Source organism: Camarhynchus parvulus, chromosome 24, assembly GCF_901933205.1.
Source record: "Camarhynchus parvulus chromosome 24, STF_HiC, whole genome shotgun sequence".
NCBI classification, from domain to species: Eukaryota; Metazoa; Chordata; class Aves; order Passeriformes; family Thraupidae; genus Camarhynchus; species Camarhynchus parvulus.
Window position 1 is genome coordinate 395995 of NC_044594.1, and position 286605 is coordinate 682599.

Sequence of the window (286605 nt, forward strand, 5' to 3'; positions counted from 1 at the left end):
ATCGGTGTCACACTCTTGGTGCTGTCACTCTGGCCTTCTCCCCCACCTCGGGTCTGTGTCCCGGGCAGCAGTGCCGTTTGGGATGATGTTTTTGGGCCGTGAGCCCCTGCAGAGGACAGGCTGGCTGGGCCCAGAGGCAGGTGCCAGCTGAGGAGCAAGCCCACAGCTCACAGCCCCTGGAGAGCAGCATGGCACAGATAATCCTGTTCCCAGCCCGGGCTCACCCAGGGCAGCCTGGACAGGGTCAGCCTGGATCATCAGGGTGGGCAGACCAGGGAGAGCCGAATCCCCCAGCCAGAGCAGAGGAGATGAGAGGAAAGGAAAGGAGGGGAATGCACTTCTGGATGAATGGCTGCATGGCTCCGAGCAGCAGTGCTGCATGGCTCCGAGCAGCAGTGCTGCATGCGCTGCATGCACCATGGAGAAAGGATCCTGCTCTGCTGGTGCTGACCACGCCATGTCCCAGCTCACTGCAATGGATCTGCTTTCATGTCAGGCAGCAAAAATGCGAACAATATGTTCTGGGACAATAATTCCCCTTTCCAGAGGGACAAAGTGACTTGTCTCGAGGTCTTTTCCGTGTCCTCTGCTCTGTGCTCTAATTGCCCCAAGATGCTCTACCTGGAGAGAGCCTTAATACATAATTATATACCATTAGCAATGAGAATAACATGACAACTGCTTTGGATAATCACGGCGAGCACTGTTCCTGCCAGTCTCCTAGCTACCACAGCACACACGTATTGGGCTCAATTTGTACAAGAGGGCATTTTGGAGGAATTATCTGAAGCTGGAAATAAAAACAGCAGACACACGGTCCTGGTTTCATGGGACTCAGATGGAAACCAATGGGGAAATTCACTGCAAAGGCAAATCAACTAGTAGGATTTTTAATTTTTTAAACCCACCCTAATTAAGAGCAGAGGGTGTGTAGCCCAAAGGAAGCCTTCAGAAGATTGCAGATGCTCTCTGCCTGGAGATCTTGTGATATCTGGTGTTGATTTAAAGACTCTGGGAAGCTGCACTGCCATCCCTAGGTAAACTGTTCCCATGTTTTATGACCATGCTGCTAAGAATTTGTCCCGTATTTCTTGCCTGAATTTGTCTTTCTTTCATTCCTAACCACTAAGGATCATTTTGCCTTTCCCTGTCCCTCTGCCCAGCCACACACCCTCAGGATTTCCCTCTTCCTGGGCAGGCATGGCACTGTCAGCACTCCCTCAGCCAATCCTGTCAGCGCACCTCATGCCTTTGCTTCTCTTCTTCCTGATTTCCAGAGCTGTGTATCCCCATTTTCTAGAAATCATTCTTACAACTCCAGTGTGTAAATCCTCACTGAATTGCTGTGGGGACATGCCCAAGTCTTTCTTCTAAAACTAAAATCATCTTTCTTGCCTGAAGCACCACAGCAGCTCCTGGCTCCCATCTCACCTTCCCCCAGGACTCCCTGCTTTGTCCTCCCCACTGCAGGACCAGGTTTTAATCCATCAGGACAGCAAGAATCACACCATCACACTGCCCTGGGACATTTGGAGGCTGCTGTTCAGCACAATGCTGCAGGACTGGGTGCTCCTTGGTGCTGGTGCTTCCTCCAAGAGCAGAGCCCATGGCAGTGAGCTGCCCCCATCCCCTCCCTGCCCAGTGCATGGTCCAGCCTGGCCCTCGTGCACTGCAGGATGTCCCTGGCTCCCTCCTGCTCCCCCAGCCTTTCCCTCTGACGTCTTTTTCAGCCTGAAGGACAGCACTGTCAACCTGTCCCTGGAGAATGAAGAAAAGCAAACAGGAACCTTCGGAGGTGCTCCGAGTGCCAAGGACAAGGCTGGCTGCTGCCAAGGTCACAGGCAGGAGGATATTCATCTTCATTCCTCGCCATCTCCATCCAGCCCCAGCCGGAGAGAATCGAGCTGCTTCCGGCTGCACGTGTTTAAAGGATGAGGGAGCACAGGATGGTTCAAGAGGAGATTGCTTCATAAGACAATGGCTGAGCTGATAATGCCAGCTAAAGTCGGGCCACTGGGGACCTCTTACAATTTTAAGATCCAATCAACTTTAAAATATTACTGTCTCAGGCAGGCGACAAGTCTTGGAGCAGAAAACAAGTGATCCTGTTTTATTTACGGAGGAAAGGATGTTCTCCCTGTCCTCACCCACATATTGAAATATTAATGGTGTTTGTCTGAGTAGCTGTGTTAACATCACATTTCCAGAGCTCAAGCTATAAAAGCTCTGGTTAAAACACTTAATGCCATGATGCTGGCTGCCCGGGAGAAATGGACAGCAGGGATGCAGAGGGCAGGGGCAGCAAGGACATGAGGAAATGCCTTGGGGAGAGGCTGCAGTCAGGAGGGTTTGTATCTTAATCCCCCTCTTCCCAGGGAAACCTCTGACTCCACCACCTTCCTGGGGCCACATGTCACTGCTCTGGAGCAGCTCGTCCAGCACCAGCAGATGCCCAGCCTTTGAGGAGACCTTGACCTTGGGTTAGAAACTCCAAAATTTTCAGGTGCACCTGAGCTCCTTCACCCCTGGTAGGTGCCATCGGGCAATTACACAAATCCCTGCAAGGTTCAAGCCTCGCCTGCAGGAACTGAGCTTGGGAGAAGCCCAGCAGCAGCAGCAGCAGCCATGCTCGGGTGTCTGGGCTGGCCATGCTGCCATCCCGTTGGGATGCTGACAGGGAGCAGGGAGCTCCTGCAGCCAGCCCGAGTGCTGGGTCTGGCTCTGCTGTCTGGGAAGAGCGTGCATGACACCTCATCACTCTGCCTTAGCCTGCGGCCGCAGCGGGACGGCAGCAGTGAGGACTGCTTTACACATTTTATCATAAACACAAAAGCAACAACTACCACAGATTCTTAATAAAAATGTGTCTCTGGCGCCCGTGCAGAGCGCCAGTTAGGCATTGTACCATCAAGCAATTTGCAGCGCCTGCACACACGATCGTGCAAACGTCCCCAAAGTGCCCCGTGGAAAAGTCAATAACATCAATAAAATCAACAACAAAAAAAGCAGCCTGGCTCAGCAGCAAGCTCTATTTACAGGGAACATCTCAGCGACCTTTTGAACAGGCTTAGTGCGAGAAGCATCCCCACATGTGGGGAGGACGAGGGCTCTCCTCCCTGAGAGCAGCTCTGTGACAATTACTGTCCAAGGACAGGAACCACAGCATCGCCCTGGGCCTGCCCTGTGCACCACAGCAACCTTCAGATGGCCAGCAGTGCCCTGCCTTCTGCATGGCACTGAGCATCCCTGGCACCTCTCACAGCACCCAGCCATCTCAGGTGTCTCCAGGAGCTATCCTGACAGAAGCAATCGGTCAGAGCCACGTTTGCAACCTACTGCCCTTTGCTGGGATGTAAAAGACCTCTCCCCAAACTCTAATCCTCTCCTGTGTTGCCTGACACAGCCCTCCTCTTCCCACCTGCCAGGACCTGTGCTCTAAGTCATGCACCTTCTTTTATTATGTGCTCATTCATCCATCCCTGAAATTCACATTCCTCTTCCTTTATGAAGAATTAACTTGTTGAAGTTGATTTATGAAGACTGGCAGGCACCTGTGCTGGAGCAGGGCTCTAATACGTTCATCATGAAGTCCTGTAGTTATTCCTAAAAGAGCTCATGTTAATGCCTCACATTAAAATTCATACTTTATTTTTACATAACTAGATGACTCTCTGCAATCTTTAAGATATGCCCTTCAGAACCTGGATTTCTTTTTTTATTTAAATTCCTTTTTTTGTGAGGGATTGAAGCAGCGCAGTGACAGCTCCTCACAAACACGGGGTGGCACTGGTGCAGGGTGGCAGGTCGCATGCTTGCTGCATGTTGTGTACCTCAGGTCTGACTGACAGCGAGGACTCGCCAAGGCACATCCTCCGTCAAACACAACTTGCTTTTGTTAGCGCAAAACCAGAACCATTTTCCTTAAGAACATAACCTTTCCCATATCTGCTTTTGCTAACAGGAGCCAGCTTGCGCTGGAAAAGCAGCGGGTTGAGCTCTGCACTCTTCAGGAAGAGCCTTCAATAGGCGAGGGGCGAGTGGAGCTGGAGCGGGGCGCGCGGGGGAGCAGCTCCCAGGGAGCAGAGGCAGCGATGGGCATGAAAGGAGAGCTGCAGGGGGCAAAGGCCTGAATTGTTTGGTGGGAACATTTTTTCCCCCTTTCAACCCAGCGTGTTTCATTCCCTGGTAGAAACAAACCTACTGGAACCCACTGAATTTGGCACAGGTTCAGCTCAAAATATAATTGCCCTCAAAACGCAGCTGGCCAAACTCGAGCCCAGCCTCACGGCCCCCATTTTCCTGACATGTTTCCCTTTGGATGCCGGGCACACCTGAGGGATGAGCAGGGACCCTCGGCATGGCGGGGATGGGGCTGCTGGCTGCTCCCAGGGCTCTCTGTGCCCTGCCCACGCAGCTCAGAGCCAGCCCTGCGGGGAGGCGTTGGTGGAACAAAGCGCCGCCAGCACACCCAGCTCCAGCATTCCTCTGCGGAGCATAATTGACCACTGAGAGCCTGAGCTACAGCTCTAATTTGATAGGACTGTAATAAATTGTGTTTCTTGCTCTCAGATGCAGAAGGAGAAAGAAAAGGAGTGGGAAAGTTAATCTGGGTTTTTTTTCACACCATTGCAGCAGAAAAACCTCGTCCTTTGTTATTGTTTATGTTCAGAGCAGACTGCTGTGTTGGAAACACACATGGATGATCCCTGCCCCCAAAGAAGGTCTGTCCTGAGCCAGGCAGACACACAGGCCATCTGTGGTATAGCTGTGGCACAACTTTAGGCTTTCTCTGAGGGATGTGGGGCTTGGAGGAGCTGAGCAGGAGGGATGGCTCTGAGCAGGAGGGGCACACTAAGTGTGCCACTGGCATTGGCCATTGTCCAGGCCATCAGGGAGTGAGTGGATATCTTAATCCTGCTCCCACCTGGATCTGATCCAAGACAGACTGAAGTCAGTGGAAATCTTCCCGTTGCTGCCCTGGGCTTTCAGCCAGACGGGCAGCGGTGTATGGAGTTCCTGGGACACGAGACAGAAAGACAGACGGAAAGCCCCAGCAGAGCTGCTGTGTGGCTCCTGTGTGAATGCACAAATAGCTTTTGCTGCAAAGAGGACATGAAGCCCTTAACAGGACTGCCACTGCCCAGTGGGGAGCACTGGAAAACTTTCCCTTGGGATCCTGGCGTTGCTCAGCACAGCAAGTTCCTCTGAGCATCCCTGGCAGCGTGCCCCTGAGCCACATCCCGTCTGTCCAGAGGCGTCTCCCGGCTCAGCCCTGTGGGACAGCACGAGGCACAGCCCCACAGCATGCCAGGACAGATCTGCTCTCCGTTATTTATTTGTTTTTGCGGGGTGGTACAGAAGATGACAGCTCATAAACTGCCTGCCAGCGCCCTCCCTCCCCGTGTCCTTTGAAGCGCTGCTTTGAGCCCGCTCTGTTTATTGTGTGCTGCACAGCTCACGCCTTTGCCACTGACATAAATTACAGAGCACGAGGAGAGAGAAAAGCAGGAAGATAATGCAAAATGCCCTCCCAAGTAACTTTGCTAATTAAACCAGCTCTGAAGCCTTCCCAAACACCCCCATGTTATGACAAGATGAACAGCACATTACCTACACAATATAAATTTAATAGTTTCACTGGAAAGTTCAAATGAGACCATTGTTGGTTGATAGCTGAAAATGAGCCAGCATGTGCCCAGGGGGGCAAGAAGCCATTGGCATCTTGGCTTGTACCAGAAATATTGTGGCCATCAGGACCAGCACAGAGACTGTAACCGTGTGCTCAGCCCTGGCGAGGCCATGCCTTGAGAGCTGGGGTCAGTTTTGGACCTCTCACGACAAGAAAGACACTGTGGTGCTGGAGTGTGTCCAGAGAAGGGCAGAGGAGCTGTGACACTGCAGTGCTGGGTTAATGGCTAGGCTCGATCTTAAAGGTCATTTACAACCCAAATGATTCTCTGAGTCTATGATTTACTTCCCATTACCCTTATGCCAAAGGGGGCAATCCTTTGGGACATCCTCGAGGAAGAGGGATCCCTCTGAGCCTGGGTCGTGTCTCCTGCTCTCTCCAAGACACTCACAGACAGAGCAATCACAGCCCTGGTGGGTTTCTTCCTGGGTTAGAGCAACAACACCAAGGCTTCAGGCTGTGCCAGCACAGCCTGTGAAATGGGAACTCACTATCCTAACAAGAATAATATTCCTTGCAGAGGTTCACGCGCTGCTGCAATTGAGTTATGAAACACCACGAGGATCAGGTGGACTTTGCAGGAGCTGCTCTTCTCCTGGAGCACTTTTTCATTGTCTTTAGCTAAAATAACCTTTCAGAAAGCAGGAGCAGCATCCTCCTCCCCCTCAGCCCTCCAGTCACTGTCCTTCGCTGAACATTGATTTTTGCAATGCTCCTCATTTTTCCTGCTCTGGAAATGAATATGACTATGTATTCCTGCAGAGATGGTAGAAAAGAGACAGCGAAGGCAGAGATGTCTGCATGGCCATGAGGTCAAACTGGTCCAGCTTTTGGGAGTCCTTAGAAGACGCATCAAGCTGCCCTGTCTCAGGCACTTTGAATTCAAGACATTGATAGCTGGAAAAGCAGTTTTCTCAATGCTGAAGGAGAACGAGTGTGACCCTGTGCCAGGGAGCACTGCCTGAGGAGCCCCGTGGCGGGGTGACAGTGACTTGCCCCCATTAACTCATCATTTGCGGGTGATTCTATCGCATTGATGGGTGGCCATCATTTGCCACTGCACGACTAACGAGCCACCAGGCCTCTGGAGCGTTCTGGCTGCTATTTTAAATCACTGTTCCCTCTAAGCAAACAGTAGAGAGAAGCAACTCCCAGGCCCCGCTCAGCCTGAGAAGCTGGAAAGAAGAGACTCCGGTGAAAAAAAGGCAACTTCTGCCTCCAGGTCTGCGTCCCACAGTCCCTGAGCACACGGGAGGTTCTGCCGGGGAGAGCATTTCCATCCAGCTGCTGCACTGACAGGCGCAGGAGGGCTGGGAAGGCGTTGGGTGGAGCTCTGCATGTTTACCACTATTTATCCTCTGTATTTTCCTGAAAGGCTCTGGGTACTGAACAGTCCTTGTGCAAGGGGGAGCGCACACATGTGAAAGCAGATTTCTCCCAAAAACATAAAAGTAAAAAGAAAAAAAATAATAGAGATTACAGATACATTATCAGCGGATGAGGGCTCACCCTAAACAGTTATCTATGACTATACAGTGATTTAATTCCAGACCCAAATGATGAACTGACAAATTTCACAGCCCAGTTTCTATTCTGAAGCCTCCGCTCACTGAAGCTCATTTTCTGGGGGAGGTTTTGGAGGAAAATGTGTTCTTCCCCCTCAGATCTCCCCGGGGAGCGCTCCCACCGCGCAGTTGCTCACTCGCAGCATCCCCGACGCAGGAGTACAAACAGCGACATTTCCCCATATCAAACGGGGAGCGGAGGGGAGCTGCTAAGATCAAGCTCTGCTCTGATCTAACTTGCATCTTGCCAGTTTAAAATCTTAATTGAAATGCTACTTGAAAGCCTCCTGAGCGCAAGGAGGGAAGATAAACCCAAGGCAGTCGGCCTGAATGCCAAAGCACGGGGAAGGAAAGCCAAAGTGCTGTTTTTTTCTGAAAATATCATTTTGAGCTGCCTGTCGCTGGCAGAGGCATGACATGTTCCTTCTCCAGAGAGGGACGGGAGAGAGAGGAAAATCATCTTTCAATCTCAGTGTAAGTATCAGCTGGGCAGCAGCGCCTCGTCTGCCTCTTCCTCCCTGGGAAGTTTGGGAAGAGGGAGGGGAAGAAGAGAAGGCAGAGACCGCCACGTTTGGCAGAGCCGGGCCTGCAGCTCTCTCTCTGCCCACTCCAGCTCCCTGGAAGCCCCTCTGTTCAGCCAGGCAGCTCTTCCCCGTGGGATGGAGGGTGGGGAAACCCCCAAACTGGCCAGAAACCCACTGGCTGTTAAGCACACTTTGCAACATCTGCTGCTTGTGACTATTTGTTTTAGTATTTCTACTTTATACATTGGAACGCTCCGATTTTTGGTTGTCTGGAGCTACAGAACCGCCCTGAATGAGAGCTATTGCTCAACAGCAGTGGTGGAGCAAGTGTGACCGGAGCACCGCAGCACGGCAGGGACCACTCCAAGGCTACGGCAGCCCGGCTGCTGCTTTTTTAGCGATTTGGTTATTTTGGGCACCGCAGACAAACCGTTTGTTCATTTGGGAACAACAGAGCTTAAAAACAAACGAGGTGTTAAAAGCAGGGAGCTCAAAGCTGGGCTTTCATCTGCAGGCTGCGGCGCGGCTTTGATGGGGCTGGAGAAGAGCTCTGTTCCCAGGGGATCATAATTATGCTTTTGGCTTTGACGAGTCCGGTGGGTTGGATCTTCACAGGCTCTCAGTGCTCCCCTCCCCGCCTCCTCGCGTTTCCACTTCAAAGCAGAAGGGAAGAAGCCCCGAATAGCATCATTTTGTTGATCAAAACCCGGCACTAAACACCGGCCCCGATGAAGAAACCAGAGGAGCTTTTCATTAGCGGCACATGAAAACGACACCTCGCTCGGGCTCGGCCGCAGCCGCTCCAACCCGGACAGGACGTTCCAGCGATGTTCCAGCGATGTTTTAGCGATGTTCCAGGGATGTTCCAGCGATGTTCCAGCGATGTTCCAGCGATGTTCCAGGGATGTTTTAGCGATGTTCCAGCGATGTTCCAGCGATGTTCCAGCGATGTTTTAGCGATGTTCCAGCGATGTTCCAGCGATGTCTCAGCGGCCGAGGAGCCGCGCATTTCCCCGGCCCCGTGCGCGGGCAGAGAACCTTGCTCAGGGCACCGGCATTTAGAAGAAAATGGTTTTCTTTCATCTGTCCAAGTAAATCTCTTTCGAACACTTGTGAGCCTGATTGCTGCCAATTTCCGCGGCTGAATGCAGCCATTCGGAGGGGAGGCATTAGGACTAAGAGATACTCATAACATTTCAAATGAAGCAGTTTTTTCCTTTTTTCCCCCCCATCCCACCTCGGGCTGTGTCTCTTTCACCGTTTGGGTATTCATTCTTTGAGAACAAGAGATATTTCTCCGCTTGAGCCCTCTGCTATGCAGTTCCTGCCCGGACACGAAGGCACTTCTGCTTGGAGGGATGAGTCCCATTTGCAGCTGCGCGCCATATAAATACATTAACATAAAATATTTATATAATTATATATAAATATATAAAAATACATAAATATATAATCATAGGGTGGTTTGGGTGAGAGGGACCTTAAAGCTCATCCCATTCCACCCCCTGCCACAGCAGGGACACCTTCCACTACCCCAGGTTGCTCCAAGCCCTGTCCAACCTGGCCTTGGGCTCTCCAGGGATGGGGCAGCCACAGCTGCCCTGGGCAGTCACCTGGTGCCCACGCTGTGGGATGAGCCCAGGACACGAGGGTTTCTGGGCTGTGCACACGTCCAGCTCCTGTCCAGCCTCTCATCCAGGAGCTCTCCCACGTTTTTCTTGGCAGGACTGCTCTCCATCCCCTCATTCCCAGGCTGTATGGATACCAGCAGGTTGCCCTGGCCCTGGTGCAGCATCAGCCTTGTTAAACCTCATGAGATTCCCATGGGCTACTGCTTGACTATTCACTGTACTTTATACACTGAGAGAGAGGACTATATGTACTGAGAGAGAGAGCAGAGGACTCGGAGCATCTCCCAGTGGCGCTGTGCAGAGCCGCAGCCGCTCGGGGTGTGTACCAGCGCCAGGCTACAACCATTTTCCACTCATCATTCTGTGCCTGAATATTGCCACACATATGTTATGAAAAATTACCCGCTGCTCAGAGAGCTCTGAGATACAATAAGATTCACATCAACATTAATGAACCCCTGTCTCTCTTGCGAGGGGAAGCTAATGTAATAACAGCGTTATATTCGGCAAACAAACGCTTGAGACAATTTTTTTTAAGCACCAGACAGTAAACAGGACTGAAAATATCCTCATGAATTACAAGAGTCTAAAATCCTCTACTGAGAAATTAATTTAATAGCAGTAAATACTAGAACAATTTCCCCCATGTGAAAAGCCACCGCCACATTCAGTTAAAAAGCTTCATTTAAGCAGCACGTGGGCACCCACCAGGGCAGGGAAACGTATTTCATCACCTAATGGTCCTTTGGAAAGGGCTTTGTCCCTCCTGCGCTGGCACTTGGTGATGGATGTGTCTTCCCCCGTGAAAAGATCAGGGAAAAGAAGAAGGAGAACAGGCTGGAGAGACTCAGAAGGAGAAAAACACCCAAACAACCTAACAATTCAGGAACAAGCTCAGGTTCAGGGAAATTTTTAAAGTTTATCCTGCCTGACCAAACCCCAGACATTTCCAGGCAGCTCCCACGTTCATCCGCTGCAGCAGAAAGAGAACTTGGCACTGTGGTTGGTAATTCCCATTGATTTTTGGACGAGGCTCCACGCCTTGGAGGGGCCCCGTCTCTGAGAGCAGCGTCTGCCCCGATGGCCGATCAGCGCCAGCCTCCCCGGCCCTGACGAGATCTGGGAGCGCTGGAGGAGCCGGCGCCGGCCTTTGGGGAGCACATGGGCTTTGGAAGGAATTATGGTAATCGGAGTAGCCTTCTCCCCCCATCTGTTCAGCTGTTATTCTGGGCAAAATTAATAGGTCCAAGGATAGATCCGATCATAATGACAATCTGCTCTGCGCAGCAGGAGGTTTTATAAAGGAGCCGAACTGCGGCTCGTTGAAAACACTTAAAGTAATTAGTTACAGGGCTACTCGCTTTCTTTCCTTTTAATAGTAATAATGGTTATTAATGTTTACAAATTACAGCGCCTCGCCGCAAATGAAAGAATGGCTGGAGCGGCTGCCCGGGGAAGACGAGCGCTCCGAAATTCAGCTCCCTTGGAGACAGAGCCTCTCTCCCAGCCCATGGTGCCACTGGAAACAGGCTCCCTCTGCCAGCCTGGGGGCATGCCATGGCCAAGCACTCACCAATACGAGGCGGTTCCAAGCCCAAACAGGGGTTTGGCACAGCGGGGTGACCGTGTGGCCACCCCTTGCCAGCAGGCACCGTGCTCTCACGTGCCAAGCACCAGGAAAGGCAGGGAGAGAATTGCTCTGATGATAAATATGTAGGAGAAGCTCAAATCAACCTGAACTTTAGGAAAGAAGAAAGATAATTAAAATATAAATAGACATGTTTGTTTCAAAGATTGATGGCAAGCACTCGATTCAGCCTGAAGATTAATCAGGGAAGTATAATTATGCCTTTGCACAAAAATCCCTGTTAAGCCCCCTCCCTGCCCCAAACAGCAGGGGAAGGAGGCAGGCGGTGCTGCCAAACTACAATGAGGCTGAGGGACAGTCCCCCAGCATAGGAACACTGGCATGCAGGGGCTGACACCTTTGCTCCAGTCCATTGACAGCAGCTTCCCTCTTTTCCCCAGAAAGGCTTCATTTTCACACTGGGAAACTCCAGTGTGGGATTTCCTTCCATCTCTGTCCCTCCCTCACACTGCCAAATCCATTTGTGGGGGTGCAAGGTGTTGCCCCAGCAAGAAGACATTTTCTCTGCTCTTCTCCTTTCCTTGCAGCCCCGGCAGACTCTCCAAGGACATTCCAGGCTGTAATTATGATGCTGGATGTGATTGCCCAGGCTCGTATGACCGGCTGATCGTGCGGGGGGTGCTGCTCAGTGGAGCTGCTCGGTAACCCCATCACACGCCGGGCTCTGGGGCTGAGGGGGAGGTGGATGTAGCACCATGGGCCCCACACTGCTCCCCACAAGGCTCACACGGCCAGGCCAGGGTGGGAGATTGATCTGAGGGGAGCCGTGCTCGCGTGTCTCAAGCCAAGTGTGACGAGCACAAAGATTTGTTTGACATCGTTTCCACGCAAGGTCAAGTTGAGCTCTGCCGCTGCTGACTCAGGCACTGGGGATGCTGCGGAGCTCCTGCGAGGCTGGGCTGCTGCCTCAGCATGCCCAGCCACCACAGACACCCTTTCCCTCGGTGCCACAGCAGCGCGGCTGGTCTCGCCAGGTGGGCACAGTGCATGCAGGGCTCCATGCACTCCTGCTCCCACCAGCACCATCTCCTCCAGACCATTCTGTGCTTCCCCTTGGTATTTGGTCACCCAGCTGCCTCTGCTCAGAGCTGGGGGAGCTTTCCATCCTCTGGAAGGAGCCATCAGAGCGCTGTGTGCCAGATGGAAACACAAGGAGAGGAAATTCTATGCAAGAGGCAAATGTCTGAACAGCCTTCAAGCCTCTGTGTGTTAGTGGTTGTCGCTCTGAGGCTGTTTTGCTGCCCTAGGCTGTGCATCAGACACTCGCCCCACGGGTCTCTCATTTACTGGCAGGTCCAAGGTCCCAAGGGAGCTCCCCATCACAAGGCAAAGCACGTTCTCAGCTCCTTGCATGTGCCAGCTGGGAGATGGGTCTCTGCTCTTCACATTATTTACTTTTTATAGACAAAGCTGTGACCCTGGACTCCTTTTTAAAGCTTATCTATCATGTACTTTCTCCTCTCCCTCTCAGCATCATGCTGAGAGGAGGACGGTGTGTGTGGAGGGATGCAGGATTTATTCTGCAGCATCCTGAGGATGGAGCTGGCACCCAGGGCTCCCCCTGCCCTTCCCCCTGCAGGCAGCAGTGGGACCAAGGTCCCCACACCCCTCTCTACAGAATGCAGGAGATGAGCAAACAGAAAGCAAGGGATAGTGGGAATTTTTGCATGGGAATCAAAAAGAACAAGCTGTCATTGACTATGAGCAAAGTCAGGGCCGCTGTGAGTGCAGCACATGGAGTGCTTTATTTAGAGTATCTGGAGAGAGAACAGGTAAAATAACTGAGTTCAGGGATGAGGCCACCATTCCCCTGGCTTCGGAGAGCTGAGAGTCTCCATATGAGAGGTCAGAGTGATTTTCATGAATCAGACTGATGGTGACAGATGCTCTCCTCTCAGCTGGAGAAAGAGGACTGAAAAAGCTCTATCCCCCTTTTTAAATGGCTCTCCATCTCCAGGAGAGCCCACATCATTCCTGGGCCTTCAGCACTCACACCACACTCTGATGGGACTGCATTGCTCCCCTCCTCTCCTGCTGCCTCTGTGGTGCCGGGGTCTGGATGTGATGGGGCATCATTATTCACACACACACACACACACACATATATATAATATATAAATATACACACACAACATGACAGGCAGCTCCTACACCAAACAGAGGGGAGGCAGTTCCCTCTCCACCCACACTGAGCCACCAGCTCTAATCTGTCCTTGTCTCCTCTCCTTTCATCTCTGACCACACCTCGGAGCCGCTCTGTCTCTGCAGAGAACGGAAATGCTGCAGGGGCCTGGGGCAGATGCTTTGTTTGGTTTCTTCCTCTCTGCGCGCAAGGATGTTAGGAAACAAAGTTAGACATAAAATCCCCTAAATTATTCGATGGAGAAAAAGGCCTCAGTGTGTGCCAGGCAGCTTTTAGGGGCGAGGGGAGAGAGGCAGCCCAAAAGCCACTGCTGAGCATATTAAAGAATGGCATTATCAAGTGGAACAGACAAGACATGTATATAATGCATAAGTAGTGTTTGCTGCTTCTCCAAACAACTCATAGATCACCAGGACACCAGCTCCTAGGAAGAGCAGAAAGGAAAAGAGAGAGGAATGCACGATAGCATCAGAAGAGACGTGTCTGCTGCTGAGGAATGGAAAAAGCCCCAACCAAAGCCCGGGATCTGGACAGGATTGGCAGTGCCTGCAGGTCCGGGGAGACCTGGCAGGAGCTGGCACTCAGAAACCCAGGATCCCCACGTCAGCCTGAGCTGTCCTCTGCCTGCCAGCTTGGGTGTCCCCAGTGCCAGCCGGGTGCCAGCCCTGAGTGATGAATGGGGCCTGGCAGGGCAGCATCAATCTGCCAACGCAGTGACCTTCAGTCGTGCAGGGATGTTTTCAACAACTCATAAGCCTAAGGAAGGTTCATTTGTGTTCTCATTTAGCATATTAAAAGGGTATTATTGCTACAAACCAGAAACCTAGATGAGCCCCTGGTTGCAGCTTTGGATGTGGCTTTAGACTAAAGGTGCAGGGCAGTGATTAACAGTGGCACAAAACATTTATGCTTCATAAACAAGGCCAGACACGCTGTCCCTCATGGTAAGTGGTGCAAGGGCTGCAATGAAGCTGGGCAGGGCAGAGGCAGGAGGCATTTGGGAGCACACATGGCTGTGGTGGCTCTGGACTGGGTCCCCCCATTTCCATGATCCAGCTGTTTGGACAAGCTGCTGCTTACAAATGCAAAGGCTCAGCATGCCTCCCAGATCCTGAAGGGCCATCCTGCTCCCCCTGCCCTTACCAGGGCCTTCTCACTCCTGGCAGATCTGTAAAACCCTCTTGTCAATAAAAGGGTTGTGCAATTTCATCCCCTGCCTCCTGCTCCGAGCTGTGAACCTTTCCCTCCATGTCCCTTCCATGACAGAGAAGGGGAGGAAGGAGATGGGCAAGGTCCTGCTGGAGCAGGCTAGCAGGGAAATGAGATTGTGATTATCTGTGGGCTGAGATGCTGCTGGCAGGGCTGTCTGAGCCCCCCTGACAGAGGGGACCGGGGGTGGCTGTCCCCAGCTCGTGCCACTCCCAGACACGGAGCACCTCTGGCTCCCCTCCCTGCTCCAGCCCAAGGGCACCACAGCACTGAAGCCTTGGGAAGCTCCTGCTGTGGAGAAATCAGTCACTTTAATTACCCCTTGCACTGCATTTATCTCCATGAAAGGTCCCTGGCTCCTTCAGCGCGACTGGCAGGGGGAGCAGGGAGGAGCAGCAATGATCTATCTGTTTGTTTGTTTATTTATTTCAGTGCCACCAGCACTGACAGGGGCCTCCTGCACCCCAGGCTCCCCCAGCACACAGAGGGGAGGGAGGGCAGCTCCAGGAGCCCGGCCAGAGGTGGGGTGGGACAGGCACATCTGGCACATCTGGCACAGGGCAAACCCTGCCCTGCTGTGGGGCAGAGCGAGCAGAGGGGAGCTGTGTGCACAGAAAGCAGGGCAGGAACAGCAGGGACAGGGTGGGAGGGCAGCGTGGCTGTGTCCCTGTCCCCAGGCACCGCTGTCTGTGCCAGCCCCAGCAGCTGAGCAGCACTTTCTGCTGTGACAGGGCTTTTTCTGTGATTGACCCCAATTACAGGAGCCAGCCCGAGTGGGTCACCGCTGTCAGCCCAGCAGCTGCTCGGCGCCTGCCCAACCCACAGAGTGAAGGGCAGAGCTGCGTTAAGGGCAGCTGGCATGGAGGGGCATGCTGACACTGGCGCAGCGTCCCTGGGAGAGCCTGGCACATGCAGAGACCTGTGTGCACCCCGTGTCACCTCCCGGGGACCCCGGGCACCCCCAGCTCTGCCCTGCCCACTCACACGTGCCAGGAGCTGCCCACAGCTGGTTTACAGCTTCTCCATCCTTTCCACGCAGATTAATTACTTGCACAGCAACATCACAAGAGCAGAAAAGCAGCACAGGAGCCTTGAGGCACACTGCAGACCCCACATCCCCCTGCCCCTCGCCTGGTGCAAGGAACAGCAGCAGGAAGGGCTTTCTTATTCATCCCAAGTTTTCTCTGGAGCATCTGGGAGCACAGGCTGCAGGGGATCAGCAAGCTGCTCCCTGGACAACAGCTCACACACAGGTGTTTGTAGTTAGACTCACTATTTATGTGCAAGAACTTTCAAGCCCCCCAGACCACCATCTCCAGCAGGCCCTGCCCGGGCAGTGATTGTGAGTAACGAGAATCACCTGCAGGGTAACGAGAATCACCTGTTGGGTAACGAGAATCACCTGTTCTGGCTCAAACCTCTCACTGTGGAGCGCCAAACCCAGCGCCTTTGCCTCTTTTCCCCAGCAGCAAAGGACAATAACAAAGGGTTTATAAATGTTCAAGTGTAGATACATTTCCCCAGGTTGTGTTTCAATGACCTTGCAGAGAGGCAAAGAACTTGTTATAGAGCACAGAGACACAAATCCTGGAATAACACCCATGCAACCAACTTTCTCAATGCCAGAGCACATACCCACATGTCTGGCTGGAGCAGGAGCTCCTTGACATGGCCAAAACCACCTCACTCTGCAGCTGACACCTTCCCTGCCTCGTTTGTGCTGCAGTCGCTCCTTGAGCTTCTGAGCGTTTCAAGGGCACATGAAGAGTGCTCGTGGACTGAAGTCCTGCACCAGATAACCAAACCACTGACCAAACAACCAAACCAACGCCATTTCTGCTGAAGTAATAGAGAGATAAACACCCAGAGACTCACCCAGGGTCCCAGCTGAAGGCTTTAGAGGCACATCCATTGCACGCAGCTCTGGAGAGCCTCACCAGGACACAAATGGCTCCGCTTCACCTGGCACCAGGAGGGCAGGCTCAGCTCTCACCTCGTTACCCACCTGCCCACACCTGGGCTCAGCCTCTCCTTCAGCAGGCTGGGGGCTCACACAGCTTCTGCCTGCCCCCCTTGTCCTGCTGTGCCTCCTGGCTGGGAATGCCCGCACCTGTGGGCATTCCCAACAGCTCCACCTGTGTTTGCTGGAACACAGCAACTGTGCTCTGCTCAAAGACCCACTTCTGTTATTATTTCATTCCACTGTTATTAATATCCGATTTGATTCCATTTGTTCCATTTTACAGCTTGTCTCCTGCAATTGCCTGGCTTTAGAAACAGTTTTATCTGAGCAGGTGAGGCAGATTATAAATAAATGTTGTACCACACTTTGTATTTTAAGCAAATTTGAGACTTTCCTGATTAGGTGCTTTCACTGGAGAACCTCGTTCTGTTGGATAATTGCAACCTCGGTTCTTTATCCTCCCCTTTTGTTCTCTTCTCCCCTTGGCAAAGCTGCAATCTTGCATGAGAACATCAGCAGACAAAACCCTTGAAAATAACTCTCCAGAAGAAATCTCATTTACTTTTTAATCTGGCTCGGAAATTTGCCAGCAGAATTCCCCCTGACAAGCAGAGCCATTTATTCCTGTTTATCATACTGGCCAGATCCTCACTCCAGTCCAGGTGAGGCCGTGGGGACAGAGGGGCCTGCGGAGAGATGGGAACAGAAATCTTTTGATAGATGATTTATTTGATACAATCTTCCTCCCAGTAAGATCAGCGAGCAGAGGACAGAGTGATGACCGTATCCATTCCAGCTGCCAATGCTGAAAGGCCACACGGACACAGAGGCTCATTCCCCTCACTTTGGTAGGTTCTCTATTTATTTACCTACAGGAAAACATGTCCATACATTTGTATTTAACATTCCTGGGAGGAAAAGAGCTGATTCCTCTTGTTCCCTCCTGGACAAGGAGCGTTTCACTGCATTAGTGACTTGAGAGTCCTTTTGCCCCTGACAGCCACGGGACAGTGCTGCTCCCTGAAGCCATTATGGTTTGGTTTCATGATGTGGCTACTGAAGGGCCAAGAATTTGTTCTGTGTGGCACCTTCAGGGGCAAAGCAGAGGAAAGGCCCACATGTTCCAGGGCTCCTGGTTCCCAGTGAAATCATTAGACTGGAGCTGGTGAGGTCTGCAGTGATGTAGGCTCTTCTGTCACTCTGTACCCCAAAACAATCCTTGTTCCCCTGTTTTTCCTCACAGCCTGGTGCAATCTAACTGCAGGGATCAGGGGGCTCCTGCTTGGTGTCTGTCCTCTCCTGGCCACCCCTCTGTGCCCTGCCAGCCACTGCCCCTCGCTGTCATAGCATGGTGTCCCTCAAGGGGGAATAATTAGCACTGACTCCATGATTCCAGAAGGCTGATCAATCCCTTTATTATACTATACTCATTAATAAACCCATTGCCCTTACAGGCAGTCACAATACAGGTGGATCCAATTGGTCCTTGAATCCAAACCCCATCACCCGTGGCCAATTAAGAAATCACCCTTTGGTAAACAAATCTCCCTAACACATTCCGCCTGTTCACACCAGCAGGTGCAGCAAGTGAAGATAAGCATTGTTTCTCATTCTTTTCTCTGATCTTCTCACAGCCTGCCCCAGGACAGGGCCTGGGAAGGTTGTGCCTCTCTCCGTGGCCAGGGAGCTGCTGGCACAGCTGGCACAGCTGGCACAGCTGCAGCTCCCAGCCCTCAGCTCCTCTCACGCAGGCAGATTCCCCAGCCCAGCCCCGAGCAGGCGCTGAAGTTTCTGCAGCAAAGTTTCCGTCTCTCACTTTTCCTTCTTGGAACGATGCCTCCTGTGGGAAGTGTAAATACAGAAAGATGACAACGTGTGCATTAGCGCTCGTTAGAATGTCATCATTATATCCTGCAAAGTGTCTGCTGAAGGGATCCCTGAAGGACACTTAGAGATGGAGCAGCTGCTCCGGATTTGTTCCAGCTCACATCTCAAAGAAAATGACATTGAGATGAATACGGCACCGTGAGTGGCTCCGGAGCAGAGCAGGGCAGGAGAGGGGAGCTGCAGGGCCAGGGCACTGCCTGCCTTTAACAGCAGGGCTGTGCTGAGGAGCCCCACAGGTGAGGGGTGAGATGCAGAGAGCCCCGTCCACCTCCATCTCCAGCGGATTCACTGCAGTGGGGGAAGTTTGGATTCTTTGGGGGGAAAAGCCAAAACACCATCCAGATGTCTAGCAGATAACACACACCTGACCAAGCTCTCGAGTGTATTTTACACCGGATTGTCATCTGCTGGAATCAAAACAACATCACTTATCCCTTCCGTGGAGAGGGGAGGTTTGTACAACAAAAGCTTTGCTGGCACCAGAGCCAGGAGGGTTCCAGGCTGCCTTTGATGGCCTGATGCCAGGGGAGAGGGACACGGGGCTGCTGTGTCTGTGTGACAGCCTCCCCCCTCCTGGCTGCCTCACAGAGCCAGTCTTGAAATGCAAACAGTCCCAAGGGGACTCCCAGCAGGAATGAGAAAGGTTAAGAACTGTGATTGACCACAAGAATATCCAGACTTACACTGCTGGGAGCCCTCACACGCTTTCTCTGTATCTCTGCCCAGCAAATAAAGAAAAAAAAGCATTGTCTTCAATTCCCCTGTCTCCCAGGAGCTTCCATCATGTCAAGTAACAAAGCCACAGACAGAGTTTCTTCACTTGACAGCAGCAAACAGCTCCTTCCCCAGGAGCAGCGTTGGGGTGGGGGGACCCCTCCTGTGCAGGGGGCACAGAGGCCTCTGCACTCCAGACACCCTTCAGGGAGCTGGCAGAGACCCGGTCACCTTCCCTGTTTGCATTCCAGGGTGTAGGTCCCACCCCAATTAATATTTTTTTAATCTCACCTGCCCAAAAATCAGCCTGCCTTGAACGTGTCCTTCGGCTTCCTCGTGTCCAGCTGCTCAGGAGCTGCACATCAGCAGTCTGGGCGTGCTCTGGGGCAGGGGCACATCTCCTCTGTGGGGTCCTTTGGGGCAGGGGCACATCTCCTCTGTGGGGCCCCTTGTGCCCACAGCCCTGCTATCCTTGCCCGGTGCCCGCAGGGAGTGGTAGGACAGGGGGCAGTGGGGCTGGGACAGGTAAAACCACAGAACAGGAGGTGGAAGGGTTTGTTTCACCTTCTGCTGGAAGACAGTCTCCCTGACATGGAGAGGAATGGGCTGAGAGAGGAGCACCAGTGCCACAGGTGGCATTTGTGGAGGCAGAGGGAGGGACAGGGGCTGCCAGGAGCTGGAACAGAGATGGTGCCAAGAGCTGCTGCAGTGATGAAGTTACTGTGAAATTGTGTCACTCTGGGAGGAGGAAATTAGCCAGAGACAGCGGAAAAATTTTTGGAAAACCAGAAAATTTCTATTTTATCAGTTCACTTCACTTTGGAGAAGTGAAGGAGTGTGGAGTGACTCGTGTGAGCGCTGGCACAGGTGCTCCAGGGTTGGGTGCCTGGGGCAGGACCCTCAGGAGCCACCATGATGCAGATACCTGTGACAGCTGCAGGTGACCTGCTCTGCAGGTGGCTCACCAGGGTATTGTTGGCTCTCTGGGGAGGAGGGCTCAGCATTTCACCCCTGCCTGCTGGAAACTCCACAGAGCTCCATTTCCCTGGGTGACAGACAGACTGCTCCCTTCAAACCCAGGCTGTGGGTAGCCCTTTCCATTGTAAATCAGCCACGCTCACAGGGCAAATATTTCACATATACAGAAGCAGATGCACTGTATATTACACATGGTATTATATGTGGTAGAACATACATGTGTGTGCTCTGAGCTGGGAGTCAGGTGCTCCACAATCACTGTGAAAGAATTCCACTTCCAACAGGCAATTCCAGCCATCAAAACACTGAGTTTCCCAGCTGACATCCACCATTTAACACATTTCCAGTGAAAAATCTGTTTCAGAATGAAATATTGCCACGCTGCAGCCCAGCAGGGCTGAAACATTTCCATCCTGCTGCTGCATCCCTTCCTGCTCTCCATGTCCTGCCTGAAGGTGAGATGGCCAGGGCTGTGGAGGGGTGCAGGTGGTGCCAGCCCGGCTCTGACCCAAAGCCACCGTGCTGTCCCCAAGGCTGGGGTGTCCCAGTGCTGCAGAGAGAGAAGGGCAGAGTGTGAGAGGAAGGGCTGGGGCACGGGCGAGCGCCGGGGCAATGCAACTCCCAGCGCAACTCTGTGAAGATGCAAGAAAACTGCCCAGATGGCTGTTTTGTTGGAAACAAGCCCCGTTTGGGGTTTTTGTAATGATTAGGAACTAGTTTAAGCTAAAAGAACTGGAATAAGAACAGATGAAAGGCACAATCTGCCGAGCTTTATGGCATCCCCGAGCTGGGCGCCGAGCACGCCCACGGTGACTTACAGCACAGCTGACAAACAGCAACTTGTTAAGCTGCGGTGGCTGCATGATACATCTGAGACTTAAAAGCACAAACAGAGATTCATACCAGCCCGCCTGAACCCAACACAATTCCCCATACAGGCAGGGCCTCCTCTTCCATCCTCCCTGCCTGTATATAATGCTGACAGAGCGGCTCCCTCTCCACCAAAAATCTCAAACCCAGTGATTTTTATCCTGATTTTTTAAAGCACATGCCTGACTCGGCACCTGCAGCCTCCTCTCCATGTAGCAGAGTTGCCACAAGTAGCTGTAATTTCTTTTTAGTTCAATTATTTCTGCCCCATATTGTTTGCAACAGCTGAAGCCAATGGTGCTGTTCCCATACGAGGTACTCTGTCTCTGCTCCATGAAATACTAACGCCACAATGGTCTGAACTCACAGAACCATAGCCCATTAATAGCTTTCTTCATTTTGGCTGTGGAAGATGGCAGAATAATTCTTCTTTAAAACAAATGTGTGGATTCCAATGAAGCTGAGGCTCTGGCAACTTTTGCATGAAATCTGCATTTACCTGTGCCAATACACTCGGCTTCATTGCTTTGTTTCTGGTTTCTTTGCAGAAAAATATTTTCTTCTGCATCTTTCCAAAGGACTGCAGTGGCCAGGTTGAGGACTAAGAACAATGAGACATATCTCTAACTCCAGGTCTAACTTCCCATCCCAAAGTGTTTGAGAGGAGCTAGAATGGGGTAGTTCCTGGGGAAGTCCTCCTCCCCACACCCCCATTACACTACTTTTTGGGACACTTATTCTGAGGCTCAATAGATTCACACTTGCACCTTCTTTTCTTAGTAAAGACCTTTTTTAATGCTTTCTGGCAAATTTGCATATTCCTCCTCCTCTCCTTCCACGCTTAAACTCCCGAAATACAATAAATATTTCACTTTCAAATCTAGATTCATTAAAGGATGCCCAGGAGGGAGAAATAATAAGATATCACTTTACAGCCCAAATAAAGCACAGAAAGACACAGCCTATAATGTATATTTCAGGCTCTAGGTTGAGATAACTCAGACATCGCTCCTGGTTAAGAAACATGGATGGTGCTGTGTCAGCAGCTTGGCTGAAAAAGCATCTTCTGGTAATATTTTATGCCTTTTGGGAACGTCTCCCCACCATCCTCTGCTGGAGCGAGAGGGAAATGAGGCAGCCAGAGCAGCAGCTCTGGGTGAGAGCTGGGATGGTCCCTGCCTCATCCCTCCATCCTGCACCATGCCCAGGGACCCAGACTTAGAATGAGACCCTTTGGGTGCAAGCAGCAGAGATTCTGCCTTCCCCAAGGCTTGCCATGAGCTGGTCAAGCTCAGCTTTGGCCACCAAGCCCCGGTGGAGCAGGACACGGGGTGCTGGGTGCTGCAGGTCCTGGGTGAGCAGCTCCAGCCTCCCTTCCTCTGCCTCCCCACAGCTCTGCCATGCTCACATCAGCCCCGCAGCTCTGCCAGAGAGCAGAAAAGCAGCGTGGGGTGGGGAGGGCCTGGGGAGATCCGCAGGGATGCGCGGCAAGGGAAACACTGCGAGCGCGGTTTGCCTGCTGTGATTGTTACTCTCCCACGTATCCTCCTGGCTAATCCAGTAATCTCTTATTTATGTGCAGCCTAATTAAGGCTGTGAGTAGCTTGATCTTTGTTTACTTAAGTGCATAGCAGAAGATTGCCAAGGCGAGATGAAATCAGCTGCAGGCAGGCAGCACTCGGGATGGCCCGAGCGGCACCGCTCGCAGGGGCTGCGGCACCACACGCCCTGCTGCCAGTTCGAGCTTGGCTAATAGAGATTCAGACAAACCAGACCAAACCAAACCCAGCCAAGGCTGAAAGCAGCGACTGGGATGTGATTAGTGCTTGTCAGCCTCTGCTGCTGCTGCTACGGACAGGACCTCGCACCCCAGCCTTGTTTGGGAGCAGGGAACACCCGGTGCAGGGGGTGTGGAGAGACCAACGTGGTTTTAAATGTCATCCCTATAAAATAAACCATAACTGGGCCAATCCCCGCTGGAATCATGGCACAGACACCCACGATCTGCTCTTGAGATCAGCCTGAGCTCCCTCCCAGCGCTCCTCACCCGCTCTGGCCCCGCAGGAGCCGCACTGGGGGCGCACCCCTGGTCCAGGCGCTGGGTCCGGCTTCTCCTCCCTCTGCCCACAGGGCTGATCGGTTCTGGCCAGCCCGTGAAACCTGAATTCCCTGAATTACTGCGGGGAGCTGGGAGGGACGATCAGCGAGTAGCTGTGCGCCAGCAGGAACGAGGGAATGCAGGTTGCCTCTCGTGATTTGTCGACACCAGGGAAATAGATGGAGTGTCCACTCGTGTCGGCTCCTGTTTACTCAGCTGCTCTGTCTGAAAGGGGAACATGGATAAAGTCGCCTCTTTGGAGCATCACAGATGAAATATGCTCGCAGCATTGCATACATTATGATTTTTACACTTACCACAGTGGGAGCTGCTTCTCCCACCAGCTCCCGGAGCAGATCCCACAAGCTGAGCCAGCTAACGAGACTATTACATTCGCAATGTGCACTGCCACCCTACATCTTCCAAACGCTCTCCAAATGGATCTGTTTGGACCCATTTTAAATATAAATATTGCTGGGTTCTGTGCTAAATGTGTACGCAATGCGTTTTATGAAACCTTTAACAAATTCTGTGCAGAAGAATATGTTTTCCCATATGGGCTGCTTAAAGAAAGGCAGATGTGAGGCAATCCAAATCCCTCATATGCTTCTCCTCCTTCTCCCTTTCCTTTTGGCAAACTAAGTCAGGCAAAGACAAATATTGTATCAAAGAGTTATGGAAATAAACATGAATGTAGCTCAAGGGCACAAGTAAGTTTCTGGAATATTTTCTCTGTGCAATTAATAGGTAACATTGCGGGGGGAGCACGAGTACCCAAAATATGCCCGAGGAATCTAATTTTATTGTGCAGACGGTGCTCTGGGATCCACAGAGTGAGCTGCGTTAAGCAACATTAGTCAGGATACTCGTAACAGGCTGCAGAGAGAGAAGAGGAAACGTGTCGCAAGTTGAGGGAGAGCAGGTAACACCGGGCTGCAGGGAGGAGGCTGGGCTGGGACAGGGGACAGGACCTGCTGCACCTCAGAGGGCGAGAGGTGGGAGCCACACCAGGGGCTCAGGTGTGAGGGGCTGGTCAGCCCTCTGGAGCAGGCTTCAGACGCCTCTGGAGGTGGCACTGCCTGTGCTGGAACCCGCTCTGGGGAAGGATGCTCTGGGACAGCTGCCAGCCTTGCCCTGAATTCTGCGGACACAGGAACTCTGTGGCCGGTGAAGCGTGTGCTGTGTGGGAGCTGCTCATCCTGTGCCCAGGGCCATGTAAAAGCAGATGGAGAGAATGCACCCCCAGATAAATCAGTGGTGTTCTTTCTGTGGTCATGCCCTGGCACCCTGTTCCCATGGGATGGGCACACGGGGTCCTGGAGCTGAACCTCCTGCTGGAAAAACAGGAGGCCAGCTTCAAGCTGTGTCTCACTACAAACCCCATTTCTTTCAAGAAGAAGAAGAAATAAATATCTAGTTCTTCTGCCAGGTTCCTCAGTTCATTAAATAACCTGCAAACATTAAACCAGATGTTGTGTTTTATCGCTTGACTCAGATCATTATGACTTTATTTCTGACGGGCCTGGAATAAATGAAATGCAGTTATAAAGGTTATTTAACTATTAAAACAACTATTAATTAAAGTTTGCCAAGTCCTGGGGGCCCTGAGGACAAGAGGCAGCTAGGTAAATGTCAGTTATTATTTAATAAGTCCTTGTTGTTGGAATACGTGGCACGTGAGCTGCATCTCCAGCAGGAGCTGGGAGCTTGCAGATCCCTGCTATAAATATTTTGCCCGGTGTTTGCAAGGCAGAGGAAAGGTGGAAGGTGATTTAGTGCCAGGGTCGATACTGCCAGGGCTCAGTGAGCAGAGGAAAAGGAGCTGCAGGGTGGGCACCAGCAGAACTCAGCTCCCTGAGGGGCTCAGGGAGGCATGGAGAGGCTGGCAGGGGCCTCACTCCCTGTCCTGGGATGAGTGGTGACATGGGAGGCACAGGTGGCTTGTACAGTGGTGACATGGGTGACACAGATGACTTGTACCAGTGGTAACATGGGTGGCACAGATGATTTGCACACTGGTGACACGGGTGGCACGGATGACTTGCACACTGGTGACACGGGTGGCACAGATGACTTGCATGTTGGTTACACAGGTGGCACGGATGTCTTGCACACTGGTGACACGGGTGGCACAGATGACTTGCACACTGGTGACATGGGTGGCACAGATGACTTGCACGTTGGTTACACAGGTGGCACGGATGACTTGCACACTGGTGACATGGGTGGCACAGATGATTTGCACATCGGTGCCCGTGCTTTGGGCTGCCCTCCCCTCAGTTCTCCCCCCTGCCCTCTCCAGCCTGGAACGTTGTGCCTCGGGGCTCTCTTGTGTTTCTGCCTACCGAGCACGGGCCCTGGCCTGGAGCCCTGGGAGGAAGAAAGGCGGCAATAAATTGTTCAGCAGCAACAGCTCTGAGCTCATCCAGGATTTCCTGAAACTGCTCTAATGCCACTAATTAACAGAAATAATGCTGAATAAGCTTCCAACGCATCAGAGCCCGAGGAGTAAAGGACTCCACTGAGCTGGAACCTAGGGGAAAGAAATACGGTGCTGCTTTTGCACATTATCCTGGAATTAGGGCTTGCTGCAGCTTTGTCCCTGTTCCCTCTGTGGCGGAGCACAGCCGGTGTCCCCCGGGTGACATGTACCGAGAGGAACAGCCACCTCACAAGTCCCTGCTTTGTACACGTGAACAAAATAAAACAATAGCTTGATTCTTTTAAGCATGAGGGAGGGGAAGAAGGGAGAGAAAAATGAATATGGAACAGAGAGCTTGAGCATTAAATTGGGATGAAATGCTGCCAATGTTCTTTTAAAGACAAACCAAGAAAATGAAGGGGCTACACTCAGCTGCCACCGCGACAACGATCGCTCATCAAGTCAAAGTTTCACTCTAATCACTTCAGCTGTTAAGGGGGAAAAGTAGAGCAGTGCTGGGCTTGGAGAATTACCACTCCTTGCCACCCCCTGCCCCAGGATGCCATCAGCAGGGCTGAGCCCTCGGCTTGTGAGGAGCCTGCTTGGGGGCCAGGCCGCCCCAGATTTCTTGTGAGATCTCTGCTAAGTACTTTGGAATCCCCAGCTCCAATCCCAGCGAGTTTCATCTTATTCGGGAAAGCATTGCTATAATTTTTATTTCTCCTATGTCTTCTCTGAGGTGTCTCAGAACTAAACACTGATGCTCAGGTGAGCATTAGAACCTCCTGTTTCCAGGGCTGGATTTTCCCTGCTGTACACTTTGGAGGGAATTGCATTTCTTGGCTTTTTGGATATGGGTGCAGGGTTTCCTCTGTGTATCATCTTTCGGAGCTGACAGGGCTAATCAGGGCACAGACATTCTTGACAACACCTCAGGTAATTGCAGTCTCTGTTCATCATTTTGTGTTGGGCAAGGCAAACATCATCTCCGAGCCAGGCACTCGCTCACCAGCCACTGGTAGATGTCCTTAAAATTTCTCCAGCTTCTTTACACTTGCCTACTTGACACAGCTGTGTGTCATCGCAAATTCTGTTCCTTCACAGCTTATTGCTTCTCTAGATCATTAATGACTGCATGGCACAGTCCTGGAGCAGAGCAAATCCCAGAGGCTCCCTCCCCTTCATCGTCTCCAGCCACAATTTATCTGCTATTCTCTTTGATGCCACGGCCAGCGGAGCAGGGATGAGGGCTGTGTCCCCACAGAGCCCTTCCTGCAGAAGCAGTGTGAAGAGCCCTGGTCCCACACAGCCCTGCAGCGAGGAGGATGAGCAGCAGCCCTTGGCAGAGAGGCAGGGTTTGGAACACAAGAAATGACATAAGCTGGAGCCCTGCTTGCCAGGGCAGCAGGAGCAGGACTCCCTGGGAAGCCACAGGCTGGAGCCTGGTGGGGAAGGAGTCCTCTTGTCCCTTCAGCAAAGGGACTTTCAAGATTTTCCTCATAAATCCTTTCTTAGAAATTCCCTGTGAATGCAACTTTGCCAATTTAGTTAGCCCAAGGGAGATTCTTTTTGGTGAAAACAGAATTGGCAGGTGGGCAGGGGAAGGAAATAAAAGTCCTTTCACACCTCTGTTTTTTTGTCTTTGGCCAAAACAGCAGCCAGCAACATGGCACAGTGACTTATTTTGTTCAAACCTTGTTTTCTGTCAGGAGTAACCTCCTGAGCCTCTTGCTGTAGCTCAGGTGGCTGACCTGGGGATGTAGGGCTGTGGCAGCGCTGCAGGATTCGCTGCCTCGGCCTGGAGCCCCAGCTGCCCCTGTCCCATGTGCTGCTCTCTGTTCCTGTGGCAGGGCTGGTGTCAGGGCTGCGTGTGCTGCAGGTGCCCTGGCCACAGATTCAGCCCAGAGCTGGAAGTCACGGGGAAGAGGTAATTAATGCAAATCCCCAGGGCTGGATCAATGCAGATATGGAGGCTTTATAGTCTCCCTGGAAGGTAAAAGCTCTCACTGGTTTCTTATTTCATGCCACACAGAGGTCTGGGGATGCTGTAAATGGCTCCTGAGGTGCTGCAGAGGTGTGTGAGGCCATCAGTGCCATGCAGAACCCTCCACAGCAGGAGCTCAGCCCCATGGGGCCCTGCCCGGGCCTGGGATGGGGTTCACTGCCTTCATTCTGGTCTGGATAAGCAATAACAACCAGCAGTGCTTGTTCAGGGCCTCCTGCTCCTCACTGTCTGCTAGAGCCTGGCTGTAGGGGCTGGGCAGGACTGCTGAGATGGTTGGGGCAAAGGGAAGCTTTCAAGTACAAGATGGTTTTTGTTTCCCAAGAGTCTGTCTGCTTTTCCCCATCATTTCATCCAGTGGACAATTTCAGCTTTTCCTACATGTTCCTAATTTGCCCATACTCCTTTCCAAGCCCATAATAGCTACAGCAACACAGCTGCTACTGCCCCAGAAGGAATGGGGACCATTTGGGCTCAGCCATGCTGTGGTCAGGGTCCCTCCTTGCTCTCCAGCCCTCCTTCCTTCTGCAGGGATGCGAGAGGAGATTGAGCCAGGAGCAGGGATGTGCACGACAGCTGCTGGGCCATGGGGCTGCCAGAAGCAGCGGCTCCCCGTGGCTCACCTCAAGGATCCCCTTGTGGGACGGGGTGGGGTGGGAGGCTGTGGTGCTCTCTGTGGGATCGGCGCTTCCCCCTCTGCTCCAGAGCAGGCTGTGCGCCCGGACACCCTGCCAGGTGCCCCCTGCGTCACAGTCAAGCGCAGTTAATGGAGGCAATCCAACCCAGCTGGGGCTGGCCAAGCTCTCCCCAGAGGGGCACAACGGCGTTACCAGCGTTGTCACAGGATTTAAACTTCCAGTACAATAGCCAGAAATAAAGCGAGCCTCGTACGTGCGTTACCGCTACCTTTTTTGCATACAATTGAATAAATTACCCTTTGTTATGAAACATTAATCCTCTTTGCTAAATGGAATAATTCCCACCTCGCATGCAGCGGAAGGTTGGAGTGCCCTCAGAGCAGACCTGGGGCATCCTCTCAGGCAGTGGAATGACAGAGGGGCCAGGGGAGCTGCTGTGCCCATGGGGAGAGCCAGGACCTCACTGCAGGGCGAGGAGTTCCCCGGGGTGTCCCCAGCTAGGGCAGCCTACATGTATTTTATTTATATATATATATACACACACATATAAAGTGAATATATATTCCAGTGCAGAGGGAAGGTTGCCCACGTCTCCCTTTCTGGCTCTGGCAGGTTTCCTCTGCCCTCACCCACACACAAACACCACGAATGATGCTGGCACCAGGAGGGATCCATTAGGAGGAGACTCCACAAATCTCAGTGTGATGCTACAGCTCCTGACAAAATGAAGGCAAGTATCTGGTTCAGATCTGCACTTAAAACAATCCAGAGGGCCATTAGTATTCATCCCGTGTGATCCAGATGGAGTAATAGCAGCTGTATGAATAAAATTAAAATTGGAAAGCTGAGCCTGCCTCACGCTGAGGAAGAGGCTGAAGATTAGAGCTGGCAAAGGCAGCACTTCAGCAGGAGTTGGGCTCTGTGTCCAGCTTGTGTGATGGGCCCAAGCTGGGGCAGTGCTGGGCTCTGTGTCCAGCTGGTGTGGCCAGCCCAAGCTGGGGCAGTGTCCCTGTGCTCCCCCCTGCAGCTGGGCAGCGCTCTGAGCCGGCCCTGCCAGGGGGTCAGAGGGCTCCAGGACACGGGGCCCCTTCAGAGGGAGACGCTTTCCTTGGGCTGCACCTCCTGGCAAAGCCGGGGATCCTCGCTGAGCCTCCCCTCAGAGCAGCAGCAGGCAGGGAGCCTGGCTCTGGGGGCAGAGGGAGGGATGCAGAGGAACCCAGAGCCCTGGGGAGCACCCAGGGGCACAGGAATCCTCTTTGAGCAGCAAGTGGGTGAAATCCATACAGCTTTTAACCAGGCTGCAGGTTTCAGACTGGAGCTCATTAACTCAAAGAGAGAGAATTGATGTCCCTCCCCTTCCCATCGATGCAGTCCAAGGGTCTCTCCACATCTCCCGGTGCTGCCATCGTATTCCGATAGCCCCGACTGCCCCTGCAGAGCTGGATCATTGCTTCCTCCAGGGACCCTTTGGAGATGCCCCCAACAACCCCCCAAGCTGCTGTGTGAGGAGCCTCTGCTTGGATTTCAGAGAGATGGTGGCTGGCTGAGTCAAAACACCAATTTTTGCCAAGAGTCTCTAAGCACTATTATTCATGGTTGCTTATGAAACCCCTCATTAGCTGGAGAAGCTAATTGTTGTTGTTGAAAAAACGAGCAGTGAATCTCCAGGTCTGGCGTTCTGCCACCCAGGAACCTGGGCTTGTTTACTGTGAGCCTCAGCCTTCTCTGCTGTTGCAGCCAGGAAAATATTGCCCAACAAATCCCACCTTTTCCCTCACTGTCTTTCCTTTCTCCCTGCCCAGGTTTGATAGACAGAAACATTCAGGGGCACTAGGGGATGCCAACCCGTGCTTTGTGAGTGATTTCAGATAAATCCTGGACAGCAGCAAAGCGGCCTCCAAAGCGCCCGTAGTGGGGAAAGCGTCCTGCAGAGAGCACCCATGCAAGGGCTGGGCATGGAGCTGCTCCACCTCCCTCTGCCCTCCTGCAGGAGGAGGCACTGGGCTCAGGAGCAGCGCCAGGGTGACACCAGTGCACAAACCACCCTCCCATCCAGCTGGGAGCAGCCAGGCTGCAGCCTGCAGGAAATTGTTTCGCGGGTATTGTTTTGCTAACAATAGCGGTTTCTGCTTCTGAGAATGCTGTTTTGCTTAATACCTGCTTTCTGCAGAGTGGCAACGTGATGGAGTAACAGCCCTGGCACAGCTATGAGGGGTCTGGCTGGTGACAAGAGAACAGACAGCTGTATCCATCAGGAAAGAAAGAAAACAAGTGTAAAGGAAATAAGTGCTCCACGTAGGAATCCCCCGACAACATAAGGTTTTAATCTTCAGGATTAAATGGTGTTTTGATCCCTTACTGCACAATAAATGTATTTGCCGGGGGAAATGTGCCAATTTTCTTCTCTGCAAAGAGAAAAGAGAGCTGGACCTGAGCAGCGCTCTGTTTACAGGAAATAAAACGGAGGTTTGTTTTGAAAAGTTATCTGATAGAGGTGAAGTGAGACCCAAATCCTGCGGTGTGGCGCAGAGCCCAGCTGGCTGGAGCACCTGTCCCAGTTACTTGTGCTGTACCTGCTTTCTGGGACACTGGAGATCACTCAGTGCCGGCACAAACACCAAAATATTCACTGCTGATGAGAAAGTGGGAAAGTGAGTCCCAGGTGATAGAGGGGCTGATTGTGCCCGTGGGGCAGAGGGGCAGAGCCAGCACTGCAGCCCCCAGGCACTGCTGCCAGCCCTGCCTTGCCAGCAGCTCTCAGCCTTTGAACTGAACCCTAAACCCACCCATGACCCAAAATATGTGATTATTCCTCATATTTCCCTGGGACTGTCTCCAGTGCACAGAGAAGGCCATCACAGGCCGGGCACTGAGTGTTTATGAATGCTGATGAATTATTCAGGCTGTGTGGAACCAGGCATCATTATCCCCATGTGAGATAAAGGAGCGGGTGCACATCTACGTGGATGCAGATATAACACCAGCTTTAAAAAGAATTACAATTCTTCGTATTCTCCTCCCAAACAAAACCCCCAAGATGCAATGCTCTGTTTTTTCTTCCTTTGAAAGAAAAGCAGTGAACACCAAGCCCTGCCAAGCTCCTAATGAGAGGCTGCTGTGCCCCACATCCCAGCCCAGCAGCACTAGCCCTGCTCCAGCCTGGTTCCACCCTATATGTGCCTGCTGTGACCCACTGCACGGAAGGGCAGGCCTGCAGGAGTTGTGGAGGAGCTGCGCAGGCTCCCCAGCTGCTTCTGGCTCTTTCTCTGAGCTCTGCATTGATGTGTGCCCTCTGTCCACGTCCAGGAGCAGCTCCTGTGTGGGTGAGCAGCCCCCACTGCCTGGCCATGAACTGGGGGCATCTGAGGTTCCACGAGCGCCCCAGGGCTGACCGAGCTCCGAGCACCCTGCAGCCCTCTGCAGGCCCACACAAACCAGCCAGAACAGCCCGATGTGGTGCCACAGGCAATGTGGGTCCAGCAGAGCACAGCAGCCCCGTGCCCGGGGCCCCAGGGCAGAGCTGCATGGCAGGGGCACCCCGGCATCCAGGGTCACCCCCACGACAGCCCTGTCCAGGCTGCGTGCCAGGGGAGCACAGCTTCTCTGCAAAATAAAAAATAAACCACAAACCCCTCTGAAGCGTGTGATAAACATGAGTGTAAGGGAAAGCACTTGTTTTAAAAACTGGTAAGAAATCCTTCAGTGCTGTCCTTCCCCGCTCTCCGCAGGGGTGATGGAGGGGGCCAGAGCTGCTATTGATCTGACCCACAACACCCCGAGCGCTGCTCGTTACCAAAACAGAAAAACAATGTTCAGCAGCACAACATCTTGTTAGCTGGGGAGGCTGGGGGAGCCCTCCCGCTTGCCAGCCATCACTCCCGCATCGCCTGCCCGAGCAGAGCCGAGTGCACGGCTCTTAATGGGGTTATTAATAACTGCCACGTCCCACCAAGGTGAAATAATGGGCTTGCTTTCATCCATAGATTAGACTGAGCCCGTGGGGAATTGCCCCAGGCCGCCTGCCCCGCTCTGTGCCCCGAGCTGGGCAGAGGAGCAGCGCTGCTGACACCGGGCTGGTCGGGATGGCCAAGGGCAGCTCCCCAACACCAAACCCTGGGCAAAACCATCTCCATTGCTGCTCCAAAACAAAGGCACTCAGTGCTTTCTTGTCGTTATGCTTTTAGACCTAAATATAACTAAAAGCCAGAGAGAGGAGAGTGTGTTAAGAGACTGTTCAACTGCAGGCAAGAAAAATCCCAGTCCCCACGTATTAATTTAAAGTTTGAGGTTTTTATGGGGATGCTGCTGAGACAGACACAGCTATGAGTAAATATGTCAAAATAATCTATCAAGTGGAAAGCTGGTCCCTGAGCTGTTCAATGCAAGAGGTAAATTACACAAAGACTATCACTAGATTTCCAAAATGCCTTCCAAAAAAAAAAAAAAAAAAAGAGAAAGGAAGGGAAAGGACAAGATTTGGGTATTTTTATTAAGGCTTAGACTGTTCCCAGCCCTTTCTTGCTTTCAGAGACAGTCATTGCATTTTGAGGTTCCACAGCACACAGGAGCCCTGCTGTGCTGGAGCTCCTGACCAGAGCAGGGGCTGCTCCCCTTCCCCTCCCTGAATGCCCCAAGCATCTCTGGTGGGAAGGATGGCTCCAGTCCCAGTGTCACACAGAGCTGGAAAGACGGGATAAAATCTGCCCACCCTGCCAGAGGGCTCCAAGGCACTTGCTGGTAGAAGGGCTAAATTAATCCATTTAACAAAGAAAAACCCTGCCTTCAGAATAAAACAAGATTCAAGATCTCTCTGAGCAGTGTTTCCCCCGAGGCTTACCAACGCTGCGTTTTCCATCACAAAAATAATGTCCTGTAAAAGACTGATTAGTCAGCTGATAATTGAGTTCTTAAATGTCAAAAACAATATGGTATGAATATTCAGCAGATCATGCCATGAAACTTACCTGTTCCATCAACAATGACTAACAGTTTCTATCCCCATTGTTCTTTTCCAGATATTATGTTAATTCGATTTTTCTGAGGTGATGAACAAGCCTCCCTTAAAACACAGCTTTGCAGGTTAATGCGTAATGGGCTGCTTAAAAGAAAACAGTTTGGAAGTCGTGCCTGACTTCCATCCCTGTGCATTAGCTCCAGCTTGCAGTTCAGGCAGAGGGACAATTGAATCACAACAGCTCAAAGCAGACAGAGTTAATATTTTGTCTTCTGAGAAAAAGAAAGACTGATATGTAGATTGAAAAAAAGCCAAATTTTTGTGCTGTTTAAGGTTAAATGCAGCCCAATGGTCAAGGTCACAACACATTTCAGACATCATTTAATTTAACAGGGGAAAACACAGGCTGTGTTTCATTCAGGGCTGTATCTCTGGTTTTTAAAGGGAAGTGGGGTGATTTTGGATATAGCCCCATTCCCCTTGGGGCCCAGCCGCCCATCCAGCTTTCTACTCAGCCAACAGAACACTCATCCAAGCCACGAGCAGCCAATTTCTCCAGGACAATGCTGTGGGAAATGATACCAAAGGCTTTGCTATGCCCTGGGCAGTGACTGATGGAGCCCAGCACCCCTTGGCAGCATGGTTAGGGGCTGACGGATTGCATCTCTGCATCTTCCTAAGCGTGTGTTTAATTAACACCCCAGCCTAACGGGGAGCTGGGAGCCTGGCTCAGTTACCCACACCCAGATTTATGGGCTCCATGAGGAGTGGTTAGCAGAGACATTTAAAACCAATCACCACCTTGGAGAGGCAGACCCAGGCAGCCCAGGCTGCGCTCCTTATGCAGGAGAATACAAAAATAAAGCCATCAGGCTCTCCAGACAAGCAGGTTATTTGTACTATTTTTTTCAGTGATTAGTTTCTTTAATAATGCCTTTTGCCTGCGCTGGGAGAAACTCTCCATCACGCTCTCGCACCACGCTGCTGATGGATGGTGCTCCCATGGGACCAACCAAACTCGATTTTAATGTTTCCTGGTGCCACTGAGGAGAATGAAAAGGCAATTATCATTTTCCCCCAGCCTCAGATGCTGCCAAGCATGAAGGGGTGCGGGATCCTTGGTTGAGGAACTTTATGCTTGACTTCGCTGAAGATTTTCAAACACATGGGGAGCTTCAGAACTGTCAGCCTTTTAGGGGAAAATGCAAAATGGAACTTTTGGGGTTTATCCCCCCCTGTCTCGCTATCCCTTCTATCAGTCACTGGCTGAACCTCCCATGCATGATGGGCTCAGAGCCTTCAGCAGAGGAGAATGTCCCACAGCTGAGGCACCTGCTTTGGGGGCTCTCCATCCCTCCCAGATCCCAGCTGGACCTCGGCCTTGGTCTGCAGGCATCTGCCAGAGCTTAAGAGGACGAATCTGTCCACTGACTTCTCCATGGTACAGGAGATCTGTCCACTGACTTCTCCTGATTGCACGAGCCATTACTGCAAAATACATCAAGGACCTTTTTAGAAGCGTGCTCTGGTGGGGACCCCGAACCAGGGAGGGCACAAGGGAGGAATCTGCCTTTTAAATACTTTTTACACTATTTTGTAAAAAATCCATCTGTGGAAATGGCATAAAAAGGACCCTGTTAAAACAGCATCGATATTCCACCTGATAGAAGCCAGAGATTTGGGGGAATCTCTTTCAGTCTTTGAAGGTTTCCATCTCATACAAAACTCTGAGTATTGTTATGGACAATACCCTGTCACTCAGATAGTTCCAGCATGTCTGGTGGGGGGGCCAGAAAAAGAGGGATTTTTGCTTTCCTGGCAGGGTGAGAGAGGTGACCTCTCCGAGTTAATCACCATCATGCCTCTCCTTCACTGCCCGGCCGGTAGCCCTAATTACACCAACCTATTTTTCATGAGTACAATGGAGAGAGTTCCGAAGGATCAGAGCTCCTGTGGGGAGGAATTAACCTCCTTCCCTGTGCCTGGTGGTTGTTTATTCCTGCCGGTGGCACCATAACCCTGCCCAACATCCCCATCCCAGCCCAGCATCCCCATCCCTGCCCAACATCCCCATCCCAGCTCAGCATCCCAGCCCAGCATCCCCATCCCTGCCCAACATCCCCATCCCAGCTCAGCATCCCTGCTCAGCATCCCCATCCTGGCCCAGCATCCCTGCTCAGCATCCCAGCCCAGCGATGCTCCTGCCCAGGATTTCACCTGATCCATTCCTCTGCCTGGCCGTGCCCGCTGGTGCTCCTGCCCTGATCCCCTGACCAGCTGGGTTGGGTGCTGGTTTTTGCCCTCCCCGGGTCTGCAAGCTGCCCTGCTCCTACTGCAGGAAGCAGAAAACTAGTTTAACATCTCATTTATTTCATAGAGGAGAAAGTAATTCCCTGCTGAATGATTGTCCTGAACCAACAATTCAGAAAGCAGGAATTTACAGTGCCTGCCGGAGCCGGGAGTGCATTACTGTAGTGCTGCTCCATGATGGAGCTGAAATATGTTTTTTTCCTCCTGTTAGCCTGAAGAGAAAAGCCATTAAATATGATTAAGGTTAAGAGATTGCTAAAATTACAAACAGCCGCCATTCAATTATTTTGGTCTATAAAATGCAACACAGATTGGAGTTATTTCTCCGAAATGTGTTTTTAGAAAATAACATAACACAACTAATGTGGTTTGATGTAGCAAATCAGGTTTCAGATACTCCTCGTAATGCAAAACTAAAATGTTCATAATTTAGCTCAAAGTTCGTAACTTGAAGTCGTCAGGTGGCTGCTCTGTTAAAAAAGTGGGGGGCCAAAAAAAAAATCAATCCTGCCCCAATGAATACGCCGTGGAGTTGTCTAAAGCCTGAGAGTCAATCAGTTTTAGCACCCATTAAAGCAAAGACAGAAAAATGCAACAACTTGGCATAACAGTCACACATTTTTTATGGAGAATAAATCTCCCCAACAGTTTCTGCAATTTCTAACGCGGCCTGAGGTGGGTGTGAGGGACGTGCAGGGACTGGGAGACACTGCTGGAGTGTGAGAGAATCACAGGGAGGGCTGCTGGGGAGTCACAGAGGCTGTGGGCACTGGGGAGCACCCACTCCCCTCCACGCCTCTGGCTCAGGCAGTGCCAGGCTCACCGTGCCCCAAAGAAAATGCACTGCAATGTATTTTCTGTCAGCAAGGTGCAGGGAGCTGAAATAATTGGAAAGTTGGACAAAAAATGTGGATGGGGATACAGCAACGGCTAGAGACTGGTGTTACTATGGTTAATAAAATATAAGGAATTGCATTATTCTGCTGAAAGCAACACAAACCTCATGGGGTCTCTGGAGGCTGGCTCCAGAGCTGTTTCCATCAGCAAACTCGGAGTGAGCTTGGCGTGGAGCCACGTGAATGTGGCCGTGGAGGGCAGGGCAGGGCAGGCAGGGCAGGGCAGCAGGGGCTGGGCAGGGCAGGGCAGCAGGGGCTGGGCAGGGGCTGGGCAGGGCAGGGCAGGGCAGGGCAGGGCAGGGCAGGCAGGGGCGCAGGGGCTGGGCAGGGCAGGGCTGGGCAGGGCAGGGGCAGGGCAGGGCAGCAGGGGCTGGGCAGGGCAGGGCAGCAGGGGCTGGGCAGGGCAGGGCAGGGCAGGGCAGGGCAGGGCAGCAGGGGCTGGGCAGGGCAGGGCAGGGGGCAGGGCAGGGCAGGGCAGGGCAGGGCAGCAGGGGCTGGGCAGGGCAGGGCAGCAGGGGCTGGGCAGGGGCTGGCCAGGGCAGGGGCTGGAGGGCAGGGCAGGGCAGGGCAGGGCAGGGCAGGGCAGCAGGGGCTGGGCAGGGCAGGGCTGGGCAGGGCAGGGCAGGGCAGGGCAGGGCAGCAGGGGCTGGGCAGGGCAGGGCTGGGCAGGGCAGGGCAGGGCAGGGCAGGGCAGCAGGGGCTGGGCAGGGCAGCAGGGGCTGGGCAGGGCAGGGCAGGGCAGCAGGGGCTGGCCAGGGCAGGGCAGCAGGGGCTGGGCAGGGCAGGGCTGGGCAGGCAGGGCAGGGCAGGCAGGGCAGGGCAGGGCAGGGCAGCAGGGGCTGGGCAGCAGGGGCTGGGCAGGGCAGGGCAGGGCAGGGCAGCAGGGGCAGGGCAGGGCAGGGCAGGGCAGGGCAGGCAGGGCAGGGCAGGGCAGCAGGGGCTGGGCAGGGCAGGGCTGGGCAGGCAGGGCAGGGCAGCAGGGGCTGGGCAGGGCAGGGCTGGGCAGGGCAGGCAGGGGCTGGGCAGGGCAGGGCAGGGCAGGGCAGGGCAGGGCAGGGCAGCAGGGGCTGGGCAGGGTAGGCAGGGCAGGACAGCAGGGGCTGGGCAGGGCAGGGCAGGGCAGGGCAGGCAGGGGCTGGGCAGGGCAGGGCAGCAGGGGCTGGGCAGGGCAGGGCAGGGCAGGGCAGGCAGGGGCTGGGCAGGGCAGGGCAGCAGGGGCTGGGCACTCGCCCTGTTGGGGGCTGCCCCGTCCCACAGCCAAAGGAACCATCCCGCTGACCCTGCAGCATTCAGGCCTGGCACATTCCTGTCTCATGGGGATTTCTCACCCCCTGGATGCTGATTACTCACTTGCCAGCATCTGCGTGCCTGCAGGATTCACAAATTCCCACTGTGGTTATCCCAACAGCCTGAGGCAATGCCCAGGAAAAAATATTTACTTCCACTTGTCAGAGTTTATGCACAAGATCCTTATGTAGGGGGTTGAAAAGGGTTAATGTGTGGGAAATAGATCATTTGATGAGTAACTGCATGATTTGGACCCAACGGATCGATAATTTCTTATAAATGTATAAATAATTCATTCTGCTAATGTGCTTATAATAACGTCTCACATACCCACTTGTGTCTCACAACAGCTACTCACTCCTTTGTCAGCCCCACGTAAAGCAACACACACAGGGCACAGAAAACACAGCAGAGCCTCCTGGTGTAGCCAGGATTCAGCTGAGCAGGTGGGTTTTCCAGCAGAAACCTTGTTAAAAGTACTGGACCTGAATATCTCACCCTTGTGGAAAAAAAAAGAAAAAAAGGGGAAAAAAAAAAAGCTCAGCTGGTCAGCAGCTTCTTGCCACAAATCCAAACCTTCTCCACCTTCCTGGCAAGCACTGGGGTGGTCAGGACACTCTTTCCTCCTTTTCCACCTCTAGTTCCTCAGAAGAAGCCTTGTGGAAACACAGATGGGGAATTTCCAGTATTCCAGCCCAGCCTGCCCCCACCACCCAGGTGCACCCCGCACCTCCCCTCCCCGTGGCTCCCTCACCAAGCAGCCCCTCGGCACATGGACCAGCAGAGAACCCTCTCTGACAGGTAATTAGCTGCAGAAAGAAGCCAATGAAAAACAGAGCCTGAATTAATAACAAGGCGCACACACATATTTGTCTGGAGATGCACAATGAATTACTTTAATTTACCAAAAGCGCCTGGTTTATCTGCGGATGGGAACAGATACATCTTCATTTCTGCTCGTCTTTGGGAATTGCAGCAGCAGCTGGGGAGCAAGGCAAGGCTCCAGCCATTGCCATTCCCTGGCTGTGCCAGAAAATGCAGACCCTGGCACTGTCTGGCTGTGCCCACAGTGACACTGAGGGCGACAGGGGCAGATGGATCCTGGTAATTATTGCTATTTTGAGGAGAAAAAGGAAAAGAAAGTGCCACTATTTCAAACTAACCCTGTGAACTTCCAGGGGAACACTGTGTGATGAAAAAGGGCAAAAAGAGATTGAAATAAAAGCACCAACCAGCCCTGGCACAGGAGCACAGAAGGCAAAGCCAGGGCTGTTCCTGGGACACGTGGCTGTTCCTGCTCGGGGAGGCAGGAACAAGGTGGGAGCGAAGGTGAGCTTTGCATTTTCCTTCAAGGCTCATTGCTTTGGAGTTTCAACCTTAAAGCTGAATTTCAATTACATGACCGGTAATATTCACTTAATGAAAAGCACCGTCCTCGCCCGGTGGGCTGCAGTGGGAAGGAAGGAAGGAGAGGAAAAAGAAGGATTAAGCATCACTCCAGTGAGACAGGCACTCACTGCCTGTGTCCCAGTGCCCCCTCACTGCCAGGATGGGGATGGTGCAGGGGACGCCTGTGCCAGGCAGAGCTTCCTGAATCTCACTGAGTGGTACAATTTGAGGAGCTGGGCGTTCAGAGTGTTGGCAAAGTGCACCACCAGCACTGCTGTGCTGGTGGGAGGGATGGATGCCTCCCATCCCCAGCTGGGGACCCCTCCTCTGGCAGGAGGGATGGAAATGGAGCAGCACATGGCCCATCAGGGGCCGCAGAGGGCTGCCAGACACCCATCCCAGCAGGGCAGGCAGCCGCACAGCACTGCTCCCAGCTCTCCTCCTTCCACACTCCCCAGGCCTCCCTGGCTTACAGGGAAAAACCTTGCTTTAGGATTAGGCTGCCACCTGATTCCCATCAAAGGCTCTGGTCACCACCTATTTGCTTAACGCCAGACCTTTCAGGCACCAAAAAATTCAACAGGGCTTGACAGCTTTGGGATTAAACACAAAAGCCAGACAAATCCCTACTCTCACAGGAGGCCCCAGCGGATGCCCCAGGACAGGCAGGATTAGGGGAAGGAGAAAAGGCAAAAGGAAAGAGGAGAGAGACACTCACATGGAGTCTGGCTGCTGCTGCTCCTGTCAGGAGCATTGTCCTGTGCCAGCAGCTCTCTGCCCTCTCTCCTGCCCAGCCAGGATGATATTGGCTTGTTCTGCCCACTTTTCCCAGCTTATTCCACCCTCTGGCTGGTGCAACAAACGCCTGGAAGGCACAGCCATGAGCAGGGCTGGAGAGCTGCTGAGCCTTGCAGCAGAGCTCAGGCATTCCAGGCTACAAGGTCTGCTTTATAAACCACTCTCCTCCCTTAGCCAAACAGAAGCTCAAAAGCAGCTGGTCTGATTGAATTACGTGTTTAATATTTAACAAGGGGTCAGGTTAGATAATCAAATAGTCTTTTTTGTCTGAAAATTAGTCCTGAGGTCAGTACAGAACCTGCATAGCTTCTCCTCTACAGCAAGGGGGGCTATTCCTCCCCATTGAAGTGATGATCATGGGCAGGGAGCTCAGGAGAATCCCAGGAAAGTCCAAGATGTTTTTAAAATACCATTAGAAAAGAAACATAAAATACACTTTATCACCAAATGAAACTTTCTTGGTGTCATGGAAACAGAATTTTGGAATTAACAGGTTTGCTTCTGTCGTAACTTGTTGTCTCACCCTGCTCATGGAAACGAGAAAATGAAGGCTGGAGTTTGGTTTGGAAACTGCTGTAAATGGTCACCCGGGCCTGAACCTCTTTTAAATTTTAGATTAAGAGACATAAAGGAACAGAAGATTTGTTCTGACAGAAGGAAAGAAACTCCCCCTGGCTGCTTTGGCAGCGCATGGTGCCTCCAGCCTGGACAGGCCCAGGTTAAACCCCTGGGCTGGCAGCTGAGAGCCACCACCGGTTTTTCTGGGAATGGGAGCCCTCCTGACACTGCCCTGCCAGCAGGGACAGCTCCGCAGAGGCGCAGCCCTGGCCTCCCTGCATCATTTATCTGCAGCTGTAGACAAACACGTCCATTCTGTGAGCAAATAGGAGCGATGGCCAGTCACCGGTAGCAATTCCCAGTAATTAAATGAGAATTAATTGATTAACCAAGCAATGCACTTGCTATATATATGGTGTTTTTATTAGCAAACCCTAGTTACTTAAGTAATTTCCAAGGCATATTTATTAGCGCTGCATAAATCTGAGTAAACAAGTCGTTTTTAATTGTGGGAATAATTAAAAATGCCCACGTGTGTTTATTGAAGAGCACACCCTGCCAGAGCTGTGTTTGAGGAGGCTTTGTCCCTCCAGCCTGGCACCCTGGGCTGTGCCACCTCCTGGTGTAGCCATCCCAGGCACCAGTAGCCCCCTGCCCTGGGGAATCATCCCCTTGTCCAGGAGAAGATGCCCCTTGTCAGATTAATTCCCACCAGGACACGCCCCAGCTGGTGCAAGGACCGGGCTGTATGGGGGCAGCAGCAGAGGAACGTTCTCCTCCATCCCCCCAGTGCCCCCCACACTCCTCCTCACCTCCCCACCTCGCACAGAAACATTCCAAAGGCCTTTTTTGGGGGGGTCTCATGATTAAAAAATTGGCTCTGCAATGCTTTATGCATGCATCTGTTATGCTAAAATAACCCTCCTTCCTAACCATGCCCACCTGCTGTCTTTTTCAATTTTAAGTATTTCTAAGTAGCAATCAAATCAGTATAATTTGTTCTTTATCTCAGAAAAACCATTGTGAAAGAAAAATGTGACCATTATGTTACATCAGGGAAAAATACCAGCCCTTTCTTTCCAGCCTTCTCTCTGTTCTATCAGATCTCAGTCGTCATTATGCCCGTCAGATTTAATATTGCTCGAATGCTCCGAGCTTTCTTTAATCACTGCAACCTTTCTGCCATCCCCGAGCTCCCCCCTCCCCAAGGTTAAGGCTTTTTTTTTCCCTTTCTTTTTTAATTCAGACACATAAATACCCATATTAAGGATGCGTTAAGGGTTTCCAGGAGACGGCTGGCTCCCGTTTCGGGAGCTGGTGCTGGCAGGGCGCTGCCATCAGCCGCTGCTGTGCGGGGCCGAGGGGCCGGGATGCTCCGGGCGCGGCCACCACCCGCCGGAGGCATCACAACAGCAGCCCCGGCAAATATTGATGCTATAATCAATGCTGAGATTAGGATTGACTGTGGGAACACACCCAGGTCGCTGTAAAAACATCCAATGCTGCAGATTTCAATAAAGCCTGCGGATCAGAGGGCAATGGTAAATGATTATTTATAGACTCGCTGCAGAGGCAGGGCAGAGAGGGAGCCCATTACAGCTTGGATCAATCCCTCCACGTGCCAAGGGCTGGCTGCCATGCACCGGGGCAGGCTTTGGGAAGATCCCTCTTTGATTTAAAGGAGGGGGCAGCACAACCTTTCATCCATTTTCAATCACCTGATTCCTTGCAGGCTTAGTCCCCTCTCAGTTCGCTGATTATTCCAACATCTTCCCAGATCCCCCACGTGGTCTCTGGCCACCCTGTGCCCCGAACACCCCTCTTGAGCCCAAGGTTGGAACGCTGTGATGGAACTGAGCCCTGATCATCCTTTTTGTCCTTTGGAGGAGCCTCTCCACGCGCTGCAAACAGCCAGAGAGGAGGAGGAGGCCACAGCCGTGGCCTCTGCTGACACCTCAGCCTGTGCTGTCCCCACGGACTCCTCCCAAGACACGGCCACAGGGGCTGTGTTTGCCACCAGCACGGACGTGATGCTCACTGCATCCCAGCACGGGAGGGCACTGAGGAATTGGGCCCTGGAGAAACGTGTCCTTCAGCCTGCAGACCTCGGATCAGCTTTGGCAAGAATACATGCTAAAAATACATCCTGTCCTTTCCTTCCCTTTTGACTTCCCAAAAGCCAGGCTAAAAATAAGAGCTATTTGCAGGAAAATCCCCCACCACCGAGACTCCTTTTCTCCGTCTCTCTTCCAGGACACAACACTATTGCTGTTAAGTGACCTGTGAGCACATCTTGAAGAGATGAGAAAAATGGCACACAAGGTTCAGAGCATTAAACAGGCAGCCAGGGCTGGGGTCAAGCATTTCTGGTGATGAGTGAGCTCCCCCTGCCAGCTCCTGAGTCCACGGAGACATCAGCCCCGAGCTGCTGCCCACGAGGGGCTGCAGGACCAACCCTCCTCCAGCACCCCCAGCCTCCACCTCCCTGCTGCCTTCCCACCCCGGCACACCCTGCACACGTGCTCTCCAGCCAGCTCAGCTACACTTCACAGAGCCTAGTTTCCATAAATAAAAATTAAGCAAACACTTAACAAGCGTCATGCATATTAATAACCTCCAGGTGAAGGTTAGCATGAGCTGTGATTGTGGCAAATCCGCATTTGATTAGATTGACTTGAAAACAGGGGAGATAAACAACCCACAAAACCCTAAAAATTACTATAATTTATTCTTTTGACCTCTACGAGTTTCTCAGTTTTATACAGCTTCAGCCTCCTTCCCTACCCAGGGCACTTCAAAGGAGCAGTGGTGGCAATGAAAAGTGACTCCACTCCCCTGGCCTCTTGAATGGGTCCCCACATGCAGACAGGGTCTGCACAGTGACTCAGAGTGTTTGACTCAGCCAGCCTGTACAAAGCTCCTTGTGGAAACGAGAGACCTGTTACAGGTCCCTCTGCTGAGCATTGTGGCTGTGGGACAAGCAGGAGGTGTGAGGAATGGCAGGGTTGCCTTCTCTCACAAGCTGCTGTTAGTTGTGAGCTGTGGTGCTGCTGGGAAGGGATGAGGCTGGCTTGGGAAGCAGCATTTCCCCCCTGCCAGCCCCCAGACACAAACTCTCCAACACATCTGTGCCTTGGCAATAACCTTCCTACAGCCCAGGCAGCTCCTCCTGGCCCCACTCACATCTGGGGCAGTGCAGATGTTTTCCGAGACCCCTCACGGGATGAACAAAGCAGCTCCCAGTTCCTGAGTCTTTCCCAGGGCAGCAGTCACTGCTTTGCCCAGCCTCCCAGCCAAGCCATAAGGGACATTCCAGCTGCAGACAGAGCAACAGCAGCTGCTCCACAAACCCTGGTGAAGATCCATGGCAGGATCCAAACTGTGGCTGGGAGCTCTCCGTGGGCTCCCTGCTCCGCTGCTGAGCTCAGGGCGCAGCTGCTGCGCACGAGGGGCGCTGGTTATTCATTCCTGTCCCGTCGGTGGTGACAGTGTTAATCACAGCAGTCTCTGGGAGAAGGATGCTAATGAAGATGTGATTCGGGCAGCCCGTCCGCAGCCATTTCTCAATTCATTAGCATCCTGTCACTCCCAGGGGCGACTGCAGAGACCTGTGTTCCCACCTTTCACCAAAACATGACAGGATAATAAAGCAACACTACTTTTACTGGGGAAAAGCCAAGAACATTCCTTAAGCTCAGTGTCTGTTGTGGCGAGTCCCTAAAACTGGGAACAAAACCCCAGCACCCAACCGAGCAACAGCAGACTGCCTTGCACCCCTGGCAGGGCACCCACAGGCAGGCCCAGCAGCCCCATTGCTCAGTTCAAGGTGCTGCTATAGCCACAGCAAGGAGCAGGGAATTGCATGGAGTGAGCCTGAAAACCTGTGTGTGTGTCCCAAGGCAGGACAGACCCTGGCTGCAGCACCGATGCCCTCACACCTGCACGAACCCTTTATTGGGTGGCAAGGACATGGAGGAGGGAACAGGCAGCAATGCTCAGCAGGAAAAACTCAAATCTCTGGATATGAGGTCCAGACTGTGCTCCACCAACCAGACAATTGTCCACGTCCCCTAATATTGGTGCTCCACATCACATCAGGTGCCTCTTTGGTAGGGCAGATTCATTCCAGCACCTCCACATACAGAACAGGCCCATTTCTCTACTGAAATCACACCACATCCTCAGGAAAGCTGCAGCGTGCTCTGACCAGCTTTAGGTTAGAAAATACAGTCCTCTGAGTGCTCTCATGGGTGCCTGAGATAACGTGGTAACAGATAAGGCAGGTTTCCATCCTAGCCGTGAGCACCCTGCCCTGCTCTGGGCAGGCTTCCATGCTGTTTCCATCACTGTGACACCCAAACTCAATGCCTCTGCTCTGACCCTGTGTCATTTGTTACCAGCAAACATTCAGATGAGCTGTGAGGCACATGCAAATACTAAATCTGGGGAGACACAGATTTTGCTGGTATCTGTTCTCTTGACAGTGGCTTCATCCTCCTGTTGGGAATAACAGCAGCACAGTGTGAGCCAGCAAACAGCTGGCACAAAGCCTTGGAATATATACCTTGATCCACCCCAAAGCCACCTGGCTGGCTGGTTTGGGGTAGAGCCATAAACAAATCAGAGGATGCATTTGCAGACGCTGGGAGAAGGCAGCCAGTTCCCAGCCTGGGGCTCGTTCTCACCCTCGGCAGACAGGGAGGGGAAGGAGGCACACGTCCCTCAGTGCAGCAGAGACAGGGCACTCACCCTCCTCTGACAGCATCTCCTGGAGACTCCGAGGTGCTGCTGCAGCTGGGGCCTGATGGGGTCCTGTGGAGGGCAGCCCAGGCCTGCTGGAGCAGTAACATGGGCAGTGGGGAGCTGCATGTCTGCAAGCTACAGCATTCCAGCTAGGAAAATTAAATTACACTCTGGAAGGTGGAATGATATGCCTGTGTTTGAATGGCAGCATCTGCTTTTAGTGCGATGCTCATGAGCAGCAAGTTTGGTAGATGCTGGTGTGACAAAGCAGCCAGGAGGTCCCTGGCCATGTCAGCTTCCCGAATCCAAGAGAAATCCCATTGCCTCCCTTCCCCAACAGCTGAGCAGCAGCCAGGGCTCTGAGGCAGAGCGAGGCAAACACGTGTTGGCAGCACCTGGACAGCACCAGAGACCTCGCACTCCTCTGATTGAATTCCTCTCCTCTGCCCTGGATCCCTCCTGGCTCCCCTGGCAGCCTCAGCTGCAGCACAGCATGGCCTGAGCTGTGAACACACATACAGCACATCCAGCCTGAGCCTGCCCAGGGCTGGCAGCTCTCCACAGCCCCACTGCCTCCTGATGGCACAGAGCTCCTGGGGATGGATGAGTGGGGGGAACTGACCAGGGCGGGGTCGCCACGGGGACAGGAGGCAGAGTGAGATGCAGGGAAGGCAAGCAGGGAACAGGAGCACACCCAGAGCCAGCCCATTTGGGGGTCCCGTCCCTGTATGGAGCCACCCTGCAAGAACAGGGCTGCAGGAGCTTGCAACAACCTTCTGAAGCAGCTGACAAGGAAAATGCGTTTGCCGCCCTCTCAGATGAAAGAAAATGTTCAGTGCACACTCTGACAATACAGACCTCTCCTGATCTGATGCTCACTCCTCTTGAAAACACTCAAAAAAGGAATAATCTTGCTCCCCATCCTCCTCTTGCAGGCTCGCACAAAGGCACCAGCTCTTCTCCATGTCTTTTTTTTTTTTAAATAAAGACCATGCACTTCCATTTAATTAAAAGTATCTACGTAGGAACGAGATTAATTAATTCTCCTTCTACCCAAGAGCCCTCTCATTGTGTTCACTTAAATGAGGTTTTAAATGTTGTCTCTGTGCCGTATCTGGGCCAGTTGTCTCCAGACAACGCTTGGAGTGTTCTTCCAGCTCGTGCTATGCCACCCTGCATCTCTCACAAAGAAATGAAGAGCCCAGGGCCAGCCACTCCCTGCTTTGGAGGATGTTCAGGGTAGAGCTCAGGACGCAGGTGGCCTCTCCGAGGGTCTGCTCATCCTCCCTGTACAGCCCAGACCTGGGGCAGGCTCCACACAGCTGGAAATGCCAGCAGGGAGCTGCCACAGCTGGGGCACAGGGAGGGGAGCAGCAGCTGGGACAGGACCTTGTGCCCCACAGCACTGGTGCTGATGGTGAGCGAGGAGCACCAAGGAAGGCCCTGCAGCCCTCCCAGCACCAGCTCCAACCCCTTTGATGCAAACCAGTACATCAGCAGCTGGGAGATGCTGCTTGCCAGCCTGACCCTCTCTGTAGGCACCTGCCCATTTCTCTGCACAGGCCGAGCACAAAGACACTGAAGGATGACAGCTGACATGAGAGCTCAGCTTTAACCATCCCAGGCAAAAGGAAAGGGAACAAAGAAAATGGACAAGGTCCTCAGCTTTGGAGAGGTGACCTCAAGCAGTGCTGCAAGAATTGTCTGTTCTGCCTGAGGAGCAGCACACACACTCTGTGCACCCAAATCCCACCTGTGGCAGGGGAGACACCTTTCCTCTACTTGGAGCTGCCTGTGGTCATGGCAGGGAGCCCTGCTCTCCCCTTCCCACGTGGCTCCCCGAGGTAGAGCCCTGGTGGAGCACCACGTTTGCACCCCACGCCCCAGAGGCAATTTATGTTTCACCCAAATTCCCTGCGATAAATCTTTGAGTGCCCATGGCAAGCTTGTGGTGACTTTGTTCACTCAGATAAGCTCCACACAGATTAGCTCCTTGTGGCACTCAGCCAGTTCACATGGATTTCTGATAAATGTTTTGACAGATTTTTCTGACTTTGGGGAAAAAAAACCCCAAAAACCTGAGAGGAATGGAGGGGAAGAAGAAAGAGAGCCTTTGCCTGCCCACACTGCAGATAGCACTGGAGATGTGAAATATTCATTGCCTTTCAACCAGGCAGGGTCAACAAGCTGGAAACACTTCTGTACCCCAGGTGACAGATCATCCCTTTTCCCTCACCCCACCCTGGCAGCAGCTCTGGGTCCTGATTCCTTCCTGCGCCATCCCACGCTGCCTCCCCTGGAGAAGCCAGGACTCCATGGGAGGGTGCTGCTCCTCCCTCTGCACCCCGGGGAGGGCTGGAGGCTGCAGGTGCATCTTTAAAGCCGATTTGGGATGCCCAGGCAGCACTTACCTCCTCCCATTTATATCTCTGCAGCAAATACAGGAAATTCAGTGGATCGCCTTAACCTTTGGTGTTGTCTCTCCCCTGTAACTCTAATCTTTTATTCATCTCAAATATGAGCAGACTTTCTAGATAGTACAGTGACAATGAGACTGGCAGGTGTGTCACCTTTCTGTCACACGTGGGGGCTGTGGGTGCCCTTGGTGCCACCTGCAGCCCCACCTGTGCAGGACCCTGGGCTGGCCTTGGGGCCTCAGTGAGGATGCAGGAGCTCCTGGGAGAGCCACGTCTCCTCCTGGGACAGAGCACAGAGCCTGCCGGAGACAGGGCTGTGATCTGCCCGGGGATGGAAATTTCCAGCATCCCTTTCATGCTCCCGTTTGCTCCCTGCCTGCCATTAGCCTCCAGAGCTCTGATTTGTCGGCCTGTCATTTGGACAAATGTTGACGGGCAGAAACAAGCAGGGCTTTCTTTCCCCCCCTCCCCTTTTCTCTCTTTTTCCACCTTCCACACTCTCCACTGCCAGTGAGAACATCAAGGGAAAAGGATGAACAACTGACCCATAAAATAAATACAGGGCTTACAGTTTCTGATAGAGATTAAATATTGTAGGAGTCATGACTAGATAAAAGCCAGTGGAAGGAAAAGCCTCAGACCTCAATAGAGCATTAAATAAAAAGAAAGCAGCACATATACACACACCCAGACACAAGAAGATGTGCTGCAAGATTTATGGGGAGTTTGATAATCTGAACTGGTTTTGCTCCAAGCAGACTCACCTCAGGAGCGCAGCTCACACACAGCCCTGAGGAGAGGAGCAGAGGCAGAAGTGCCTCACCCTGGCCATGGGCTGGCAGCCTCTGTCCCCAGTCCCAGCAGCACCCCAGTGCTGGACACGGTGACCCGTCCACATGGACCCGGCAGACTGTGGGAGCACGTTAGTGGTGGTAGGTGATGGCAGCTCCTCCAGAGCTGATGGGGACATTTGGCATTGTCTGCTTGTGACGCTGCCAGTCTCTGCGGGAGAAGCTGAAGCTCCAAGGATTGAACACACAAAGGGTCCAAGAACCTCAGCAAACCCTGCTCCCTGCTCCCTGTTTCCCTTTGCCTCACTGAGAACTGTCTGCTAAACTCTCCCGTGACCCAGCTCCCAAACCTGGACCTTGCCAGGCCACCGCAGGGTTAATTTCCCTCCCTCAGCCTGCAGGCCTGTGGGGTTTGGGGTTTGCTCTAAAGCAGCCTGCCAACCCTGGCACAGCCCAGGGCCCAGCTCGGGCAGGGCTGCTGCCCCTGTGCCTGCCCTGGGTCCCCTCCCCAGGGCCAGGGGCACCCTGGTGCTCCAGCCAAGCAATCAGGCAAACACCAGGCAGTAAAAGCGGCAGCACAGGGAGAATTGGAGCCGCTCTTGGCAGCAAATTAGACATTTAAAAACTGAGGAGAGTGAGTGGCAAAGATTAAATGCGTTATAGATTCGCTGGAGGAGAGGCGAGCGAAGCAAAGGTGGATCATTGACACCCCTCAGGCAACTGGGTGAAGATTTGTTTATGTACTGGTGTGTAATCAAGTAGGAATGAATGCGAGACACGGGGCCTTAATTTTTCATTTGCAATCAAGGCCACATACACACCTTTTCTTAGTCACAGAAAAACACTGCCACGCTCCCTGTCCCTGCTCAGCAGCATTACCCGGAGAAGGGACAATTACCAGGGAAAATGGGGCTGATTGTGGACAGGAGCAGTGGGGGAAGGAATGCTCAGGGCTGCAGGGAAGGGCTGCCAGGCTGCTGGATGAGGGAAGAAGCCACAGCAGGTCCCAGTCACCACTGCAGGATGCTCTGGGCACCGTGTTCCCCTGGCTTGGAGCAGGTTATGTGGAAGAAACCTGAATGCCCAGAGCACAGCATGGACAAGGGGCATGTCTGAGGAAGGACAAGGCCTGAGCAAGCTGTGCCCCAGTGCAGGGCACGGGGCAGCACCTCCCATCCTGGAACAGACACAGGCACCAGGTACAGAGAACAGAACGCTGACCGTGGGCATGGAAACAGTGGAGAGGAGCTGGAACAGAGGAGGGAACAAAGGTGCAGGGTGCAGAAAAGAACACGGAGAGCCACAGGCTGAAGATCCCCTTCTCCATCTCATTGAGATTCCCAGGCAGGCCCCGTTTTGAGGAGCTGCTGCCAACCTGTCGCAGCCGCGGCGCTGGGAGGCAGCGAGGCGCCGTCCCCGAGGGAGGCTGAGAGCGAGAACAGAGCAGAGAGGAGGGCGTCTGATCAAATATTCCCTTTACTCCTGGCAGCCCTCACATCTCCCTGCTCTGCTCCGGGTGTGCTCCGGCAGGTGAGGGGCTGCCAGCCCCGCTCACCAGCCTGCTGCAGCCGGGAGAGCCGCAGCAATCCCGCAGCAATCCCGCAGCAATCCCGCAGCAATCCCGCAGGAATGGGGCTGCTCCCGCAGGAATGGGGCTGCTCCTGCAGGTGCTTAACCTGGGGCACCGCAGGGCTCAGCAGCCCAGGTGTGACAGGGCACCAAGCACCCCCCACTGCACAGGTGCCACTGCAACGAGGGATTCCCACTTTGGGGCACTTTGGTGAGAAAGAGGAGGGGATCCCACTCACCCCAAAGGATACTGACAGCCAGAACCTGAGCACTTGGGTCAGCACTGGAACTGCTGGGACACAAAGCAGGAAAATAGGATTTCCAGGGTTTTTCTGGGAACAGGGCGTAGAACAGCTTGGAGCAATTCTGCCAGCCGCGACAGGGAGTGAAGCCCGGAGGCAGATGTGGGTCTGGCTCACAGCTGTGTCCTAAGACAAACGAGACACCCCAGGGCTGCTGAATCCCTTCACTCTTCCAAAGGGCCCCATTTCCTCACCTTCTGGGCTGCAGGGTGTCCCCCAAACCCCACTCAGGCTGCCCAGTGCCCAAACGCTGCTCACCTTGGATTGCAGAGCTGAGGGACTGTTGAGTGGCATCTCTCCCTACCCTTTCCTATCTACACTGTGCATCCCCGTTCCACCTGCAGGCATTATTCCTATGCTGCCCACATCTCTCCAGGTCTGTGACTTACAGGGCTGCTGCTATCCTGCAGAACGGGATAAGGAGCTGCTGCAGGAGAACAGGCTGTGGGCAGATAGGCAGAGGCACACGGGTTACAGCTGATACTGATGCAGCTCAGCCCGGGCTGACAGGGAAAACAGAGGGAGAGCTGTGCAGGCACCGAGGTGTGAGGCACCCATCAGTGCATCGCCGCCGGGGACCGGGAGGGGACAGGACGAGCCTGGAGGGGTGAGCGAGGAACTGACCTGACACGGGACAGGCAGACACCCTGGGAGGCACTGAGGATGTCCCCAGGCACAGCAGCTCTCAGGGGGCTCTCTCCAGGAGAGCCTGTGCTGGGCAGCATTGCTGAGCTCTCATCCTGCTGCCACAGCTGGACCTGAACAGAGTTTGCTTATTTAACTCAAGCTCTTTACTGCACTGAAGTTTGCTTATTCAACTAAAGTTTATTTATTCACATAGTGTTTGTCAGTTTGGCTAAAGCTTATTTTTCTTCCTAAAACCTGTTTGTTTACACAAAGTCTGTTTATTTAACTGAAACAGACCAAGGAGCTGCTCAGTTGGCAGCCCAGCTGCAGGGTGTGCAGAGCCCTGCAGAATCCCCTGCCCTGCCTTTTCCTGCAGGACCTGCCAAGCCCCTGCCCTGCTCACCTGTGCACAGGTTTCCAGGAGAGCCCTCCAAGTGCTGCAGGGATCACCTCCACAGCTGACTCTGGAAACAGGACAAGCCCAGCTTAAACCCTTGGTGGTCAGTGGACTGAAATTATTTTCCTGGTTACGTTAATTCAGATGTAAATTTTTAAGCCAGGTGTTGGGTTCAGACGGAATTCAGGTTTTCCCTTCACTGAAATGACACAACAAGATAAAGCTGCTGGGACTCGGCGCTGGGGTGTCACACGTGCCCCTGCCCGATCGATGCCACCTGGAGCAGGTGTTATCCCAGGTGGCACAGCACCAGCCGCTGCCTAGAAAATGGGATTGGATCTTCAGAAAAAGCTATTAGCCCCTTGTCAGGACCCTCTGATGAGAACTGACTGGCCAGCAGGATCGATGCTGCCAGCTCACGCCTCGTCCCTGCTCCCGCGTATTTCAATCACCCAGCCCAGGATCCAGGTACACCTTACCTGATGGGAGTTTAAGTGTCATTTATTGATAATTACTTTATGTGGCATAAGGGTTTCGGCAACTTCAGCCTGGCAGAACAGGCTGTAATTACACAGGTCAGACTCAGATACCCTGTTAAAACAATTCCTACCTGTATTTGGTTAAAAAAGAAAGAAAATTAAGAACTGTATTACTGAACTAATAAAATAATTCTGCAATTAGGACCAAATGACTTCTGCAACTTGTGAAAATGTGAAATTCAGGGCAAAGACTACATTCTTATTTGAAGTAATGATGATTTTCTTCATTTTCATTAAATCCTGGCAGTGTCCTCAGCTCTGTGTAATGGACCAGGCTCAGCAGCTGTGGGGCCATGTCTGGGGAGCGTGCTTCTGCAGTTGGACACAAGATATAGGGGTCACTAAATCTTGTTGCTCAATTGTTACTCTCTCCAGCTTTCCCCATCCAAGTTCTTTGCATCTCAGTGTCTGAGCAGTTAATGCAAAGGGTTTCATCAGGTACCTGATCCTGCATGCTACAGGTGTAGTTTCCTGCCACCTATTTGTAATGCCTGTGTAGGGCCAGAAAAGCAAAGGAGCAGAGTGTTTAGGTTCAATGGGAAGAAAAGCACCACTAAATAACCTTAAAACCCTGAAAGACGTGGACCCCTGAGAGGATAAATTACAGACACCACAAGTGTGAGACACAATGAGTGCTGGCTCGAGGAGAAAACCATCGTGAGCTGGCATCAGCCACAAACCTCTTCTGCACTGAAATAATTGCAATAGCCATGGAAACCATCAAAGCTGCTCTGCTCATTTCAGGTAAGAAAAGAACGAGCTGCTTTTTTGGCTCTGCCCTATGGTTTGTCCCTCAGCGTCACAATTTCTCTCAGAAAAACGTTATTTGTGACATAACCACAAGATGCCTTGAGTGCTCAGGAGCTGGACAGTGGCCTTGGTCTGGCACACACCCCTGGGTCCATGCGGCCCCTCCGGGGCCAAGCACGCTGCTCCTGCACGGTTGTTCTCGGTGTGATCTCCTCAAAAAGCAATTGTCTTCCTCCTCATCCTTTGTGCAGAACATAAAAGATTAATGATTCTAATTTCAGTGCTGCAGCTGCCTCGCAGCCCGATCTGGGGGGCTGTGGTGGAGGGGACGCAGGAGGAGGAGAGGAGGAGTGTTGATGCTGCTGCTGCCCGAGGCTGAGCGGAGCCGGACGGATCCTTCCGGCAGCGCCGGCTGCCGCAGCCGCGCGTCCGGGGCAAACGGACATCGGCGTCACCACTTGGAAATGCCAGGTGTTCCACAGACAGATGCCAGGAAACCTGGCAGTGCCAGGTCTGAACGGAGACAAGAATGGGGTGAAGGAGGTCACGTATTTCAAGGGAGGATTACCTTACCTTACCTTACCTTCCAAGGGAGGATTTAAATATTTGTCTGCTATTAAGAACTTGTGTACTGACCTACCCCAGCTTGGGAAAGTTGGAATATCAGCGTCAGATCAATTTCCTCCCAGGCATTACTCCTCAAAGAAAGCAGTTTAGCAATTATAAACAAGAAACTTATGAAATCTGCTCTGTATCATATGCAGGTTCAATACATCAGGTTTAACTCCTTTTGTCCTAGTGCTGAGCGTGACCTGCTCAGCCCCAGCTCCTCCTGCCCACGTTGCTGGTGGAGCTCCAATAGTGGACTCTGTAACAGCTGGGATAAAGAGTGCAAAACAAGGTCTAGTTTTGTAACATTAACTTTTTTTTATTAAGAAGACAGATATTTTATAGTACTTCTTTTCCTTTGTAAAAATGGGATACATGAACCAATACAAAATGTGAATGGGAACAGATGGATATGTATTTTCTTACACTGTAACATCTTCCATGGACACCTTAAAACAGAACTGGCCTAAGGGGAAAAAATAAAAAGGCCGGGTAAATAAAGAACAAGGTTGTTTATCATCAGTTCTGCGTTCTTCATTTGTGATCCTCCTTTAAACAAGGTTGTTCTTTCTTCACGCTTCAAAGTCCTAATGATCTAAAGCTGTACAAAGTAATACTCAACAATACATTTCAACAGTGCACTGTATACTGAAGAAAAAATACATAAACCGATATACAACTAAAATTAATAATTTCCTGGTTTTTTCTCCTGTTTTTATGCGTGGTTTTTTTTTTTATTTTTCCAATGCGTGGGGCCGAAATTTTGCAATCTACCTGAGACGGAAAACACCAATCAAACACATGAACCTGAGACATGTCAACATTGTAAGTCAAAGTTACATCAGTAACACTGCACTACGGTACACTTCCAAACAAATATGGGCTGCTCAAGGCCAGGATGCCCGTCCCGTGCCGCGGAGCCCCCGGCTCCAGCCTGGCTGCTTCTCACCGCGATGGGGTTTGGCAATGGTGCTGAGGGCTCAGAGAAGAGCTGCGCTCGGCAAAAGCTGCTCGGAAAAAAGGGTGCTTGTTTCGCGAGGTTTTGCTCCTGAAAGAGGGGGAAGGCGGAATACTGCTGGGGAATGGGCCTGCTTGGTGCTCCAGGCCGCCCCGTTCCCAAAGGAATCCCACATTGTAATGGTTCTGCCAAAAAACAGCAATTAAAAAACAAACGCACGAAAATGGCCCCCCCCGCCCCAAGACCCGTAAAAAAATCCCCAAACCTGACACTAAGATTAATGCTTTCCTTAAATAAATCAGATACATTTGCCACATAAACATAATAAAAAAGTATCGCTCGAAATCCATGATTACTCACCAAAAAAAAGTCAGCATATATAACTTTATACCGTCTTCCCGCTGCAGTTTGCTACCTGTCGCTTACAATTCCAATTGAGCCAGAGTCTCCTGTGCACCTATGGCTTTAGTGGTCATTAGCACGCTCGTTTCAACACGAATTCCCACATTTTACTCAGCAGGTAGAAAAAAAAGGCAGTTTTGTTCATCCAGCCGCTCTCCAGGTCTGGGCTCACACGTCAGAGGGGCTTTACCTGCTGCCTCCACGGCCGCCGAGCGGGGAGAGGATGAGGAGAAACCCCCGCATCCGGGAGGGCTCTGCCTGCCCAGCAGGGACCCTGCTCCTGCATCCCCACGGCCGAGCAGCGCCTCTGCCGAGCTCCAGCCCATTTCCCAGCTGCACCATCGAAAGCACCTGAAACAGCCACAAAAGGGGGCTTGGGGGGTGTTATCCGAGCCCTGACGGCAACAGGGGAACGGGACATGGGCACACTGAACTGCAAACTACGCATCTAAAATGTGCTGGTTCTCCTCCGATGAGCTCGAGTTCTGAACGGAAACTGGTGAAGAGAAAAAAGGGGAAACACCTTCAGAGAAACGCACCTACTCCACGGGGTCCCAGCTGGCAACTCCAGAAACAGGAAAGGGGAAACGAAGAGCCACAGAAACCCGAAGGGAACTAACGCACAGAAGCCCCTCTTCTTCCCAGCCTCCCCCCGACCCGAACAAACAGAAATTAAACAAGGCACAGAATCTTCTGCAAATGACTTCACTAAACTAAATCCAAGCTGGACTTGGCCAAAAAAAGAAAACCCAAACGAACTGAGGTGTCGAACAGCAGAGTGTACTTTACGAGGAATATTTTTACACAGCAAATCCCAGACCTTCCCGGCCTCACCGCTCTCCACCCATTTGCTTTTTTTTTCCTTAAAAAAAAAAAGACACAAGCTGGTTGCAACTTCCAAGATCACTTTGTCTTTGTAGCGTTTAAATAGGGCCAGTAGTAACCGTCCACAGTTGGACACCTCATGGGAACCAAGGCTGCTCTAGATGAAGTACTCTTTCTTTTCCTCGGAGTTGTTTTGTCCCCCCTCTGCGTTGATGATGGCTGTGTCTGCGTCGGCCGCATCATCTGCTCCTTTGGCTTCGTGAGTGAAGTATGTACCTGCAAGGGAAGTGGAGGCTGTGTGACTCCTTGGGGGACTTGGTGTGGTGCTGAGGGAGCGATCGACAAAGGAAACAAAAAGTGCTGCTGGGAGAGAAAGTGGGGCCTGTGTCCCGTCAGACATGACAACACCGCGACTGAGGGGACACACGAGCCTGGCCTTTCATCCTCCAGCTTTGGTCTCTGCCTTACCTTTATGTCTGGCAAAATATCGCCCTAAAATGATGAGCAGGCAAAGCATTGCAAAGACGACGACGGCCACGACGCCACCAACCACGGCATGGTCCACGCTGCGTATGGCCCCGTCCTCACCTGCGCGGGAATCTGTTGAGATCAGAAGAGGAATAAGAATTGGGGACTTACTACGATGCTCTCGGCAGGCTCTGGCTGCAGCTGCTCTCAGGATGGGAAGAGCTGCCCTCAGGCTCTCCAGAGGAGCAGGGGTGAAGCACGGAGCTAACTAGACAGATGAGTTCGGGCAGAGGAGCTTTGTCCGGAGCCGAACTGATCTGGCGGCTCGACTCGCGAGGTGTTTTCCGCTAAAAGCAGCAGCACTATGACTACGCACGTGGGAGACAGCTGGGAGAGGGGAGGAAGGGCACACGGAGTTGTTGGTGGGGATCTATTTTGGGAAATTTCCCTATAGTGCTCCCCAAATCTCAGCCTTCTAGGTGGATGGGGCATGGAGAAGAGCAGTACTATACGGGAATATTAATCGTCAGCTCTGAGAAATGTCATTAACGAGTGCCCTGTTGAAAACATTTCAACTTCCCAAAACACTCCTTGCCCAAAACCCAACCCACCCAGCATGGAAAATGTGTTTACAACCATCCTCTGCCGCGACTGAACTGGGTTCCACCATGAACCCGCACCTTTACTGTCCAATGAACCCACAAGGACACCGCACTCCTGACCCAAAAGCTAACGCCCAGTCCGAGGCCGACAGTAAGCAGTAACTGTACGGTGCCTCCGACTGCTTTACTGCGTTTATTTAACTCCTCACCACACAATTAGTTTCCTTTCAGAAGCGCCTCTCCCTCAGGATGCCGTCACCTGGGAGAGGGATGACTGATGTGGCGGAGGAACAGCTCCGGAATGAACCCCGGATGAGCTATGGCCATGTAAAATGAATGTATAGCAGTGTAAACAATTTTAATTTAAGAACGCAGCTACATCAACCCTCGCTGCAATCCTAATGGCAAGTGAGATTTATAATGCAGTAAAAAACAATTATTCTCCCGCTGATTAATACATTAACATTTTGGAATAGAAGCTAAACCATTGTCTCTTTTTTTTAGTGAGTCAAGCGCGACACCTCTATTAAAATGATTTACTGGCCATACCTTACAATTTAAGCACAGCAGCAACAGAAACGGTAAAAATCTTTTAACTTTACATGATTTGTGAAGTCATATGTGAAGGATTTACCATTTAAATCTTTCACTACAAGAAGCACATGGCCCATAAATCTGCCCTGCCTGCGCCTGCCTGGACACCTCGGAGAAATGCGTTTTGCCAGGACGACTGAGAGAGCAAATGCAAGTCAATTTTTAAGAAAGATTTATCTCCGTCTCCCTCCAAAGAACAGAGCAAATCTCTGAAGCCTCCACCTCTAATAATATTTGAAGTTTATCGATCAAGCGTACAGATCCGTGACAGCTAAAGGTAATGGGGCTCTTTTGAGCCGAGACCTGATACAAAGCTTTCGAGCAGCAGCTGGGATTTACGCTTTCTATCGATATTTCCAATTCTGCTCCAAGATTAAGGACTGAGGGACCCAAGTAAATAACTGGGGACCAAGAGCACCATAAAGCGCCTTTTAATTAAAACAATTTAAGAATAAAAGCCCCTTTCAAGTAACCTCTGAGAGCAGGAGCCCCAGTGTGGGCAGAGAGATGCTGGGATGAGCTGGGGCGTGGTGAGAGACACTGTGGAGACCCTTCCAGCAGCTTGGCTGATAAGCTAAAAACTGCAGCCAAAAAAGATTATTCCCCTGTAAACCAAATACACAGCAAAGGGGGACCTTCTGTCTCATCTCCAGTGGGAACCAATCATGCTGTGATCACATCCCAGCGTCTGCTGTGTGGCAAGCGGCCGAACATCCCTGCATGCTGAGGGAAAGGTGCCCATGCACACTCATGGGGTGCTGAGCTGATCCCGTGCCCAGGGACAGGATCTGCTGCCTGCCCAGGGTGGCAGCTGGGGAAAACCAGTCACACTGGGCATCCTGGGAGCCCGCACTCTGACACAGCCTTCCCACTGCCACTCCAGCTTGGCTGATCTGGCCTCCATGAACCGGCTCTCTGCAAAGCAACTAAGCTGGCTCATCTGCTGGAGCAGCTGCTTTAGGCATGCTTCACTCCATTTTTTTCTTATTTTTTCAGACACTTTCGCCCAGTTCCGCTCGGTTGCATTCGGAGCAGCCAGCAGCATCCCAGCCTGGGCGATGAGTGCCTTGTTGACATCTGGAACAGCTGAGGGGCATAAACATGCTGAGTTACGGCTCTGTAATGTGCTTCCAGCAGGATTTTGCATCAAGAGGCATTTTTTCTTCATCATCATAAATTAAGGTTCTGGAAAGACGAAGCCGTGTGTTCGGGCTGGCGGCGGCAGCCTCCACGCTGTCCCACCGATCCAGTGCCGCAGAGATGGGGCTGTGCCAGAGCCCTGTGCCTACACATCCCTCTTGTCTTCCCTTTGCCTGGCATCACACCAAGAGCAGGGAGCAAGGGTTCCCCTGAGAGGGGACTTTGGCCTAAAGCCTTGCCAGGTTTGCTCAGGAGAGTTTGTTAAGTGTCAGTTCCTCTGCTGAGACGTGCAGGGCCATTTTTCTCAATTGTTCCTCTTAAGGACGACCCCTGCGAGGCGCCAACCCAAAGTTCACGCTGTTATACACGTGGCTAAATACATCTTCAAGCTTACACACGGCCTAAAACATTCCTGCTGCAGCATCTCCTCTCCTTGCCTCCAGCCCCTCATCAAAGCCCGCATGCTCTGGCACCATGACCCAGCACCAAGAGTTACGGCTCTGCCTGCAGGCACAGCAAAGCCCAAACTCACTGCCAGCAATTCCAACACTGCTCCCAGCAAACCTGCCTGTGTGCCACCAGCACAGAACAGCCCCTCCACATCCTGTCCCTCGCTATTTCGTTGGTAATTAACGAAGTGTCAGGTCTATGGAACAAGGAATAATTCCCCAAAGCCAATGAGAGACTTGACCTTAACAACCGGAATCTGCTTTAAATGCTGTCTCCAATTCACCCAAGCTATTCCCGCCTCCTATCTCTGATTAAACCAGAAATCACAACTTTATTGCTGAAGAGGGAACAGTTGAGATGGCAGGAACTGACAAAATGCCACATTATTTGCTAATCCTAATATGTTATTCTTCCTCAAGATTTGCTTTTCTCAGCACCAATTCAATTACAGATGCTACAAATCCTTCTGACATTTAATTCCCTCTTGTCAGGGCGCAGTAAATGTATACATGCAGAGCTTTCCCATTAGGATGTTAATATATATTGGAGCAAGCTGAATCCTGGCCTCTCCAGCGAATCATCAGGAATTTGCCTATTAGGCTTTTGTTTTGGGTTTGCTTGTGAATTTTTGTGGGTGGGGCAGAAAGAAGGAGGGAAGGGCAGGGAAGGAACAGACATCACAGCATGTTGTCAGCAACATGCCCCTTCAGGGCTACTCTGCAGCTACTCTGCACCTTGGCTGAACCGTTTTTGGGTCGATGCTTTGCTTGGCACCAAAGCACCTTAAAGGAAAACTGCAGTGGTAATGGTACAATCCACTTGCCAGAGCTGAACTCATGCAGGAAAAAAAAAAACAATTTGTCTTCCCAAGTGCTGTGCTGCTCCCCCAAGGGACTGGCACAGCTGCACCCCACAACAGGGGATGCCAGGGTTTCATGGGATGCAGTACTGGGCCCGTCTGCCCAGATCACTGTACAGCAGCAGCAGTGCTCCAGAGCCTCTTCCAGGGTGACCAGGAAGAGACTTGGGTAGCAAATTTATTTTTGCTGATTATTTTTACCAACTGCTCATGTAATCAACAAAAGAGTGATTACACTGCTGGAATGGCAACCTTGAAGTTTTCCTTTAAACAAAAAGTGCGGCTCAGCAAACAGCACATAGACAGGAGAGAAAGGGGTTTGGGATTGCTTCCTACTCATCACAGAACTAAGGAACTAATTCCAGAGGTTAGGAGCAGTACGGAGCAGATGCTGAGCTGGGGATTGTCCATCTAAGTATCGATAATCATCATCTGTGATTCACACCTGCAGGCTCTCAGCTATGGGGGCTTTGGGGGACTCTCTTAAAAAGTCAATGTTCTAATGATCTCCAGGTTTCTAACATTTCTGCCAATGTAAGTGCTAAAATCAGCTTTCCGTGGGCTCTCAAGAAAAATGTTGGTGATGGTAAGAGCAGCACTCTGACAGTCTGGGTCAGTGCTTACACTGAGGTTTAGCAGAGGGAAGACTTCTCTGCTCCCAACTTCTCAATGAAAAGGTTCCACTCAATTCCACTTTAATGAGGCTTTAAATATAGATGTATCTATGAATATTCCACTCTTTCCATCAGCAGCAGCATCCCAAGAGTAAAAGTAAGACTGGGTTGGCCCGGGCTGCCTGTATTTTAAATCTCCTTTCTACCCACACTAACAGCCTCAGACCTATTCGGGTCAAACCACTGCAGGTTTACCTTCAGTGCTCCCCACGCTCTCAGCAGCGGGTCCCGCGAGGCTCAGGCGGCGGCTTTGGGCTCACCTTGGTGACGGGAGCCCCCTGCACACAGGAGCATCCTGGAGCACCTGGAGGCAGCGGCTCCTTCCTTCCAGGGACCTCCTGCAGCTGGAGGAGCCGGCCCCACCTCTCCACGGCCGCTGGCACCGCTCCTGACACTGCTGCTGCTGCCAACAGCTCCTTCCCTGCGTGCTCCTCACCCTCCCCAGCCGGTTACGGCTCTCCTCGCCTCAGTGCCCGAGGTGTGGAGCAAAGGCAGCACCGGGAGATCCAGCCTGTCCTGCTGGGATGTGGGAAAGCCCAGGCTTTATGGAGCCCCTGCTGTGTGGTGCTCCTGACTCCTGTCCTTCCTCCTCACCTCCCTCCAGCTTCACACTAGGCCAACTGCAACATTTTGGGGTATCTCTGGACAGCCCTGACCTTCCTCTATGTGCATTTCTGCTGTAAAAGCAGAGAACAGAGGGAGATTTTTATGAAAATGCAGTTACGACATTATTTTTGGCACATCAGGATTTATTGCTGCACTTGCACAAAAATTTACCTTCTATTTCTGGGTGAAAATTAAGGTCAAGCTCCTGACATTGGGCAGTGTGAGCTGAACTTGTGGGCAGGAGTAAGTTCATACACACCGACCCCACTGAAGCTCCTGAGCTTCCCAGATGTGCAGGTAACATCTGCATCGCGGCAGGGGAAAGGAAACCTACGCCTACAGCTTTGAAGAATTCCTGAACAAGTGACCTCTTCTAAATCTGATTACAGTTTCGTTTGTTAAGTGATTATCCCATCAGTATGCCTGAAGATCCCACAGGTCACAATTTGGGTGTTTAATGGCCTTAAGTCATTTGAGCACTCCTGAAAACCTGGTGAGCCAATTATTCCTTTTCCCTGGAGGTAGGAAACATCAGGACTGCACTGACACCTCCCAAATGAATCTGGGGTCAATTCTTTTGTGGAATGAAGTTTTTGAAATGATGGAGCAGCACTAGAGGTTGGACTTGGCAGGGGGTGCTGGTGGAAGAGCAGGCTGCTGTTACTCTGTGAACACTATAAAGCACTTAGCCACGACATGGGAGGACAGAAATCACTGCCTGCCCATGACAGGATGAGCAATAATGTTATTCATTCCCACAGCGTGGCATGGAGCAGGCTACCCCTCCTCGAATTTATTGAGGGGCCGTTAAAGAGCAGCGTTAACCTGCCTGTCGTATCGTAATTGAATTTGGTCTAATTTAAACCAGAGAAATTTGAGGAGTTCATCCTTCTTCAATCAATAAGCTCCCCTTCAGCGACCCATTTCAAGATCGCTTCATAAAAAATAACGCGCTTTGTTTGAATAAATGTGCTCACCGTGGCAGAGCTCAGAGCTGCACGGCTGCTTCCAGACTCCTCTCTGGAGAAGGGAGCCCCGTGTGCAGCTGATGCCATTGATCCACCAGCATCCCCTCTGCAAAGGTGCTGATGGTTTTTGGTCAGGGAACCATTCCCTGGTTCACAGGAGGTGCTGATGCTCTGGAGCAGAGCCAGGAGAGCTCGGGGAGCGTGGGGAGGCGTCCCTGGAGCGCCGTGCCCGGAGCGCACGGCTGTGTCTGTGTGTGCGCACCTGCATGCACAGGTGTGCACAACACACACACACACACACACACACTCAGGTTTGTGCCCTCAATGCTGCAGGAACCCTGCCTGCCGGTCTGTGCCAGGCTGGAATGAGGAACTGAGAGGTGCCAGGCCAGCCCTCTCCGTACCCTAAGGGCTCAGGATGTGAGGAACGAGAGGAGGATTGCGAGAGGCACAGACACACAGAGCTCGGCCGAAGAGCAAGGACGGCTCTGGACTCAGGCTACCTGAAGGGCGGAAGGCAAGGGATGCATTACTTAATTGCACAGTCGGCAGAGCCTCGCTTGAAGCTGTGGGTGGGACAGATGTACCTGGAAGGAACAGCACACTGAGCAAACACGGCAGCAGCCCCCACGCCCGCCACGCCAGGGTCCCCTGTGGGGGTGGCCTGTGCCCTGCATCCCTCAGGGTGGTGCCCAGGGTCCCCCGTGGGGGTGGGCCGTGCCCTGCATCCCTCAGGGTGGTGCCCAGGGTCCCCCATGGGGGTGGCCTGTGCCCTGCATCCCTCAGGGTGGTGCCCAGGGTCCCCCGTGGGGGTGGGCCGTGCCCTGCATCCCCTCAGGGTGGTGCCCAGGGTCCCCCATGGGGTGGCCTGTGCCCTGCATCCCTCAGGGTGGTGCCCAGGGTCCCCCATGGGGGTGGCCTGTGCCCTGCATCCCTCAGGGTGGTGCCCAGGGTCCCCCGTGGGGGTGGCCTGCGCCCTGCATCCCTCAGGGTGGTGTCCAGGGTCCCCCGTGGGGGTGGCCTGTGCCCTGCATCCCTCAGGGTGGTGCCCAGGGTCCCCCATGGGGGTGGCCTGTGCCCTGCATCCCTCAGGGTGGTGCCCAGGGTCCCCCATGGGGGTGGCCTGTGCCCTGCATCCCTCAGGGTGGTGCCCAGGGTCCCCCATGGGGGTGGGCCGTGTCCTGCATCCCTCAGGGTGGTGCCCAGGGCTCCCGGTACCCACTCCAGCTGGAGCAGAGGACAGCATTCCCAACAGAGAGCTAAACTCCAGCACTCACCTGGACCACCCATCTGAGAGCCCCATGTGCTGACCCTGGGCCAAAAACGTGACCTGGTTTCAGCCTCTGAAGATATGGGGCAGAGACCACTCTGTCTGCAGCAGAGAAGGGTCTGAGGCCCTCTCTAGTGCCTCCCCCATAGCTGACCCAGCATGATCCTGACCACACCTGACCAGGAATGATCATCCTTTGGGCAGGCAGGAGTAACTCAAAGAGAAACAAGCAAAATTTTGAAATGCGTAGGGAAAAAAATCAGTAGTCAAACCAGATGATCCAAAAAGGCTGCTCGGCAGCACACGATAGGTGCTCACTGTGGGCAGGGGCTCTGCCTGAGCTGCGTTCTGTAGAGGTGGGAGAAATTTTTGGCTTCCATTCCAGACTCAGAAAAAGGACTACACTGAGCTGTGTGCTCTGGGAAAGGTGTGAGCCCCTCTGAGCAGCACAGACTGGGGAGCAAACACCTGTTCTGGGAAATTCCTTTGAGGAACTTTTTCAGGTTCTTCTTTTCATTCACCAAAAAGTGTATTTTTCCTTAACAAATAGAACTTTAAAAAGTAAAAGAACTTAGAGCAAAACAATTTCCCCCATCCACTCAGGGATGTTCACCAGAGCCCTGGTGCATCTTACCTATGGGATCTGTCCCAGGCCTGCAATAATAATTGTTAGCATTGCTCAATGTTAGAAAACATCCAGAATGAATCCATCATTTCTGACCTCTTGGCCACAGCACACCTGCAGTGTCTTATGGGATGAGACGTTCCTGATTTGATTGGGTGAGAAGGAACCATTTGATGGAGCAAGATGAGGACTCAGGAGTGTTTTGGCGTATTTTTTTGCTCCATGCTGAACCCCTGAGAGGAACAGCACTGGGCTCCAAGCTGGGCTCTTCCCAGGGGGACAAATGGCTGCTCCTGCCCTATGGCCAGGACTGTGCACCCTGCATTGGAGCACACATGCAGCCACAGAGCCCAGCAGGTACCAGGAATCTGCAGGGATGCTCTGCAAGGGGGAGGCAAGGAAAAAAAAATAGATGCATTTCTATAAGAAAACATGAAAAACAAAGATTTAGGTTTGTACCACTGGTAGAGGCTCTGCTCTGAATGCACCCAACTGCATCCACTGAAGATGCTGTTATGCTTTAATCTCAATCAGCACTAATTGGCAAGGACCAGCCATGAGGATGCATTCATGCCCCTTTCAGACCAGTGTGGATAAAAAGAGGCTTGAGCCATTTACTTGGTTTGGCCTCACTGATGAAACAACCGCCTCCTTTTTACTGCCAATCTGATGCTGGTAGGATGAGGAATCCCCGAGCAGCCAAGGGTTAGTGCTGGCCACCTGTTTTAAGGGGGGTTTCACACAACACGGCAGAGTCAAGTGTTTTACAAACAAAGACTCAACTCAACCGGTCTCCAATTCAGCATTCAAAAAATCCCAGCCAGGAGGGAACTACAATGGTTGGCCTCGGTGCCCTGCACCTCCTGCCCCGAGGATGCCACACAGAAATGGGTGCCAAAATAAAAATAAAAAATAAAAAAAAAGGAGGAGAACCCCAACGGAAAGGAGCGCACTTCCAAGCTGCAAGAGCATGGGGGGAATGGCTGTGCCATAGCAACTGCACAATGCAACATGGCCAAGATGCAGAAATCAGAGTGGGACCAGTGTCTAGCGAAGGAGAGCAGCGGGTTACCTACAGACTAGCCCTTACCTGAGAGATCCCCATAGTCCAGCTCCTCGGCCGAATTGGGCAACTGAGTAAAGCCTTACAAGTAAAAACAGACTCGTTTTTCTCTGCGTTTCTCAAGCGACAAAAAACAACACACTTAAGAACTGAGGATGAATTTCTTGAGGGGGAAAAAGAGAATGCGTCAGTCACTTGCCACCGTCTGCCGGTGCGGGCAGAGCCATCGTGTGACACCAGTGCAATCGTGGCCTTCATTACAGACAGAAATGCTCCTCGCTCTACACTGTTGGCACACGGAACGTGGCATTGAGACCACTCATAACAGCATGCAGAGCCCCAGACTCTGCCTTTCGGCCGTCACGGGGACCATTTCCCAATTTAGTCCAGGCTGATTTCAGTCCTGCATACAGAGAGCAATGGAAAACTTGCCTCCAATTTTGCAACCAATCCAATTAGTTTTGGTCATGGTGACAAGGCAGGACATTTACCAATGACAGAATATGAATATTGCGCAGTGCATGTCATGGCCTGTTTGCAGGCTGCGGGCTGTGTCCTCTGCCAAACTATTGGACAAAGTGGCTTTTTTTCATTTGCCCAAACATGATGGATTTATGGGAAAAGCATCTGTCCTCAGAGCTCTAAAGCAATCAGGGAGGCACGTGGTCATGGCCAACACAGGCAGCACTGCCTGTGAGGGCATTAGTGCTGCTTGGTTTGGGGGTCTGAGGAAGTGCTGGGGTCTGCAGGCAGAGCATCTCCAGGGTTGAACATCTCAGCACCAGTGCCAGGGCAAACCAGAGCCAGGAGGCCACCCAGACTTACTGAAATGTGGGCTGGGGCAATGTTACCCTGTGGGCTGCGACTTCCAGGACTCACTCCTGCTGCTGGCCACTAAAAGCAAATGCATAAGCAAAGAAAAAAAATCCCCATGAAGAGATCCTGCATCCCTGGGCACTGGGGAACGTGGGATCATCAGCTCACAGACTGCTACCAGAGCTGACTGTTAAATAGCCAAGCTGTGAGTGCAGTATGGTCAATGTGCAGACTTGGCCCCACTGCAAAGCAGCAATATGTATATTTTTATATATACACTGCCCTTAAAAATGAAACTAATTTTCAGTGATTGGTTTTTAAATGCATCAAATCATCAGGAAGCTACGTTGGTATTACCTCCTGAAGTGGGAAGCCATTTAGATTAATAGCAGGAAATAGTGTGCCACTCTTGGGTTTCAGGGAGTCCTTTTCAGATTTTCAGAAGCTTTTTTCCTATAAATGATCTATAAATACAACAGTTGACTCACAGAACCATTGACCATGCAAAGCTGCACTTGGCAGAGGAGCCCTTCAACTTTTCTCTCTCCAAAATTGATTCTGTAGAGAGTTCCTTTTTAAGGAACTACATTTTCTCACTGATGAAAAAGGGCAATGCTGCATTTTTTATGAAGAAAAAAAAATATCCTTTTCAGAATAAAATTTGCAACAATTCCACAATTTTGCTTCTCCCTGCACCTGGGACACTCACAAATGCCACCGGCCGGTGTTAAAACCTGTTGTGAGGCATTTAAATAGGTGGTAAATTACTTCTTGATTTTTCTCATTAAACTTTCATACTGGCTACTAAAGCCCCTTCTTTTCACTTCGGAGGGGATGAACTCAAAGTCTGCCACTACTCCTGTCAGAGAAATGAAAGGGAACTTTTCACTCTGCTCCATTTCCCTGGAAATGATAAATCCTCGGCAGGCAGAGCCGGCACAGCGAGTGTGTCCTGCAGCTCAACAAGGCGCTCACACAAGGACCAGGCACCCGGGTATATTTAGGTTTCTGTGGGCGCCCACGCTACATCCAGTTCTTTAGGAAAAGCCAATTTCTCTCCCATCTCAGGCTCTAAATAAGCAATTAGGGATTCCGTTTCATGCGGCGCTGCGCAGACCCGCAGCGCGCAGGCAGCGCTGTGATGTTTTATTCACTGCCCCAAGGATGGGAGCTGTAAAACAGACTGAGGAACGGATTCACTATTAGCTGCACTTTTAAGTAGGGCATTTCCAAGAGGGAAGGAGGCAGTTGGACTGGCAGAGCTGCTTGGTGATGGCAGAGCAGAAAGCCCTTTTCTGTGGCACCTGGCAGGACGTACGAGGGGCCAGTGCTCTGGTGCAGCCAGGCTTTGGCTTCAGCCAAGCATTTTCAGGGACTGAGGGCTATCAGAAAAAGGAACAAGAGTGTAACACAATAGTGCTACCTATTCTTGTACCAAACCTGCTAAGGCCACAATTAAAAACCTCACACAGGCCTTCAGGGAAGGATTTCCGGCCTGTAAAATATTTTACCTGCTGCATTATGGGCCAAGTATTTTCTTATCACTCTTCATTTGTGACTGGGGTGTTTTCCTTATTTTAACCTTCACTCCAGGCTTCCCGCTTTGCCAGCTTCAGAGGAGGGAGGCTTTTCCAAATGGCTCAAAACCCTACCTTTCCATGGGAATGAGCAGAAATTCTGCCTGTGCTGAGGCAGCATTGCTTGGTTCTTGCCTTGCCAGGGGAAGGGGGAGCAGCCCTGAGCCCCACATTGCTGGGCAGACAGATGGATGGACAGGGCCTCAAGCACAATGCCCTGAGTGTGCAGCACCCACATCCTGGGGAATCTGAGCATTTAGAGCTCTCTGCTTACAATAGGGTAGGGGCAGAATTTGGAAAAAATTGGACACAAAGTCAGTGTGTCCAAGGTCATGGCTGCTTAGAGATGTCCTGCTTGTACAGGGGGCAAATGTGAGCTGGGCATCTCACCTGAGGGGCTCCCCAAAGGCCAGCACCTTGTGAAGGCTGAGTTCTCTGGCCACCGAGGGCCAACAGGGTCCAGGACATGAAAAACTGGCACATTGATTATGGCGGTGAGAGGGGCAGGGAGGAAAACTGAAAGGACGTGGCAGAAAAAGCGCTTTCTCCCCAGAGTGAGTGGTGCAGATACTCCAGGCTGTTACACTCCCGGCTCCACCAAGTTCTGCCTGTATTCCAGCTCAAACAGTGCGCCTGGGATTTCAGCCCCACGGGCACCCTGACCCCACGGGGCACACCGAGAGGGAGGAGGGCTGAAGCTGGGAAAGCCCGGCTTCGTGGGGTGCAGCGGAAGCACAAGCCTTCCTGCCGGCCATGACCATGCTGTTATTGGAGCTCTGGCAATGAACAGTGCAGAGAAAGGAGAAAGTGCATCAGAAAATTCACAGTTAAGCTCTCATTTTTCAACAAAAGAGTTAACAACGTTCGTGCGTTAGGTCACTCATGCATCGCTGCCGTCAACTCCATTCCGTGAGGAAACAGGAATGGCAGGGCCTTGGCTACCGCTGGGACATGCACACACACACAGGACTCCTTCCCCCCAGTCCTCTAGGATACACTCCAAAACTTTCAATGGCTCAAAACCCGCTTTCCCCGATTGAAGCGTTGTGCTGGCTCCACACTGGCCTTACATTCCATTTCCTTTGCTAGTAAGCTCTTTTTTGGGTTGGTTTTTGGTTTTTTTTTTTTTTTTTTGGTTGGTTGGTTTATTTTCTTTTTTCTTCCCCCAATTCATTTTAAATCGTTTTTGGAGAAAATCCATTTGGCTGTATTCATGCCCATGCATTTCTAGTCATCCACAGACATGCTCACTCCCATCGGACATCAGAAAGAACAAATGGCCAACATACAGAAACACCTGGTATACTCCATACACACTCCAGCAACACAAGCTTGGAAAGAAATCCAGAGTCTTCATGGGAAAAGCACCCCACAAGGGCAAGCATGGGGGAATTCAGAACAAACTGGCTGGTTTTAAGGCAGGAAAGTTTGTGGCAGCTCGTTTGACTGGGATAGGTTGTCATTTCAGCTGGCCACCTCCCTGGCACTGATCCTCCCCATGGAGGGGGGAAGCCCTCGAGTTAAGAACAGGCTTTTTATGGCTTCCTCAGAACAAAGAAAAATAAGGAAAGACATGAGGAATTCCTTTGAAAAATGGGGCAAAGGTTTGCCACTGAGTGTCTGCCCAGCTTGTCCTCATTGCAGAGCCTAATACACGCCTACACGGAGCCTTTCCTGATGCAGAAACACCACCCAGAAAGGATGTTGGGAGCTGTGCCATCATCAGGGCTACCTGATCTTTTTCGAATTTAGTGATCAACATCTAGCCACAAACATGTAGCTACAAAATCAGCAATGTTGGGTCTTGACATTTAACACACACAGGGAGATTGACACACAGACAAAACATAAGTGTGCCCTAAGATTTCTGATCTTTATGCCAAGTGGGAAAATGCATCCAGGTAGGTAAGTTATTTGGGATAAGAAGTGTTAAGCCCCTCCACTTGATACGGCACATTGCTACAGAATGATTGCTTCACTCAGTCCTGCCTCTGACCTCACCCAAGCAACACCTCAAGGAGAGCAGGCAGGAGAATGGGGTGCTCTGCGCTAGGGATTTCTGTCAGTAAAAAATCAGTCAATTTATCGAAGGTAAAAGAAACTAGAACAACAAAGTCCAACATGGATTAGCTGTAATTAAAAATTGTCAGAGGTTTTGGTTCTTCAGCTGAAAAGTAAGCTTGTGCCAAAAAAATGGGATGCTCAACTTCCAGCCTGCAGCGTACGTAGGCTCGCCGGGGAATGGAGGAAGCTCAGGAAGCTGTCAAGCTGTTAGCTAGACTGCCTCGAGCAGACGAGAAGGGTTACTTTGCTAGACTGCTATGCTGAGAGGAAAGTGTTGCTATTTGTTTTCCCAATCTCCTTCTGCAGTGTAATAACGCAAACTTCCCTGCCGACCTTGCAGGCGAGCGCTCCTCTGTGGAGCATCCCAGAATCCCCAGTGCTGCCCTGCGCCAGCAGACCCGCTGGATACTCTGTCTTAAAAACTAACTCAAAATCCAAGAAAAATGCTCATAACTCTAAAAAAAAACCCCAAAAAAACTCCACCAAACAAAAACCCTAAAGAAAGAAAAAAAATTAATTTCTTTTTCGTGTGTGAAGTGATTCTCTCAGTCAATGCATGGAGAACCAATTGGCATTGCTTGGACCTGGACGCCACTTCCATGGAGCTTGTGCTTGCCTGGCACCAGGATGATCAGCCGGGGAGCTCACAGCAGAAATGACAAGAGCAGACAGACTTTCCAGCCTTAGAACCCATGTTGTATTTATGAGATGAGTCCACCTGAAACACAGTTTTCCCTTGAAGACTCCAGTTCCCTTTTTGGCCTCCCCTTCCCAGGCTTGTCTTGCCACTCAGCAGCGCTGAGAAATAAGATAAACAGGAATGTGATACCAACCGTGAACTGCTGGTTCTGTCGTCGCCGTTGTGTCTACACACGGGAACAGAGGATTGGAGGAAGGGAAGAAACAGGAGGAACAGCATGCAAAAAAAGGGAAAATGGAAAAAATGGAACAGATAATATATGAGCAAGCTTTCAAAGAACATTGCGTGACAAGCAATAATAAAATGAAAGGCAAAAAGCATTTGAAGTGAGTTGCACTGTTTAGAAGACATGCCTCCAGTTCAAAAGCTATGAGCCTGAGGAAAACAGTAAATTTTTCTCTTTTTCCAGGTCCTTGCCAGAACAATTACTGGTGGTTGCAAAGTCAGGGGAACAGGAGACAGGGGAGAACACCGACACCAACGGTTTGGTTGGTGGGGACAAAACAGAAGCTCCAGAGCAGGATGAAGAGCTGAGGCTCGGCACGTCGCTGTTACACACTCAAGCACTGCCTCATCAGAGCACCCCTGGCCAGGGGACAGTCTGCTCCTGCCTCTCCTCCAGCTTCCCAGCCACCACCTGCACGACGAACCATTCTTTTCAGCATGAAAGATGTTCTAGAACTGGCAACAGTGGACAAACATTACCAGTCCCTCTGCTGCAGCAAGTAACTGGTTGAACAGCTATGGGTAATTAAAATATCCTGGATGTTTTTTTTGCTGGTTAGTCTGAAGCTGACTCTACTCCATACGGACTACATCCCACTGGAAATTTCTTGGGGGGCACTGCCTTGCCAATGGAGAGAGGCTTTGTCTCCTCCAGGAGTTTGCAACAGGCACTTTTAAAAGACTGACCAAATCTGAAGGCTTTTACTGACAGTTATTTCCACCAACAGGTCTAAACCAAATGTAACCACACTGCCCAATTTACTGGCTTATTCAGCTGTTGGAGGCTGTTTGCTTTGCATCTGGAGGTATTCTGTGGCAGGGGTCAGTGGCTGGAGGGGGCTGGCTCCCCAGAACTGTCACTGACACAAACCCTGGAGCCAAGCCCTGCCTGGCTGGGGGCAGGCAGTGTTTGGGTGGGTAACACCGTGGGTGAGCAGCGCTGCACCTGTGGCCCTGCACAGCAGCCTGGAGCTTGGGTTTTGCAGCACGACAGACAATTCACAGCGGCCTTTCCCCTGTGACATGCTGGCACACAACCCAGGGACAGGGCCCTGCGCGGGCAGAGGCAGCAGTGGAAACAACAGGACCTGTGTCTTGGCAATTTAGCTGAGGACAGCCCAGGGCTGAATTCCTGAAGCAGCAGCAAAGACAAGAATCATACAAGGAATACATAATACTTACAGATACAAGGTCTACATGCTTTAATTATGGAAGCAAAACAAATAAACCCTGCACAGTTTAACAAACTGCACCAAGATTTGCATAACAGATTATCAAGCCATCATTAGCCTGTTTCCACTGCCAATGTAGGCTGTTCTCATCTTGGCAACCAAATCTAAGGCACCCTCAAGGAGGCCAGCCCTTGTTCTCCTGCGGGAGCCCTGGGGGCTGCAGGGGAAACCTTCCAAAGCCACGAGGAGATCAAGAGCAGGGCTTTGCTTTGGTTTTGGGCAGCAATCCCCATTTGTTTTAACCAAGCAAATGGTGGAAGGGGAAATGGTGGTGGAGGTGGGGGGAAAGCCATTCTTTAGAAGGGGTTGTAAAACTGAGTATTAATTCCTGAGATAGCATCTTGGCATCTATAAATAGTCTCAATTTACTGTCTTCCTGAAATAAAAAAAGTTATGTCAGCTTTTACAATAAATAGAGAATCTGCTGGAAGCAAACTTGTATTGATGTGCTGGAAGAGATTATTAGTCAAGAAACAGTGCAAACTGGACAGTGCATCTCGCTTCCCCGTCCGGGAAAAGAGACCGACAGGTTACACAAAATAAAGTTCTCAAGCGGTTGTAAGTGCGAACAAATATCCACGTCAAACAACATGTTGGCTGCAGCTGGAATGACAAAGTTATGATTAGCAAATGGTTTGGATGGTTGCAATAGGAAACACAGACCGGTTAAAGTTTAGAGTGAGCTTTTGGAGAGTCCTGTCCAGTCCCAGTCCTCTTTGGGCAGGAGGACTGCGCACACCAGGGCTCCGCAGGGAACAACCCTGTGCTCAAGACATGAACGTGCTGACACTGGTGTGCTTCTGTATCATCACGTGGCAGAGGAGAGAAAGCTGTCACTGGTGCTTTGGTACCAAATCAGTGCATTCCTGTAAATCCACGTGTGTCCCGGCCCCGCCACTGCCACTCCTCAGCTGGGAAGGGACACCCAGGAATGGACACCTGGGAAGGGACACCTGGGAAGGGACACCCAGGAATGGACACCCCAGGAATGGACACCCCAGGAATGGACACCCCAGGAACGGACACCCCAGCCCTGCAATGCTGCTGCTCACACAACCCATAACTTCAGGCAGGACTGGCTAACTTCAAAGGTGCTTTTCTGAATCCTGGGGTTGTGCCACCAGCTTCTGCTTTGCTTTCAAGAACAGCCACACTTCCATGTCAGAGCAGGCACACAGCACCCCAGGGATCAGCCTTCTGCCCCATGTCCTACAACAAAAATCATCTCTTCTCCTCAAACGCTGACCAACAAGAAGTCTTTGATACACTCCTGACTTAACTAATGTTGACCAAAGCCAAGGAAAGGCTCTGCCATCAGAAAAAAGCACAGTTCTGGTCCCAAGCCATCAACATGCTACGCCATCACCCAAGGCTGATAGCTATCATTTAAAATGGAAAGCTGGTGATGAAGAAGGGGCTGGTTTACCCAGTGCAGAACAGCCAAGAGAACATGGAAATCACATAACCAAACAGACCTGGGATTTTCTACCTTAATGTCAAGGCTTCTCTCCCCAGTGCCAATCAGGAAAAGAACCAAACACGCTGCTCAGGAAAAGCAGAACAATGTCAAGGCCTTCCAAAATCTTCATGTACAAAAGCTCCTCAGAGGCCAGGTTTATAGTTACAGAAGGTACCCAAAGGAGTAACCATTGGCTTCTACAAAGCTGCAAATTTCACTTTATTGGAATTTCTGTGTAGCACTGGCTGTAAGAAATAAATATCTGCCAGCTAGGACAACTCAGATGACACCCAAGCTCGAGGCACTTACCACCCCATTAGGCAGCTACGCAAGGGCACACACACATATACACACACATATTTATAAAATTACTGCATGGAGGCAGCTGGGCAACATTTCTCAGAGTTATGAGCTCCACTGCTGAGCCTCCTCGTTTTCTCAAATGGATTCTCTCCAACTTCAAACTGTTTGCAGAGTGTGACAGACCAGGCCCTTTAAACTTGGCCGTAATTAGTCCACAGCCTCAAACAGAACAAGCACGATGGAGGAATATTAAAACCCCAGCAGCAAAATTAAATTCCCCTGGTTGAATGCTGCAGCCGCAGTGCTGCAGCCTCGCAGGGGTACCTGGTACTGGGGCTGAGGAGCACACGCAGAATTACAGCAGCACATCCACAAAATAACGGCAAAACACGCTGCTGCCTTTTAAATTTAAAGAGGCTTTAGCAAGTATAGATATCCATTCAATATATTGCTTTTTAAATTGCTTTCTGAACTGAAACCAAAAGCCAATCTGATCCCTGACGCGTGGAGCTCTTATTCTTCCCGATTTTCCAGACTACTTCACATGCACTGACCGGGGCGAGTGTGAATTCCTGCACGTTGCTGCCTTCGAGCAGCCTGAGGGACAGCATGCAGCACTGCACACGGATCCCTGCTTTGGTTCAGCTCCTTGGGGCTGATGAAAACGCCTACAAAGCCCTGCCCAGTGTTCCCCTGGATGAAACTTCTGTGGGACACCAGCACAGATGTCACATCCCACAGCAATGGGGTGACGGGGCTCAAACACCAGAGCGCAGTGACCCATCCGTCCCCTCCCTCAGCTCAGCCATCCTCTCCCTCACCACACGCTCCTCCAAGGACGGATGGAGATGTCCCTTGCATTCCTGAGCCCCTGATCTGCTCTGCACAGGGCTCCAGGTTGGCACCGAGAGTCCTGGTCCAGGCGTGCTGCAATGGGCCCTGGGGACAGCTTGGTTAGCAGACCAGATGTTTCACAAAAATCATCACAATCTGTGTGGATGTTGTGTGTGACCAGAACAAACATAGTCTGAAATTAGCACAGGGGCTCCAGCCATGCTTTTGCATGTTTCTTCATACAGATTTGGGAGGATTTGGGTTTCATTTAATGCCCAAGCTTGCACACAACCCACGCTTTTGCTCAGCAAGAGGATGGTTTGTGCACTGCTTATGCTGTGTCACCAAAAGTAAGGCCATGTATGACAGGTCCTGCCTGCTACTGGCTGGACATGGGACTGAAAGACTGAATTTTATTTCATTTTATTTTCTGTTCCAGGCCTGTCAGCTCTGCCTTTAGCCCCTTTAATGCAGACACATCCTGGATGAAAATGTCAGAAAGGTAAAGAATCATCTTTAAATTAACTTGACATTTTACCAGGGACAGGCAGAACCTTCAACAGAAAGCAGAAGTTAAATAATAAATAATTTGGGGGAACAAATCCCTGGGCTGCGTCCCTGCACAGTGGCATCAAGCACCTGAGCATGTCACAGCTCAACAGCAGGCTGGGAATGCAGAGAGCAAACCGGGAGCCCTCCTGCTCCTGCTGATCTCCCATTGGCAGCGTGGGCACCTCCACATCCCCAGAAAAGCCAGAGACTGTGAGAGAGTCCAGACAGCCACCCTGAAGCTGGCCACTCTGAGCTGACTGGGGAATAAATGTGTTTTTACGATTAAATTCCATAATCAGGTCAGCACCTGCAGCAGTCGCAGGCAGAAGCGGCCGTACCTGAGCTGATGCCACCATCCTGCCAGGATGCAGTCTGGGCTTTACACATCCCCACGCTGCCTCTGTGCCTCCCACAGACCCACTGCAAGGAAATCTGAGAACAGGGTGATTGGGACTGCATTCATCCTGCCCACCAGCCACTGGGATTACTGCTGGAATAAACCCCCTGCAACTGCAGCTTTTCACACCACCGACAAACTCCTACCGAGGATAAAATAATTTTTCTTGTTTTGAGGAAGTTTTCGACATGTGAAGTGCTCTGAAAACCTGCAAGTTATTTTTGCTCACAGAGTTCACATTTCCACGTGCTATTATTTTTAAAGCAGCTGGGATGACACAAAGGTGTGCTTCTCAGGAGACAGTGCCTGCCCCTGTGGCTGACAGGAGAGCTCCACCACCACGTGCCCTTGCTCAAGAGCTGATACTCCAACTCAGCATCAATTCTCAGCTCCTGCTCTGGGGCTCACTGCACACCTCCAGGCCAAAGAGAGCTTGCTCCTGGCTTGTACAAATCCTGAGCCTCAGGAAGGAACTCCTGTTCCTGCTTCCACAGGATGGGCTTGGTCCTTTCCACATGCATTCACTGAAGGGGCTGGAGCACCTCTGGGAATTCTCAAGTGGAAACCACTGCCTGCAACGTTACAGCCCCTGAAACTCACAGACACCTCCACCCAGACCTGCTACTTCGAGGGATCAGTGGGATTTAAAATATGCTCTAAATAGCATTCCAGGGGGGACATCGGGAGCCCCCAGCCTGCTGCTGAGGATGGAGAGCAGTGCCTTTGCAGAGCCAGCAGCATCTGCTGCAGGGCTGGCAACACTGGCAACCTGCACGTGTCACCCCCAGGCCTTCACCAAAACTGCTGCCAAGACACCTGTGCAATTCCACCTGTGGAGAAAGAGTGGGAAATGCAAATGTGCACCCATGGATGATGCCCTGGTCCTGGGAGGGGGCGTGCCAGTGACCTGGGCAGGCTGGGACAGGCAGAAAAACCCGAGATGGGGCTGGGCTGTGATTAAGGACCTTTATTTCCCAGGAAACAAAGCTGCCCGAGCCCAGCATTTCCAGGAGCCACTCCAGGGTAATTCAAATGATGCTGTTTGCTCTGCTGTATCGTATTGTACATCTTAATGAAGAAAGCCACAAGGACAATTTAACTGATAAAAAAGGGCTCGGCAGCGATAAGGGCTGAAACACCAAAGGATGGCCGGAATATCAATGCTGCTGCAGGATACGTGGAAAAGATCAAGCTGTCACGCAGGAAATCTTTTCAAGCACCTACACTAAAGTGACAGAGAGAAAGCACTAAAGGTCGTGGTGTCTGGAAACTTCACTGCTCAGCTTGTCCTTTGCTGGAGAAAGCATCAGGTCAGCTTTCCAAGAGCTCCCCCAGAAACTCCCTGAACCAATAAATCAAAAGGACAACTCCAAGGGCAGAATCTTCTAGGGTCACCTGCTAGGAACTGCTTCAGTGCAGCCTCTTTGCCCATGTTTTATTCAATTAAAGCAAGACAATTGTTTTTCAGAACTACTCCAAGGTTCCAGGGGACATGAACTACGTCAGGGTTATACTAAAAGTAGGGGGACAAAAGCAAAACAAAGCAGATTTCAAACCCACCTCATCCTAAGGACTGGATTCCACTGGGCTGGCTCCAGATGCCTGGATTGCCAGCAGCTCAGAGAACACCCTGTTGTCTCCCAACTCTCCTCTGTCAGACAGGAAGAACGCTGGAGCATTTGGGAATTAAGGTATCAGGTGTCTCTCAAGGCTTTGAAAAGTGTTCCAACACTACTCTGCTATGTAATTCTAGAGATTATGTTAATGTGACCTAATTTCTTCCAGCCACGAAGTCTCCTAACTACTGAAGGGCAGAAGTTGGTGTGGCTCCACGCTCCTGAGCACTGACTGGAGAGGACACACATGCAGATCTCTGCACGACAGAGGGAGGAGGAGCCTCGGCTGCTCTGGGCGGGAAAAGCACACTGAACTCATGGGCACAGGATGGTAAGACACATGTCAAGACGACTCAGTGCCAGGGAAGAAAATAGTAATTTCCCTTATCAGCATTAGTAAATCTTCTTCCGACAAATTGTGAGCAGGAACTGCTGGAATCAGGGAGCAATATCACATCATTACTTTTCCAGCCTCCTCAGCAGTTCAAAGGCAACACAGAAAAGCAGCAAGGAGGCAATGGAGACCCACTGGGTTCTGCCACCAGAGTCTGAGATCCTCCACGACTGCAAACCAAGGTGAGAGAGCAATGCTGGACAATGATGAGCTCCTTACCCCAAGGGACCTCTGCCAGGCTGATGACACGCCCATTTCCGACTGCAAGAACCAACTCTCTCCCCTTCTTATTTTTAATATAAAAAAACTGGAAAGCTGTGTGAAGGAAAGCCCAAAGGCTACTGAGCATCCACAGCCAAGATGCAGCAGGACAGCAAACAACCAAGCTGCTGTTCATTGGGAAGAACCAAGCACTGCTGTGGACCCTGACACAGCACCAGCTTTGGAGGGCAGTGCTGGGGCAATCCCTAAAACAACAGGCCGATAACAACCCAGTTCCCAAAAACACAACAGTTCCCAGTCATTAAGGTTTGCAGGCACCAAGGTTAACAGAAGGGGTTATCCAAGCATCAAGACACATTGTTCCATTTAGCCTTCCAAAATTCACTGAAAGCACGAGCAAATACCATCAGAGAAAGAAACCTGTGAGCACGTCCAGGTACAGCCTGTGGGACACTGCCGAGCTTCTCTGCCAACAGCTCTCAGGGAGGCTGCGAGAAAGCTTCAAACCTCCTCTGAAACAAAAGCGGGTTAAGTCCAGAAATCAACACCACGGGACAGGGAGAGCCATGCCCAGCAGCCCGGGCTGGGTGCCTGGAGCTGGGGTGACCGGCAGGCACCTGCAGGGAGGAAGCAGAGCACGGCGAGGGCTGGCAGGGTGACGGTGGAGAGAGGCTTCACCGGCGTGTCCGTGCCAGCGGGGCCTGCCTTGGGTGCAAAAACCTCGGGAGGAAAAGAAGCCACGAAACGCCCTGGGCAGGGTGGTGAGAGTCAGCTGAGCAGCGTCATAAAAGCAAATAAAACGTGAAGGCATTTACACAAGGGGTGGTTTACAGCAACAGTAAACGTTGTGCCATTAGCTATTCAATGGTCCATCCTCACCTGCCGTTTGTCACCTCTGCCTCAAATAAAAAAAAAACAAAACCAAACCAAAACCCACAAAAAGCAGCAAGCAAAAGCAAAAGCAGCGGTTGGAATAGGAAAGGTCAGAGAAATGACAATGTGAATGGTTACAAATAAATCAGAAGGGTTTTCCTGATGAGTCAGGTCTGTGAGGAGGTATGAGGATGTGTCACAGAGGTGTCATGATCTTGCTGGTTGTTTTTATTCATCTTTTCTCGCAAGACACGGAAAATCTCACAAGCTGAAAGGCAGCTCCTCAAGAAGGGGCCTATGGATGGCATTTACACAATAAAAACAACTGGTGGAACTCCCTTTTCTGGGAGAGTGAGGGAGAAGCTTATCACAAAGAAATACCAACATCTTGGCATGAGAAAAAGCATCTTGAGTCACATCAGGTGAATTGAACTGCCGAAGACCAAACTTTCTATAAATTGCTCAGAAACTGATACTGACGGGATGGAGGCTGAAACAACTGCCCATGCTAAGGGAGCTCTGAGGCTTTTGGCATCCTGCATGTGAAGTACCCAGTGCTGGCCACCAGTAACTGAATTAATCACTTTTCCTGCCACGACAATTCCCACATTTCAGGAACGCCCACACCCACGGCAAGGACTGTCTGACACGCCGAGCTGCCGGACCAGGGCTCGTGCTGTGGGTGGGCGTATTTGAGGGGGAAAAAAAAATACTGCAAGTGATTGGTTTGTTGTTTTTCCCCAGGCTTCATGCTCTGCTTATATACATAAAAGACAATAAACATTCAGGACATTTCCAATGGTTATGAAGGTACCATACCTGTGATGGTGGTAGGGATGGTGGTGGTAGTGGTGGTGGTTGTTGTGGGAGGAGGGATAGTTGTGGGGGGATCTGGATAAAATATAAAAAGGAAAATAATAAAAAAGCAAATTAAGAAAAAAAACAAGCAGAACACAACAGCGGTCAATCGTGATCAGAGGAAAACAAGGATGCTAAGAAGCAGCACGGGGTTGGGGACCCTTCCCTGGCTAAATCCCAGGGGGGAGCCCAGCAGGGACAGCGGGGCCAGATCCTCTGCCCATGCTTGCCCAGGCTGGAGAACCTGGCCCCAACCTCTCCCCCCTTTCTGCCTTCTGAAATGCTAAAAAAAAACCAAATAAAACCCAGCATAAATTAGTCAATGAGAGAGAGAAATGGAATGGGAGAGGCATAAGGAAAATAAACTGCACGCTTTCCACAACAAAAAGACCAGTTTGCACAAACAAGGAGAGACACAGTGGTGCTTTGGTGGTTGTCTACAGATACATTTGCAAACCCAGGTGGGAGGGTTGTGTGAGAGGCCCTGCTGTGCTTCACAGCCTGAACATTAACAGCACAGGAACAGATCTCACCGTCCTCCCAGGGCCCTGAACCTCACTGCTCTTCCTCTATCAACACACGGCAGCAGGATGTTAAAAACTACTTCAAAGATGGTAAGGGATACAGAGAAACGAACAACACCATTGCTGAATATCAATTTCCAGGTATGAGGAATTCCACCAAGATCTTTTAATTTAAAAAAAAAGTCAATATTTTTCCGACAATTTCAGTTGCACACTCTTGTTTTTGCTACTAGGGCATCGTTAATGAGATGTTTCTCTCTGTGACCATTTCTCAGATGCACTGGACCTGTTGAGATTCAAACCCTGCTGCTTGTCACGGGATTGATGTTACACACAGGGACACATCCTTATCAAAACTATCGGGCAGGAGAAGGTAGATATGAGAAGATGTAAAAGAAAAAAATATGTATCAATGCCCAGATGATCAAACTGAATGCACTTAGTAGTCAGAAAGACTTTGAACTACGGATTCATTCGGCAATAATAGAGCACGAAACCTTTCATGGGCTTTTGATTTTAGGTTTCCTCCGTAGCACGTCAGCTGTTCCTCACTAACACATCTGCTACTCTTTTATCTCTGAGCGAGCTCCCTTGGATCCCCTAATTAAGATCTCTGAACTTTAATTATATACTGCACCATTATTATATTCCATCCAAGAGTTAAGGAACATCACCTCATAGTTCGCTGTGCTATGAGCAGTCACTGTCTTTCCTCTACATCCCAAGGACCTCAGCCCCTGTGCTCCTCTCTCACTTCTGACCCACACATCTCCTGGGAGAGCAGGGACCCTCCCAGCTGGGGAACAGCACTGCTTGGGAAGGGCCCCCAGACTCACACTGACCAGCCTGCACTGGCTGTGCCATGGGCTCTTCCTCCATAAAAGAAAAAGTAAAAAAAGCCGGAGTGCTAATGGAGCTGGAAGTTTCTAGCAATGTACCTGCCCACGCCCACGGGGACAAAAAGCATAAAATGAATTTTAGAAAGGAGCATGTGTCCAGTGTGTGTCCATGTGATGATACACCCCCATCCCACGTGGGCAGCTGGGGAGGTGCTGGGCACAGCTCAGCTGCTGAAGCCACGTCAAACCCTGGACCTGCAGAGATGTCCCTTGGAATGGGACTGCCCGAGTGCTGCTGGGGAACTGGCTGATTTGGTGGCGAAAGGTGTAAGTGTCCCACCACTGAGGGGGGTGAGACCCCCACGCTGAACCTGCCCTCAGCAGCAGCTCCAGCTGCGCTCTGGACCAGGAGGCTTCACTGATGGCCACAGCCCAACCACTCCCTCCCCACTCTGGACTTCTCCCTTTTAAATCAAGGGTTAAAAGGATTCCTTGTGCTGTCCAGAGTGGCAGAGCCCAGCAGGATGGTCCCAAATGTACAGGAACTGGAGGTGATGGGGTGTGTAAAACCCTTCTGTGCCCACAAGCAGCCCTCCTCTACATGGACCAAACATCTGCCAGATGCCTAAGCTGGAACCCACAGTCTCCATCCCCTGGGAACCTGCATCTCCTTCCAAGTAATGCTATCCTGGCTCTCCTCCTGGGGATTTAATCCCAAGAGGAAGCAACCCCAAGGAAGTGCTGCGCTGTCTATTCTTGCTCACATCCAAAATGCAGAGTAATTATGTGATATTTCCCATGAGCTCTAAACCTCAGGTCAGTAATGCTGGGGAGGTCCCCCCAGCCCTGCCTTGGCCCAGGATGGGTACACAGAACTACAGCCACCCCACAGCTGCTTTATGGCAGCAGCTTTCATTGTCTCCATCTCGTGGGGAACTGCCTGTGTCCTATTCCAACTGCTTTGCTCTCTGCAACATTGGTTGTTTCTCTCAACACTGATGTAAACAAGTGGGTTTTTTATAAAGTGAACATGCAAATTACCAATCATAAATGCCTAGCTGACCTCATTTTGTAAATTGGAGTCTTGTGGAGCGAGAGGCACTAGAAAAATTACCTATGTGATGGGGTACATGGGTTTTGTATAAGCTCAAAGCTGTCACTACCTTGAGTCTTTAGGCAAGTTTCTAAGACTGGGCTTAAAATCACTCCTTTAGAGCTGGCATTTGGAGAGGTATGGGAGATTCTCCACTCTTTGACTGGAGAGAGACTCTTTGACTACCAGAGAGCTCAGACTGCAGAGCTTCAGGCGGCCGTTGCATGGAACAAACTTCAAACCAAATTTCTGTCCCACCTGAGTGGAACCGTAGCATCGTTCAGGTCAGAAAAGACCAAGACCCACCAGGAACTCAGCCCAGCCACACACAACCGCCCTTGACAGAGAGAGTTTAAATATGCAGCCCAAGGAGCAGCTCATCATTAAACTGGGGGATGGCTCTGCAAGTGCCTCCTGAATCTCCATTCCATGCAACACCTCATGGCAGGAGCATGAGGTTCACAGCAATGCCAAAGTAACGCAGAGGAAAGGAAGAATTAAAGCAGGTACTTAACAGTGCTTTAAAAGATGCTGAGACATGTTTTAGCGTCTGCCCAGCCACACAGACAGGCTGAAGGCACCTCATTCCTCCAGTTTATTTACTGCTTTGCAATTATCTGGGGATGCTGGCTGATTAACTGGCTAGCGAAAGGCTCAGAACCCCTCGGACCATTGTTCAGGCCACTGGAGGAGGCGTTACCAGAAGGACAAGAAATCATTGAGAAGTCCAAGGAGAACTGCCCAGTTCTCCCCACGCCCCTGCTCTGGCTTTTCCTTAGGCTTCACCTGGCAGCAGGGGTGGGAGCTCCCGGAGCTGGGACAGGCTCTGTGCCCGATGCACACACCGAGAGCCCCGGCAGCAGCCAGGGCCTTCCCAGCCCCTGCCCAGCCCAGCCCAGCGGCGGCGCCTCAGGAGCTGCCTGCAAATCTGGCATTGAGCAAATGTTAAGTTCTGTCACAGCTTTCCGAGCAGGGCATGTTGCAATTAGGTGTAAAGGAGTCTAGAAGAACGGTGGTTTTTCTCACGTACCGTATACAAACAGCATGTAATCCGCATGTGATTTCCCCACCGCGTTGGAAGCCTCACAGCGGTATGTACCATTATCTGTTTTGTTTAGGTTACTAATGAGAAGGTTTGAACCAGACACTACAACGTGTTGAGGCATCTCATCATCTACTCTTAACCACCTCATGTCCGTAGGCCTACAGAGGAGGGAGAAAAAGAAACAGTCACATTACTATTTTCCTATGGTCAAGATGGCATCTTCAAAAGTTCATCCACAGACAGAAAGCCCAAACCAAGAAAAACTGTAAAGAAACAACACATACTTTTTTGCACTACTCAAGCCCAGATGCTGTCGGGCTTCCTCAATTTAAATTTATTTAAACCCAACAGGAAACTGTATCCAGAGCTTAAATTTTCTGAAAACACTAATGCAAGCAGGAAGAAAGTTCATTAGTGGTTAATCATTCGCTTACTCAGCAAACCTGAAAGCTCTGAGGCTACAGACTCAGTGTTCATCCACGGGGTGCTCTGAGGGCAGAGCTGGACAGCAGAACAAGTAAGGTTTTGTCAAGTGTGAACCCTTCCACAAGCTGCCAGGGACCTGGTGACCTCAGCAGGGGCTGTGCTGTGCACTGAGGGAGTTCCAGCCCTTCTCCTGTCCCCCAGCCCGCCTGGCAGCCCCTTCCTGCACCCCACACTGATGGAACCCACGTGGGCAGGGGGTCTGCATCATTCAGGGAATGAAATGAGCCTGGGTTGTTAGAGCTGGTAAAGATTGGAAGCACTGAAGGGCTTTGGGGAGGGTCTTTTGACTTTGTGGGGGTGTTTAGCATCTGTTATTATTATGTCTTTAAGCAGTGGTGAGGGGACAGATCAGCTCTTTCTCAGCAAGAAAATTCCAGCATTGTTCAGGCCACTCAACTCCTCTTGAAGGGGAGTTTCCTGCAGCACAGCACTGCTCAGCCTGCCTGGCTCCACAGCTGCCAAGTGGGACTTCCTGTTGCTGGAGGTATCCCACGGCTCAGGCTCTTCCCTGGGTCCAAACAGTACATGACAGCCAGGATGCAGAAGCTCCTGATGCTTCAACACCCCAGCCATGCTACTGCATGGATCCAGCACCAAGCAAACTCAGCTGGGCATTGGCTGACTGGTTTTGGACACGGGTTTGGTGTTCTGTCCCTCGCTGCCACAGCATTGGCACACGAGGCACAGCGTGGGCAGCAGGAGCTCCTGAGACGGCCCAAGTGCAGTTTAACTTCAAAAGGGGTGGGAAGGGTTTGAATGCTCCTGGGTAGAGTTTTTAAAGGGCTCTTTGTGCTGTGGAGTCCCCAGGCGGTACACGACAGTGTAGCTGCAGCTCAGAGAAGTGCGTCCCTGGATGCCTCACAAGTGACCATTTCAGCATCTTCCCACTTCTGTCACAGTTTTAGGGGGTTGTGTCTAATCTAACAAAATATCTGTATTAATACCAAATAGAAATTTCTCCTCTCTAGTTTTTTTTTTTCCCCTCTGAGCTTCCTTCCCCCAATATTTATGTTGCCAAATTTTGCAGAGAAATTACTTTGCTTAACTGGAGAAACCTCCCCCTTCATCTAAAACCCCATAAAAGATTTCATGAAACCTCTTTGTCTTAAAAAGATGGAGCCAAACCCAGCTCATTATTTTACTGTGTATTTTCTTAGCTTTGGGAGACCCAGGTGAAGTGACCTAGAGAAGCCAATTCCCAGCACATCACCAGCACCACGAAACGTGCAGCAGCAAGCTGCTGGGGAGATGTGTCTGTCCTATTTAACATGGGAATGTCTTACTCATAGCCTGCAAGGAAAAAATGTAGAGAAGCCTGTTCATTAGATTCCCAGGTGACAGCAAATGGGAGGCACTGCAGGTACCCAGGGGAGCAGGAATGCAGAGGGGCTTGGCAGGCTCTGAGCAGGGAATAGCTACTAAACGGAATTCAGCAGGGACGTGCCAGCCTCTGATGCACGGGAAGGGACTGGCCTCGTGCCCAACAGAACAAACTGGGAACGGGGAATCAAGCAAGAACTATGGGAATCAAGGAAATACTGTTGGTGGGGATGCAGGCTAGCAGGGAGGATGAGGGCAGCCTGAGCCTCCTCGGCGCTGGTGCCTGCCCTGCCCACAACGCCGAGCTGGACGGGCTCCAGCTCCCCACGCCCCAGCTCTGGGCACATTGCCAGCGAGGCACTGACAGATCTCGGGGATGTTTGCAGGAATCTTATGGACATGATGAAAATAAGGAAGGATAGTAAATACTTGACAGCCATAAATCCAAGTGGAAGAGAAAGTATTTTGAAAAAAAAAAATAAAGCCGACAAAACTTAAATTAGAACAGCAATGAAAGTGTGAGAAAATCTACCCTCCCTTGCCAGGATTTTCCTGATGCATAAATTTCTTCAACTGCCTAAGAAAGCCTCAAGGGCTTGGCAAGAAGAGGAGAGAGAATAAAACTGGTATTCTATAAAAACCACACGAGGCACCAAGGGGGAGCAAAACCATCACACAGTCAGTATGAGCAGAAGGATGGACTGCCTTACCTGGGGATCCATCCCACTTCCCCAAGGGCCCAGTGCTGCAGTGCCGGGCTGGCATCCATGCACTGGCACCTCCAGGGGCCACAACTCCCCAGCCTTGCTCTTGCAGATTAACCAAACCCATGACTAATTGCAGATTAACGCCACCCATGCCATTCCCTGGGGGAAGAGGTGTCCAGCTGGGAGCCTTGCCCTGCTGCACCCGAAGGCTGCTGCATGGTGGCCAGGAAGAGCTCTCCGAGGAGCTCTTCCAGTGGAAATTCCTTGGCCATGAGGTGCACAGGAATAAATGCAAGTCCAGCAGCTGTTTGGGTGCAGGAAGCACCTCTCTCCTTCACTCTGGGACACTGTCTTCGCAGCAGGGAATGGCAACAGGAACAGTGGCCACACAACGTCCCGTCACCACCGGCCCACCCTGGGAAGGGTCCAACTTACTGTGGCTTTCCAAAGGCTGTGCACGTCAGCTCCAGCGGCTCCCCTTCTCTCGTCAGGCCTTGCAAGGGGTAATTCTGAGAAACCCGCACTTGAGGCTTATCTGCAGGACACAAAACACGGCAGGTGAGCCCCGGGTCGTGCCCCCGTGCCCGCTCGGTGCCGGCAGCAGGAGCAGCTGGGGCCGGCGGCACCGCGAGTCCCCACGGCCCCGTGCTGCCCAGGAAGGGCTCCTGCTGCACAGCTCCTGCCTGAGCTCGCTCCAGCTGGAAGGAACTGCTTTGTCCTCGTGCTGAGGGGAAGCTGGAGAGATGTGTGGTGCCCGGGATGGAAGGGCTCTGTGGGTATCAGCGATTCCTGCACCACAGCCCCCGGAGTCCATGAGCGCTAACTGGGCCGGACAAGAGATGCTGGTTAGAGACACAAACAGAACCACAGCCACCGCTGCCCTCTGTGTGAACAACAGGAGGCTGCGTTTCGTCCAGATGAAGCTCCTCTAAATCCTACAATAAACAGAGAACTAAAGCATGGATAGTTAGGGAGCCATCTCAACAACACTTCAGTAAGACCCTGCAGGAAAAAGAGAGCCAAACCACAAACCTAAAGTCCACAATTAAAAAATTCATTACCTCCCATGACTGAAACAGAGATTAAAAATGCAATCTGAGCTGTAGCTAAAACATTATCAGTGCAGGAAATCAATTCAAGGCTACAAGTGCCATTAAGCCATAGATATTTTTCAGGAATTTACTCAACTGTAAGGAACAAAGGAAGGAAAAAAATCAGTATGCATAAAGGTTGAAACCATTTAAATGTTTCTATTTCCTTTGAGAGTAACTGCTACCCAAAATATTGGCTGGCTGCATTTTATTAACTGTGTTTAACTCATTAACATGCCTCCTATGGAATAATAGAGATTAGGAAAAAAAACCCGCGTGTCAGGATTTAACCAATTTAAACTCTCATAATTTTCAGTAATGGAATAAGCTACACAAGTAAATCCTCTCCCGAGATGACTCTACCACAACATTTCATCAACTAATCCCTGTTACAGATGCTTCCTGCAGCTCTGGAGCTGGGGTGTCCTTGTGGGCTGGGGGTGCTGGAGCACTTTGGGGTGTCACCGGCCGAGGGGACAAGTCCCAGTCCCACAGGACATGGGGCAGCTTCGGTGTGCCTGGAAATGCCCTCCAGCCCCGGAGTGGCAATAGCTCTGCACAAGGATCAGGGGAGGACGAGCTCAGCCTGGTGTTATGCAGCAAATAAATCACCTGCCGCATCCTCGGCACTGCGCTCACCACTCCCGTCCACAACTCCCACCCCACAGCATCTGCTCCCAGTTCTGATGTGCTCTGCAGCAGCACCACCAGCCTGTGCCAGGAACGTGGATGGTGTTATATCCGTGCTGTGGAAGGAGCAGGAAACATCCCAGCCCAGTTTACTCAGCACACAGGGACTGAAACACCTCCTTTTGCTGTTTGCCTCTCCTGCTGCATCCTCTTCCCATTAGGTGAGTTTAGTATTTCTAATGAGCTGTTTACTAATGACAATTACTTATGGAAATGAGGAGGAACACCCAGGCTCACTGTACTGAGCACAAACTGCCAGCTCTATGAGCTCCCACCAAGTTGGGCGAGCCCTTCCACTGCCACTTCCCAGCCCCAGGAGCTTCATCAAACCAAGAGTGGCAGTGAGGTGGACCTGTCCCATTTGGATCCAGGCACTGTGGAGGTGTCACCTGCAACAGGAATCTGGGTTTATCAGCACATGTGTCAACACCGCTGAAGCCAAGAACTTCCCAACAGTTACCACAGCAAAGCACTTGTCAGCATGCTGGGAGTTACACAGGGCGCTTAGGAAAATGTACCTGAGCCTGAAGGATGCAGAGGGATGGCTGGACACTCCAGAGGACCGGCTGGCATCAGGCTCACAGCATGAAAAAAAATTTCACTCAAGAGTCTGGAGGGGCAGTGGTGTCTTTCTCCCTTTGTTTACGGACGTGCCTTTAGACAATCTTAAATTCTACTTCCAGGGCTCACACCTGCCTCACAGCAAGTCAGTGTATTTCCTGCAGATTATGGACTCGGAGTGCAGGTTTGTGAAATGCCGAGCGCCCTGGGACCCCGAGCCCGGCTCCTGTGACATTTAGCAGCACACGGACAGAGCTCCGATGGCTCCAAGGATGCTCCAGCTGTCTGCCACCACCCTGTTACACAGGACACGTTCAGCAGTGATGCCTGCAGCTCTGTAACGTGGGGTGACCACCTCAGATGGTAACACAGGACACCAGCCAAGAAGTGGCAGATTTCACCAGTGCCCGAAAATCCTCAACTTGGAACTTCACAGCATCACACCACTGGATTGTTACATAAAAATAAACACTTGCATCTGTGCACCTGAGGCCCTGCATGCTCCATGGCAGCCAATTAGACCCAACAACCCACAGCTATTTCCTACTACGCCTCTTTCTAGAAGCTTAAAAAAACCAGCCTCGTAATTTAATAAGGCACCTTTATTAAGCTAAATTCATTCAAAAGCTCAGAGTGATATACAAGGTTAAATACCAGTCGTCTAAAGGTTACACTGTAGCAGCAGCCAATTTGAAAAACTTATTACAAAGCCATTCTGCATTTGATGAGATTTCTCTCACAACAGGCACGGCGCGTGCCCGTGCACCGGGGTCTGCTGGGGTCTGCAGCCCCCAGAGGGACCATGCACCCCAAAACCCTCACCTCCCCTCAGGATGCCACTGGCCACCGAAGCCAGTACCCATTGACTTTCACAGCTCTCAAGCTCTGTGCTTGGGAGCTTACCAAACCACTCCAGTTATTCTGCATTTGTCCCAGTTCTTCCTTTTTTAGCTGCTCGCCCCATTTTTGTGCCATCAGCAAAGATTATTAACAGTGACTTTTTAAGAACTTCAAATGCTTCAACTGAACAGCATCAGGCCAAGCACCCAGGCCCCTGCGTTCCCTCTAAAAATACCAGCACTGCTGATTACTCCCTAATGACTATCCTTTGAGATCTGCCAGTTAGTGATTTCTTAATCCATTTAAACATGCACTTCATCGATAATGCTTAGATGTCATTAATCAGCCGAGATAAAACATTACACCGAGTTCGGGGCCTTACAAAAGCCTAAGCCTATTATTTCCACCCGTTTCCTTTCATCAGGCCAGCCCAGGCAGGCAAGCTCGCTGCCCCCAGCCCGCACCAGCCAGGTTTGGCAGGCGCGGCTCCCAGGGATGCTCAGGGGCTCGGCTGTGGGACCCTCGCTGACCACCCCAGAGACAACCCAGCCCACCCTGCCCAGAGGGCACGCTCGCTGTGAGGCTGGAAACCACCAGAAGGCTCCTCCCAAGCACTGGGAAACCGGCCCGCGGTGCTTTGGGCAGCGCCAGGCCCCGGCCGGCAGAGGAGCCGCCAAGGTGGGCTCTGCCAGTGCTTCAGCCGAGCAGGCTCTGGCCCCTGCCAGGCGAGGAGCGGCCAGGTCCAAGTTTAAAATCCGTTTTCTGATCCCTGCACGAATTGCTGACGTACCTCCTGGCAAAGCTGACGCCAGATGGCATCCCTGGGAGCAGGATCCGCGGGCCAAGCCGTGTTCCTGCCCACCGCAGGTAAATCCAGCCTCAGCATTTCCCAGATAATGCTTAGCACATCTCCCTTCAGGTGGGCATTGCTTCATCCAGCTCCTCATCCCTGCTCTCTCCTGTGCCAAAGAGAGCTGCTCAAAAAAATGACTTGTGGGAGTCTCTGATCTCACTCAGGGAAGAGCAGGAAAAATGTGCTTTTCAATATTAAAAGGAGCCAGCAAAGTTAACACTGATCCTCAGGTGTAAACAACAGCCACCTTTATTCCAAAATCCAGTGGGGCTGCTCATCAGGAATGCACTCTGCGTCAAAGCCAGCCCAGCCTGGCAATCCCTGCCTGCTCCTCACCTCTGACAAGGACGAGAGGCTGCACTGCTGATTTTCAGCCAAAATACAGAAATCTATTCAATAAATAGATCCCGTGTCTAAAATAAGGAATGAGCAGGACTGGCAGATCACAGCTTGTCTGGAAGAGCCTGTCAACCCCAAACACGACTCTGCAAAATTCACCCTTAACGAAAGCAATTTAATCATTTTGCTTGTTGCAGGAAAAGGAATGCCAGAGCCCGACAGGCATTTTGGGGATAAACACTTCTCTTTTAATATTTAAGCACACTCTGCTGCTAAATGCCTGCAAATGGCAGAGCCCCGGTCGCCCCACACGCCCGTGCTCCCAACAACATTCCTCTGAGAAAACCTTATTAATGAGCTCACAAACGAGCACCCAACTGGGAAATGTCACAAACAAGAGTGGCTAATGCCCCAGAAAATCAAATAACTGAACACTCGGCTGATTGTGGTGCTTTTCATATTCACTAAAAGAAAAAAAACAGTTTTAAATCAAAGTTTCTGAAGGGGTCAACACCTCGCTGAACAAAACAACTCATTTATTCGCTTTTAGAGATCTCCAGATGATAAATTACATTGATGTTAATAACTTCACTGCAAACTATGCAATTAATATTTGTACTGGACGGAAATGTAAAGATTACTGGAGATGTGGCAGCAAACGTATGCGGCTGATTTTAAACATAATTGGGCACAAAAAGTTCTCCTATTGCAACAGCAGAGGCTGCAACAAGACTCCACTGGGGCAGGCTTTAAAGGTACACATGTAGGTATTACAAAAATGAATGCACAGGTAATTATAACTTCAGAAAAGGACAAAAAGCCAGCCCAGAGAAAAGGCCCAAATCCAGGTCCGACGCTCGCTTCCAGTGTCACATAATGAGAGCAGCAAACGCACCACAAGGGCTCAACTCACATGTCTCCCAGAATATCTGGTTCCATTCAGCTCCTTAACGACATTTTAATGCATTTTGTTGCTTCATTTCCTTTCTAAAATTACACCCAACGCACCGGTCTCCCATCGCTCACTGAGGGATCCACGGAAACTCGGCGGCTGCAGCAGAGCTGGGGACATTTCCACTCCAGTGCCAGCGTGCCTGCCAGGGCTGAGGGTGCTCCTAGGCATGGCAGTGCTGCGGCCCCTGTGAGTGCACCACACTCAGTCCAGCCCTGCTTTGCTTTTGAGGAGGGCTCGGGGAGGGTTTCACACGTCACACTGCTGTTCACAGAGATTTCTTGTCAGTAACACACCCTGCAGCCACGTGAAGGCATTCACCTCCAACTTCACCATGGGCCACGCTGTGCCAGGGCAGATATGCAACAAATGGCTTACTCCATAAATAGGACAAGTTAACACCCAGCATTGTTGTTTTCTGCTTTTTTCCTTGGAAAACAAACCCCACAACTTTTTAGTTGCATCTCAGAAAAAATATCTCCCTACTCTGAAATTTAGTCAGACAAAAAATACCTCATTATCTGAGCAGGCTCCATCCATCATCCTCCTGTCCTTCCCCAACACATTTCATGCTCCAGTTGGATACATTAAGTGCAGAGAAATACGACATCTGCTGAGAAAAACATTTTCTTGTGCCCTGCTGATGTTCTGAAGGGGCGGATCCGCTGTGCCCAAGAGGGGAGCAGGCAGGATTTGTGGGGAGAGGATGTCAGAGCAGAGAGTGGAACAGGCAGCGCAGGTAACTGACCTGCTGCAGGCAAAGCAGCCACATCCACACGGGATGAGCCAGGAACCCCCAGTGTCACTGCAGCAGAGACCTGGGAGCTGGGTGCCTGCAAGGACACGTCATGGACAGTGGAGGCACGGACAGCAGCTGGAGAAGCATCCTCTGCTGCACATCCCACATCCAAAATCAGCTGAGAAGTGTCAGTGCAGGAGCCCCAGGGCAGAGCTCTGTGGGAGCACTGATGGAGACGCCTGTGTGCAAGGACAAGAGGCTCTTCCTCCTGCCCACACTCTCCCACTGGCCAACAAATCATCACTGTCAGACAGCAGCAGCTCCAGGGTAAGAGCTTGCTCTGAAACTGCCTTGTCTTCAAGCTAAAGCCCTGCAGCAGGTATGAAATGCAGGTGTCTGGCCATGCTCCAGCCCATCGAGCCACAAGGTCACAATGCAGGACAAGTTCTTGGGCTGGGGCTCCTCTCTGGCCATCTGCTGCTGCCCACTCAAGGAACAGACTGGGCTAACGGGGTCAAGTCCCCACATTGGAACATAATTACTTTTAACAAGCTCAGAGTTTAAATCAGAACGTAAAACCAAATCAGTCTGAACTCCCTTCTCCTGCTCATCCCGCTCCCTCCTGAGGAGGCTCCTCATTCCCACAAATAGCCCTGGAACAGCCCAAGGAGATGCAAAAATCAGCAGTAAGAGCAGAAACCTGCGCACAGGATGCAGCAGGGCCTCGAGGGCAGGAGCTGAACAAAGAACTGTGCTTTAGGGGTGCTTTGCCCTCATTGCACAGGCAACCCCTAAGGCTGAACAACCGAAGTGGCCAAGGAGGGATTTATTTGAGGAAGAAGAGATGAAATGTTCGCTTTATTCCCCCGAAACAGTGGCACTCTCCTATTCCACCAAATCACCAGGATTGCAGAGAGATTTCTGAGAGGAAGCCTCAAGGTTGTCCAACGCCCTTCCAGCCCAGTGAGTTCCAATCCCCTCACACAACAGGGTAGATGGCATTTCTTGCTCTTCCCCGTTAAGTATTTGATCACGCCTCACAAAGGTGCTAATGTATTATTAAAGCTAATGGAGCTCTGCAAGAAATGTTAATGGACATTAAGTTTGCATAAATGAATTACACATTAGCACAGTCGCAAGAAATCTCGTATCTGTCAATTTAGGCAGTATCTGATCATTCCTGTTTTCCTCATTACAGGAACATTACTTCCCGCTAGTTTCGGAGATACGAGAATTGTAACCAAGATGTTCATAATGAAACTACATAATGAAGCAGATGAAATAAATTAATACCAAACTTCCTCTCCTCCTTTCAGTGCGGTGTAGTTGAAGGGACCCTACAAAAACAAGGGCTTTGAATTGTCTCAGGGCCTGGCTTTCCAAGCACACGGCCTCGCTGTAGGGACCATCCCCCTTTGCTTTTGGGAGATGTTTCAGAACGCAGGGATGCATGTACACACTCCAAAATCTCCACCAGGTGCATTTGGGACCACAGCTATTTCCAGGTACCTGCTTGCTGCTGTCATGTACAGTGGAGCAGCTCCTAAGGGAAGTGAGATGCATTATTAACAATGAACATGTCAGGAGCAGTACAGGAAATAGGCTGGCTTCAATCAGTGCTGCTACTACAGGTTCCACAGAACTCCATTCTCTGATGTACAAATCCAGCTGATGCTGTATTTTCACAGTGCACAACACTGGGTTTCTCCTGCACAATACCCAGTTTTTGCCAGTAAACTCGCCATGGTGGCCAGTTGCTTTGGAGGGGGAGAAGCACTTTTCAGAGGTAAGCAGGTTACTAGAAGAAAAATACTCAGATTTAATCTGTTCTGACAATTGAAAAGCCCAGCCAGAAACCTTTGATGCAAATTCTATGTACAGAGAGTTATTTCATCAGAGAACAAAGTATTTATGGTATCAGAGAGAGCTGGGAAAGTCGTGGCTTCACCCATGAAGTGTTACCTTACATTGTGTTTATGATTTCTATGTAACACGATATAATCCTCATCGATGTCGGAATTTTATAACATGTAGGGAATGGCTGCTGAACTCCCAAGCACACAGTTTTGTATATGAAGAGAATTAAAGGTTCTGCTACTCACACATGACTTCCAGGTAACGCTGTGTCTGCAAGTCCTTGACAGCAGGGTGATCCACCAGGCAGATGACGGGGACGCCGTCGTCCTCGCGCCCCACCTTCAGCAGGAGCTGGCTGGTCACCGTGTACATGTCAGACCACCGCTCCACCTCCGACTTGCCTGGGCAGGGAACACAGGGACAGGGGAGTGAGGGCAGGGGGCAGCACCCTGCAGCCAGGCCACCTCCCTCCCGTCCATGCTCCCTTTGGACACCCATCCCGTCCTCCTCTCCGACAGCCTCCGGCCAAGCAAAGTCCACGCGATGTTACTGCAACGATTAACACCATCCCCAAATCCCCAAACTCTTAAATCAATGAGCTACAAATCCCCTCCCACTCCTGAATCAACAATCAGCTACAAAAGCGATTTAACAGATTAAATTAATTAAAAGCAGCATGGGTAGGTGGGAGCATTCGGCAGTGCTCTGTTTGAGGGAGGGGAGCCCAGCTCGGGACTGGCTGCCTGAGGGATGCCGTGATGGAAACAAGCAGGAAGACAAGACAAAACGAGACGAGACAAGACAGCAGAAAAAGGATTTTTCCAGGAACTCAGCAAGCGCCTGCTGACAGCACAGCTCCTCTCTGATCTGTGCCTCTTTATTTAAGAATTCACAGGCAAAATTGCTAAGAGTAACTTCTGTAGCAGAGCTCTTCCAGACACCAAATATTGCTGTATAATATATGAGAGTGAAACAGGTGACACATGCAGACACCCCTTGATATTTGGAGGAAAAGCTTTCCCATGGGCAAAGCCACACTTCCTGTGATTCACAAACTCACAGCCAAATGTTTCAGTCTCTACTCTGTTAAAAAAATATCTGAAGACTGAGCTGGGTAAGGTGGTATTACATAAAGCTCAGCATTCTTCCCAGGGAACTCAGAGCTGGGATTCGACTGCTAACACAAGAAAACTCAATCAAGAAGCTGCACAGGTCAGGCAGAAAGGGACAAACATTTTGTCCTGCTGCCCACTGGTATGGTGAATGGAACCAGAAAGGGATCATTAACTCCCTGCACATCACGGTGCTGGGACACAGCAGGGCACCACTGGGCCAGGCAGCAGCTTTGCATCCCACCTGTACCAGCATCCTCCCAGCATGCGGCCTGCTCAAATGCTCTGAAGTGCTGGGCTTAAAGAGAGGATTTTATCCTGTCCTTGCAGGGGAGTGGGTTTGAAGTAATGAGTCTGGACTTCTGCAGAGAGTCCGTCAGCATCTCAGGCTGGGTAAAGCACAAAGGTGTTGTCAACCAAGCTCACATCTACATGCAGACTTAAACTAACAGCGTGTCACATGCAATCAGAGTCAGTGACTTGAATGTGCAAGCACTGGGAGCCACCAGACTTCAGGGAGTCAGAGAAACCCATCTTAGATGAATATTCAACCGAACACAGCGAAAACGCTCTACAAACAAGGGAGAGCTAGACATGAAGGTGAATTGCAAATCTTTCCAGCCCAAAGCGCAGACGATCCCTCTCGTACCTGAAACAGGGCAGAAAGCTACACAAGCCATGCAGAAATGAATTCAGTGCACAGCCCTGGGCTCCTCAAGGTCACCTGCAGTTACAGCAGGACTCCAGAACCCGGCACTCGAGGCTGGCAGGTAGGCAGAGGACCAAATGGAGTTCAGCCCCCTGTGTTAGGGAATAATCTGTCTGCCCACACAGTCCTTTGTTCCTCAGCTGGTGCTCAAAGAAGCTCGCTCTACTTTTCTTACTTTTTTTCCCCTTAAACTGGCAGCAGAGAACAAACACCCAGCGTTACATAAATCACTTCAGCTCCCTGAACAAAGCAAGGGACTGAGGGGACACATCTACCCTTTAGCTCCTTGTTGCCTTTGAACCATCTGATGGTGGTGGCTGGTCTGCTGGCCATGGCAGTGCAGTTCAGCTCGATCTCCTCTCCCTCCACGGCGGTTTCTTTCTCGATATCAATTACCAAATTGCGTGGTGGCACTGGAATGGGAAACACAACACAAACCAGATGAAAAAAAACATCTTTTGATCGCTAACACAGGACAAAACCTTGAGGAAAACCTGTAAAATCTACTGCACGAAACAAGCAACCAGCATTTATTTGATCTTTCAATCAATCAAACCCTTTGATAGGTGGTTTTGCAGTAATTGGAGTGAGCACTTTCACTCTCCACCTAATAATCACCGCAGTCTCACAAATTATTACTTATCAGGGTTGTAACTTTCTGTTCCCTCTCCCAAGCAGGCACGGTTCCAGGGAGAGCCGCAGCCTCCTGTGCTGCTCGGGTGTGTGCTGCTATTTAAAAATCCAGCTTGACTCCGTGCACATTTCCTGACTTCTCTGACAAGGAGAGGAAACACAAAAGCTGACACTTGGCACTGCATTACTTACCAAGCCTCTAACCTCCACGGCAATTTTTCTCTCCTGCTGTTCAGCTCCAAGGCTCAGCCGTGAGCATGGAAGCAGGCCAGCAAACATCAACCTCATTTAAGATGCTCGAAAAGCCACTGAGCGCAAGCCTGGAGTGGAACAGCATCCCTTGGGAACAGCTCTGCCCCCCATCACACCCCCACAAACCACCCCAAAGCCATCCCAAAGGGAGAAGGGAGCTGGCTCTACACCCAGCCACAAGTGCCACATCCTTTGGGGTGGAAGTGCCACATCCTGTGCCCAAGCACACTTCTTCCCTAGATCAGGAGTCTCCCAAAACACGAAGCTGGAAGATTGTACCCAATGAAAAATCATCCAGTAATACTGAGAAACAGGCTGTAACTCCAGGGGTAACAACCACTGCAGCACAGCCCAGAAATGGGACAAATGAGCTTAAAAATTAAGACATGGGAACAAGGGAATCTCTTTCCCACGAAAGCACCAGCAGCAAGGCAAAACCCAAGAAAAAGTGAACAGCGAGAGCTCTTATGGCAGAGTCACGGCTTCAGAAAATCCCAGAACTTCCAAAGGAAACTCAACTTTGCTCTGATCAATGTGATTAAGCAACTGCACAGTTCAGATGTGACTCACAGGTCTTAAAGCTAATGAAGAACAAATATGTATAAATACCATCCAGATGATCAAATGGACTAATTAGTCACTTGTGGCTTCTCTCTAAAAAGAACAGAATGAGCTACATATTTGAGACTTTCACATGTTCCAATTAAGCATGAATAAATCTACATACTGTGTCACAGAAGACATGAAAGTGCTGAAGCAAACGTGCAGCTCCCCCCGAGTGCCAGCTGCAAAGGGGGACACCTCAGCACCTCCCTCTGCCCTCCCCAGCTGGCAGCAGCAGAGGCGGGCCAGCAAAATCAGCCTTTGACACAACTTCAGCTCTGTCAAAGGCTGGGTGATGGCCACGAGATTTTTGGTGGGGAACAAGTTCCTGGGAGGAGCAGCCAATGCCAACACGGAGCACCACTCCTCCCCCCTGGCTCATTAGTTCCCCTAATTTGGGAGCCAGTAATAGAAAAGACAGGCAAGACAAGCCGTCCCTGGCATCACAGTGCCCAATCTCTCCATGCAAGTACTAAGACCCCTCCTTCATCTTCTGCTGATAAACCTCCCTCATCCTGGCCTGCTTCCTGAGCTGAGGTTTGACCTGAGAACATGACAAAGGTGACAAGAAAGCACCTCCTTTATGGATGTGGGAGAAAGGCAGCACACACACTGGCCATGCCACAAAGGCTTCTCAAGAACAACTGAAGTACAAGGCAAGAAAACTGACTTTTCCCTCAGTTCTAAAGCATGATTCATGCTTTAAAAAAAACCCAACAAAAACCTGCATTATGTCTCCCACTTGAAAGACACGCGGTGCTGGCGTACAGGTGAATGAAATGAGTATTCTCCTTTCAAACACCTTCTCAGCATTGCCAGCAGTGAAATCAAATCCAAGGAACTGTTTTTGCCTGTGCACGATTAGAGGCAGGAGCTGGAAGAGCTTCCTGTGCCTGTGAGCGCTGGAAAGTGCTCGGAAACTTTGAAGGTGTTGATAACTGTAATAGCAAGAGTAAAACTGCTTATAAACATCACTTAACAACATAGAAAAACCTAAGACCCAAATCTCATTAAGCAAAAGAAGGAAGATTTAAACTAATCAGCAAGTGAGATCTTACATTAAGTCACCCTCCCTGATTCAGGTTCTCTCACTAATAGAGCCTTAAAAGTTGCTGCTAATCGGCAGGAACTGCTCAAACAGAGCAGGAGCTGTCACCGCCAGCATTGCTCCTGTGGCCACACGTGCCTGGCCATCAGCACCCAGGGCTCAGTCCTTGCTTCCAATCCCCCTGGCAGGGGGCTGGAGCTCTCCCAGCGCTGCACAGACCCCACCCCAGTGCCCCTGTGTGTGCAGGGCTCCTTACCCAGCACCGTGATGGTGGTGTAGATCTCCTGGGGCGGGTCGGTGTAGAGCTGGCAGAAGTACCTCCCCTCATCAGAGATGGACACGTTGGTCAGGGACACTCGCAGTTCGCTGTTGGAGAAGTTCACCAGCTGGAACCTGCTGTCCTTCAGTGCTGTGGGGCAAGCACAGCCTGGTGACTGCACACAGAGGGGCAGCGTCCCCTTCCCACCACACCACAATCCCAAAGATCCCCACAGACAGCAGCACATCAAGGTGAGCACCCCTGGGCTCCTGATTAGCTGCTTCCCACCTTGAAGCTGCACCTATAAAATCTTTTGGTTCTCAATAATCAACATGAGCCAATCACAGGGCACAGCATGAAATCTTTGGACATAGTTTTCTTACCAGGTGGCTTAGGGATGTTAGATGCTTATGGCGTCTATACAGCCCCAGCACCAACTGTAGGCACTCAGGGACAGCCTAAATGAGGAAGGAATTGGGAGAAGTAGAATTTAAAGCTTTTTTCCTGTCCTGTTGCTTCCTGGGCAGAGGACAGGCGTGTCCCCACAGTGACACTAACACAGACCATTTAAAGTGTCTCATTGCAGCGACTGTGGCACTGTCATCACAGGACAGACATATCCACTGGACATGCAAGTGATGAGAGATTTCAGTTTGAGTATAAAGCAGCACAGATTGTCCTGAAATTTTCAGTCTTTGGTCTGAAGAGATTACTCCTGAGAACGCTGCGCTGTCTCCGTGTCGTCCTGTTCAATTTGTTTGTGTCAGCTAAATATTTGGCATTCAATTGCAATTCACCCTGAATTACAACAATCAATTCCCATTGCAAAGTAAGATGCTCTGACTTTTAGAGGGGACTGTGAAGTTTTCCATTAAGGGGAAGATTATGATTGTCTATCTCACCTACCTCCACAGAACCAGTGAACCGTAAGTGCCCAGCATTGCACAAACAGGAGGGATCTCAGCAACTCCCATGTCCTGAGCCCAAGTGAGGCACAGGAGGAGTCACGACCAAAGGAGGAACCATAAACTTACGCCTGAAATCTCTGAAGTAGATGGTCTGCCTGTTGGGGTTCAGGAGCTGGATCACGGAGTCATCGCTGTTCTTGACGCGGCAGCTGATGGTGGCCACGTCCCCCTCCACCACGGTCACATCCTCTGTCACCAAGTTCTGACCATGACCTGCAGGACACAGCAAAGCAGGACTCAAGGTCAGAAATGACACCAGCGGGTTTCACTAGGGAATGAAAAGCTCCACGCCACCAATGGAGGAACATCAGCCAGTGAGGCACTGACTCTGGGTCCCCAGCCAGCTGGTAAAGCAGCAATGAGAAAGGAGTTCTGTGATGGGAATAGAGGAAGAAGGACTGCTGCCCCACACAGAAACACCAAAAATTCCCTTCCTCTCCCAACAGAAAAATCCTGTTAAATTACTTGAAGGAACAACTCTCTGTAAGAAGCACTTGTCCTTTGACTGGAGCAGGCAGACTTCAGGGAATCAGTCGTTACTCACTCTGTGTAATCAGCAGGTGCTATTAATGTCCAGAGGCAGGGGTAAAAAAGGATCCCGTGCAATTATGCCGTGGGAGCCTTGTAATCATTTACAGGTCACCACCCCAAAAGTCTCCTCCTAATGAGGCGAGGCACGCTGAGACATCCGCCCCGAACGCCAAAGACACGGGGGATGGCACTGGAACTGTGCCTTGCATTTCAATTCTTCCATAACTCCTGGGAATCAAAGTGGGAGAAGTACTGAGACTTTGATTGGCAATGCTCCAAATGAAGCCAGGATGCCACAGGCTGGGTGGTCAGAGAATCCTCTGCTGCTCCACAGCTGCCTCAGCCGCCAGAAACCCAAAAACGCAGGATTGGATTAAAGTTTGCACACAGGAAATCTGGGGATCATATTTAAACCCCAGTTTTTCTCTCACCCTGCATTTCCTTCATTTATCTTTCTTTCCAACTTGCCTTTATAATTTGACATCCCTTGGAAACAAATGTTTGACAAAAAGGTTGATCATTTGGAAAGAGAAAAGAGAAAGATTGATAAACCATCAGACTCCTCTCCACACCTGATGGGCAGAAAGCTGAAGTCTGGGCACATTTTTCTGCCCTCTCAGTATAAATTTTAGATAGATTCTCCAGATTGATGAACTTTGAGGAGCAACAAGAAGATTTACTATCAATCAGTAACACCCATATTGGAGCACAGACCCCCAGCCCCACTCAGGAGGGGCAAAGAGCCTGTCCCAGAGCTCTGCCTGGCTCCTGCTCCACACTCTGTGCATCAGGATGAAGCTGGTCCTGCCCAAAGCCCTCTGATCAGAAGATGAGCATTCAGCCACCCCACCACACTACCAGCACCCTTAATGTGGTGTTCTTGAACCTTGGGGACACACATTAATGGCTGGACTCAATCTTAGAGGGCTTTTTCAGCATAAATGATTCTGTTCTCAAATCCCAAACGACAAGGGCCATGCCACCAGAGCCCTGCCCTGCCTGTGCCACGTGCTGCCCTGGAGGGGCTGGAGCAGCCCTGCACAGCCACAGCCAGGCCCCGGCATCAATGAAATCAAACATCTCAAAAGTGGTTCAAGCAAAAATATTAAACATTACTAACTGCTTCTGGGGAATAATTTTATCAAACCCATTCAAAACAAGGTTCTTGCACAAGGATCAGCTTGATATGTTCTCATAAATGCAATATTCCCTACAAATCATTAACAAAGCTATTAAGATTCGATTTCCATCTAAGCAATTATTGCCAGCATATTTTTTTACATTTACTTTAAATGACTCAATCCTATTTTCAATTCATTAAACTGTTCCTTGCGTTTACTGAATTTTACATCAGCTTAGAAGACTATTTGAATTAATAAGAATTACAGTAGAAGTAATTTAGAAATAAATTATTTGAAGTTCAAGCCACTGAAGCTGTTCACACCGGGATGCTGCAGCATGAAACCTGCCGATGGATGGCTGCAGAGCCCAGCACCTCGGCCTGGGCTGGCACCAGATGCCTCTGGAGAAGGCTTTATGCGGGTTAATCGTGGGCAGGGAGCACATGAGGACACGCTGAGCCCCTCCATGGCTCGGAACAGCCTCAGCCTCCTGGGCTCTGCCTCTTTGCTCTCCACCAAAGGGTGTCTGACCAGCCCTGTCTGCTCTGCTGCCCTGAACGTGCTGCACCCAGCCACAGCGTGCACCCTCCGCATTCTGCTCCACATTCTCCTCTCTGCTCCCACGAAAGCTATTTCCACAAGCAGCAGCAATTACAAACTGTAAATTAAATAAAAACGCAGCACAAAGCAAGGACTCTTCAGACCCATCCTCATTGTCAACACCTCGGCAAGTTTCTCAGTAAATATTTACTGTCAGTGTATACGTATTTTGAGGAGCATTAAAGCACAAGCACACAGCATTGACAATGTTTTGGAACAGAAAAGGACAGGCTGGGGAGGGCAGATGAAATTTATGGACTCAACAGGGAATCTTAAGAGCTAAGAGAAGCAAAGGAAAATTACTGTTGAGAACCAACGTCAAATCCTGGGAATGCTTTGGAGGGGCACAGCACGAGCAGATCCAATGGAAAGCCCCAACAGAATGATATGGACAGATTTTTGTCTATCACATGTGAAGGGATTATGACAGCACAGTGCCCATGGATCAGACCAAAGCTTCCTGTTGGGACTCCAACACGAGGGACAAATCCTCATCCCAGCGTGTGAGGGACAGACACCAGGACAGACAGAGTCCAGGACTGGGCTCAGGGCCTTGAAAATCTTGACTTGGAGTACAAGGGATTGCTCCAGAGGGAGAGGAACAGGAACAGAAAGGAAGCCACTTTCTGGGGGGAGTCTCTGGGGTGAGCTCCTGTCTAACACATGCACCGGTGTTAACAAGCAAGGGAATCACCCAAATGGGAGTCTGCAGTCCCAGGAGGGAAAACACAACGTGTGCTTCCTTCTTTACCCAAAGCAATTCTCCAGCCTCATTTACTGAATCTCCCTGTGAAGGTGAAAAATGACACCTTGTTTTATACTTACTGGAAGGGGGGTGAGGAGGGGGACACAATGCTGGAGGGACGCTTTGGCTGCAACCTGTACAATTAATTTCTGCACATGTCTCCCTGCCTTAGACCACTGCAGTCTCTCCTCTTAGGGCTGCAGACACACACAGACGAGTAAATTGTGTTTCAAACAAGTTCCCCTCAGCTGGACACAGCCCAGGGACCTTGGCTCATATTCAGCGGTCACATGTAAAATCAATTCTTTCTCCGCTTGTAGGACACTGGGCTAGAGGGAAGCGTCAGGGAGAGAAGAGGAAAGATTAAAAATATGTGCTGGGGAGCATGGTTTTTCAATTTCTATGGAATTTCTAACCACAGGTGCCCCAGCGTGAGCTGCAGCCCCGCTGGCTCAGTCTGCAGGATCCCGACACAAATGCTTTCCAAGGAAGAGGGGTTTTCATTACACCTGAACTGTGTAAGCCTGTAAACCTAAACAAAATTCCTCTTAATAGACTGAGTCAGAAGAAACAACTCGCACAGATACACAAACTGCCCACGTGCTCAAGGAAAAAAGTGACACTAAGCTCCATTCCCAGAATTAACACAATTTGAATGTCAACATTCATCTATCAGTTTCAAGTACCTAAGAGGAAATGTGGTGGTTAGAGCAGAGACAAGTGGGTTTATAAACACTGAGCATCCACCTCCCCAGAAGCTTTGTCTCCTTTGTGTTCCTTCTCCTCCCTGAGCTGAGCAGCTCCTCTGCTCTCTCATCCATCACTGAGAGCTTCATCTCTTCCCTTTAACACAAATATCACAGCCTGCTTTCCAGGAAGAGAACCAGAACCGGAGACTCTTGGTCATGGATCAGACACAGGAAAAAGGAGGGGACCCAAAGGCCATTAACTAGCCTGCAGATCTGCCTCTAGGAGGGAGAGGAGAACTGCCAGGCAGTGCTGGGAGAAGCCACTGGAGCTCTGTGCATCCAGGCTCCAAGTCTTGAGAGACCGCTTTAAAAAGCTGCAGTCGTCACACTTGAACTTTGGAAAAGAACAGACAATCCACGCTGATTGTGCTGGCGGGGAAAGGCAATTGCTGCCGATGGAGTTAATTTCATGGCATCTTTTCATGGGCAACAGCTGGAGACCAGGCTGCCCAGGGAGCACATGGACACACGTGCGGCCCTAGTGCAGCAGGGCAGGGCTGCAGCAGGAGGGAACAGGCTGGGGCAGAATGCAGCGCTCCCACAGCCCCACCAAGGCCAGCCTGCATCCTCCGTGGGTGTTCAGTACACACCAAGAATCAGGTGTTCCCATCACCCACTCCCAAAAGGTCACTGTGGGAGGCTGGGCTGCAGGGAGGGCAGGAGAAGAGGCAGCTGCTGCTCCTTCCACTCCTGCACAGTCCCCAAGGGAAACCCTCCAAGGCCACAGAGCCTGGAGCCAGATGTGGCACCTCCGAGCAATTCTTCTGCCAGCGCCCTCACCCCAGAGGAAAATGTTGTTTTCCACCAAGGTTCACAACTAACCTTTTGCAACAGCAACTCTCTCTTCTAATAAGATGTAATTACCAGTTTTGTGACCCTGAGTCAAGCCTCTCTGAGATTTTTCTGCATTCAAGTAGCTCTTATTCCCTCTTCAGCATCTTCTCCATGGCCAGAAACAGACTCAGCAACTCCAATTCCCAGGCAAAGAGCTCTTCAAAAAAAGTGATGGTGGCAAACAAATAGAATTCTAGAAAGATCTCCCTTTTGAGTTAGTTCTGCGCAGGTCTGTCAGCTGCAATTCAGCACTGGGGAGTCCTGCCCATGAAAACTCCTTGCTGAGCACAAGGGGAACGGGGACTTTCCAGCAAGGTGCAGCTGAGCCAAACTGGGCAAGGCTTGCTCAGTGATGATGGGAATGGGGCATGGCAGCTCCCTGTCTCCCTCTGAGGCACAGACTACAGCAAATTGATACGGTAACGCTCACCTGGTATTTGGATTTTTACTTTCACATTTAACGCGTGTTATCCTTCCCTTATGCCGCAGCCAGGTTTAAGAGAATTGCTCTGAGGAAGGGCTCTACCAACAGAGACAACATTGCTGTGCCAAGTTTGGGATCCCCTGGCGACGCTCAAAGCCCCAGTTTCCATTTAGGAGGGAAAAAAGGAGGAGTGGGAGGAATTAGCATTCACGGAAACCGTTCCCAAAATGCTGATTTCCTTGATTCTCCCTGGCACTGTCTGCAGGGACAGAGCCACCAGGATCTCATCCCTGTCACAGGCTGTGGCAGCCCCAGCAGTCCCAGGGACCTCTTTCCCCTCCTTCTCAGCACAGATTTTCTCGGCGCTTTCGGCGCCTTCCGCAGCGCCCGCTCCTCTCCCCGCTCGCAGTCACACTTCCCGAGCCACTCTCCACACTCAGAGACAGCCTGCAAGATGGTGCTAAAAATTACTTATTGTGAGGAGCGAGTTTACGCTATGAAACAGCCACTTCAGAGAAATATACGGCAAATTCAAGCGAGTTCTGCACAGATATTAAATTTGTGTCGAAAAAAAATGCCATTGCCACCTTTATGGCTTTTCGAGCTTAAAGAGTAAGAATAAAAGATGACAATAGCTCCGAAATTACACTGGAGGCTGCACTGACTTTAAACATAGTGAATGTCTAGTGATGCAATGGCATCAGGGAATTCTTTCCACTGGCTGAAACCACAATGGTACAGGAACAAAAATCCTGTGTTATGCCCAAATTAAAGTATTTCTTTGGATCTTAAAAACAAAATTCATTTTTTCTGCCATGAAAGCCTCTGTGGCTGTGGCCAGAGCGTGTTTCAGACTGAAGCAGCTCCTTTGCCCTCCCTTCACACTCCTGCTGCCGCCAATCGCCCCGTCGGCGCAGATTTATGATCTGTCACCTGGGCTGGGATTAGATGTCACCCTTGTCTTTCTATTACCCAGATATTGATAGATCAAACTCCCTGGCCATACGTCGCCTGTCCCTTCAAAGGTTACTGCTGGCGGGCACTGGGGATCAATATCCATCTGCTCTGTCACTGACCAGAGGGACAAACGCGGCGAGGGAGAATTCGGAACGGCAGCACCAGTCTGCTGCTCTGCACATCCCAGGTTTGTGTTCCACACTTCTAATACATTTCTAAGGAACAGAAGCAGCTGCTCTCTTGCCTTGTTTCCAGCAGTTGATGGTCCATTGCCTAGACAGTAAAAGGTCACTTGCTAAAGACTGTCCTTCTCCCATAAGGTCAGGGGTTTATCCAAGCGTCCCCCAAGGACCCCGCTGCGAGCGGCTCCTCGGCTGTGCCAGGGAGACAGAACATCTTCTGTGGGAGCATCTGGGAAGGGGAGGCTGCTGAGGACTCTCAGGGGCTCTTGGGGGACACTGAGGGACAGAGGCAAGGGAGACCAAAAGAGCAGGAAAGGGCAAAGCTGTGAGTGGCCCCTCAGCAGAGAGAGTCAGGTGCCCTTCTCTCGTGTTCCCCCTGACACTCAGCCATCACTGGCAGCCAACACCTGCCAAGGACACCACCTAAAATCCACCCCTGCCATGCCCCAGCACTGCTTGGCAGCAGCATCAGCAAGGGAGAAGCTTCGACTACACGAGACGGTCCCAGCAGGCTGCTGCCTCCATTCAGTGTGTTTAAATAACACTCAGTTAGCATCAACACACGTTTATTATTAATGGAGCCCTAATACAGAATTCTTATCTGCATTTATCTTCCAGCTACATCACTACCAAGGACACCCACAGCCCAGATCCAAGGAAGGAGACCTTGATTAAACCCGAGTTTCACACACAGGTGGAATTTCCTTTCCCTGCCCTGACTTGCTCCATGGGGAGCTAAACCCTGATGAGGAGCGTAAGAGGAAGAAGCACAGATCAAATATTCAGTTTTCACAATCAAAGAGCATGTTCTGTGCATTTCCCTGACCACAACAACACCTGCTGCCTCAGACTCCTTTCTGTCTCTGCCACGGGGGTGAAACTGCAGCAGCCCCTGCCAAAACCTGAGCACAGGAGGAGAGAATTTACATGTTTGCAGGCTTGTCACCATCATTGTCACCTCTGTTTTTGCCCTGTGGTGGCCAGCAGCTGCCACCTGCCTCGCACTGAGCAGGGCACTGCTCACACCCCGAGCTGGCACCTGGATGTGCGGAGGGAGCTCCCATCTGCTCTGTGCCCACCTTCAGCACAGACCCCTGCCATGGGGCTGCCAGCCGGGGACTGCAGCTGGACAGGGACACGGTGGGGGAACATCCATTCCATGGCAGTGCCCAGGAACAGGGAGCCCTCCAGGGACCCATTGGGGAACACCCATTCTATGGCACTGCCCAGCAGCAGGGAGCCCTCCAGGGACCCCAGCACTGCAGCTCAGACACCCTCTGTCCCCTCTAGGTGCTCTGGGTGATGCCATTGCTGGTGAGGTCTGCTCTGGCACAGCTCAGTCCCTGGAGCCAACAGCACCTGCCTCAGGTGCGCCCAGAACAGCGATTCCCATTAGTCACAGCGACAGGGTTCCCAGGAACAAGGAATCCTGTTTCAACTCAGATGATGGGTTTCATTTTACTCTAATGAGCAGATATGTCTTATATCCATACCTGTAACCCATTTCTTGCAGACTTTTTCACATCCTTTCTATTTTTTACTGTCAGTAGCATCTGTCACAACGTGCAGCTTAATAATCTCTTTTAAACCCAAGAAATCTGTATTTCCATAAAGCACCCACAATGAATTCTGATCAACATCAGCCTGGTCTCTTCCCTGTAAAGAGGACCTCCTTTCAATTGCCTGCATATTTAAGTCTGAAATCTTTAGCTCACCACAGAAATAAGCAAGAAATAAATGGCAAAATTAATAACAAATGCACAAACCTGTGGCAAATGTCCTCAAAACAAAGGACCAACAAAGAATACCAGGGAATACTGTGGTTTTTAGGGTATCCTGGCCTTTTCCCACCCTTTGGCTCAGCATGCACCCAGCCTTAAATCCCAGCACTGTCCCTGTCCTGTCACACACAGGAGCGACTCTGTGAGCCTTTGACAAAACACCTGCCCTGCTGTTATCCCAAGACTGTGGTGCAGAAGCAGAAGAGGAAACATTTGCCAGCTGGAATGACCAAGAGCTTGCACAGTGACCCGTTTGCTACCAGCCCATCTCGAGGATAAGCCCTCCTCCACAGATCAGGCTGAGTTTCTTTTGCCCTTTGAAGTTAATTCCCAGTTTGCCATCAGGGAAGGAAAGCTGATGTCACTTTCCAGGAATTGCCAGGAGTGGCTTTGCTCACAGGTGTTACCTGTCCACTCCTCTTCTCCCTGGGCAGATGGGATGGCACAGTCCTGGATTTTGGAGCCCTGCTTGCCCACAGTGATTTATTTCCCTGCCCACGCAGCACCTGTAGGGACTCCATGCCATGAAGAAGGACACTGTCTCTAGGGGTCTTTCCCTTCACTTTCTTTTTACTCAAGTATGTCCCGTCCCCCCGCCCCCTTTCAGTCTTTTTAGAGACAGCAGACAAGATCTTTTCTCAAAGAACAATAGACCCCCACCAGGGACAGACACTCCCCCACAAAACAGGTGAAAGGATCTCAGCAGCAACATTACGATCAAAGCGAGGACTCCTTCCAATTTCTACTTCCCAGAAAGGATAAAAAGGTATAAGAGAAGCCTTTAGTCTAGATCCCAGATCAGACATTATGATGAATGCTCACCTAAAGGGCAACATATTTGTAAGTTTTAAGTCTCTTGCAACACCAACTGTCCTGATTCATCCCCACGATAAAGGCAGCTCTGAGAGCTATTTTACCATATTTATTATTTTACAGAGGAGGAAGAAAAAATGTGGAATCAGCCCTCAATCTGCCACCCGTCGGATTTATAAATGTTAGTACAGGACCAGTGCTAATATCTTTACACATTAATCTCCTCATTGCAGATCCTGCACGTCCCCCTTCAGCCTCCGCCTGGTGGCTCATCCAGGCTTGGGGAAACAAAATGCATTTTGGTATTTTTTTCCCTTCATCTATGGGATTTGTTTTGACTAAACCCATGAAAAGAAGAGAAAGGGCAGATGCTCCTGAACACATTCCTGCCTGCTGTCAGTGCTTTGCCAGCTGAGTGGAAGGCACAAAGCTCTGCTCCAGTGTTTATTTTTAAAGATGCAGCTTGCCTGATCCACACTCATTCCTCAAGCCTTGTTTTCAATAGAGGCTCTGTTTTCTTTGCTGGCTGCCAGGACAAAGGCAGAGCTGGGAGGAAGGGAAGAGAAACCGTGTTGTGCACACGAAAATAAACCCTTGGGTTTATAAACTGCATTAGCCCAATGCCTCTCAGTGCCTCTGCAGGTGCAGCAGCAGGACTGTAAAGCATATGACCAAAAAAATACAGTAAGGATGAGAGAGAAAACAAGTCTGGATATGGTCCTCATCCCACCTTCCTCAAACCTGCACCCAGACCATCCCACAGCAGGCACACTGAGCCCAGCACTCCTCTCTCAGCAAGCTCTTGGTAAATTTTATCACTTATTTCTTAAAGTTGCAATTGCCTTTTAAAATTAGATTGTATTTAGTTCTTAATTAAATCGTCATCGTTCTACAAAACCCCACAGGCTCTGAGGTTTAGATTGTCATTTTAAACAAAAGTAAAATGGTAAATGCCTTTTCCATCCAACACCATTAGGTATAATTAAGCAATGGGTAAAGCATACATCGTGCTATAAATGTCATTTAGTTTTACAGTGAAACTCATCAACATTTATCAAAACACTGCCTCGAGAAAGAACGAGACAGCTCCAGAGAGTGACTTCCATTCGCTGCTGCCTTTGAAGCGTCTGCTCCGAGGGAGAGCTGCAGCAAGAAAAGCCTTCCCATTACATATTTTTATCTTTTGGGCTGAAATGCTCATTTTCTGCCACGTTCCCGTACGTGGCAGGAGGGGTGGTGTGTAGCCATCGTGCACCAGTGTTTGGGAAAGGTGTCCTGGAGAGCCCCAAAGGCAGCGGTGGGATGAGCAACCCCAGGTAGAACGGAGCCCAAGGCAACACCAAAGCCAAGGGAATTTATGGTGGGGCAGGACGGAGCCACTGCTGCTCCCTGGGGACAGTGTCCCTGTCCCAGGAGGGCACTGGGCTGCCCAGCAGACCCACTCCCGTCCCACAGCCCTGTAGCAGTGTTCTGCACGTTGGAATGCTGAGATAAATGGCATTTCATCTCTGCTTTCAGGTGAGGCGCCTCTGAGCCGCCACCAAAGGGATGTGAACTATAAAGAAAGACAAACACCAGCAACGCACAGCACCAGGCACCGCCGTGCTGCTTCTATTTTAGAATCTCTACATTTCTTGTGTTCTCCCGAGAAGCATTAAAACAGTCAAACTGAGCCCATTTAGAAGCAATTTTCAATTTAGTGCTCCTCCTTGATACCCACGTAGCAAACATCAGCAGGCACCGGCTCCATCCGTAGGGATCTGGGCACCCTGCTCCCTGTGCCGAGCCTGACGCTGCAGCTTCAGGCACCAGTCAGAAAAACAGATTTGAAATTGATGTTTCATCATTACCCGTCATTAAAAAATTATGCTGTTGTACAATCTCAGAAGCAGCAAGGAGTGAACGCTGAATGCCTCTGCCAGTGTTATTAATTCTCCCTCCCCGCCGGGGTGCAGAGGGCTGTTTTTGGGGCGGTGAGGTTCTCTCCTCCTCCCTCTCTTCCTCCTCCTCCTCCTCCTCTCCCTGAGCCCCGAGCATCGCCGCAGCCGCGCTCGGCTCCATCTCCTGCGCGGTGTTGGCAAGGCAACAGGAGCGGAGGGCTCCGGGGAGCCCGGGGCAGGGCTGTGCCCTCGGGTAGGGCTGCACACACCCGGGGCAGGGCTGCACACCCCGGGCAGGGCTCCCAGCACGGCCTCGCCCGCTCCCCGAGCCCCCCGAGCCCCCCGAGGCTCTGCCGGCCCGGGCCGTGCGATGCTGCCGCGCCCGGGGGCACCCAGGGACCGCTGGAGCAGCTCCCTCTGCAGCTGCACACGGGTTACCCACCCGCAGGGTTTGGCCAGAGCCCGGCCGCTCCCAGCCCTGTCACTGCCCTCCCTGCCTGTCCGTACACAACCATTTCAATGGGACATTTCAATGGCCACAAAGCAAAGGTGACACCAGACATGAGAGAGACACACGCTTACGGAAAACCTCCCAAAATCAGGGAAAATACACAAGAAATTCATTCTTCCCCAATTTCCTTCTGCCCTTCATGTTCTCAAGTATTTTCCACCTCTTATGCTCTCTCATACCCATGAGAAGCCCCTGCCTGCACCAGGATGTCCTTAAGATCAGGGCAGGCAGAGGGGACAGCAGGAGGACACATTTTGTGCTGCCCCTCTGCCATGTTTCCAAGCTCAGTCACAAATGGATTTTGGCCAGCACACACTTGTACTCCCCACCAACAACCCTCCTCCTGTCCACGGGCAGTGTCAGAGCTACCAGCAGGGAAACAAACTCCTGATCTCCAGCCCACTGCAGCGCCCCGAAGGAGAAGGGAACATGGATTTACAGGTGGAGTGAGCAGTACAGCCAGGGATTTTGGAAATGGACACTACAGCCAGCACCAATCCTTCAGGTCACCTTGTTTGAAAACTGCAAATACAGAGGCCACCCCACCAAAAATCCATCTTCTTAACTGCTTGAAACTAAATTTAAAATGCATGTATGCAGTGTTCCTCTCTGCTCGCTATTCTGAGCTTCTCCTTTGGCCTTATGATAAAAGAATGCAGGAAATTATAGCCAACCTTCCCCCAGCCCGGAAAAGGGAATTAATTACTGCAAGCACAAAGTCAGCGCTCTTCCAATAAACCAATGCAATCCATCCAGGCACTGAAAAGCAAGGAAAACATCCTGGGGGCTCGATACCTTGCTAGCCATTCACAGCATGCACCGCCGTGGATATTGCAGAACAGCTGTGCCTGGGACTATCACAAAGCCAACATTATCTCTGCCATTATTAGAATTAAATAAAGCCTCTCCTGCTCGATGTGCCCAGGATTACAAACCACCTCAAACCCCCGCAGCTCTCGCCACGCCTGGCCCCACGGCGGCTTTACCTGCTTTAGCCAGGATTAGATGGACTGCAGTGACCAGGGACAAAGCTCCTCAACGTGCCAAGCTGCCACCACCCCCCAGTGCCACCCACAGCAGCTCTCTGGAACATTCTGAGGAGCCCATGGGAGGGATGTGGGGCTGGGGGGTCACTGCCCACATCCCAACTCCAGCTTTTTCAATCCTGCTCTCCCCTCCATCACTGCTGCTCCTCCCTGTCCTCCTGGGCACAAACCCGGGCAATACGGGGAGCCCCCAGGAAAATCTGGTACACTGCTTTTTTGCTGCAATTTTGGACAAGCCTGCTCTCTCCTGGCCACGGGGCAGCACAGGGCTGGCACTGAGCACGGCTGCAGGTGGAGCAGCCCAGCACACACCAACACCCTCCCTTCCTTCTATTGTACACACAGCGAGTGTATTTCAAATAAAAATACACTCCAACCATCAAAGCCAGGCAGGCTCCAACCCTCCTGCTGCCGTGTCACAGGAGACATGAGACCTTTTACAGATGTTGCCAACAGCAGCTGAAAATCTACCAGACATTTGCTTAGCATTTCTTGAAAGAACAGTTTCAATTAGACACATTCTTCACAGTTCTCTTCTCAAACCCCAACAGTTTGAAGAGATCTGCTTGTTTTTGCCAAGTTTTCATGAACTGTAAGCCTGGCCCCCTTGCCCTCAGCATATCAAGGGTAGGATATTTAAAACAAGGCTCATTTTCAATGGAAATGCTGCACAATAAATAACTCAGCAGTGCTGTTGTGAAAATTTCAGATTTCAGCAGTTGACTTTTAATCAGGAGCTGCATTTGCACCTGAGAGCAAGAGAAATCCTCCCCTTAATCACTTGCATTTAAAACCACTTTATAAAACCTGCTCTAACTGAGCACAGTCTGTCCAGAACACCCCTCCTTAAGCCCCAGCAACCGCGACCTTCCAGTAAATGCTGCTCTCACCAAACTGGATGACACACCACATTCTGGAGCTACAAATGAAGGACAATTCCTCACGGCTATTTTTCTAGCAAGGCACTGAAATGACAGTCTGGTTCAGGCTGGCTTTTAGAAATGGTTTATAAACGTTAAAAGGGTTTTTGCTGAGGAGCCACTTGAGCACATCCTGTAGTGAAGGTGCTTTTGGGTTGGGGATTATTTTTTTTTTGCTGAACCTGCCAGGGCTGTGTGTTACTGAAAGGTTTGCAGGCAGGCAGCTACTCTGGAGCAAGGGTGTCATCAACCACTGGAGTCAGGCACTCACTGGGTTCTGCCTCCGAAGCGACACCAACACCTCGCCCTGGCCAGAGCCCCAGCACCTCCCTGTAAGCATATTCCTCCCTCAGCTCACCTCCTCAGGCTGCCCTTGGAGTCACCACCCTGGCATAACCATCCTGTGAATGGAATGCATTAAGCTCAGCTGACGAGATAAAACACTCAAGTTTTGAGGAAAAATGCTTTGACACAGACACCATATGCTCAACACCCACAATGAGGCAGGTGACTTCAACCTGCAAAATTTCCTTCTCCTACTGCCTGTACTTAATTTGGGAGCAGCTCATCCTGCTCTCGTCCCCTGAGCACAGGGATCCAAGCAGTGTGCATGGGAATGGATCGTGGAGCACAACAGGTTCTTCTGCAGCTGGGGCTGGATCCTCGTTGTGGATACCCCGCGGCAGCCGCGGGTGATGAACGGCTGCGGAGTTTGGGCTGCTTATGAGAACAAAACAAGCCATCTTGGATCTGAAGGTTTTATGGGTATGCTGTTTCATGTAATTTTCAAAAAAAAAAAAGAATCACATTCTGCTCATTAGCAAACGCTGCTGCACAAAGCGGAGGGCTCTGCAAGAGGATTACACGCGGCAGCGCGGGGACAGCGGATAACGACTCCAGTCAAATTCTATTTTAATGTGCCCAAAGAAACAATAGTGCAATCAAACGGGGGGAGGGAATCAGAAAAGAAGGAAATTCATCTGCCGTACTCTTCCTTTCCATCCGAAATGCAATGCAAGGAATTAAACTTGTCACTCTCAACTGCAAACCGCGCGGCAGAGTGGAACCACGTGCGGTTGCCTCTGGCATCAGCGAGCCCAGGAATCTGTCCTTGCACTGCCAACCAGAACGTTTGGGAGTGCTGGCCTGCAGGATGGGAAGCATCAATTCCCTGAACCTTGCACCAATTGTTTTCCCTAGGAAAATTGCAAGTTTGCAATCATCTACCCTGCACTGGCAGAGCCTTGTGGAGACACGAGGACACACAACGTTATTACTGGCACTGGTGCCATGCCTCAGACTGAGTCACAATCCACACTGCACCTGTTCTCTTACTCAAAATCCCAGGGACAAGTGTTTCGCTCCAGCTCAGAGGGTTTTTGTTTGTCTTCTAAACAAACACCAACAAAATGTTCTCTGATAGTTACTCACACAGACACGAACAGCCCGTCTCTGAGCAGCCTCGGCAATAGCTCACTGCAGAAGCCAAAGTGGTTACTATTCAAATTTCACTTCTTATTTGGAACCCACCAAACTCTAGAGGAAACATTCAAAATAAGGAAGCTTTGAAACACTCCAATACAAATCCCAGATTTGTAAATAAATGGGAGCTCGGCCACAAGGATGGCCACCTGCCTACGTGACAGGGTGCCTGTCACCAGCACCAGCCTGCACCCACTGTCCCACTGCTGCTTCACAAAGACCAGATCTTCAATCCTGAAGATTCCTGGGCATCTTCAGGAACACCAAGCTCAGTCAGAGCAGCTCCTCCATCCTCTGCCACCCCACAGCTACTGAGGAGGGTGCTGGTGCCGAAGAAGCAAAACCTTCTGAAGCAGCAGGCGAGTGTTTTGCTATGCTGAGACTCGCTCAGCTGAGAACACCACTTGCAGTACTTTCCTGGTCCAAAAAAGGCTCAATTGCGCCTCGTCCCCATGGCCAGAAATCATTAATGGTGAAACCCCAAAGAGCTGCAGCTTCTCAGCCCTCTTGCCTTGCTGCCACCCCGCTCCCCGGAGCCTGGTCACAGTGCCAGAGCCGGAGGGAACAGGGAATGTTCCCAATGGTGATCCCAATTAACAAGCCCACAGCTATTCACGTTCAAAGGCTTCGCAGCTTCCATTGAACGTTTCCCTTTTGTCTTCCTGTCCCTTCCCAAAGCCAGGGCTCATTACTGCTGCAGCCCCGGCTGTAATTGCTTGGGAATGCGGCTCTCGGCACAATACCCCAGAGAAGCTGCTTTATGAGGCCCCTCATGCTACTGAAGAATGCCATGAAAACCCCAATCCCAGATGTCTGGCTCCGAACCAGGGAACTTGGCCGGCCTGACGAGATTTCCATCGTGCTGCTGCAGCATCGTGCTTATGTAAGGGCGGCACTCACAAAGGGACACTGTGGGACAGAAACTGCCCTGGGCCTGCTCCCCTCGCAGGGAACCAGCACCTTTTTTTACCTTTCGTGCCCTACACAGCACCTAGAAAGGAATTCAGCACCTGCACTGAAGTTTTGCCCAAGTGAAACCATGAAGGCACCTTCTACCCACGGGGAATGAGAAGTCAGAGCATCTTAAAAGATAGCAGGGTCAAGAAACACCCTGCTGCCTGCCAGGGTAGTGGCCAAGTGTGCCAAACTCGGGGCAATTTGGGCAGTGTGGATGCTCAGAGTCATGGGGCAGCCTGTCAGCTGCTCCTCACAGAAGACCAACACATTACAGCAAGGAAAAATACCTTATGGGTGAGCTCTTCAGCATCACAGAGGCAAAGCGACAACAATCTTTTTAGAACAGAGAAACAGGTCAGGAGCAGCCTCAGCTGCAGCAAGAGAATTACTTGTGCACGAACATCCCCCAGTAATGGGGGACCAAATGACACGGTGGAATTATCCATGTTAACAGCTCTCACGTGGCTTAGAGCTCTTAGAGCAGGGTTTGGACCAAAGCCACATGTTCCAGTTTCTGCCTGAACTGGAAGGGATGACCGAGGGCAGTGGGAGGCAGCACCACCACAGCAGCACTGGTTTCTCTGCAGCAAATTGTCACCCGGTAAGAATCCTGCTCCTGTCAGGATCTAGATCAACTGTGTCACCCACCCAGCAAACACAGGAGAGAGCTGCCACAGGAGCTGCACTACCCAGGGCGTCTGCAGCCGCAGCACGGCGGTGCCAGCAGCACTCCAGGAACAGAAAATAAACACAGTGAAGCCTCTCAGAGACACTGCCAAGCTCACAAAGCCAGACCTCCATGCAGCACCAGGAGCTTCCTCAGCGTCCCCCAGGAGGCTTTGGCACACCTGGACACACAGAACTGCTGTCCATCACTAAGAAAATGATTTTTCTGAGTTCAGCCCATCTTCCATTATTCCACCAGCCCATCAGCCATTACAAACACAACCCAAGTAAGACGTGCTGATGTGTCCCAGGTACCGTGTGCTACCTGCAATGCACATGGGGCTCTCCAAACCATCACTTCCCAGCCCCAAAATGCACCACCTCAGCAGCAGAGGAGGGAAAGCAGCTCTCCTGGCTTGGGGGGCAAAGCCAAATTTCCCAAACCACCCCCACTGTCCCACCAGGCAGGAGCACTGCAACCCTGCCAAGGACAGGGGAAAAGGAGAAAGCGGAATTGACTGGGAACAGGACGTAGGGAAAGTCCTTAGCCAGAGGCTGCAGACCACAGGAAATGCAGGTCTTTACTCACTGAAGACAATGCTGAATTTTCTTGTTTGTCAGCTCGGGTCCTGCCACCACATCCCTCCTTCCCCGGGGGGTTAGAGAGGAAGGTTTTCTGCGAGTGACACCCATGGCGTTTGACAGATTGTCCTTCTGCGAGAGGGAAATGGAGGATTGGGTTGCTAAAAGCATCAGCCTGCTTATCAATCTACGAGCAGCATCTTTAAAGGTCACAAGTGGGGAAAAAAATAAAAAAATCAGCTACTCATTCTAATTCCTCGCAAACAGGAGCTCGTTTTTCACAAATCCACCCTGCCGTGCTCGGTAACGTGACCTTTCACTTACAAAGAGAACAGCCAATTTCTGACTCTCATGCGTTACCCTCCCTTCTTTTCCATAAATTAAACACAGCCTTTGTACCTCCTAACAGGCTTTTCCAGCAGTCCCCTAAAGCTGCCACAGCTGTTCTGGTTTTGGTCCTGCTGGGTGTCTGGAGCCCACTCAATGGGCAAATAGGGAGAAACAAAACTTCACTGAAAAATGGGTTCTGTCACCACAGTAGTGCTGGATGCCAGTCCAGTCCCCAACTCTGCCAACACTATCAGTGTGATACTGGCCTTTCCAATGGGAATTTTTAATGGTACCTCCTATACATGAAGACAATACAAACCAAGGAAATTTGATAATAAGAATATAACCTGTCCTCTCCAAATCTTTCAATTTCTCTGCTGGTATCATTATCGCTGGTATTTCATATCTGCTGCAAAAAAAACAAAAAACCAGATGAAAACTGGAGTCGAGTTGGAAGATGTGGAAGTGGAGCCAAGTACAACCTGCAGGACTTGTGGAGCCCTCAGGGGAGATCACAGTATGCCTTTTTCAATCCTTGTCTGTTTTTAACTACTCCAGACTGCCAAACCCAAACCAGGAGCACCCCAAATGCCACTTCAGAGCTGGGGATGCTGACCTGAGCTCCCACCCAAGGAGGCAAAGGAACAGAGTCATCACCTCCTACAACACAGTGCACAACCACAAAGAGGTTTAACAGGACTTGCCTGAAAAGCCACGTATTTAACACAATCGTTACATTTTGGCAGTAACAGATGTTGGCAATGGGAGGAGAGGTTGATCTTCAACTCCTGTACTTACTCATAAGAACCTTCATTGTTTGTGCACTCTTTGCCCACTTGCCTGCACAGCTTCAGCTCTTACAGGAGCAGCACCCATGACATTTACCATGGCTGTTCTGCAATTATCTCTGATTTCAATTATCTCAGCATTCTGATGCTGCAGGTATCTGAAATGTCAGCACGGGATTCCACCCACACCCACTGCTGCCCAACTTCATTTTGGCCAGAAGGGCTCCAGCATCTCCAGCCTGCCTGACAGCTCCTCCAGCCTGACAGAACACCTTGAGAAGGGGCTCACGCTGTCCCAGAAACCATCCTTCAGCCTGGAGATGACCAAGGCCCCAAGGCCTGAGATAACCACCACCACCTCCTGGAAAACTTCATCTGTCAGTGCACGCCAGGCTGGACAGGGGGAGAGCACCTGAAGTGAAGCTGCAGCTGTGCACCTTGCACACGTGTAAGGCAGAGCGAAGGGGAGACCATCCCGGTCCAGCCAGGTCGTGTAATCGAGCAGATTCCGTAAAAACACCCCATATTCGTGCAATCACCAAAAATGGGAAGGTAGTAGCAGCCCTCCCCTGGCTCTGCTGGCGGAGGAGGGCAGTGAGTGGGTTCTGCTGAGCCATCAGGACCAACACCATGGCAGTGCTGAGGAGCTATGTGCTTACGCCCAAGGCAGCGTAAGGAGCTGTGGGAGGGGAACAGCCACATTTGCATCGGGTTGTGGGAGCTCTTGAGGGGGATCTGGCAGATGACTGCGCTTCTCCCCACCCCCAGTCCTCGGGAGGTGAGTCAAAGATGAGTCAAGGGCTGCGGGCAGGGCTGAGCACGGAGCGGCCGCGCTCGGCTGGGGCTGACCAGCAGCATCAGCATCTTCCCCAAGTCACCGAGCAGCCTCATCTCCAGAGCCAATGCCGCTCCATATGTCCATGAATTATTGATCCAGTCGCTCTATCAATTGCAGGAGGCAGAGGAGATCACAGGCAATGCACCCTGTGAGAAAGCAATGCTGGAAAGCTCAGTACAAAAGAAAAAGCCTCATTTTACAGATTTCAGTTTAGTTGTGTGTTGCCAGCAACTCCCTTCATCCATATCGTTATCGCTGGTATTTCATATCGGCTCTGTGCTTTTAATCCTAACTTTGTGTGGAAAATATTTCTGAGAGCAGCCTTTGTTTGCCACCCACCACTGCAAGGCTGCTGCCAGCTCCCGTAGCGGCACCGCCGACAGCATGTGCCAGATGAAGAGAATGGCACGTACCTGTCAGTCTTTGTCAGAGCAGCTATTTCTGGCTTAGGTTTACATGCACAGCCTCCTGCAAGCTGCTTGAAATCTCCATTTTATAGAGGGATCTGATGCTACCTGAATGCTGGCAGGTATCGGCACGCTGACAGCGAGCGGCCAGCACCATGGGGTCTGGGCTCAGGTTGGAAAGGGCTGACTACAATGCTCAGCTCACAGCTCATTTCTTCATAGATTTAATTAACTCAAAAGCCTTTTGCCTCCACACTTGCAAAAAAAAAGCATTTTACATCTTAAACTAGGGATAACAAGGGCAGTAGGGCTAAATCTCCAATCGATGTACAGACACTGCAACGCTCGCGAAGAACTGATGAGAAACCAAATAAAAATGCTCTTTTGTGTTCATCAGCCTTGTTACGCTCCAATGTTTCATCCTCTGTTGTGCTTCAGAGCTCCAGCACAGTGGTCTGTCCTGGGGAAGCCTTTTGGACCAGATCTTTTGATGTACTTTCCTGAAACGTGGCCTTGAATGACTAAATACTGTATGGAGAAACACAACCACACCCCAGTGCCTGCCCAGGGGAGGTGCAAGGATGAACGCCTACCCCAGACAGTGCTCAGCTCCTGCTGAGGCTCAGCCTACTCTGGCTACCAAAAAATATAAATGGGAAAGCACTGAGGATTTGGGAACCAGCCTTTTTGTCAGAGGTGATGTCCAGCACCACAATATCCTCACCACCACCCTCCCAGAATGATTCTCTTCTGAAGACAGAAACAGACTCCTGTCTTCAATAGGAAACACTTTAAAACATCTAGAGGGAAAACTCGTTTTTGTATTTAAGCATATACAAAGTCTGCAGAAGGATTCAAACCTGGCTGAGACGCCTGTGTTACCACACCAGGAAAGACTTCTCTCAGGACAAAGCTCCCACTTACAGAGCCATCACAACTTGTGTCCACCTGAGCGGGTTCTGAGGCTCGCAGGTGGCCCTGCAGGGCCCAGTGTCAGGGCCTGTTTGGAGGAGGACTCCTGCACATGGCTGCCTCATGCTTTTCAAAGCCCATTGCCAGCTGTGGCACTTCCCAAGGCAGGACCTGGGGACACGGAGCACAGCAGCCCTGGGAGGGCTCAGCTGAGCACCAGTGCCAGCGCCTTGGAGGTACCAACAGCCACATCCCACACAGCAAACAGTGTCATGAACAAAAGAGATGTTTCAAGTCCATCCCCTCACGTGCACAAGGAGAGAGGTCCTGCAGCTCATGGGCAACACAAGCATTGTCAGTAAAACTTGGGGTTGCTGCCATTTCCCCTTAGGCAAGTGCTTTCATGAAGTTCCCATCCCAGGAAAAGTAACAGATTCTGGTTTTCCCAGTACATTGAAAATGCTCTGTTCCATTTGCACAGAGCTACTTCTCTTCAGTAATGGCTACAAACTCTGATCCTTACCACAATCTGCCAGCTCGTCGGCACCAGCATCATTTCAGGATGAAAGCTGCAAAGGTGAAAGAGTTTCCCAACTGAAATTGTGAGAGCAGCCTCGAAAATAGCATCACACTAAATCCCGCAGCCAGTGAAAAGCCTCAAAAGGCATTTGCTGCACGTGGATTCTTTGAATCCAGTGACTTCCCTTTTCATCCCCTCGAGTACACTGAGCAGCCAGAGAATAGTCTTCCAAGGGCAGTAAAATAAAGTTCAGAGGGAGGTGCTGAAGGATTTTTGTGCTCAAGTGACACATTCCAATACTGGAGCTGGAACATCCTTTAAGTTATTGTACGAATTTTTCTCCCACCTTCCCTCAAAGGCCAGAGGCCACTGCTGAGGGTACAGCTGATCCCTTAGAGTACACACACAACTGCTCATCACATATGTATTTTTTAAATTATATGACACCAGGAATGGCTGAAGCCATTATAAGTGTGCAGAGAACCCATCAGCACAGAAGGTGCGGCTGAAAGCCAGGAACTGCCTGGTTTCCATCTGGAGCAGAGCTTTAAGAGAGGCTGTTAGAGAACAGATCCACCTTTCTGCAGCAGTTGGGTATCTGGGACAGCAGGAGACTGGCAGCTGCGGGCTCTGCCACTGCCACACCCCCAGATGCCCAGCTCCTGGAGCCGTTCATCCCAGGCACGTCAGCAGCTCGCACAGAGATATTTTATGCTTCACTCTATCCCAGCTGGGACCGCTCTTGCAGCCCTCCAGAGCACAAAATGTTTATGGGCTGGAACAGGATTCATCTGCTGGTCTGAGACTGGAGGACAGCAACAACAAAGAGCAGAAGATGAAGCCAAGTTGCCGTGGCTGAGGTGGGAGCGGATGCCGAGAGCACCAGGAATGCCCGGGGGGATGCAGAGGCTGTTGTGGATCCCTGTTCCCTCCTGCAGGCAGGGAAGAGCCCACCAGGCAGCAGGACAGGGCACACGCTCCACAACTCACCAGGTTTGAGCATTCCCTCCCCTATGGAAGCCAAACACGGGATTCCAGGGTAAGAAAACAGGGATCAGGGCATCCCTGGGGAGGGGGAACCATCCTCATCCCGGCACCCCCGGCTGGGAACATCCCCCTGCACTGAGCCTTTTATCAGGGATACACCGGATAAAAGCTCTGCTTCTGTCGGGAGTGACCGAATCTACAGGGATATTCCCTGCAAATTGTCTGGTTAGAATAATAAATAGTGGCTTCGCCTTCTAATGTCGGCCGCGCACAACGCGTTCATTTGTGATCCGAGGCTCCGATTTAAGGGAGGAAGAAAGGATCCTCGCCTGCCTGGAGATAAACTTAAGTAAATAATGTTTGCCATCAACTCCAAATGAAGAATGACAGTTAAATTTTATAATCATCTTCACAGCTCCAGGACTTACTTTATATTTTCTCAGGCTCATGACCCAGGGGTTGTCATAGCAACTAGGAAATCCTACCTTATCAGCCTCTTACATTTACATTCCTTACGGCTGCTTCCCTTTATGAATTAAATCCATCACGGTCTTCTATTCTCCAAATAAGAAGTTCTTAGGATTATCTCGCAGAAACAAGGATCAAATGCTTTGATTGAAACACTATGCAAAAGCTAATTCACTGGTGGTTTTCTTTAAGGGAAGATTGACTGTGCTACAAATAAATGGCTCCCATCCAAGCGTGCAGTTGGCAGCCGCTTGCAAAAAAAGTTTAGAGAGCAAACATGGTTTCTGCAGCGTGTTCATATCACTGGAGAATGCTTCTACATCTGGACACTAAGACGGGCACCTGCTCGGCTGGGCTCTCTCTGGTTTACAGAATGTAACAAAGATTCAGCGCTCCAGAGGAAGAAATCTAAACTTACCAAACACACACGGCCATCCAGTATGGGACAGATCCCAGGCATTGCTCAGAGCCTGGATACTCCATGCACACACCAAGAAACACAACGGTGGCTGGCTTAGAGACACTGAGCCCATCAGCCTGGCTGTCTGTTCAAAGACAAGATGTCACCAACAAAGAGCATAAAGTCCCATTATATGCAGTTATATATACATATTTGGGTGCGGGGGAGCGAGACCATTTAACTGCTTAAATTAAATTTTTCCACATCCAATGGGCCCAGGTTCAGAGCCCACGCCAGTATTCAGAGAGACCAGCAGCAACATCATGTGTCTCTGTCCTAAACAACACAGGAATAAAATAAACTTTAATTCCCAGAATGTTTTCTGCAGGAGTCTCTTGATTAACAGAACTCCTATAAACTGTAATGAATTTCAGAAAGGCAACTCTGCAGTTACAGACCTGCAGGCATCAAGAGTTTAATTTACTTAATGTACTTTTTATTCATTACTGGTCCTCCACGAGAAGCTGATCACCAACTTGCAGAGTGCATTGCTTAATTATCCATGCTGCACTTCTCCAGATGAGAACTATCGGAGCTGCCTGTCAATACGGCGGGCGGGGATCGATTGATGCAGGCAGGGCCGTGCTGCTGGAATGCCAAAGTGGAGCCTGCGTGGAGCAAAACAATCAGGAACTCATCTCACAGGCTGAAAACCCTTTCTGCTCCCAGCGATGCTATCTGCTGCATTCACAGATTGTGAGCAGAGCCCAGCGCTCTTCTCCATGCGCCGTACGTCTCACTCAGTGCAAACAGCTCCTCAACACCTTGTCCGGGCAGCCTGCAGCAGCACTACTCATGTTTTTGCTTTATCTCTGTCCTCCACACTGGGAGGACAATGGAAATGTGTGTTCCAGTCTCTGCCAGCTCCCCCAGCGCCCCAGGGAACAGGTCCTGAAGTCAGAACTGGTCCCTCAAGGTCTGCTCACCTACAGAGGCCAGGTGAGGCTGAGATTCAGAGCAGCACACAGTGTCAGCACACTGTATCACCTCAATGCCAGCAACTCAATAAACACAAACTGCCGTTCCTTTGGCATCAGCAAACACAGACAAAACCTGCATGTCCAAGGAGTAAAGGCCCTAGGAAGCTCCAGAGCTGACCTAGGGTGCCATTCTGCAGAGGTCTCCCCATCCAGACTGAAATGCTGCCCCCCGACATCTTCACCAGCTGCAGGGTTCCATGTCTCACCTCTCCCTTCCCACAGCAGCAGCAACGCTGATTTGGGAGAGCTGTGACAGCCTGAAGGGTGCCTGAGGATCTGTGCCCTTGCAGCCACGTTCCAAGGACGATGCCCAAGGAGCTGTGCTTGGTCTGAGACGTGGCAGCGTGAGCCTGGGACAGGAGAGCCTCTGCTCGGCCGAGGGCAGGGCTGGATCTGCCGGTGGCAGCCTCCACCGGCTGCCTTCCCCGGAATATTCACAATCAGTGGATCAATAATTCATTATATAATGTGATAAAAGGTAATCCACTGTTTGAAGTCAAAGCTTAAACAAACTCCACTCAGTTGCAGCACGGCAAGGTCTCACTGAGCTCAAGATACCCTGCAAAAGGCAGGAAGAGGCAGTGGGAAGGGACAGATACATCCCTGCTCCAAAACTTCCCTACCTCTGCTGAACAGAAACTATTCACAGCTCCAAGTTAAGCCAGAAGCCCTTTGCAAAGGGATGCTAATTCAATATGAAGTAACATAAGTCAATATTCTTGTTTCCCCTTTCATCCTTTCAGCCAATATAAACTAATACAAATGATAATGACATGGCACCCGTGACCCCTTCAATGTGCTGCTCATGTTGGCAGCTGGGTGTTGATTCTCCCCTTAAGCAGACAACTCAATTTGAGTGAAAATTAACTCTGGGTGAAGGAATACCTAAATTGTGTCAGTGCAGAGATGCTGACACGCCCCGAACAGCAGCATGTAACGCCCCTTTTTGAGACCATACACCGCATTTTCAATGCCAACCAGATGCTCTGCTTGAGCAGCCAAGGCTGGAACTCAAGCACATAAAGCTGGGACACAAAGCTGATTCTGAGGGGATTGGATCAGCCTTGCTGTCATTTCTGGACCATTTGCCAAAGGTGTCAGAACTGGGAATATGAAAGGTGCTGAAGCAACCAGACCCTGAAGTCCCAGATTGTCAGAGGCAAACACAGCCTGTGCTTCCCCTTGAGCTCCTCATCTACCTCAATTCATCAGGAAAACCTTAAAAAGCTAAATATCTATAAAAAAGGGTCTCCTACATTGCCAACCACCTCATGGGCACAATAAACGTTGACTGAGAGAGGCACGTGAAAGGGAAAATCAAGCCTCCCACCTCTGCTGGCATCCTCCGAGCATCACAAATGCTTCAGCAAAGCTGGTGGCCACAATAGGGGCTTGTTCTTTGCATAAAAGGCCACAACAGCACACAAGAAACCCCGCTGATAGTTAAAAGGCAGAGATCCAAGGTCAGCCAGGCTGGGAGCCAAGGCTCTGGCAATAAACCGCCAGATCTGTTCTGAAGTGGGGAAAGTAAAAGACCTTGTAATTGTAGAGCTCTAGAAGTCTTCCATATTAATTTAACGTTCACCTTGAAAGGTGATCCCGCTGCAGACCCTTCGCAGACCACAGAGGATGGGGGAGACCACTGGCAGAAGGAGGAATGCTTCTCCCCAGTGTTTAATCACGTGATAACCAAGATTATAAGACAAAGGCCACCAAACTGATGTCCCAAAGCCAGCCACCATGAAGACAGCATGCCCAAAGCTCCTGCAAGCCTGCTCACACCTTCACACCCCGCCCCATTCGTTCCCAAGATGAACATCAATCCTGCACCTGAGGATCTGTACGTTCTACAAAAATAGTTACTGTGGGAGAGGCTTTGTTCGTAAACTGAGTGAGAAAGTTCATTACACGATAAAAATTCCAACCGTGCTACCGGGATGTAAATTGCCTTCGTACCCAGAGCTGACATCTTAAACAGTTTAATTTAGGTACCGCTCTCAGCAGCTTTGGGTGTCTGCAACAGAAACAGATGCCTTGAATCATTTCAAAGTATGCTCCTGTCAGAAATGTCCTTTCTGACACCAAAATCAATTTCCTTCTCCTTTACTAACTACTTTTCCAAAAATAGAAGGGGAAAAGTTGCCTCATTTTATCTATTGTGAGCGGCACAAGACGTGCTTCAGGCTCCAAGGAGGAAGATGGCAGCGCGCGGCACGTGCGGCTGCGGTAATTAGTGCTATTTTGATAGAGCAACTGGCAACGAGAATGAACCTGATCCATCTTCATTATGGAGATCTATAAAACCTTTGACAAGGCTGGTGTAAAGGCAGACAGGCTGCTTCCTCGCATCCACACCGGCGGCGGGGACGCGGCCCCGTGTGCTCCCCCTCTTCCCGTGGAGCTCAGCCCGAGCAAACGGAACGCACGGGGCCGGAATGATTTTCCACTGATGGTCAGATGAACACCTCAGCAGTCCCCAAGACCTCGCTGTGCGTATTTGAGCAGCTGCTGTAAATCACGGCTCTTCAGCAGGCTGCAAATCCAATTAAAACAAGAGGCACTGCTACCCGGCGATGTGCTGGGCACAAAAACATCCTTCCACCTCTAACAAGCTGCACCAATGGAAGCCTTTCCTTGCTCTGAAAGACTGGCTGCTGCCCTGGCAGCCCTGTCCTGCCCTGTGGCTGTGCAGCAAAGGGGACAAGTGCCACCACTCCTCCTCCACATCTGCAGCCCAACACAGAGCATCCCCCTACCTGCAGTGATGGTGCTGCACAGTAACACCAGCAGCCTCCCTGCTCTTCAGCACACCTGAAACCTGCCCCATTCCCACCTTCCCACAAGTTCCCTCACCTCTGCTCCCACCAGGTGTAATTCAATGGCCCTGACATCCCTGGGAAAGCCCTTCAGCAGCTGGAATTGAAATTCACCAGGAATTTGGCTTGCTCAGTGCCAGCCTGGCACCCAGACATGAGCAGGGTCACCTGGTACCTTGGGAAAGCCACCCTCCTCTTAGGGGCAATGAGAGGCCAAACCCCATCCCATCTCCCGTGCTGGAAAATCTGCTCAGGAGCCCCACAAAGAGCCAAGAGCCACAAACACCAAGGGTTTGGGTCACACAGAAAACAAGGGAGGCTCTCAAAATGACTTCCCTGAGAATGCCAGCACTGCCATCACTACACAGGTTACTGGTGGAGTTGGCAGTGCTAGGGAAATGGTTGGAGTCAATGATCCTACAGGTCTTTTCCAGTCTAAACAATTCCATACGATTCTGTGGTACTGGCTTCTGGAAACCCTCACAGATCCTCAGCCCATGGACAACGTGTCCATTGCCAGCTGCCTCCTCCAGCAATTTAAAATGCTCCATTAGTTTGACTCCTGCCCAACACACCGAAGTATTTCTAAGGCTGCTTCCCTGCAAACACGCTGTGCCAGGGTCTCCAGCCGGCATTCCCCCTGCACTCAGACGTGCAAGCAGGGCAACATTTCCTAACAGTAATTTTTTTTAAGCTGTACAAAGGAAAAATCTGTGAGGATTTGTGTTCTAAAAGGAAGCACGACGTGGAAAAACAAGCTCAAAACAAGCAAAGCGACAAAAACCCAGCCTGAAGTTGATACTGCTGACAAACGGCTGGCGAGGCTGGGAATTGCACGATGGATCAGCCGGGTGAGGGCATCTGCATATCCCATTAACGGCCGGGAGAAGGGGCCCCGGGCAGCCACCATCATATTTTCAGTTTATTTTTCCTCGTCTGCCCGGCTCCCGCGGGGCAGGGGGTAATGACGGCACTCCATCACGGCGTGGAGCGCCTTCGCATCGTGTTTGCACCGTCCTGCCCGCCACAGCTGCGTCCCCGCGTCCCCTCCCGCCCGGGATGCAGCGCCCTGCAGCCATCGCTCAGCCAGCACTTTCATTAACAAACTGCCCTTAATTACAGCGGTAATTGCACAATTATTTCATAGCGGCAATTATTCTTCTCGGCCCCATCCAGGCTATTTAGGCAGGGCATTGTCTCCGAGAATGGCACCGAGCCAGCCCAGGGTTCTCATTGAGCTGCGCGGCCCCGAAATGCAGCACCCCAGGATGGCAGCTCCGGGCAGGGGGAGCACCGCGGTGCCCGTGGGGGTCCAGCCTCAGCGTGGGACCCTCTGTGTGCCAGGGACAGAGTGTCCCACCACGGGCAACCCCCCTGTGACGAGGGGGAACAAGGAACTGGCTCACGAAACCGGAGGAAAGAAAGGTCAAGAAGGGACAAGGCCCTTTGAAACCACAACTTGGAGCTTTCCTGCAGAACTGCTGGTTTTCAAAGTTCACCGTCTAAAGAATGATCCCAGATCATCTTGTAACAGCACAAGATCAAGACAAATGGGAGGTTTTCTCCAAAAAAGACTACAGCTTTGTTAAAAACTTCTCATAGATCATCCTTGTAACAACTTTACAGCCAGGAAGTGAATCTATTTCATTTTGATCATTTCAAATACTCCATTAATGAGAAAAATTGAGGCATATTAGTCAGTGATCTGAAATACTGAGGAAGCACAAGTTCAGGGTGAGGCTGTGAGCAATTCCCATGCCCAACAAGTCAGGGAAAAGAAAAGGGGATGATGATGATCCACCAGTGAAAGAAACTGCCAGAGGGCAGGGTTAGATGGGAGACTGGGAAGAAATTCTTCCCTGTGAGGGTGGTGAGGCCCTGGCACAGGCTGCCCAGGGCAGCTGTGGCTGCCCCTGGATCCCTGGAGTGTCCAAGGCCAGGCTGGACAGGGCTTGGAGCAGCCTGGGACAGTGGGTGGCGTCCCTGCCTGTGGCAGAGGCGGAATGAGATGATTTCTCAAGCCCCTTCCAACCCAACCCATTCTGTGATTCACTGCCTAAACCCTGTTGCAAAAGCCTCGGACTGGTCAGATTTGCTCAATTAATTCCACACTCCTCCTTGCTTCTGCTGCTTTCTAACATCTGAAGTAACTATGGCAGCTGCCAGCGTGCAGAGGAACACCCAGCACAGACAAATTCATGCAAAGTTTTCATGTAATAGAGGGGAAAAAAAAAATCAAACAGCAAATCAACCTGCCACGACCTCAGCTCCTCTCAGCTTCCGGAGTCCTACACGCCAGCCGTGCTACAATGCATCTTTAATGCCTGACCTGGTTATGTATATGCAAATATTGGAACAGCAGCATCTCCAGTGCCCTGGGTGTACCTGATCTGCAGACACAGGAGCTGGCTGCTGCTCTGGGTTTCCAGCCCATTGCCTTTCTCAGTCCCTCCTTGCTGTGCCGCCGCCAACGCCATCTCATCAGGCTGGTGATCCCTACAGAGAGATGCTTCTGCAGATTGAACGCTGGGGCTTGGGGCTTTTTTGAATCCGTGTAATTTTGGAAATTCTAGGGTAATTTTGGAAATGCTAGGGTAATTTGTTTGTCAATTTTATTAGAAGAACACAGCACAGACCTGCCTCTGCTCAGGGCAGCTGGTACAAGAAGAACATTTCCCTGCAGAATCTCATACTTGGAAAGTGCTGACGGATGCAGAGGGGGAACAGGTGACTCTGCTCTCACAGCCAGGCAGCCGGGGCACAGGAGGTGCCAGCTTGGCCAGTGCCAGCCAAGCACCTTGGCCAAACAGGATGGAAAATATCAGCACCCACACGGTGAAACCCTGAGGGGCAGGTGCCCAGCAGGCTGTGAGGACACGCGGCCACCAACACGTGCTCTTTAGGAGCTCAGATATTTCAAATCACAATGCATTTATCATCACGGTGTTACTGCACTTCTCAGTCAAAGCAGAGACATTCAATAATCACCCAGAAAAGCACCATCTGTTATGCCTTATAGCTTAATTAAACTAAAACACAGAACTCCTTAATTCTCCCAGCTCATAAAGATAAAGGTCATCCCACAGCTTTACTGTCAGGTATCCTGTACAGAAAATGCAGAGGTTGGAATTTCTCTCACCCAGACATCACTCAAATGTGGCACCATCCCCGCAGCACACACAAGCACGATTCCAGCAGTGTGACAAGGGGTTGGTCTGTGGCTGTTGGACTGACAGCCAGGGTGGACAGACACAGTTCAGTCCTTCAGTACGAGGGGGCTGCCTGCCTGGACCATTCAAATGAGAACCAAACACCGAGCACCCAAACAGGAGTGATGGCTCCAAGGCAGCAGTGGGACAGGAGAAATTACAGAGCCACTCATCATTTTGGGAGTGAAACAGGAACAGAAAGGTTCCCTCTGAAGAGGCCCTGGAGAAGCCACCCAAGCTCTGTTTATTTTCTCTTCTGCATTCACATGCAGGGAGAAGGTAAACAAAACTGAATACAGAACAGGACTGAACGGGTATGGTGTGCCTCAGCCTCACTGCAGGCACTGCCAGGGCCCCTCCACCTGCAGGTCCATGGGAATGGGAAGGAATGGGAAGTTCCAGCCCTTTCCATCCCCCGAGCCCCTGCCCAGCCTGCCTGCTGTGCCAACATGGGCATCAATCTGCTCCTGTGCTCCTGTGCCATTGACTCCACACTCAAAGCTCCCCTCTCCCCAAAGCTGTGACTCCCCAAACCTTGCTGCACCATCACTGCTCTGCTCAGAAAGATCTGCTTTGTCTTTCAGCACAAACCCCAGCAGAAGCCTCGCTAACGCAACCAAAATTCAATTACTGGCTTGTCAGCGTTTCCTTGTCGAGGCCTGGGCACGAGGAACAGGGAATTAAAACCTGTCTGAGAGTCATGGAGCCTTCGGGCTGCCAGAGCACCTCCAGGAGCAGGGCCCTGCGCTGCACGGAGAGGGATGAGCTGCTTCCCTGAAAGGGCTAACAGAGTACTGTGTGACTCTGGGGGCTTTTCTTGCTTTCTGCTTCCTGTAGGTGGAGGCAGACTCCTTGTTGAAAAGAAGACAGACAGGAAAACAGCCAGAGGTACCTGCAGCAGCTGCCAGAGAGGAGCCCGCACATCTCCCCTGCAGTGTGATGGCTCCTGCAGAGGAGAGCTCTCACCATGCCATGCCACCCACCCCAAAACCGGCTCCCAGCTCGGGGACCTGTGCAGCCCCACCCTTGTGCAGCAGCCCCAGCCTGTCCCCGTGGGGTGGCTGCCCCACAGCACTCTCTGCAGAACACCCTGCTGCTGGTTCTGCCAGCCCATGGATCACCGTGGCACCCGGGCAGGTGCCATTGACTCGCCCATCTTTGGCCTCCCTGAGGTTTTCAGGCTGCCCAGCCTGCGTAGGGGTGTCATGTCCTCGCTCCCTGGCACTGGCACAGGTTTTCAGCAGCAGAGACATCCCACCACCAGCCCCAGCTGCACCAGAGCCTCGGCACCCAGCCCGAGGGAGGGATGCCCAACAGGCAGGCTCAGCCACAGGGATATTGCCCAACCCCTGGGATGGAAGGCTCCCTCCCCTCAGAGCCATTCACTGCCTGGGAGCACCACCACAGCCTTAACGAGCTGCCTAACCTTGCCCCTCTGCTCCACCCCGGCTTTAAAATTTAAAGCTCCGGCCAGCTCAACATGAATAGATGAACAAGAACATCACACTGCTCTCAGTGTAGGTGCAGTGCTTTATATCTTCATTAATATTTCAGTCTCTCCCATCTCCTCCTCCTCCTGCAACTGGCCTCATTTTATTTATATCTGCAGGATACCACTGGTACTTCTTCCAAGTTCTTGTTTGCTTGGAGCAAGGCTCCCTGCCGAGGGACTGCGCCTTCCCAGCACTGCCTCCGTGTTCTGGCACGGGGAGAACGCCAGCCCCGGGGCCAGGGGACCAACGTGGTGCCTCTGCCACCATATGGATGCTTCCACCACTGCCAAATAAGTGACATTTGGGGTGGCAGAACCGGGGTGTGGGCCAGCCCAAACCCGAGGGCAGTCCCAGGTAGCCAAGGTCACACTCCACCCATCAGAGGGATGGCACAATGGAGGTCTCTGAGCCCTGTGGTCAGTTGATACTTTCCTGACTTGATTATGAAGAAATTAAATTATACAAATATTGCATTAAATATCTTTTTAAGCCTATTAATATTAATATCAATTCCGCCTCTTATGTGCCTGGCATTTAAAAACCCACTTTAAAATCTCAAACTAATTTAAGATTTGCATCCAGAATACAAATCAGCGAGCAAGACTCCCCACTCTCTATTTTGCCTGGCACCCATATCTGCCCAGTTACTCTTAGATGTCACTCGGTGACACTCAGAGAAGATGAATATTCAAGGCGTGCTCTCTCCTGCAAATGTTTTACAGCTTTCCGGCCACTGAATTTGTTTAAAGCCGCAATTATACCGAGCAGCCAGCCCCTGCAAGACCAAAGTACTCTGTTTGTCTGCACGCCACCACATCACCCCACGCTGATACGGCTCCGAATTAATAATCAGAATGCTGTGCTGAGGGGAATGAGTGGTGCTGCAGCGCGGGTGAGTTTGCTCTGCTGTCAGATGGAGCTCTGGACGGAGCAGGCAGAGGTGCCAGCACCTGGTTCCCATGCCATAGCCTCGCCTTTTCTCCTTCCCCACTGAACTGCCTCCCACTTAGAGCCCTCTCCTTTATTTATTCCAACAGCCACTTCTTCTGCAACCGCCTCGCACGACACACAGCTTCTTTTTAACTGTCCAGAAGCCCAGGGAAAATGAAAAAATTATCTTTTCTGAGCAGCCATCCAACAAATGAACGGTGAACAGAAAATTAGCATCGTTTAAACACTGGTACATCAAGGAGGACAATTGGGAGAGGCTTCTCATGCTGGCCAGGCTCTCCAGTGCCTGAGCCCCTGCTCAGGTTCTCTCTGAGGTCAATATTCTCTAGCTAGCACCAAAAAAATGCTATTAGTGGCCCAGGCACTTCCCCTGACACTTCCCTGTCTCAGAGGCACTCCAGGCACCAGTGAGGAGCATTCCCAGGGAGCACAGACACTGAAGAGTGCAGAAACCCTGCAGGGTTATCCCAGTTCATGTCTTTTGGCGGCAGCCCATCCATGGCGATGCCTGGTCAGTTCACATGGTGACAAATGATGATGGAAGGATCCCACAGGCCATGTTTTCCGAAGGCCACACCTGGAGGGGACTGCAGGGTGGTCCCTCATCCTCAGGTTATTGCACAGGGAGGGAGCCTGCCCCAGGTATGACCAGGAGATGCTCAGCATTCATCTACAGGGCTCAGGGTTAGCCCAGAGCTCGTGCTGCAGCCCCACTCACTGCAAAGACAATGGGGACCCCCACAGGTGCCACATGTCCCCTGGTCTGGGGCAGCACAGTGTGACGGAGCTGCTCCTCAGAGCACAGTCCTGTAATCCAGTCTCAGCTGCCTGGGAAGCCACAGGCAGCTCTAGTGCTCAGACTTCCTCCCTTTTACCTCCGATGACTCACGAGCTTGTATCAAAATATTTTCTTTATAGCTGGCAAAATCTGAAGCCAAATTTTCCTTCCCTCTTACAAACGCAAGTGTAAGCTTAGCTGCAGATGCAGTCAGGGAGCTGCCCCTCTCCCATCCAGCCCCAAACCTAAGGGATCACACGACGTATTTTGAAGGGCAACACCCAATTAACATCATGCTAAATAAAACCTCCTTTCATGCAGAAAAAGCGGCACATCAGCAAAGCCATGGACCTCACACCAGCACTGCCTGGCTCACAGTCAAGGCACAACACGAGCAGGAACTCTGTGGGAGAAGCTGGATCCTGAGCTCCGTGCTGACCACATCTCCTGGCACTTTGGCAAGGAAGGAGAGGAGCCAGGCAGGAGAGCACGGAGCCAGCCCAGCACTGGGGGAAGGAGCTCACTGCCATCAGCACTGCTGGCAATCCTTAAGACATCGCTCTGCAGCTTCGTGCCAAGTCACTCTGGTTTCTGGATGTCCTCTCTGCAGCTCCTGTCCACACCAGTCAGCCAAGAGACAGCAAAGGAAGCCTTTCTCTGCATGACCTGTACCTTAAACCAAACCCTGTCATCCTTTTGAACCAGAGACACGCAGCTAAAAGAGATATTGCTGGAGAGAAGACCCAGATAGCACTTTGGTATTTGCTTGATACAACAAGGGCTGGTGATGTCCCAGCATGTGTGCCCTGCCCCAGAACCACCCCAAGCTCTACCAACACCTTCACCTACAGCCCCAAAACACACGGGATGCCCCATCCCAGGTGACAGGCAGCATCCCTGATGGAGCATCCCTGCCAGCCTCGCCACTGCCCCAAGCACCCGTCCTCCCCTGGGGTCACCCTGCCAGATGCACACACCTGCTGCAGCTGCTGGACCCCACAGCTCCATTCCCGTGGCAGGAAAGGCAGAACAAACCCCAGCCATCTTTATTTCATGGATTATTTCCCCTCCCATCTAAATTACACAGCAACAAGAAGCTGCCGACGAAGTTCACCGAATTTCACTTTATGGCACCAACAAGATCAGAAAACAATTCTCTGTCTTCTTGTCACGTTAAGTGTTTCAATATCCAACTCCGTGTTTCCAGTCTAAAAATTTATGAATTCAGTGAGCAGCCTGTGCAATATCTTCCCTTTCTATCCATCTACTAAGGAAAGAAATTACACTGGCCATTTGTCATGATCGTCATTCCAAAGATAAGTAACAACTGAAATAACTTTAACTTACCTTAAGACCTGCAGCTACCATAAAAAACAGCTGCATGTGCAGGTTCTGCCATGCTGTAATAAGAGATTACTTTAATTTGATTACTCAGAACAAAGGTAGTAGAGGACCTAAAAACCAGGGCCAATTTATCATACTGCAGAGCCACTGTTATGTTTGGCTCATGAACCTTATCAGTGTGTAGCTACAAAACACATCAACTGTGTAACAGAATATACAGAACTTGTAATTTTCATCTAAACAGCACTGAGGAAATGTGATTTGGGCTGGGGAAACTCGAGTTTCATTCCCATCTGGAAACAACACACACATCCCTTCAGTTTCGAAACTAAAGGGCACAGGTAGTTGTTTTTCGTAAGTAAAAAGCAGAAGGGAATATGCAAAGAGCTGTTATTTAAGAAGAAAATTGCTGGGAGCACTTTTGCTCGCCCAAAAACCTGCTGGCACCTGGCAGATCCCAGCCCACAGCACAAGGGGCACATTTCCCCCGTGGGCAGCTCAGCTAGGTTGTGCCCATGCTCTGCACCATGAGAAATTCATGGCTTTAGATGTGTTTGGGTCCAAGGCACACAGGGGCAGGTCCAAGGGCTGCAGGAGGAGGAGGTAACAGGACAGCCAGTCCCATCCCTCAGCTGCACGTTTCAGTCTAATAACAAATGCTCACCTGCCACTGAGCAGCACTTCAACACTCAGGAGGGCTTAATTTCACAAGAGATGGGGTTAGCTAATCCTGGCATGTCACCAGTTTCTCCTCACTGGATATGCACACCAACTGATGTGGGATGAAGGGCTGGAGAACAAGGAACAAGCAGGCAGCAGAGGCAGGAGGAGCTGAGGGAGCTGCTGGGGTTTCCAGCCAGAGCCCCCATCCAGCTGGGGAACAGCTCAGTGGGGTCCCTTTGGACAGCACCAGGCAGCTGTGGGCAGTGTGTCACACCAAGGAGGTGACCAGAGCCACCCCCATCATCTCCAGACCCAGTTCCCCTTCCCAGCAGGACAAGGGGGGTTTGTGTCCCCCCTCACACATCCCAGCCATTTATCTGCACAGGCACAGGGGAAGCAGCTGGGATTTGTTCATTTGGAGCAGAGCCCACACCTATCAAGGGTCAATTAATCTGCTTGTCCAAATGCAGAGACAGGAGTTCAAATTAAATCTTGAGGCTCAACTGCCTTAAAAAATTCCTTCCCCCTGAGGGCTCGGCTTCGAAAAGCCATCACAACACAGCGAAATAATTAATCTCTGCTCAAACAGGGACTAAATGAGACTATGGGACTAAATGAGTTGAGGAATGTCTGAGGAGGGCTCTCGGAGGAGCAGCGAGGACCAGCACGCACAGTCTGTCAACACTGATGCTCACCAGCACCAGCTACGAAATTTCTCCAGATCAGTGGCTCCATCCTGCACCAAGGAACACAGAAAATCCACCTCTCTGAAGGCACAAGCGCCAAGCTGGAAGAGAGCAGGGCGCAGCCCAAAAAGGGGAAAAAAGAGTCTCCAGGTTCACTTCTGCAAAGGACTGAAGACATGGCACGCCAAGGGCTCACTTCATAAAAAACCCAAGCTTCTCTTCAGCATCACTTTGCAAAACTTCACATCTGAAGCAGAAACCAAGGGTAAAACTAATCAAAAGGATACGGATGCTACGCGTGGAATGGGTAGGGTGGGGGAGAAGGAGGGATGGGGGCTCTGCTCCCTGCTAAATTTAGCCTGATTTTCATCTGCCTTGAAAGTGTCAGCACCAGGCAAGGAATAAAACAAGGTTAAAGAATGTGAAGTTGAAAGCGGATGTCTTCGTGTTTATCTACAAAAGCTGCACAACTTTTAAGAGCATCATCCCAAGCGAGCGCCACGCAACGCTCAGCTGCCAATTTGCATAGCAAACCAGCTCAGAGAAAGACTGTGCCAGCATGTCCACAGCCTCCCAAACACTCCCAGAACCCTCCTCCTCCTCACTGAAATCCTCCAGACACCCACAGCGCAGCACAGTTTAACCAAAGCAATTCCCCATCTGAGCAGGGCTTGGTTCGTGACCTCCCAGCATGGTGCAAAGGCAATAAAACAAACACCAAGAAAACAAACTGCTCCTCAAGTTGTCTTGGGACTTTTAGGAAATTCCAGAGACTTTTAAGTCCCTGTCACTGACTCAGTGCAGTGCTTCCAGCACATCAGCACTGCAGAGCCAAGGAAACTCCAACAGAACTTGGAAGAGTCACTCCACAGCTTCTCCCAACTTTCGACAAGACTAGATACATATGGCTACTATTTTCTTCGCAGAGTGTCTCATACCACCGCTTGAGAGAAACCCAAAAATCCCACATAAAATCTGTGGACAGGCTCTAAGTCGTGGTTAACCACTGAGGATCATCTCAAAAAGAAATCTTGGGGGATTTGGCAAAGCAGGCGGAGAACCACCAGGAATCAAAACAGGCTTGTGACTCATCTGTGGCATATAACTGGCAAGAGGCACCATGTACAAGTGGAACAGTCCTGGAGCCTTAATGAGCTTGGCTCAAGATAGGAATCCCAGCACTTCTTTCCTGGGAAAAATGACACCAGATACAATAAAGGTGCCCAAAATAAAGCGGCTTACAATGTTATTGATAAGTTCTACAAGTTTGTTAATAAAGGCTGCAAATTACCAGGCTGAAACCTGTCATTTACTAATCAAATTTAAGACTCATTTTCCTCCTACAGACACAAGATGAATTATTAATTCCTTCATATCACTGGCTGAGGAGCAGCCTCCAACACTGCAGAAGATGAGATCTTGGAAGCGTCCCACCAGCAGCACTCGGGGGTGGCCACTGCAGCTGACACTTTGGTGAGCCTGGGGTCTGACAGGGTGGCACTGAGGGGTCCATGACACCAATTTTCCCTGGAGGAAAATTTCACTCTATTTATAGCCAAAATCCAACGCAAACCAGAAGTGCCAAGAAGGAATTCCCCCACCTGTGTACTTCAACACTGCCAAGGGTTTGGGAGTCATCAGGCTTTGGAGGCTGTTTTATTCCAGCCTCTAACGAGCATCCTGGCATTTTAACACCAGTATTAACTACCCCAGGCAGATCTCCCTGAGCGCTTCTGAGTTTTGTAGGATTCCCTACAAAACTGCACACAGAAGCACAGCTTTAGCCAAGACTCTGCTGTAGCAAAGCCATCGGATCCTGACGCTCAGGGAAGCCCAAACGACAGCCTCAGCCCCCGTGTTTGTTCTCCGCGTATTAGATGGAAAGTTCCATGCTAATGTGACATTTCACTATCGTGAAGAAAGCCCAACACTAAAATTAGAACATAAATCAGGCACAAATATTCTTCCAGACGTGCAATCAGCTCGGCTTTCCACTCATCCTCCTTTATCCACCGGGGGGTCACAGCGCGTTCCGTTCCGTAGCCGCGAACCGCGCGCGGCTCCCTCCGAGCCCCGCGGAGGCCGCTCCAGAGCGCTGCAAACCACACCAGTTGGCTGCAGATAAAGCCAGTGATTAGAGAGCCTGGAAATATCCCTTTAAAATCGAGATTGGAAGATAAATCCTGCAGAGTCTGGGATATTTATCCCGACGCGTTCCGACCGCAAGGCACGCCGGGGAAGGAACGGCTTTAAACGCAGCATCAGCTCGTAAAAGCAACAGTGCTTGCCCCAGAAAGGCCATGGCGAGCCCAGGGGCTGTTTGGTGAGCAGGAGGTGGCCTTGAGGACAGGCTGCACACAGAGAAATTAATCTTTGAATTAATCCAGTCAACCTGCACCAAGACCTATAAAGAATTATCCATTTGTGCCCAGACCTGCACAGCCAGCGCGGCCGTGCCCTGATCTGACGACGGTGTCCCCAGCAGGAGGAAAAGCCCATAAATCCAGCTGAAATTCCCTGGCTATCAGGGAAAACCACCAAACCACATACAAGCACACACTTTGAATCAATATGCAATGAAATATAAGCGGGCCACCACAGGCCTTGCAAATTAAACAGCATGTTCGCAACACATCACAACTCGGCGCATTAATAATTAGCATGTTCTTTGTTTCGAATTCAATGAATTTATATCATCCTTCAGCACTGTTTAGCCAAAGCAAATAAAAAACAAGAAAATCACATTACTTTTTCCCATCCATACAGAATGATCTGGATATTCACATTCAAATTTGCCATCGTGGATTAGCTGAAGGCAATTACTCGACTTGCTGAATTCTTTTACAATAATTTAAAAAGAGAACTCCAGTCTGTTCTAATAAGAAAAATGAAATCCCATTAGCTGCGTCTCCCATGTATATTAACATTTCTTTTGTTTAGAAAGGTTAATATCCCCCAAATAAAGGAGCACAGACTGCCTGTTAAAATAATTACATCATGACATTTCCAAAGGGTTGGCAGATAGACGTGGTTTCCAGCAAAGACACAAACAAAATAAGAGGGCTTTTATAAAATTATCCAGACTTAAAATATGGGAGGAATTGGTGTCTCTGGACATTCCAATAGCTTTTGCATGGTTGGACTCACCTAAAGGAAACACTTTTCAATCCCTGCTCCCATGATACACAATCAGGATCTCATCTAGTTTTGGGGAGGTCGGACCTTCAGCAGAACACTGAAAAGCCCAGATCCACTGGTTTTCTGTAAAACTGTTCAAGACAAGAGCAGAGAGGGCCAGGCTGAGCTTCCACCCTCTGGGGAAGGGAGTCTTGGATCCCATCAACACAGCAGAATGTCTGGGCAGCACGAGCCAAACACTCAGTCAGAAACCCAGCAATATTTAAAACACTGTGATCCCAGGAATTCTCAGATCTGAGGGGTCAGAGCCTGTAAGTGCTGCTGAAGGCAGAGCCAGCCCCTCTTGGCTGATGCACAGCAGCACCATGAGAAACACCCCCATGAGAAACCCCCTGCACATCCCTTCATCTGGAGCTGGGAATGGTTCCTGGTCACCTTCCCACTACTTGTTTAACAAATTCCAGTCGAAGAGAGCAAACAAACTCTCCACCTGCTCAGTTCTCACCTGTGATTAGACACTGGCACCAGCCAAGGAACCCTCCTCATCCTCCTCCTCCCCGCTCCTTTCAGGGGACCCAATGGATTTGCTTTGGGCCACCTCTAAAATCACATTTGGCTGGAACACCATTTGTGGCTTCTTGCAAAAATCAGCTCTCTTCATTGCATGAAATATTTGCATATTTTAAAGCGCTTGAAAAGCAACAAATGTTACAGTTTCCAAATGATTTTGGAACAAGCACATGTAATTAGCCCTGTCTAACAAATCTGCTCCTGACTGCAGTAGTAAACAACTGAATTTAAGCCAAAACCTGTTTCAGAGACATCAAATGTCAAGGTCTGACTGCTGCTGTAACGCCCCAGCCGGAGCCTGGCAGGTGACACCTCCTTGGGGCTCATTGCCTTGGCTGTGTTAGAGGACGAGATGCCCTGACTGCTGCGGGCTCCTCGAGCAGGAGAACGCGCCCCTGGGCTCCTGCAGTCTCCCATGGCAATTCCAGTGTGGCCTGCACGGTACAAACGTGATTGCTGGGCTACAAAACCCACCCCAAACCTTCCCAAAGTGCCACCCCTGGTGCCAGGGCCGCTCTCTTCTTTGGGCTCCAGCACCAAGGCGTGAGGGCAGTGCTGTGAGTTAACTCAGCCTGGCAAATTCTGGAAGTTACCCAAACAAATCTGCTCATGATGACAGCAGTAGCAATGGATTTGAAGGCAGAGCTGTTTGCGAGCCCTGCAGTCGGGCTCCCACTGCCACGGGTGGCAAAGCAAGGTGACAGAACCTGACCTGTTCCCACATGGAGCTGCCAGGGTGATGCTCTGGGACAGGCCAGACCCATGGCCAGGTGAGAAAAGCTTCTCAAGGCAGTGCCAACCCCAAGCCTTGGGACAGAAGGTGACTTGTGGGGCAAGAATCAGGACACCATCACTGGCTCCCTCCCCTTTGTGCTCCAAAACAAGGAGAGAAAATTGGTTTTTGGCAGAACCCTCCTCAACACGATTTCTGTGAGAGCATTGGACCACAATACTGCACTGTAAAGAGGTTTAATACTGATGATGAAAATCCATCTTTTCTTATTGCCTCTTCCATGGGAGAATAAAGACTGCCTTCATCCTGAAAAGGTCATGTTTGCATTTCTGGTAAACACAACACATTGTTTTTTCCTCTCCACCCAATATGCTCAAGTGAGTCACATCTGGCTGACTTGTCAAAAGATAGTGAAAGTTTGAGGAAATGGTGTTCCACAGATGTTACAGCCTAAAAATAGCCTTGCCACAACTGATAACAATTTTCCAGCTCAGTGGCCAAATATTCTGCTCCAAGGCATGTATTGCCAATTGAGATTATTGCAGATGCCAAGTTCAGCAACTTCTTTCTTGTCCGGTAAAAACTTTTCTGTCCTACCATCTCCTGTCAGCACAACCACAAGAAATCATTCCAGGATTTCAACACTCCTACTGTTCTGCCACAGAGCTGAGACCTATCTATGACAAATATAAATTCAACACTGCTTAATCTTCATCTTCCAAAGGAATAATTTTCAAATCAGGTGCCTGTAATAAACAGTTGTTCTCTCACAAATTCATACAAAGAAAAGTGCAGATTTGGCATCTCGGGGTAGCATCTTTCCAAGCTGTGTCTTTAGCAGGGACACAGAGAAATAATCACATTAGAGTGTCAGCCAATAAATACTGGAGGAGCAAAGCACAGACAAAGCAATTTCTGCAAACTCTGCCCGGATTGCTTCTACAGTTATTGATAACGGAAGAACTGAATGCAAACAACGCCAGGCTGGCACAAATAAGAAAAATATTTTCCGGAAAAAATTCTATAAAATGAATACTGATATCCCATTGCCATCTAAGTTAAAACTCTGCAGAGGATAAAGAAACTTCAAAAGCCGGTGCATTTACTGTTGAAAATTCTTTACATTCCATGACTAAATCACCAACGCCACGGAGGTATTTCCATCTCTGATTCTGCTGATGCTCACAAACCGAGCTGTGCTCGCGTGTTCACGCTGTCAGCAGAACCCCCTGACTGAACACCGTGTCATTCACGAGATAAAGTGTCCAAGAGGCAATTCACCAGGCCTTAAACAGGAAAGAGAGATGACCTCAATCCCCTCAGGAAGAATCTCTCCCTAAAACGCCTTCAAAAAGTGAGAAAAAAGGATTCTGCAGGAATCCATCATCTCTTCCTTAAGCAGCCAGCCTTAACGCCTGGCCCCTGCACTCCTGGCCTTCAGTTATTCAGCATTTGAAGGGATCGCTGTCCTGTCTCACAGGGGCACAAGCAGCCTGTGGTGCCCACTGAGTGCCCCTGCTCTGGCAGCAGCCCCGGGGCTCACTGCAGACACAGCCAGAACTGCAGTTCATAACACAGCCCCCCAAAACCAACTGTGCTCCATCGGATCTTCTTCTCCAGAGAGGAAACATGCCCTGCATGGCACCATGGCCACCAAGATGACTGAAACCTATCCAGGAGGGACCTCGTACTCAGCACGACCCTCTCTGTTTGGTTTTCTGATTACTGCTTAAATTCACAAGCCTAATAAACAGATGGAAAGAAGGTATTTGCTAGGTCTTTCACAAGCATCAATTTAACTGATGGAACCACGAAGATCTTTTTCCTCAGCGCTGCTGAAAGAAAACATAAAAGAACTTTAAAATCCCACAGCAGCTCCTTCCCTCCAGGGGAGATGGATATTTGATATTCTCAGTCTCCCTGCAGCAGAACTGCAGGGAAAGAAGAAAGCAGTGTTCTCAGGGGTGCTGTGTGTGCTGTGGGGCAGAGGGAAACAGCCTGCAGCCCCATCTCTGGGCTCAGCCCATCCAGGCATCCCAATGGCAGGGTACTGATGGAAAATGAGGGATGGGATGGGGCAGGACCTGCAGCAAGGACACTGCTGGAATCCTGATGGGACACTCTGCTTCCCAGCCCATAACCCTGACAGGACCCTGCTCCCCACCCCACAACCCTGACAGGACCCTGCTCCCCACCCCATAACCCTGCCAGGACCCTGCTCCCCAGCCCATAACCCTGCCAGGACCCTGCTCCCCACCCCATAACCCTGACAGGACCCTGCTCCCCACCCCACAACCCTGCCAGGACACTGCTCCCCAGCCCATAACCCTGCCAGGACACTGCTCCCCAGCCCATAACCCTGCCAGGACCCTGCTCCCCAGCCCATAACCCTGACAGGGCACTCTGCTCCCCACCCCATAACCCTGCCAGGACACTGCTCCCCAGCCCATAACCCTGACAGGACCCTGCTCCCCAGCCCATAACCCTGCCAGGACCCTGCTCCCCAGCCCATAACCCTGACAGGGCACTCTGCTCCCCAGCCCATGGCCTCGGATGGACACTCAGCACCACTGCTAAGCCATGGCAAAAACTCAGAGGGTTTCTGGGAGGCTGTCTGCCCGCTAAAGAGAATTTAGGAGGCAAGGAAGCAGCACCCATAGCTCTGGTGGCCCGGAGAGCTCAGGGTGACACCTCAGCATCCCAGAGCAGGGCTCCTCGTGCACTGCACAGGCACAGCACAACAGCAGCACAACACCCCAGAAATAAACGTCTCGCAGAGGAAGTTTTGTAACATCTCCCATGCCTGTCACATCCAAATGTTCCCTGCAGAGACAGATGGTCCACGCTCCTATTAGCAATGAATAATGAGATGTGAAGTGGAAGGTGTGAGATGCTGCTTAACCTTGCTCCCCCCCAGCACCCTCAGTCCTGAACCGTTCAGCATTTGATATTTCTGTATTGTAAACCACAAAGAAGCACCACAACCATCACAAGTTTGCCATGTACCGGTTGTTTCGCTGCCTTCAAACACAAACCTGCTCCTATTTTAGCTCCTTCAAGACTGGCAAAGCTGAACCATCTGCCACAGAGTCACACCAGAGCCAGCCACAAATCAAAGGAGGCCCAGTGAGCATCCCAGTGAGCATCCCAGTGAGCATCCTAGTGAGCATCCCAGATTGAGCATCTAGTGAGCATCCCAGATTGAGCATCCTAGTGAGCATCCTAGTGAGCATCCCAGATTGAGCATCTCAGTGGCATCCCAGATTGAGCATCTAGTGAGCATCCCAGTGAGCATCCCAGTGAGCATCCCAGATTGAGCATCCCAGATTGAGATCTAGTGAGCATCAGATTGAGCATCCCAGCATCCAGTGAATCCCAGTGAGCATCAGTGAATCCCAGATTGAGCATCCCACATTGAGCATCCTAGTGAGCATCCCAGATTGAGCATCCCAGTGAACATCCCACAGTGAGCATCCCAGTGAGCATCCCAGTGAGCATCCCAGATTGAGCATCTAGTGAGCATCCCAGATTGAGCATCCCAGTGAACATCCCAGTGAGCATCCCAGTGAGCATCCCAGATTGAGCATCCCAGTGAACATCCCAGTGAGCATCCCAGTGAGCATCCCAGTGAGCATCCCAGTGAGCATCCTAGTGAGCATCCCAGTGAGCATCCCAGTGAGCATCCCAGATTGAGCATCCCAGATTGAGCATCCCAGTGAGCATCCCAGTGAGCATCCCAGTGAGCATCCCAGATTGAGCATCCCAGTGAGCATCCCAGATTGAGCATCCCAGATTGAGCATCCCAGTGAGCATCCCAGTGAGCATCCCAGCGAGCATCCCAGTGAGCATCCCAGATTGAGCATCCCAGTGAACATCCCAGATTGAGCATCCCAGTGAGCATCCCAGTGAGCATCCCAGATTGAGCATCCCAGTGAGCATCCCAGTGAGCATCCCAGATTGAGCATTCCAGATTGAGCATCCCAGTGAGCATCCCAGTGAGCATCCCAGTGAGCATCCCAGTGAGCATCCCAGATTGAGCATCCCAGATTGAGCATCCCAGTGAGCATCCCAGATTGAGCATCCCAGTGAGCATCCCAGTGAGCATCCCAGATTGAGCCTCCCAGTGAGCATCCCAGTGAGCATCCCAGTGAGCATCCCACATTGAGCATCCTAGTGAGCATCCCAGTGAGCATCCCAGTGAGCATCCCAGTGAGCATCCCAGTGAGCATCCCACATTGAGCATCCTAGTGAGCATCCCAGTGAGCATCCCAGTGAGCATCCCAGATTGAGCATCCCAGTGAGCATCCCAGTGAGCATCCCAGATTGAGCATCCCAGATTGAGCATCCCAGATTGAGCATCCCAGATTGAGCATCCCAGTGAGCATCCCAGTGAGCATCCCAGTGAGCATCCCAGATTGAGCATCCCAGTGAGCATCCCAGTGAGCATCCCAGTGGTTGAGCATCCCTGCATCCTGCCAGGGCACACAGCACCTCCTCATCAGCATTATCCTGGATAAACAAGGGGTGCTGGCACATCTGTTAGCTGCCACTCCTCACGCTGGAGCAGCAGAGCTTTTAGAAAGAAGGATCTAAAACTATTTAAAACATTTTGTTCAAATTAATGGGCTATTTCACACAAAAGTGCGTTCCCCAGAGCCCTGTGCATTTGCAAACGTGCTTGCTTAACTGGTTTTAGCAATTTGTAGACAAAAGTTTGGCAACATGATACACCCATCTGGGGAATACACATTATGTCTTACTTAGGTAAACAGACATAATAGCTGGTCTGTTTTCAGCACCTCTGCTACCACCTGAACTGAGCAATACCCACAAAGGGTCACTCCCTGCCCAGGGAGGAGTGTCAGAGCAGCCACGAGGGACCTGTTTCCTCCTGGAAGCACAGAGAGGCTTCAGCAGCATCTCTGGGATCACCAGACAGCAGACAGGGCTGTAAATAACCCGAGTTGCCTTGAAAATCCACTTACAATGATGCTGCCCAGAGCATCCCCACTGCCCTTTCTCTCTGCATGACAGTAATCCCCAGGAGCTGCTGTGTTTTCTCCTGTCTTTATCAAGAAGTGCCGGTGCCCAGGAGCAGGTGGAATTTCTGTGGGAAACCAAAGGATTGCCTCAGTCCATGAGGACACTGACACTGCTGAGAAGCCACACAGTGAGGGCCCCTCATCCCAGAAACTTTCCTGCTGGGCAGTCACAGTGACACGGAAGGGGACATGGAATGAAGAGTCTGCCTTGGTTTTGAGTATTAACATCAGCATCTCTTGTTTCCATCCCAAATGAGATGAGAGATGAGTCTGATGCCCATGAGCGACCAACAGGGACTCCACACTGAAATCAGGAGACACCAAGATTAGGGACTGCTCCTGCTTGAGCAGCCCACATCCCAAATTTGGACAAAACTGGGACATTAGAACAAGCAGATCTTGCATTTGCCTTCTCTGTCCACACACCCAAACACAATATACGTGTGAGTGTGTTTGTGTGTACACACAGTGATGGGAGGGAGGGCCCCAGCAACTATAGCAAATCCTTTCTTCAGGGCACATAAAACCCTCTCGCAGGAGCAAGTGCTTTAAATCCAATTTGCCACAACAAACAAAGGCATGAAATGCTGTGTAACCCTCACACAGGCATTTACATTCCTTATTGTTAATTTGGAAAGGAAGCCACATTTCTCCCAGGCAGATGAAGCCTGGGTCTCGTGATGTGAAGCTGCTCCTCCACAAGGACAGCTCCTAAATGCTGCACTCAGTATTAATAGCTTTGGAAGCCTCACGGGATCAGAAGCAAAAATTAATCCAGTTTAACAAAGTCTGAGGGCACAGTGTGCTGCTATAAACTCCTGGAAGTTCATCTGAAGGTAATCAATAACTTAACAAGGCACTTCCTACCTGTTCCATATTAAAAACTGCAAAAATGCCAAACAAAATGGTTTTTTCCCTGCAGTGTCTTCACTGACACAATGATGCAAAAATTCTATTTCTGGGCAGGCTGGCATTCACACGGAGGTGTTCAGCGCTGACTGACCCTTTTTAAAGCAATCTCCTTGCCAAGGCACCTCCCTGTGCCTCTCCCCTTCCCACAAAGTGGCTCACAATTCAAGCAGATAATTTCTTCTTTAATCGGGACCCCAGTGGAAACTAAATTAACTCCTCAGGGCATCCAATGGACCATCGGAACTTGCACCTGAGAGTCAAGGCTGTCAGATGTACTGATATTTGGTGAGAAGGGATTTACAGAAGGATCTGCTCCAGCTCCTGACGGCTGCAGGGACAAAACCCCAGGAGAGGTGAGGGCTGGGAGCTGTGGCCTCTCCCAGCTGGGGACAGAGAGGTGACAGCCTGGTCGGGACCAGCAGTGGTCACTCCCCACAGCCCAGGGCCTCCTGCCACCCTGCTTTTCCAGGGCTCTTCCAGAACACTTGGTTTTAAACCTGAGAAACCAAATTCTGAGCCACAATTTTAAGCCCGCTGTTAAACCTGAACTCCTTACAGCTCCTGGAGCACAAAAGCCAAGTGAAAACCCCCAGGGAGTACAACCTGTGACTGCACCCCAGATTTACAGAGATGCTCCATTCCGGGATTCCTGGCTGGGAGGGAGGCAAACATCCCATCTCAGTCCTGCTGCCACCACCAGGGACAGCAGGACACCCCCACAGCCCCACTGCCACAGCATCTCCTCCTGGCACCAAGCTCCTGTTTTCACAATAGCTTTTTTTTAACGAGACATTTGTCATTAACAAACTTTAGACAAGGTTAATGAAAGTTCTGTCACTTTAATGTCTCGCCTGCTTTAAATTACAGATGTCATCTGCCATGACTAAAGAAAGGGCACTGAGCAATAATACCATAAACTATCATCTCCAGGGACACACAGGTAATTGCATAGCTCATTAAAAAACTGTTTTAATTATTAATTGACCGTGTCAGAGTTGTCCTTTGAAGTCAGTTTTAATTTTTTTCCTTGCAAGCATGATGATTCCAAGCTGACCTACACAACTTTCTGCACCACCTCCAGGAGCTGGAGGGAAGGTTTGGGACCTGGCTCACAGCACAAGTGTGGCACACACTCAAACACTCCCAAACCACAGGGGCAATGGTGTGAAATGAAAAGACTTGAGCAATGAAGTGAAAAAAACTCCTAAATGTTGGCTGGCCACCAAACCCGAAAGAAGAAAAAAAATCTGAATGGTTGGCAGGCCACAGACACAACAAAAAATGCAGGAAGACCTCTGGTAGTTCCTGTGGCTACAAAATCATCCAAGTCACCTTCTCTGAATGGCTCCAGCTCTGCCCCAGGCTGTGGGACACAGAGCTGAATTAAAATAATCACTCGAGAGAGGCTGTCCTGCTGGTGCCACCTGGGAAAGCCCCGTGAGCCCAGATCAGGGAAGGAGGCTGGGAACACAAACACAGGCAGCTCTGCTGGGCACTCGGAGTGATAAGGAAATTAAACACAAACCAGCACCTCCATGAGGAAAACACCTGCACAAGCCCTGCCTAAAACTCAGAAAGAGAGCAAGGCACAGACAAGTCATCCTACACAGTGCATCCAGAGGCCACAGTGCATCCAGGCAAACTCCAGGAGGGGAAAATCCCAGGCGAACGCGTGTGTGGGTTGGGGCTTTTCAGCTTCTGTGCTGCTCTGTGTTAAACAGCCAAGTGAAAAGCCCCAGAGGAAGCAGAATGAGCTCACGGGTTTCACAATCCACTGGGGCCTCTTGTCCTACAGGCCATGAGCTGATATGAGGTGTTTGTACTGCAGGGAGGGCTCGAGCACAGAACCATGTCCTGCTAAGCCCTGGGGTGAATCACAGCCACTCTGGCTGCTCACCCATCCCCTGCATCGTAACTCAGCCCTGATCTCACCCAGCATTCAGTCCTGGGCAGCCGCCTGGATCCTCACACCAGCCCTAGCAAGGGCAAATCAGCTGAACAAAGAATTTGGGAAGAAAAATCCCCTATTTTCAACGAGGAGAACACAAACACGTTAACTCTTCCCTGCGCTGTTCCACCCCAGCAGGATTTGGGGCCTGTTTTCCACAGAAGGAGCACAGTGAGTACACAGCACCACTGAAACACTGCCAGCAAAATGCCACGAGAGCCACTGGTCACAGCAGCGACCAACATTCCCTTTCTGAACCAACCACAGCAACACCAGGGGCTGCAGAAGCAGGTAAAGATCAAAGCACAGGCATCACACAGCTCCTTAATTGCCAAGCAGCAGGCTGGGGGGAAAAGAACAAAGTTTCTGCTCAAGATAAGAAAACACCTTGGCCTGCAAGCACCAGGTAATTGCACACCTCGAGGAAGGCTGCAGGAAAAGGGGTTTACAACGGCAATCCCCCTCCTGCTCCTCTGAACCTCATTCACTGCTCCTGTTTGTCTTGGGCACCAATTAATCATGCAATGGCATTGCCAAGGGCTGGGTCAGGCTTCTCCCTCTCCCAGTTCCATGTACCCAAGGCGGGGAATGCCAGCATCAGCTCCCAGGTGCCAATCACCCAAAGGCACAGAAGGGTTTCCCAGCAATAACACAGGCAGCCCAAAGGGAGCTGGAAGGATTGGGATGCACATGAACTATCACACACACACCAGCAGTGCACAGGGACACCCCTAAAGCACATGAACTATCACACACACACCAGCAGTGCACAGGGACACCCCTAAAGCACATGAACTATCACACACACACCAGCAGTGCACAAAGACACCCCTAAAGCACATGAACTATCACACACACACCAGCAGTGCACAGGGACACCCCTAAAGCACATGAACTATCACACACACACACCAGCAGTGCACAGGGACACCCCTAAAGCACATGAACTATCACACACACACCAGCAGTGCACAGGGACACCCCTAAAGCACATGAACTATCACACACACACCAGCAGTGCACAACACCCCTAAAGCACATGAACTATCACACACACACACCAGCAGTGCACAAGGACACCCCTAAAGCACATGAACTATCACACACACACACCAGCAGTGCACAAGGACACCCCCTAAAATGACTCACACACACACACAGCAGTGCAATCACACACACACACCAGAGTGCACAGGCACCCCTAAAGCACATAACTATACACACACACACCAGTGTGATGTGAACCAGGTGAGCGGGAGGGTTTAATGAAAGTGGTGTTTTTATCACAGAACTCCATAAATCCACATCCCACTGCCCCACGAGCTCCCTTCCTACCCAGCTATTTGCCAGTGTAATTGAATCCTTCTCCCAGACTCTTTATATTCCTCTCTGGTTTGGGGACAATGCTGCTGAAATACGTTTACCATCCATCTTTCTTAACGTGTTTAATCTAAATAGAAGACTCAAATCCAAGATTGTGCAGTTGATGGATAGCTCACCTTCTTCCACCAGCACGCCTTAAATGCCTCCTGCTATATTGCTCTCAGAACCTCACAGAAAACCTGCATTTGCTGGGATTTCAGCCTCCTCTGCCCAGTGAGTGATCATATATTCTTATTACTGTAGAGTACCATTAAAAATGGATAAGGTTCAAGGAGCTGCCACATGTAAGACAGAGATATGTGAACACACTTAACAGACCCCCAGTGCCACAGGAGACTTTCACCAGCTCCAGGCTGCAGAACTGAGCCCTCTGCTCCCTTGGGAGCCCCTCAGAAGTGGCAGTGCTGTTCATTAGAGTGAGGGACCTTTGGCAGCTCCCCAGCACCGAGGTGTGCTGGGCTGCCTGGAAAGGGAACAAAAACAAACCACGGGCAAAAAGCATCCCCTTGTTCACCCCTCAAACTGGGCAAACACAGTGTCCCTCCCACACACCTCATACCAAAACACCACGTGCCCCATCAAGTCCCAAGCAGTTCCTAAAGAAAATTCAAGCATGCAATCAGCAGAGGTAATAACTCTGCTATTCCTAAAGATACCCAGTTATAACTGGGAGGGTGGTGAGGCCCTGGCACAGGCTGCCCCATCCCTGGAAGTGTCCAAAGCCAGCCTGGACGGGGCTTGGAGCAGCCTGGGACAGGGGAAGATGCCCCTGCCCATGGCAGGGGGTGTGCAATGAGATAAGCTTTCAAGTCCTGCCCAGCCTGAACCGTTGTGGGATTCTGTGTTTTACATATTTAGATGCACAGTTGGGATATTTACACTGGAACCAACAGAGTCCATCACTGGTGCCCATGGTGTGAGAAATGCACTGCTATGTACCCAATAAAACCCTGAATTACAGGACTAGCTCGGGTATTCTGGATGAAATGCCTGTGTTTTCCTGTCTCCAAGGGGCCTGGAGTACTGCATTATGGCAGCACTCACAGAGAGGGAATGCAGTCCTGCAGTTCCCATTGTGCAGTGCTTTACAGAGCCCCGTGTTCCCAGATTTCAGAAAAGCACATTATTCTGTGCTGCACAGAACACCCCCTGCTCTTCCAACCACCCCAGCACGGTCCCCTGCAGCAAACAGCCGGCAGCCCTCCCCCTCCCATGGATTTCCTACGTAATCTCTGCTTAATCCCAGCCCCACCCTGTGCCCAGAATCCAGATATTACAGCCCTGGGGACACGAGGGGTCAGCCAGGGCCACTGCTGCCCTGCTGCCCCGGCCATCTGCTCAAGAGAACACAACAGAGGTGCAAGTCTGGGTCCTGCCACAAACCTCTCACCCTGCAGCTCCCAGGGCAGGGCTGCACCCCTGAGCCAGGGCTGGGAGCCCTCCCAGCCATCCCCACCCGTGAGCCCCACAGGGCAGTCCCAGGGCTGCACCAGGAGCGGCAGCTGTGCCAAGCAAGCATCTCCCATCACCCTGAGCACACCTGGCAGCAGGAGGCTGCTGGATGGTGCCCAGCACAGACAGGAACCTGCCAGCAGCCCAGGACTGGCTCCGAGTGACCTCTGCTGTGCCCCGGACTTGCTGGATTTTTCCTGGAAAGCTGGCTATGTTAAATAAGTGGAACAGGTGTTTTGTAAGACAGACATCCCAAGCACAGGCTGTGCTTGTGCCTCTTCTCTTCCACACAAACCAGCAAGGACCACCGGGAGAACAGGGATTACATCCAGTCCCAGGGCGATGGGAGTCCTGAATCCTGGCAGGGTAAGGCAGAAGCAGATCCTTCCCAGGGAAGCAGAGATAAAGCAGAATAGGTGCAATAATGAACCAAACCCATTTGTATTTCTGGGAACAAAGCTGACTCACCACTCTCGTTCCTAAAAGCTCACCCTCACTTTCACAGCACAGGCAAGAAAAATCTATGAGGTCAATGCCTCACATCAATTTTGCCACTCCTCCTCAGTCAATGAAATGGTTAATTATAGTTTTTCTCCTGGTTTAATGCAGGGAGAAGAGTCGACCACTTCATTTAATAATTTAGCTGAAATGTGTCCACACCAGAACACATTAATTTCTCATTCAGTTTTCAAATTGAATCAATGCAAAAGCTGCCAACAATACAGAGCAGAAATGCAAACCCCCCCACACTGACAGCAGAGCAAAGTTCCTCCTCCTTTATGAATGACTTCTGTCTCCAGGCCTGCAAAAGAAATCAATGTACATCCCTGCCTGGAAACCCTGAACCCACCTGCACCGGGCGGGAGTAATTGAGCGCAATTAGACACACAGTGCAGAGAATTCATCAGAAAGAACAAAACCAAGGCCACTTCCCATGGCATTGCTCAGCTCCTCTCCAGGAGCAGTGCCACAGCCCCGTGTGCCCTGGTGCCTCCTGCCACACTCTCCCTGGAACCCACAGCAATGACCTTACACTGAAAACCCTGCTGCAAACCTCAGCGCTTCCCTAAACATCTCCTTCTAGAAAGATCTTCACCTACAACTCGCTGGCTCTAGAAGTCAAATTAATTTTGCCCTTCCTCGCAGCTCTGGCTTTTCCTGGAGCCCAGGGATCAGCATCATGCTGGCAAAGGCACTCAGCAGCAAGGGGAAGCAGGGGGATAATGTGGGGATTGTTTGTGTTCAGCCCATGGCTGGGGCACAGCTCTGCTGGCCCTGCCCAGCCTGTTCATCGCACACCGTTCTGTACCTCGGCTCCAGCAACTGTTTGTCACCACAGCTCGCACACACCCACACTCTGCAGAGCTGCCCCGACTGCTAACAACACCTTCTATCCCCAGGTGGGAGCTGTTAACTCCACTGACTTTGGATTCCATCCCTTTTTAAAGCACCGTCACACATTTGGGCACAAGCAGGAAAAGAGTCGAGTTAAAGCTAAGAATTGCTGCTCCCCAGGTCACACCTCCCTGGTTTTACCCCTCCACCTTCAACTGAAAAAGCTCAAGGCTAAAAATGGGCACAGCACTAAAAGGAACAACCCTCCAAGTTTTCTGTAAGTGAGAGTGAGTTTTACACTCTGAGAGTGTAAGTGAGCTTTGTGTAAGCGCTGCCCTGTGTCCTCAGGATCTCCCAGAGGTGGAAATCCAAATTACCTTCTGGCTCCACATCCTCCCCTTCCCCAACAACACAGCTGGCTCAAACAGGTCCAGGGTAAGATGGAACTGAGTGAAGAACTAAAGACAAAGGGCACTTGTGATGCCAGCGCTCCTCTTCCCATAAATCTTCTTCCTTTTATATTAAAGGAACCCATTGACAGCAAATGCATTTTTCAATATTTCAGCCAAATATAGCCTCGCAGTGAACTCGGCCATGAATTCCCCAGGAGGCAGAGGGCTGGCTGGGGAGGGGAGGCTGCTGTTACACAACAGCCCGGGATGGATGGATGCCCTACTTCCACAGGATGCTGTGCTGCCAGCTCGCTCCTTCCCCTGCCCAGGTCTGGCGAGCCTGCACGCCCCTGCCACCAGAACACCTTCCCAGAGCAGCAGCCAGGGTGCCAGCAGTGGGCAGGAGGTGCCAGGGCACTCTCCTTGCACAGAGCTGTCCCTGGGGCACTGCAGGCTGCAGCCAAAAACAAACTCGGGCTGCGAATGAGCCCAGGAGGAGCAAAGAGCCTGAGCTGAGCTGCTGCTGCTCCTTTTTGAAGTCACACACTTCTCAAGGCAGAGGAAAGATGCTCTGAGAACAATGCTGCTCCTTGCAGCCTCTTTTTAAGCCTGTCTCCAGAGGGAAAACTCGTGTTTGTTAAACCCCGATGCATGTGAGAAGCCACGACAAGGCAAATAAAGCCGCGGAGGTTTCAGTGGCAGGCAGGACTTTATGGTTTATGGGTCGCAGAGATCTGTACTCATCTCCTCTCCTATTGCCAGCTGCAAGAGGAAAATGATCCTTAAGCTCTTAAGAAGCCAGAGGACAGGGAAATTGCTTAAGAGAGAAAGGAAGTGCTGAAGCACACGCTCTACAAACCAGTCCAGCCCTCGTCTTATTCCCTGCAGGAAACCTAGGGGATAAACAGCAAGGAGATGCCGTTCCTCTGACTCTGTCCCAGCACACCACAAGAAATCCCCTCCAGAGGCTTTTCCAAGGCAGGCCAGTGCACCCTGCCCTTGTGGGGCTGGCTGGCTCCACATCAGGCTCTTGCCCCCCATTTCCCACCTGCCCTGTGAGCCTGGTGAGGGGGAGGCCAGAGCCAAGGCAGCCTTTCCCCAGCGTGTGCAGAGCTGTGCAGGACACACACCCCCCCACACATCCCCCAGAGCACTGCCACGGCCACTGGCTCTCACTGAAGCTCAAGCCGCACAAAGATCTTATTAGTGCTCTACAGGATTTTATTAAAAATACATGAAATATGCAGAGAGTGGCACTCCTGGATGCGGCTCCACTGCCTGGAGCACCTGCACAGGGAGATAATATTGGAGCAGCAGCAGCTCTGTGTAGCAGCCTCTCTGTTTTTATCATCCTGGTTTGATGTTCAGGAGGGGCTGAGCCAGAGGCAGTGTCTCAGCAGCACCTGCCCCGAGCTCCAGGGCTGCTGGACCTGGCACCAAGCTGCCCTGGCAGCTCCCACCGCACAGCACACAGCCCTCACCTGCTGCGGGGCAGGAAGGAGCAGCAGCCCCTCCAGGGGAAATCCTCTGCTCTGGGAAGTGAATTGCATCGCTCTGGGGTCAGCACAAATGAGCAAAAAGCGCCATCAATTGCAGCACCCTCTGATCGATACCCCAGGTGTGCAGAATCTTCTGTTCCACCTCACTGCCACGACACGCCACCCAGCCAGTATCTCTGTGACAGATAATCAAATCTCTTGTCTACCTTCCCTTTATTAATCCTTGCTTAATCCCCTTTCACTTTTTAGCTGCAGCTTTCATTAGGGAAAGTCTGATTTCTGGAAGGCATCAAAAAGCATCACCTTGACACCTGTCACTCCAGACCCCCGCAAACACACCTTCCACAGAGCAGCAGTGCTGCAGCAAACCCAGGGCCCTGCTGTTCCCTTGTCCCCATCTGACACAGGGCTGAAATCCCAAAAAGACAAATACCCAACGCTTACAAAGAGGTCCAGTTGCCCCCCAGCTCCCAACCCTGCTGAACCACAGGCTGGAGGGAAGGGTCTGCTCCTCCTCTGGATACCTGACAGTGCTGGGAACTGACTGGGAAACAGCAAAGTTGGAGCTTCAAATGGCTCAGGAGCAGAGCTGCTGCACACCAGGGTCAGGGTGGGATGGGATGGGATGGGATGGGATGGGATGGGATGGGATGGGATGGGATGGGAGCCTGCAGTGTGATCAAGCAAATGCACCGCAACCCCGGCTCCTTCTCTGTGTTTTATTCTGCTGCATCTCCCGAGGCCCGGGGCTGTTTTTTCCCTGCTGCTGATCATTCCTAATGTCATCTTCCAGCCCACATTCTCCTCCTTTGCCATCCCGTTGTGAGGTCACGATACATTTGTGACAGAGTTTCCATGGCAACAGACTGATGACATAAACATAAGCTGAGGATTTCTCCGCAAAGCGGGAGGAGCAGGAGATGGGCTGCTCCTCAAACAGCTCTCTCCACTGAGAGCTGGGGGAATAGAGAACATTACTGGCAAAGTAAATTGCTTTTTGTGAAAGTGTTCTCTTTTTTGAAGTTTGCCCCCATGCGAAAGTCTCTAAGCCAGAACCTGCCCATTATTTTAATGTGCTGCTCGGTATTTAATCATCTTCTGCCTCAGACACCAGTCTGTTGCCATGGGAATGACAGCAGCACAAATACGGGATTAGGGCTATCAGGCAGGAGAAGAGAAATTATGAATAAGCAGTTATGTTCAATAATTAGCAATTCCATGAAAAAGCCCCAAAATGCTGAATTCAGATGGATGCGTTTATCTCCGTGTTTGAACACAAGCACGGGTGCTGCTGCTCCACAATGGCATTCCCACGGCACTCACGGCTCTTGGGCTGAGTGGGTCCTGCCTGGGAATGCAATTTATCCTGCTCCAGCTCCTGTTTGCCCCTTCTCCCCCTGCACAGACCTCTCCACAGGTCTGCATTCTGCTCCAAGCCCCTCTCCTCTGGAATGCTGAGATGCAGCCTGGGGCTCCCCAGCTCACGAGGGCACTGCTGGAGCAAGGAACATCTCCTGCATGTCCAGGCCACGAGCTGCAGCTCACTGCAGCACATTAAAGCTTTTAAGTCTTTCTTTTTCTAAAAAATGGGAAAAGCTTTCTGCTTTAATTGGAATTAGTTACAGCACTGCCGAATAACCGACCTTGAATGGCACCTGCAGCAGAATCCTGTGTCATTTAACCAGATTCACAGGCAAAAAGACACTGGGAGCATCTGTGCCCACAATGAGATGGTTCTGTTTTCCTGCAGCGTGCCCACGCTCAGGAAAAGGAGGATCTCCCCCTCTGCACTCAGCTGCCCGGGGGCGGCGGCACGCTGGTAAATGCAGCACACAAACAGGGAGCTGCAGGCAGGGAAGGGTCCACAGGACACTCCCCAAGGGCAAATGCCTTCCCTCAGCCAAAGGAGCAGGGTGCTTGAAGGGGACAAACGGAGCCACTGCCACAGACCCTGCAGGGACAGCCTGGGAGCCCTGGGGGTGCTGCTTCCTCCTGCTCACTCTGGAGAGAGTCTCCTCGCACCAGGCAGCGACTGGAAACCAAAGGGAGCTGCTCCTCTCCCCTGGCTTTGCTGGGGAAGTCCACATCTGTGTCTGTACCACAAAAACTCATGTTCTTGAAGCTGGGAAAGGATCTCCTGCTCACCAGCCTGCACCTCCTATTCACCTGAGATACCTCCCTTTTTGCATATCTGTTGCTATTAAAATTCCTCTTCCAGCATGTAATTCCCTCTACTAGCTTTTCTTGCTTATTAGAGAAGACAAAAAGTACTCTGAGCATCTGATCAGAGAGATCTCATTTTCTCCAGGCACTCCTCTGAATTTAATTCTAGATTAAGCATTATTTAAAAAAACAACAAACCACCCCTGCTGCCTCCTACCTCCTCACGCTCCCTTTCAACACGAGGCTGGAGAACACTCCCAAGCCCAGGAATCCAGCTGCACTTAAAAATTACTCCTTGAAGAGTTACACTCCTAAATATAGGAGAAAATCAGAAACAGAAAGCACAAGGCAGGAAGGGCTGTTTGGGTTTTCCCTACTGTGTTGTGAGAGGAAGAGTTCTGAGTCCTCCTTTCCTCGTCCAAACACGAGAATCCCAGAAAATCTCCAAAAGCTGAAGCAAGTTGAAGCATTTTTTTACATTTTTTTTACATTTCTAGACTTACTAATGAAGCTTCTGCTGGCTGACACCTGCCTGAGCCGCTGTCCGAGCCCGAACCTGTCCCGTGCCAAACACCAGCCTTCAAATCCCACCTCTGAACGCGTTCACTTACCTAGAAAAAGCCAGGAAAACAAAATTAGCACAAATGTAGTGGATATAAAACCCTGGACAAAGACAAGTTTCAGTCCAGGGAGGTGTTGGCAGCTGCTCCTCCAGTTCCACAAATTCAGATAAAAAACACACAACCAAATAAAGCCTTGGCCAAGTAAAGCCCCTGAAGCGGAGGAGAGGTTAATAAATGCTGAAACAACCTTTGAGGCCTTTTTATTTATACCTACATACATATGAGCACAGGGATTTGACAAATAATACTTCTCAAATCACTCCTACGATGTTAACACTCCCGAGTATTAACTTGCCCGTGCCTGAAGGAAATGGGTCAATTTTAATTCTTCAAACAATTCTTGGCGGCACAATAACTCATTCTTCAGGCTGCAGATAGTGAGTTGTGCTCTGGTGTGCTGGGTCCCAGCACAGCACAGGGAAGGGGGGCTGCACCCCCCAAAAAGGGGCCACCAGAGGAGCCTCGCTGCCTTATCAGAAAAAAACAACAGAAAAATCCACTCAAAACCAAAAATAAAGGAATTAGAGTTGTGGGAACTCTTGATTGCAAAAAGAAAAAAAAATAGCAAAGACATTTTAATAGCTGCCTTTGCCAAGACATCTTTTCAGGGCCCACGGTCACCTCCAGGAGCAGAGCCCTGTGGCTGCTGACACTGAAACCTGCTCCCAGCACGGGGACCCCAAATCACCAACAGAGCCTGTGGGATGCCCCAAAACACCGACAGAGCCTGTGGGATACCCCAAATCAGCAACAGAGCCTGTGGGATGCCCCAAATCACCGACAGAGCCTGTGGGATGCCCCAAATCACCGGCAGAGCCTGTGGGATGCCCCAAATCACCAACAGAGCCTGTGGGATGCCCCAAATCACCGGCAGAGCCTGTGGGATGCCCCAAATCACCAACAGAGCCTGTGGGATGCCCCAAAACACCAGCAGAGCCTGTGGGATGCCCCAAATCACCAACAGAGCCTGTGGGATGCTCACAGGGAGCACTTGGGCGTCCCCAGCATCAGGAGGCTCTCTCCATGAGAGGCACATTTCACTGCTTGCCAAAAGGACAATTCTGGCAGGTACCCCATAGGTCAGTATTTCTCCCTTTGAGTTTTCCTTTTTGGTTTGGTTTTGTTTTTTTTGTATTTCCTCTGCAGCACCACCTGCAAACACAGCAGAGTGCCACAGAGAGGGAAACCACCCGCTGCTCCAGCGAGCCCTGTGCACACAGAGATTAACAGGAATTACAGCAGACACAAGCAGCTGCCTGGGAAAAAAGTTCCCTTAAATATCACACTTCAAAGGCTGCACGTGTTGAGGTGGGCAAAAGGAGGAAGGCAAGTGAGACAAGTGAGAACTGTCCAACCCTTTATCCTGGGCAGCAGCAGGGTGCTGCAAGCACATTCCCGTGGTTTCATGCTCCCTTTCTCCACGTATTTTGGATACTGGACACGTTGCAGCAGCCCCGTGGGCAGGACCCCAGCCCAGACCCCAGACCCTGTGCCAGCAGGGAGCCCGGGCTGCCTCCCATCCCTCACACCACAATTACACACAGTAATTACATATTTAATTGTTGAGCATTAATATCACCTCAGCCTACAATTACAGCTTATTCATGTAAACCTAATCAAGGAAAACCAGCATATTTGCATAAAAGTTGTAATGAAAAGTATAATGATTTCACTAACAAGACGTGGATAAGAACGCGTATCTGTGACAAACACTTTGTGTCAAGGAGAATAGAAAACGATTTTCTTTCCTGAAGATTATTTCAGGCCCATTTAACACAATCTGTAGCACTCCGGTGATGTGCAGTATCTTACACACATCAAGTCATATCTCGATAATGTTCCTGACTTCAAATAAAATTTCATTACTATATTTAGTTCTGGGATGGTTGGAAATGGTTGCATTGTTGAACTTAATAAAAACTGGAATTTGTGGAGTATTGGGCAATCCTCAGTGCCGGTTTCCTCCTCGTGGTTTGAGCGTGGCAGCAGCTCCATCCCAGCCCCCCCGTGCCGTCGTTTACATCCCAGCTTCATTTTCACCCATAAAACAAGCAATTAAGAATAAGTACAACTGCTTTGGAGTTCCCGAGGCCAGAGATAAAAATAAATTGGCTTTTATAAATTCACTTTTTGCAATGGTAAAACAAAAAACAGCCCTAATTATCAGTAATTTGTTACCTCTAATTTCAGCAGCCAGGCTGACGGATGCGTGCATCTGGATTCTTCCAAGCCCCGAGTGGAGCACGGGCACAGGGGGACATCTCCTGGGTAATCAAACTGCAGCAGAGGGGCCAGGCTTTCAGATCATCCTTTGCTCAGAGATGTGGCAACACTCACTCCATCCCCAGATTCACCTTGCTCTAACAGCTCGGTGTGAAGTTTAGAGCCCTGGACTTAACACCCTAATTTCAATTTTCTATGGCAACTTCACGGAGATCAGTTAGACCTGCTCGGCATCAGGAAAGCATCTTCAATTTCCCACTTCTTAAATGTTATTTCCTCTCCAATTACAACTGCTTGCATCTCATCTCATCTCCTCTGGTCATTACCAAGGTGGCTCCTTAGAAAACCACATTACCAAGGTAAGCAGAGAATTTCCAGAGCACAGATAAGAGGCGAGGCAATGAGTTTGCTTTTTTGTACGTAATTTTGAAATCTATAGTGTAAAGGTAGCAGCTGTACATAACATCTGGAAGCCTGCACTGCCTCGGAGTGCTTCTAGAACGAGGAGGAATCGTGCCAGTCTCTCCAGCACAACCTCTGCGAGTTCAACGGGCTTTATTTGTCTCCTTGACAACGCGCAGCATGACTCAGTCATCGGCTCCCTGGTAATTAAGAATTTCATTTTGAGCAAGAGGTCAGGACAAGGGAGGCCCGGCGGCTGTGTGCAGAGGGGTGAGCCCGCAGCTCCCCGAGCTGTGCGGAGCCAGGGGAAGGCAGCACATGTCCCAGACAGCCTGTGGGAGTGCATCTCCAGCGAGCTGCAGTTTAACTGCAGTTTAATGCTATCTATTGCTCCACCTGCCACTCTGTTTAAACACTGTGCCTCAGCCAGCGCTGGAACAATTAGCACGAGCAGAGCTCTGTGCAACGGCGCGGGAGCAGCTTCGGGGATGGGAGAGCCGTGAGCAACGGCAGAGGGAGAGAGCAGCCTCCCAAATCTGCACCTGTGGCCAGTCCCTGCCCCCCTGATTTTATACAAAACTGGCTGTGGGCACTGCCAAAAACCAGCATGGCACAGCATGGGCCAGCAGCAGCAAGAGCCCAACGCTGGTGATGATGCTGCTGGAACACAGAGGCACCTGAAGGAATGGTGGCCATGGCAAGGCCAGCAGTGCCTGCCCCTTCTGTCACATCAACATGCCATTTTTATTTTACCTTTTACTAGGAACTAGTATTTAAATTCCATTTTACGCATCTATTTTTTTTATCTTGACTTTTTTTTTGTCAAATAATTAAACCATATATCCCTACATTATCCAAATCACTTGTCATCAATACACTTTCAATTAACCTTCCTCTATATTTCCTACTATCAAAAACAACAATCAAACATCATCATCACTCTACAACCCCCCCCAAACAAACACAGAACAAACCCCAGAACTGGCCTCCCCACCAAAAACCAAACAAAAATACAAACCATGATGACAAATCATCGACCAACCACCCACCAAATTTTATGTTCCCACGCCCTGCTCCAGGCCAGATCCCTGCCCTCATCCCAGGCACAATGGCTGTGGTGACCCAGGGCTGCCCCCGCGTCCCCCTCCAGCAGCCACCACCTCTCACCCTGATGCAGATCGAGCACTTTGCACCATCTGTGCTCCCCTCCTGTGTTTGTATTTTGCCCGTTACCTATTATGAAACCGTGCGTATAATCTCACCATCAGTTCATCAAGGGAGAATTTAAACATGACACACCAGTAATTGAACTGCAGGAGGACCTGGCTAATTCGCGGCGGTGATTAAGAGCCACTGCAGACTAGCGAATTTTACAAGCGAGTGAACATGCAATAAAAATCTCGCTCATTTGTTTTGACAAGTGTCACTTCATATTAAAGGTACGCTCCACCATGAACTCCAGTCTGGGAGCACAACTCTATTCCCAACATGGCCCCTCATTAAGTCCCAGACTCAGCAAAATGCTCTGCCATGTGCTCAGCTGTGCCTGGGAGAGCTGGGAGAGCTGCAGGGACAGGGGTGAGATCTGTCACCAAGGGGAGCCTGCCAAGTACCACGTGCAAACAAGACACCTTCTTTTCCACTTTCCATCCCATTTTTCTGCTCTCGTCCTTGTTCCTTTGCTGCATTAGGTCAAAACCAGAGTCAAGACTAGCAAAGAATCCTTCGGTGCATGTTGCCGTTTCGCAGAGAATGAGACCAAGACTGAAAGACAACTTTGATGGATTTATGAAACCGGCCAGGAGCATTCTGCTGTGTTTCTCAGCTCCAAGCTCCTTACCCTGAAGTGGCTGGTGAAGGACACAGGCAGGCACACTGATGTTCCAGGCCCTGCCCCAAGACAACACCAGAGTCAGACTCGGAGGAACAAAGTGACCTTCAGCACCCAGGAAACACAAGCTCTGCAGCCCACAGGAGGCCTGCAAGGGGCAGGGGCCGGGGGCAGGCTGCAGCTCTGCCATCACGGTGAGTGATCTGGGCTGTCGTTGATTTACACGCCCGTCTGAAAGGCTCTGAGCTCCCTCCCCGCCACTGAAATTCCCGTTATTGGGATTCTGGGGACCATTTCCAGCGTGGGAAGCGCCAGTGGCAGCAGCTGAGGCGCTTGTGACTCAGCTGCAGCCTGGGACAGAGCTGGGTGCGGGGATGCTGCTGCTCAGCCCCAACAGGCACAGGAGCAGGAGCAGGGAGCTCGCCCGTCCCGACGCCACCAGATGGGCACAGACAGAGCGCTGACACGGAAACACCTCCAACCAGCCCCACACCCTGCTTTTCTCTTTTCATTTATTCCAGGAAAGTTTCCAGTTTGAAGAAACCAGGCTGCCCCAAATTGTACCTGTCAGTGCACACCCCCGAGGGCGCTTCCATCCACACAGGGCTGCTCACCGGCTCGCTGGGAAGAGCCACAAAGCAGAAGCTGAGCCCTCACACAGAAAATCTCTTCTCAAACAGTGAGAGGAGCTTCAAAAAGCCAACTCAGTTTCCACTGAAAAGAAATTCATTCTATGCTCCTGCCTGAACAAATTGTACAGCTTTCCATCAGGCACTTTCATACCCGTGTACTCAACAACTTCAGAGATCATTTAAAAAGAAATATGTTACAGGAGCCCTGCCAAGCACAAAAAGGTCTTGTGACTCAAAAAGATCAAATCTGAGAGGAAAAAAAATACTTAAACATTTTTACACAAACCATTTGAAGTCAAAAGTTCAAAAATTAGTATTTTTACATGCCTGCTCACAGGCAGATGCCCTGAGGTTATTTTCTCAGCCTCTCTATCTCCAGCTATCTCCTTGTAACACTCCGCCTTCCATGCTGTCTGCATCCAGGCAATTAACTTCAAAATTCTGCTACGGGCACAGGGTGCTTTGAAAATAAACAGGGAGATCTTGCAGAAAGAGCCATGACTGAGCTAGGTGGGAAGAAGATGAGCTCCCAGGCAGGCTCCGAGGTGAACATGCTCAGTGCACGAGCCAGCGCACCTGGAGGAGGCCGGCAGAGCCCAGAGCAGCCTGCCTGGGGCTCTGCGTTGTGGGACGCCTCACCCAGCTGCTCCTGCAGCCCAGGCTCAGGGAAAGGGGCCCTGCAGGACGTTCATGGGAGCCCCCAGGACGAGGGGCAGCAAAGCCAGGGACAGCTCCGTGTCCCCATCAGCGTGGAGAGAGGGACAGGCTGAGAATGGGGCAGCACCGCCCAGCTGAGCTGCCCAGGACAGAGCCCAAGCACACATCCAGATCACTGCCAGCAGCTCCAGAGCAGGCTGGGAAGCTCCACAGGGAGCTCCTCCCGAAGGCAGCAGGAGTGATGGGCACTCCACACGCTCACAGCAGCTGCTCTGGGCCCTGATCAGCTCCCACGGCGAATTCCTGCAGGACCACTCGTGCACCATAAAGCTCACGGCGCGAGGTTTAATGCTGCTGCAATTTTTATGATCCAGGTTCACCACTGGCTGCACAGCCCAGTCTGAAAGGGGATTAAAGCCAATGGTCACAAAGCTGGTGGGGTTCCAGTGTCTGCGCTCCGAGGTGCTGCCTAAAGCCGAGCTGCCAGGAATCCCCTGTACCACAGCTTTGCTTTCTGCCTTCCACCACCTGAGCTTGTCCTAACTCACCCCAGCACAGCCAACAAAGCCCTCCACAGCCAACAAAGCCCTCCACAGCTATTTTCTGATGCACTGAGCTCTGGGACACCACAAGTCCCTTTGGGTCTCTCCTTCCAAGGACATCCAAGCCCTGGAGAATCCCTCCCCAAGAGGAAAGGTCTGAGGACCACAAAGCCATGGAGTGCTCAGCCCAGCAGGGAAGGTGAGTGGTAAAAGGCTGCTATGAGGAGGGATGAGGCTGAAAATCCTGCATGTTCCTCACAAGACGAGGCTGCCCAACAACAAGTTTAAATTCCTTGGTCACACTTCAGAGCTAAAGCTGATACCCTTTCTATCTCAAATCCCAGCCTGCCCTATTTTGCATCTTGTGTTTATACGGCACATGGCAACACTAAGTCTTGCAAAATATCCCAAATTGCTTTCGAAGGGGTGAAATGAAAACAGAGACAGCCACCAGCAGGATTAAGCCTGAGATCTGCCAGAAAAAAAAATAATAATAAAAAAAAAGGATTAACCTTCTTTGCTGGTAATTTAAGAATATCGGTAATTGAAAAAAACAAAATCTCATTTTCAGCCTTTAAACCAGGAAGAATAAAAATGTGCTGCTTTCACAGAATTTCTGCTGCTCGGTCCAGCAAGCCCAGCCTGAATTGAGGCAGAGTCTGCGGCGGGGATCAGCAGCTGACTCTTAATGAACCTTTCAGAGACCTTCGGCAGGAGCTGGTGGGAGCGTGGCAGGCGTCCATCCGTCCGTCCGTCCGTCTGCCTCCGGCCTGGGGGCCCTGCCAGCAGCAGCCACAGCTCCCAGCCCAGCCCAGCCCAGCCCGGCAAGTTCTGCCTGGCTCCAGGCTCCCCATGAATTGCAAATCCTCAGGTTGCCACAGAAACTCTCCGGGTGCCACGCAGCCATCAGGAAGCATCACGGTCATCTTTTCCATCTTGTTTGCTTTGCATCAGAGCACTTGAAACTCCCTGTGGCATTGGTGCTCGGCAGAACGGCTCCCTCCACGCAGTTATTGCTGTGCAGTGTCCAAGCCGCAGTGATTAATCACTCCTGCTTCCTCCGCTGACATATCGAGGTGGGGAAACGACATCCTAAATGAGCAGAGCTGATTACCTGGGAAAGCAATTCTTCAAGATAGCACCGCTAACTAATAGCTCCATCTGCTACAAAAACACATTCCTGAGCCCCAGAGTGGCGGCAGGGTACAGCCAACAATTTCGTTGCAGCTGCCAGATTTGAAATTGTTTGTCACGAGTTGCCACAAAAACGTGGGCAGCTCTCCGTCCTTCCTCTCCTGTCTCCTGGAAGAGCAGCGAATCTCAATCAGAAGGTCTATGGGGACTTGGGACAGGGACGCTGAAGGTGAGGTCTGCACTGAAAAAACATCCTGATATTGTTTATTGAATGCCTTGCCAGAACCATCCTTTTTTGATCTCTCTGACTCCAAGCAGGCTCAGTGAACGCCCATCCCCAGGGGGGCACAAAGGGGCTTCAGCCACACGTGAAGGGTGGCACTTCACCCAGGTTTACCAATCCCTGCCACCCACAGGTTAACCCACCTTTAACAGGAAAACATCCCAAAGCCCGGGGATGCCTGTGCCCACCGCAGCCGCTGCCAGCGAACAGCAGAGCTTTGTCCCACTGGAGCCCTTGGGAATGCAAATGCGCCCCAGGAATGCTCCTCGGTCAATTTTATTTATGTTTTTTAAGTGTGTGGATACTTCACTTTGCAACATCATGGCAAACAAGGCAATTCACACCGATGACCACTCTCAGTGTCACTTTCAGCGTCACTCTCATACAAACAACCGGCTGCTCAGGATTTCCGCAAACCTTTTTGAGATTTTTCCCTAGGATCCTAATATTGGCGTTCCTTCTCTTCCTGTTCTCAGCTCCTCCTGAAATCCCAGCTTTAGGTACATTCAAATGATTTCTGGATTGCTGAAGCTGAAGCTTTAAGAAGGAGAGTTACTGGGCACCTCCATTGCCTGTAATCTTCATCCATCCATCTTCCTTCCCTGCTCAAAGCTCCTGAGAAAAGCTTTGCCACAAACGAAGCTGCACTTTGTGCTTTGCTGATGCACACCAACCCCCCCAGGAGAGGCAGCTGCCCCTGCTGGGACAGCTGGCTGGCTTTTGATGGTTTCTGGTATTTTAACTGCAAGCCACCTCGCTCTCCTTGGCTCCTCAGCACATCCATTTCCCTGATAGCCCTGCCACGCTCCCATCACGTGTCAGCAAAAGCCAGGAGCTCTAAATTAGGACCATTTGAGTGATTTGCTGGCTGTGGCTTATTTATCACATTTGTGAAATAAGTAAATTACCATGGTATCCAGTGGAATGATAGAAGTTCAATCACTTAAGAAATTAGCCCATCAAACAGAGAACCACATGACCCTGATCTCGAATTCACAACCTGATTTAATAACCTGGTTGTGCTGGTTGCTCACATTCAAACCAGAACTGAAGGGTTATACACTTCTGTAATTAATACAAGAAAACAGTGAAGGCAAAACCATTCTCCTAAAAATTACTTAGCTTTTACCTAAACATATCTGTTGTGTTTCCCTCTGCCTTGGAAGGAGGGAGAAAAATGCCTCAGGAGCAGAGATTTCATAATTTCATTCAAAAGTCACCACTCATGTGTTGTGCTGTTGACAGCTAATTAAGTTCTCCCAAGGTAAAATAAATGTAATGTTTTAAAGCTGCTTCCTTGCTTTAAAAAAATCTTGACTGATATTTCACTCACTTATTATTAATCAAGGAAATACAATGAAATAGGGAATTTGAATTCGCTTCAGCCCAATCCCAGCACCTTCTCCATCCTGTAAGTAGGTCACTAATCAGGTCTGGGTTTAATTTTGCTCAGTTCTGTTTCTTGGCACTGACAACGATCACCCTGGACACAAGTCCTGACTCGGCAGCTTCGGTGATTCGACAATAAACTCCATCTTGCTTTGTAAGGGCAAGAGACGTGGGGAGCTGAGCAAACGAGGGGAAAACGCTGAGATACAGCACCCACACCATGCCTTAGGTAGGGCTGGGTGGTTCCTCACCCCATGAAAGCGGCTTTGAGAGAAACCCTTGGATTTGAGCTGTTCCAAAGGAGAAGGCAAACCTTTCCTGAGAAGGCTTCACACAGAGGGGAGCCCTGTGATGGATGTTCCACCCATGCCAAGGGTGGGACAGACCCCTGGGGCTGCCTCAGCACACTGCAGCTCCCTGAAAGGCAGGGCAAAGCAAAGCCTGCCCCATAAATTCCCTGCAGAGACTCCTCCATTCTCTGACCAGCACCATCCCACAGGGCAGCCCTGCTGTCGCTGGCCTGGCCCGAGCACACTGAACTCAACTCATGATTCAAGCACATAAACCATTCCAGCCAAAATCACTGGACACCTAAAAGCAGCTTCAAAGCCCCATTCATCAGCTGTATCTGCTGGGTTGTTTTTAAAAGCAGCGAGGAGAGAATCTATGGAGCCACATCCCTCTGTGAGAGCACCGGGGCGTTATCCCGATGCCCTCACTGCAGCCAAGAGCCTTTTCCTCATCGCTGAGAGCCCCTGGGATGATATTTCAGCAATAATGGCTCATCCCTCCCCAGAGCCCTGGCACACACGGGAGCAGAGCCAGGAGCTGCTGCCAGGGCTGGGCTCAGGTGAGCAGCACCTCCTGCCCAGCTCAGCATCCATCCAGCTCTGCAGCCCCCAAACCATCACCAGTCACTGCAAGGGCAGCCCAGCGAGCCATGGCATCATTTCTGCTCCTGCCTCACCCAGAGCAGCAGGGCAGCAACCAGGGGAACCCTGTGCTGCTGTTCCAGGGGTCCCAGGATGAGGGAAGAGACGAGAATGTTGGCTCCGTGTTTCAGAAAGCTTATTTAGTATTTTATGATATATATTATATTAAAACTATACTAAAAGAATACTAAAAGAATAGAAGAAAGGATTTCATCAGAAGGCTAGCTAAGAATAGAAAAGGAAGGAATGAATGATAACAAAGGCTTGTGGTTTGGACAGAGAGTCTGAGCCAGCTGGGCTGTGACTGGCCATTAATTAGAAACAACCACATGAGACCAATCACAGATGCACCTGTTGCACTCCACAGCAGCAGATAACCATTGGTTACATTTTGTTCCTGAGGCCTCTCAGCTTCTCAGGAGGAAAACTCCTAAGGAAAGGATTTTTCAGAAAATATCATGGCTACAGAACGCGAGGTAAGCCGTGCCCAGGGGTGACATGGAGCACGTCACAGAGCACAGGGACAGAGCACTGGGGCTGCTGCTGCTCTACAGAACACAAACCACGTGTCTGTGGCACCTCGGGATCACGAGGGTTTGGGTGACAGGAGCCACCAGCGCAGCCCCCAAGCCTTCTCTTCCCAACAGCCTCATCCTCCCAGCTGGGTAAATCCAGGCAAGGCAAAGACCCCGGGCAGCTCTGCCAGGGCGCTGCACCGCAAAACCGTCTGCAAACAAAAATAGACCTGTTTACTTTGCCAGCGCCGAGGAACTTCATGTCCTCCTTGTGGCGAGTTATTCCAAGCTGGCTTTCACAGGAGGTGCCAAGGAGAATGCGAGTTTGCGGGCTGTGGGAGGGGGTTTGGCTGCTGGGGGAAGCGATTGGGCTGGAGGTTGTTTTTGAAGTTCTCTGATTTGCTCAGATTTCCCCTGAAGTGACCTACAAAAGCAAAGGGGAAGGGAAGAACTTGTGCTTATTTTCTTTAGTTTACTGCTGTCAAAGACACCTTAAAAGCTGTCGGGAGATATTTTCCCTCTCGTTTTCTTCCTCCGTGTTGTAAATTCAGGTCAGGCCTCCATTTGAAGATTATCAAAAGGCAAACTGGAGAAACTGTCTCCTCTGAAAAAGCAGCAGGGGCTGCGTTTGATGTGCTGGGGGCTGCTCCAGGAGGGCCCATTGTCCCAGCTCAGCTGACACAACAGGAGAGCTGACCCAGCTGGGGACAGAGCAGGCAGGAGTGCTGCAGGACACCCGGGCAGCTCCGGCATGCCCTGCATTCCAAGAACAAACCCCAGGGGATAACAGCAGCCTCCCACTGATACCAGCATGCACCGAGGACAAAACCCACTCACAGCCACAAGAAAGGCACAGAATGGGAGGGCAGATGGCTTTGGTACGAGTGCTGTGCCTCTCCAAGCCCTGGCTGCTGGGAATCTCAGCTGTGTCAGCTCCATGATGTGCACAGGACACTCCAGGTTGCCTTTCATGTTTTCTCCTGTGTGTTGGGGACAGAGGATGAGGGAATTCTTTACCCCGAACATACTCAATTATTTTAATAGGATTACATTGGAGATTGACAATATTTAGAACAGTTCCCTGGAATTTATTAGCCTGCCAGCACTCCAGATAAGTAATTTGAATGCAAAGATCTCTTAAACTTAAGTAACTAACTGGCAAAGAGCCAGTTCCCACCCTCCATGGTTTTAGGCACAACACTGGGTTTTGGAAACGAGCTCCTGAACTCAGCAGTAAAACACCTCTGTCAGCCTCACACCCCAAACCCTTCACAGAGATCTCTTCTAACGATGTTTTTGCCTGATTACAAACACAAGGGCAGAGGAGCTAAGCCCCAGAGACTAATCCTCCTCTTTAAACATCTCACATCAAGAGCAAACCAAGTGACAAATTCATGGAACGTGGAGTCCAAAACGACACGGATGAATGTAGATCTCCTGCACAAGAACACTGCAGCACAAAATGGAAGGACACTTACACCTGGAGCTGCTGTTTTGGAGGGACATTATCCTTTCTGTGAAGCCCCAGGAGAATTCTTGGCTGCAAGGAGGTGGCATGGCCTGGGGGCTGATGGAAAGGTGCCCTGCTGCATTGGCAGGGACAGGACTGAGCCACAGAGCTGGGCAGGGCTGCCAGCCAGCACCTCTGGGCTCCAGCACAGCCTCCCTGGTCCTGTCTGGGCAGCAGAGGATGCACAGAGCCTCCCTGGTCCTGTCTGGGCAGCAGAGGATGCACAGAGCCTCCCTGGTCCTGTCTGGGCAGTAAAGGATGCACAGAGTGGCCCTGGGTCCTGTTTGGGCAGTAAAGGATGCACAGAGTGGCCCTGGGTCCTGTTTGGGCAGTAAAGGATGCACAGAGCCTCCCTGGGTCCTGTTTGGGCAGCAAAGGATGCACAGAGCCTCCCTGGGTCCTGTTTGGGCAGCAAAGGATGCACAGAGCCTCCCTGGGTCCTGTTTGGGCAGTAAAGGATGCACAGAGCCTCCCTGGGTCTGATTTGGGCAGTAAAGGATGCACAGAGCCTCCCTGGGTCCTGTTTGGGCAGCAGAGGATGCACAGAGCCTCCCTGGGTCCTGTTTGGGCAGTAAAGGATGCACAGAGCCTCCCTGGTCCTGTATGGGCAGTAAAGGATGCACAGAGTGGCCCTGGGTCCTGTTTGGGCAGTAAAGGATGCACAGAGCCTCCCGGGGTCCTGTTTGGGCAGTAAAGGATGCACAGAGTGGCCCTGGCAGGAACACGGTGCTGCCCCAGCCCTGCTGCCTCCCCTGGCCTCACACAGCACGGGTTATTTACCTGGGGGAGGGAATTAATAAAAGAGTCATAACTTCTATTTACATAAAGCTTGACATACTCAAAGCCCTGTGCAAACATTAATCCTTAACAGCTCTCAGAGGAAGGTCAGAGTTATCCTCTGCCTGCATCGAGGAAATCTGACTGTGCTGGCAGCAGCTCTGCTGCAGCCCACAGCCCAGGTGTGCTGCTTACCTGCCCTCAGAGCCCCCATATCAGAGGAGACATCCCCATAACCAGGACACCATCCCATAACCAGGACACCATCCCATAACCAGGAAACCATTCCATAACCAGGAAACCATTCCATAACCAGGAAACCATCCCATAACCAGGACACCATTCCATAACCAGGACACCATCCCATAACCATAACCAGGACACCATCCACAAAACCATTCCATAACCAGGAAACATCCCATAACAGGAAACCATCCCATAACCAGGAAACCATCCCATAACCAGGACACCATTCCATAACCAGGACACCATCCCATAACCAGGAAACCATCCCATAACCAGGACACCATCCCATAACCAGGCCCTCCCAACCAGGACACCATCCCCTCAGCGAGTCTGAAACCCCTGCCAGAACACCCAAGGGCTTTTTGGGGCTTGGGGGCAGTGGAAGGAGCCAGCGCAGGGGAGGGGGGTCCTGAATGTGGAGGGGGCTCACAAAGTGCTGCTGGCTCTCTGTGAGCCCTCCAGCAGCCCCAGCACATCCCTGGCCACGAGCATCCACAGCAACCACACTGAGAAAGCAGCTGGGGAGGAACTGAGGCTCCAGTGGAGATTGTCACTTTGTCCCAGAGTTCACCTTCGGTTTTGCAGACAGGACAGGTCTGCTCTGAGGGCACTCGCTCAGGAGGGGCTGGCAAGGAGAGCAGCTGAGCCCCAGAGAGCTGCCCAGCCCTGCTCACTCCTGCACAGTTTTACTTTTAAGCAGCTACCAGGTTCTTAATTCTAGAAACCCTTGAGGCACACTAAATATCACTTTATCCAGTAATTTACCCAGGAAATCTGCGAAGAATGGAGGGGGAAGCATTTTGTTCTTGAAGTTGCTGAATGCCATAAAGTCTAATGAAGAGAGGGGTTTGTTTCAAGTGTTTTAATCAGAGAAAATTTAAATAAGCATCTGAAACTCAGAGGCTAAATTCTCCCATTATTAGCAATTATATAAACTTATTGAATGTTAGAGTGTGGGACTGTGGGATGTCCCCAGAGTCCCCTGGACATCACATCCCTGCCCCCAAATGGGGCCAGCACAGGCAGCCACACATGGAACTGCTCTGCTGCCAACTCCAGGGCCAAAGGACGGGTTACAAAACACACTGGACACCAAAAAGTCAACTGAGGAGGAAACAAAAGGGCACCGGGGGTAAGGGCACAGAAACATCCCCCAGCAGAGTCAGCTGCTGGAGCCTGGCTGGGTGCACAGCCCCATGGGGCTGAGACTGGAACCTGCAGAGCTTTGGGCAGGCACGGCTCACCCACCTGGCAGGGCACAAACACAGCCCAGGACCCCACAGTACCCACACAAACACACCCTAGGAGGCCACAGCTCCCAATTTCCACATAAACACACCTCAGGACACCCCAGCTCCCACTCAGGAGACTGTGTCGAAAGATGCCAGCAGGTACCAGAGCTTGCTCCTTCCTTCCTTTCCTTCCTCCTTTCCTTTCCTTCCTCCTTTCCCTTTCCTCTCCTCCCTTTCCTTTCCTTTCCTTTCCTTTCCTTTCCTTTCCTTTCCTTTCCTTTCCTTTCCTTTCCTTTCCTTTCCTTTCCTTTCCTTTCCTTTCCTTTCCTTTCCTTTCCTTTCCTTTCCTTTCCTTTCCTTTCCTTTCCTTTCCTTTCCTTTCCTTTCCTTTCCTTTCCTTTCCTTTCCTTTCCTTTCCTTTCCTTTCCTTTCCTTTCCTTCCCTTCCTTCCCTTCCCCCTTCCCTTCCCTTCCCTTCCCTTCCCTTCCCTTCCCTTCCCTTCCCTTCCCTTCCTTCCTTTCCTTCCCTTCCCTTCCCTTCCCTTCCCTTCCCTTCCCTTCCCTTCTCCTTCCCTTCTCCTTCCCTTCTCCTTCCCTTCTCCTTTCCTCTCCTTTCTCCTTCCCTTCCCTTCCTTGGGGAGCTGGCTGAGCAGTGCTGCAGCATCCCGGCTGCCAGCTGCTCCTGAAGCCCTCGCTGAGCTTTTCCCCTTGCAATTCAACATCCTGGCAGCCCAGGGTGTGAGATACGAGCGGGACGGGGGCGAGCAGGCGCCCCTTGCAAAGGCTGCCACACTCCTGAAAAGGCAATTTAATGCTCGCTTTGTGTTCAAGCTGGGGGAACCCATCAGAGGAGCAGGAACATGTACAGGCATTGTCCCGCTGGCCAGCCACCAAAAAGGTAATTAAAAACCTCCCCCCGAACAGGTGGGTCAACAAAACCCAGCAGTAATTCCTTGGGCTGCCAAGGCAATGTGTCTGAGCTGTCCCAGCAAGCCCCTGGGATGTGAGAGCACATTTCTGTGCTCTGACAGCTGCCCGTGGCAGCAGCTGTGCATCCCCTGGGAGCCTCCAGCGGGACACGAGGGGCGGGATGGGGCTGGGAGAACAGCCCAGGTGTGCTGGGGATGCTGCACTGCACAGCTCACCTGCCCCAGGGAGCCCCAGGCCCCTGCACGCCTGGTTACTGGGGCAGCAGAGGAGGCACAGAGCCTGCCTGGGTCCTGTTTGGGCAGTAAAGGATGCACAGAGCCTCCCTGGGTCCTGTTTGGGCAGTAAAGGATGCACAGAGCCTCCCTGGTCCTGTTTGGGCAGTAAAGGATGCACAGAGCCTCCCTGGGTCCTGTTTGGGCAGTAAAGGATGCACAGAGCCTCCCTGGGTCTGATTTGGGCGATAAGGTGACAGAGCCTCCTGGTCCTTTTGGGCAGTAAAGGATGCACAGAGTGGCCCTGGGTCCTGTTTGGGCAGTAAAGGATGCACAGAGCCTCCCTGGTCCTGTTTGGGCAGTAAAGGATGCACAGAGCCTCCCTGGGTCCTGTTTGGGCAGTAAAGGATGCACAGAGCCTCCCTGGGCCCTGTTTGGGCAGTAAAGGATGCACAGAGCCTCCCTGGTCCTGTTTGGGCAGTAAAGGATGCACAGAGCCTCCCTGGGTCCTGTTTGGGCAGTAAAGGATGCACAGAGCCTCCCTGGTCCTGTTTGGGCAGTAAAGGATGCACAGAGCCTCCCTGGGTCCTGTTTGGGCAGTAAAGGATGCACAGAGCCTCCCTGGTCCTGTTTGGGCAGTAAAGGATGCACAGAGCCTCTCTGGGCCCTGTTTGGGCAGTAAAGGATGCACAGAGCCTCCCTGGGTCCTGTTTGGGCAGCAGAGGATGCACAGAGCCTCCCTGGGTCCTGTTTGGGCAGTAAAGGATGCACAGAGTGGCCCTGGGTCCTGTTTGGGCAGTAAAGGATGCACAGAGCCTCCCTGGTCCTGTTTGGGCAGTAAAGGATGCACAGAGCCTCCCTGGTCCTGTTTGGGCAGCAGAGGATGCACAGAGGGCCCTGGGTCCTGTTTGGGCAGTAAAGGATGCACAGAGCCTCCCTGGTCCTGTTTGGGCAGTAAAGGATGCACAGAGCCTCCCTGGTCCTGTTTGGGCAGCAGAGGATGCACAGAGTGGCCCTGGGTCCTGTTTGGGCAGTAAAGGATGCACAGAGCCTCCCTGGTCCTGTTTGGGCAGTAAAGGATGCACAGAGCCTCCCTGGTCCTGTTTGGGCAGTAAAGGATGCACAGAGCCTCCCTGGTCCTGTTTGGGCAGTAAAGGATGCACAGAGCCTCCCTGGGTCCTGTTTGGGCAGCAGAGGATGCACAGAGCCTCCCTGGTCCTGTAAGGGCAGTAAAGGATGCACAGAGCCTCTCTGGGCCCTGTTTGGGCAGTAAAGGATGCACAGAGTGGCCCTGGGTCCTGTTTGGGCAGTAAAGGATGCACAGAGCCTCCCTGGGTCCTGTTTGGGCAGTAAAGGATGCACAGAGCCTCCCTGGGCCCTGTTTGGGCAGTAAAGGATGCACAGAGCCTCCCTGGGTCCTGTTTGGGCAGTAAAGGATGCACAGAGTGGCCCTGGGTCTGATTTGGGCAGTAAAGGATGCACAGAGCCTCCCTGGTCCTGTTTGGGCAGTAAAGGATGCACAGAGCCTCCCTGGGTCTGATTTGGGCAGTAAAGGATGCACAGAGCCTCCCTGGGTCCTGTTTGGGCAGTAAAGGATGCACAGAGCCTCCCTGGGTCCTGTTTGGGCAGTAAAGGATGCACAGAGCCTCCCTGGGTCTGGCAGTGCTGACCCAGAGCACAAGTGCAAGGCTTGGGACACTGCAGGAGCCCCAGGCTGGCCCCGGAGGGCTGCTCTCCACAGCCCCCAGAAAAGGAGGAGCCCAGGTGTGTTCGAGAGCCAGGAGCCTCCCGGGGAGCAGCAGCACCCACCTGAGCCCGGCTGTCTCCGGAGCACGGTGATTTACAGCAGGCACTGCCATTACAGCTCCGGGCTGGAGGAAAAGGTCCATTAAAAGATTGCTTTTAGCATGGAATTTCACCGGAGATACATTTTCTCTTGTCAAGGGCAACAAATTGCCCACGTAATTTCAGACCTCTGTAGTAAACATCCTAAAAATACAGACTTTTGCAGCAAATCACATTATCTTGAAGGGGTTTGCTGAATTGTGCTCCTCTCCAGCTCAGGCTGGAGCTGGGAAGGGCTGGCCCAGCAATCTGCACACACCTTGGTGAAACCCCACTGGGAATTTCACAGCACACACCTCTCCTGCAAGGGAGGTTTCAACACAACAGCTGCAGAACTTAGACACACAGAAGTGCCAGGACAGATAAGCACGTGCAAAGCTGCTGGGAAAGTCACTGCAAATGGAGGACTTTCAAAACTAAATTAGAAATTAGAACCCAAAACAAGAGCCAGGGAGGCTGTTTGGCTCCTCTGCTGCCCAGTGCTAAAAACGAGTTTATAGCTGACGTTAACCTGGCAAGTGTTTGGATAAACTTCTTCTGCCGTTTTTTGAGAGGTCAAATTTGACAAATTTGTCACAAAATCTCCTCTGAAAACAAAACCCATCCTAATCCCTGTTTCCTCTAGAGGAAGGTGTGCATCTTTGTGACATCAGAAGCAGCAAGGAAAGACACACATCCCAGCAGCACCCCTCAGGCCCAGGTGTTTTTATGTGAATATTCACCTGTCCATCTGCCAAAGAACCAGGGCAACTTTGGAAGCTGCTCCCTGTGCTTAGGAAGGCTCATATGGAAACACATTTAAAGCACAGGGACAGATTCCCAGCAAATTCCCGCTGGAAATGGAGCCAACAGCTCAGAAATCCTGCACAGGATTTGTGTCACCCAGGAATTGTGTCCCCAGAGCAGAAATCCTGCAGAGGGGTGAGGACACCCGGGCTCCTCGCCAGTTTTACAGCATTACAGCAGCCCCAGGCTGTGGATTCACTCAGCACCCATTCCTGCCCTGGGTGAAGCCAGCAAACAAAGCTTCCAACAGTCCCAGGCACACGGCTTATGAAAAATACCTGCATAGAAATGCACATACATTACAGCTACAGACCACTGGGTACCTGCCAAAAATGATGGAATACAGCAGAGTTTACTTATTTCTTCTTAATGGCTCCAACATTCCACCTGAAAAATGGGTCCTGGAGCTCCATAATTGGGGATAAAAATTAAGCAACAGTTGCCATTTGTCAGCAGGGAGGCTGATGGCACCCCTGGCTCACAGGAGCATGCAGAGCACACCTGATCCCAAGGTCCCTGGTGGCTGAGAGCCAGGGGTGCTGAGAGCCAGCGCCTCAACGGAGCCCAAGGTAACATCAAAGTACTACAGACCAGTAAAAATGTGTTCATTGAACAGTGATTGAGCTGTTTGCCTCCCCCTCCTAACATCACCTGAACATCCTTCAGCCACAGGCTCCTGCCTGACCACGAGTCTTCTCAGAAGGCATCACAACTGGGTCTCAAGTTGAATGTAATTTCATGGTTTTACTGTGACACAGAATCAGGAATGGCTTGGGTTCAAAGGGACCCTAAAGACCACCCTGTTCCAAACTCCCTGCCCTTCCACCAGACCAGGCTGCTCCAAGCCCTGTCCAGTCTGTGTCTGGAACACTTCCAGGGACGTCCTTCCTCTCAGCCCGCTCTTCCTGTGGTCAAAGGGGCAAAATTCTTAAACCAGAACAAGCTCCTGCAGAGCCCCCAGTCACACCAACGCCAGTAACAACCTCAATTCTCACCGTGGACAGCACTGCCAAGCAGAGGGCAGCACAAAGGTGACCTGTTTAGTGATTGTCCCCCCACCCCGCACGTGTGTAGGAAGCTTCTCCTGCACCTTCCTTCCCTCCCTGACCTCATGGCAATGCCAGAAAGTAAAAAGAATCTTTTATTTTTCCTGCCCATTCCACTCCCAGACACTGCCACAAGGCTGGCCCCGTTATCCAGAGCAGTGATGGGAGCCTTTCATTCCCACCAGCTCTAAGTGAGACCTGCCACAAAGGAAGACAGTTTAACACCCTTTAATATGTAAACAAGTTTTCAGGAAACTGGAGCAAACAGAGAGGAAGAAAAACAGGTTTTATTTACAGGTTTCCTGACGCTAGGAAGGCACATTTCCATTTCATTCCCATACAAACAGCTCTCCGCTGGGAAGTTCCGCCTTCATCTCCTCATTCACTTCTGTCTGTCCTCTCCAAGGAGGCAGGGAAATATCTCAATCCTCACGCTTTTTTCCAATCACAAAGCAGCCCAAAATAAACACGAGAAGGCTCTGAACCAGTAAATAAATATTCCTAAGTACTTGACACCCAGTTCCCTGGGAGAACTGCACAGATTGCACATTCACAGAATGCCGGGATTCTTCGCACATTTTCCAGGCCACGTTTCCCAGAATTTACAGTTTCTTCCAAAATATTGTGCAACATATTACACCACCAGAATACACAACTGCTTGGCTGGACACACAAGATTGGTTCATTTTCTCTTTTTAATCTCTTTCAGGTGATGTTTCCATTATGATTTTTTCGGCCAAACCAACAACACAATAAAACCATTCCCTAAATCCCCTGAAGGGTTCAAACCATCATCCATTCTGCACCGAGCACCAACTCTACGAAATTTGTTCTAGCAGAGTATTGGAAGCGAGTCCAATAAGTTGAAAGTCAATTTAATTCTTTCAAATTCAACTACCAGAGATCTCCAGCCTCACTGGGGAGAGAGAAAATCATATATATGTATATATACACATATATCTGTGCACACACACAGAGCTCATCTCCCTGCCCTGGTTGCTCCCACCTGCAAGGCCCAGGACCCCAGGTAAGGTGGCCAGCACCCAGCCACGCGGCATCCGTGCAGTTATGACCACGGAGCTATTTTGGTTTTATGCACAGACTTTACTACCACCTTATAAAAGAAGGATTTCCAGAAGGCAAATGGACCGACGTCTCAAAATAGAGTGTTTACATTAACGCTTGGCAAGCAGAGCCTGCAAACAGAGATGAATAGAGATAAGCTATAAAAAACACCGTGGACGTTTACTTGCTGGAATAGGAGCTTGTAATCCAATTTCAGGTCCTTCTGCCAAGTGTTACACACAGCATCTTTGTGTGTGACGGTTCCAGCCCCGTCCCCTCCGCCAGGATCAGCCAGGCAGGAGGAGAGGAGCGGCAATTCCGGCGGAACGCTCCATTAAAGAGCCGTTTGGATGGGCTGCCCGTACCCAAACTCACTGCCCTGCCATTTGGGAGAGCATTGAAGGATCAGGAAAGGACAATAAACGCTGCCTGGGAGGCACGAGGGATGCGGGATGAGGGCGGGAAAACAAACCTTCCCTCACCTTTCTGCTGTTAATGGAGAGCAAACAGGCTCTGCCTGCGTTCCGAGGCTCACGAGAGCCCCATGGATGGAATTACTGCCTGGTAATTAAACGTGTCTGTTTGCTCCACACACAAAGTCACATCAACCAAGCCAGCCTGAGCCAGCTCCTCCTGGCTGAGGCACAGCAGCATCACCTTGGACCAGCGGGCACAAGCCCACGTCCCACTGCCATGAGCGGGGGAATTCAGCCCCAAGGGCCGACTCCACCCTCCAGAATTTTGTACTTCTGAGAACTCCTAACAGCCCTGATTACACTGGGGTTTGGTGGTTTTAATGCACCAAGTTTTGTTTTTAGAGCTTCCAATATCACCTGACATCCGGGAAGGATTCTTCTTCCGCTGGATTTTGGTTTGACACAGCACAGCAGAGATCCCTAATTCAGTTAATCGCTCATCACATAAACAAAGAAACCTCTTGAGAGCCAGAGAGCAACACGCACATGTATTTGCAATGCATAAGAGGATATTTTTTTTAAATGGTAACAATGCAATCTATTCAGTGTGAAGAGTCTGGGAGGCCAATTAAATACTTTGGGTTCCATAATTATAATTGCAGTAATGAACAAGAAGGAGCATTACAGCTTGCACAATGCAGTTCCTCCTCAAGTCAATGATTCAGTTCTTGTCTGCTTTCAACTAACCTTTTGTGTCTCTTCGTATCAGATCTTGCAGATTACTTTGAGAAGAATAAAAATATCCCCAAATATCCCAGGTAATGTAATACACTTGGCATCCCTTGATTATGCCTACACACAGCCTACAGAAGGGATTATGCACTAAATGGATAACACTCATTTTGATTAATTTTAGACATTAGTGAAAATTCAGCAAGGCACCAGCCACCATCTGAATGCCCCTGGCAAGCCTGTGGTGACAGGGGAAAGCTGAAACTTGATTGCCTGGGGTTTTTTGAGGCTTTCCCCCCCTTTGGAAGAGCTTTTCCTGATCATCCTTTGCCTGGAAAGCGGCTTTGGTAAAGGACTCTGCTCCCTCATTTTCCTCCCACAGCAGCTTTTATCCTCCATGTGTCTGCAGAGATCAGCCTGGGGAAATTGAGGACTCACTCCCAGAAAAGTTAACCCCAAAGTGCTCCATTTCTCCTCAGACAAGTAAGAAATGTGTTTTGGTTGGTTGGGTTGGATGGTTTGGGTATTCTGCCAAACATTCTTAGGACTCCCCCAGTCCTGCTGCCCACTGTACTTGGCTGCATTTGGAGAATCAATCACCTTACAGAAATCCCTTAACTTCTGAGCATTCCCAAAGACATGAAATAAGGGACTTTTCCCACAGAATTACCACATTTGGTAAAACCTCCCCATGATTTCTCACGCAAAACAAAGCCTCAAGGACAAAGGGTTAACACTGGGCTGCAGCTGCACAGGCACCAACTGCCCCTCCTTTGTTTCCAGGGAATGAAAACAAGAGATTTGAGCAAATCCAGCTTTATGAATTCAAAACTTCAGGCACTGCCTGCAAGAGAGCAAAGCAACATCCTTCATAGATGCACAGAGGAAGGGAAAAGTTAATTTTATTGATGGAAGACCCAAAAAAAGGCAGATCCTAATCTGTGGGAGTGAAAAATCTCCTGCTCTGTACAATAAATGGGACCTGGAGCACCAGACACTGCAGGGATTTATTACCTGAGGAGACAACAACACCCACCTTCTCTCTGGGGTTAAAGCAAGGTGCTTCTGGACTGCCACTGCTTGTCAGGAGCACTCTGAGGATCTGATCACCAAGGAACCCCCTGCACATTGCAGTGTATTCTGTGAGGATCACCACGAGAATCAGGCCTTTGGGAATCCTTCTGAACCCTGTGCCTGCCCCCAGAAACTCACCTGGGCACGCTGCCCACCTGGGCACACCTTCAGTCACCCCCAGCCACCCTTGGTTTGCTTCTCTGTGGTGCTTTCCAGAGAAATCCAATTCCAAAAGCCAACCCCGCCTGGCTGAGGATGGCACAGAGGCCAAAAGGAGCTCTTCAGGATCACTAATTACTGACTTGCTGCCTTCTCACAGGGCAGCTCCCAGAGCCTGTCACTGGGCTGCAATCAGAGCAGCCCTGGAACGCCAGGGTCCGAGCGCACGGCCACGAGCTGACATCTCCTGTTGACTGAATTAGAGCATCTTCTAATGAGGCTCGCTTCAAAATCATTTTACATCCATTTGCTCATGTCAGCATCAATGTATTCAGCATTATCTAGCAATTAGTAAACCGGAAAACATTCTTTAGATAATCTAAAATCTCGCTAAAATATTCAACGTGTCATTCATTTACTACAAACTGCCCTATAAAAACAAGTTACTGGAACCAGCTGTCACAAAGCAACAAGTGTCTCAGGACAAAGTGGTTTTTAAACCAAGGGCTTTCCAGGACACATGTGGTGCATCTGCAGCAGAACCGGTCACTCCAACACTGTCCCTGTCCCCAGCGAGCAGGGGAAGCCACTACAGGCATTGACAGCAGCAGGAGGATGCAGATCGCTCTATCCTGGATTCAGAAGGACATCCCAGGGATCAGGGGTGAGGGCTGGGAAGGAGTTCACCCTTTGGAAGGATCCAGGGTTTGAGGCTCTCACTTTCTGGCTCCTTGGACCAGTCCAGTGCCAGGGATGCATCACCACGAAGGAGGCACGACCTGAACCAGGCGGCTCCTCAGGTGTGCAGTAGGGATGAGCTCCCCAGCATTCCAGGCTTCCTCAGGACTGGCAGGCTCCATGGAAGGTGCTTCCCACTAGATCAGGCTGGCAGGGCCCTCCAAGAGCTCTCCTGTGCCCACCGAGCTGGGTGGGCAGTGCCAGGCTGCAGCTCGGTGCCAGCCCCACAGCAGCACAGCCCAGCCAGGGGCCACTCCAGAGGGATTGCCAGCCCAGCAAAGGCCCTGGCAGCAGCTTCCAGGCAGGACCATCCACCAGCAGGGCAGTGCATGGCCTCGGCAGGGCGAGGATCCCTCCCAGCACGCCATCACACTCCTCACTGCCAGAGCCACCCCAAATCTGCAGCTCCACGCGTGTTAGGAAGAGGACTCTGCATGCCTTGGCAAACACAGGGCAAACCCATTCTGTCTGGGGTTATTTTGGGTGGTTTTACTCAAAAGAAGTAAAGCCCCTTGGTTTTCCCCAAGTTTTGCAGGCACAGGAAGGGTGGTTTGGAGGATGGCTGTTTTTATTTTTAATCTCTTGAGCGTGGCAGAGCAGTAAATCTTGCATTATGCTCTGAAGACTGTCAGGTTTGGGCTTCATTTTGGTCTCAGATTAGACTTCTGAAGCAATGAATCTTCCATCACGGAGGCCATTACCAACCCAGTTTTCCTTCATTTTGCACTGCTTTATCCCTGATTGTGTTATCCAGCTCACTCCAAGCGCCTCAGCCGAGAGGGGCTCAGCAGATCCTGCACCGGGGGAGGTTTAGGTTGGATATTGGTAAAATTCCTTCCCTTAAAGGGCTGTCCAGCCCTGGCACAGGCTGCCTAGAGGGGGCCACCAGCCCTGGAGGGATTTAAAAGCCGTGTGGATGTGGCACTTGGGGACAGGATTTAGCGGTGGCCTCGGCAGTGCAGGGTTAATGGCTGGACTCGATGATCTTACAGGGCTCTTCTAACCTAAACGATTCTCTGATTCTAAATTACCATATGCAAATTGTGATCATTAAAAGGCATTTATAAAAATCAAGTAAAACAGCCCATGAATATTGAAAAACGTTTAAGTGTTAAGTTAAACGACAATTTTCAAAACACACGAAGGAAATCTGACCGTAACCAACCAGTCCCATGAAATACCATATCTATCATCAACTTTTTAATTACCAATTGATCAACATGTAGACAGTGTAATAGCTTACAGCTTTTAATTACTGAACTATCAAAATTCCAACCAAAAAAGGAACCTCCAGAGATGAAACTGTAATGCTTGATTATTCACTGCTACATAATGAATGATTTGTTTTTAAACAAGATGTCAAGTTCCTCATGTAATCCATCTGGATGTGTGACTCCGCAAAGCTCACACTGCCCATACTAAGTACTTGGGGCTCCTCTTCTCCCTTCCCTCCTGATCCCACAAGTGAAGGGTTTTGGGGGATTCTCCCCCTTAAGGCAGAACAGTCCTGACCGGAGGGGCTGGCAGGCAGACCGACCGCCAGAGCGGATCCAGGCACGCTGCTCCAGCTCCCGCCAAAGGGACAGCTTTTGCCTGGGAGGGAACACAGGCTCCTTCCAGCTTGCCTGTGCTCCCGAGAAAGCAGCTCTGAAGCAAGGAGCACGCCCAGGGAGGGTGGGCAGGACGTGCTGCTCTCGCTCTGCGCACACACCGTACGCAGGATTTGGGATGCAGCTCCCGGGTTCTCTCCCACAGCCCGAGCCCAGCGAGCGCTGCGAGGATTTAAGTGTTGGCATTACACAGAGAAGCACTTCGGGCTGGGGAGAGGCTTTTATCTCTGCCCTAAATTCAGCACTGAGCTGAACATCACATCCACAAATCCACGCACAACACAGCTGGCCTCTCCTCCCGTGCTTTATCCCAATAACCGCTCTGACCTCAGAACTCCAGCTCAGCCCCACAAATCTCCCTTTCTGTGGGCAAACACAAAAGATGCACAGGTTTTCAGGACCGTGATCCAGATCGCAGAGCCCTCCACAACCCTCACCCCCAGAGAGGATTCTGCCAAATCCAGGCTTTCTGCCTTCAGAGAGACACTTCCAGAAACACTCGTCTGCTAATTCAGGGCTCTGAGCAGGGATGAAAAACATTCTGGAAATAAGACTGTTAAACAAGGGCGGTTCAAGCAGAGCCTATTAGTCAATTAAAAATAAAACTACCAGCAAATAACACATTTGTCCCATCAGCCCAGTGGCAGGGATGAACATCCCTCAGCTGAGCCCTGCTGTAAACCCTACAGATGTTCCCTATGCACATCAGCCCCGAATAGCTGTTCCACAGAACAGCATCTGCTCCCAAGAAACAGGCAACAAGAGCCTTTTATTTTCCCTTCATCACAGCCTCGGAGCCCCAGTTGTTGCCAGCCAAACCTGACAGTACTTCCCCCATAAATTCACCCACTCCAGCCACATCTGGGCTTTGATTTCCACACGGAAACCACAGGCTCCTTCCTCGCACTTCCCTTGGGAAGCTGCTCGCACGCCGAGCTTGTACAGATTTCCACATAAGAAATTCAGTAATCAGTCCAGGAGCTGTAAGCACTTATGACAACAATATCTATCAACACTTAACCATATTTACAACTAAATCATGTAAATACCAGGCAGCTCTCCTCTGCATGCTGATAATCTGGACAAATGAAGGCTGAGAAAAGCCACTCCAAGAGGAGACCAGACAAACAGAAGCACGTTGGGTGGGAAACAAGCAGCAGTGGCACTCCAGGATCACTGACAGCACTGAGGACACGATGGCAGAGCCCCCAGGGCTGCCCTGCCTGCCGCAGCCACGAGCCCCCAGCCATCCACACCTCCCTGTGCTTGGCTTTGTGCATTTTCTGTATATACGTGTGTATTTCGCGTCCATTTCCTAAACACTCCATCTATGGGATCTGTATATTTCTCAGAAAAACAGGGACGAGCTGCTTCAACAGCTACCCAGAGCTCTTCCCTCTCCATCTGCCTTTGAAATCCTTATAAATCCGAGGAACCAATTTAAAATTAAAAGATCCCAATTTCAGAGAGGCTTTTCTGTCCCCCTCCCTCACTCCCCCAAGATGGACCATTTTATTACACCCATTAAACTGACAAAAGTGACTTTTCAGCTGGTTCACTGAAATGCCGCTTCCACAGCAGTTCAGGCAAACACTTTCCCAGACCTTTACAAAGGAAAAGTGATTCCGTATGTAATTGGATTTTTTGGCACAACAAAAATACCAAGTTATTAAAGCTCTCACATGGCTTTGGATTGTGCCTTTAATGGACGCCAGCATCCTCAACTGCTACAAAGACATTTTACATAAAGCAATGAGGAGCTGCATTTCCAAAGGCTTCCCAGAGGATTCAGGGACAGTTTTCAGCAAGATTTGCTCTTTGGGCAGTGGAACCCAGGAGGAGGAGGATCCCACCACTTTCCTCCAACATCCTCCTTGTCCATGCACACCCACCAACATCCACATTAATTATTCCAGCACAAAATCCCCTCTCCCTCAGGACACCCACTGGATTGGCCACTCCACTGGGCTCCCCCTGGGAAGAAGCAAATGACCAGGCTGAAAATAGCTTATTAATCCTCATTTGTTTCCTGCAGGATCACTTCAGCCACTCCGTACCTTCAGACAGGATTTTTACACCCCACAGGCACCATCACCCATGGAGAGCTATTTTCATTTCCTTATCCTGCCTTGTCCAAAGAAGTCAGATTCCAAGGGGTGCAGAACATGAGGGGAAGGAGAGGAAGCAGCAGTGGCTTGTGAATACAACACGTTGTCCACAAGATATTTACTCTTGTAGGAACTTAGAATGAGTTATTCTGAAGGAAACACTGAAATCCCATTTAATGGGACTCCTCTAAACCTCCCCCTTCCAAAACAGGAACGAGATCAATAGACCCAGCCAACCTCAACAGAAAATAGAGTATCCCAGACCCAACAGCTGGACCGACCTTCCTGAGCTGCATTCCACACACCCCATGTGGTGTTAACATGAAAATTTTGGATCCAATTTGCTAACGAGAGCCTGGAGGAGCAACTCATCCTTTAACTGTGCATCCAAAATTCTCCCAGAGTGATTTAAGAGCCAGAGCACTGGGTTTGCTATAAAGCCTCTGTTTACAAGGCTCCACGGATCCCTACAGAGCAGTAAGTGATTTGCCTCCAAGAATTTCCTTTATTCCTCCTCTTGGAGCGTCTCCCCTTTCCCTGGCGGTGTCTGAAGGGAACACTGTTAATCTCCCGTCTATCCCACTTTAATCTTCACCCTTCCCAGGGAGAGGCACGGCTCTGCTCCTCGTGCTGAGGAAGCAATACCTGGCAGTTATGGATTCGGGGAGTTGATTAAACCTGTGCCTTCTGTTAAAGATTCTAGGGAACGATTAAGGCTGTAAGACCTTTAAATCGAAGGAAAAGCTGTTTGTGTGGCCAGAGCTCAGCAACCTCAGCGTGGGACTCGCTCTCGGTGGTTCTGCCTACTCAGCGATGAGTAACGTCTCCTCTGGAGCCACCCACAGACCAGGAGCTGAGGAAAACTGGGCTGTGACTGTGACAGGGCAGGAAAAGCCACGGTGTGCCCTGACCCTGCAGACACAGGCTCTGAATGATGCCCGTCTTCATTCCAAGCAGTCTGTAAAATCACAGTAAATGAAGAGCAGCAAAGTGCCAAAGGAGAAATCCCACTCACATTTTGTGCACCAAGAGAAACCCTCCGTGCATCCACCCTGAACAGTGGCTATGGACAAGAAGCAGGAGCAGGTTACACAGGTTCTGCTCCATCCCAGCACGAGTCACCACAAGCAGCTGCACAGTACAGGGGTGTCACAGAGCTCTGTTCCAGACAGGGATCTGCTCTGCCTCTCACCCTCCAGGACAGGAATCCTCCTGCAAACCGGGGAACCACGCGCTGCTCCTCCAGACTGCACAAACAAGGGTGGCAACGGAACGGATCTGCCTGCAGAACCAGAGCTGCTGTCAAGCCAACACCAAGACAACTCTTCCCAAGGCAAGCAGGGGTTTGGCTTCGTTCCTTCCTGCTGAGCCCACCCTGGAAAGGCTGCCTGGCTCCGAGGAGTCCTGACAAACCAAGCGTCCCCAGCAGCTCTGGCTGACAAAGCTGAGGGCTGATGATGACAAGTGCTCAGGGCTTTGATGGTTGTCAGCAGCTTCCCCAGTGCAGGGAGCCCAGCCAGGCTGCCACAGGGAACCAAACAGGGACAGCATCGCTGGGATCTCACGGTGCCCCGTCAGCCACAGCCCTACCCAGCGAAGCAGGCAGAGATCTGGCACAAAGGCTTTGTAAGAGCTGCTGACACCAAACCAGCACAGTGTGCTTTCTGCTCAGAACAGCCTGTGAGTGCATGGCAAGGCCTGTCCTCAAACAGCTGAAAGCAGCACCTAATTCCAAACAGAGTGGGAAAAGCAGGAGGGGTAACACTCGGGAGCTTCCCTGCTTCCACCAGGCTTCCAACACCATGTCTGCATTAGCCAACGGGAATGAAGACCTCAAAGAGGCAATGGGAGCACAAACAAAGGGGTCCAATCAAGTTTCCAAGCAAAATAGCTCAGAATGAGAGTGCAAAACAAACCCAGCTACAGCAACAGCTCTCCACATGTGGATATTTCAGGTTCTCATTACTGTGAAACCAGTCAGGATTAGCAGAACAGCCTCACAAGCAAACTCCATGGAGCAATGCAGGGTTTCTGTGAGCACAGGCACTGCAGCGGTGCAGGTGAGCATCCAGGTGCTCTGGAGCAGTGCCAGCATTAAAGACTGGGATGGATGGATGGATGGACGGACGGACGGACGGATGGATGGATGGATGTCCACTTGCACCCAGCCAGCACAGAGGCACTGCATGAAGAGAAGCCCTTGCAGCTGAGCCAGCAGCTCTCCCCCCTGGTTTGACCCAGCTGCACCATTGCAACACCTCTCCATAGACAGAGGGCAGCTGCTGCCCAGTTCTCCTGTGCCACACCAGGGCAGCGAGGCAGAAACGGCTTTGGAGACAGTCACTGTGCTTTTCCAAGGTCAGGGATGTACTGGCATCCCGGAGCACATCCCAGAGCAGCATCACTGTGATAAATGCATGAAGTGAGAGCGCTCTCTCTGCAGAACCGGGGACAGATGTGCCTCTGCTCGGCTACAAACCCAGGGCCGTGGGGGCACAGGGAGCCTTTATTGCTGTGTGTTAGCCCAGAGGCTACGCAGAAAGCTCCCTTTCCAGCCCAATTCTCACGGAGCCCGACTTTGCTGCAACCCCAGCTCCAAAGCTGAACACGAGTCATGTTGAAAGTGCTCTGCCAGGGAAGCTGCCAGGCAGCCTCATTTAAAAACAGGGAAGCAGCAACAAGCAGTTCCTCATGCTTGATCCGATTACTCTGATCTCTCTTTTGACGCTGCAGACTCAGACTCGTATTTCTATTGCTGCACGGGGGGAGAAGGGGAGGGAGGGAATGTCACTTTGCTGCTTCATATTTCTCTCTTCCTGTCACACTCTGGAGAGGGGATCTACACTGCAGGAGCAGGATGGGAGCGGGGGTCTGGGCTGCACCCACCCGCAGCTGAGGTGTCACCCAGGCCAGTGTGACAGGACCCCACTGGGCCCCCAGCCACAGCACAGCACTCCCAGAGCAGCCTTGCTGGAGCTTGCCCCGGTGTGGTCTCATGCTCTGCATGAGAAATTCATCTCTATAAAAGCATTACTGCTCCAATCCTGTACCAAATGTTGAGGTCTCTCAGGACCAAGAGTCATCGCCTTTGGGAGTAGCACCCAAGGGCATCCCTTGAAGGGAAGGCCCCACTGCAGAGGTCCAGCCGGAGCCCTGCTGACAGCGTGGGGAATGCAATGACATTTCCATTCTGGAAGCAGAGCTTGGAGGAGATCATAAATCACATACAGGCTCACTAACTGCTAAAAGAGGACACCACGAGATCAGAGCAGTTTATTCCAGACGTAACCTGAACCCAGGGGTTTATGCACCCAACTCCTCCAGTCTGAGCACAACTTTAAGAGGCAACGTGACCCCGTAGGCAGCCTTGGTTCTGATGGCTCGTTGGCATCTCCCTGATCTGCAGGTCGAGATCTCCGTCCCCCACGGCTGCCACTGCTCAGCCAAGGGCTCCAGAGAATGGGACATTTCCTAGGGAAGGCTCAGCCAGGAGGGTAACTGCTGAGGGCAAACTTCACAGCTGGGACTGGCAGAGGAGGAGAGCTTCCAACACAACTTCTTCCCACTGCCAAATGCACACCTGGGCTTTAAAACCTATTGGCAGCCATTTACTGCAAAGAGACTATTCCCGCTCCAATGCTGGCACCTGACTGGAACTGCCACTAAGAGGGGAGGGGGCACCTGGGCTGTGTCATTTGGGCAGGAGCAAAGCAAACCCACCACAGACCTGCCAGCAGGCAGCACCTGTCTCTGAGACTGTCAGCAAGCCAGCAACACCAAGGAGCTGCCAGCACTTCCAGGGACAAAAAATACCTAAAAAAGCAAAACTAAAGACATTTTCCAGTTAAGCTACAGCCCACAAAAGTTTTATATCTCTGAGTAAAGAGATGTGCCTAAGTATCTCTTTGATCCTTCAGACTGGAACTTAATGGGGTATCAAATATTCTACTGATTCACCTTGAGAATTTGGTAAGGGCAGAGTCTTTGTAATGCTCAAGTTTTTAAACCACAGAAGAACACAGTAAATTAAAACCACACCACAGGGTAAAAATAGCCAGCCCAGCCCTACAGAGGGACATTGTTGGTCTAAAATAACCAGGAGTGGAGGGCAGCAAATGTCCCTGGTACAACCCAGGCAAATGTTTTAAATGCAAGCAGCCACCAGCCACACACTGCGGGTGAGTGTGTGGTGTGGGCTCAGTAATGGCTCTGAGAAACCCCAAGAAGCAAATCTCCTTGGGGATCTGCATTCCTTGCTGGAATCCAGGATGGGTGAAAAACACTGACACGAAACTCGGGTTTTCAGAGCCTCATCCAGCAGCATACAGTGGTTTGCAGGGCTCCCCAACACCCAACTCAACGCCCTGCAAAAATGTGAGAGCCTGATGTGCAACACAGCAGGAAAACCGAGGGTTCAACAGGTAACGAGGACAGCAGGAAGAAGAAAAACTGTTTCCACAGCAAAAAAGGCTGACAGCAGGCGGGTGGTGGTCACACATGGGCAGGGCCATCAGAGGAGTCGCTGCAGCCACAGTATCGCAAATTAAAAACTGCAATAACTAAATGCAGCTCGTGGCTGAACCACAAACGCCGGCTCATCTCGGGGGGCAGGGCAGGCACCGCGCCGGCCGACAGCTCCCTGTGTTCCCAATTAACAGGGCTGAGAGCGAATGGAGCCTCGTGGCACTTCCCTTCCACTCGCCTGCCACACAGCCCAACCCACCCTTTTCCCCAGCACGCCGCCCCGAAGCGCCTGAGCCCACGCTGGGCGACCTTCAAAGCATTTGTGGTGGAGCTCCCCAGGAACCGCAGCAGCAGCTGCTCTCTGCAGCCTGCAATTACAGCCCGGGAAAGAGACTGATTTATGGAACTTAAACAAGTACATACCACTCCTAATTACAACATTCCACCTAGGGTCTCTCCTTCATGGCAGGTTTCCACAGCGCCCCTTTATTTAGTGCCGGTGGGCTTGCACCTCACAATGTCGCCCGGAGGAACAAGCACAACTTAGTTTTTTTAACATGTAGCATCCAATTTCTCAGTAGACACTGGCTGTGTGTCCAGCTTTGCTTGTGCTCTCAATGCACTGTGTTAAGTATTCACTTCCTGGCTCAGCTCCAGGGAAGGCTGCAGCCTCACGCTCCTCTCCTGGAGCCTGCTCAGATCTGGAGCCGCAGACAGGAACCGAAATGTTTGGATACAGGAGGGAGCCCCTGCTTTCCTGACAGAAGTGCCACCAAAACCCAGAAGAGGAACAGGTTGTCAAAACCCCTATACAAAGTCTGACAATAATCCCTAGAAAAACAGCCATTCAAGAGAAACATCCAGAAAACTCTGCCTACACGCAGGAAGGTGGCTTTGCTTTTTATGAGCATATGTGTTCTGAGGAGCGCTTGGATGGTCCATTCAAGCAGAGGGTGTATCCAGGCTGGAACACAGGTTTTACTCCGGGTGGCCTCAGGCAGACGCAGGGTTAAGGAGCTGACCCATTTTCCAGCCAGCAATAGGGCAGAGAGCTCACCGATGATGATGGCACAGGCACGGCCCCACCGGCGCTGGCAGGGCCGGGGCAAGGCTCGCCAAGCGCCCGGCTGACGGAGCCAGCGCTGTTTGATTACAAAGCCTTCTTTATTTACACACCAGGAAAGACAGCGCAAGGCAAACAAAGGCGACGGCAGTGCAGCATCACGGGCGGGGGTCCCCGGGGAGCGCAGCTCTTCTCCGGCCTCCTGTCACCGCAGCCACCTCTGCCACCAGCAGCGGCCACCCGTGCCAAGGGACACCAGCAGTGCCCATCCCGGCGGTGTCCATCCAACAGCGTCCAGCCGGGGATGTCCATCCTGCAGAAGGTGCTGACAGCCGCCCCCTCCTCAGAGCCCAGCACGGACGGAGCAGAGCGATCTCCTCGCCTTCCCATCCTCAGGAGCCTCCTTGGCAGTGGTTTCAAACCAGATTGTCGTGCTTATAAACCTGGGCTCAACTGCCTACACGCAAGACAAATGAGCCCAAGCTGCAACCCAGATGGATCACTTTATTCCCCAGCCCCTTCCCTGCCGGTGTTTGCGTCGCATGCAGAACGCAGCGTGTGCTGCTGAAGGCCAGGGACGAGCAGCCTCCCCTCGCTTGCATACAAAGGCTCCTTGGAAACTCACTCTGTGTTTACAAAGGAGCCTGGCTCAGCGCAGCCGCGCTGGGAGCACTCCCTGCCTTCATGGGGGCTTCTCGCGGGCCGGTTTGGTGTGGCAGACACGGAGGCTGCAGCCACAAGCAGCCCTGGCCAGCCCCTCGCAGCTCCGTGCCATGGCCAGGTCACAGCTCCACGCCAACGCCGTCTCCAAACACCTCCTGAGGCTTCTGCTGGAAAGTTGCTCTCCCTGAAGTGCCGAGTGCCAGTGCAGACAGACTCCGAGTTCCAGCCTAGCGCTGCCCAGGCATCTCAGAGTGAGCCGAGAGCGCTCCTCAGCCTTCGCCCTGCTGCACAGGGGCATCAGGAGCTCCACGAACCGCAGAGCATCGAGAGCGGCTGGAGAGGAACCACGGACACACACGGATCCACCCGGTCGCACAGGCTCATCCCAGACCGAGCCTCGCTGCTGCCTATTGCTGCTCCAGTCGCCTCGGTGAGAGGAGGCAGCAGAGCCCTGAGCCACACTCCGCATCACGGGGTGCCACCACGGCGGTGACACAGCGCTGGCACCGCTGTGCCTCGGGTGGCAGCCGTGCGGGAGACACAGCGACAGCACTCTGTGCTCAGTGCCGCTGCCTCACACCAATTCTCTCTTCGCAGAACACTGAAGCTAACACTGTTAGCTTGGAAAAGGGGGAGAATGGGGGGGAAAAAGGGAAAAAAAGGTCCTCAGCTGTAAGGAAATTTTGCCTAAACACAGTCTGGGATTTTATCCTGCGATTCACAACACAGCACCGCAACCACAAAATATCTGTCTTACCGCAACCTCAGCGCACACCGCGCGGTGCTTCTCACCCCGGTGCTCGGGTCAGGCACAGCCGCTGCGAGCCAGCATCCAGCCCTGCTTTTGTTTCCCTTCAGCAGCTCTGCGACCCCAAATCACAGTTCCACCCGTTGGCTGGGCAGCGGCGAACAGGCTGAGCCTGTCGGGGGATCACTCTGGTCTCCAGTTAAAAACTGGTCTTAGAGAATTTGAGGCGAGCAAAACAGCAAAACAAAGGATGAACGCGGCCGTCCAGGAGCCGGCTCGTATTCCCAACCTGGGCGACCCTCAGTACCAGAGTCCCCAGGTCACACCGGCGGGAGGCTCACCAGGCAGCGAAAAGCAGCGAACACACAAACAGCACCTTGCGACGAGACATCGGGCAATCTACAACACCGCGACCGCAGGAAGCCCGGGCGCGGGGAGCCGGAGCGGAGCGTTTCCCCGGCTCGCAGCGCAAGAGCCGCCGCGCTGGCTCCTTTCCTTCGCTCCGGCTCCCCGGAACGGGCTCGGGGCTGCGGAGCGCCGGCAGAGGAGCAGAGTCGCCCTTCGGGGCTGCCCAGCGCAGCCGGGAGGCGCAGCCCCGGTCGGAGCCGGCCGGCGGGCACCGGCCCCGGCCCCGTTCGCAGGGAGAACAAGCTGAAAACGACCCCGGCGCTCTCCCCCACCACCATCCCACCAAAAAGGCCGCCCGGGAAGAGCGGGGAAGGCATGGACATGTACACAGGCTGTGAATAAAGCTCTTTGTTCGCCGGGCTGGCGGCCCCTTCGCCCCCCCTTTCCTACGAGCGGGATTCAACAGATCGTTCAATGGCCTCTTGTTCTTCCCAAACATCCCGGACACAGCACCCGCTCCTACGGCCGTGTGGCACCGTGCCGCCCCACGGACATACTGGAAACGTGAGCGGCGTTAACGGGGGATGCTCGAACCGAAGCCACCGGACGCGAGCGCAGGTCGCTGATGCGGCTCCGGGCTCGGCGGGGAGCGAAGCCAGGCGGGGTGGGGGGACACCCAACGCACGGGGGACACGCACCCCGAGGGTGCCGCGGACAGAACCCAACCGGCCCCGTTCGGGGGGCCTCGTTAGCCACATTTAACCAGCGCCCGTTCCAGCCGCAGCTCCCGAGCCGGGCGATCGCCCCGAGCGCGCCCAGATGGGCGGGGGGCGCGGCTGCGGCAGGGGGCACCGGGAGAGAGAGGAGAGGAAGGAGAGACAGGGGTGGGAAGCGAGGAAGACGGAGAGAGAGAGGAAGAGGGAGAGCGAAGCGTCGCGCAAGTTCCACTCAGATTCCAACAGGTTCCCCGCTCCCGCAGGGGTGCAGCATCCCCGCGCCGCCGCAAACACCGGGGGGGCGGAGAGGGGGGAGACAGAGGGGGCGCGCAAAGCAATTAGTTTTTAATTGCGGGGCCACTGATGACCCCCCGGGGCAGCGGAGAAGCCGCTTCCATGGAAACCGGCAGCGGCTGCCCGCGCCGCCACGCGCGGGTGAGCCCGCCCGCCGCTCCCGCCGCCGGGGGCGCTTCCCCGGGACCACCGAGCGCTCCGGGCACGGCCCGAGGCGGAGGAGGGCGGGCGGGCTCGCCCCGCACCCGCCGCAACCGGGGCTACCCGAGCGCCGCCGCGATCCCCGAGCGCGAACCCCCTCCGCGCGCCGCCCGCCCCGGTACCGCCCGTCCGCGCGGTGCCCCGTGCGCGGGGGCCGCGTCCTCCCTACCTCGGGGGATGATGGCGGCGGCGGACAGGAGCAGCAGGAGCAGCGGGAGGAGCCCCGGGGCGCCGCCGCCGCTGCCCGCGGGGCCGCTGGGCTGGGCGCGACCCGCCATCGCCGGCACCTGCCTCGCTCTGCCGCCGCCGCGCGCCGCCCGCGGGGAGATGGCGCGTCACGGGGCGGGGACACGGCGACACGCCCCGCGCACCGCCCCGCGCCGAACGGGGCCGCGGGCGGCACCGAGCGCGGCCGGCCCGACCCCCGAGCGGGGAGCGCCATGGCGGGGCCGTGCCCCCGGGCCCCGCACCGCCCCCGGGCCCCGCGCCGCCCGACCGGCCCCGCACCGCCCCCGGGCCCGCACCGCCCCCGGGCCCGCACCGCCCCCGGGCCCCGCACCGCCCCCGGGCCCGCACCGCCGCGCCCCACCCGCAGCTTTCACCCCGTTCCCAGCCTTCCCTTTCCAGGGTCCCCACCCCACAAAGCATCCTCCTCTCGGGCTACCACCCCAGCATCCTTCCTCCCGCGGGGCACCGCCGCCAGCGCTCTCCGTCCCGCAGTGTCCCCCCCTGCATCCCCGCGTTCAGCAGCGTGCGGTTCCCCGGTGTCTGTGCCCTCTCTCTGCCGCGGTGCACCCTCCCGGTGGGCCCGTGTTCCGCGGCCCGGCCCGGTGCCGCTCCCCGCCGGAGCGGGCCCCGCGCCGCTGGAGGCGGTGTTGAGCCTTGGCGGCTCCGGGGGAGCGGAGAGGCCGGAGCCCACGAGCCCCCCGGCGGCGGCGGTCGGGGCTCGGTAACCGCAGCCCGGCAACCAATCCACCTTTCCTGCGGATTTCTCACCCACGCAACGGATTTAAACGGAGCAAATTCGCAAGTAAAGCCCCGGAACTGCGCCCTGCCGTTCCCCCGAGTGCTCAGCTGAACCGTAACACGCGGCAAACGGAGCGGCCGGGGTCACCGGGGGATTCATCCCAACCGGGAAGCTTTCCCCTCATCCACGGCACCAGGAATGGAACCATAGAATCGCTGGCAATGGGTCCATGCAAGCGTTAATGGAGCAAACGCAGAGGATGTCGAATATTCCCAACCTTATTAATTAGGTTATTCCAAGTTAACCTGAGGCAGGTGAATTGTCAGTTCAACTTCATCATCCCAGATTCTGCCAAGCTTGAGGTTAAAACCGCCCAGGGCAAGCACTGAGTCACACTGTGGGGCTGGAGAAAGCTTTCACCCTTTGGAATGTGAAACCAAGCTGGTTTCACATCCAAGAAAACCCAAAATGCTGCTGCTGGGGACTTGGTTTGAGGCATCACCCCTCCCTGTATCCCCACCTCCCCATGCCACTCTGTCTCCCGTGATGACAAGCCTTTCTGCTCCATAGCTGTGCCAAACATCTGTTTCCTGCTCAACAAGCAGAGTTTTGGGCCACCATAACCATCACAACCCCATAACTAAGCCAGCTTCACCCCAGTTTGTGAGAAAGCACTTGTTTTACACTGGGACCCCAAATTCCCTCCTCTCCAGGAGGACTCCAGCCCCACCAAACCCAGCAGAGCAGCTCCACTGGTCTCTGTGCCATCCCATACCCAGGCATCCCGTGAGCCTGTCCCTAAATACCCAGTCCAGCCCCCCTGCACGATATCACACACTGCGACCCGCTGCACTCAGACATCAATGGAGAGACAACCCCTATTAACTAAACAGGTTTATAATAATTCAAGGATTCTGAGGGTGAGGACAATAAGTAGTAGGAAATACAATTTGCATAATAAATATCAATATCACAACAGCTAAAGCAAACCATGACAAATTATCTGCTGGTAAATGGCCGGGAGATTATAGAATGCAAATTGCAAATCCTGAACTCTAGGAAATGACTGCCCTAACCTCCCGCGCCTCATCGGCAGACGGACGGGGACTCGGGACGGGCTCAAACTGCCAATGCTCCTGCTGGAGACGTCTTAGTGCCTTCCATTATGCATCAACTCTAATTTCGAGAGGAAAGCGATTTCCTCTGTCCTGGAAGCTTAGCCTCAGATTATTTGTCACAGAGTGTTTAGCAGCGATGCTGCTGCAGCGCGAGGCCCGCTGGCAGTGATTGAAAGCTGCATTAAATCAAATCACCAGCAGCCAGGGACAGCACAGAGCCGGGAGTGGCACTGGGAGTGCGGGCACAGAGCTGGGGCACGAAGGACCACAGAGACTAACCTGAGCCACGAGCACAGGGGGCGTAATCGAGGGTCTTACAGGATGAGGTCACTCCCTGAGTCCTGCTGGCCGAGTGGGCACTCGCTCCTGAGAGTTACTTGTGCCAGGGATGCCAGGGATGGAAAGCCCTGTGCCAGCTCTGGAGCAAGGCTTAAGGCTGTGGCCCAGGGAAAACCCAAGGGCCACCAATGCCTGTGGAAGCCTCTCCAGAACTTTGCATCAGGGTGAGGAGAGGAGCCAGGGACAGAGGAGAGCTCCCAGGACGCTGCTCTGAGCTGCCAGCAGTGAGGGCTGAAGCGCAGCATCCCTGAAATCGAGCTGTCCCCAGGCCACCAGCTGCAGCTGTAGCAATGCCCACTCCGAAGATCAGCTTTCCTTGCCTTGACACGGGTCAAGAGTGGCAGGAATTCCTCCTGGGAATCTCACCCGTGCCACTTGGAGACCCTTCCCATGTGTCATTCTGGCTCCCCCCGCTGCGGCTTAGCACATCTCAAAGACCAGATGGTGTTTTTGCATTTTAAACCAAATAAGCCATTGTTTGTTAATTCAGCCTTTAAATCAGAGCAGAAATGAACTTAAAAATGAGAATTCCAATCTGTGGTATATTTCCAGAGACAGAACCAAGCCCCACAGTTTCAGACACTGAGAGAAAGGCAGGAGAAGGATCAAGGCGATTTGTGCTCTATCCCCCTGTGACACAGCACAGGACATGGCTTGGACATGCTTGGAGTGGCATTTGGAAGCAGGATGAAGCCTTAGATCCATGGATGAGCAGCAGCTGCTGCCAACACACTGGGCCAGGGATTGGAGCAATCCTGGTGCAAGCTGGTGCCGGTCCTGCCACCATTGGGAATGGTCTTAGGGGATGCAGCATCACCCAAGGAGTGGCTAATTACAAATAACTGGTACTAATCACATCCACTGCAGACGAATTTATGGTAGAAGCCGTTTTCGGATGGGATTACAAAACCAATGATCAATTAGTTCCCTTTCCTTGGTTTCACGGATGGACAAAGGGACCCAAAGTGCTGTTCCCTACATCCCTACATGTAAGAAGGGAAAAAGAACCCGAAGCCACCCAGGTTTTCCCTCCTAGGAAAGGACAATCCCACAGAACTCATGCAGGTACAGCAGAGTTGCCATTCCTGTGTGGCTCTTTGAGGCTCACATTAAAGGTGCTGCAGAGCCCACGACCAAACTGCTTCCCCCACCCTGGCAGTGTTTGTTCTCTCACCATTTTCTGTCAAGAGAAATAAAACAGTTGTCGATCTTGGGGAAAGCGCTGGCTCTGAAATTTTCAAAGAGCTGCATGGAACTTTAGCCACACAATTCGCATGAAAGCGGTGCGGGGCTAAATCCTGTGTAACTCTTTGAAAACGGAGGAGTTTTGTCAAAAGGAGTCTACAGAAGAAATAATCAAGTTATAGCATTTCGGGTTTAATGCCTTGCCTGCAATCCATCTCGGCTGGGTGTGCCGTGTCCCCTCCTCCAGCAGGACCCCCCAGTGTGGCCACAGAGCTGCCCCTGAGCCCTGTGCCCAGCCTGGGGAGTCTGGAGATGCCTCTTTAAAGATCAGGTAAAAGTGCAAAGCCTGATTTCCAGGCTTTCATGTGCTGTGACAAAGTTGTCATTGGCCATGCTGTCCCTCTATAAATTCAGGGTTTAGTTACAGCACAAATCGCTCCCAATATATTTTATTTATCTGCCTTCCACTGCAATGAGCAACAAATGTGTTCAAAGTTTCCAGAGGTAAAAGGGAAGCTGGAGCTCAGAGCTGTGCCAAGGGCAGAGGGAACGTGGGGTTCTCCAGCTCCATCAGGGCTGGGAGCTCTGGGGGTGGGTGCCATTCCTGTCACCCAGAGCAGTGGTGTCACCTCTGTTCCACCAGATGTGTGCTGGGCACCTGCTGCCATCACCAGATTTTCACACAGAATCTGCACAATCTGCAAATTCACACAGAATCCAGCCCAATACCCGCTGGATATTCCCATTAGCCCCATTCCTGCAGGTGTGGGGGGCTGTTTTAAAATTTTCATTTTTGTTTCTAGAGCTAAAAGATTCCATTTAATTATTTTTGAGCCACGAGTGTGACAATAAAACGCAAAAGTCTTTTGATTTTGGAGCAATCCTATTGAAGATCTGAGGGGCTGTCATCAGTGCAGCATCAGTCTTCATTATCTGATTCTTTTTTCAATTGGCTGAGCTTTACAGAGCACAGGGCTCTTTCAACAGGATGATAAAGGGGTATTTGAAATAAACAGAGAGAGTCCCCAGCCAGCGAGTACCTCGGATTGCTGCGGACTGTGACTTAATGCTAACTCCTGTGAACTCCGGCTTTTTATCTTTTAATAAAAAAGCCATACAGATGGGATTCTTTGCTCAACTAAAACCTTTGTTAAAAAAAAAAAAAAAAGCCAAACCCTAAGGAACAACAGATACTAAAAGTATAAAAGTTCTCCCTGAGCAAAGTCTCCTGCATGGATTTATTCAAGACCTCCCAAAAAAAAGAACATTTCCATGGCACTGATGGCCGATGTGTTGCTGTCCCAGCCCTAAAGAGGAGAGGGCTGGCTCCAGCTCTGCTCACACCAAACTGGGGTGAGAGACACAGCTCTGACTCCCCTGATATGGGGCGGGGGTCTTTCCACCCCTGGGACACCTGTGTTTACCCAAAAGTCTCATTTTTGCCCCAGATCCAGCGTTGTGTTTTGGCACAAGGAGCTGCTACGACTGTGGCATTTAGTGCCTGATAAGGAGTAGGCTCCAAACACTCACTTTCCTCTCATCTCCAACAAGCACAACCAGAAAGGTTAAAGCTCCCCAGTCTGATGAAACAAGATGAAATATTTTCAGATGGTTTTAAGAAACCAGATTATTCCCCAGTGTAAGGGTAAAGCAGGGCCAATCCAGCCAGCCTGGCTCCCCTGCCAGCCTGTTTTTACTGCTGGAGAATGAGGAGTAAGCTATAATTCAGATTCTTAATTTTTTTTTTTTTTTGTTAAACACGTATCTAATTGAGAAAGGAAAGGGACAAATCATTTTACGCTCTTGCATCATCCTTCCTGCAGATGAGGATCTAATGCACCCGCGCCATAAACCGCAGGAACTGTGCCCTCTGCATGTTGTCGTGACAAATTTCAAATCAAGAGGGTGCTTGAATGGGATTTATTACAATTGGAAGACAAGAAATGGTAATCTTTATGAGCCAATGACACAGAGCCTTATAATAGGAGAATGAAGTATCATTTTAAATGTAAAGCAAATTAGATTACTGGGGTCAAACCCTTCTACAGAGACATCATGTCTTCAGAGTGCCTCGCACATTTGACATCCTCTTTTCAGGTTTCACATTAGCATTTAAGTGTTTTTTAAGTGTGTTTAATATTCTTATAGGAGAAAAGTGCCTGGAAAAGTCAAGACACTGAGATCACAGGGAGGGGAGGAAGGAAGACATCAAAACAAGTGCCAGGGAAGGCACAGCCCTGTGTGAGGAGGGCTCCAGCACCCCCGACACTGGTTCAGCACAGTGTCCTGCAGCAGAGCTGGGGCCAGCTCCGCTCACCATCCCAGCACAGAGGTTTCAGTGTCAGCATCTGCTGGGAGCAGCCGGGGACACGCTGGCACTGCCAGCCCAGCCCCACGCTCCAGACAGGCACCTCAGCAAATCATTTGGGGTTTTGTGTTTGTTTGTTTTATACAAGCTGCTGGGAGGAAAAAAAATCCCCCCTTTTGATCCCATCAAAGGCCTTATCTTCCCCACCACATGATGTCTCATGGGTGTTGTCTGCCTCGCCTAAATTCCCAAAAACCCAGCTCCATCCCAGTGGTGCTGTTTGACCCTGGAGTTTGGAAACATCCAAGAGGTGCAGAAGCAGCAATCACTGGTTCCCCAAATCACAGTGCAGGGTTTGAGTCTGCTAAAACATTCTGCTCCTCATGTGCATGAGGTGAGCCTCATCAAGTGACCTCTAAGGACACCAGCAAACCCAGTAAGACCATCCACTATAAACACACTGCTACCAGTAAAGGACTGGCTTTCCTTCTGTACCTCACTGCTGCAAGAGGCAGCAGGTCCTGAGCCAGAGAGCGAGGCTGAGATGATTACACCAATGTGAATAAACACCTGAGCACACAATGCAAAACTGGGGCTGTTCCTCTGATTTCGGAGATTTCACATCTTAATCATCTGTCAACACCGCACGTACGGAGCGCGGTGCAGAGGAAAGGTCTCCCAGAAGGGATCCAAACTCTGCACATGAAAGGAAGAGCCTTACTTAGCCTAGAGGGAATTTCAAATGAGGTTCAGCATTACTGCAGCTCTGCCTGTCAGGAGCAGTTAGGTTTTCACTGACTCCTTTTGTACCAGCCGGGCTCGCTTTGAAGAATTCGCAAACATCTTCACCTTCAGCTCCCATCTGCGCTCCGACTCGCTCCTGGCGTGTGCTCCAAAGGCACAGCCAGGGCTGGGACCCAGCTGCAGCAGGTGCTGGGCAGCAAACAGGAGTTTACCCCCCCTGCCCCAGAAAAGCTGGAGGCAGAGACAAACACTCTAAATAGGGGGCCAAGGCAAACACTGCCGGAGGGTCAGAGGAAGAAGTGGCCGGCCCTGGCACGCTGCTGGCCAGACCTGACAGCCCAGGAGCGTTCTTGGTGCTGCTCCAGGACACACACCAGGATCACCAGCCCCTCAGACCAGAACAAGGAGGCTCTGTTGAGACTCAGTGCTTATCTGTCCTCTCCTTTCCACCTGCCCTCCTCATCACTGGGGAGCATCCTTCTTGTTCATCACCAGAGACAGGCTGTGGGCATCAGCACAGGCTGGGAGAGACACAGTGGCTGCCATGGACACACAACAAGCAGGGGAAACCTATGTGCACCTTCCCTGAGGTGAAGTGCAAAGATCTCACAGGGGTGCTCATAAAAGGACCCCAAACTTATCTTCTTAAGCCAAAGGCTTTGCCTGACTGGGGACTTGGGGGACAGACAGGGGCAGGCTGATCTCCAAATGGACTTTGGGAGATAAAAGGAGAGCTTTGCTTTCCAATGGGATTGCTGGGCTTGCCAGCCACCAGCCAGGATGCTGCAAACAGCAGCATTTGCAGCTCACCATTGCAAGGCTCCTGCCATTCCCTGAGCTGGATGGATGAGACCCAGAAGTCCCTGAGCACAGCCACCCTCAGCTCAGCATCCTCCGTGTCCTTCTTGCCCTGCTCATCCCCCAGCAGCACACCAGGCTCCGTGCATGGAGCCATTATACATAAACACAGCACACACACACATATACACACACACACACGGGGTTTTAAACATGCATCTTAGCCTGGTAATTGTGGGGCTTTTGTAAGCTTGTCTCAACTTGCCGACAGCTACAGAGGAAAACATAATTCGTTAACTCTATGCGAGTATTAAAGAACAAAGCTGAAACTCCCATACAATTATATTTTATCTCAGAGCAAGGTGAAATCATTAGATATTAGTGAAGTGCAGTGGCACAAAAATGATCTGTTAGCGGGGGTTCATTACATTGTATTTCCAGAGCCAGGAAGATCAATGTGTTCATGCATCATGAATTAGTCTCATGCCTTCGTCTTCGCTGCTCTCCGGAAACCCAACATGATCTATCGCCAGCCATACATCATTGTTCCAGCATCGCACAGCAATGACAAAGCTCCAGCTTCCACTTGTCACACTGACCAGCTGCATTTTTCTGCACAAGAGACAAAAAATGTCGAGGAGGAGGAAGAGGGTCATTTCTGGGCCAGGCTCTGCAGTAAATTTCAGCCCTTCAAACCTCTCCTGTTTCTGTAGATCCATCACTTTTATAATCTGTGCCTAAACTTGCTTTCCTTGCTTATATCCAAAGCCTGGAAGAGCTGAGGGAAATTGAAGGAATAAATCCATTAAGGGATTCTGCTGAGCGCCTTCCTGCTGGTGCAAAGCTCTGCCTCCTTGGGTGCATCCTCTGGGCTTGTGTCTGGAGCAGAGGGGTTCCCATCCCTCAATCCATTTGTCCTCACCCCCTCTGAGTCAATAGGAAAATATCACTTTCCCAAGCACCTGTCAGTGTGAGCTCTCTGGAAGAGCCTCCTCTGCTCTTTCATTGTTTTCCCTCAGACACCCAGACCAGGAGGTGCTGTCTCTGCTCACCACCAGCCAGGGCAAAATCCTCTTTTCCCCTGCTGTCTAATCCAGTCAGAAGTTTGAGTGTTCCCTGTTCCCTCTTGGCCACAGAAACATCCACGGCTGCACACTGCAATTAATGATGGAGAGACAGGCAGAGCATGGCACTTGCATGGCTTCTCCCGCTGCCAGCTCCACCCCTGCCCAGGCCAGAGCAGCTGCAGGGGACTCTGATGTCCCCCTCACCACCCCAGAGCACCTCTGAGGTGTCACTGTCCCTATTTCACCGAGCTGGGGACCGATGTGTTCAGCCCCACAGAGACTAAGACAGCACCTGGGTCTCCACCACGGCCCCCTTCCCTGCTCGTGGGCATGCAGGCAGAGCAGAGGGGCTGTGCCCGGCTCAGCTGGAGGCTGGGTGGGCAGGAGCTGCCTTGGCACTGCCAGCCCCACCACCCAGCCAGCGCTGCTTCCAGGCACGCAGGGGCCGGGCTGCAGCGTTTGTTTTTTTAAACCCATTGATCAGCACTGTTTGAAACATGACAGTGTGCCAATACTTCCCTTGTTACGTGACAGATGAGTGCGTGGACCCAGGGCTAATGCTGCTCTCGCTCCTTATTATTCACTAATGCTCACAAAGCAGCTGACAGTGGGCTGAGCTCTTTAGGGCAAATCGTTCCTTTCCTGCCCTCAGATGCTTTCAAGGCAATGATTCAGCCACGGCTGGTCCCTCAGACTCCCTTTGGGTTTGTCTGAACACCTGTCCTGCCCACCAGGAGGGAGCTGCCAATCCTTCCGAGCCCTCTCCAGGGAACCCTGGAATCTCTGAGGTTGGAAAAGACCCCCAGGACCATCGAGTCCCAGTTGTGCCCCATCCCCACCTTGTCCCCAGCCCAGGGCACTGAGTGCCATGTCCAGCCCTTCCTTGGACACCTCCAGGGATGGGAGCTCCAAACCTCCAGGGCAGCCCCTGCCAAGGGCTGAGCACCCTTTCCATGGAGAAATTCCTGCTGGTGCCCACCCTGAGCCTCCCTGGCCCAGCCTGAGGCTGTTCCCTCTCCTCCTGTCCCTGTTCCCTGAGAGCAGAGCCAGAAGGGCCCCCTGATCCCCCTTTCCTCCAGGCTGAGCCCTTTTCCAGCTCCCTCAGGCAGAATTACCCTCCCAATCCTCCCCGTCAGGCCTGATCCTGCCCCTGTCCATCCCTCAGCAGAGGCCGGGCAGGGGCTCCTGGCCGGGGCGGCCTCTCCAGCCCTCGCCCGGGCCGTGGCTATTGACGGCAGTGAGCGGGGAGCCTTTCAGTGCCTCTTTGTTGGTTTTAAACAATGACTGTTGCCAGAGCTATTTTCGTTTCCTCTCCCCCGCTTGCCCCCTCCATACAGTGCTGGGGCTCTTGTTTTTTATTTTTTTTTTTTAAATCAATGGGCTCAGATAGCGCCGTACTCACAGCGACCTTTCGAATCCCAGCCGGAGCCAGGTCAGCTTAAATTGTGCTCTCCGCCCCCGCAGAACATGAAAGCCTTTTCATTCCCGGCTGAAGGGCCGGGGAAGAGCGCGGCTGTTTTGAGGACATCCACTGTGAGCCCGGGCCTGGCATGAACAATAATCGGTGGCTTCCTGCCCTCGGCAGCGCCGCTCCGCCGTCACCGGCACCATTATCTGCTGAAGCCCGATTTTTTGGCCACCCTATTTCTGCGCTCGGATCCAGCAGAAATCCCAACACCCGAGAGCGCGTGGAAATCCAGACAAACCTGAATGTTGTCTCCGCAGGGGGGTTGGCAAGCTTCCCACTGAACATGCCTGGCAGCTCTGAAAGGCTCCAAGCCTTTGCAGGGCCCGCAATCAGGCAGGTATTTTGTCTGCTGGGGAAACCAGAAACCTCACTTTCGTGCCCTCCAGTCCATAATTCTCACACACAGCACTAAATTCTGGCGTCTGCCCCAGCTGCAGCACCGCAGAGCAGCGCCCCGCGAGCTACACGAGCCCCATGGATTCCCTGTGCCCCCCGCTTCCAGGGGAGAGATTTTCCTCCAGCAAAGAGAGGGAACAGAGCGAGGCATGCCGTGCTCAGCGCAGGCAGGAGCAGCTCCTCTCACAGGGAAGCAGGAACAAATTGCTTCTATTTCTTGAAACCTCTTCCCAGGTGTACTTTGCCCTTTCCAGATGGAAAGGGGAGTCAGCTGGGCTCTAACAGTGCTCTGAATTCCCCTCTGTTGTGGCACCACAGACAGCCCTTATCAAACACGTTCAACAGCACAGACGTTCCTGAATGGAAATGGCCAAATGTGCCTTGCCCAGGATGCTCTCCTTGGGGAGGGATATCTCAGGGCTCTGCTTACCCAGCCTTGCGCTGCCTCTGGCACCCCAAACACGCCCCGTGTGTGGCTGCTGCCAGCATCACCCCAGCCCTTCCCTGGAATGCCGTGCCAGGCCAGCTCGTTAGTGCTCCACCATTAACCCAGGGGCCAGAAATGCAGGGAGCACAATGGAAAATGAGCAGTGCTGCACTGATGCAGTTTGGGAAAAGCTGTTTGTTCTCTACAGTAAGCATCCTGCTCTCCCAGCAGAAATCCATCTTCTGCTGCCCGAAGTGATTTTTTTTTCTCCATTTTATTTCAAGAAGATGGTCAGCATCTTTCAGCATTTTACTTGAAAATAAGGGCCTCAATGGTTTTTCATACTCAGAGCTTAAATGAGTGGCTTGCTAATTATTTACTTGACCACTTAGGCTTCTAATATCTGCAAACAGGTTTCAATTTTCTCATTATTGGGAATTAGTCAAAAAGACACTGTGTCACTACAAAAAATCAATGGCTTTGATCATATTTCCTTTGCCACTATTGGATGTTTACAATTTAAGCTGTATTAAATTACAATTGGCTTCAGAGGTCCAGATCTTATCTGGGCTGATTTGCTTGGCGAGTGGAGGGGTCGCACAGTTGAACTCAAGACTTGTTGGACTTGCTCCCAGCCAGCTACTGATAAAGAAAACAAATGTTTTAAAGATAGGGAAGGGGTGGGGGAAAAGCTTATCCTCAGCAGGACTGGTGAGCTGTGGGCGTATCCGCAGAGCTTGCCATGGCTCCAGTGAAGAGGAGATGAGGTGGCTGCTCCTGCAGGGTGTCTGTCTCTGGGAGCAGGGGGACAAAGCTGGCACCCCTGGAGATGGGGGTGTCCCATTCCTTGCAGACCCTGACCCCAACAAGGATCCTCCAGGTGGAGCAGAGGCCCCAGCAGCCACCCCCACCCTGCCCAGGTCCCCAGGGGCCTGGGGGACCTTCAGTGGCAGAGTCAAAGCAGGGAGTGACCAATGGTCACGGCAGGCTCTGAAGTGGCATCACACAGACATGCAAACCCTGCTCTGGACATTTTATCTGATTCCAAAGCCTCAGGGAATGCAGGCCACAGCACAAGGTGCTACAGGGCTCCATAAATATTTAAAAGAACAAAAACCAGGCTCAGTTTGACAGGGACCTGGCTCGCTGTGACTCGGCCCTCATCCTCTCCCTTGCCTGGGCTGGGATCCCGGCCACCCTGCATGTTTTAAATTAATATCCATGACTCTCCTGCCTCCCTGGCAGCACCTTGGCTTCTCAGTGAGTCACAGCAGGCCACCGAGCTGGGACAAAGCCCTGCCTGTGTATCTCACTCACCTCTTCAGCCTTTGTATGCGGCTTTGTCTCCACGATGCTTTTGTGGAGAGACATACACGGGCTTCTCTTTCCTCTAGAGCCTCTTCACAGGCTGATTTGGACTGAAGGGTGGAGGAAACAAGCTCGTTTTTCTCGTGCATTGTGTTAAAAATACCTTCACCTCTGCAAGAAGCAGCTGCTGTTCCTCGCCGGCATCTTTCTCTTTCAGACCCCGGTGCCCGTGGTTAAAGGGACAAAAGCACAAGGATAAATTGAAGGGACAGTGCTGCAAGAGAGCTAAATATAAGTGCCCCAAGAGCAGTGTTTCCCAATTTGAGAGTTGTTTGCTGCTGGATTTCTACTCCCCTGACAAAAGGTCCCTTTCACAAGCCTCTGAGAAAGCCAGCAAGCCCTGGGAGCACATGGCTAGAGGGGACGAGGACTGTGGCACACAATGGCTCTTTCCCAAGTGCCAAAAACCAGACACATTTCACTGCCCACGCCTGGGAATGTGTCTGCACAGCCCTAATGAGGCTCGGTGTGGGCTGGGTGGCCCTGAAAGCACCCAAGCCAGGAGGAGATGTGATCAGCAAACTCGAAACTTGAGGGATTTTAAGCGCTTTTGACTGGGCATTTTATTCCCATGTAGGATGCATCCGAGAGATCTATTATGGCTGTCAGGCGAGGCTGGGGCTGCAGAGGAAGAGTTAAGTGATGCCCAGTGACACTTGCTGTAATCAGATTTTCCCATTGTTTGAGGAGATACAGTTCCTGAGCTCCCCAGCTGTCCGGCCTCATCACCAAACACATCTCCCAGCGCGGGCAGGGCACAGCTGGCACTGAATTCCCGAGGAGCCTACGGAGCCCAGCACCAGCCTGAGAGGACCAGGACCCTCCCAGGGCAAGGTAATGCTGTGATGGAAAACCAGGTCACCAGAGCTGCTCCCTTCCCCTGTGCATCACCTGCCATGGAGCTGCCCATGGAGGTGGGGAATGTTCTCCTCAGCACAGGCAGCAGCTCGCAGCCCAGGCAGGGCACGAGCCCGGCTGCAGCCCTGCATAGCACATCTCAGGGGCTCAGACACTTTTTGAGGCCAGCAATTTGGGAAAAAACCTCAAATCCCCAAGTCACACACAGGTTACTGGGGTTTTTCCTTTCTGTCTCCTGGACAAAGAGCTCACTGGAAAACAGGAGCTGTAAAAAACAGGTTTGTGACCCAGCTCGTGCACACCTCAGAGCTGGAACCCTGACTGCAGCGTGAAGCCACCACTGAAACTGGAGCCTGGGAGCACTGGGCAGCCCGGGGTGCCTGTGGGGATGGCCAGTGGTGACCGAGCCCTGGACACAAGGCACTGCACAAACACAGCAGTGCAGCCCAGAAAAGGATGGGGGCACACGAAAGGGTGCACGAGTCGCTGGCAATACATCCCTGCTGGTGGTGCAATAAAGTACATAAAGCCCTTATTTTTCTTAATTATTCCTGATATTTCACCTGTCATGTTGTCAGCTTCCTCTGAGAGCAACGATAAATAGTGCTTCTCATCTCACACCCTCAGGGAAAGCTTGCTATTTATTCCTGTGATGGGCAAGACATCATGACTAATTAGGAAAAATGGGAGCCCGCTTGCACCCCAGCAGGAGGGGTGTCCTCAGCGGCTGCTCTGGGGGAGACAGGCAGGTTTGGGCTGGGGACCTTCAGCAGCTGCCCCTGAGGCATTTGGTTGCTGCAGTCTGGGAGAGGGGAAGGGTGGAGAAGGGGTTCCTCCATCCCCCAAGGATTGAAATCGCAGAATTAATGGATTTTCCATCAGGTAAGTGGTCCTAAGTGGGCAGATGCATTGTCAGTCAGACTGCCCAAGAGTTAAAATATTAAATGATGAAGCTGGGGAGTCCCTCCATCCCCACTGAGCCCCTCACAGACCCAGGGAGGGTCTCTGCAATCCCTTCACAGACCCCAGGCAGCAGCGCAGTTCCAGGGGAGGGAGGATTTACTCCTTCTCTTCTCCTGCTGCCACCCACACTCCCATCATAACAAGGTAGTGGAGATCACGCTGCAGAAGAGAACTCGTGGCAGCTGCAAATACTTCAGATTAAAAGTAAGGAAAGTCAATGCAGAAATTGCTGTGACCACAGACAAGAACAACACCTCAGATGTGCACTAAGCACCAGAGGCAAGGCAGCCTCATCCCTTCCCTTCTCCCTTCTTCCACCAGAGGTGGATTTATCCTAATGGATGTCCTAAATGCCCACCCAGGGGTAGAACCCTCCTGCAGCTGCAGAGACCAGGCTGGTGTTCGCCAGTACAGCTCCCTGGGGAGGGGAAGGAGGCCCCCACAGCCCCAGGCAGCCCCAGCATCTGCACAGCAGCTGGGAGGGAGCTGGAGGAGTCTGTTCCCAGTGACATGCGGCGAGGGCCGGGCAGAGCTGGAGTCTTTATGTTGGGAAAACTAATGAGCACAAAACTCCTCTTGTCACTGTCACGTCAGCGAGCGCCGGCGGATTGTCGCAGCCTGTTCCGCACTGTCATGTCGGGTGAGAGTTATTTGTTTGCAAATTCTACCTCTGGGCACCAGCCCCCTCTAAATAAGCTGTCAGAGGCAGCGGCGGGTGGGAGAGGTGCGTGGGGGAACCTCCTCACAAATCGATGTAAAATAACAGATCGCAGTTGGCAAATCTCTTCACTGGGAGCTCAAACAGGCGCAGGCAGCCGCGGGGAGCAGCAGACCTGGAGCAGCATTGCAGCCCTGCCACGGGCCCAGCAGCATGAGCAGCACTGGATGGACTGGGAGAGTGCCAGCCCCAGCTCCGGGGGTGACACAGGGCACAGCAAACTCTGCGTCAGTGCCTCCTTCATCCTGGATTTATCTTGGCCCATGTGCCAAGGCTGCCAGCTCTGCTGCGTTCCCACCCATCCTGCTCCAGGCTCCCGGCCACGCTCTGAGCATCCAGAGCTCCTTGGGAATGAGCAGCTTCCCCCAGCGGCACAGGGCCGGGAGGGAGGGGAGGTGGATGGGGCAGAGCTGGAGATGGGCAGAGGAGAAGGTGTGGTTCCATCATCAGCCCTGTCTTCCCAAGAGCTGGGGTGCCAGAGAGCCGCCCCTTCCTGCCGGGCTCCGCAGGGACTGGGCACCCGTCCAGGCTCCTCCAGCCGCCGCCGAGCTGAAAGGCAGCTCGCACCCTCTCCCTCTTTTCTCACGTTCATTTTGGGCTCAGCGCTGCCTCCATATGCCACCAGCATTCCCCATTCATAAAACCCCGCGCCTCGCTCGCGTCTCTGCAGAGACACTGTTTATAGAAGGAGCCAGGCTCCGAAGCCTGCCTGCCAAGCACATTCCAGAAACCAGGAAGACTCCAAGAGTTGTGAGAAAATATGGAAATGACGTCTTCTGGAGTGCAGGTGGGTGGGAGGTGGGAGATGCCCTCTGGGGCTCTGGCACCTCAAACTGGGCGAGCCCTGGCCCCATTCAGGATCAGCTCACTGCCTTCCCTCCTCAGGGGTCAGGAGGCAATTTGTCACCTTTGGCACAAACTATCTGAGCTGTGCTCAGAGCATCCCACTAGCAGAGCCTCTAGAAGGAAAGGAAAAAGTTTCTTCCTTGGGAAGGAGAACAAAAAGAAAAAGAAACCCAGAAAATATTGGAACACCCAGACATTTCTTCACTCAGCAGGGACTGGTGGAATTTCTGTTTACAGATACACTTCCTTACAGCAGGCTGGTAAATTAAATTAAAGCTATTTACTCTGTATTTACAGGCTTACGAATAAATCTCAGAAAACATTTTAGCAAGAGAGGCAGGGGGAGGAAAAGCATTTTCTAGGCCAGATATAAACAAACAAGGCCATGAACCTACTCAAAATTCCTTATTAGTTCAGGGAGAGGGGAGCTGGGAGTTGGAATGGTTGGAATAATGCAGAGCTAGGGAGAGCAGCATTCCTCATTTGCAGGTGACTGGAAAGAAAAACCAAAGTGGTGCTGTGTAAGGGAAGAGCTCTCCTGATCCCACATCTCCTGCACCACACATGGCACCACCAAGGCAAACAGACCCATCCCAGGGCCAGTCCCAGGGGTTTAATGGGTTGGGAGCACGTTTTTCCCCTTCAAGGAACAACTGGCAGTCACCATCCATTTTAGGTTATTCTAAATAGCATTTAAGGCTTCTCCTGGGTCATCCCCAAAAGCTCCAAGGCAAAGGCTGAGGCTGCTCCTCATTTAGACCCTTTCCACCTCTGCAGAAGCCAAAGGAGAGATGCTGTTAGCAGCTTGAGCACTGTGGGATCCCCACACTCCCAGAATGAATTTTCTTTCCAGACAGAGTCTGGCACTGATGGTTACCAGGCAGGAAGGAGCAAGCTTGGCTTTGGCACTCACTGTATGACCAATCTCTGCTGTCAAGGGGCACAAAGACCCAACCAGAAACCCCACCCTGGAGCCAGGAAACTGATCCACATACTTGGGGCATGAGGTAATGGGCTTAAAGCCACACATCTAAAAATACAGCTTGTAAATGATTAGCCCCATGTAATGAAGCTCTCTTTGCTGGTGAGGCATTAACCAGTGAATGTATGGCCTTCCTGACTCCAAGCAGCTCTTCTCTCCTGCATTCTTGGGTTTCCCAGGAAATTCGAGATGAAAATCCCCATTTCAAAGCCATTTCCCAGACTTCCCCTAGAGTGAAAGCAGGTGACCCCACGGTCACAGCATGTCCTCTCTTCCAGAGACTGATTTCAGCACTAGAGCTGCATGAGGCCGTATCAGAGCCAGCCCTTCTTGAGGCCACACGCCAACCTTGCCAGTGTTCACCCTGGCCCCCAGCTCTGAACTCTCTGCTGTGATTCAAATCAGGACAGCCAATTCCTCCTCTCCTCCCACACCCAAACATACCTAAAGCCATGTCAAACACCCACCTGGGGTTCCCCTGCAGGACACAGGAGCAGTGTCCATCCCTTCTCCAGCTTTTCCAGAAAGAAACCCCACCACACCCCTGCTGCGAGCTATGCCCCAAAATCCTCAGCGCCATCTCCCCCCTTGGTTTTTTTGTTGGAGTACAAACTCGGAGCTAAATCAATCCTTTTCCAGCGCTGTGCACCGGGCCGCTCGCCATGCCCTGCTTTCCTTTGAACATCACCTGCTCGGAAATAAAGAGCTTGGACTAATCTATAAAAATATTTTGGATGCTGTGTTCAGCAGCTCTGGGTTTCTGCTTTCTTCTTGTCCTCCCCGATTGACACAGGTGTCTAAGAATAGTTTACATTTGATGGGGGTATCATTAGTGATGATCTGGCAGGCGCTGCTGGTGCTCTGCCGCGTGCCCGGGGAGCCGGCGCCGCTTTCAACCTGCGGCTCTTTGTAGCGGGCCTGGCTCCGTGCGGGTGCGGAGCGGGGCTGCTGGGGATGTTTGCTAATCAGCCTGCTGGCTGCAGCCATCCCGTGTGTGCTGGTAATCAGGCTCCGGCAGCCCTGGCTCCAGGCAGCTGTGGTGCAGCTGGATCTGGGTCTGAGCTGCACACCCGGCAAAGTGGGGAACGCTGCAAGGATGGAGTGGATGTGCTGCAAGCAGGGAGAAAGGAGATGGGAGCACAGCGATGCCTCTTGCCCCGAGCGAGCCTTTCCCCAGAGGAGGATGGGGAGTGGAGGGATGGCTGATGGCTCCTGTCCTATGGCTCTGAATCCATGCCACGGCAGACTTGGCGTCTGTGGCCTCCCCGGATGAGCTCAGCACGTTCAGTAGCACTAAAGAGCTTGTTAAGCAATCCTTTGGTTTTCTGCTGACTTCTCCAGCTCTTCTAGATGGAGGCAGAGCTGGCACCCATCCTGAAATCCCAGTGTCACTCTTGGTTCCCCACTCCCTGGATAAGGCACTGGTAGCCCCGTGCCTGCCACAGCTCCTTGCAGGAGAAAAACACCTGGAAAAGCCCAGAGCCCTCCTGCCTCCCACAGCCTGGGAGGGCAGCAAGGGACCAAGGGGACCAAGGGGACACCACACATGGGTCAGGGCTGATTCTCATCCCTCATCCTGTGGGAGGGAGAGCAATGACCTCAAACCCTTCAACCCCAGGGTGAGGCACCAGCTTGGGCCCCATCACAGGCACTTCCAGCAGGGACATCTCAAGCAGGAGCACACAGAGGGAAGAAATGAATGTTTCAGCAGCAGACCAAGCAACAGGCTCAACAACTCCCTGGATTTTCCTCCTCCCCGGAGCAGTGTGCGTGGAATGCTGTGTGCGAGGAGCAAGGGCCCTGCACCAAGCAGGCTGCTGGAGAGGTTGTAATCCAAGCTTAAGGACAAACAGCTGGTGATTAAACAACAGATGGGAAGGAGGGAGAAGGGGACAGATTTCTTCCCCCTCCCCTGGTTTTGTATTTTTTTTTTAATTTTTAATCCATTCCCCTCTCAGACAGAATGCAGAGGAAAGGAAACCCCCAAACACACTCTCCAAAGGAGAGGAAGGGTTTAATTTGCACAGATGTTCGGGAACAGAGAATTTCCCACAAAGTGTTACAGCCTTTGGGGAAAGCATACACTTAAATTAAACCCATTCCTACCTCTTCCCAGACCAGAGATCCCCAAAGCTGTAAATTCTTCCAGGGAGAAGACCAGGCAAGAATCTGGGCTGGCAAATAGTTTTGCCCCAAAAAGCCCAGCTATTTCAGCCCTGAGACCTCATCCTTCCAGGGATTTTCAGCTTCCAAGAGAGCGCAGAAACCCCTTCCTCAGCATCCCAGAAAAAAAGATCAGACTCTGAGAGAAGCAGGGTGCCATAAAATGAGGGCTGGATATCGCGCTGTTCCTCTCCCCACAGCCCTTTGGGATGTCTCCCTGCACAAGAACAGCAGGGAATAAAGCCAGCGATGGTTTTAGCTTGGGTTTTCTCCCTTTTCTGCAGAAGGAGCCCTCCTGTGCAAATGAGCACCATGATAAAGTATGCAAGACAGGCTTCCCTTTGGAAATGGGAGATTACAGCCGAGGGATCACAGGAACACATGCAGAAAGCAAGGCTGCCGCTTCTTCCCCAATTATTGTGCACTCTCGGCTCTATTTTGTTGACCTCGCACATTTCAATCAGGCTCCAGCACATTCTGCCTTCACCTGCTCTGAATCAAAACCTGGAGGGCTCAGATCTCCCTGCAAAGGAACCCTTTGATAAGCTTGTTACGGATGCCAGGCAGCTCTGGTTCGGAGGGAGCTTTTGTACAACACCATTGCAAATTTATGTCGTCACCCGAGAAAGTTGCGGGATTTACTTGGCAGCGTGTGGGAAGGCGAGGGAGCTGAGACACTCCTGATTTGCTTCAGCAACAAAGGGCTGGAGAGGAGAGAGCACTCCCCAGCAACCACGGCCAAGGGGAGAGCTGCTGGAACCGGATCTAACAAAAACACCCTAAAATCGAAACATGGAGGAACTGGGGCCCTCTGTGGAGGGTTAAGGCCCAAACATATGGCATTGCCACCACGTTTGGGTTGTCAGGCAGCCAAGGATCACTGCTGCTGCTTTAAAGAAACACTCACCCACAGCCAGGGTGTTCAGCACTGGGGCTCCAGGAGCCCTGAGGGGGCACCTCTTGGAGTATCTGACACCCCCTTGGGCTCCCAGCTCACCTGCAGGACCACTCCCCTGCACCCACCGGGTACTTCAGCGAGCTCTGCCTCTCCAGAAGCATCTGTGCTCCCCACTGATGGCTCTGCACTCAGGTCCTTGAAAGGGAAGGGCTGAAGTCTGGGTGCAGCCTAGTTGTAGCTGTGGGCTGAGAGGGTTGAGACAAGCTCCATCCTGTGGGCTGGACTGTTCTGCTCGAGCATGCAGGGACTCTCCCACCTCTGCTGTGTCCCAGGCAAAGCCAGCTCATTTTTCACACACAAAATTGTTCTTGTCCATCTGCACAGCTCCATGGGCATCGGCCACTTTCTCCTGCTGCTTTTCATCCCTATGCTAAAGCTTCCCAGATATTTCAAGCTGTTCCCCATGCCTTTCCTCAAGGTCTCTCCGAACACGTCCCTCGCCTGGTGGCAGAGGACTCAAGTGATACGATGGAAACCTACCACACACCATTCCCTGCTTCATCCTCTCAAGGAAGACAGTGTGGCACAGAGCTGGCTTTAAGAAACCATTCCATCCTGTTTTCCTTTCAAAGGCAGAAAATCCCACAAGGTGTTTAGTACTCCTGGAACATCCCCCTGCACCCATCCCTGGCTGCACAGTGCAGTGTTCAGTACCCTCCCTCTCACCCAGGAGGGGCTGCAGTGCCCCCTTCCCTGCCCTCCACGTCTCTCACTTTCCCTCTGCATGGTAGAGTTTATTTTCATGATGCAAGTCCAAGCTGGATTTTGTGTTTTTCCATGGCTGTGGCTGTTGGCTCAGAGGCTCTCCACAGCAGTGAGGGAATCCAGCCCCTCCGGCACTGAGCAGAATAACCCAGCACATGCAAACTCCACAGGGTAATTGGAAACATTTGCTGCTGCCGCTCTGTGGAGGCACAGGGGCACCAGGAATGTTTTCCTTCTCCCCCAGGTTCGCCTCATGGAGCTCCAGCACCCGAGGCTGAAAGAATTTAGCAGAGTTCATGACCTCTACAGCTCCCAAACCCAGCAGTTCAGGCATTTTTGTGTTCTGAGTTGTCTCTTACCTGAAGGGACTCTTGTCTTTCGACCCCATGTTCAAAGAACTGCTGAATCCATTACTGAGCTGCAACCAGGCTCCCTGCTCTGAGCAGGGAGTTTTCCCTGGACTTGTTTGGAGCAGATAATGTTGATAAACCTGAGTGTTGGATTCACACCTGGATGTTCTGGGTACAGCTAACACTCAATACCCTGCATGTAATTTTGGCATCCTTTCCCTTGTCCCTTATTCCACCCCCACCCAGCCCGGTGACCAGGGCAGCCATCACCACACTGCTCCTTTCTCTGCTCCAAATCTCGGGACAACCGCTAATTTCCTCTGGCCATGGATGAGATGACAGGGTAGAAGCAGTATCACAGATTACAGCCACAGGGCAGCACGGGGTTGTTTTGTGCAGCAGGAGCACATTCCAGTTCTGGCAGGATGCTCCCTGCAGCACGGAGCCCGCAGCCCAACACCAACACCGAGCTGAGCAGGGTGGTCTCCAAACACAGCATTTCCTCTCCAGCCACACCAGTGCCTTAGGGGAGTGGGGAGGGAACATCCATCCATCCCTCCATCCGTCCATCCATCCATCCATCCATCCATCCATCCATCCATCCATCCATCCATCCATCCATCCATCCATCCATCCATCCATCCATCCATCCCTCCATCCATCCCCCAGCGCTGGCAGCGAGAGCACCAGCAGAGCTAAAGGTTGTTCTGCACCTCAGCGCCCCAGAGCAGATGCAGCCAAGGCAGGATTGTGTTATTTCTACTGTACCGCAGCAGAGCTGAACTGAAAACTGTAATAAACCTCTCGCAGAACGTCCCTCAGCACAGGGCTGGGAGAAGGCAGCTCAGCACAAGGGAGCTTAGGGAAGCCACGCTCTGGAAGGCGAGCCAAGCTCTGCCAAGCCAGGGCCCTGGGCTCCAGATCACACACACTTCCCCCAGACTCCCTTCAATTTCCTGCTCTCTACAGCTGCGAGCGGTAGGACTGCATGAAGGAGGATAATTCGGCTATCGCTTCGCTTGGCCCTGATGAATGGGCAATATCAGGCTGCAGACACAATTAAAATCTTCAAACATGTGCAAAGCCAGAGACAATTAGTTCATACTCCAAAATAACTTTCCCTCAGCCACAAATGAACAGACCAAAGTGCCAGAATAAGTATTGAACTTGCAGATGCCCCTGCATGAAATTTAAGCCCGGCTTTCCCTGTTCTCTCCGCCCAGAAAAGCCCACTCTGAGCACGAGAGAAGGCACTGCCAAAGCCAGGGATGCTTCAGTAAACGAGATGCAGGAGCCAGCGGATCGTTCCAAGTCCTCCCCCGAGAAAGCAAGCTGCTTGCAAACAGATTTGCAAGTAGTGAAGGGGATAAAAAAAATAAAAATCTGCCAAGTTACTCATTCAGGAGACATTCAAAGCAGCCAAAGGACAAATCTCTCTACACTGTGCAACATGGTGCAAAAATCCCTGAGTATTTCATCAGAGGCGAGTGCGTCAGAGCCATCAGGAGGGCAGAGCCTGAGCTCTCTGCCCAGGATGGTGCAAGGGGTACAGGACAAAGTGGGGCTGGAAATGTGAGAAAGACCCCTCTCCTCTATGCCCCTGCTGCCAATTAAACACCACCAGCTTTGCCCTCAGCAAACCTGCTCTAACCTCTCAGTGAACAGCCTCCGTTTTGTGGCAGTGCCTCCAAAGTCCTTGTTCAACCTCGGGAACACCTGAGCAAAGCAATCACTCCAGATGCAATCTGGATGGCCCTCCCGGCCCAAGGATGGGAGTTTATTAGGCTGCGGCCCACATCAGAGTTATTGTGCTGTGTTAAATTTATTGGTACTATCTCACCTCATTAAATGCTTAAATAGACCTGACAAGACAGAAAAATGGGACTTAAAAAAAAAAAAAGTAAAAAAGGGAAGGAAGCTGGTGTTCACATGCTTGGAGTCACCTCTAACACAACAGCCCCCAGAGCAGACAGGGAAGAACAGCAAGGGAAGGGATATTCTCCATCACGAGCACAGCTGACATGCTCCTTCCCAGGAAACCCTGAGAAAGCTCTGGCGTCGCTCCAAACTCCACTGCCCTCTCCGGCCAGAGCAGAAGGTTGGATGAGGAAGGAGAGAAGGGAGGAGACAGGATCCATCCCATCTGTGCTGCTAAACTTGGCTCAGCCTGAGCAGGACAGGGCTCTGCTCTGCCCTCCTCACACCACACTTGGTTCAGGTTTAGGGGCACAGCATAAGGGCTGTGGGAGCCCATTGCCCTGTGCCAGGGCTCTGTTCTGCTGCTATTGCTTCATCAGTTAACCACCAACTGACTGTTAATTGTAGGAGGCATTTATTACAGAGGAGAATCAGCTCCCAGGCAGTTAAAGGCCAGTGACAGGTTCAGCTCCTCAGCTGGATTTGTCCACACTCCACACCTGCAGTGGCTGTCCAGGGAAGCCCCATCCCAAACCCCCGTGCGCACACACGGAGGTGACAGCCCCTCGCTGTGGCCAGCCCCGTGTCTGCATGTGCTGCTCTGGCTCTCAGAGCAGATCGTGGGCAAAGGGGCCAGGAAACAAGGAGCTGTTATTTCCCCATTCCAGGGTCATTACAGCTACAGAGGGAGCAATGCCCACGGACTGAAGCAATGAAACTCTGCTCCCCAGCTGGGATCAGATCCAAAACAAGGAGTCAGGGCAGGAATTCCTGCGCCCTGAGGACTGCAAATGGTTCCAGGCATCACCAACCCCAGGGTGCAGAGCAGGACAGGCAGATGAAGTGCCCTGTCCTCATCGCAGGCAGTTTGTGGCTGCAGGGAGCCATGAATTCCAAGCTGTGCATCCCCAGACAGTGCTCAGCCCGCTGGAGTCTCTTCAGGAAAAGATGCGCCTGAAATCTTAGGAGCAAGTTGTCACACCAGAGTTTTATCTGCCCTGGGAGAGCCATCGCTCACTCCAGCAGCCTCCGCAGTGCCCGTCCACGTACCAGGCGCTGGGAAATGCCATCCTGGGCTCCAGCAAGGCTCCTTCACCAGGCAGGTGTGCTCCTCAAAGAGCAAACACCTCCGAATTCCCGGGAGAAGCCGGGGAATCCCAGCTAACTGCTGTCGGGTGGCCTTTGGCACTCCTCAGGTCACTCCCTGCCTTTCCAGCTCACTTCAAAGTGACTCCAGGCCAGCGCGTCCCGCTCCCGAAAGGAGCTGCAGTTGGGAACAGGCTGCATTTCCCACAGAACTGCCTCGCTCTCACAATGACTGCGAGATTATCTGAAGAGACCTTCGCTCTCATTTAACAAATTAAATGACTGGATTTTTCATGAGTTCAGCATCTGAAGTACTACGCTGTTTTTGAAAATCCTGGCTGTAAATGTCATCACGCTGGGCCCTTTAGAAAAACCTGACTGCAGGAGTGGCTGGGAACCTTTGAAACCCAAATCCTGCGCCGCTGCAGCGCTGACCCTAAATCGATCCTATTCAGGAGCAGACACCCATCTTTGGATGTGAAATTTACTCTCTACCTTCATTTTTATTTAAAGTGGAAGCATTATAAAAGGAGGCAAATAATGAAAGAGCTGAGCATCCCTTTTCCCCTCGTTTCTGATCCAACAGCACCGAACAAATTTCACACAACCAGGTCCCCTATCCCACATCCTCCTTTTCCTTCTTGGAGCACCCATGGACAGGGTCCCACCTTTCCCAGGACAGCTCCAAGGGCATGGAGGCAAGGCTGTCACACCCTTCATTAACACCACCATTGTCCCTGTGTAAAGTCAGAGCCTGGACACAGAGGATGCCCTTTCCTCTGGTGATGCAGAGTGCTCCCTTCTCCCCTTAGAACAGGCTGAGAAACGTTATACACAGCTTGTTCTCCCCCATTCCACATCACGCAGGGATCACACAGGAATGGCAACAGGCCAGGGCTCAGGCAATGCTCAGGAACTGCTGTTGTGGGCAGCCCAGAGGCCAGAAGGAAAATCCAAATTAAATATAGAAATAAATCTCTGGATGGAAGCTGGAGAGACCAGCCTGCCCCACATTTCAGCCTGTATTTACAGCCTTGCTCCCAGCTGCAGGGGGTTTAGGAGCCTTTGCTGGGAGCAGCCTTAGGTGCACACCCGTGCTGCCCAGCAGGTCCTGGCAGGGACCCCAGGCTCGGTTTCCTCTGGTTTGGCTCCAGCTGCTGAACTTCCCCTTGCAGCAGGCTCAGAGCACCCCCGGGCTGGCTCTGCTCACTCTGCCTTGCCCAAGTGAGCTATTCTTGTCTGTGCTGTCGCCATGGCCTCAGCCGGGCCCGGGAGCAGCTGTGAGGGTGCGAAGGGAGCGGGGCCTGCAGGAGAGCAGAGCCCTCACATCTCCTGCCTTGGCCCCTCAGAGTGTCCCCAGTCCTGTTTGCAAAGCTGGCAGAGCACCAACGATCTGAGAGGGTGCGAAGGGAGCAGGGCCTGCAGGAGAGCAGAGCCCTCACGTCTCCTGGCTCGGCTCGGCCCCTCAGAGTGTCCCCAGTCCTGTTTGCAAAGCTGGCAGAGCACCAAAGATCTGAGAGGGTGCGAAGGGAGCGGGGCCTGCAGGAGAGCAGAGCCCTCACGTCTCCTGCCTCGGCCCCTCAGCTGCTGCAGCCCCTCAGAGCGTCCCCAATCCTCCTTGCAAAGCTGGCAGAGCACCAGAGATCAGCACCGTTCCTGTTGTGGCAGCTCCAAAACCACCCTGAGCATGGGGGAGGAGGATGCTGAGGGCCTCTCTGGCAGCACTTCCCCAGAGAGGCTCCCACAGCACAGCCCGGCCCTTCCCCTGCCTCCAGAGCCCTCACCGGGCACAGCATCGCACCAAAATACACCCGAGAGCACAAACCCTCCTGTAAACCCACACAGTTAATATGCAGAGAGTGAATTCTTTAAATAGAGCCCTAAAAAGCAGCCTCATGCTGAAGGAAAAGGGGGAGTTCGGCATATCGAACAATAATAGCAAGATATTATCAATGTAGAGCTGTGATTGTGCCATATAAAAAATAAAATACACACTGGTTAATCAAAGACACTTTTAAGTAATCCCAACTCTGGCTTTGCATAACTCCATATACTGCCAGCAGCACTCCTGTCGACCACAAGAGACCATCATATACATCAAAAATTCTCCTTTAAATTTATTTTCTGTAAAGATTGGTCTTTTGAACTGCAGTGGTGGAAGCTTAAGGGTACAAAAATCTGCCTTTTTTGTCTCTCTGTCGCGTGGAGGATGCTGATCTGTGGGGAAAGTGCTGCCACAAGCCTCTGTGCCTTGTCAAGATACCCGTCCTTTTCATGGATCACTTCTTTTATCAGCCTCTTGATTAAGACATTAAAAGAAGGAAGGTGAAGGAAGGTTGTGCAGCAGGAAAAAGCAGCAAGAAGCTTCCTCCCCCTTGAAGGCTGCATAAAAACTGCCTGCTGTCCTTCCAGGAGCTGAGCTTGCTGGGGAGCTGAAGCAGCATCCACCTCTGGATGGCACAGAGCCCCAGCTGGGCACAGAGCCCCAGGGCCAGCAGAGGAACTCCAGGGGGACAGCCCAGGGCAGTGGCTGGGCTGCTGGGGCACGGTGGCACCCTTGGGATGGTGGTTCCCATGGGAAGGGAGCTGGCTGCAGGCTCCTGTCCAACCCTGGCCTGGCTCCTGGCAGCATTACGGCCCAGGCAGCAAAGCTGTTGGTCCTGCTGCATTAGAATGGGAACAGGGGGTTGAGATTTTATTGGCTAGAAGTGTCAAAAATAGTTATGGCCTGAAGGCACAAGCACGGCTGGCTGGAAGCCCTGGGGGTTGGAGGGTTTGAGCTCAGATGTGGGATCTCTCTCAGAGATAAAAGTGGGACATCACTGCCTCGACTTCCCTGAAACCCAGCTTCATATGCAGTGCTCTTGCATTGTCAAAGAAGTTCATAAAAGTTAAATTAAATACTTTCACTTCCCCTGTGAGGCATCAAAGCCCTCCTTATTGTACCAGCGGGGACACCAGAGGTGGAGGCAGAGCCAAGCCCAGCATTCAGGGGTGTGTTTGAGAACATGCACCAACACGTGCCCGGTATAAACATCGTGTGTAGCTGAGGCTTTCATGTGCTGCACAAAGCCTGGAGCACACAAATCCCCGCTCAGTCCCGGGCATGGTACCAAAGGCTTGCTAAAAAAAAAATCTGTTTCAACTTTTTGTGTGCAGAACATGTTTAGTCTGGACAAAGAGATGAAGCGATTTTCTCTCACAATGACTGGGAGGCAGAGGAAGGATTGCAGGAACATCAGGCCTCCCACCGGCTGTCAGCTGCCTGAGCACCCTCCAGGAAAAGCAGCCAGGCTGGAGAGCAGCAGCAGGATAGCCTGGGAAGCCCTGCCTGGAAAACAAGCACCGGGCCAAGGCAGGGCTGTGCCAGGCAGTGACCCTCAGCACAACCAACCCCATCCAGCCCAGGCAGAGCAAGGGATGTTCTCTGCTGAGGGGCTGAGGCCCTGGCACAGGTGCCCAGAGAAGCTGGCCCATCCCTGGAAATGCTCAAGGCCAGGCTGGACAGGGCTTGGAGCAGCCTGGGACAGTGGAAGGTGCCCCTGTCCATATCAAGGGGAGGAACCAAATGATGTCCAAAGTCCCTTCCAAGCCAAGGCCTTCTATGACAGCAGCAGCTGCACTCCCCGCTCCCCAGCTCCCGTGGGGAGAGCTGGGAGAAGATTAGGGCTGGGCTCATTTATGGAAATCGTGGCTCCACGTCCCAGTAGAGGCTGCAGACTCCCCAGTGTAACCAGTGCATCAACGGGGGGAGGCGCATCCCTCCAAACGAGTTTAGTGCCTTTAATAATTCATCCTGGCAGACGCAGCCCAGATCGAGCGCGGCCCCTCGGAAAGCAAAAGCCTTTCCAACTGCATGGATCCAGCTAATGTCTTCATAAAAGGTTCTCAGCCAGACCTCCTCTCCACATCAGCAGCACCAAAGGAAAACTAATAGCTCCAGCTGGCACTCGTTGAAAAGTCACTTAATATTTCACAATGCAGGGAGCTTTGTTTAATGGGACACGTTGTTTTTCCCTAAGCAGTTGGAAAACCCCTTGACATCATATTAATAATGTCAAGTTTTATTGGCACTCTGATTTGAAATGATATTAAACTTTTCAGACTGTCTCGACTGAAGTAGGAAGCTGTTACGATGCAGACAGTTTGGATAACTGGAAAAATAATAGGTCTTGTCAGCTACAGCTTCCAGACTGCGAGGGGATGATGTGAACATTGAAGAATGGGCATCTATTCTCTGCCCTGTGTAGGAGATGTGATTTCTGACGGTGGACACTGGCTGGGCACGGGAGATGCCATGGCCAAGGGAGCAGGAGCCAGTGCTGCAGCAGCTGGAATGCAGCACAGCTGAGTGCCCAGAACCTCCTTCCCAAGCTCTGCTCCTGAAACAGAATTGACTGAGGGGTTGGTTGTGCCCAGGAGGAGCTGAACAAGCCTGGCAGAGCTCAGTCTGTGAGGCACATTCCTTCCACACACACCTGCAGCTTGCTCAGGCACCTCCTTCCCCCAAGGCACAGCACTGCTGAGCTGCCTGTGGTGGTGAGGAGCTGCACAGGGAAAAAATAAGTCACCTAAATGCACGATAAACTAGAAACTCTTGTATTATTTTCATAGACATGTTTCCAGCTTGCCTGCTGTCAAATGACTCTTCATTACCAGTTTATTCTGGGCCACTGCCTTAAAGAAATGCGGTTTTGACAACCAAAGGCTGCTCGCTGCACCTGAAGGATGGGATTTTAAATTGCACCTTTTCTCTTGCATGACATGAAGTGGTGATATTGTAACTGGGTTTCTCGGGAGGCTGGAGCAGCCCCTCCCCAGGTCCAGTCTGCAGCCTCTGGAGCTGATGGGATTTACTTGGCTCCATTAAGACGGTGCAGAATGCGCTCTGGCTGCTGCATGTCAAACAGCTGCTCTGAGCAGGGGCTGAGCCTGTGCCCGCTGAGCTCACTCAGGGCGTAAATCGTCCTTGCACCACCCAGCAGGCCACTCTGCTCCTCTGAACCTTCACCCATCCTCACCAGAGCTCAGCCTGGCTTTCAAGCCAGCTCCCCACAAAGAGCAAGCAGACACATGGCCCTGCCTTGAGGGAAACTGCCTTTGCTCAAGTGCTTATTGATGAGTTCATTTATATAAGGCCATCATGAGCAATATTGCAATTACAGGTACGTTACAGATGCAGCTTGGTGGATGTCAATCCGCCCTGAACTGCCCCAGCCCTCTCCCTCTCCTGAACCACCCAATTCCTGCCATGCCCTGGGCTCCCAGCCCCAGGGCAGCAGCACTGGTGTCCCCAGATGCCCCACAGAGCAGCCACCGCCCCAGCCATGGCAGCCCCTTGGCTGCCTCTCTGCTGGCAGTGGGTGGCTTGAAAAGGCAGCCTCTCATTTTGATTATTTCCCACAACTGTGCTGTAAATCTCATTTCAATCATGGTTTTCCACTTTGCCAGGTGAATAGCCCTATTCTTGCTGACAGAATAGCCAAGGCAGAAACTGGAGCTGTGCGTGGGTAATTTACAGGACAAGCTCAGCTTCACTCATGCAGATTCTGGCCTTTAGTCTGTGTCAGATTTTATCAATTAACAATTACAGTGTCATGAACATCTCGTAGAGCCCCTGTTTCCAGTGACGTCTCTCCCAGAGCCCGGAGCTGTTTGCTGGCTGATGTGCCGCCCTTCCCACTGCAATGTCATCTGCTGCTCCCTGCATCCCTCCTCTCCTCTGCCACCTCCTCTGGGGACCACGAGCCACCAGCCCCACCCAGGGTCTGCCAAGCCACAGCCATCCCACAGTTATTGCAATTAGCCACCAGGTGTACGAGAAAATGGGGAATAAGGCCAGTGGCCAAAGCCCCAGGGGCCCTCGTGTATGGGGCTGAACACATCAGGAGCCCCAAATCCCAAGAGCAGAGGACAAACCAGGCACTAGCAAACGCTCTGTACAGCTCTATAAAGCAGGCAGGCAGGCGCTGCTCCCAGGGAGTTTGGGACTGATAAGAGCAGCATCAAGGTAAGGTCCCAGCTCACCTCTGGCATGCCATAGATCATGCATCTTCCTGTTAATTGGAATGCGCGGCGGACTGCAGTGTCTCCAGGTTTATATATAGGCTCAGACACTATTGTTAGCAAATTTATACAGCCACACTCGCCGGCGCTGTGCTGCTCCAGGAATTAAACAAACTCGCTCTCAGTGGGAGAGTTATAAATAAGTGACTCGCCCACTCACAAGGCTGATCCCACTCCTCTCCCAGGCAGCAGACACACAACGCCTCCAGCTCCTCCACGCAGGATTCAGCAGGAGGGGGACGTGGAGGTCTCCCCTCGCTCCCAGCTGGGTACAGTGGGCTCGGGGGCTCCAGTGGGAGCATCCCCACCCCGCTCAGTTCTCCAGCTGGAGCAGAGTGAGGTGCCAGTGGGTTATGTGATGCTGCCAGCCCAGTGCCACCCCCAAATCCATCCTCCAGCTCCTCTAGGGGGGACAAGGTGGGCAGACCCACCAGCAGGGCCCTATGGAAACCACAGGGATGAGCTGAGAGGAGTCAGCTCATCAGCACCAAAGCCAAACCCATTACCAGCAAAGTTCAGTGTATCAAAGCGACACAAGAGAGAAGTGTTATTAAGAGTCTGAGGTTAAGAGAAATTACTGTTATTTGGTTTATTTAAAGCCTCTTAGATGTTGTTTATCAGGGCAAAAGTTCAAAGTTCGTATCAGGTTGCCAGAGGTGAAGAAGGGATTTTCCCAAGTGGCTCATGAGGTTCAGAGCCCAAACCGCAGCACTTCCAAGAATATTTCTGGAATGTCATTAACATGCAGCCCCCAAGGTCAGGCTGTGCTCAAATAGCTCAATTTCTGACATTAAACTCGATGTCACCGGTCTGTTTGGAAATCTTGACATATAATTTCAAATTAATCGCTACCCAAAACCTCCACATCTGCCATCAGCAGCTCACTCCAACCTGCACATTTGTACATCAAACCAGAGAAATAAACATTCCTGGTTATGCAGATGAGGTTCTATTCTCCTGGATAACCACAGGTAGGAGGCTGCACGTGCAAAGTGGGGGCACAGTGATGAAAACATCATCTGAAATTAAACTAAGTGCAAATGAAAAGAATTTTGCAAGTGCTCTTTAAGTGCATGAAAATGTAACAGGGCCGAGGGCTGTTAGGCTTTAGAATGTAATAAAAATGCTTGACTTGCTGAATTCATTCTACTTGTATGCAAGGGGAAAGAAAACACGCCTTAAGGAAGTTCTTACTGGGCGTGGATTTCTATTTTAACCCCCCACAGCAATATTAGAAAGTGTTCCTAATTATCATTATCCTAAACAGAAGCATCTTTAATGGGGAGCCGTGTGCCACAAGCCAGGAGGGTTTTGAGAGAGAAAACAGCCCCATGCAGGTTTTTGGAGCGATTCAGCCTGGGGTGAGTGTGGGGGCCGGCCAGCCCCAGCAGGACTGAGCACCCCTCAGTCACACACAGGATTTGGGCACCCCAAGGTTCCCCTCCCTGCCTGGGACACCCCGGTGGCCTCTGCACAGCCACAGCGCCTGTTTCAAGAGCCCCCAAACTTTAATAATGGTTTCTGCTGCTATCTGAACACTTCCTAATTCATCCCCTTCTGTCCCTGAAAATCTAAATCCTATTTAAGTTAATGCCCTTCATTTTCATTTATAAAGACAGATACAAAATAATTATTTCCTATCTCTGCTGTTTCCTTATCTTCTGTCCTAATAATTCCTCAGTGTCTCCCTTTCATCATCTGTCTGCCGTACAAGAAACTTTTCTCTTAGTTAAAATATTCTGTGTGTTCGTTTTCCTCCTCTTTCATATCTCACTGCTTCTCTCCCCACCTGCCCTGGCTCCCCCCTCCCCAGCCTGCCCCTGCTTTTCATGCTCACCCTTCCCACTGATTTTCACATCTCTGCTGTTTGCATTTCAGCTGGCAATCGCGTATGCAAATCCCGGCATCCCACCTCTTCAGGCAGTGCTTTGATACCCCCTGCCCTGCCTGGCTGAGGTGTTTTGCATCCGCATCCCCGCTCCAAAGGACGGCCCCGTCCTCACCCTGATGAAAGCAGCGAGGCGAACGGGAACAGACGTGTCTCCTGGTGACAATTTGATTAAAAGGAAATAAAGGTGTTTTGTGTGGGAGACCAGCCCTGCCAACACCAGGAGAAAGAGCCGCCGTCCTCCAGCAGCCAAGGGCATGGGGCTGTTACGGAGCTCACTGGCACCAGGTCCCAGAGACAAGAGGCAGCAGAGCGTCAGAGGGATGGCCCTGGCCGGGGGCCAGCAGGGCAGGTTCAGCCCCCCAGACCTGCTGTGCTGGCCTTGGCATCCCCAGAGCAGCAGGGCTCCTCTCTGGGCTCAGCCCAACACCGTCAGCAGTGATTCCATCCTCTTTGTGCCCCCATCCCACTTGCAGGGTAGCCCTGGTGCCCAGTGCCCTTCCCTGTGCAGAGCCTGTGAGGCCAACACCCTCCAGATTCACAGGAATTACAAATATCAGCCCTGGGGAAGCCAAATCACAAATCCAACAGCCTCTAAATCAGCACAGCAATGCCTCAGAGCTGGCTTTGGTGGGTACCTGGCAAACCTTCCTTAAAATGCTTGTACTCGCTAAATGCCGTCCCATGACACACTACTAAAAGCTTGTTGTGTGTGTCCATACACATTCATTAAATCCCTTTTCTCACCCTCAGCCCTCGGTGTAGCCTGTCTGCTCTTTTCTCTGCATGGTGAGTTTTCTCTCACTCTGGCTGGAGAGTGTTTGTGTGTTTGCAATCAAAAGAAATGGGAGCGTAAGTGTTCAAAAATTGACAGCGGGGCTCAGAGCACTGAGATGCCCAAATGCATTTCTAACAGCATTCCCTGGCTCCAGCCTTGCTTCTGCCCTCACACTGTGGAAAATTCTGCATCCTCAGCACCCTAGCTGCCCCTTCCCAAAACTGCTCCAGCTTCCCAAAGGTGTTAAAGTTGACTCAGAATCATTTAATCACGGGCAGAGCTGTAGGGCCCCGGTAACAGCTCTCGGTAACCACGTAGCTCTGGCCAGAGAACAAAGAGCTCTGTCTAACGCTGTCTAGCACAGAGCCATCGCTGCTGATAAATAATTTTGACTAGTGACTCATCAGCAGCCTATGCAGGAAGTATATATTTAAACCTGTGCAGCTTAAACAATTGTTAAAGATGTCAGTTTATCATGCAGACAGTTTTTATTGAAAGAAGAAGGAAAAATATCATTTTTTAAATTAATGAGAGCAGACCTTATCTCAGCTGCTTTTACTACAGTGTATTTTGGAAAATATTCTTTCATTGTTCACAATTGCTTCCCTTTGTTGGACCCACATGCCAGCAGCCACATTTCAAAAGGCTTTATAAACATTAACCAACAAAACCTCAGTGCTGGGAGCTGCAGAAGTAACAAGTGCAAAAAAAATAATTCACTTGCCTGAAGTTTTATTAAATCAAACTGAACCCACGAGCAGCATGTGTGTTTTGGCTGCCCTGTGGTTGCCAAAGCTGTTCCTGTGCTGGCACTCTGGTTTTCCTACCCCAGACACTCTGGGGCACGGCCAGGACACCCTGCCCTGCTCAGGAGGGACCATTCCCCTGCATGTTTTACCCAGCAACTGGATTATTTGTTTTTTCAGCTGCTGTGTCAGATCTAGGGTCAAAGGTGGGCGCTTCCCCCTTCCCCCAAACCCCCTAAATCACTCCCCGTGCTCCACAGAGGACCTTGAAAGTCCATATGGCTCCGAGCATCCAGTTACAGGCTTTGATGAGCTTTACTGCCCCGAGAAAGGCGAGAGTGGCACCAGCACCTGGGCAGGACAGCAGCTGCCCAGGGCTGCCCCGGGGTCAGCAGGATGGGGGTGAGGAGGCAGCAGGACACCAAATGCAGCTCCCTATCCTCCCGGGGAGCAGTCTGGGAGGGAAAAGCCAAGCCTTGCACCATATGGGATTTTAAATTAATCCTGTCAGCTCAGCTAACAGGGCTGCCAACATTACAGACAGCTCGCTGAAAGCTCCTGCTCCGCCGTGAAGGGCAGGGAGGCTCCTCCAGCTGCTGGCACTGCTGCTGGGATGGATCCTGCATCGCAGAGCCTGCAGGGCATCACCCATTACCCACCGGCTCTGCCCGCCTCACAGCACTGCCCAGACAGGCAGGGTGATCTGAAGGAAGTGCCCTTATCTCAGAGGTGTCCAGGAGCCTGACAGATCCTAAAAAATGAGACTCTGGCTTTGGAATGGCAGCTGCTAAGAGGAGGCAATAAAAAGGCAATGGATGGTCCGTAAGGGGTAGAGTGGGACTTCTGTGCTGTCTCATAACACACAAGAACTGGGGCTTTCAATAAAATCAGATAGGAAGAACGTCCAAGCAGATAAAAGGAAAAACTTCTCCAGCACAGTAATGAAGTTGCTGAAGTTATTGCCAGAGCAAATAAGGACAGGAGCCGAGCAGGACTCTGGAGGGGCTCCATGATCACACAGCTACCAGAGCACCCAGGCTCCTTGAAACACACGGTGAAATTATTCTGAGGAGCATTTTAAACCTCAGCTTTAATGCTGAAGAGCAGCTTGGACTATGGAGAGGCCAGGATGAAGCCTCATGCACGGGACAGGTAATTACACATGTATTAATTCGACCTCAAGCTCTGTGGCAGAAGGGACTGTGAGAGCAGCACAAACCCTGCCGGAGCCGCTCAGGATGGACCCCGGTGGTGGAAGGGGAAGGGGCCAGCAGGTCCCAGCACCCAGGCCGGGGAAGGGGCAGCTCCTGCCCTTCCCTCCCTCCCTGCCCAGCCCCAGAGCCGCTCAATCAAGCCCTAATGGACCAGCGTGACGCTGGCGCTGATGAAATCCGTGCAGCCGTGCGTGCTTGAAGGGCTGAGAGAACCCTTCAGCCAAGTCCCCGCTGTGCTCTTTTCAGGAGAGGTCCTTTTAAGCGGCTGCTGTTCCCAGGCCATGGCGCTGATTTAAATGTTAACACGCTCTCCAGGATGCAGGCACCTCCTGCCCATCAGGGCTCGGGGATGACGGAGCGGAGCCGGCTCCGAGGGGCCCGAGGCGCCCCGGCCCGCCCGGACAGGCTCCGCATCCCCGGGAAGCGCTCAGGGAAACAGAGCTGCCAATTTCCAGTAAATAACGGCGATATTTACCAAACACCTATTGCAAATTGCGGCAGCCATCGGAAACAAAGGCGACAGGGAGAAAAAGGCGCTCGGGAAACAGCCAGGAAATCGTCTGGGGAATACACTCGGAGCTTTGCGAAAGCTTAAGCCTGGGACACAAATCCCTGCGCTTTGTCCGTGACAATAGGGGATAAAGGCTGGTGTAGTTCCCCGGCTGCGGTGCAGGGATCAGGGCCAGCTGCAGAGATAGGATCTGGCTGCCGGGCCGGGGTTCACATCCCTGACAGCGGCTGCGGGATCAGCGGCCGCGGATTTTCTGTGACAGCCGAGGGAAAAGCCCTGGTACAATGTAAGACAGGCATTACCCGAAGGGACAAGGCTGTAAACCCTGCTTTTGCTCGGAGAACAGGGTTGGAATAGGATAGAGAGGGGCAAATCCCAAATGTAGACAAGCAGGAGGAGGTGAGGAGCTGCCGGCTGTCCACGGAGCTGGGATGAGCTCCCACGAGGTGCCTGGAGATGGATACAGGGCAGGGAGCCCTGCAGGACAGGCAGGGATTCCCCTGCACGGACCTTGCCATGGGAACAGCCCCACCGCGAGGTCTTAGCCGCAGAAAAGGCCTTTTATTCCCTGCCCTGGCCACTTTTGTGCCCCGGGGACGCACTGAGGCACCCACTGACAGGCTGCTCTGGTGCTGCTGCCTGCAGTGCGCTCGCAGGAGGGGCAGGACAGAGCAAGGCGTGTCGCTCTGGAGCTCCGCAGCCTCCTCTCCACACAACATTTCCCTGCCTCTTCCCTGCTGGTCTGTGCAGCAGCACGGAGCGCCGCTGAACAAGGCTCCCTGTAATCCATCAGAGGTGCTGCTGCCCATTCATGCTCCGCAGGAGCTCTGCCTCTCCACTAAATCCTTCAAGCCATCTCCAAATCACCTAATCTCCATCTCCTCCACCCCCCTCTCTCCAGTGACCTTCCTCCTCACAACAGTATCTGCAGGCTTCCAGATAACTCCCTCACATCCTTATCTGCAAGAGTAGCTCAGTGCTGCCCTGGCGCTGTGCTCACACACCAGAAGGGACACGCAAGGCGAGCACCAGCAGGGTCCAGAAAGGGATGGAGGAGCAGCAGCGTTGCAGCTGCTCACCTGAAGCCCCTGGTTTCACACAGGACAGCCTGCAGCATCCAAACACCAAAGCCTCCCAGCAGAGGAGGGGTGGGGTTGGGGTTAGGGTTAGGGTTAGGGTTAGGGTTAGGCAGCAGCTGCACCAGCCAGTCAAACCAGAGCAGGGTTCTGACAATCAGGTTCTCCTCTTGTCGCCCCCAGAGCTGTGCCACCCTCCTGCGTCTGTGAGGGGTCTGAGGAGCAGGCAGGCTGCCCCAGAACATCCAGTGCTCCCCACACAGCACATCCACCCACACCCATGGCCATCCAGTGTCCCTGACACCTCAAAGGCTGTGGGCAGCTGATGTATTAAACTGAGAAGATGTGTGGTTTCCTAATGAGACCGAATTCCCAGGTCTTTCATAACCCTGCTTTCATTTCCAGCCGCACAGAGCTTCCCTCCGAAGTTTCCCCACTGTAAACAGACACAGTGAAGGGTGCAGATGTTGGCTGTGCCACACTAAGGAGTCCTGCTGGTGTTCTGGGGTGGGAGGTGAGGGCTGGTTCCTCCCCAGGAGCTGGCGGGGAGCAGAGCAGGGGCTGCAGCACAGGGGTTACTCAGAGGTTGCACACAGCCTCTGTTCAGCGCTTCAGCCTGGCCTCTCTGCAGCTAATGAATGTTACAGGAGGAGAGGCTGGAGGGAAATGGAGCAGAAATGCAAGGCTGCCATCTCAGATATCGTCTGCCTCCCTCCAGACAGGCTCCCACAGAGCCACAGCACAGCACCCACAGGAGCTGAGGCCAAAGGGGGACCTGGCCAGGGTGGGCACAGCTGAGGGACACGTGCCAGCCTCAGAGCTGTGCCCACATCCACTGCCATGCACAGAGGAACCCATTTCCAGTCACACCTGGGACTGAAAACCAGAATGATACTGAACTTTGTGTTCACCCTGTGCTGAGGCAGAGCCCCAGCTCTCACCTGCTCATCCACTGGCATCCCCTGACCCTGCTGGAGCAGCTTTCCCAGCACACTGGGGCTGCACCAGGGGCTCTCCCTGCCCTCAGCACTTCCCAGTGTGCAGCACATTGCCAGAGCCAAGGCACATTAAAGGCTGGGCTGGGATCACAGAGGGAATCCGAATGCTGTCCCCAAGCTGCTGCCCCAGCAGCTCACCCTCCTGCTCTCCCTGGTGTCCCTGCAGCTCTGCACCCTGGGCACGGCTTTCCCACAGGCAGTCACAGCACCGAGGCTCTGGCATTTGCTTAGAACACCTCAAATTGCTTTTTTTACACCTCACTGCTCGGTGCCAACCCCAATTCGTGTTATTTGTGCATTTGCTTAGAGAACATTATCTGATCGGTCACCCTGCGAGAGAGAGGCTGGGGAAGAGGCTGAGGCTTCTCCCTGTCACCAAAGCAGGTCGGGAGCAAGGGAATCTCTGAAAATCTTGTGTTAAGCAGCCTCCCCATGCACACAGGGAGGCCCTTGCCAGGGTCTCGGGCACAGGATGGCACGGCCTGGGACAAGGGACAGCACCAGGCTCTGTGTCTGCTGCTCCCAGCTGAGCAGGAGAAAATCAAATTGGCACATCTCTGTGCATTCCCTCTGCTGGCAGAAGCTGGAAAAGGCAACACCCAAAAGCCTCAGGAAGATGTTGGGACTTGCAAAATACACCTACAAGTGTCTGTATTGCATCCCTGCCCATGGCACATGGGCTGCTCACCGGGAACTGCCCACAGGACAGCGCGGGCTGGTCCCTCCCTCCAGGGGGTGCGGGAGGCCGAGCACAGAACCCAGCGAGCTGCATCCCTGCAATCCCATGGAACAGCCAGGGTGGCTCCCCAGCCCGGCGTGAGGCTCCTGGGCCGCCCACCCCTTCCCAGTGCCCACATCAAACCACCACCCCTCACACAGGCACCTTCTTGGGGAAAAGATGCCAGAGCCACTGCAATTAATAATTCTGTATTAGCCCATCCCTCCAAGCTGTTCCTGCCTCACCATCTGCATGTCCTGAAATGCGAGGTTTTAGTCATAAATGCCAGGCCTCGTTTTGGAAATTTATAAGCTGTTTTGCTTCCATTACCTGAACAGCTTCCAGCTACGGTATCCAGGCATTTTGATTCCCTCAACTCCACCAGAAATGGCACAAACTTCACAATGCACAGCTCTGGTGTGACAGACACCAAAGATTTCATCATTCCAAGGAATTTCCTCCTTCCTCTGACTAAAGCCAGGTAGCCAGCAGCTCAGACCTGGGCTGCAGCACACCAAGGCTCAGGGACCTTTCACAGGAACGTTTTGGGATCTGTGCTTAAGAAAATCGACTCGTTCCAACTCCCATATTGCAGCCACAACCCCTGATGCACCATCAATTAAGCGCAGCAATAATTACCAATGGAAAACTGCAGACCTCAGAGCAGATAATGTGTTACCATTAGATTAAGTAGTCATAGAAATCAAAAATAAAACCTATACTTGGGCTAATTAAGCCCACTCACCATCTGATGAAGATGTGTTGTGATACCATGAAAAGCACCAAAGAGCCATTGTAAGCAAACCAACACCGCTGGGTGTCTGTGTCACACTCCCTGGCACGGGGATAATTGATGTGCCAGTGGCACGGCCAGCAGAGCTCAGGCTCTTGCAGCAGCGTTTGGGGGGAAACAAAAACAGCCTGAGCCCCTGCCCCTGGTCAGTGCCACCCCTGAGCTGAATCCACCCCCGCATTCGTCTGAACAAATAATAAATAATCCACTCAGTGACTGTGCCCCACAACATCTCCAGGCTCCTCGGGGTTTGCACTCAGGACCAAAAAGAGGGAACAGAACGAAGGATGAGATTTGCAGATGTGGCAGCACGTCAGGGAAGGGCAGGATGGATAATGACCCTGACACTGGAAATGTCATCCTGGGGAGCCCAGGAACTTTTAGGCTGCTACCAGAAAACCCAGAGGAACCTGGGGCTCCTGATGGTCACAAACTGGCCAGGCGTGAGGAGCAGCCCAGCAGGAAGCAGCCGCGTCACTGCACAGGACGGGGGAGCTGAGCTGTCCCCACGCTGCTGCCACAGCACCGAGGCCACCAAGGCCACCAAGGCTCTGCTCCTGGCCCAGGGCAGCTCCCCTGAAGGCTGTCCTCTGCTGTCTCCTTTGGGCTCCATGTTCCCATGAAATCTGCTATGGAAGAGCCACAGAACAAAGATAAAAGGGGCATGACAGCGAATTTAATTAAATATTCGAGGATTTGGTTTGGCATTATTTACTCAGAAAGGACTCTGAGCTCCGGGTTCCAGGTTTGGTTGTTACTGTGGAAACCAGCTGAATGTGATGTATAAAAAGAAAGGGCTCATCAATTAAATCATTTTAAAAGTGAAATGAAGCCTCAGGAAACACAACACGACAGGTTGTTCTGTGCTGAGGAGTCTCTGTCCCGGTGCTTTGCTCCTGGAGGCAGGAGGACTCCAAGACCTCGAGCAGCAGCTCCTGATAACAACTTACAGGGAACCAGTGGGCAATATTCCTCCCAAAAACCCCGCGCCAGTGGAGCAGGAGCTTGTAACTGGGCAAAGGTGCAGGCTGCAGAGCCCTCACCCTGACTTCCAGCCCTGGATTCACTTCAGCATAGGTATGGGTTTGTGTCCACCTTTAAACACTCCCTGATCCCACCTGCCACCTTCCAGAACCTCTGCAAAGGGCTCCAAAACCTCCAGGTGCAGAGGTGTAAGATAGTGCAAAGCATTATCCAGCCCCCCCTCCCAGCCTGCCGGGGGGATTGAGAGCTAAACCACTGCTTGAAATGGCAAATCTGAGGAAATGCAGATGGAATTTGAGGTCAGCCCAGGATTTGCACCTCATCAGCATCCAGCAATGAAGGCAAATCAGCAAGTGAGGGTTATTAGGAGCTGGGAAGGCCCCGTGCCACCTGTCACCCTCCTGACAGCCTGACAACCCCCATGGCCATGGGAGGAAGGGCCACCATCCCTCTCACATCTGTCTGTCCCTCTGGGTGGCTCAGCCAAGTCCCCCAGGGGGGAGCAGGGAGGGGATTGAGGAGCCTGTGGTGGGTCTGGGGGCACGGGGACAGCTGGGATGGCCACCCCCATGTCTGCAACACGAGCCCCCAGCAGCTGCTCAGGGCCCTTCTGGCCTGGGGCATTCCCTTCCCAGCAGGAATTCTGCAATTCCCCCCGGGCAGGGAGGGAGGGAGGGGCTGCTGCCCCTGCACCAGGGGCGATTTGCTGCACCAGGGGCGATTTGCCTGCACCAGGGGCGATTTGTCTGCACCAGGGGCAATTTGCCTGCACCAGGGGCAATTTGCCTGCACCAGGGGCAATTTGTCTGCACCAGGGGCGATTTGCCTGCACCAGGGGCAATTTGCCTGCACCAGGGGCAATTTGTCTGCACCAGGGGCAATTTGCCTGCACCAGGGGCGATTTGCCTGCACCAGGGGCAATTTGCCCGCACCAGGGGCAATTTGCCTGCTCCAGGGGTGATTTGTCTGCACCAGGGGCGATTTGTCTGCACCAGGGGCGATTTGTCTGCACCAGGGGCGATTTGCCTGCACCAGGGGCGATTTGTCTGCACCAGGGGCAATTTGCCTGCACCAGGGGCAATTTGCCTGCACCAGGGGCAATTTGTCTGCACCAGGGGCGATTTGCCTGCACCAGGGGCAATTTGCCTGCACCAGGGGCAATTTGTCTGCACCAGGGGCAATTTGCCTGCACCAGGGGCGATTTGCCTGCACCAGGGGCAATTTGCCTGCACCAGGGGCGATTTGTCTGCACCAGGGGCAATTTGCCTGCACCAGGGGCGATTTGTCTGCACCAGGGGCAATTTGTCTGCACCAGGGGCAATTTGTCCTCACCAGGGGCAATTTGCCTGCACCAGGGGCAATTTGCCTGCACCAGGGGCAATTTGCCTGCACCAGGGGCAATTTGTCCTCACCAGGGGCGATTTGTCTCCCCTCACAGAGAACGATGTGCTCAGAGGAGCTGAGGCCACGTCTGACAGCGCCCATAAGGCTTTCTGTCATGCTATCCAAAGGATATTTCTTTGCTGTCCGAGCAGCAGCACCATCATTTAACGGCGCCAGAAGATGGATTTCCGTTTTGTTTCCTCCCGTTCTGCTCCCCATCCTCACTCATCACAGCAAGTCCAGCCTGCCCAAGCGAGCTCTCCCATCTGTCACAGCAGGGTCGGGGAAGATCCACATCCTCAGACCCCAAAGGGCAGCAGGGGGACACAGCAGAGGGTGGGTACCCTGCACCTCAGCTCCAGTGCCTTCCACCAGTCCAAAGGGAAGCTCAGCTCACTCCCAAACGCCTCAAAACCTCCTTATCAGAGGGAGCTGGGCCATGAACTGCCCCCAGGAAGGGGCAGAGCTGCCCAGAGCCCCCCAGGCACACATGGCACAGACATGTCTTCCCCAGGAGCCGTCAGAGCAGGAGGAGCTGGCAGCCAGTGCTCTTCATCGAACAGTTTAAACATTGATTTTTCCTACTGGCTGGCACCGAGGCCCAAACCCCAGGCAGTGCAGACATGATTAAAAAGCAGTCTCTACTCAGACAACTAAGACACCATTCTCCTCTAGCGTGGAAGCAGCAGATGGAAACTCAAATGAGCTGCTGGGTCAGCTTTGTTCCCAGCCAGAGGAGACAAGGGGGAGTGCTGCATCAGAGAATCCTCACCTGCCCCCTCCACACAGAGGAGAAAGATGGAGAGGGTTTACAGCTACTCACGAGCTCTCAATCCTGTGCTGAAAAACTGCCCAGCACCACGGCACTAAAGCCGGGAATGCCCCAAGCACCCTCCGAGAGACACTCTGCATCACCGAGTGACAAACCCTGAGCGGGGAGCGGGGGCAGAGCGGTGCTAAAGGGATCAGAGGCTGCCCAGCCCCGGGCCCTGCCCCGCCAGCCCCTTCCCTGTAAGCGTGACGGGCTCAGGGAGGGATGAAGGACTCCAGAGGGCTTCTCAGGCTCCCCTGCAGGAAGGTCACGCTTCACAATGTGCTTGCGAATGCCTAAGTCCCCCGGAGCTGCAGGAGCCTAAGCCAGCTCTGCCTGTTCTGCACTGCTCCTGCCCCGAGCATCCGCGTGAGCTGGGGGCTGGCAGCTCCCCCTGCACCTGGGAAATCTGCTCCAAAGCCTCTGTAACCCTCTTTTCCCTGCTAGAGGATCAAGCACCTCACTGCTGGCCAGCCTGCAGGAGAGGCCAGGCCACTGGAGCATTTCCCTCTGCTCCAAGATGTGAACTCGCTCTGAAGCCAGCGCAGCGCTGAGCGCGGCAGCGGCACCCGCAGAAATTGAAGATGTGCTTTAATGGCTTTGATATCGATCTGAAGATGGGGGTTTTGCCTTTGACATTGGAGCACCAATGGGAAAAGAAAAAAAGCAGCTTGTGTCCAAGGGGGAGGCTCCCGAGCACCCTGAGCTGCTGCTCGCAGGTACCCACAGCACAGCCGGGCTCCGGAACGCGAGAGCCACGCAGGGCTGGGAGCAATCCCTGCCTTCCTTGAGGGTCTGCACCCCTGGAGTGGCATCTCCTGCTCCTCAGCCACAGCCTCAGGCTCTTTGGAAGGCACCTGACAACCATCCCAGCAGGGACTGGGCAGTGGAGCTGAGGCCTCGTTCTCCAAGCAGCAGAAGAACAAATCCTGAATTTACAAAGCTGAACCCCAGCTCAATATCAAAGCAGCCCCTGAGCTTCATGATACCCAAACACCAATGGAAAGGGTTTAACAATCTCGTATCTCTCCCCAGTAACCTGGAACTTCAAAATAATTTTCTCTTTTCCATTTCCCCAGCTTCCCCAAAGAGAACAAGTGAGCCAAATGGACCAGCCTATCAGGAAATCTTGATGCACTTAAATGAGAAAGCAATTAAACACTTTAATAAAGTGAGGGGGGTGCAGGAAGGAAACAATTAAAGCAAGCTTAAAGCCTTCCACTACTGTGGCAGAGAAAGTTCCTATTTAGCCAGTCTGGGTGACGACCAGCACCAGCACCCATCACCTCACAGAGCTCAGGGCAGCACAGCTGGGCACAGAACCTTCCCCAGACCAACCAACCCTACTGTTCCCCACTGGCTGCTCCCAGGCACTGTTTGCTCACTGTTTGGCAGGGAGAAAAGCCAGGGCAGTGCCCAAATAATGCCCTCCCTGGGCAGCAAAGCCAAGTGCCCGTAGCTCAGGTGTTGCAGAGGGTCCCAGCCCGCGCTGCTGCCCGACAGCACCCACCTCACGTAGGGATGACAATAAATGCCTGCACTGCCACGGCACTTTAGCAAGAGGACATCAAAGCCCTGGCAGACTCAGAAGGCCCTGTGACACCCTTAACAAGTACATTTTTAGTCTCAGTTTTATGGATGAGGAAATTAAGGCTGGGAAGTGGAATGATTTGCCCGCACAACAGAGGAAAGGAAGAAAGGCTGGAAGCAAAAACACAGGAGCTGTCTCTGAACCCCTGCCAAGAGGAGCCCCCGGGGAGCTGCCTCCCTGCCAGGCCTGAGCTCAGACCACCCAGCCCCTCCTGGGTGCAGAGGCAGCCCCGGGAGCTCGGAGCACTCCTGAGCACTCGGAACACTCGGGATGCTCACGGAGCCCCCGTGCTGAGAGCCTGAGACACGAGCAGAGGCCTCTGTGCAGCGATTACACGGGAAAAGGGCTTTAACAAACAACCGCTGCACAAGGGTTATTTGTTCCTGCATCAGCCAAACACCGGGCTGGGGACCTGGAGGCAGCAGTTGCTGTTGTGTGTAATCTGCACAGGCCCCCAAAGAGCAGGGCAGACGAGGAGCTGCTCCTGCCCAGCGCCTGCTGCGTGTCCTGCCAGCCAGGGCACCCCTGGGTGCCGCGGGGCAGAAGGGGAGGTTCCGCCAAAGGCTGGCCCAGAGCAGGCAGGGCAGGGCTGAGCTGGGCAGGGGGTGGCCCTGTCCCCCACGCCTGGCTGTGCAGGGCACAGCATCCCGGCCCCCCCGGAGCAGCCTCATTGACGAGCCTTGTCATCGTTCTTCAAGACTAATTTTTTTAAATTGCAAAATCTTACAGAGCTATTAACCTCAAAAGAGTTTAACATATGGCAGCGCGAGTCTCCCTCTTACCCTAATTATAAGGCTTGCAGTAATGGGGCTGTCTTTTAAGTTACAGCTGCTATGCTTTTGGCTTTTCACTAACATTACATCCTATTAGGGAGCTACATTTAATGCATGCAAATTGCCAGAACACCGAGTGCCTCGGACCAGCGAGGGGATGCATTTAAGCAACAGCAGCAATATCCCAGGGTCAGGCTCACCCTGCTGAGAGCTCCCTATGATCCATCAATCAAACTCCACTCATTAATTAACTAATTCATTAAGTATCTTCCTAGATGAAGGTTCTCCAAGGTGGAACATTGTGTTGACAGCGACGTCCTGTCAGCACTTAGCAGTACAAGCCCCCTCCAAGCCCACACACCCCAGACTCAGGGTGGCTTCAGCAGCAATCCATGACCTCAGCTCCAGGGAAAGAGCTGCCCGGTCTGCCCCACCTGGCCCAGCATCCCCCAAAAGTGCTGTAAAAGGAGGGTAAAACCTGGGCTTTTTTCAGGAATATTGATAAAGTTTGCAAATAAAAAGAAATAGTAATCAATTAATTAATGACAAAGGGATTGGAGAAGCAGGAGGGGCCCCCACTGGAGCTGCAGGTCCTGCAGCCCAGCAGTGAAAGTGCTGCCACGGTGCTGTTCCCTGCCAGACACAGCCCAGGGCTGCGGTGGGCTTTGCTGGGAATGGCACAGCTTGGGGCGGGCCTGGCTACAGCCTGGAAAGGCTCTCCCGGGGGAGTGTTGGGAAAGCCTGCCCTAGCAATGAATGGCATTTTCCTCCTGTATAAACAAACCCCCAGCAGGCTGGCAGGGAGCTGTGCATGTGTGGGTGCTCCCAAACCCTCTGTGAGTGGTGGGTGCCCAGAGACCCACCCTGCTGTCACCCCGGGACTCACCCCACTGTCACCCTGGGATCCACTCCTCTGTTACCACGGGACCCCACCCCAGTGTCACTCCTGGACCTACCCCACTGTCACCCCTGCCCAGGACACTGCTGCCACCATCCCGCCCGCTGCGCACGGGCACAGCACTGCCCTGGTTTCAGGAGCACGGGCACAGCACAGCCCTGGCTCCCAAAGCACGGGCACAGCACAGCCCTGGTTTCAGGAGCACGGGCACAGCGCAGCCCTGGCTCCAAAACACGCACAGCACTCCTTTTCTCGCCCACGGGCAAGCGCGTGGACTCACCCAGGCTCCCCGAGCTGAACCCAGGCTATTAAAGCGAGCGGGAGCCGCTGCCAGCCCCTGGTCTAGACGGGGCTCGGACCCGGCGCGTCTGCGGCGCTCCCGGAGCCCGCAGGGGCTGCCAGGGCTGATGAATCCCGGCCCTGCCGCCTCCCCGTGCCTTCCCCAGCAGGCTCCCACCCTCCCGGGGCCGGGGGAGAGGCAGCATGAGCTAATGGTCACCTCTGCAGCAGCTGCTGCTCCCTGAAGAAAAGCCTCCTGGCTTCAGTGCCACAGGCTGTAATACTGGAAATGGCTGTAAATGTGAAAAATTGGCACATTGTAGTCCAACAAGACAATTTTTGAATTGCTGCATGCAGCTGTGCGGTTCTAGATGCGATGCTGCCTGCATCCTAAGCTGGGAACTGGAGCCTCTGAGATAAAAAACCAGGCTGGGGCTGGGGTTTCCTTTCTGTTGGTCCCGAAGAAGGAAGCAGAGTGACCCCAGAGCACAGATCTCTGCAGGCTGAGGACGGGTGCTCAATCCTCTTATTTGAAGAAGAGCAGCTTTCCTGGGAGGCCTTTCTACCAGAGTGCTCTGAAGAGTCAAAATTCCAGAATAAATAAATTGTGGCAAGATGAGATGGTGAAAGAAAAGAAATTGGTGTCTGGAGGAAGGGGAAAAACAAACCCTCATTTAAGCAGCCATAAGGAACCACTTCACGCCTGGTTTGTCGGTGAGCAGGGAGTGGGGAGGGTTTGTGGATAATACCTGGAAGTCAGGAGCCACACTTTTACTGTAATGTGCTTCTTCGGGGAAGCCAACAAGCCCGGCTCATTAAATTTTACTGTGATCTTTGCAGCCCTCTACGTTGTTTGATTAAATTTTAATAACTGATTGGGTGGCTTTTCCTGGAGCCTTGTCCATCCCACCGGCAGCTCTGGTGGCTTTGGGGGGCTGTGGGGTACAAGGTGGCAGGGTTGGCTTGCAGAGTGGAGATCAGGGAAAGTTCTTTCCCCAGAGGCGCTGGCACTGCCCAGGCTCCCCAGGGAATGGGCACAGCCCCAGAGCTCCAGGAGAGCTTGGACAGCTCTGCCAGGGATGGACAGGGTGGGATTGTTGGGGGTCTGTGCAGGGACAGGAGATGCACTGGATGATCCTGGTGGGTCCCTTCCGACACAGGAGGCTCCAGGTTTCCAGCACGGGACATTCCCGTTTCCCGCACGGGACATTCCCGGTGTCCGTGACCTGGAAGCCCGGCAGCCAGGCCCGGTCCCTGCCCGTGCTGAGCCGGAGCTCCTCAGCCCCAGCTCCCGTGCATGGAACCGCTCTCCGGGAAGCTCCAGCTGAACGAGCAGGGCTCTGCCGAGGTGTGTGTGCATTGAAATGAGCAATGCCCGGAGCTGTTGGTCTCCGGAATGTAATGAAAGGCTTTGTTTATCGCAGCGTGAGCTCTGGGAGATGCAGGTGCGGGTGATGCCGAACAAACGCCGCTCCCTCGGGCATCCCTGCCCGGGGCTCCGGTGAGGCTCAGCCTGAGCTCCTCCGGGCCCCCAGAGCTGCTCCTGGGGACCACGAGCCTCCCTCGTGTGGCTCTGGGCTCGGGCTCAGGCTCTGCAGTCACCCTCCTGCCCTGAGTGCCTGAATCCCGGGGATGGGAGGCTGTTCTGTGCACCCCGAGATGCCCTCGGATGCCCTTTGCCCGCTGCCCCTGCCCCTGTGCCTGTCCCAGTGAGGGATAACACCACCCTCCAAGCTTCCCACCCCCTCTCCACGGCATGAGGGAACCACGTTTTGGGGCATTCCAGAGAAATGGGAATTGGGAACAGGGAGTGTGTGTGCTACCACAGAGCCCCCAGAGCCCTGGGGACAGCCTGGCACAGCCCCACTCCTCCTCCAGGACCAGGCACCAAACCGGCAGCCTTTCACTTGACCTCCTTTTTGTGCAGCTACACTGAACCTTTCTTCTCTTCCCCTCCCTTTTTTTTTTTTCACAAAAAAAAAAATCTGAAGCCATTTCCAGTATTACAGCTTTTGCTGCATAAACCAGGGGGATTTTCTTCAGGGAGCAAAAAATTGATTCCGAGGTTTCCATTAAGTGACATTAGCACAGCACGGCCTCTTCCAAGGGCTGAGCTTGGCAGTGAATGTGTTGGAAAAGAAATGGGGTCTTTGCAAGGCCTGACTTCGGTGGAATTGGGCTGCAACAGCCCCATTAAGCTGCTTTTACAGCAGGCATGGGAGCTGGCCTCTGGGGAGGGCCAGCCTGGCACTGGGATGGGGCTCTGCTGGCGCTGCACGGGTTTGTCCCCCTGTCTGGGGAACCCCAGGCCTGAGGAGAGGAGGGCTTGGCTGAAGTGTGCCCTGCAGGGGGGTCAGCTCCTGGAGAACAGCCCTCAGCCTCTTCCCCAGTGTGCCCATGGCTCCAGCAGCATCCCCGCTCGTGGCAGGCCTCTCCCTCTCTCTCTCTCTTTCCATTTCCCTTTCCCTCTCCATTTCCCTTCCCCCCTTTTCCCTTTCCCTTTCCCTTTCCCTTTCCCCTTTCCCTTTCCCTTTCCCTTTCCCCTTTCCCTTTCCCTTTCCCTTTCCCTTTCCCTTTCCTTTTCCCTTTTCCCTTTCCCTTTCCCTTTCCCTTTCCCTTTCCCTTTCCTTTTCCTTTCCCTTTCCCTTTCCTTTCCCTTTCCCTTTCCCTTTCCCTTTCCCTTTCCCTTTCCCTTTTCCCTTTCCCTTTCCTTTCCTTTCCCCTTCCCTTTTCCTTTCCTTTCCTTTCCCTTTCCCTTTCCCTTTCCCTTTCCCTTTTCTTTCCCTTTCCCTTTCCCTTTCCTTTCCCTTTCCCTTTCCCTTTCCTTTCCCTTTCCCTTTCCTTTTCCCTTTCCTTTCCCTTTCCTTTTCCCCTTTCCTTTCCCTTTCCTTTCCCTTTCCCTTTCCTTTCCCTTTCCCTTTCCTTTCCCTTTTCCCTTTCCCTCTCCATTTCCTTTCCCCTTTCCCTTTCCCTTTCCTTTCCCTTTCCCTTTCCCTTTCCTTTCCCTTTCCCCCTTTCCCTTTCCCTTTCCTTTCCCTTTCCTTTTCCCTTTCCCCTTTCCCCTTTCCCTTTCCCTTTCCCTTTCCCTTTCCCTTTCCCTTTCCCTTTCCCTCTCCTCTCCCTCTCCCCGCCGCGGGGCGGGCTCTGCCAAGCAGGGCCGTGATTGACACCACTGTGACAGTGACGTGGCTTCACCTTGGCACGGCAGTGATTGTGCCAGACAGAGCTGTTTAAATACCACCAGACAGAGTGTTACTCACAGGAAAACGAGGCCTTAAATGTCATTATTTGTGTCATTATTAATAGCCCCTAATTGTGTTCTCTAATCATCATGAAATTATGTTAATATTAATATTCACATCAAAACTGCCTAGGGAAGGAGGAGAACTTTTTTAAAAAAAAAGCCCTACTCCGTGTCAATCCCCATTAATGGGAAACACTTGCCTGGCATGCCGGAGACACGGATCACTGCAGGGAATCTCTGCTCCTCCCAGCCTGGAAAGGCTCTGCCTGCTGCCACCCCGGGCCCTCTGACACCCCCAGACCCATCCCTGCTCTGGGAGGGGCTCGGTTTCATCCAGGAGCTTCCAACAAACCTGCCGGAGGCAGGGAGCCAAGCCAGATCCTGTGCTTGCACTGCGAAATCTCAGAGGTGCAGCAATATCACATTTTGTACCATTACTGGCTTCTGGTACATGTTTTTGCTCTGCTGAGTTTATTCTTTTCATTGTGTTTTTGCCAGCATGAAAATCCACCCGAGAGAACAGCAACAGTGTGAGCCCACCAAAGAAACCTTTGGAAAAAGCCTTCCAAAGGCTTTCATTCATTAACTTCAATGACTGTTTCTTGAGGGCTGAACTCTGGGATGCCGAGGACATTTGGCACCCTGGACCATCATTACAGTTATTTTATCAGCTCCCCCAGGGCCACATTGAAGCCTTTACCACTCCACAGCCCCATTCCCCCGAGGATGCCCATGAGCTGCAGCCTCTGCCCCCACCACGTCCTTCTCGACCATCAGATGTCCTAGATGAAGGACAAGGAACCTTTTTTTTTTCCCCTGGAAACAAATGGTAATCAGAAGAAATGGCTTTCTCTGCAATTTTCTCCATTTTCCAAGCAGCTCTACTTGTGAGTACCCAAACGCCTGGCTTAATAAAACAGAGGTTTCGGAGTGGCAACTGTTGTACCTCGAGTTAAATATAACTGAGTGCTTGAAAATAACTGCAGAGCACACGCAGAGGGAGCTGCCAGGGGGATGCTTTGGAGAACAGCTCCAACAGGTCCCTTCGGGGTGTGGAGGCAGCGCAGGAGCTTCCCCTGCATCCCTCAGCAGCTGCGCTGCCAGCCCGGCCCGGGCAGCACAAATCCCTTTTTCCCCGGGGCTGGGGGGAAGGAAGTTTGCGAAGGTGTTTAACACTTCCATGTGAATGATTTTTCCATAAAATATTAATGACGTGGATATAACCTAATTGAGTCCTTAGGGCAATAACCTCTGACAAAACGGCCCTGATTAGGAGATAATTGACTGTGCGGACGGCTTAGAGAGCTTAATGTTGGCAAGGTCCATTATGTGGGGATAACGACCCCCTTTTGCCAGGTGCCAGGCCGCTAGGGGGGCTTTGGGGGGATAAATCCTCCCTTACCTCTTCTGCCCAGTACTTTGGAAATGCTTCTGGACGGGGCAGCGTGACAGTCCTGGTTCTTGTCCTGGCCCTAAGAGCCCAGGACAAACACAAAGCACAAGAGATGGGGTTTTCTCCCAAAACCAAAGGTTTTCTGTGCTCTCCCCCAGACCTGCACATATAGGGACATTCAAGAAAGCATTAATATAAACCACCATTGACTTCAATTTATATTAATACACTGTGCAGTGAACTGAGGTGGCTGATTCACAATCCTCATCAGATTTCAGTGCGCCGGGTAAATCAGCTCCCTTGGTTCACTGTAGTTTAATTATAAGCAAATTGCAAGTGAATTAAGATCAATCGAATTAGAACCACTCTAATACTGAACGAAAACGCCCACCGAGGAGTCTGTGGAAGTTTAACTGCTCCCCTTTGAGAGGTGACTTGGGACACATTGGCCAGGCACTCAGCGGGGCTGGGCTGCCAGGAGCTGGCTCCAAGGGGCTGCTGTGGACAGGGAGAGCACGGGGGAGCGGCCACTGACCCCTGGCTGCCCCCTGGGCCTGGCTCTGCGGCCACTGGACCTTGGGATGGCCACTGGACCTGGGGATGGCCACTGGACCTGGGGATGGCCACTGACCTGGGGATGGCCACTAGACCTGGGGATGGCCACCAGACCTCGGGATGGCCACTGGACCTGGGGATGGTCACCAGACCTGGGGATGGCCACTGGACCCTGGGATGGCCACCAGACCTCGGGATGGCCACTCTCAGGGCCGGGGAGCAGAGCCAGAGCAGCGAACAGGAGGTTGAAAGCCGGGGAGAGGAGGAGCTGGAGCAGACTGCTGCGGCACAAATTGGAAGCTGGGGTGTCTCTTTCTTCTTCTCCTTCTTTCTTCCCTCCCAGGGAAGTGTCATTTGTACAAATTGCCCGTCCGTGCCAGCTTGGGAGAGACCTCACAAGGGAAACCTGGAGCCTTCCCCGCTTTTCATGTGAGCGAATGCCCCTTTTATTTCTGAGCAAGGAGTAAGTGGAGAAGAAAGGAGCTCCTGTCAGCCTCCGGGAGACAAATTGCTTCCTGCAGCCCGAGGTGCCTCCGCTGTAACAACCGGAGGTGAGCCGAGCTGCCCCCAGCCTCTCCCCTCTCCCCAGCTCCCGGCTTTTAAACCGAGCCCCGGATAAGTAACCAGGGCTGCCTTTCCCTTTTATCTGGCCAGGATGATTTCGTGGGCGCAGCTCGGGCGCAGCAGCGGCGCTGGCGGGTGCAGTGACCCCGGTGCCCGGGTTAAGGACAGCGGCCCTGGGGCTGCCCCCGGGGGCTCTCATCCCCCCGGGCTCTCCTCCAGAGGCAGGTGGGCAGCAGGGCTCTGCGAGCCATCAAGTTATTAAAACAGCGGAGGCAACAAAGCGGCGCGGCTTCCCCGCTGCTCTGACATTTCCGAGGGTGAAAGGTAAAAACGCGCTCTATAAAACCCAGCCCGGGGTTTGCGGCTGCTGCCGGAGCTCTCGGAGCAGCTAATTAAACGGGAGGGGCAAAGCCGCCGAGAAACTTCAGCCAGCAAATCAAAGCCCAGCCTGGCAGGGAGCTGGGTTGTGGGAAGGACGCCCGTTTTCTCCATTGAACCTCCTTTTTGGGGGAAAAGCGGGAGCGGGGCTTGGCGTCACCGAGCGGCTCCTCCACAGCCCCGAATTATCCCCGAACTCGCAGCGCCGGGGCTGGCAGCCAAACCACAGGAAAAAAGGGCTCTTGGTGGCAGAGCTGCAGGGGCAAGCGGAGCATTCCCACAGTCCAGCACAGCTCTGCTGGGTCCTGCTCCCCTTGGTTCTGCTGGGTTCTGCTCCCCTTGGTTCTGCTGGGTTCTGCCCCTGTCTGCTCTGCCTGGGTTCTGCTGGTTCTGCCCCCTTGGTTCTGCTGGGTTCTGCTCCCCTTGGTTCTGCTGGGTTCTGCCTCTCTCGGCTCTGCTGGGTTCTGCTCCCCTTGGTTCTGCTGGGTTCTGCCGTTCTGCGTTCTCTCTCGGCTCTGCTGGGTTCTGCTCCCCTTGGTTCTGCTGGGTTCTGCCCCCCTTGGTTCTGCTGGGTTCTGCTCCCCTTGGTTCTGCTGGGTTCTGCTCCCCTTGGTTCTGCTGGGTTCTGCTCCCCTTGGTTCTGCTGGGTTCTGCTCCCCTTGGTTCTGCTGGGTTCTGCCCCCCTTGGTTCTGCCGGGTTCTGCCTCTCTCGGCTCTGCTGGGTTCTGCCTCTCTCGGCTCTGCTGGGTTCTGCTCCCCTTGGCTCTGTGACCCCAGCCCGGGGGATGGAGGGGGTGCACCCCATGTCTGTGGGGTCGGCACAGACACATCCCCGTGTCCCATTGATCTGTGAGCTGTCCGCCAGCCCCCGCCGCTAATGGCCTCGTTAGGTAGGGAAAAGGGTGGCCAAAGTCAATTTATGATATGGAAAAGTGAAAAACCAGCAAAATCAATAATTCTGCAGGGTCAGGGGAGGCTGGCAGGGAGGGAGGGGGCCCAGGGGTGAGATCAGGTAACCGATGAGTTTAAAACCCCCATTCCTGGCATGGGCCTCGTGCTCCATCCCTGCTCCATCCGTGCTCCATCCCTGCTCCGTCCCTGCTCCATCCCTGCTCCGTCCCTGCTCCATCCCTGCTCGGCAGCATTCCATTTGGGTGAGGCAGCCTCTGCTCCCCGAGCGGAACATCCCAGGCTGCTCTTCCCCCGCGGGGCTGTGCCACAGGCAGCCCCTCCAGGCAGGGAACGCGGTGCCCACGCTGCCCAGGGCTCACTCAGGGGCAGGGCAGATGTGGCAGAGCCTCCTGGGGTCCGCCCGAGCTGGGAAGAGACGAACCTGATGGAAGTGGCTCGGCAGTGCCCCTGTCAAAGACATCCTGCAGCTGTGGCAAGGCTCCAGAGCTGAGCCAGACAGGTCTGCATGAGTCAGGAGGTGCGAGCGATCCGTGGCAGGAGTGATGGAGGGTTTCCTGTTCTGGAAATTCGGGGAGGGATTTGTTCTTTTGAAGCCTGCTGGAGTTCATGCAGGAGTTAATCTGGAGCTGCCAAATGTACCAGGCTGTGCACAGAGGGATCCCAAAGGTTCCCTCTGATCCATGATCCAAAACCACGAGCCCCCTGTGGCATGGGCTGCTGTAAAGCCTCTTGCCAAATATCTCTGTTCAGTGGTAATTCCTATTACAGCTGATTTCTACCATGTGGCTGCACACCCCGTGGTCTACAAGAGCTCTGGAGCACTGGCAGAGAGCGAAAAATGAGAGTTTAGAAAAATAACTGGAACGGTGAATGTGGTTTCCTGAACTTTCCTCATCAAATTATGGCAACAAGAGGAATCAGAGGATGCCCTCCATGCCCACCCTGGCTCACAGCCACCCATCCATGCTCCCTCCCACCCAGCCCGGGCTGCAAGGCACGCACACTCCTCAGTTCCATCTCCTCTGTCTCTCGCTGTTGTTTTCCCCCAGTATAAATTTTGCATTTCTAGCCTGCTTGTCATATTTCCTACCGGATTGGGTGTTTAATTAAAATCATAATTAAAATTGATCTCCTCATTAGCATGCACCTGCTCTGCTGCTCGCGTCCTGGCATTTAATTATACGCCGAAGATGTCAAGTCTGACAGGCGAGAACGAGACCCCGGCCAGTAACCCCTGACAGGACTTCCCAGTGACAACATCTGGCTACTGGAGCCCATCTGCTGGAACGGCCTCGGTGCTGGACAGGGGACGTGGGCACGGCTGGAGCCGGGGGCTGGCAGCCCCCAGGGTCAGGGGGTCTGCACCCAGCAGCCTGCGCACCCACTCTGGAGATTTCTGGCACGGAACGTGTGGGACACTTTCCCCAGCTGGTGCAGAGCTCTCTGGACTCGCTGGGCTCCCAGCAGCACCAGTGTGAGGACCCAAGCCAGCCTGAGACCCAAGCCTGCTCTCTTCTGGCGCCCGGGTTGCTCTCCCTTCTGTGGGGAAAGCAAAGCTCCCCTCACCTTGCCTTGGGGTGGCCATTAACGGAATTATCCGAGTTCTTCCTGGTTCTGAAAGTGCATCTGCTCTTTTCCCTGTGTGCCAGGCAATAAAGCTGCCAAAAGGCATTTTTGGGGCTGTTATCCGTGAGGAGTTTTATTCCCCTGCACTTTGGAAGTCTCCCACTGATGGATGTGGGTTCAGTGGGATCTGTGAAGCAATGAAAGCTGACATCAAACCTACCCTCCAAATTTAGGGCTCTCCCTATGGCTCCCTGGGGACCCAGCGTGTTTGGAACCCAGGAGCTGCCTCTCCTCCTGCTCTCGGTGTGGGATGGGGCCTGGGCAGTGCTGAGCAGTGTCCCCAAAGCCTTTCCATCCCTTGGGCAGTGCTGAGCAGTGTCCCCAAAGCCTTTCCACTGCCTGGACAGTGCTGAGCAGTGTCCCCAAAGCCTTTCCACCGTGGAAACCCCAGCTCAGCCACCTGAGTGCTGCAGGGGATGCTGCTTTTCAGCACAGTGGCTTCCAGTGAAGAGCAGAGAGGAGAAGCCCTTTAAATCCCCTGCTGTACAACTGGCTCTGGGTCCTGCCCAGCCAGGGGAGGCTGGTGACACACAGCAACGCTCCACCCGTGCCAGGGACAGGCTGGGGGGACGTCCCCTCCAGGTGGAGCTGCCCTTACTTTTTTATGGCTCCTTTTACAGCCAAGGCCATCAAATGCCACGTACAGAGACCTTTATGCCTGGAGAAGCTGGAGCTGAGGCTGGAGGTTTATTGCAGCTGGGCTTTGGGAACACTGTGAGTGCCAAGGGGGGAATGCTGCGGGTGCTGCGGACACGTGGGGCAGAGTCACCTCTGCAGGAACAGCCTTCACATGTGGCTGAGAGCAAAGCAGAAATGTTCCCAGCTGGGAAAAGGGACCCTTGGCAGTAACAACCGCTGCGATGGAAACCCAGAGCTACCAAACCCCAGAAAACCTGGCCCAGAGCTACCAAACCTGGCCCAGAGCTACCAAACCCCACCAAACCTGGCCCAGAGCTACCAAACCCCACCAAACCCAGCAGCAGCCGCCGTCTGACCGCTCCTCACAAAGCCAGCCCGGCCCTTTTGGCATAAATAAGGCACTTGAAGGTTATGAAGAGAAATACACAAGCGTTAATAGCCTGACAGCAGCACAGCATCCCATTGGGAGCGTTATTTCTGAGCTGTGGCACTGCCAGCCCTGCTGCAGGAAGGAGATGCGGGAAGAGCATTCTGTGGGACAGAGCAGGGCCAGCCAGGGCAGCGGGGCCAGCACAGGGCTGGGGACACAGCTCCAGCCCAGCAGAGTAGCACTGTCCTGCCAGGCCCTGGGGTGCTGCATCTGGGCACGTTCTCCATGGTTCTAATGAGATTTTGCGTGAGCAATAACTCATCAGCCTGGAGTACAGGCCAGGCAGAGCTGAAGGGTGGGCACTTGCCAGGCCGTGCTGGGAGCAGGGCCGTGGCACAGGGAGCAGCTGGACACCCTCGCACTGCCCTTGGAATGGGCTCTGGAGAGAAACGGAGCCTAAAGAAACATTTGTCATTTGAGCTGTAATTACACAATTACGTAAATGCATGATATTAGTAGTCAAGAGCCTGGAGTTTTCACTAAAGAGTCCCTAAAGTAAATAAACATTTTCAAGCGATTACATTATTGGGATGAGATTTTTTTAAAAAATAAAATGACAAGAATTGTGTAGGATGGCACTAGAAAGCAAGAGGGAAAAGCAAACCCAACCCCAACCAGTGGCTGCCAGGGCAGCAGGTGAGGGACACATCAGGCTCTGCAGTGGTGGCTCATTTTTGGGCTGCTGCTCCCAGAGACAGGCTCTAGACACGAAGGCAGTGTGGATTAGAGGAGTGGAAAGACAATTCAATTTCATTTTAAGAGATACCACTGTGGAGAAGGCACATGAGGATGGCAGTTGCAATGGAAGTACAGAATATAAATAAACAAACAAAAGCCCATCAAAACAAGCAAGAACCAAACCCAATCCCTGCATTACACTCAGTAATTAAATATTTATCAGAGCAGAGGAAGTAAAATCCATTTACTGCTTTGGGCCAGTTACAATCTTCCTTTTAAAAATCCTTTGCAATTAGTTCATTCCTCCCTGAGAGACGAGAACGCTGGAGCAGTCTCCAGGTCCATCCTGAACAAGCTGTGGAACATTTTCTCTCCTGGTTTGTGGGTGTGCATGAGGGTCCCAGGGAACTCTGAGCAGCTCAGGCCTTGCTGCTGCCTGTCCTGAGTGTGGGGTTACCATGGGCCCTGCAGGCGGGAGGGACTGCCCTGGTGTTTGCCCTTAATCCTGCTGGGGTCACCTTCAGCTTGCCTTCCTGCATTTCCTTTATCCTCGGGAAAGGCTCCAGAGAGCTGGGTCTGAGCAGGACACATTGATCCACGCTCCCTCCAGTCTGGTTTTGGGGCCAGGGCTGCCTGAGCTGCCCGTGTGATGCCATCTGGTTCAGGGTTCCTGAGCTAGGACACGCTCTGTCCCTGTCCGTGGCACTGCCCATCCCTTGAGGACCCGAGCTGCAGGATGTGCCAGTGCCCAGGCCCTGTGTCTGCCGGGGGTTCAAGCAGCACAGGTGACAAGGGGCACAAGGTGCTGCTGGCACCAGGAGTGGGGGCCCAGGGGGGATCCTCCCTTCCCCTCCGTCCTCCACAAGCCAGGACGCGAAGTGCGGCTGTGGAATCTCACGTTTGAGATAATTGCATTAAGGTAATTGCCACTGCAGCATTATTTCCCATTCCTGGGAGAGGCTGAGAGCAGGCTGAGTGCATTGTGTCTGCGTTAGCAGATTAATAATTACAGCCCTTCGGAGCAGCGCTGCCGTGTATGGATTCACAGCTGCCGCATCATTACCCGCCACACTTGAAGACACCCTATAGGAGCACAACGCCGTGCTGCACAGTGTGCCTGCTCTGCTGCTGGGTCCTGCCTTTGCCACGCTTTCATCAGACTCACAGCTTGGAAGAAATAGAAAACATTTACAACCTGAAGCAAGCCAGCTCTGGAGCCGCGTGGAGCCGTCGGGGATTCTCTGGCGAATGCCTTGGGAAGGAAACGTTCGGTCCCTCAGAGGAAAACTTCACCCTTCCCAACACAGCCTGGTCCTTGGGAGGCTCTGGGTGCATGTGGGACTTAGCTGAGCCCACAGCACTCCCCGTGGTGAAGGAGATCTATGGAGATGTTCCCTCACTGCAGAGCCACTGCCGCCTCTGCAGCAGCTCTGTTTGCTGCAAAATAATTTAGGAGAGGGAGCAGAAGGCTCCTGTGGCCTATTGGAAAAGATGAATAATTTAGGGAAGCTGGATGAAATTAGGGAGCAGGATAACTCAGCCTCACACAATCTCTAACAATCCCATAGCATGAGGGAACAGCAGTTCTGTGTCCCACCTGGCAGAGCTCATCCCCACCTGAACAGCGGGGCATGGAACCAGGCAAACTGGGAAGAGGACATGGATAGCTCACAAAGGGAACTGCTCTGCTCATGATTAGAGCAAACTGAAAAATAAAAACATTAATTGTGAACAGAAAATTAGGTTGATAAAGTGATTTCAGTTTTCACAGTCTGGCGTGTAAGAGGGCAAAGAGTTCACCTGAAAGCAAAGAATTCTGTCCTCCCTACTGGTGTCTCCTTCACGTATTGATCAATGTCTGTATGAAGTGAGTATCTCATTTAGGACACAAACAATATTGTATTTCTTCTGCACTTCGAGGGATCTCACAGGGAACTCTGGCATAGAGCATGTGCCAGTGACTCAGAGGCGACACAGTCGGGACGGCGCACCAGGGAGAGGACATGGGTTATTTTGGGAGGTCAGTGGGTATGAGGATGGATCTGCACACCCATCCACCTATCTACCATCCATGCATCCATCCATCCATCCATGCATCCATCCATCCATCCATGCATCCATCCATCCATGCATCCATCCATCCATCCATCCGTCCATCCATCCATCCATCCGTCCATCCATCCATCCGTCCATGCATCCATCATCCATCCATCCATGCATCCATCATCCATCCATCCATCCATCCATCCATCCATCCATCCATCCATGCATCCATCCATCCATCCATCCATCCATCCATCCATCCATCCATCCATCCATCCATCCATCCATCATCCATCCATCCCACAGAGGAGGAGCAGGGGTCAGGAGGGAGCCTGGCCCCAGCATCCGCAGGCACCCGACCCCAGCAGCTCAGGGCAGGCAGTGCAGCACCACGAGCAGGGTGATCCCACCACCCTGGCAAGCTGGGGAAGGAGCTGCTGGGCAGGTGGGGGTGAGAGCTCTGCCAGGGGTGCTGAGCTCCCCGTGGCCGCCCCAGCCCACGAGGCAGCAGCTCCAGTCCCACTCCTCTGCCCCCCGGAGGGACTGGATCAAGCTCTGAGCTGGGTAAGTCCTTGTCGGAGCACGAGGCACCCGAACAGCCTCGTGGCTTGACCTCTGTACCTTGGAAATGATATTCCAATCTCTGTACAACACCCAGCGGAGTACCAGGGCTGAACACCTACAACCACTGCGGCAGGGAAGGAGGCTGACAGCTACATCTGTAATACCCAGCAGAGCAGAGGAGGCCGCTTCCTCTCGCTCTCCTCTTCCCCATTTTTACACGTGCAATTACAGTGCCGAGCGTTATTTGGATTTGCCTCCGCAGCTGCTGCTGTCCTGCCGCGTGCTCCAGCCAAATTACATTTCAGAGATGGCATTTCCACTCCCAGCAGCGCAGCCCGGCTCCCCTCGTAAGGGCGAGGAGAGGGACGCGATGGCTCCAGCATTTGTTCTTCCGAACAAGCAGGGTTTGTTCTTCTGCCGGCTGCCTCTGCCCCGCGGCTTTGTGGGGAGCTCGCCGAGACAGATCGCTCCCAGCTGGAGAGCCGGGTCAGCGGGAGCTGCGAAATAATGGGAGCTAATCTGGCTGTTGAATTTATTAATTCCCATTTACACTTCTCTATCTCCCTCCCTGTCCATCAAGGCTGATTACACCAAGCTCACCACCTCAGCAGCCGATGCCCTCTAACCACTGCTGTACCATCACCAGATCCTTATCAGCTTTTCCACAGCATTAGGCTAATGGTTGGATTCAATGGTCTTAAAGGTCTTTTCAGACCTAAACGATTCAAAGATTTTAGAAATTATCATCTTTAGCAGAGCAGCCTGCCATCGAGGCACCTGTAGCGAGGGCTGTGCCGTGCTCATCACCGCGTTACCTTTCCCTGCAGCCACACTAATTGCTAACCCTGGGCAGGAAAAATGTATTTTCCTTACTGTCAAAATGACAACCTCTAAACAAATCCTAAATCCTGTTCTGTGCTTCCAGCAGTGTTTTATCTTTCCGCTGCTGTTCTCTTGAGATTTATGCCTCATGATCTGGAGGAACCTGCAGCATCCATCCCTACCTGTTTCTTGTCTATTTAAGTGGCAAGGGCTTGTCAAGGCACGGAAGTTTCATTGATTTACTGTAAGATGTGGGATCAGGCTGCTGCAGTGAATCGCTGGCTGTGCTCCCACTCGCAGAAGCTCCTCTTGGGCTGGCAGTGCCCAGGCAGGCTCCCAGCGCACCGGAGGGGGAGAGGGGTGAGGGACTCGAGATGGAGGGGTCTGTGGTTGTGCCTTAGGCTGGATCTGCAGAGCTGACCCTCGGAGAGGAACGGGGCCCTGTCCTTGTCCTGTGGCACTGCCCGCAGGCTCTGGGATGCCCTGGAGCACAGGGACTGGGGGATAAGCTGGGTTGGTTTGTTTGTTTTTACAGCCCGCTGCCGCGTTCAGGTGCACGGGCCCCATTAAAGGAGGAGCAGCCTGTAAATCGCTGCTGCACTGAAGGGTTATGTCTCCCTCGCTGCTGCATTTCATCCTGCGCAATCAGGGAAGGGATTTGTCCTGGCACTCTGGAAAGTGAGAATGGAACCACGTCCCTCCTGCTCCTTCCAGGCTGGAAAAGTGAGAATGGAACCACGTCCCTCCTGCTCGTTCCAGGCTGGAAAAGTGAGAATGGAACCACGTCCCTCCTGCTCCTTCCAGACTGGAAAAGGCTCCTTTGGCCCCGGGAGCTCAGCCCTCCCAAGAGCTGCCACGAAGCTCCAGCTCCCGGTGGGGAGGGACGGGGCAGCACCAGGATGCGCTGGAGATGGAGCCCGTGCGCAGGCAGTGCCAAGGCTCCCTGTCTCATCTCCGAGCACGGAAGGGGTCAGGAATCCTGAGAACTTGTGCCAGTAACAAATGATTGATGCTGTTATTCTCCAGGGTGTGTCAGAGAGAAGATTTATCATGGTCCTGAAAAGGCAAAAGATGTGACAGGAGAGCTCCTGCCTGCTGGAAAAAGGAGACATTTAAACCCTGAAGTGTTCATGCAAGATGGATTTGATATTGTTGTGCCTTGGACTATCACAATAGTGCCCCCCTCATCCCTTCCCTTTCCCCCGTGGCATCTTCCTTTGGGTGAGGGATGCACGAGGATCCTTGGGCTGCTCCCAACCCTTCTCAGCATCTGAAGTGCTGGAAGAAAATTACCCTGAGGTCCTCCAAGGAGAAATTTAAGCAGCAACTTGATCCTCTTTCTGTCAAACTTCCTGGGAAAACTCTGCTGCAGTTCAACAGGAGATAGATAAAGTGCATTATTGTCACCATTACCCATAAACACGGCCAATTTCGTAAAATTCATCTGCGCCGAGCCCCGCGCCCGTGCAGGGAATGAATCAGGTTAGCAGCTACAGCCCTGGGCTCCCAGCAATCCTCCCGCTTCAAAAACATAAACAGAAAATTGGAAGGGAAATGTCATCTCGGTGAGTTCATTCTGAATCACATGTTTGATGAAAGACTCTTTACAAACCCTTAAACTGCCTAAAGCCATTCACCTGAAAAAAATGTAACATTCCTCACAGGAAAAGAACAATTAGCAATACAATTAGTTTTCTAAGAGGCAGCGATAAATAATTGAATTTTTTCTTTGGCGGGGAGGGACGGCACTGACAGTTCTCAGCTCCTGTATTGACAGCAGAGGAAACGGCCCATGAAACCGCTCGTTTGCGGGGAATTTTGATCTATCAATTGCGAGCGAGGAGAACAAGAGAAGCATGAAAGAGCAGCTCGGCTGTCAGCCGGCAGCTGCAGCCTGGCTGGGCTGTGGCAGGGGCGGGCGGGATCCAGAGGCTGCGCACATCTGGCCGGACCCGGCTCTGCACAGCTGGGACGGACCGGGCGGGGTGAGCGGGCCCCAGTGGCCCCCGGCCAGGCTACCGAGCTGGAACCGGCCCCGGGCCGGGCACAGGCTGGATCCCAGCGCCGGCAGCGCTCACACAGGGCTCTGCATGGGGACTCCAGCGGCGGGGGGGACAGATTCATCTCTGCCACGGGAGAAATGAGCCGGGAGCAGCAGCGCGCTTCTCAGTTATGAATTTGTGATCGATCCCCTGTTGCCATTGATTCCCTGCTCGCCGGAATGAGCTGATTAAGGCAGGCACAGCTGATGCCTCTCACGGCCCGTGGCTCTGGCCTGGCACTGCAGGGTCCCCAGGTGGGCACGAGTCACTGTGGGCTCCCTGGCCATGCGCGGGTGCCAGCCTCAGGTCTGGGTGCAGCCTCAGGTCTGGGTACAGCCTCAGGTTTGGGTGCAGCCTCAGGTTTGGGTGCCAGTCTCAGGTTCGGGTACAGCCTCGGGTTTGGGTGCAGCCTCAGGTTCGGGTACAGCCTCGGGTTTGGGTGCAGCCTCAGGTTCGGGTACAGCCTCGGGTTTGGGTGCAGCCTCAGGTTCGGGTACAGTCTCAGGTTCAGGTACAGCCTACACGAGTATCAGGGGCGTTCTGCCCCTCTCTCCCACCAAACTCGTGTCTCTTCCTGGCAGCACATTCCAAGCAGGATCCAGCCCTCTCAGACCTCAGGAGGGCACACACATGGAGAAAGGCCAATCTTCTCAGCATCTCTTAAGCTTGGGACCTTCTCCTCCGCTTTGTTAGTGCCTTTGTACCTGCTCTCTCCTCTGCTTTCCCTCAGCTCCCATCCTTCCCCACTCCTTCCAAAGAGAGTGAAAAATTCGCCTTTTGCCCCCTTAACTGCTTCCCTGTGAAATTAGAACTCCCGTTGGCTGACCCTGCTGTGGCTGAATCTCAGCCTTTTCTCCATCAAATCCTTCTTGCAGAATTTATTGGGTGGTGCAGCATTACCCTCATAAAAAGGCAATAAATGGCCCTGTTTGCATTACACTCCATAATGGCTGTAACCTCGTGGCATTCTCCTAGAGCCGCCTCAGGAACAAAGGGGCAGAAAAGAAGGCTCCCAGAAATCTTTGGGATAATTACACTGCGGGAGTGCTGGAATCTTTAAAATCACTTTAAATCAAAGGAAACCCGGATTTTAAATCTGAGCTTAACAGCACTCGGGACACTTGAAAAACTCCTGAGGCTCAGCAGCTTGCAGCATCCCCTTGGAATGTTGTCAGCAGCATCCCCTTGGAATGCTGTCAGCAGCATCCCTGGGAATGCTGTCAGCCCCCTCGGGGGGGGCTGTGGGGACAGGCAGCACTTCGGGGACCTGGGGTGCTGCAGGTGTTCGCGGGGGCTCCGGGCTGGTGCCAAATGCGCGGCGGTTTTTGTTCCCTGCTCCAAGACCCCAGGAAAAGAGCATTATTCTGGATCACGGTGGGATTGATTACTCGCAGCATGACCAGGAGAATCTCCCTATCTGTTTGTCCAGAGCGGGCAGCCCGTGATGCCGCCCATGTCCCCGGGGCTGGTGCGGGGATCGCCACCAGCTCCGCCTGTCCCCGGGGACATCCCAGCAGCGCTGCAATCACAACTCGGGCTGTCCAGCTCTGCTAACAGCGCTGTTTGCCCGAGCCGGCAGCCTTTTATTGCTCTTTCAACGGCCCCTTCTAAACATTATGGCTCACTTAGAGTTTAGGAAGGCGGCACTTCGGAAATGCGGAGTTTGCTGTTTCAGCCGGGATGTGCATTACCTGTCCCTCATTTCTTTACTGGCTAAAGCGGTTTTATCCTCTCCGTGGAGTTAAGTTATAAAGAGGAGGTGTAAAGTCACAGCAGAGTAAAACTGGGATTGGGATAAGGGAGAGGAGGCAGACTTTGGGCCCTGCCAGGCTGGGCTCCCAAGGGCTCCGAGCTGCTCTGAGCTCTCGGCCCCTTCCTGCAGGTGCCACAAGGAGCAGGGCACACCCAGAGGGGTGACAGAGGGGACAGGGCCGTGCCAACCCCCTGCTCAGCTCAGTGCCGTGAGGTACTGCTCAGCATCTCAGCGCCTCAGTGCTCCCGGGTGAAGCCAGCCCTGCCAGCCCCAAAGGCTGGGTGAGAGCAGCTAGCACCAAACCCAGAGCAGGGCTGGATTTCTCCCCACCAGCCCCGGGGCAGGGCTCCCATCCTGTAATTCACTGACTGGGATGTGGAAATGAAAACAAAGAGAGCATGAACACAACAGCTCGAGCGAGGCCGGTAATTGAAAACTCCTGACGCTAAACAGAAATGAAAATGTTAATGGCAAACACCCAGAGCAAATGTGTTCCATATGCACAGCATTGCCATAGGCTGACAAATACAAATGCTGCCGTGGCCACGGGGGGAAGCGGAGGCAGAGGGGAGCAAGGGCTGAGCTCCCTGCCCGGCCAGGAGCAGCACCTGCAGCTCCCAGAGCTCCCCTTCCCATCCTCACCTGCCCTCCCCGTGCTTGGGACGGGGCTGGAACACGGGCAGGAGCCCTGACCCTCAGCCCACTCAGAAAGGACGAGCCTTCCCCTCCGACCAGCCCTGTCCGGGAGGGAAATGCCATCGGAGCCCCATCCATCAGCGCGGGCACGGGAATGAGTGCCATAAATCCATCCTGCAAGAGCTCCAGCAGGAGCACGAGGTGCAGGGTAACGACTTAAGAATAATACACAGAAACCCAGCAAGAACTCAGAATGCCTGGTGGAAGCCCAAGGGAAATTAGCCTAATGCTCGGCAAATGTTGGAGAGCGAGGGGATTACTCTTCCCCCGGGCCCTCCGCTGCCGCCGAGAGAGTTTGCAGCACTTTGTCATTTATGGCTGGGGCTCTTGATGGCTCTGGGGCTTTCCATAGCCAGCGGTTCCTGCCTGCATCCATCTTGGCTGTCACAGACACGAGATTGATGCTTCGGGCACCGACCCGGGGCCTGACAACCCTGGAGTGGCTTCAAACCCAGCTCCTGGGCAGCTCTGCCATAAACCCACAGCGAAACCTGGGCCATGCACCTGCTCACAGCCCCCAGACCCAGCCCTGGGGCTCACCTCGTTTCTGGAGATGCAGGTAAAGATTTGGGAACTCCTGGCAGCTTTCCTTTCTTCCCCGTTTCTTGCCGGGCGTGCAGCCTGCCTCCAAAGCAGGCAACGTTCACACTCCTTGGGTTTCACCACAAGCGTTCCTCCCAGCTCCATCTGTGAGCCTTAATTAGTGAATTTACTGACAGAAACTTTATTAATGCAGCATTTAGCTCTGCTGGCAGCGTCTTGCACCCTTCAGAGCCTCCTGTGCAGAGAAGCACCAGCTCCCAGGGCCTCGGGGGGGTTTTCCTGCCCTTATTTCCCTTTCTGGGGGCCCAGGAGCCCCCAGCCTGTGCTGCCGCCCTCCCCTTGGTGCCTGTTTGCTGGGAGCAGCAAAGAGGAGCCTGACACACCTGGCTCCCACAGAGGCACCAGCCAGGATTCCTGACACATCTTCCCTCTCCTTTCCATTCCCTTTCTCCTTCTGGTTGTTTCTTTTTTTCTCAAAGACATTAACCAGATATAAAAAGTTAAATGTGAAGTCGAAACAATAAGGCATGGAAATAGCAGAAATAACTTAATTAAGTTTTTAAAGATTTCCATGCTTGAATAAATTAGCCTTCCTGCAAATGTCACAACAGGCAGAAAAAATGTGTAATCAATGGAGCACAATGTTGCTTTGCTCTTTAGTTAAATGCAAGCTCCAGCAGGGTGTTCTCCAAGCTTCCCTCTCGTTCTCCACGCTCCCCACTGCATCTTCCCCACATTCTGGGGGAAAAGCTCCAGAAACCCCAGCACCAGCTCTCCCTGTGCAGGCAGCAAGCCGAGAGCTCTGCTGTGCTCTGCTCCCCTGAAGCACCACGGGAAAGCACCAACAACCACTTCCATCTGCTGGTGACACAACTGGGAGGGAGGGGACACTCCTAATTTGTCAATTAGGCAAAAAAAAAGAGGCAGAATCAGCAGGAAAATGTGTGTTTTTCACTGGGGAATATGCCAAAGCTCTCCAGAGTCACCCAGGCCCTGCCCTTCCTGCAGCACAGAGAGAACACCACTCCTGAGGACAGCAATTTATTGGGGAGGGTTTGGGGGAGAGCAACCAGGACAGGCAGGGAGATAAAACACTGACACAGGATGGGAGCAGAGGGAATTTTGGCTTACTTATCCTGGAAAAGAAAGACGAGGCGAGACATGCAAACAGCCTTCAAACATTTAAAGGAAAGCTCTGAAAAGGGAGAGAATAAACAGGTTTTCATGTTTGCTGTGAGGATGACAAGATAAACATAAACTGCAGCAAGGAGCATTCATGTTCAACATCAGAAAGGCGCCTGTGATGCCGAGGTGGGGCTGCGAGCGCTGCTGCCGGCTGGGCTGTCTGTCTGTCTGTCTGTCCTGGGACAGAGCCCGAGATCAGCAGGGCCAGGCTGGGCTGTCTGTCTGTCTGTCTGTCCTGGGACAGAGCCCCGAGATCAGCAGGGCCAGGCTGAGCTGTCTGTCTGTCTGTCCTGGGACAGAACCCAAGATCAGCAGGGCCGGGCTGGGCTGTCTGTTTGTCCTGGGACAGAGCCCGAGATCAGCAGGGCCAGGCTGGGCTGTCTGTCTGTCCTGGGACAGAACCCGAGATCAGCAGGGCCAGGCTGGGCTGTCTGTCTGTCCTGGGACAGAACCCAAGATCAGCAGGGCCAGGCTGGGCTGTCTGTCTGTCCTGGGACAGAACCCAAGATCAGCAGGGCCAGGCTGGGCTGTCTGTCTGTCTGTCCTGGGGCAGAACCCAAGATCAGCAGGGCCAGGCTGGGCTGTCTGTCTGTCTGTCCTGGGGCAGAACCCAAGATCAGCAGGGCCGGGCTGGGCTGGCAGGAGCAGCTCCGGTGCCTGGTGGAGCCCTGGAGGCAGGGATGGGCTTTGTGAGCCCCGGGCTGGCTGCCCAAGCCGTGTTTCACAAACCCACCGGAGCACAGCAGGCAGGGCTGGGAGAGCCGGGAACCAGCTGGGAATGGGTTAAACCCTGCTGCTGACTCCTTCTCTCCTCGGACTTGGACGAAGGCGGGTTCTTCGAAGGTGTGGAATGGGGATGGGCAGCCCTGGATTCATTCCATGTTAGCGCTTGTTCGTTCCGGCAGTGAGACTTTACGTTTTCATGCGGAGGCTTCTCAGATGATGAAGACTAGTGTGGTTAGGGCTGTTCAGGATTACGGCTGAGCCCGCCTTGCCTTTTCTGTGATGGCCAAGAACTGTCACCGATTCCAGCTCAGCAGCTGACCCGGGGCATCCCTGTTTGCTGCAGGGCATCACTCGGGCTTCAAACACCCGGTGTTCTGGGCTGTGTCACCTGCGACCCCAGGAACCGACAGCAGGGCCCGATGGCACTGGCCCGGGTCTGGAGCTGCCACAGGGACACAGCCAGCTCCAATCCCCCTGACAATGACACGGGTGAGCGATGGAACTGCACTCTGCCCCGCCAGGAGCTGCGTCCCGGGCTGGGAGTGCCGCTGTCCGCGCTGTGACACGCTCCTTGTTAGAAAGTGAGCCAGTGGAAAGTATTGGGAATTCTTCTAAGACCGTTTTGATTGTCCTCGAGGAATCGTGGCGGAGGCTGGGATGCCGGGAGGACAAAGGCGGCTGCCAGATGAAAGTAAAGAGAAAGGATTTCTCCTCTGAATCATCGGCCAATTAAATTTTCAGCACAATAAAAGCGGAGGGCAAACGGCTCCACTAATGGCTCTCGCAGCTGATGCCATTACCAGGCAGGGCTGGCAGGGCCCGAGGGGGACACGGGGACATCCAGGAGCCCGAGGAGCCGCAGGGAAGGGCAGGGGGCTGGGAGGCAGGCAGAGGGCACAGCCCCGGTTATTGATGCCCATCCCTGCAGAGCTGACACCTCCTGTACCTGAGCCCCTCTTTGTGTCCTCACCGCGATGGAGGAGCTGCGGGGCCAACCTGCACAGGATTGCTGCTTTTTCCTTTTTTGTCCAAATAGTGTTTCATTTTATTGTAAATGAGCTTGCACAGGGCCTTGGCAGGCTTTGTTTAACTTGAAAGGAACAACCATTGCTGCACTGATTCCCATCTCTGATCCTGAGATCATTTTGGGTTTAAAGACGCGTCCCCGTGTGTGACCGGTGCCAGCACGGACACACAGCGAGGCAAATGTCCGAGCACTAAAGAGGATTTTATTTATGGTTCTTGATTCTGTGCTGAGCTAAAACATTTGCAGTGACAGAACATTTCTTCCTGACTCTGCCCTTCGCCCCCTTCAAGGCTGCTGAAACATATATATGATCTGAGGAGGGAAGATGGATCTTCCCAGTCCTCACAGGTCGTTTGCCAGCGAGACAAAAGCCTGGAAATCTCCCTGTGCTGGCTGAAGAGAAATCCTCCCTCCCCTTGCAAAATTTGGGATGGAGCATTGTTGCTAATGACCTCCTTGGATCCGTGCCCAGGATGTGGAGATATCATCTCCTGCTCCCAGTAATAAGGTCACAACTGATCCTGAACAAATGGCAAAGTTATTTAATAATTATTTTGGAAGGTCTGCTCGTGACCTTTCAGCTCGTCAGGGTAAGTAGCACGAATTTATCACCGGTGCCACATGAAGGGCCTTGATTATTTGAGTTGTTTTTCCTGGCAGGAATTTGGTTTTCCCCCATTTTCTGAGCCATTCGAGGTGTGCACCAGCTGGGAATGCAAACACTGCTCCTGCCCACGGTGTGATGGGGTTTTGCCTGGGGCTGGGGCATCCCTGGAAGGGATCCAGCACGGGATTTATGCCCACACACATCAGCCTGAGCTGGCACCTCACTGGAGCCCTCAGCAGGTCCCAGACCCCAGCACGCAGCCCCTGCTCTGCAGCAATGCCCTGCCAGGGGCTGAGGGTGGGTTGGGGTGGCAGGAGGTTTGTGCAGAGCAGGAGGGGCCCCGTTCCCACTGCCCCAGGAGCTGTTGCAGAGTCTCTGGCTGATCCCTCTGGGGAAAGCTGCCCAAAGCTCTTTCAGCAGCGCCTGGAAGCGCCCCTTGGCTGTCCTGTTTGGATAACTGTTCGCAGGCAGCCTTGCCTTTCATTTCCTTAATCTTAAATTGCATCAAAAGGCAGAGATTAGAGGTAAAACCTCAATAAAAGACGGAACAAAAGCCTCTGCCCACATTGGATTCTCATACCCAGCTTTGCTGTGGTTTTGTTCTCCTCTTGTCTGACAGGCTGAGTAGCCAAACCTTAAAAACCGAAAAACCCCCTAAGATTAAAACACTATTTAGAAAAGGCCATGCCAGTCTGAAATCACCTGTGGTTCATACATTAAACATCAAATGTGCGCTAACTCTGAATTATGGTCATGAAAAGCAAATCCTTTAATACCATTTTCTGTGTTACACGGGCTGGAGCTTAGCACTGAGAGTCCTGGTTTTCTCGAGCCAGTCAGTGGAGCAGGACATTCCCACCTGGAGTTATCCCTCTGCCCTCGGAGGTGTTGGAATCCCTGGGAAGAAGCAGGGATGCAGGAGAGCAGGAGCAGGGATGCAGGAGAGCAGAGAGCAGGGATGCAGGAGCCTTGGCCTCCCAGAGGTTTCCCAGAAGCTGTGGGGCCTTCCTGGCTGCTGGAGGGGATTTGCAGCACCAAGGAGATGAGGCTCCTCTCCACTGGGAACGAGAAAACGGTGCCAGGAGGAGAGGAGAGAGGAGAAATCCCAGCCCTGCCCATCCCAGTGATGCAGGAGTGTCAGTGCCCAGGGCGAGGGATGCTCCTCACCCATCCCTGGGACAGCAGAGGGACAGAGGGGCTGATCTGAAGGGGCAAGGGCTGGGAGCAGTTTGGTTTTGGGAGTGGGTCAGCTTTTTCCATCTCCTCGCTGAGGGGCTGGCTTTGCAGCCAGGAGCTGATGGGCAGCAGAGCAGTGAATGACACATCCCCAGCCGCGCTTGTGCCCTGAAAGAACCACAATTAAAGGCGAGCAGAGCGGCAGCGACACTTCACAGGGGCAAACAGAGCGCCAGCGGGAGCTGTCCAGCCAGGCATCCTCCTGGTGACAGCACTTCCCAGAAAGGGCTGGCTTAAAATGCAAAGGGAGAGACCAATCCCCACGCCCAGCAACCGGAATTGCCCTCTTAGGACAGAGGAGCCAGTTCCTGCTTTGGTCCCAACTTCTCCTGAAAGTTGCCAGAACCAGTTCTGCTTTTCTCTTTGGTTATTTTTCCAGCTCTTAACATGCCGGTAAAGCACCCCAGGAGCGTTCCCGGCAGGGCAGCCTCATCCCAGCAGGGTCATTGACCAGCTGGGGACACAAACCCTTCTCACCAGGGCTGCCCCATGTTCCCGTTAGTGCTTTGGGACACAAACCCTTCTCACCAGGGCTGCCCCATGTTCCCATTAGTGCTTTGGGACACAAACCCTTCTCACCAGGGCTGCCCCATGTTCCCATTAGTGCCTTCTCCCATTCTTTCAGTCCCGGGGTATCCACAGGGCACCTGGAGAAGCAGAGGGCGGGTGGGGAGGTGACATTTCAGCTGCCCTGTGGCTGCGGGGCCCCTGCACAGTGACCCCGAGGGCAGGAGGCAGGAACACCATCCCTGTGCCACCCCCATCCCTGTGCCACCCCCATCCCTGTGCCACCCCCATCCATGTGCCACCCCCATCCATGTGCCATCCCCACCCGTGTGCCACCCCCGTCCCTGTGCCACCCCCATCCCTGTGCCACCCCCATCCATGTGCCACCCCCATCCATGTGCCACCCCCACCCGTGTGCCACCCCCGTCCCTGTGCCACCCCCATCCCTGTGCCACCCCCATCCCTGTGCCACCCCCGTCCCGGTGCCACGCCCATCCATGTGCCATCCCCACCCGTGTGCCACCTCCATCCATGTGCCACCCCCGTCCCGGTGCCATCCCCGTCCCTGTGCCATCCCCGTCCCTGTGCCATCTCCATCCCAGCCCCTTCTCTGCTCCACAATTCAATTTTCTCCCTCCCATCCGTTTCACCTTGAAGGCAGCGCGGGCGCTCCCCAGCACGAGCCGCTCAGGGCTGCCATGGGCACAACAGGACAATTTTAACCTTCCTTCAGCGCATCGCTCCTCATATGTCACGTTCCATAAGGTCCAAATGACCCGTGCACCTTCCTGGCTTTCCCAGGCACGGCTCCGGCTTTTTTAAGCCTGGCTTTGGAAAAGCCTCGTGTTTCCTCCCCAGGCAGGGACTGGCTCCTCTCTAGCTCAGCGTCTGTGACTTTTTGTTTTGTCACCCCCGCTCTCCTCCTAATGAGCTGTTAATGATATGACCATTACCTATGCAAATGAAGAGAGTGGATTCCGAGGATGTTTTTTACCTGGAGAGCGAGGCTGCTCCCGAGCCGGAGAGATGATAAATCATGCTGGTGTTTTTATTAAACTGCCGCTCTTGGGGGACCTGGCTCTGCCCAAACCCCCATCGAGCAATCAACACCTTCCTCCAGCGGCCCTGGACGGGCGGGGAGCGCCGCGTCCGCCTCTGCTTTAATTAGGCGAACAAATAAAGCGCGATGTCTGAATCCCCTCGGCGGGCACAGCCTGCCCGGGCTCGGCTGGAACCCCCCTTTGGCACGGGCCGGGATGCTCGGGAAGGCTTGGGATGCAGGGATGGAGAGCCCAGGTGTGAATATTGCCGGGGACATCGGCGGTGTGGCCACGTCCCTGCAGGGCCAGATCCACCCTTATCCCCAAACCTCACTGCTGGGGTGCCAGATCCACCCCAAACCTCACTGCTGGGGTGCCAGATCCACCCCCACACCCCAAACCTCGCTGCTGGGGTGCCAGATCCACCCCCACACCCCAAACCTCACTGCTGGGGTGCCAGATCCACCCCCACACCCCAAACCTCGCTGCTGGGGTGCCAGATCCATGCCCGGGCACAGAGCACAGAACTGGTGGCCAGGCACCTGCAGGAGGATTAAATCTCAGCTTCCATGGACCTTCAAGCCTGGCTGATAGGAATTTATCTCTAAAGCACTCATCCTTCCTTTTCTTTTTGTGGGCTTTAATTAAATATCTCTTTGTTTGAAGCAGCCGCTGGTGGCCATGAGCTCTCCTGAGCTTTATCAGTGGCAGCAGGGAGATAACTGCCCACAATCTCGCCTGACCTTTCCTCAGCTCACAAGAAATGGCATTGGGTGGCTTCGTTCTTCTATTCTTTCCCATTATCTCCTGCTGCTTCTCCTCTCTGCCGCTGCCGAGGGTTCCGATAGCGCCTCAGTCGCCACCAGAAATGTTAAGGAGAGACCCTAAAATATCCCTGGCAGTTTAACAGCTGGGAGGCAGAAGGGTTTGTGTCTGCCTGGCCATCGTGAGCCACGCCGAGAGCAGCAGGGTCAGCCTTTAACGAACTGCTGAGAATTAAACAGAAGGAATGAAACTGAAAGGTGCCCCCGTGGCTTGAACCCAGTTTAAAGCAACTGACCTTTGGAGAGAATGAAACAATTCCTTCCTTAAGCGTTCAAGGTTTGTTTTTTATTTCCGCCCGTGCTGCCTGACGCTCCTGGGATGAGTGGAAGTGGTGGCCAGAGCAGCAGAGCTGGGGCTGCGTGATGCCTTCTGCTTCAGGGCTTCCAGGAGGATTTCTGGAGCTTTCCTGGAGCTGTGCCTGGCCAAAGGGGCTGGCACAGGGGCAGCCCTGCTCTGCCCATCCTGAGCTCTTCCTTCTCCTGTGCCTTGCCAGGCCCAACAACAACGAGAGCCCAAAGTGAGCCTGTTCCAAGGAAGGAGGAGAGGAGCTGCACACAGCCAGCTCGTGGTGCTGGTGTGCTGAGCTCCATCTCTTCAGGGCAGAGATCAGCCCTGCGGTGTCCCCTCACTGCTGGGGACCCAGGCAGAGCAGCCTGGTTGCTGCCAGCTCCTGCCTTCGCTCCGGCTGCACGGGCACAGACAGGGCTGGACAGAGCCCAGGAGAGCAGCTCCAGCCCTGCCACCGGTCCTGATGGCTCCTCCACTTCCCACACGTGTCTGGGGAGGACAAGGACACCGAGCAAAGTTGGGAAAATACAAACTCCCACTGAAGCCCTCCCTCACAGCCAGTGGCACAGCGAATAAATCCATTTTAATGGAATTATCCATTTCAGTTCCCAACTTAATTGAGCTTTGCCCTGTAACTTAGCACGAGGGTGCCTCTCTTTATTAACCCCATGGAGGCTGCAGAGCATTCCACAGCCACTCACACCCACAGCCAGGGGTTTGCTTGGGAGCCAAAGGATTTGTCCAGGATGGAGACCAGTGCTGCTCCTGGAGCTCCACAGCTGGGAACATCATCCATGTGCTGCTCCTGGAGCTCCACAGCTGGGAACATCATCCATGTGCTGCTCCTGGAGCTCCAGCCTGGGAACATCATCCACGTGCTGCTCCAGGAGCTCCACAGCTGGGAACATCACCCCCATGTGCTGCTCCTCAGAAGGACAAGCTGCTCCTGCTGACAAATTCCTTCCTCCAGGATGGAATCCTGTGCTCTCAGGGGCAGTGGGGCCCGAGGAAGCCTGTCCAGCTCCCTCACAGGCAATGGAGGATGTGTGGTTTAATTAACTCACCCCAAATTCCACCTCTTCCTCTCTCCCGTTTCTCTGTTAATGTTTTTCTCCATCTGACAATGCCCCATTGCTAATTCTTTCTGGTTTTATAATGAAGGGTGCCGTGCTGAAAGGCAGGTTGGCGTGCTTTGGGCAGGTTCCTTGTCCATCTGAACAGGTGACAGAGTCATTGCCTGCTCCCTCCCATGCCCAGAGGAGATCAGGGGGCACAGGAAGGCCCCCCAGCCCCCAGGGAGGTGACAGCAGAGCCCAGCAGCTCTGGGAAGGGATGGCACTGCCAAGGCCAGCACACAGGGTCTGGCACAGCCAATAAATCCAATATTTCCAAGGCTGCACACACACACAGCGGCCCGGCCGTAAATCAGAACCAACCCGGAGCAAAACTTTCCCGGGGTGTAAATAAATGGCTGCTTGTACAGGATGCAGCAGGAATGCTGATGCAGCAGGAGGGCTCAGCTGGGAGCGCAGGCCATGCCCTGCAGCCAGGGCAGCTCCAGGGCGTGCTGGGGGCAGAACCAGGAGCTGCCATCAGGAGCGTGGCCCTGCACTGAGCCCTGCACGGGGGCAGCGGAGCTGAGGCCTCCAGCCCTGTCCCCATGGCCAGGGGGTGCAGCCCCTCCTGCCCTGTCCCAGCCCAGCAAGGTATTTGTTTTCCTGCTGTAAAACCTGAATGGAAATGCCACGAGGACAATCACCATGGTGACATTTCAGCAAGCTCCATATAGAGCCACGCAGGAAATGAATTTCAAAAATCCCTATTAAAAATGGAAGGGCAAAAACAATTTTCTGGGGGAAATTTGTTCTGAGAGAGCTTATGGACTTTTTTTTTTTTTTAAAGGAAAAGGTCTCCAGCAAAGAAAGTTTGAGGCGTGCTGGGTTTTTAGGGCTTCATTGCTTCCTGAAAGAACAGACATTTACCAAAAGTGATTTTCTGTGTGATTTTTGGTTCAGAACTAAACTTTGTTGCACCAGTTTCTTTTTCCCAGCCCGGCTGCTGCTCCAGAGGATGATCCCAGCCCAGGGTTTATTCTCCAGCCACGCAGAGCTTGGCAAGGCCAGGAGAGAGGCGGGTGATTATTTCAGTCCCTTGTTCCTCTGACTGGCTGGTACAGCACAAAAGAATGCTAATGCTCGTGTCTTTATGAAAGCACTCGAGTTCATCAGCTTTGCAAAGAAGAGAAATTAAATCAAGATTTAATTGGGATATGCATGTTTTATTCATGGTACTATCCACAGGAGAAGCCAGACAGCTGAAGGTAAAGAGGAGGGGGGGGGAAATCTTTTGAAAAGTTGTTTCTCTCTGATTAAATAGAGATAGTTTCCCACTTCAAAGGGAGGGCTCCTTTAATGTATTTTAAATGCTCCAATGTGCCATTCCGTGCAGCAGCCTGGCAAGGGCAGCGCTGGCCCCTTGCTCTGCTCCTCTCCCCAGCCCTGGAAGGAGCCCAGAGCCCTGCAGTGCCTCCTGCAGCAGATCCCGTGGCCTGGGGATGCCCTGAGCATCCCAGGAAATGCTTGGTCCTGTGCCCTCACTGGTGCCCTGGCCCGGGGCCGGTGGCGCTGCCTGCTGAGCCCACGGCAGGGCTGCAGGGCCCGGGGAAGGGGCACTGGCAGCTCCTGGAAGGCACCAAAGCAAGGGAAACCCAGCTGGAGTTTTCACACCCACCTTGGAGAGTTTGGTGTCTGGCAGGTGAGTTGTTCCTGCCTCTTGTGTGGCTGCACCAGGAGGGGAGGATGGATCAGCCTTCCTGTGCTTCCCACCTTTTCATTTAATTTCCTTTCCAGGACAGCAACAGGTCCCAGCCCTGGGGCAGCTGATGCAAAAAGCTGTGTGGCTCTGGTAGGAACATTTCCAGCCACCTTTAGGGCCCGGCGTGCACAGCCAGGGTCTGGAGAGCAGTTTGTGGTGCTGATCCTCGGGGGAAGCTGCACGCGCAGCGAGGGCAGCTCTGCTTTCCTTGTTGCACCCTGGCCGTGAGAGGAGAGGCAGAGCCAGCAGCAGGACAGTGACGGTGAGACCAGGCAGGGTTCCAGTCTGTGCTGGGAGCCTTTCCCTCTCCTGCCTGTGCAGTACCACCCATCCAGCATGGAGAGCTGTGTCTCTGCCCAGGGATGCTGCGGGGATGCCACTGGAGCGGGGAGTGGGGAATGCAGAGGAGAGACGCCAGGGGAGGGCGGGTGCCACAAAAGCAAGGATTTAAGGACACAGGGAACTTCTGGTTGGCTTTTCAGATTGAAATGTGTATGCGAGGCACTGCGAGATAGTGGTTGTAAGGGAGGAGGGGATCTGGCAGCAGCACTCCTATCGCTCCTGGTGGGAATTTCTCTATAAAGGACCGATTGTTCGGCGGCGACGCATGACAAAAATACAATCGGAAAAGTGGGGGAGAAAAAAAAACGAGGAAGAAAAGAAAATCTTCTGTGTAACTTGTGCCCTTCAGAAGCAGCCCCTGTCGCGTTCGGAGCCTGGCGGAGCCGCCGCTGCCTTGGGAGCCTCAGGTCTTTGTTAAGAAAAGGACACAAAGAGAAACACGAGTTCTCCCGAAGGCTCATTATTCAAACTGCTCCAGACCCGGCTCTGCGAGTGCCGGTGACTTTGGAAGATGAACAATCTTATCTCCCGGGTGAAAAGGACCATTTGTTGTTTGCTGTCCGCGCGGGGAAGCTCACAAAAGGCACGCGAGGAAACTTGGAGAATGTGGGAGCCAAACTTGGGAGATGGGCAGAGGAGGGAGCGGTGCCAGAGCCCAGGGATTCCCTGGAGAGCAAAGGCCAGAGCCCTGGGGCAGGATGGCAGCACGGGGTCCCTCTCCATGGAAGAGGGAAGGGAAGCTGAGGAAAGCTCAGGCGGAGCATCCTCCACACTCCCGGAGCTGAGCCCGGCGTGTGCAGGCGCAGCCCTGCCCCGCTCTCCTGCAAAGACTGTTTGCCTCTGTCACTTACTGATGTCGGACACTGCAGCACCGTCCCTGCCCAGCAGGGCCTGGGGAGCCTGGGCTGTGCAGCTGGAGCTCCGCAGCCCCGGCTGGGCACGGGCAGCGCTCGCCTGGCACCGAGCTCATCCCGAGAGGCCTCGCACCCCTCTCCCCTCCCGAGCAATCTCTTAATGATAGAAGTCTCCGTGGTTTATAATTACCAGTTTGACAAGTTCATGAGTTGTCTGTTAATTATTATAATTAGCTCTGGCTGAGTGAGAATGCAGCAGTTCAACAACAATATTAGCGATGGGAAAACTGTTATCGAGAATTAATGAGAGCGAGCCTGCAGGAAGGGCTGGCCCTGCTCTGCCGGCCTCCCTCTGCTCTGCCCAGCCCCAGACTGCCCTGCAGGGCACAGAGCACTGCTTCTGTGGCAGCGGAAGGGAACCCACACTCAGCCCGGGCTGCCCGAACGGGGGAAGATTGGGCCAGTAGAGGAAATCCTGTGGTAAGGCTGCTGCAAAAGCACAGGGGCTGCAAAGGGACAGGCAGGACTGACGTCCCAACAGAACCTCTGTAACTCGTCTCTATCTCACTCAGGATCCTGTGATTGAGTTCCTGCACAAGCCTTTCCTCCTGGGAGCGCGTGCAGGCCTGAGCAAATATCAGAAAACTCTCAGTTTTGGGCACCCATAATTCCCTGAGAAGAACAGATTTGACTTCTCAAACACAGCATGATCCCACCCAACAGAGCTCAGCTCCTGTCCTCTTTTCCCGTTCAAATGTACATAAAATATTTATCTGAAGGCAGGAGCCAACCTAAGTGGGAGCTGGGATCCTTCTGTGGGAGGCACCAGAAGCCCTGGAGCCATGACAGGGCTTGGCCACCCCACAAACCATCTGCCACCCAGGGAAAGGACCACAGCCTGACCTGGTGACATTCAGGGCTCAAAAATCAAAAATCAGGCCCTGATATCCCATGGGAGCCATTGCCTCCTTGGAGCCAGGGAAGCTCCAGTTTTCTCTCCTTTGCTGGGAAACTTCATTTGCTTTTCAGACAAGAGCTTCTGCACACCAAGAAACTCCATTTCAAATACTCACAATCTCAAATACAGACACAGTTATTTATTTTTTTAACTGTAAACAGGTTTTGAAGAAAAGATCAAAATCAGAGGGAAACATTTTGAAGCTGTTGGGATGAAGTGCTCTGCTGTACATGATAGGAATTTCCTGGGAGCAATTTCCATTTGAGGGATTTACATTTGCTTTTACATCCCAAAAAAGGGTTGAAGTCACAAGGATTTTGGAGGGGGAGCAGAGGCATTTCCTGGGCTGAGGGATGTGGCCTGGGAAGGATCAGCTCCCACAGCCCCCCCTGGCCCCCAGTCAGCATTCCAGCCGTGTCCCTGCTTTCCCTGCAGCATCTGTCATGCACCCAGGGCATTCCCCGGGGAGCAGCTGCCTGCAAACACCTGGGCCCCGCTGCCCGAGCGGGGAGAGGGCCCTGAGCAGGTTTCACACATTTCACAGGTGGAAACGCAGAGGTGCCGAGGGCAGGGCGGGCTGTGCTCCTGCCCTGCAAGCGTCCATTCCCTTCCCAGGCACTTATTAAAGGTTTTGCACCGGGGAACAAATAATTCCAAGCAGAGAAATCCCTCTGGCTTCGTCCTTGCAGACAGACAGTGGAGCAGGCGCTGGGTTCCTCCCCTCCCTCAGCCTTCTGGGAAGCTCCTTTGAACACTTACAACATCAGAGCACAGGGCCTGATTTGTTAGACAAGCCAGACTTTATTATTTTTTTAAAAGGGGGATATTATCTCCTGCCTCCAAAGGAAAGGGGAAGAGGAGAAAGCCACTGATACGGAGGGGGGTAGAGACAGACACAGAACCTCATTATTAAACAAAATAAATAAAATATACTAGCAGAAAATGTGTCTTGGCTTTATTACTATATTCTGTCCTCTAAATATTTCATTTCCAACTGATGCCCAAGCCAAATGGAAAATTTCAAGCAAAACTGTACTACTTAGAATATACTTAATTATTGATTCAGCCAGGAGGGAAAAAGAAGAAAAAAACCAGAGGGGAAGAAAAGGCAGTGAGCCGGTGCTGACTCCTTTTTAACCCCTGCAGCATCCCAGCCTTCCCCCTGTGGGAAGGGAGCTCTGCTGCTGTGCAGAAGTGAAAAAAGAAAACACCTTGCTCCTTGTTTTGCCCTGGCTTTTCCCCCCCTGCATTTACCTAAAAGTCCTTTTTAATCAGTGTAGGTAATTTGGGGGTTGAATCTTGTGGTCATGAATGAAAGCTACAAAGGTGGACTTGGAAAAGCAGCCAGAAGCTGTTTGTAATTCACAACGAAATGTAATTCACAAAACCCCATCAGTTCAGACTCTGCTTGCTTGCGTGCCTGTCGATGCCTCTGACTGTATCTGTTTTCCATCTCCTGCCTGCAAAGCGATCCACCTTCCCATACCCAAACCTAATAAGCTGATTTCTGCAGGAGGCACAGGTATTCCACAGGCACAGGAGCTGCTTTAACCCTGGAGCCAACTGAGCTGGAGTTTTCCTGCCACCTCCTCCCTGCAGCCTGTGCCCTGCTCTGGGGCATCCTTCAGCCCTGTGATCCCCTCTGCGGGCTCAGGGCTGCAGGAGGGGCCCCAGCACCCCCAGGGGACCCCGGAATGGGGGGAGCATTGCTGGGGGGTCACACACAGGGCCTTGAGGAGCATCCTGATGCCCAGGGGATGCCAAAGCACCGAGGGGGCACAGCCTGTTACAAAGGGAGCCACACACTCAATTAGGAGTTTCGCTGAAATTTCAAATTACAGCCCTTTAGTTTTTTTATTCTTTTTAAGCGACAGAGTTATGCCACGTTCCAGAGAAAGTGACAGGTAATTTGGGACACCGAGCACTTCTCGGGCTCTGTAGTTAATGGGGAGTTTAGCACCAATTCCTCTGTAATTTGCACTTCTGAGAAGCCACATTATTATAAAGTCAGAAATCTCGGGCACTTTTAACTCCAAGATCTGCCAGGCTGCCGATGACCAGGAGCTGAGGGGGCCCGAGTGCACAGGTCACCATTTCAATATCTGAGCCCAGGTGCCTTCCAAAAACGGCCGAGCCGAAAATTGGAGGTGACATTCAGAAGTCTCTGAAAATTATAACCCTGACTTCCTCCTTGAAAAGCTTATCTGAATCCTGGCTTATCCTTTGATGAGGTTACTGAAAAAGCATTCTGCTCAGAGTACTTGAAAGATAACAGGCAATATATGTGAGCGGGTGCGCTCCTCCCGGGGGGAAACGCTATCGAGCTCCAGAGCATGGGACACTAATTAAATGGCCTGAACCGTGCTGGACACTCAGCTCCTGGCTGCTTGATTTAACCCCTTCCCAGCCGTCCAACCTGCAGCAGGTGGGCATGTCCCTCGTGCTCAGGTGTGTTCACAGGCATCCTGCTCCATCCCGCTCCAGAGCGCTCGTGGGAGCGTTCCCTGATCCCAGCTAGGGGAGAGCATCCCCAAGGAGCTCCCCAAACCTCCAGCCACTGAACAAATCCCATCTGCAGAACCAGCTCGCTTTGCTCCCCAGGAGATGCTGAGCTGGGGCTCTGCCCAACGCTGCCCATTGGTAAGGATGCAGCAACATTTAAATTCTCACAGAAGTTGAAGCAAGTGCTGGAGTTTCTTGGATGCTAAAGCCACAGCTGTGAGCAAGGGTCTTCCCAGGCTTTGGGAAGAAAGTGAAGGTGAGTGGAGACAAGAGGGAAAATGATGAATTCAGTAATGCTTAATGGTCTGACAAAGGGGCAGGGGAAAATGATCCTGCCCTGCTTTGGAGGGAAAATAACCGGGCTTCCTTTAAACAGCAGACACAGCCTAATTCCCGGGAAAATGGGAAGAACACCCTTGGTGGGCAGGACCCGGTCCCAGGGCTTGTTCCTTCACCTTCCTCCTCTTCCTCCTCCTCCTCCTCCTCCTCTTCCTCCTGCCGCGGCTCCCCGGGATGCTCCTGCTCTGCCTCTTCCCTGCTGAGCCCAGCCCAAAAAGCAGGGAAAAGAACAGAAGTGTTTTAATGGCATAATTTATTTTAAAATGAGCTGTCTCTCGGTGCTGCCCCAGCCCCCAAACGCCAGTAATTGTTGGTTGGTTCCCTGCCATCCCCGCCAGCGCCTTCAGCGGCTCAGGCGCTGCTGCATGAGATTAGCGGGAGGCATTTGGAGTCCCGCACATCAAAGGGATGGAAAACTGGAAATTTAACAGAGCCCATTATGCAGGTGAGGGGAAAATAGGCAAGTCCTGTTAAAAAGGATGGCTCTTTTCTCCTCTTTCTGGGGCAGGGCGTAAGGCAACTGGGGGAAAAGCCCCAGTTTAAAGAGATGCAAGACCCAAAAGCCAAGACATGGAAAGAGAAGGGAGAAGTGCCTGGGGTCCCTGCAGGAAGGGAGCAGAGCTCACCTGGGATGGGGTGGGAAGCCTCCTTGGGTGGCCTGTGGCAAATCTCTGGTGCCCCTCTGAGAGCAGCCCCACGTCCCACATGGGGTCCTGCTGCGTCAATAAAGAGAGAGGGAGAAGGGGAGATGAGAAAGGAGCAGGGGAAGATGCAGGGGTGGATCTGAAGCCCAGGGTGATGTTTTTCTATCGCCTGTGACATGCCCCTGTGGTTAACATGCCCCTGGGCACTTGCCCTGGGCTCAGGGTGCCCTGGGGCTCTGCCTGGGGGCTGTGCCCAGGCCAGGCCAGCAAAGCCCAGCAGCCCAGGGGAAGCATCCAAAGGGCCTTCCCTGAAAACGCTGAGCACTACTTGCACAGCCCCTTAAACAGAATAATTCATTAGTCAGCTCAGAACAATCAATAGCACCGCCGACAATTTATACACCAGCTCTGTTTACCCAGCAGACCCTCTTTGATAATATTATTTATGATTCCAAATAACTCCATCGGTGTTCAATAGAGCTGGGAGGTACCTGGGGGACCGGGGCACAATCAAATTATGAAGACATATGGTTTACTCAGCGCTGGAAATGTTCAACTGCATTTCATTACCGCTCGTCCTGCCGCAGCACCTTCCCAGCCCTTCCACGGCCTCCTCCAGCTCGGCTGCTGAACGGGAAGGCTCCTTCAGGGAGAGGCTCTGGCTCTGCTGAGGGAGAGATGTGGCTGTAAAGGGGGTTTTATTGTGCCTGTCCCTGCTGAAGGACGCGCCGAGCAGCTCAGCGTGTCCCAGGCCACCAGCGCGGTGCTGGGGGCTGGAGGAGGCACGGGCAGCTCAGCCCAGCGCTGTGTGAGCGGCTGGGCAGCTCCGCAGCTCCTGCCTGCATTCATGCTCCATGCCTGGGCTGTGTGCTTTTTAATAAAGCGCTTCTGAATGCCCACGGAGCAGCCAAATGCTGAGTCATTATTATCGACAGAGCAGCGGCCGAGCCCCGCGCGGGGCCTGGGGGGAACCCGGCCTGCTGCTGGACTGCTCTGCAAGCTCCATCCTCCCTGCAGAGAGGCAATAATTAATCAGACAATGCATGATTTGCAAAACAAATTGAAAAGACTGAACTTCCCAGAAAAAACAGTAGGGCTGGAGAGATGCGGGCTGTGCTCAGAGCGAGCTGTCCCTGCATCCCATTTCCATTGACATGACTTCCACAGAGCACGGGTGGGTGTGCCAGCCCCACTGGGGTGCTCCAGGATGGGCTGTCCATGACATCCCATGACTTCCACAGAGCACGGGTGGGTGCTGCCAGCCCCTCTGGGGTGCTCCAGGATGGGCTGTCCATGACATCCCATGACTTCCACAGAGCACGGGTGGGTGCTGCCAGCCCCACTGGGGTGCTCCAGGATGGGCTGTCCATGACATCCCATGACTTCCACAGAGCACAGGTGGGTGTGCCAGCCCCACTGGGGTGCTCCAGGACGGGGCACTGCCCCCCTGGCTGCCCTGGGCAGAGGGAAGCCAACACTTCTGCTTGTGAACGTGTCCTGGGAGATCCTCCCCACACAGATCCTGCTCGCTCCTGGCTGGTGAATAGCCAAGACTCTAAAATGAAGTGATAACAGTTATCACTGTGGAAATACAGTTTCTGAGAAAATCCCACCAGGCTAATAATTAAAACAGAAACTGAAGATTCTGACAACCTTGGATTTCTTCTCTGGTTTCATCTGTTTCTGCTACACAATTCCCTCTAGGAAAATCTGAATCTTCCTTTCACAGCAAACCCAGACACTTCAGGACCCATTTCTGTTCCCCTTGCAGCAGAATGGAGACGCGAACAGTGAGATTTCCTGTGGAACAGAAAGAAAAAAACATTCTAAACTCAGAAACAACAGGGGTTTCAGTTCCATCTCCCAAGTGGATGAACTGTGACATGGATGGACTCCTGGCTTCTGGTGGGGGCATGTGAGACTGGGGAAGCCCCTGAACTTGGGCAGGACAAACAAGGCATTGCAGACCTCTCCCTACAGCTCCTGAGACAGAAACATCTGGGATCAGGAGTGTCACAGTGTGCAGAGGGGAGTGAGGGTGGGTTGTTGAGATGCTGAGCCCTTGGACCTTCTTTGTGGTTCTTCTCTGGTCTGGATGGTGAAGGTCCACGGCTGCCTTCTCCTGGGGACTCAGAACTGGATGCAGTGCTCAGGTGGGGTCTCACCTGAGCAGAGAAGATGGGGAGAAGGTGTGCACATGTTCCTGGAGTCAGCCTTGGCTACCTTGACTGCGGGAAGATGAACAAACCTCCCTTCCACGGTCACTGCCCTGCCCTTCAGCGCTGAGCCAGGCCAAGTCTAAGGAGGCTCTGGGCTGTGCACACCACGCTGCTTCTGTAGCCTAAAAGGAAGTGTTTGGATTTCTATATTTAGTTGTCCTCGCTTCCTTCCCTCCTTGACATTTATGAATTTTAGATGTCGTTCATGCTGGGCCTCTGAAGGGCATCCTGGAGAGGTGGCCCTGGCGCTGCAGCCCCTGGTCCTGCAGGGATGGGGCTCTGGCCAGCTGCTGGCCTGGCCAGGGCTCTCTCAGGGACCACGGGCACTGCCAGGATGCTCTCCAGCCTTCACCAGGCCTGTGGGGCTGCTGCTCGCTGTGCAGCTGCTGGAGGGAGGGAAGGGGAGGGAGAGATGTCTGGGAGCAGTGGAAAAAAACGAGATTACAAGGGATCAGGGAGATGCTGTAAAGTACAGGGCAACTTACAGATGAAACAGGCAGCGGCTGCCTGGAGCTGAAGGCAAATTTGGACTTGTGCAGGAGGCTGTCATGGAATTAGCCTGGCTGGAATGTGGGTGGGAAGGGGGCCATGCAGACCCTGCAAGTACTCCTTGTGCTGGCTGGTTGGGATGGGTACCACTACCCTAGCAATGAACCTCACCTCGCCCTGACCACTGCCTTAAACACTGCCTGAGCCTGAGCCTGAGCCTGAGCCTGAGCTGAGCCTGAGCCTGAGCCTGAGCCTGAGCCTGAGCCTGAGCCTGAGCCTGAGCCTGAGCTGAGCCTGAGCCTGAGCCTGAGCCTGAGCCTGAGCTGAGCCTGAGCCTGAGCCTGAGCCTGAGCTGAGCCTGAGCCTGAGCCTGAGCCTGAGCCTGAGCCTGAGCTGAGCCTGAGCCTGAGCTGAGCCTGAGCTGAGCCTGAGCCTGAGCCTGACTGCATCACCAGGTGTGGTTCAGGTAGAAGGATGGAGGAGCAGCAGTGCTGGAGCCCTGCTGGGGTCACCTTGTCATGCCTTTCCAGGCCCAGGCTGGACATGGGAGATGGAGAAAGGCGAGAGACCCCGGTCAGATCCTTCCAAAAGCCCGGGGCGGGGCCTGACAGTCAGTGGGCGGGGCCTCGAATGGAGAGGGCGTGGCCTGTCAACCAGTACGCGTGGCCTCAGAGGGGAGGGGTGTGGTCTGGGCGCCAGTGAGCATGGCCTCTAAGGGAGAGGGGGCGTGGCCTGTGTGACAGTGGGCGTTGCCTCAAAATGGAGGGGGCGGGGCCTTGCTATGAGTGGGCGGGGCTTCAAATTGGAGGGTGGGGACTGATGGCCGGAGCGGCTCCATCCCTGCTCGCCATCCTCCCGCTCAGCAGAGCCGCCGAGGTGCAGGAGGCCTCTGGTGCACAGGGACAGGCAGGGAGCCAGCAGGGACTTTTCCATCCCCAGCCTCCACGGAGACAGACACCTGTGTCCCTCCTCTCTGCCGGGCCGTTTTTAGCAGCCGTAATTACACCCTTTCAATCTATGTATAAATAACTGGAATTCCGGGCAAAATGTCGGGTTGCTTGATTTACATCCCCAGTGAGCCGATAAGGTTGCAGCAAGGATAAATCACGGCAGAAGTGCACACTCAGAAGATCTCAGAGGAAGAGAGAGAAACTTCTCCTCCCCCCCACCCCGCTCTGCCATTACTCATGCTTGTTTGTAAAGTGGCCAGGATAGTTTTGGCATTAAACAAACATTGTGTGATTGCCCAAGTATTCCATCACTGTCCTAAGTGCCCATGGAGAGTTGCAGGAAGAAGGCACTTGTTTTCCCTGCCTGCTTCTGTTTTCAGCCCCTCAAAGGCAGAGCTGTAGAGGCGCTTGCTGGATGAGGGCTGCTGCCAGGGGTCCTGGTCCCATCACCCCACCGACCCCTTGGCCTCTCCACGCCAGGCTGGAATTTTCAGAGGCAGCCATGCAGGACCCACTGAGGGTGGGGAATGTGCTTTGGTCCCCATGCAGGACCCACTGAGGGTGGGGAATGTGCTTTGGTCCCCATGCAGGACCCACTGAGGGTGGGGAAGGTGGTTTGGCTCCCCAGGCCCCCAGCCCTGCAGCGTTACCTGCACCTGCTGCATGTCTGCCCAGCTGGCAGCGTGGCGGGGCTGCGGCGGGAGACGGACGAGTCCGTCCTGGAGGTTTTTCAAGTGGAGATTAACCACTGAGTAGGTTGTTTTTATTTAAGATGCCATATGTCTCTTCCCTCTAAATATCTCTTCCATCAGATACCGCTGTGATTCCCACTCTGCCTCCCAACCCTGCCTTTGAGACACTATTGCAAACACTTCATAAAACCGTGTTAGATGGGAGATGGGAAATGCTTTGAAGCTCCTTCTGCCCCCTCTCTGCAGACGCCAGACCCGACGCGTGCGCAGCGGCCCTGCCCAGCCCTGCCCAGCCCTGCCCAGCCCTGTCCAGCCCTGCCCAGCCCCATAGTGGCCAGGGAGTGGACACTGCTCCCAGTCCAGGTCGTGGCACCCATTTGGCTCCTGTGACTCATTGGATTACGCTGCAAAATCCCTTCTCCTCCTGCTAAAGGGGATAGCAGCGTTATCCTCTTCCCCTGCTGTGAGCTTCAATATATCAAGGATTGTGAGGCACTTAGTGCTATGTAAATGGGAGACGTATCAGCTGTGCCTCAGATAAATGAATTTCACTTAGATTGATGGGTGTGAAGCACTTCCAAAATTAGGCCTATTCTTCTTAAATCAAACAGTTTCCCCAAGCCAGTTCAGCTCCATTGATGTAGAGGAAGTCATCAAGCTGCGATTCATCATCGAGCTCAATCACAGACCTTCAACACGCTGACCCACTGTGAGCTTCCTCCTCTTGGCAGGGGGAGAGGAGTTTGGCCGGGCACAGGTGGAGCAGGACCCTTCTTCTCCTCCATGCTTGGGTCATCCACAGCTTGGGCTGCAAACCCCTCTGCTTGTTCTGACCCTTACACCGAACCGTCCTTATGCCCTTAAATGTTCTGCAACACCACAAACGTCGTTTCATTCAGCCAGCAAAGAGTAAATCCCTCATGCGTAGGAGCACCACCAAACTGCAGCTCACTGAGTAACTCTGTAGTAAACCCACCAAGGGGTTGTAGCAGTTTCTTTGCCTGTTTGGTGGGGCTGCCACCCATCCCAACCCCACGGGTGCTGGAGGGGAGCGGGTCTGCAGGCAGCCTGTCCTCTCCAGGCTGGCAGCTCTCCTCTTCCCTGTGCCAAAGCCCAGCACCTCCTGCCTGCAAGGATCTGTCTGGTGTTTATGCGCAGAGCAGCTCAGCTCCCTCCAACTTTTTAACTGCAGATAATCAACAAAGCTGGGCAAATAATTTAGCGCGTGTAATTTATTCTATGAATTTTGATCCTTTGCCCACAAGCAGCTTGTGCTGCTCACCAAGGTATTGGTGCTATGGAATTATGCAGGGGAGCTGCCGCCTTGGCCCGGGGCTGGCTCAGCCGGCTGGCAGCGAGCAGGACACCCTGATCATGGCAGTGCTGGCCTGGGATGTGTCCTCCTCCCCCAGGGGCCTCACTCGTGTGGCATTTGTCCTGCTGGTGGCCTGGGAGGAGTCCCACCTCAGAGGGCAGGTGAGTGTTGTTAGCAGAACTGTCCCCACACACCGAGGACAGCGGTTCCCATCCCCAGTCCAGGATTAGGCATCCAGAGGGGAGCTACAACCACCCAGCAGCTGAGTGATTGTCGAAACACAGCCACATCATCCGTGTGTTTGTACCAAACTGCCCCACACTGCCATTAAATGAGGCTGAGTATCCCTGGGAGCGGCAGCAAGCACAGCTGGGATGTTTGTCCCCGTTGGCAGTGGAAGGAGATGCTGCTGCTGCTGCTGCCTCACGCGTGGCCACCGTGCCAGTGACGAGCTGGCCCGAAATTCCGCCGTGGGAGCTGCAAAGTGTTTCGTGGTGCTTTGGGCCGTGTTTGCAGCATGCCTCGTGTCCCTTGGGCCGGTCCCTGGGCCGGGCTGGTGCTCCTGTGCCTGCTGTCAGCCTTGGGGCAGCCATGGGGGCACAGCCACGGCCACACACAGCCCTGACGCTGTCCCCACCTCTGCTCCGCTCCGTCCAGCAGCGCCTTTGTGTCTGACAGGAGCTGGGAGAGCTGACGCAAGTTTTCATTAACAGTTCCTCCGAGGTGGGAGTTAACGTGTTTGCAGAGAGGATGTGTGGCTGTAAATCATCCCGGGCCCCGTCCCTGGCTGTTTGCCACCGCTGGCGGCAGGGCGTGCACGCGGCTGTCACTCCGTGGATGCCCTCCAGCCCCCTGCTTTATCTCCTAAACATTGCAATCTTGTCGTCGGCAGCAAGAGCTACAGCCCTTCAACTTAAATGTGCCTGCCAAGAAAAATGTTGATTTTTTGCCTCCACCTACCTTCAGATATCTGATTAATTCAATGCAAGGAGCAAGGAATAAAGTTGGGGTTTTTTTTAAAGCTGAATACAGAAACATTGATGTAGAAAACCACTGTGGCTGTTAGAGCTGCCTGGTGACTGAGACAGCCTTAGAATGCATTTTAGCTTGACTTGGCATGCTGGCTTTGAGGAGCTAAATGGAGAACTGAACTAATCCCAGGTCTTAATGAATAATGTTCAAATCCAACTTTCATTTTCCAATGCGTCCATACATTCAAGAATGACTCACAAGGTGTTTGTTGTGCGGTGGAAGAATAGCCAAGCTGGGAAGGGTATTTTTATGTGTTTGTGAATCATTGTATATGATATTTTCCTCCACTGTGCCTTTCTGTCCTGGCAGTTTTCTGCAGAGAAATCCATTCAGCTGCACTGGAAATGTAGGCACTTTATAGAAAATCTTTAATAGCACCAGCACAAATGGATGGCTCTTATTTCCTCCCCACAAAGTGGCGATTTGCAAAACCACCGCTAACAAATAGTTACCCTCCTCCCCCAAACCATCAAACAGAGGCCGATGGAGCCACCTCCTGCCTCATGGGTTGGGCAGAGCCTGGCAAAGGGACAGAACCTTGTGTCCCCCTGGGTCTCCAAAGGCACAGCCATCCATGGATGGGGACATGGGAGTAGTGTGGGATGGCCCAGCCCTCTCTCCTGGTGCCCATGGGATGGTCCAGCCTGGTGTCCCACTGCCCAAGGGATGGCCCAGCCCGCTCTCCTGCTGCCCAGGATGGGTGCAGGGGCCAGATGAGCACATGGCTGCACAGGTGTCAGTGTCTGTGCACACACACATGGAAAAGAGAGACAGGAACTGCCCGGATCCCTTCCAGCTCGCTCCGTCCTGGCTCCCATGCCTGTTTGTTTTCTGGTACACTCGTCTTGCTGGAATTTTTAACATTTAATTAGTTGAGCCAGCTGCTTCTGCTTTGCAAAGGGCTGGGCAGTTCTGCCTGGTTTCAAAGGCGGCTTTCTTTGTTCCCAGGATCCATCCAGGCTCTGGTGGAGGCACAGAGCCCGGTCCCCTGGTCCCAGCGCTGCTCCTCGGAGCACGGCGCTCCCGTGGCTGGATCAGGGACAGGCTGGGAGCTGCAGGCTCTGCACGGCGCTGCCAGCCAGGGCTCCAGCCTGCCTGGGATCGCAGCGGAGCTCAGAGCTGCCATACATCCCCTCTCCATCCCTCTCCACTGAACTGCAGCTGAGAGCAACCTTCTGCTGCACAGATGATTGTCCCTTGGAAGCGGGATGGAAAGCAGAGTGCTCATGGAGGAGGAGAAGGGGGCTGGAGGGCTGAGGACAAGCAGCTCTGGGCATGGCCACACTCCCTTCCTGAGCCACCCTTCCTCACCTGGCAGAACCCTCCCTCCTTCCCCAGTGCCCACCCAGCCCTGCAGGGGCACGGAGGCACTGCCCAGCCCTGGAGGGGCACAGAGCCACTGCCCAGCCCTGCAGGGGCACAGAGACACCACCCAGCCCTGCAGGGGCACAGAGCCATCACCCAGCCCTGGAGGGGCACGGAGCCATCACCCAGCCCTGGAGGGGCACGGAGGCATCACCCAGCCCCGCAGGGGCACGGAGCCACTGCCCAGCCCTGCAGGGGCACAGAGCCATCACCCAGCCCCACAGGGGCACAGAGCCATCACCCAGCCCTGCAGGGGCACAGAGACACCACCCAGCCCTGGAGGGGCACAGAGCCATCACCCAGCCCCGCAGGGGCACAGAGACACCACCCAGCCCTGGAGGGGCACAGAGCCACCGGCCCCATCAATGGCTGCAGAACAGCCCGTGGGTTCTGGGGGAGCTGGGGCTGCAGCCTGGTTATCGCCACCGCTCATGGGAACACTTCTGAGGCGTTTGCCTGCAGAAAAAGTCCGAGTGCCTCAAATGTCAGGTGTCAGCAAAGCCTTTCTGCAGCCCTGCCCGCTCCCCTCTCCCGCCTCAAGCGACACAAAGGCCCCTGCACGGTTCTATTCAGCCCAGATACCATCTCCAGCCTTTAAAGCCAGAGAAGTTTGCCTGCAAATAGCGTCGTGATCTTTATTCCAATCGTTCTAATCATTCCTTTTCCCCCGGGAAATAAATTTTTAATTGTTCTTATTCTTCCATAGCACCTTTGAAGTGCTTTTACATTCAAAGTCCAGGATAGAAGAATACTTTAAACTTTCCAATTTTCAGACCCCGGCAAACCCATCGCTTCTGACATAAACAAACAAAGCCCAAACATGTTTAATGAAACAGTTTCAGTTTTTAAAATGAACGATTTTGTTTTGATCAAAAAGCCATTTGTAGCTCCAATCCCGAAGACGTTTTCCCAAAATCCATTTAAGCCAGCTCTAAAAACCTCTTTGCAGAGAGAGGTGTGACGTAGGCTTGTTTGCCAGCCTGGATTTGCTTCCCCTCATTAGAGCTGCCAGAAGTGAGACCTGGCGTTTGGGGGGATGGAGGCCTCCTGTGCTGGTCACAGGTGATTCCCCTGATGGGGGGGACAACAGCAGAGCCTGGAAAACTGCATCCAGGAAACAAAAATGTGCATTTTCCCTCCCTTGGGAAACACCAGGGAACAAACCGATCATTTTCTCCCGTATCCCAGTCCTTACATCTCTGATCCCATGCGGGGATTTCAGTCCCGGCCGCACCTCCCGCTGCTGCCACATCCAGCTCTGGGCTGGGGCCAACAGCCCCGCTCTGGATGGACTAAAAATTCATTTCCAGCAGGGGCTGCATCCCAAAGTGCTGTGCATGCAGTTGCTGCTGCCAGCGAGCTCATTAGCACAGACCTGCCCGGAGCCAGCGAGCCGGGAACAGCCCGGCCACGGCTGCTGAGGGGCACGAAGCGCTGCCACCTGCCCGGCCAGGGGACAGCAGCCACCTCCCGAGGCCGGGCCAGCGACACGGGGCAGGGCCGAGGGCTCTGCAGGGCGGTGCAGCAAAACCTGGGGCTGTTTCTGCACGAGCAAAGCTGGGACTGTTCGAAGGAGCCGGAGCTGCCCCAGTGCGAGCAGGAGCATCCCCTCGCTGCGGCTTCCCCTGCATCCCTTGCAGGACCCGCAGGTTATCCCTGCACGGAGCCCTGAGGAAGTCCCTGCAGCTGCTCGGGAGCTCCAGGGAGCGGTCCCTTGTCACCATCCATGTCACCCATCCTTGTCACACCTCTGCTCCTCCCTCAGTGATCACCCTCCAACCCTGCCCTGGCGGTGCCTGCGGCTGCGGCAGAGCCGGGAGCATCATCTCCCCGCTGTGGCAGAGCTATCAGCATCATCCCCAGCTCCAGCAGGGCCATGAGCATCATCCCCAGCTCCAGGAGCATCATCCCCAGCTCCTGCAGGGCCATGAGCATCATCCCCAGCTCCAGGAGCATCATCCCCAGCTCCAGCAGGGCCATGAGCATCATCCCCAGCTCCAGGAGCATCATCCCCAGCTCCTGCAGGGCCATGAGCATCATCCCCAGCTCCAGCAGAGCCACGAACGCTGTCCCCCCTCCCCGGCTGCCCAAACACAGCACAAGCTCAGTCCAAGGAGCTGCCTGAGGCTGGTCACCGTGTTGCTGCAGGGCTACACCCGTTATCGCTCCTCTGGCACCGCTGCCCTTCCAAGTGGCTCAATAAAAGCAGAAAAAAGAGCAGTAAAGTCGAGTGGAAACAAATCCAAGAGGGTTTGGCAGATCTGAGTTATGGGAAGAGATGAAGGAGCTGAACACACAGGCCTGTGAGGGAGGACACATGTTCCTCCTGTGCTCTCCAGCCTGGAGCGGTGCCGTGCTCCAGCTGTGGGGACAGCAGGATGAAACTGCAGGCACGGATGTGTGCAGCTGAATCCACCTCTCCCCAGGCAGACAAACAGGTTGCTTTGAGGGGTTTTCATTTCCTCCATCGCACAGCAGCCATGTGCCTTTCATACTGGGAGCCTTTAAACACTCTGGGAAGCAGTTCCAACGTGTTCTGTGGGCACGGGGAGATAACAGAGAGCTCTCAAGGGACCTTGTGTGGCAGGGAAAGTTCAATCCTTGTGCTGCATCCTGCACTCACCGGGGCCTGCGCCTCAGCATCCCACCCACTCCTCATTCCAAATCGCCCTCAGTGCTTTCCTGGGGCTTCCTCTGATGGAGCACTCAGGGCTGAGGAGCGGAGCCAGCCCAGGAGCGAGGCACAGCCCTTGGCTCCGGGCGCAGGGGGCTGCTCTGCCTGCTGCAGAGGGGAGCAGGCGGCGGCTCCCGCTCAGCGCCCACGGGCACAGAGGCTCTGCCGAGCTATTTTTATCCCCAACATTGCAGAACAAGAAGCAGCTCCAGGCAATTGTCTGTTTTCTTTCTATTTTTTCCCCTCCTTGTCTCTCTCCTCAGATCTCTCCCCGGGGAGCCAGGGCAGCAGGGCTGTTTCAGGAGGAGAGGGGCTCCTTTCTGAGCACTGGGGACACTCCAGCCAAACCTGGGGCTGTGCCCGTGCCCTGCGGGATCCCGGAGCAGCCGAGCCGAGCTGCCTCTCTTTGCAGAGCACAGCAGAGGAGGATGGTGTCACACACAGCGAGGAAAATCCGCCCCCGTTGCTGCTGTGCCTCGGATGCAGCCGCAGGTGGAGGCGCCCAGGTGAAGGTCACCTGTGGGCTGGAATGTGAAACAGCCGGGCCGGGGCTGGCACTTCCCTCCCGGAGCATCCCCGTGGTGCTGAGCGGCCCTGGGGCATTTGCAGGGGATTTGGCTGCTCTGTGCCATGCCAGCAGCCGATCCCTGCTGCTAATTGCATCCACGTTATCAGTGGTCCAAAGCAAAGGCTGATTTGAGCCCCGTTTCTATGGGAGGCGGCACTGCTGATGCACAGCCGTGCACACGCTTTGTACAGCCTCAGACAGCACGGCTTGACATGAAACAAGCCTACACAAAAATAAATTGTATTGTATTTAAATATTCCTTAAGTCATTTTAATGTATTTAAGTCTTAATTCATCTTCTCAAAGTCCCTTTTCCCTACACTAATGTGATGTATTTGACAGAAAGATGAATGACGTTATTAAAGAGCCTCTCTGGCAAATTTCAGTAATAAAATCTCCCCTTCCCCCCTGCCTCTCTCCTTTTCCACACACGCAGACCTCTGCTTCCTTCATGCTCACAGATTACTCCTGCTTACTGAAAGGCACTCCAGAACAGCTCCTGAGCCCTTCCCACAGGGATTGTTTAACCTCCATGCCAAGGGACGGGACCTGGCTGTGCTGTGCCGTGTGCCCCTGGTGAGAGGAACCTCCCACGTTCAGGGATCCAGGTACCCTCCTCATCCTCATCCTCATCAGGGCCCTCAGCCAGGCAGTGTGAGGGTGCCAGGGACACCCAGCCTGAGCCTGGCCTTCCTCCACACCACCCCCACACAGACAGGCTTTTCTCTTTGCAAGTTTTGCCCTTTGCCCTGAACAGGAGGAATTTTGCTAACTTTATCTTCCAAAGCCCGGCGCAGAGCAGAGAGGAGAATGGAAGAATGTCATGATCTCATCCATCTGACCCGAGCAGCAGAGGCTGCAGCCTGGAACGCTCCCATTTCTGCCCGGGATGAGTGGGGTGGCAGGCACAGAGCTGTCAGTCCTGCCCTGGCTCCCAGCTGGGCTGGGGCTGAAGCAGCAGCACGTCCTGGGGGTCCTGCCCTGATCCCACGGCTCAGAGGGATAACAGATGAACAGGGGGATTGCACGAACAGCTCAGGGCCACTGAGGCAGTCGGGGTGCCAGGCTGGAGGGCAGAGCTGCCCCACAGGATTGGCAGCACTGAGGGAATTCCCATGGAGAGCAGGCACTGCTGAGGCACCGGCTCACGCTGGGTGACACCAGGGCCGACCCCTCTGCAGGAGCACCCTGCCTGCAATGAAGACAAGATCTGCTGCTCTCTGGCTGTTTAGACTCTCCAAAGCTTCAGTGATCTACCTAGATTAGGCCTCAACAAGCTGAATTTCTGCTCCAGGTAGTGCAGCTGCTCCTCGCTGAATAAAACATGCGCTCACGCTGCTGCGCCCCGAAGACGAGCTCCGAGAAACCTTTTATTTCTCTCTCTATTCATGCACACGCTGATTTTTTGGCAAACACCTGCAAAGAGGGGCCCTGCTTGTTGTTCCTCTCAGGTGGTTCCATGCAGGGAGCGACGCTGCTGTTTTCCAAAGCTTCCCAGAGCTCGGGAGTGCTGAGGCACCCGCGGGTCCTGCTCCGTGCTGCCTTCCCGAGGAAGGCACTCCCAGCGTGGAGCAATCCCACACAGGCTGGGATGGCTGCGGTTCCCAGGGCTCCTGAGCACCAGGGGAATGCCAGGGATGATGGCAGCACAGCTGAAATGTGACAGCCAGAGCAGGCAGCTCTGGGGTGGGATGGGATGGGATGGGATGGGATGGGGTGGGATGGGATGGGATGGGATGGGATGGGATGGGGTGGGGTGGGGTGGGATGGGATGGGGTGGGGTGGGATGGGATGGGTTGTGGGATGGGATGGGTGTGGGGTGGGATGGGATGGGATGGGGTGGGATGGGATGGGATGGGATGGGATGGGATGGGATGGGATGGGATGGGGTGGGGTGGGATGGGATGGGGTGGGGTGGGATGGGATGGGATGGATGGGATGGATGGGATGGCATGGCATGGCATGGCATGGCATGGCATGGCATGGCATGGATATTCCAGCCTGTCTCTATGTGCCAGGGGAGCAGCTCCATGTTCCGGGCTGTGTTTGCACACCCACACCCCCAGGACGAGCATTGTCTGTGTCCTCTGAACTCGCCAGGAGCCTGAAACTCCTGTGCAGCGCTGCAGCAAGAGAGAGCCTTTCCATAAACACGCCGAGATCTGTTTGGCATCTGCTCCCATAATGACACAGCAGCTCATTACAGCCTATGACATCCCACTGTAAACAGAACACTCTGCAACCCTGTAATTTCGGGAGCTAGATCAGGTACTCATGTGCTTGCATAATCCAAAACACAGTGGCTTTCTAGCTGAGTTTTCCTTTTCTTTTTCCTTTTTTTTTTTTTTTTTTTTGCTGGCTTTCCATGTCTTCTCTTCTGGTTGACATGGTTACAGGATCCTGAGGATGGGGTAACAGGAGATACATGGGTCTGGGTAGACTCAGAAACCCACTGATGCCTGCAGGAAAAGCAGGAAAAGCAGGAAAAGCAGGAAAAGCAGGCTGCTTTGAGACAATTCAGCTGCTTTTTCTTCTTCCATGTTTCTCCCTCTGTTTCTTAATTCCAAAGAGATTCACACAAAGACATCGCTTTCTTCCACCCACTGCTGCCTTTTCCCTGGCCAATCTCGTAATTCCCTGCTTGTGCCATCATCATCATCACCTTGCTGTGACTCACTGCCCTGGCAGAGGAGACCCAGGTGGGTCCAGAACTGGTGGTGGGAGTGAGGGCTCACAAAGAACAGAGATGCAGGCAGAACTGCTCCTAAATTGAATGTTTTTCACGGTTCTTCCTAGCAGCGTCTGCAGTACTTGGAGATTATTCTCTCCCGGGGGGCTTCATAAAAGCTGTAAATACTCCAAATAGCTTTCAAGGTTGGCCTTGTGACAGTTCAGCTCCTCAGAAAATTTATGCTAATGTGCTGCTCCGTCACCATCCAGGAGCTCTCGTGTTTGTGCCTTCCCAGGAAAGATTTCAGGTCGCGATGTTTTGCTAAAAGTTAAATACACCCAGGCTTTGAAGCTGAGATCTCCTGGTAGTGGCTCCCTTCCACCACATCCCATCTCCAGGGTTTGTTTAAAGTCCACAAATCCAATTTTGCAGGAGCCCTGAGTGCTGCTGGGGTGGATGGGCTGGGATGCTGTGCCCCTCGTGCTGCTGCACAGGCTCCTCCAGGCTGCTGAAGCCCTGTAGGGTGGGTTTCCACCAGCTTTCCCTTGCACACCCCTGGAGCTGAGGCCAAGCGCCTCAAGCCTTGCAGAAGGCAGCAGACAAGGGAGTTCTGAGAGGGCTCCTGCAGAAGGAGGAGCAGGAGGGTGTGAATCCCATGGCTGGGGCACAGCTCAGGCACTAAAAGGGAAATAGATCAGGGAGAAAACACAGGGAAGTGGCAAAGCTGCAGTGGATTGGGGGCTCCTGGAGGTGGATGGATGGATGGAGGAGCATCCACGGCTTCTCTCCACAGCAGAGCGCGTGGGTAAGGGCAGTGCTGGCAGGGCCAGCCTGGAGCGGCCCCGGGGGAGCGGCGCCGCCACCACACCAGGAGCTCCAGCCGAGCCCAAGGCTCGAACCGTCCTCCCTTCTGAGATGGGTTTGCAGCTCCCCTTGGTGGAGGGAAGTGGGGGGACAAGGGACAGCCTGCCCAAAACCGGGGAAGGACTTTGGGTTCCATGGAAAGAGAAGGACTCCAGTCCTCCCCAGAAGCCATTTTAGCAATCCAGAAGCTCACAGGGTCTGGGGATCCATGGATCAGTCTCCAGTGCGGGACATTGTGTACGGGTGTCTCACTACAGTGGTTTCTGCAGCAACCCGATTCTTTGATCCTGGTGAAAACCAAAGTGCTGAGGTTGCAGAGAATCCCAGCTGCCCCAGGAAGCACTGCTGGGCTCAGCTCTGCAGCAGGGCCCTGTTCGGGGGGCTCCAGCTTCCTCTCAGGGTCAGGGTTAGTGCTGGAATTCCTCTCTGCCTGTCCTTCTGTGGTGCCCTTTGCCATCAGCCCTGCTGGTGTCCATGGTGACATTTGGCATTCAGGTGTGCCAGGAACGCGATGCCATCAGCCCCCGTTGGTGTCCATGGTGACATTTGGCATTCAGGTGTGCCAGGAACACGCTGCCATCAGCCCCTGCTGGTGTCCATGGTGACATTTGGCATTCAGGTGTGCCAGGAACACGCTGCCATCAGCCCCTGCTGGTGTCCATGGTGACATTTGGCATTCAGGTGTGCCAGGAACGCAATGCCATCAGCCCTGCTGGTGTCCATGGTGACATTTGGCATTCAGGTGTGCCAGGAACGCAATGCCATCAGCCCCCGTTGGTGTCCATGGTGACATTTGGCATTCAGGTGTGCCAGGAACACGCTGCCATCAGCCCCCGTTGGTGTCCATGGTGACATTTGGCTTTAGGAACGCCCTCCCATGGGATGAGGTGCCTCCCACATCCATCAGAGCGGCTGAACCCCCAGCAGGGCAGGGCTGGGGTCCCCCAGGACCCTGCTGAGCCTGTGGCCCCGGGGACAAGGAGCAGTTCGAGGTTTCCTGCAGAAGGAAGAGCTCCATCAGAGGAAAAGCCTCTTGTGAAGGTGCAGCTCTGTGGGAATAACACCCCAGGCCCGTGCCCAAGGGGAGATCCAGCTGCAGCATCCCCCCAGGGCCAGACTCTGCTCTGGAGCACACCCAGGAGTGCCCAGAATTAACAGATCTGCATTGATTTTTTGTTTAACTTCCCATTTATTACAGCGCTGTGGATAGAGATTGACTTCTGTCGTTGGTGTTTGTTACTGCTGCACCTGCCTTCCAACGGCAGCCCAAGGTAAATGAATCATGGGCTGGGAGCTCTGCCTGGCTGCGCTGGGGCTCCCAGGGCCATCCCTGGGATCTGGGATGCACCTTGGAGCCCTGAGGCTCTCCCTGGGTCCAGCCCCACGGCTGGCAGGAGTCAGAGCAGGCCGGCACCTCCCTCCCCAGGCAGCTCATTAATAATCATTAATAATCATTAATAATAATGAATATGCATCCCTGGCATGCCCTCAGCCCCGGTGGAAGTGCTGATCCTGATTGATCAGGGTGCTGGGCCGAGCTCCCCAGCTCTGCTGGGCCCTCACCTAA

The 286605-nt window shown here is 52.5% G+C and overlaps 1 protein-coding gene across 5 annotated transcripts; it reads right to left on the reverse strand.

Annotated features, from left to right (window-relative positions):
* Positions 1-53210: 53210 nt before the first annotated feature.
* CADM1 (cell adhesion molecule 1) lies at positions 53211-190481 on the reverse strand. 5 transcript variants are annotated; one of them, XM_030965002.1, is made up of 12 exons: positions 190356-190481; positions 98130-98276; positions 97093-97245; positions 94576-94713; positions 92725-92880; positions 84993-85092; positions 82030-82202; positions 78505-78576; positions 69712-69744; positions 64449-64502; positions 55571-55702; positions 53211-55378 (listed from the first exon to the last, which is right to left on the reverse strand). In XM_030965002.1, the coding sequence occupies exons 1-12, from the start codon at positions 190462-190464 to the stop codon at positions 55260-55262; spliced, it is 1386 nt and encodes a 461-aa protein (XP_030820862.1). In that variant the 5' UTR covers positions 190465-190481; the 3' UTR covers positions 53211-55259. The 5 variants fall into 5 exon arrangements, with proteins under 5 accessions (XP_030820862.1, XP_030820865.1, XP_030820863.1 ...); XM_030965005.1 differs by lacking the exon at positions 78505-78576; XM_030965003.1 differs by lacking the exon at positions 64449-64502.
* Positions 190482-286605: the final 96124 nt, after the last annotated feature.

Bases quoted from the DNA above. Each gene is read 5' to 3' on its own strand.
- CADM1 (XM_030965002.1), bottom strand. From the start codon at position 190,464: ATGGCGGGTCGCGCCCAGCCCAGCGGCCCCGCGGGCAGCGGCGGCGGC. The intron at 92,881-94,575 runs GTAGATGTGTCC...TTCCCTGCCCAG, and splicing joins AGGCAACAAGGAGCTAAAGG to GCAAGTCGGAGGTGGAGCGG. The intron at 85,093-92,724 runs GTGAGTAGCAGA...TGTGTCCTGCAG, and splicing joins GCGTTACCTGGAAGTCATGT to ATAAGCCTCAAGTGCGGGTT.